This window comes from Botrytis fragariae, assembly GCF_013461495.1.
Source record: "Botrytis fragariae strain BVB16 chromosome Unknown tig00000163, whole genome shotgun sequence".
Lineage (NCBI taxonomy): Eukaryota > Fungi > Ascomycota > Leotiomycetes > Helotiales > Sclerotiniaceae > Botrytis > Botrytis fragariae.
The window spans coordinates 378,930-663,816 of NW_023500999.1; the positions used below are offsets into that span (position 1 = coordinate 378,930).

General features: G+C 39.3%; 62 protein-coding genes across 62 annotated transcripts; 29 read left to right on the plus strand and 33 right to left on the minus strand.

Moving 5' to 3' along the window:
* Positions 1–238: 238 nt before the first annotated feature.
* On the minus strand, positions 239–4,167 carry Bfra_009723 (putative hect-domain-containing protein; the record flags this gene model as incomplete). Its single annotated transcript, XM_037340063.1, has 2 exons — positions 239–3,893; positions 3,953–4,167. The coding sequence occupies 2 exons, from the start codon at positions 4,165–4,167 to the stop codon at positions 239–241; spliced, it is 3,870 nt and encodes a 1,289-aa protein (XP_037189286.1).
* Positions 4,168–4,910: 743 nt separating this feature from the next.
* On the plus strand, positions 4,911–6,719 carry Bfra_009724 (putative pre-60s factor rei1 protein; the record flags this gene model as incomplete). The annotated part of the gene is made up of 3 exons (XM_037340064.1): positions 4,911–5,059; positions 5,110–6,544; positions 6,598–6,719. The coding sequence occupies 3 exons, from the start codon at positions 4,911–4,913 to the stop codon at positions 6,613–6,615; spliced, it is 1,602 nt and encodes a 533-aa protein (XP_037189287.1). The 3' UTR covers positions 6,616–6,719.
* An 892-nt stretch (positions 6,720–7,611) lies between these two features.
* On the plus strand, positions 7,612–9,490 carry Bfra_009725 (uncharacterized protein; the record flags this gene model as incomplete). Its single annotated transcript, XM_037340065.1, has 2 exons — positions 7,612–8,309; positions 8,365–9,490. 2 exons carry the CDS (start codon positions 7,612–7,614, stop codon positions 9,488–9,490), a joined length of 1,824 nt encoding a protein of 607 aa, XP_037189288.1.
* Positions 9,491–10,823: 1,333 nt separating this feature from the next.
* On the plus strand, positions 10,824–11,812 carry Bfra_009726 (putative transcription factor lps-induced tumor necrosis factor alpha protein; the record flags this gene model as incomplete). Its single annotated transcript, XM_037340066.1, has 3 exons — positions 10,824–11,314; positions 11,457–11,571; positions 11,726–11,812. The coding sequence occupies 3 exons, from the start codon at positions 10,824–10,826 to the stop codon at positions 11,810–11,812; spliced, it is 693 nt and encodes a 230-aa protein (XP_037189289.1).
* A 2,622-nt stretch (positions 11,813–14,434) lies between these two features.
* On the minus strand, positions 14,435–14,785 carry Bfra_009727 (uncharacterized protein; the record flags this gene model as incomplete). The annotated part of the gene is given in 3 exon segments (XM_037340067.1): positions 14,435–14,470; positions 14,484–14,647; positions 14,692–14,785. The coding sequence occupies 3 exon segments, from the start codon at positions 14,783–14,785 to the stop codon at positions 14,435–14,437; spliced, it is 294 nt and encodes a 97-aa protein (XP_037189290.1).
* A 7,425-nt stretch (positions 14,786–22,210) lies between these two features.
* Bfra_009728 (uncharacterized protein) lies at positions 22,211–23,237 on the minus strand (the record flags this gene model as incomplete). Its single annotated transcript, XM_037340068.1, has 3 exons — positions 23,137–23,237; positions 22,517–22,684; positions 22,211–22,458 (listed from the first exon to the last, which is right to left on the minus strand). The coding sequence occupies exons 1-3, from the start codon at positions 23,147–23,149 to the stop codon at positions 22,211–22,213; spliced, it is 429 nt and encodes a 142-aa protein (XP_037189291.1). The 5' UTR covers positions 23,150–23,237.
* A 2,835-nt stretch (positions 23,238–26,072) lies between these two features.
* Bfra_009729 (putative serine threonine-protein phosphatase 2a activator 1 protein) lies at positions 26,073–27,650 on the minus strand (the record flags this gene model as incomplete). Its single annotated transcript, XM_037340069.1, has 3 exons — positions 26,073–26,534; positions 26,580–26,931; positions 26,983–27,650. 3 exons carry the CDS (start codon positions 27,648–27,650, stop codon positions 26,073–26,075), a joined length of 1,482 nt encoding a protein of 493 aa, XP_037189292.1.
* Positions 27,651–28,054: 404 nt separating this feature from the next.
* Positions 28,055–30,721, plus strand: Bfra_009730sa (uncharacterized protein; the record flags this gene model as incomplete). The annotated part of the gene is made up of 4 exons (XM_037340070.1): positions 28,055–28,082; positions 28,138–28,179; positions 28,244–30,362; positions 30,415–30,721. 4 exons carry the CDS (start codon positions 28,055–28,057, stop codon positions 30,719–30,721), a joined length of 2,496 nt encoding a protein of 831 aa, XP_037189293.1.
* A 1,000-nt stretch (positions 30,722–31,721) lies between these two features.
* On the plus strand, positions 31,722–33,706 carry Bfra_009731 (putative flavin-nucleotide-binding protein; the record flags this gene model as incomplete). Its single annotated transcript, XM_037340071.1, has 6 exons — positions 31,722–31,797; positions 32,377–32,646; positions 32,819–32,886; positions 33,059–33,151; positions 33,214–33,387; positions 33,614–33,706. The coding sequence occupies 6 exons, from the start codon at positions 31,722–31,724 to the stop codon at positions 33,704–33,706; spliced, it is 774 nt and encodes a 257-aa protein (XP_037189294.1).
* A 4,849-nt stretch (positions 33,707–38,555) lies between these two features.
* Bfra_009732 (putative phytochrome-like histidine kinase phy1p protein) lies at positions 38,556–43,975 on the plus strand (the record flags this gene model as incomplete). Its single annotated transcript, XM_037340072.1, has 6 exons — positions 38,556–38,578; positions 38,642–39,674; positions 39,726–40,445; positions 40,529–41,284; positions 41,532–42,857; positions 42,944–43,975. The coding sequence occupies 6 exons, from the start codon at positions 38,556–38,558 to the stop codon at positions 43,973–43,975; spliced, it is 4,890 nt and encodes a 1,629-aa protein (XP_037189295.1).
* Positions 43,976–45,254: 1,279 nt separating this feature from the next.
* Bfra_009733 (putative oligopeptide transporter protein) lies at positions 45,255–47,619 on the minus strand (the record flags this gene model as incomplete). Its single annotated transcript, XM_037340073.1, has 3 exons — positions 45,255–45,442; positions 45,601–47,200; positions 47,236–47,619. 3 exons carry the CDS (start codon positions 47,617–47,619, stop codon positions 45,255–45,257), a joined length of 2,172 nt encoding a protein of 723 aa, XP_037189296.1.
* Positions 47,620–48,321: 702 nt separating this feature from the next.
* Positions 48,322–50,023, minus strand: Bfra_009734 (putative s-adenosylmethionine-dependent methyltransferase superfamily domain-containing protein; the record flags this gene model as incomplete). Its single annotated transcript, XM_037340074.1, has 2 exons — positions 48,322–49,319; positions 49,372–50,023. The coding sequence occupies 2 exons, from the start codon at positions 50,021–50,023 to the stop codon at positions 48,322–48,324; spliced, it is 1,650 nt and encodes a 549-aa protein (XP_037189297.1).
* A 739-nt stretch (positions 50,024–50,762) lies between these two features.
* Bfra_009735 (putative conidiophore development protein hyma protein) lies at positions 50,763–52,061 on the plus strand (the record flags this gene model as incomplete). The annotated part of the gene is made up of 4 exons (XM_037340075.1): positions 50,763–50,867; positions 50,928–50,985; positions 51,044–51,525; positions 51,573–52,061. The coding sequence occupies 4 exons, from the start codon at positions 50,763–50,765 to the stop codon at positions 52,059–52,061; spliced, it is 1,134 nt and encodes a 377-aa protein (XP_037189298.1).
* A 590-nt stretch (positions 52,062–52,651) lies between these two features.
* Bfra_009736 (putative swi-snf complex subunit protein) lies at positions 52,652–54,466 on the plus strand (the record flags this gene model as incomplete). Its single annotated transcript, XM_037340076.1, has 4 exons — positions 52,652–52,730; positions 52,935–53,203; positions 53,253–53,888; positions 53,939–54,466. The coding sequence occupies 4 exons, from the start codon at positions 52,652–52,654 to the stop codon at positions 54,464–54,466; spliced, it is 1,512 nt and encodes a 503-aa protein (XP_037189299.1).
* Positions 54,467–55,801: 1,335 nt separating this feature from the next.
* Positions 55,802–56,835, plus strand: Bfra_009737 (putative short chain dehydrogenase reductase protein; the record flags this gene model as incomplete). The annotated part of the gene is made up of 2 exons (XM_037340077.1): positions 55,802–56,069; positions 56,204–56,835. The coding sequence occupies 2 exons, from the start codon at positions 55,802–55,804 to the stop codon at positions 56,833–56,835; spliced, it is 900 nt and encodes a 299-aa protein (XP_037189300.1).
* Positions 56,836–58,777: 1,942 nt separating this feature from the next.
* Positions 58,778–61,643, minus strand: Bfra_009738 (putative serine threonine-protein kinase ksg1 protein; the record flags this gene model as incomplete). The annotated part of the gene is made up of 3 exons (XM_037340078.1): positions 58,778–59,149; positions 59,198–60,378; positions 60,488–61,643. The coding sequence occupies 3 exons, from the start codon at positions 61,641–61,643 to the stop codon at positions 58,778–58,780; spliced, it is 2,709 nt and encodes a 902-aa protein (XP_037189301.1).
* A 2,356-nt stretch (positions 61,644–63,999) lies between these two features.
* On the plus strand, positions 64,000–66,398 carry Bfra_009739 (uncharacterized protein; the record flags this gene model as incomplete). The annotated part of the gene is made up of 4 exons (XM_037340079.1): positions 64,000–64,675; positions 64,790–64,917; positions 65,001–65,729; positions 65,784–66,398. The coding sequence occupies 4 exons, from the start codon at positions 64,000–64,002 to the stop codon at positions 66,396–66,398; spliced, it is 2,148 nt and encodes a 715-aa protein (XP_037189302.1).
* Positions 66,399–67,613: 1,215 nt separating this feature from the next.
* Positions 67,614–71,255, plus strand: Bfra_009740 (putative udp- transferase protein; the record flags this gene model as incomplete). The annotated part of the gene is made up of 1 exon (XM_037340080.1): positions 67,614–71,255. One exon carries the CDS (start codon positions 67,614–67,616, stop codon positions 71,253–71,255), a length of 3,642 nt encoding a protein of 1,213 aa, XP_037189303.1.
* A 1,972-nt stretch (positions 71,256–73,227) lies between these two features.
* Bfra_009741 (uncharacterized protein) lies at positions 73,228–74,181 on the minus strand (the record flags this gene model as incomplete). Its single annotated transcript, XM_037340081.1, has 1 exon — positions 73,228–74,181. The coding sequence occupies one exon, from the start codon at positions 74,179–74,181 to the stop codon at positions 73,228–73,230; it is 954 nt and encodes a 317-aa protein (XP_037189304.1).
* Positions 74,182–75,024: 843 nt separating this feature from the next.
* Positions 75,025–75,825, minus strand: Bfra_009742 (uncharacterized protein; the record flags this gene model as incomplete). Its single annotated transcript, XM_037340082.1, has 1 exon — positions 75,025–75,825. One exon carries the CDS (start codon positions 75,823–75,825, stop codon positions 75,025–75,027), a length of 801 nt encoding a protein of 266 aa, XP_037189305.1.
* Positions 75,826–76,607: 782 nt separating this feature from the next.
* Positions 76,608–77,291, minus strand: Bfra_009743 (uncharacterized protein; the record flags this gene model as incomplete). The annotated part of the gene is made up of 2 exons (XM_037340083.1): positions 76,608–76,974; positions 77,023–77,291. The coding sequence occupies 2 exons, from the start codon at positions 77,289–77,291 to the stop codon at positions 76,608–76,610; spliced, it is 636 nt and encodes a 211-aa protein (XP_037189306.1).
* A 1,310-nt stretch (positions 77,292–78,601) lies between these two features.
* Bfra_009744 (putative wd repeat-containing protein) lies at positions 78,602–88,038 on the minus strand (the record flags this gene model as incomplete). The annotated part of the gene is made up of 8 exons (XM_037340084.1): positions 78,602–79,081; positions 79,139–79,389; positions 79,440–79,686; positions 79,735–82,440; positions 82,497–82,685; positions 82,749–82,831; positions 84,227–87,892; positions 87,948–88,038. 8 exons carry the CDS (start codon positions 88,036–88,038, stop codon positions 78,602–78,604), a joined length of 7,713 nt encoding a protein of 2,570 aa, XP_037189307.1.
* A 782-nt stretch (positions 88,039–88,820) lies between these two features.
* Bfra_009745 (uncharacterized protein) lies at positions 88,821–89,352 on the plus strand (the record flags this gene model as incomplete). Its single annotated transcript, XM_037340085.1, has 2 exons — positions 88,821–88,892; positions 89,215–89,352. 2 exons carry the CDS (start codon positions 88,821–88,823, stop codon positions 89,350–89,352), a joined length of 210 nt encoding a protein of 69 aa, XP_037189308.1.
* A 455-nt stretch (positions 89,353–89,807) lies between these two features.
* Bfra_009746 (putative isoleucyl-trna synthetase protein) lies at positions 89,808–93,182 on the minus strand (the record flags this gene model as incomplete). Its single annotated transcript, XM_037340086.1, has 4 exons — positions 89,808–90,892; positions 90,944–92,645; positions 92,694–93,042; positions 93,109–93,182. The coding sequence occupies 4 exons, from the start codon at positions 93,180–93,182 to the stop codon at positions 89,808–89,810; spliced, it is 3,210 nt and encodes a 1,069-aa protein (XP_037189309.1).
* Positions 93,183–93,910: 728 nt separating this feature from the next.
* Positions 93,911–96,054, plus strand: Bfra_009747 (putative aryl-alcohol dehydrogenase protein; the record flags this gene model as incomplete). The annotated part of the gene is made up of 5 exons (XM_037340087.1): positions 93,911–94,005; positions 94,056–94,242; positions 94,297–95,036; positions 95,091–95,351; positions 95,496–96,054. The coding sequence occupies 5 exons, from the start codon at positions 93,911–93,913 to the stop codon at positions 96,052–96,054; spliced, it is 1,842 nt and encodes a 613-aa protein (XP_037189310.1).
* A 499-nt stretch (positions 96,055–96,553) lies between these two features.
* Positions 96,554–105,155, minus strand: Bfra_009748 (putative gtpase-activator protein for ras-like gtpase protein; the record flags this gene model as incomplete). The annotated part of the gene is made up of 15 exons (XM_037340088.1): positions 96,554–96,568; positions 96,625–96,877; positions 96,932–98,774; positions 98,824–99,500; positions 99,549–99,721; positions 99,773–99,859; positions 99,908–100,279; positions 100,327–100,614; positions 100,661–100,950; positions 101,057–101,162; positions 101,221–102,762; positions 102,904–103,009; positions 103,086–103,432; positions 103,481–105,028; positions 105,102–105,155. 15 exons carry the CDS (start codon positions 105,153–105,155, stop codon positions 96,554–96,556), a joined length of 7,701 nt encoding a protein of 2,566 aa, XP_037189311.1.
* A 1,327-nt stretch (positions 105,156–106,482) lies between these two features.
* On the minus strand, positions 106,483–109,570 carry Bfra_009749 (putative 5 - protein; the record flags this gene model as incomplete). Its single annotated transcript, XM_037340089.1, has 4 exons — positions 106,483–106,951; positions 107,001–109,242; positions 109,321–109,477; positions 109,541–109,570. 4 exons carry the CDS (start codon positions 109,568–109,570, stop codon positions 106,483–106,485), a joined length of 2,898 nt encoding a protein of 965 aa, XP_037189312.1.
* Positions 109,571–110,227: 657 nt separating this feature from the next.
* Bfra_009750 (putative intracellular protein transport protein) lies at positions 110,228–113,571 on the plus strand (the record flags this gene model as incomplete). Its single annotated transcript, XM_037340090.1, has 5 exons — positions 110,228–110,254; positions 110,365–111,291; positions 111,345–112,585; positions 112,631–112,973; positions 113,023–113,571. The coding sequence occupies 5 exons, from the start codon at positions 110,228–110,230 to the stop codon at positions 113,569–113,571; spliced, it is 3,087 nt and encodes a 1,028-aa protein (XP_037189313.1).
* A 2,277-nt stretch (positions 113,572–115,848) lies between these two features.
* Positions 115,849–117,648, plus strand: Bfra_009751 (uncharacterized protein; the record flags this gene model as incomplete). The annotated part of the gene is made up of 3 exons (XM_037340091.1): positions 115,849–116,032; positions 116,091–117,043; positions 117,091–117,648. 3 exons carry the CDS (start codon positions 115,849–115,851, stop codon positions 117,646–117,648), a joined length of 1,695 nt encoding a protein of 564 aa, XP_037189314.1.
* Positions 117,649–117,956: 308 nt separating this feature from the next.
* Bfra_009752 (uncharacterized protein) lies at positions 117,957–118,696 on the minus strand (the record flags this gene model as incomplete). The annotated part of the gene is made up of 2 exons (XM_037340092.1): positions 117,957–118,534; positions 118,609–118,696. The coding sequence occupies 2 exons, from the start codon at positions 118,694–118,696 to the stop codon at positions 117,957–117,959; spliced, it is 666 nt and encodes a 221-aa protein (XP_037189315.1).
* A 791-nt stretch (positions 118,697–119,487) lies between these two features.
* Bfra_009753 (uncharacterized protein) lies at positions 119,488–120,143 on the minus strand (the record flags this gene model as incomplete). The annotated part of the gene is made up of 3 exons (XM_037340093.1): positions 119,488–119,527; positions 119,738–119,910; positions 120,054–120,143. The coding sequence occupies 3 exons, from the start codon at positions 120,141–120,143 to the stop codon at positions 119,488–119,490; spliced, it is 303 nt and encodes a 100-aa protein (XP_037189316.1).
* Positions 120,144–120,177: 34 nt separating this feature from the next.
* On the minus strand, positions 120,178–120,496 carry Bfra_009754 (uncharacterized protein; the record flags this gene model as incomplete). The annotated part of the gene is made up of 2 exons (XM_037340094.1): positions 120,178–120,380; positions 120,493–120,496. The coding sequence occupies 2 exons, from the start codon at positions 120,494–120,496 to the stop codon at positions 120,178–120,180; spliced, it is 207 nt and encodes a 68-aa protein (XP_037189317.1).
* Positions 120,497–124,239: 3,743 nt separating this feature from the next.
* Positions 124,240–126,480, plus strand: Bfra_009755 (putative c2h2 transcription factor protein; the record flags this gene model as incomplete). Its single annotated transcript, XM_037340095.1, has 1 exon — positions 124,240–126,480. One exon carries the CDS (start codon positions 124,240–124,242, stop codon positions 126,478–126,480), a length of 2,241 nt encoding a protein of 746 aa, XP_037189318.1.
* Positions 126,481–129,554: 3,074 nt separating this feature from the next.
* On the minus strand, positions 129,555–134,366 carry Bfra_009756 (putative pentafunctional arom polypeptide protein; the record flags this gene model as incomplete). Its single annotated transcript, XM_037340096.1, has 2 exons — positions 129,555–129,629; positions 129,711–134,366. The coding sequence occupies 2 exons, from the start codon at positions 134,364–134,366 to the stop codon at positions 129,555–129,557; spliced, it is 4,731 nt and encodes a 1,576-aa protein (XP_037189319.1).
* Positions 134,367–135,966: 1,600 nt separating this feature from the next.
* On the minus strand, positions 135,967–138,569 carry Bfra_009757 (putative alpha-l-rhamnosidase protein; the record flags this gene model as incomplete). The annotated part of the gene is made up of 2 exons (XM_037340097.1): positions 135,967–138,406; positions 138,460–138,569. 2 exons carry the CDS (start codon positions 138,567–138,569, stop codon positions 135,967–135,969), a joined length of 2,550 nt encoding a protein of 849 aa, XP_037189320.1.
* A 2,841-nt stretch (positions 138,570–141,410) lies between these two features.
* On the plus strand, positions 141,411–142,547 carry Bfra_009758 (uncharacterized protein; the record flags this gene model as incomplete). The annotated part of the gene is made up of 2 exons (XM_037340098.1): positions 141,411–141,482; positions 141,555–142,547. The coding sequence occupies 2 exons, from the start codon at positions 141,411–141,413 to the stop codon at positions 142,545–142,547; spliced, it is 1,065 nt and encodes a 354-aa protein (XP_037189321.1).
* A 39,763-nt stretch (positions 142,548–182,310) lies between these two features.
* Positions 182,311–184,416, minus strand: Bfra_009759 (uncharacterized protein; the record flags this gene model as incomplete). Its single annotated transcript, XM_037340099.1, has 4 exons — positions 182,311–182,462; positions 182,519–182,540; positions 184,063–184,204; positions 184,373–184,416. 4 exons carry the CDS (start codon positions 184,414–184,416, stop codon positions 182,311–182,313), a joined length of 360 nt encoding a protein of 119 aa, XP_037189322.1.
* Positions 184,417–196,100: 11,684 nt separating this feature from the next.
* Positions 196,101–196,806, minus strand: Bfra_009762 (putative histone h4 protein). Its single transcript, XM_037340100.1, has 3 exons — positions 196,725–196,806; positions 196,488–196,625; positions 196,101–196,429 (listed from the first exon to the last, which is right to left on the minus strand). Exons 1-3 carry the CDS (start codon positions 196,732–196,734, stop codon positions 196,266–196,268), a joined length of 312 nt encoding a protein of 103 aa, XP_037189323.1. The 5' UTR covers positions 196,735–196,806; the 3' UTR covers positions 196,101–196,265.
* Positions 196,807–197,861: 1,055 nt separating this feature from the next.
* Positions 197,862–198,823, plus strand: Bfra_009763 (putative histone H3 protein). Its single transcript, XM_037340101.1, has 3 exons — positions 197,862–197,969; positions 198,135–198,231; positions 198,283–198,823. Exons 1-3 carry the CDS (start codon positions 197,945–197,947, stop codon positions 198,569–198,571), a joined length of 411 nt encoding a protein of 136 aa, XP_037189324.1. The 5' UTR covers positions 197,862–197,944; the 3' UTR covers positions 198,572–198,823.
* Positions 198,824–200,890: 2,067 nt separating this feature from the next.
* On the plus strand, positions 200,891–203,778 carry Bfra_009764 (putative dna repair helicase rad3 protein; the record flags this gene model as incomplete). The annotated part of the gene is made up of 10 exons (XM_037340102.1): positions 200,891–200,907; positions 200,965–201,005; positions 201,060–201,069; positions 201,141–201,160; positions 201,218–201,349; positions 201,401–201,654; positions 201,711–201,827; positions 201,872–202,202; positions 202,257–202,354; positions 202,405–203,778. The coding sequence occupies 10 exons, from the start codon at positions 200,891–200,893 to the stop codon at positions 203,776–203,778; spliced, it is 2,394 nt and encodes a 797-aa protein (XP_037189325.1).
* A 172-nt stretch (positions 203,779–203,950) lies between these two features.
* Positions 203,951–205,468, minus strand: Bfra_009765 (putative u4 u6 small nuclear ribonucleoprotein prp3 protein; the record flags this gene model as incomplete). The annotated part of the gene is made up of 1 exon (XM_037340103.1): positions 203,951–205,468. One exon carries the CDS (start codon positions 205,466–205,468, stop codon positions 203,951–203,953), a length of 1,518 nt encoding a protein of 505 aa, XP_037189326.1.
* Positions 205,469–205,829: 361 nt separating this feature from the next.
* Bfra_009766 (putative dna-directed rna polymerase i subunit rpa1 protein) lies at positions 205,830–210,988 on the plus strand (the record flags this gene model as incomplete). The annotated part of the gene is made up of 2 exons (XM_037340104.1): positions 205,830–206,011; positions 206,059–210,988. 2 exons carry the CDS (start codon positions 205,830–205,832, stop codon positions 210,986–210,988), a joined length of 5,112 nt encoding a protein of 1,703 aa, XP_037189327.1.
* A 366-nt stretch (positions 210,989–211,354) lies between these two features.
* On the minus strand, positions 211,355–214,431 carry Bfra_009767 (putative peptidase s41 family protein; the record flags this gene model as incomplete). The annotated part of the gene is made up of 7 exons (XM_037340105.1): positions 211,355–212,141; positions 212,206–212,286; positions 212,356–212,580; positions 212,658–213,516; positions 213,567–213,965; positions 214,022–214,287; positions 214,394–214,431. The coding sequence occupies 7 exons, from the start codon at positions 214,429–214,431 to the stop codon at positions 211,355–211,357; spliced, it is 2,655 nt and encodes an 884-aa protein (XP_037189328.1).
* A 946-nt stretch (positions 214,432–215,377) lies between these two features.
* Positions 215,378–216,899, minus strand: Bfra_009768 (putative aldo-keto reductase protein; the record flags this gene model as incomplete). The annotated part of the gene is made up of 5 exons (XM_037340106.1): positions 215,378–215,707; positions 215,919–216,320; positions 216,374–216,431; positions 216,484–216,573; positions 216,799–216,899. The coding sequence occupies 5 exons, from the start codon at positions 216,897–216,899 to the stop codon at positions 215,378–215,380; spliced, it is 981 nt and encodes a 326-aa protein (XP_037189329.1).
* A 1,082-nt stretch (positions 216,900–217,981) lies between these two features.
* Bfra_009769 (putative translation factor pelota protein) lies at positions 217,982–219,243 on the plus strand (the record flags this gene model as incomplete). The annotated part of the gene is made up of 2 exons (XM_037340107.1): positions 217,982–218,059; positions 218,113–219,243. 2 exons carry the CDS (start codon positions 217,982–217,984, stop codon positions 219,241–219,243), a joined length of 1,209 nt encoding a protein of 402 aa, XP_037189330.1.
* A 1,121-nt stretch (positions 219,244–220,364) lies between these two features.
* Positions 220,365–223,375, minus strand: Bfra_009770 (uncharacterized protein; the record flags this gene model as incomplete). Its single annotated transcript, XM_037340108.1, has 12 exons — positions 220,365–220,890; positions 221,130–221,450; positions 221,526–221,687; positions 221,748–221,821; positions 221,889–221,910; positions 221,960–222,054; positions 222,102–222,320; positions 222,481–222,667; positions 222,717–222,788; positions 222,840–222,853; positions 222,907–223,100; positions 223,150–223,375. 12 exons carry the CDS (start codon positions 223,373–223,375, stop codon positions 220,365–220,367), a joined length of 2,112 nt encoding a protein of 703 aa, XP_037189331.1.
* Positions 223,376–226,970: 3,595 nt separating this feature from the next.
* On the plus strand, positions 226,971–229,108 carry Bfra_009771 (putative pps1 dual specificty phosphatase protein; the record flags this gene model as incomplete). Its single annotated transcript, XM_037340109.1, has 2 exons — positions 226,971–228,735; positions 228,789–229,108. 2 exons carry the CDS (start codon positions 226,971–226,973, stop codon positions 229,106–229,108), a joined length of 2,085 nt encoding a protein of 694 aa, XP_037189332.1.
* Positions 229,109–231,366: 2,258 nt separating this feature from the next.
* On the minus strand, positions 231,367–231,682 carry Bfra_009772 (uncharacterized protein; the record flags this gene model as incomplete). Its single annotated transcript, XM_037340110.1, has 2 exons — positions 231,367–231,559; positions 231,618–231,682. The coding sequence occupies 2 exons, from the start codon at positions 231,680–231,682 to the stop codon at positions 231,367–231,369; spliced, it is 258 nt and encodes an 85-aa protein (XP_037189333.1).
* A 1,259-nt stretch (positions 231,683–232,941) lies between these two features.
* Bfra_009773 (putative pp-loop family protein) lies at positions 232,942–234,935 on the minus strand (the record flags this gene model as incomplete). Its single annotated transcript, XM_037340111.1, has 3 exons — positions 232,942–234,512; positions 234,574–234,777; positions 234,827–234,935. The coding sequence occupies 3 exons, from the start codon at positions 234,933–234,935 to the stop codon at positions 232,942–232,944; spliced, it is 1,884 nt and encodes a 627-aa protein (XP_037189334.1).
* A 324-nt stretch (positions 234,936–235,259) lies between these two features.
* Bfra_009774 (putative s-adenosylmethionine mitochondrial carrier protein) lies at positions 235,260–236,117 on the plus strand (the record flags this gene model as incomplete). The annotated part of the gene is made up of 1 exon (XM_037340112.1): positions 235,260–236,117. The coding sequence occupies one exon, from the start codon at positions 235,260–235,262 to the stop codon at positions 236,115–236,117; it is 858 nt and encodes a 285-aa protein (XP_037189335.1).
* Positions 236,118–242,284: 6,167 nt separating this feature from the next.
* Bfra_009775 (uncharacterized protein) lies at positions 242,285–243,306 on the plus strand (the record flags this gene model as incomplete). Its single annotated transcript, XM_037340113.1, has 4 exons — positions 242,285–242,395; positions 242,698–242,757; positions 243,024–243,169; positions 243,252–243,306. 4 exons carry the CDS (start codon positions 242,285–242,287, stop codon positions 243,304–243,306), a joined length of 372 nt encoding a protein of 123 aa, XP_037189336.1.
* Positions 243,307–245,620: 2,314 nt separating this feature from the next.
* Positions 245,621–247,074, minus strand: Bfra_009776 (putative transcription factor c2h2 protein; the record flags this gene model as incomplete). The annotated part of the gene is made up of 2 exons (XM_037340114.1): positions 245,621–245,933; positions 245,993–247,074. The coding sequence occupies 2 exons, from the start codon at positions 247,072–247,074 to the stop codon at positions 245,621–245,623; spliced, it is 1,395 nt and encodes a 464-aa protein (XP_037189337.1).
* A 5,576-nt stretch (positions 247,075–252,650) lies between these two features.
* Positions 252,651–254,134, minus strand: Bfra_009777 (putative protein-vacuolar targeting protein atg18 protein; the record flags this gene model as incomplete). Its single annotated transcript, XM_037340115.1, has 4 exons — positions 252,651–252,714; positions 252,765–253,804; positions 253,883–254,037; positions 254,089–254,134. 4 exons carry the CDS (start codon positions 254,132–254,134, stop codon positions 252,651–252,653), a joined length of 1,305 nt encoding a protein of 434 aa, XP_037189338.1.
* A 467-nt stretch (positions 254,135–254,601) lies between these two features.
* Positions 254,602–258,042, plus strand: Bfra_009778 (putative leucine carboxyl methyltransferase protein; the record flags this gene model as incomplete). Its single annotated transcript, XM_037340116.1, has 7 exons — positions 254,602–254,697; positions 254,752–254,972; positions 255,022–255,383; positions 255,434–256,491; positions 256,541–257,203; positions 257,251–257,541; positions 257,596–258,042. 7 exons carry the CDS (start codon positions 254,602–254,604, stop codon positions 258,040–258,042), a joined length of 3,138 nt encoding a protein of 1,045 aa, XP_037189339.1.
* A 942-nt stretch (positions 258,043–258,984) lies between these two features.
* Bfra_009779 (putative wd repeat protein) lies at positions 258,985–262,615 on the minus strand (the record flags this gene model as incomplete). The annotated part of the gene is made up of 7 exons (XM_037340117.1): positions 258,985–259,242; positions 259,392–259,625; positions 259,708–260,636; positions 260,687–260,897; positions 260,950–262,264; positions 262,378–262,456; positions 262,576–262,615. 7 exons carry the CDS (start codon positions 262,613–262,615, stop codon positions 258,985–258,987), a joined length of 3,066 nt encoding a protein of 1,021 aa, XP_037189340.1.
* Positions 262,616–263,387: 772 nt separating this feature from the next.
* Positions 263,388–265,063, minus strand: Bfra_009780 (putative ulp1 protease family protein; the record flags this gene model as incomplete). Its single annotated transcript, XM_037340118.1, has 3 exons — positions 263,388–264,754; positions 264,813–264,930; positions 265,001–265,063. The coding sequence occupies 3 exons, from the start codon at positions 265,061–265,063 to the stop codon at positions 263,388–263,390; spliced, it is 1,548 nt and encodes a 515-aa protein (XP_037189341.1).
* Positions 265,064–265,749: 686 nt separating this feature from the next.
* Bfra_009781 (putative phenol 2-monooxygenase protein) lies at positions 265,750–267,813 on the minus strand (the record flags this gene model as incomplete). Its single annotated transcript, XM_037340119.1, has 3 exons — positions 265,750–266,718; positions 266,768–267,061; positions 267,121–267,813. The coding sequence occupies 3 exons, from the start codon at positions 267,811–267,813 to the stop codon at positions 265,750–265,752; spliced, it is 1,956 nt and encodes a 651-aa protein (XP_037189342.1).
* A 768-nt stretch (positions 267,814–268,581) lies between these two features.
* Bfra_009782 (uncharacterized protein) lies at positions 268,582–268,734 on the plus strand (the record flags this gene model as incomplete). The annotated part of the gene is made up of 1 exon (XM_037340120.1): positions 268,582–268,734. The coding sequence occupies one exon, from the start codon at positions 268,582–268,584 to the stop codon at positions 268,732–268,734; it is 153 nt and encodes a 50-aa protein (XP_037189343.1).
* A 1,538-nt stretch (positions 268,735–270,272) lies between these two features.
* Positions 270,273–275,244, plus strand: Bfra_009783 (uncharacterized protein; the record flags this gene model as incomplete). Its single annotated transcript, XM_037340121.1, has 6 exons — positions 270,273–270,432; positions 270,488–270,523; positions 270,698–270,882; positions 270,936–273,544; positions 273,593–274,556; positions 274,606–275,244. The coding sequence occupies 6 exons, from the start codon at positions 270,273–270,275 to the stop codon at positions 275,242–275,244; spliced, it is 4,593 nt and encodes a 1,530-aa protein (XP_037189344.1).
* Positions 275,245–276,690: 1,446 nt separating this feature from the next.
* Positions 276,691–280,935, plus strand: Bfra_009784 (putative ddhd domain-containing protein; the record flags this gene model as incomplete). The annotated part of the gene is made up of 1 exon (XM_037340122.1): positions 276,691–280,935. The coding sequence occupies one exon, from the start codon at positions 276,691–276,693 to the stop codon at positions 280,933–280,935; it is 4,245 nt and encodes a 1,414-aa protein (XP_037189345.1).
* A 594-nt stretch (positions 280,936–281,529) lies between these two features.
* Positions 281,530–282,635, plus strand: Bfra_009785 (putative glutathione s-transferase kappa; the record flags this gene model as incomplete). Its single annotated transcript, XM_037340123.1, has 4 exons — positions 281,530–281,616; positions 281,869–281,968; positions 282,037–282,410; positions 282,510–282,635. The coding sequence occupies 4 exons, from the start codon at positions 281,530–281,532 to the stop codon at positions 282,633–282,635; spliced, it is 687 nt and encodes a 228-aa protein (XP_037189346.1).
* Positions 282,636–282,650: 15 nt separating this feature from the next.
* On the minus strand, positions 282,651–283,767 carry Bfra_009786 (putative expression library immunization antigen 1 protein; the record flags this gene model as incomplete). The annotated part of the gene is made up of 4 exons (XM_037340124.1): positions 282,651–283,011; positions 283,136–283,320; positions 283,429–283,533; positions 283,638–283,767. The coding sequence occupies 4 exons, from the start codon at positions 283,765–283,767 to the stop codon at positions 282,751–282,753; spliced, it is 681 nt and encodes a 226-aa protein (XP_037189347.1). The 3' UTR covers positions 282,651–282,750.
* Between the last annotated feature and the right edge of the window lie 1,120 nt (positions 283,768–284,887).

A 284,887-nucleotide genomic window follows, 5' to 3' on the forward strand; every position in this document is an offset into this window, starting at 1 on the left:
CAGAGAGAGATTGAAAGATCAAGCCAAAGAAACGCCACCATTCCATTCGATTCGCTATCCAATACAATACAAGAAGGTATTTAAACACTCATTATCATTTCCATCGCTAGTTTACTATTCTCAACTTCAAGAAGTCATGGATGCCATACCGTGCGCTCAAATCAACATGCAAAACCCCGTATCAATCACCAACAAAAGTGATCAACAACCCCCTCTCTCCACCCATCATCCTCTTCTCCTAATGATTACCAAACCCACTACTATGTTCCAAAGCTACATCAAACCTCTCTTTCAGAATCTCTCTACTTGCATAATTCGGCAACATCAAGATTTGAAAGCACGTTGACGTAGTTGGTAATTGAGTACCCGCTCCATTCCTATGAATTGTAAGTTGGAAATTCTTCATTCCACCCATAGGAACCCTATCAGACGATGTCGTGAATTCAAGTAGCTTTTTTTTCTTCTCCAAATCATATTCTTTGACGACCGACCAGAAATCTTGAATGACGCGATCGGTAGGCTCGTAGCCAGTATATCTGGCACCACGTTGCATTTCAATGATATCAATTTCTTGTACACCTTCGACTAGAGATTGAAGAGTATCGACGTCGAAAAGGTTGAGAGAGCGAGGATCAAGACAGGCGAAGAACCCTTTTTTGAAAGCTTCGAATTGTGGTTGAATGGATACATTTGTTAGCCAATTGATATAATCACTAACATAACTATTTCGATTTTCGTTCGTGACCAGTGGTACATCTGTTGAATCGAAATCCTCAAAATCTTCGCCAACGTTGACATCTGAGAACTTTGGCCATTGAGCTGAGCTAGTCATTTCACGGCTTATTAACTTTCCGAATTGAAAGTGACTAAATTCGTATGTTCGACAGAAAATCTCTTCCACGGCCCCTTTACTTTCGTCCCATTCTAGCAGATCTGTTAGACCCTTAGCGAGCTCGGGCCATCCATCTGAAATGTGGTGAAGTTCCGTAATGCTTTCTCCTTGTAACTTCCTGTAGAATGCCTTGGGAAAGGTAATCGGTAGAGTCATACCGTTGTAAACAGCCAAAGATATGATCATTCCAATAAGCTCGAATTTCCATAACGGCTCTGGTGATCCTGGCTGAAACCATGTCATTTTTGTTTTATTATCAATCGTAAAAACACCATAATCAGGGTTGATAGCTTCTGTCATGGCTATTCGAAAGAACTCTTGCTGAACTCCACCATAATCCAAACCTTCCTCCCCATGCTCACCGCCAAATGACACTTTCAAAGGTCGCATCAATTCACGTCCTTCTCTTCGCCATAGCACATCAAAAGCGTCTGAAAGTAAATTATCTCGGCTAACCTCAATGGCCAGGAATCTTGATGTCGCTGTTTGAAGACGATCTCGAAGTCTATTTCGGTAGTCTTCATTGGAGATCAGTCCCTCGTGAGTACGAACAAGTGTAGTTAAAGACTTTGCTTCTTCGTAGGATTGATTCATCCGCGAGTAATTGATGGCTCGAAAGTAATTGACTAATGTTGATGGATTGAATAAATATGGATAGTCGAGCAAATGAACGGTACGTTTATTTGACTGGAAAGACAACCACTCAAGAGGCATGGCGACACTATCTAGCCGTTCGGAAAAGTATTCTGTACGAAAATGTATGTCTCCCAGTAAAAGCGATTTCCTGTTCCTGTATATTGCCGCAATAGTCTCTAAAGCACCTCCAAACGACCCATCTGAGGGAACTTCCCCTTTACCATTCCAATCTTGTATCATTACTGTTCGTGCCCAATCGAGTATTAAGGTAGGAATTCTCTTCTCGTGCAAATCTTGTTCTGGAGCTGTGAAATTGAGTATAGGTGGTGTATCAAGATCGAGATATTTCAGAGTGCCGAGGATAATTTCTAAAACACCGTCTTGTTCATTTTCGTCGCCTCTGGTATCTTGTTGGAGCCGGATCAGTTCAGAAAACCTACGTCTTGTGGAAACAGCAGAGAAGATTCGACGAGCCAGTCTCAATGCCAGTTCATCCGAGAACGCATCGTCATATTGTAGACATAGTTTGGTTGATTCCATTGAGAACGATTCCCTCCCAGGCAAAGTAATGCCATACGAACGTATACGAGACATATTTGCTAGTTGTCTTGAATCCTTCAACAGTGGTGCCGCAGCTACGAGTGCATGAAAGCAAATGTTTATTATTTGAGCTGCATCGGCTTTTGAGATTGATTGATCTGGACCCAAGCTATCATTATGATACTGTTTGGCCCATTCTAATTCCTGTGGAGGCTTGAAAAGTGTGCCGGCGGCAATCCATAGGCTATCAAAGACAATAGACGGCGCAACTCTAGTCATACGTAGCATACAGTACCAAATAGTCTGTGTATCGAAGACCTGCCCATCTTGGGTGGTGAAAGACTTTATGAGAGAACTGGGCTTACTAAGGACAGAATACAAACACTGATCAATGAAGCGACGCCATTGTTTTTTAGTTGATTTTGGATAACGAATCGCCGATTTTGATTTTCGGCGCAAAGGAATCATGCGTGTTTGATGTCTCTTCAAATCATCGTCGATTTGATCAGGATGTAATGAATGCTTATCGCAAGTCTTGTCATCTTCCAGAATATCACAAATCAGATTAATCACTTCAAGAGGTAGTGATGAAAGTGTTTGTGGTAGCTTTTCATCAGGTAAAGATGGCTCTAAATCATGCCTTTCAATCGAGGGGTTTTCGATTGCGTTGTTAGCATTTGAATCGAATTTGGAATTCGTCGCAGGCTCGGCTGAAACAGAAGGTTCGACTGTGGCACTGGTAAGGGGTGCTGTAGGCGAAGAAATGTCGGTTTCAGGTAGATGGAGAACTGGATTAGCTATCATAGTATGCCGAGTAGGTTTAGGTTTCGAGCGCATAGAATGGCGAGGCAAAGGCGAAGTAGTGTCAGTGTCAATCGCCCTTGGTGAAGTCGAAAGGTTCAAGACACCTTTGGAAACATGGGCATCATAAGAGTCTGTCCTCCTTCGAGACCTCGGACTTGAGATATGTGTAGTTTCGGTATGCAACGCATTTGGGCTCGATTGGATGCTAGGCTTGATGTCGCTAGGTATATTAGGAGGCGACTTTGAGCCCACCCCTATCCTTGTACTTGTATCTGGGACATCTTTGCCACTAGAACTTTCATTTTTATCCCACTGGCTTGAATACCCAGAAACTTCTGTTGGGGCTTCTGAAGAGGTTGGCGAGAACTTTGTAGCATTTGACGACTCTGTCGCTGTCCCACTCGAACCTTCTAGCTTCTGCGCAGGAGTGTTCACACCATCACTTGGTGTCGACTGAGCCAGCGGTAAGGAACGTGCATCCAAATCTGAGACTGTGCCATCCTGTCTTGTTAGTGCTGCCAGATTCCTCGGTGTCAGCCATTCTACCATCTTGAAAGCTGCCGTGCCAAATACATTTTGAATGAAAGATTTATGGTCGATCTTGGTATAGTCATTCAGTATGGTGGGTTTCGATTCCCTAGTCTCAGTTGGATCGCCAATACTGGTTATGAGGGTTCGTAATCGATCCGACCCGTTCCTCTCATTGTCTGTACCGAGTGTGTTCATATGCAAAGTATCCCCTCCACTAATTTGTAATTTCTTAGATCCGGATAGGTTTCTTCGCGCAGTAGCCTTAACATGCTTGCTGAATTGGATAGGTGAATCTACGAGAGGATTGTGACAGAGACCTCGTTCAGGGTTGTCCTGACTAGCTAAGTGAACAGCGAGAATTCTCGCGCTCGTCGAATTATATGGCCTTATTGGGCGGCCAGAGATCAAGGCAAGACGTTTGCGACAAGTAAAACAGGTTGGGGTATGACAAATAGAGGAATCGCAACCATATCGAAGTTGACGGATGTACCTACGGAAATATCCAATCAGCCTCAATTCTTTTGACGAAGCACAAGCAAACAAACATACTTTTCTACCATTAAATGAAAGAGATGACGCCTGCTTGCATTGTGTATGACGTATATTTGCTTTGGATCCTCAACCTCTACCGTAAGCTTCTTCAACTCGTCTGGCGCATCTTGAGGGAGGTATGGAAAAGGAGCAGCGGCCCATAGGGCTGAAAGGATATCATCATCGCCGTCGAAACTTCGTTCCTCCCGAACTCTTGATGTATCTCGAGTCATGACATTGGGAACGAGTGTAGAGGAATGTTTTATGTTGAAGGAAATCAGTGGAGTATGGATATCACTGTTGAAACAAACAAGATTATGAATAATGTGAATAATGTGAATATTAGGTTGTTCTATTATTAGTCAGTCGTTTCAATGGTGGTTCAGTCGATTTGACAAATGTACAGTACAACGTGAAGTAAGCAAGGCCAGGGAAGGCGTGTTGCCCGAGGCTAGCATTATTGTATTCTTGTACCTAACACATACCTGGCCTGGCCTGGGTGAGATGACGCACTGGGCAATCATTATCACTCATATCAGCAATCAATCAATCAATCTGATCGCATTTGAGTGAGGCAAAGGAAGAAAAGATAACACAACCCCACTACAGATTTTCAGATGTAAATTTTCATAGGAGATTGCATTAAAAAAAAATACCTAGTAGATGACTCTTTTTTGGATCATAAATCATTACCAACTTTACTCTCTTTAAATACTCTTCTTCCTGTGAAAACTCCAGAGAAACAACTCAAATTCACACTGAAAAGGAAAATCATTGGATTGACTCATAGGTATCCAAGTACTATCCAGGGCTAATTCTTCGGGGCTTTCGGCAAAAACGATTTTTAACGCCTATCAATTATCAATTATAAGAAAGAAAGAAAGATACCACTGCTTTCCCCTCCAAACACTTCTACCTCAAATAACCATTTGCTTGTTCATTTGTTTGTTTGACACTGTACGCTTGAACATCAAAAATGGCTTCCATCACAGCAAGCAGAGGTCCTGCTCCTGGTCCTTCAGTCCAAGCAGATACGAATGCTTCCCATCCTTATACTTGCAATACATGTCAAGTGGCGTTCAGAAATAGCGACTTGCAACGAGGACATATGCGCAGTGATTGGCAGTATGTTTATTTATTCTCTTTGATTCCAACCTACTGACAATTTCCTACAGTCGATACAACTTGAAGCGCCGCGTTACATCTTTACCACCCATTTCTTCCGAAGTTTTCACCGAGAAAGTCTTGCAGGCACAGGCTTCTTCCACAGCAGCAGCTTCAAAGGCCGCATACGAAAAGTCTTGTACGATCTGTACTAAAACATATTTCAGTGAAAATGCCTACCACAACCATCTTAGCAGTCAGAAACATAAGGCAAAGGCAGCGATGGCTAGTGATGGACACATGGACGACGCAAGCTCAGTAATGAGCTCAACATTTTCATTGGGAGAACCTATCAAAACAAATGGAGCAGCGGGTGAAGATACGGATGCGCAAGTCGAAGAAGTTTCTAAGGGCATCAAGAAGACCAACCTTGAAGATGCTGGAGGCTCTACGGTTACACCTACTGAGGATAACGACATGGAGGACGATGAAGATGAGTTGGTGGAGGTTTCTACAAGTCGATGCTTATTCTGTAATGAAGATTCGGCCGACACAGCTGCTAATGCTGCGCATATGGAACGTATACATGGCATGTTTATTCCGGAGAAGGAATACCTAGTTGACCTCGAAGGTTTAATCGCTTTCCTTCACGAGAAAATTTACGAAGACCATGAATGTTTAGGATGTGGCAAACTTAAGCAATCGATTTTTGGACTCCAAACTCACATGAGAGATAAGCGCCATTGCAGAATTCGTTACGCCACTGAGGACGAACAAATCGAGATTGGCGACTACTATGACTTCCGAAGCACATACTCTGATGACGAGGAAGAATCGGATTCGGAAGATGCATTACCAGGAAAACAGAACAGTGGTGGCGTTAAACTTGGAGCTAAACGTCCAACGACAATTGATGCTGAAGGAGACGAAGAAATGGAGAATGGTGATGGATGGGAAACCGACAGTTCTGAGTCTTCCTTGGATTCCGCAGATCTTACCGCAGTTCCACTTGATGAGAGAACGCACCAGTATGAGAAACTCCATCAACATCCTCATCACTCCCACACCGATCCTCGATCACACCACAACAAGGATGGATGGCACTCACATGCTCATAAACACAATCATGCAGCATTTTATGCTGATTATGAGCTTCATTTACCTTCTGGTCGTACCGCTGGACATCGATCATTACAAAAATATTACCGTCAAAATTTGGTCAATCATCCATCACCAGAAGAGAGACAACGACGTGCAATTGAGGCAGCTGAAAATTCCGATTCTGATGTAGAGCAAGATGAACGTGTTGTTCGACGCAATGAGAGAGAACGTGGAAGAGCACTTATGAGCCGTGCAAATGGAGGTCTAGGTATGGCTGGTGTCACCGCTGAGAAGAGAAGAGAAGTCAAGGCGGCGGAGAAAAGATCCAGAAAGGTGGAGAACTACGAACGCCGTAAATTTGACTGGAGAAACAATAAGCAGAACAACTCACAAAAACACTTCAGAGTAAGTTGTCATCAACCGTTTTTGAAAATGACTCCACTAACAACATTATTTAGGATCCATTGTTGCAATGATTTCTCCGTCGGGGTTCGTGGCATTTCTACTGGTGGCATTTTCTCGGTATACCAAATGATTCTTAGATATCCATATCTCACAGGTTTCATGAGCATCATCGGTGGGTGGGCAAAGAGTGGCATTTACTTTTGGGCGTTTTCAAGGAATAGTTTATGATTGATGTCTTCACATAAATGAGCATAGAGTTAACGATACAAATGTTGTTGTTGATGATAAAATGTTTGCTTCATGATTGATTAATTTGATGCTGTGTTTGCTGTGCTTTCAACGAATCTAAATGAGTAAATGTAACGCCAATGGGAACTTCCATTCAGATACCGATTACATTGGATAATCAATCTATTGGATGATTGCAACTCCATAGCTATCCAACCAGGGGATCAATTGAACTCTTGTTTGACATCTTCACCAAATAGTCCCTATGTGGAAAAAAAGGCGTGTATCGATCTTGATCTTATTTTGAAACTAATCCATACTGTATGTTCCAAGTATCATATCAATCAAAGCTTTCCTTTTCCTTTCCTTCCCTTCTCTTTAAATAGAATTCTCATTTCCTCTACGTTCAATTCATCATCCACAATTCTCCCTTGATCCCTTCTCCCTCACAATGATCTGACTGTCCAATTGTCAATGATTTGCGGAGCACCAAGAATTAAACTATCGGGTTCCGGAATGGGTCGTCGATTAATCCCTGTTAGCGAAATATTCTCTAATCCCCAAGAAGGAACAAATTCAAAGCTGCAAACCCCTTAGATTCTATTTCCACTGCTCCTTCTTTTGACCGTTACAATCTTTACCTTTACCTTCACCTCTTTTTCTATTTTCTACTTTCTTCGCGGGAGTATTTGTTATTTGGGGGTTTATATTATTCTGAAATTACTTGCGTTTGCACTTAAACAAAGAGGAGGTCTGGAGTAAACAAGAAGATATATACATGTACCAATTCGATAGCAAATTCCTACTGTATCCAAGTACAGCGCGCAACGATTGTTGATATGGCCGAACAAATGGGTACCCCCAATTCCAGTGCTGATCTTTCAGTGAATGGTGGCAAGAATTCCGCACCAAAGGATAAGAATTGTCCATTCTGTCATCAAGCATTTACTTCATCCTCACTTGGCCGCCATCTCGATCTTTACATAAAGGAGAAGAATCCCAAAGCGGCAGATGGTATACACAGTGTGGATGAGATAAGGAAGCTTCGTGGAGGCATTACCAGGCGGCAGCCACGTAATTCAACTTCAAGGAGGGAAGATTCGACACCTGCAGGGACACCTGGAGGATCGGAAAGGGGGAATTCCAATAATGATTCCGATATGGTAGGGAGTGACTCTCCCAGCTTAAGAAGAGATGATGGAGCGGCTATAAATATGATGTGCATGTCAAGGGGGGTGCCAGGTCAAACTTTGGGTAGTCGAAGACCTAATTTTGTTGTGAATGGCGGTACATGGGAGTCAACAGGCGTCATGAATCATATTCCTCAAGCACGAAATGGCGAACCCGCTCGAAGTTGGGATGGAGATGAATCTAGAGATGGAAGTAGGAGATCGGATGGCAGAAATAGATCTGTCAGCAAACAAATGCTAGCGAAAACGACGTTCGAGCAAAAACAAAAGATGATGGAAGCTCTGGATAATGCAAAAGCGGCAGAATTGGCATTGAGAGAACTTTTAGGGGGGGTTAGAGCGGCCAAGTAAGTTTTTCCCAACTATACAATCCAGGTTCAATTCTAACTCAAAATCTTACAGACAACGAATTGAAGGCCCCAATATTTTTGATTACGATCCTTTTAGTTTGGATTTTCCTGCCCTTACCTTACATTGTCTGCCACCACCACCGACCCTTTATGCGTCTACTCCTATTCCAAACTCTACTTCATGGTCTATCCTTCCACCAGATGAATTACAATATCAAGCATTACGAAAACATTTTGCATCGGAGTTTCACCGCTACCGTATCTCAATATCCATCGCTACCACAACTCCACAAGATGATTTATCATATCCTCCGCAGGAAAACTTCAATGGTCTCGAGAGTCTCGCTGCACTACACCAACAAGCAGAAGCAGATGCTCAAAGCATGGAGGCTAGAATTTCTGAGCACTTACATTCAATGTTTGGGCATTGGAATTCGTTACCTCCAAATAAAAGGACAGAACTATGGACTCTCGAATTAGCTCGTAATATTGGTCGAAAGTCTGAGGAAATATCCAAGTTGAAGAAGGAGAAGGAACTTTTACAACAGGATACTGCGCACTCAAAATTACAAGTTGAGGAATTAAGTCGATTACAACAACCTAGGGAATTCAAGATTCAACCACCTTCACCACTACCTATTGATTCACGTCTTATGACTGAATTGGGTAAATTGGGAACGACACACAAAGCTGTTGGTCTTCAACTCATGGATCGAAGTGTACATCTCGATGCGGCAGTGGAACGAGCAATTGGTCGTTGGAAAGGTGTTGTCAAGCAAGCTCGAGCTGGGTCTGGACAGTCTGGATCTGGCATGGCTGCACAAAAGCCACTTGAGAATAATATTAATGAAGCGTTGCCTCCATCGAATCCACCACAACTTAATTCTACCATAACAAGCCAACCACTGCAAGAGGAGGCGCAAGATATTGGAAGCGATCAAGATGCAGATGGTGATGCAGATATGGAGGAAGATGATACTTTTGTCGATATGACAGACGTTAATGCAGGTGTCCAACGTGCACCTGAAGCACCAATGTCTAATACGACAAATTTCCGATTGGCAAATGGAGGGATTAATATGCAAGGTGTCAATGCTGGTGGTAATCCGAGAGGAAATGTAATGGAGGGTATTGAGAATCAAAACCACGTGCAGGGATATGTGAGGATCGGGGCCTAATGAATGTATTCATGAATAGGGCAATAAGCAACAAGAGTCATAAACTCGACAGCTATCTCGATCCTCAAAATCAGTAAAGTTGAAACATAATCTGATACAGCGCTGCAGCACAGTCTTTCATATACAGAAGCGAGCAAATAGGGAGTTTTTATTTCAAGCATTTACAAGGAGTTTTTTTTATCGTCGTCGCTCGCTGCCGGCTAAGGGAAAAGTTTCTCACTCTATCTCGATGTCAAAAGAGATTGGCTGTTTTATTCGAACTGGAATCTAAATTCATTTGGACGACTTCTAGCTTTGAGGAAAGAACAAATACCTTAAAATGAATGGGAAATATTATCGTCTGCATGGCAATTTAGTGATAGAAATGGGAGGAATGGGCGATCTTGAAAGGAAAATGGGGTGGGAGTTGTTACAAAGGGGGATGGTGGATCGTTCGGGTTCATCATTCTGTGTATAGCATATTCTTAAGTAATTATAAATATAAATACCGAATGGTTCTATGGATTTTGTTTTGTTTGAAAGGCTACCTAGGTATGTATGGGGTGATGTGATGGATATGTTGAGGTTTTTGAGGAGTGAATGAGTGTATTTGGATTGTTCTTTTAAAACTTGTGTAGGGACAGAAAACGAACTGCAAGTGCAAATAATTATCTCATTGTCTTGTTGTATTTGTTTAAGAAAAAACGATCTTGCGAGCCTGTTTAAAGTATTGACAGGGTCGGCGTAGCAGGTATATACCTCCGGCGATCACGACGTCAAGCCAAGAATTTCCAAGGGTCGTAACTTGTGAGGCTGGGGAATTCCCACTTTTTTATTCTCTGGCTTATGATATGATGTGATGCGATGTTATGGGGATATGTAGCTAGGCAGGCTTCAGGAATTGTGATTTTGAGGGTTGGGTTGGATTGGTTGATAGTACTTGATACGAAAAGGGAATGTCACGAGAGTGATGTGTGCCTTGAGCCGGCTTGGGAGGTGAGTGGGTTTTCTTGGCGGGTTGAGGAATGAGGTGAGGTGAGGTGAGGTGGTGCGGCTGAGGTTTGGCGCAGGTTGGTGGGTTGGTAGGTTATGGATGGAAGGAAAGATGGTGAGTGGATGTGAGTGGATGGATGTCTGGGAAAGTGGAGGAATGAGAAGAGTCGGATGGATGGTGGGATGTATATAGGGAGGAGGATGTCTTATGTTTTTGTGCTGGATTCTTGATGTAATTTTTATTTTCTGGATTTTTGGGTTTCTAGACGACTGTTATTCACGGATTTTTGGATACCCTCATTACTTCGCAAGTGGATATATCCAACTCATCGATCAATTGATCGATCAACCAAGCACGAAAATGGAAACCAAATCACCCGTAAATACCAATACGAACACAAATACAAATCTTCCCTCAACACAAACAGCACATTCTGATATTCCAATGGTGGTAGAGAATTATAATCACAATCAAATTCCTCACACTAGCACTGGAACCGGTACCGGAACTGAAACTAGCAATGAGATAAACACAAGCCATGCGGAAATTAATACTCAATCCCCTCTTTCTCCTCCTTCGTACAACGCTCACGCCGATCAGCATTTGAGTGAGAAGAGGACTGTGGAGAGTAGTCATCATGGAAGTAATGAAACTCCCCCGCAATTTCAAATCCATCCGGAAGTATCGATGAATACGAATGCGAATGGGGGTAGGAATGTGGGAGAAAAATATGAAGGTCAACATCCGGCGCCCCTCACGTCCCTACAGAAGGAATCGAGATTGGTGAGGTGTCCGAGGTGTGGGGTGTGTGAGTATACGGGGGTGGAGTGGGTTAGTGGGGGGACTGCAGAGTAGGTGTTTTTTCTTTTTGTTTTGGGGTTTCTGAAAGAGGGGAGGGATTTGGAGTCTGGAGTCTTGCGGGGAATGGAGAGGGGGTGGGAAGAGGGAGGAAAAAGATGAAGAAAAAAGCTAATTAAACCGCCCAATCCATAGTATCTCAGCTCTCCTCTGCTGTCTCTGTTTCTGTCTCCCGTGCGTACCGTACCTCATGACGAGCTTTAAGGATGTACACCATAAGTGTGCGAATTGTGGATTTTTGGTTGCGGTTGTGAGTTTTGTTTCTATTTTCTTTTCTTGTTTGGGGATTGGGAGAAGGGGGAAGGGGGTTGGTTATGTATGGGAGTGTGAATATGAGAATGTGAGAGGATGGATGGATACACAATTGGATAAAAAAAAGCTAATCTAATATCTTCGATGTACAGTGGAAAAGAAGTGGAAAGACGGAGGTGAGTGTTGCGGCTAGTGCAGCTGCTGCTTCTGGGAATGCGGGTGGTACGGGAGGGAATTAAAGAGGAGATGTGGGACTGGGCGTGGATTTATGAGTTGAATTGGGTTGCGTGGTTAGGGGGCTTAATCTTTGGAGAGGGTTTGGAGGGGTTTGTGTTTGTGCTTTAGTTTGATATCCAGTGCTTTGAGATGGTTTTCTTTTGGAGAGAGGTTGGGGGCTTATTAGGATCATCTTTTTTGTTCGTTTATTTATTCTTTCTCATTTGGAAAGAATTGTAAAAATCTCTTGTTGTCGTTTATCCTGCGGTTTTGTGGAAAATTGTTAATTTGTTCATCAATCTCGACCCAATCTTGTCCCATGAATGGCGGTGACCTGCTTTATATTGTTTTGATGTTAATCTTTCCTATTCTCCGGAACTTCCCCATTTTGAGTTGGTCTCGCTATTGCTCTTTTGTTTGGTATAACCAAACTCGTGGGTTTGTGGTAGTTTAAATAGCATTAGAATCTTGTTCGGATTTTGAATTCGAGTGAATTGATGAGGGGGCATGCGTGGCTTTCTCTTCTACTAGTAGCGGATGAGGCTTCAAGGTCGCATGTGGTGGAACTGTCATGGTGAATTTTATCTATTACACCCTCTAAGATCTTACGATTTTGTATCATGTACCACTTTACCCCTCAATAAAGCTACTCAATCTTTTTTATGATTCACCTAAATCCTACATCTTACAGCTCGGTTCCATCGTTCAAAAGTTCCAACCCTTTTCTTTATAGCTGGAGAAGGTGATCTCGGAATTGTTATTTTGCAACAAGGATATCGACCCTGCGTCAATGCCATGTCGGAATAGTATGCTGGAATGCAGTTTGGTTTCTTGAATTTCTGGCTACTGTGTCGGAGGTTTTCAATCAAAGTGTTCTCTCCTGGCCCCGACGAAAAATCCGAGGTTGACTCTAGAGGTTGTCGTCTGAGGAGTTAGTGTTGTTGTTGGAGAAATATTCTGTCGTTAAACTCCATGTGTCATCGTAGTTTCAGAATATTAGACGAGAGTTTCTGCGGAGATACTATTGTGAGTAACTAATTAATTGTAAGCTGCAGTTGTAATGGACTATCATCATAGTTTGATATTCCGCCTATATCGTCTCCTTCGAATTCTTCTTTTGGACACAATATCGTTCGACACTCTGCTTCTCGTTGTAAATAGTATGGGCATGAGATTATTTCGGAATGCAGAAATCAAGGTTTGGAAAGCTTCTACGTTCATATAGCAGCTTTTCGAAGATCACAGATAGAGTGGATTGGAAGAATGGTCTGAGAGTGGAGACATGGCTGGTTGGTACGTGTAGCCATGGATAGTGAGGTCACTGGTCGACTACTTAAGGAAGGATCATGCACTGCATGATTTTCTTTTCTTTATGGTCGCAGCGAACTGTTCCACAAAACCGATATGATAACGCAAGTGCATGATATGACCACAAGTCACAATCCAGAGGAAAGTTACATGGGACACTTCACGGGGGGGTTTCGGGGAATGCTTCATAGCATATCCTTACTTTGGAAGTTTGGGTATAGGCTGTAGACATATTAACGAAAACATGCTCGCTGTCAATTTTTCCTGAGATTATCATCTGTCGATTCTAGTGGTACAATATCAAAGTCATATTCTTAGCTATTCTTACTGTACATCTATATAATCCCGTCAATCTCTTAGCAGATTGAAAGCCTGGATACTATCAAATATGAACGTAGAAGAATAGCGCAAATAAGTGCGATGAGGAGTCCGCCTTATTTATGTTCTTAGCATTGAATAAACCCAGCTATCTGATCGAGATCTTATCAGCCTTGGAATCTCCCCTCTTCTTAAATTCACTCGAGGTCTCGATAGAATATTTAGTAAAACTTCAAACGACTCGGACCCTTTGAATCTAGAAATCCCAAATTATCAAAACTCCCGCCGGTATCCACAGATTTTCGTCTACATAAACTCCAATCTCGCATTACTGGAATCGATAGATATAACAACTCGAAGGTTTTGTTTCTACTTCCTATGAAGTTTGATTCTTTGGTCATCCGCCAAAGCGCAATATGTGAGTACAAGTGTCAAGCTAGATTATCTGAATCAGGGGATATCGTTATACTGAATTTTAGGGCTTTTGTTGATTGTATTTCATGCATATTTTTGTTGTTGTTATTATTGAGAGTATACTTCTACTATCGACTGTTGGTTAGTTCTCGTCTCCAAACTGGTTATATTGATGTTGTCGAAGTGAGTTGCTTGAATTATGTATGAAAATGACAACGAATGTAATGCACCTTCCGCCTTTGATAGTTGTTATGTTTGGAAAATCGATCTTGTATCCTCTCTCTAGGTAAGACTTGACGTGGCAATAGCCATTCTGATACTGTTGCTCCCGCATCCGAATCATGGTTTCTGTTCAAACATTCATAATGTTATTAGCAGGAAGAGCTTCATCTTGCAGATTTATATTCATGTGGTTAATATTGAGTCAACTGACGGCTGGCAGAATTGAATATTCAGTCACGAGATTATTTGCTCCTGTTTCGCCTTGCTCTTTCCCCTCTTCCCTAAGCTCTACCAAAGAACAAAATTCATCTCCAACTCACATTTATTGCCTAGCATTCACTGGATAGTTGAAGGTCTCTTTCCCGATTAAATCATCCTTCCAGTCACTTCATTCCTGATACATCCTCGATTTTGCGGGTCTGAATTGTTTACCTGAAAGAGGTCTCGAATTGAGGTGTCAGCATGAGCGCTAACAATACCAGTCTGTTCCATGTTGTTCCGGGGGTGTCCTCCTACAATTGCTGTGACTGGCGAGAGTTCGGTGTAGAAGCTAGAATATCCTGGGCCATTTTCTGCACCACTTTTGCTTTCCAAGCCTATCAATTATTTCGAAAGACTAGTTAATGTTGTCATCAAACACAGTATTTGTTGTCTTTCGCGAACATGAAGCGATGACTTCCAGCAGCAACAATAAGCGAGTTGATGGCGGAAATAGCGAGATTAATCAAAAGCATTGCAAGGAGCCTGGAAGCTCTGCCTCGGCAGTCAAACGTGGTAGCAATGTCTCTTAGTATGAGTAATGATTGAATTGTTCACGACGAAGTACTTGTACAGTCGCGGGTATCCAGATTTTAGAACAAAGCGATCATTATACACGCCACAGACTACGCGGCACAAAATGTTGAGTTTTCTATTTTCAACTACTCCTAGTACTTCAATTTTGTCATTGCCACCCTTTTCCAAATGAAAATGGCCTCCAATTTTTTGAATTTGAGACTTACAGGATGTTGCATGATCCATTTTGCCTTCCTATTTATGCTAGTCACATCGTCAAGTCTTTGAAAACTCAATTATTCGCGTATTTACCCCTCAACACATCCCCACATTCGCTTGCGCTTTCGAAATCCCTTGCAGTTCCTTACATATTCTCGTACATAGACCTCTCAATTTGTATTCAAACCCTCAAGAAAAGTTATAGTTGCTAGAAATTAGAACCTCACATGTGCAATATTCTATGTTTCTTGAGATGTAGATTTTTTTTTGGACGTGATCTTACATTTTCTTTCTGACCTTAGAAACTTAATTTACACTCTGTCTCGCTATCATCTCTTCTTTCTCGGAGCATTATTACAAAATGCTCCTTTCCCATCTTATTTTCGGAGCATAGTACGGTGTTTTTATGAACTTCATACGCTCACTTTACAACTCAGAGCCCCGCAGATCCCGAGCCCTTAAAATTCACCTCGATTGCAGCCTCTCATCTCTGCGCATCTAGTCTTTCTTGGATAGACCTGAAGTATGTTCACTTGACAACGCATATTTATATTTTTCTCAATCATGCCTCTATTTAAGACTCATTGCAATCTCTAGTTCGTAGCAGAGTAGAAACCGAATATTTCTCAGATGGCTCATAAAGGAGTGGCTCCCTGAAATATCCATTGTTTCTCTGCTGGCTTTTCATTTGAGAGGGGATTCTACACTTTTTGCTTCTATTTCCTGATTCCTTTCAATCCCCAATCCAAAAAATCATACTCGCTGTTGATCAAAACCTTTTTATTGCCATTGATTTCGTTCGATAAATTTATCAGATATTCTCTCGTCGCTTCGACTCAAATTCAGAGTTGCGAATATCGTAACTGCATGATAGGTATTGTAAAGCCACCAGAATCTTGCACTGCGTTATCTCCTTGTGTCCACACTTTTGGCGTTTCTTCTGAGGGATGTGGTATCTGGATTTGGGACAAGTGATTTATATATATCACCTCTGAACTACGTTCTTTAATGCCCCATTTATGTTCTGAATTCACTGATTCACGTCTATCTTCTGATATCAACTAATCAATACACAAATTCACCTTAGTAGCTTGTCTATTGATCCTATTCTCCTCTTCCCTCCCTTCTTTTGCTTTTCAATAGCTTATAAACCGGCGTTCTGAGATTTATGTTTATCGAAGTCAACTATGGCATACCTGAAGTAGAGAGGGTAATCCTAGGTGTTCTTGTAGTTGTGATCACATAACCCGAGTCATGGTTACACAAACCACACCATGAAATTTGAAATGATGTAGAGACATTAGTCTACAAGAAATATTCATATCGTTATCATTCAGTAACTTTATTGTCTATTTCTATTTTTCGAATAGTGAACAAATAGCCCAAGTACACATTGACTCTCCGATATTATTCGTCACTACTTTACAGCTGTCAACCCACGTAAGTCTCACACTGGCGGGTAGCTATGCTTACTGATGCAAGGAGCGACTATCAACTTGCCCTTTCACAACCGTAGTGGTCTCAGGAGAGGCTCTTTGCGAAGCATTGCAATTATCGACTTCTGACTTCTTCGGAGATCCATCCTAATTATGACTTTCTATTGAGCGTATCGCAGACTAACTTCGAATTTCCTACTTCCCCGCTCATTCACCCATTTTACGTACAAGCTGGTCACACACGCAGATCATTCATCGACTCCATTCTCCTAGACTCAGCCACTCTAATCAATCCCAAGAGCTTTTCAGTCTCTAAGCCTCAAATTAAATCACCAATTCACTTCATCTTAACTCCCACATTAGCTTCCTCAGGTTATGGATATAAATCTTCCATCTCCTCCTCGTTCTTGAGAATTCCTTCTCAAAGATAACGCAGGTGACCTAAACGGGGAATATAATGTCGTTGAAACCTATGTCCCTAGCTTCTTGCACTCAAATCATGATTTCTAGTAGTCGAATTATTGTTTATTTGGGCTGATATTGAATTGCTTATTTATCTCATCCTATCTTATTTTGTTGTCAAGTATTAATTGCGTCTCATCTTATTCCATCTTTTTCTCACTCTCTCACATCAAGTTCCTTGCTCTTACCTCCACGCATACGTACGTTTGTATAGCACGCCATCAGCGCATACAGATTGAGAAACTTTCCACAGAAGCCCTAAAGCACCTCATGATGTCTGCTGTTGGTTTTTCCTTGGATACAGCTCAAGTCGTGTCACTCATAATCTGGGTTGCAATATCTCCAGACTTCGTTTGTGAAAAAGGCTATGTGGCTCTGCTTAAACATATATCGAAAGCTTTGCACCCATCCAGTCTTCTAATTACTGCCTTGATCGCATTTCTCATTCTCCAGTTTCATGCACCCAATTCGGTTCAGCCACAACCTGAAGCTCTCTCTGACTCCCCTCCTTATAACCACTTGACTTTCACCAATCAGGCTCAGAAGTAGTTTGAAAAACTACAACCTCATTGGACTTACATTTTGCATCGCCGGTTTTAGTCTGAAGTTAGTGGGTGTTATGGAAGTCTTGGGGTCAATTTATCTTATATCTATACTTTGTATTGTACTCTCATCCTGTTCTTCCTTCGTTTGTTCTTATACTATACTATCCTCCCTTGATTCCTTCACTCTTTCTCCTCCAAGAATGACCATCAGAGCATTTGCAGCGTCCACAAGCACACTCAAATTTCTCCAAAAATCATAAATTCCCTCATTTCACAAATCAATAGCCGCTGAGGCGGGTTGCATCGTAAATTGTTCACGGTTACACGAAACATCAGGACTGATATGATCGATACATAAGTGGACAGAAGTCACCTGAAAATCTCTAAAGAATTTTTCGGGCTCGGCGGCAGGATGAAATCAATCATTCAGTAATTTATCTCCGAAATCACTACGAAACTCACACAACCTTCATCCCGTATCAAGCCTCTTCCACGTTACCTCTACACCTTCTCACCACTTTCATACCTCCTATTGCTCACACCCTATTCACCATCCCTTTCATTCCCAAGCCCCCAAATTTATAAACACACAAAACACCCTCAACGTGGCATATATAGCTCCAGAGTCTGCAGAACAAGATTATGTCATTATCGTCAAGTTGATATCTCGAATTCGCGGTTTCTTGGGTGTTAAGAAGCTCACGTTTCGGATGAGTATGACACTCGTTCTGTTTTCTTATCCTATTGTATTATTATTGTCTCATTTTAAGATTCTCTTTTCGTATGCTCATCTCATTACATCCACCATCCCATTTTTATTATCCCTTTTCCTTCAAACTCCATCCAAATATCACTATTTCCCCCTTCCATAAACCGCAGATATTGGAAACATCGTTGCACACCTATTTATTTGCCGTACTTAATTCCCACCACCTCAGATCCGCGTCAGACCACCGTGGCTGATCTGCTCGTTCTCCTCATATACTATACCCAACAAAGCCGTAAGATTTTGAGGTCTTTAAATAGATAGGTAGATAGCTTTTACTTTCAAAATTCCAAACGACCAAATGCCTACCTAGATACTTCTATCTAACATCCAAATCATAAACATGTACCCACCCCACCCCACGGATAGCCTAACCGAGATTCACTCCCAACCTCTCTCCTCTTTCAACTTCAAACCCCTTTCCACCAACTCTCTTCCTATTTACCACATCAATCTCCCATTCTATCCCACATCTCCCCCGCAAAAAGTTATCTAGTCCGCTGGAAAGCCAACGCAAACAGAATTTCAACCGATACAGCGGCACTGGGAACACCACTCAAAGTAACAAGAGCATATCATGCAATGTAGGCGACATCAGCTACGAGAGAGAAAACCGGCAGAGAATATAGGATACAACATAACTCAATAATGCGAGCTCGACGACAGCAAAAACATGAAACGATAATGCGAGAGGACATGTGCTAAGAATATCTGAATACTGAAAACTCTATCTGGTAGTTCCATTATTAAACTCACGAAATACGTTTATTTCGCACGACGCAACGCCGAACGAGAGTTCCGCTCCTGGTGTTGTTTCCCAACGTGTTGAATTGTGGTTGAATATCTGAAACTTGCTGCATTCATACTTATTTACATATTTCTAGAAGATAAAGTTTCAGCTCGAGCATGGCCGGGTTAGGGATTTGATCTTAGATTCACCTCATGTTTTCTCCGCTCGAAATTAGTTTTTAGTCATTAATCTCTTCATTCTTGTTATTCACCTCCTCAATTCTCCTCCTGGCGTACTCTCATTCCACTCTACTCTTCCTATTTACATAAATATCACCCCCCCTTCGTCCATCCACTCCCACTCCCACTCCAAATCAAGCCAAAAACCCTGCTGAGACACAGGGAACGCCCTACCGTGGACCATACTGGTACTTTCAGCCACGCTCTTCCTTTCAGTTCATGGTTTGAACTACCTACATTTTTCAGTATGTTTTTGTGGAGTATTGTGTTGTGAGTAGGGAATTTATCCCGTGCGTGCGTGCTTTGTTGTTATTTATTCTGGAGAAATGATCTTGGGATGATATTGATACCTATATGTTCTCTCTGCTTTTATGTCATATTTCACTATCATCTCACTTTGTTTCTTTAATCTAATTGCTATTTTTCATTTTCTCTCCTAACATCCGATCTCTCCTCAGCCCTACTAAACCCGCTCCCTCCCCTTACAACCCCTCAACAGCCTTCCCAAAAGCACTGCCCCTCCCGCTCAATTTCCCTCTGAACATGCCATAAGCATTTTCATCTTCCTCTTTGCTCGTCATTGACTTGACTATCTCAAACTTCCTGCCTCCTCACTTATATATCCCTTGAATCCCCTAATACATCAACTCGAACCCGGGCATGGTTAGGGATCTATTCTACACTCACTTTGTTCCCTCATTTCTTTGAATCTACTCCTTGACTACTAATCTCTTCATGCTTCATCCCACTCACTCTCCACTTCTATCTGTCTTTGTCTTTGTCTCCGTACCCACAAGCATCTCCCCTTCTCTCCACAAATCATCAACCCCCAAAATCCAGCCCTCCCTAGAAAATCACTCCTATGATTTCTTATCCCTAACCCCTACCTCCTAATTCCACATCCCCATCAAATCCAACACCGCACCCAAGTAACAAGTATCAAAACGACGAGTTAAGTTCGGTTCCTACCTCCGCGTATGAGAGAACTTCTTTATGTATGAGAGGGATAGATAGACACTAGGTAGATATACACAAATAATCATATTTCTTTCGCTGACTTATATTTTCCAACTCGCATCACACCCCATCATCCCTCTCCTCTCCTCTCTTCTATTCTCATCCCCTACAAACCATCAACCCACCATTTCCCACCCCACAAATAACAACAACCACACATCCCCTTTAAGTTCTTCATCCCGAGATCCAACCAACCCCTCTCCACACCCTTCCCCAAAACCTTGCTCCCGCAAGCAGAAATCCACTCTCCACTCTCGAGTTCTCCTCTCCTCCCTCTTCTCGCAATGCTTCTTCTCCAAGCACATGCATCATCACACTCTTTTTCTCCATCTTCTCCCTCTCCCGCCCACCCTTCTTCCTTCTTCCATCCTTTCCTTCTCTCTCCCTTCTCAATCATCAGAACCCCTAGTTCCCCCTAACTCCCTTCGTACCCCATACCATACTCCATACTCCATACTCCAAAGATCCTCACTAGCCTATTCCCATCAATAACATGCAGCACTGACTTTTCTCCATTCGTCCATACTCACATCCACCACCATTTCTCTCACCATCCCACTATTCCTCTCCTCTCCCCTCCCCAACCCAACCCAATCCCTCCCCAAATTTCCCATTCAACTCCTCATACTCAACCCTCACCTATCACTTATTACCTATCACCTATCACCTATCACTCATCACTCGTCACTCATCACCTATTACCAATCCATAAATCTTATCTCCATTCATAAATCTTATCTCCATTCATAAATCTCATTTCCATCCTCCACCCAACTCTTTCCACTCTAAAAACCTACCCTTCTACCCCTCTACCCACCATTTCCCTACCAACCCATCATCTCCCTACCAACCAACCAACCAACCCACCTACTCTGACCAACAGCTCACACAAGACCCAAATACCAGAAAGATGCACAGCTCTTCTCCCACCTATCCTCTCCTCAATCATCAATCCAACTGCCATCTCACTTACATTACCCAATCACCAGATCCTTTCATCCTAGTATCTCCAACTTTACTCTTGCTTCTCCCTTAGACCTCACTCATTCTTACCTCTCCATCACGTATATCCCTCACACACTCACTCACATTCAACTTCTCACTCCCCTCTCTCAATCCAGCTTCCACGAATTACTCACTCAGCACACCCCATCCATTACAAAACTTGGAAGCCTCCCAAACCAGCTTCACATGTAGCCAACACACTCGCTCAATCACTCACCACTCACTTGTTTCACTTCACACAAAAGACTAAGACTTTCTTCATTTCAAGATCAAGATTCTTATAAACTCATTCCTATAAACAAACCACATCTCCTCTCTCTCCTCTCCACAACGAGAACTAGGTACCTAGGGTATCAGGGGGTATATGACCATTCGTTCCGCTTACGCGCCCGTCCATGTACAATTAGATACTATAATTCAATAAAACAAAGTAAAAAAGAAATCGAGAAATCCACATCTAATCCATTCCTCGTTCTCCTTAATCAATCTTGTGTGAATGAAGTGGATGTATATCTGCTTTCGTCGATAAAAACATCTCATCAATTTCAACTCAATCAACTTTGAAAAACTAAAAAGACCATCGAGGAAAACCTTGAATAGACATAAAAGAGCAAAGAAAACACAAAGGAAACATGATAACACATTATTATCCTGTTCTGACGACTTCTGTTGCGGAAATTCAACCATGCTTTGATAGACATGATGAAGAGGTGTCTGTATTATCCATCACCTAAAGCTTCACCATCAGTCGTATCTCCTCCTGCCATTACAACATGGATCTTTAACACCATCTTCACCATGGTATCAAAGAGATTGTATTTGGGTATCTCCCATATCCGTATCGAGTTCGAAATCAAATGTACGTGTAATTCAAAGGTAAAGGTAGGTAAATGCGTTTCATCTTGCTTGCATCATATATCATATATATAATGCTGGCGCATCGATAATATCGAAAGATGACATCATTTAAAGTTGAGGAGCAGTAGCAGCGACGATTGGTGCGCTGGGCTCAGGCTTAAGAGGTTCTTCGACCTTGGGAGCTTCGGGTGCTGCTATTGAAGTATCAGTACTATGAGCTTTCACCAAGGTTCCGATTATATAGGGAGGCTCACCAGTTTCGGTCGTCTTGGCTGGTTCGGCTACAACTGGAGCTGCTTCTGCGGTAGTTGGGGCTGGAGTTTCAGCAGTTGCTGGTTCAGTAGCCTTTACTTCTGCTGCAAGGGATGTGTTAGTATGTGTGAGAAGGGATGAGACTGAGATTTCACAACATACGTGCAGTTCCTTCAGCAGCTGGTTCAGTAACAGCGGTTTCGGTAGCTGGAGCTGCAGCTGCATCGGTCTTTGTTGCATCGGCAGTTGGTTCAGCTTCAGCCTTCTTGGATTTCTTTCCTCTGAGGAGAGCCTTGAACTTGGCCTTGATGGTCTCGAATGCCTTTGGTGCTATTGTAGGAATGACTGTTAGTTATTATACGGGAAGGATGAGAGTACAGAAACAGATGGATAGATAGACATGTAGGAAACAAGAGATATGGTGACAAGTGTAAAAAGTAAATACCCATTTTGAAAGATGTGGTTGATTAGGTGATAGATAGGATTAAAGTAAAATAGGGTAAATAGAAATAAATCAAACGACGATAATGATCTCGTTGACTTGAATACAATACAACAGGTGATAAAAGAATGTGATGAAAAGATGGAAAATGAGAGTGATGGAATAAATGAAGCAAATTCAAGAAAACAATAAAGTCGTCTTAATAGAAAGAGAGAGAGAGAGAGAGAGAGAGAGAGAGAGAGAGAATGAAGCAATGAATGAATGAATGAGAGAATGGATGAATGAAATGGAAGAAGAAACAATCGAAGCAGAAGATGAAAATGGAAATGATTTTACTTACGAACGCCGGGCATTTTGATAGATTTTCTTTTAGAGTGGATTAAAGCCCCTGGTATGGATGGAGTGATTTTAAATTATTTTGGTCTTTCGACGAGTTTGTCGGAAAGAAGAATGAGACCTTTTGCGAAGATCAAATCTTAAAGATTTATGAAGAGATTTGATAAGTTGGGTGGATGTGGATGTGTGTTCTGGAACTTTTTGATGGATTTGGGGAGTTGATTGATTTTGGATGTTTTTAATTTTGGAGAGATGGGATGGATGAAATTATTACTCTCGTAACAACTCCTGAAGTGAAGTGAAGTGAAGTGAAGTGAAGAAAAGTGAAGAAAGGTAAAGTAAAGTGTGTGTGTTCGGAGTGATGATGAAAAGATCACGTATGGAAAAGGGAGAGAAGAATGAAAATGAATCAAAATTGATAATTGGAAAGGAGGTTTGACGGTTTTTGTTGTTGAGAGATACACACTACCACACTCCCTCCCTAGTGATTTGAAGGTTCATTTGAAGATAAGATCAGACCAAGAATTCCAAACCTTATCCCTCATTTGGGTCTAACTCTAATAAATGACACATGCACTACACACACATACACACACACATACACACACACATACACACACATGCACATGCCACATTCATTCAGTCATTCACTTATTCCTTCCTTCATCCTTTCATCCATTCACAGGTGTTGTGCGCATCTAGCGTGTAGGGAGGGAGCAAGAAAAGAAAGAAGAAAGAAGAGAGAAGAAAGAAAGAAAGAAAGGTACATTGCCTCCCTGGTATTCTTATCACGTTTATCCTGTTCGATCTTCGAACCATGTGCATTATTCAATATCCAGCATTTCTATTGGGGTATAGTCACATATATCCATCATACCCATGAATCTAAAGAATTCATATATATATATATATATATACCTAGGTATATATAGCTTCTATATTTGATAATGAACCTGCCTAGGTATATTCTTCAAGGTTAAGACCAATCTAGAATCTATGGCCTTGAATACCTTGAATACCTTGAACAATCCTAAAAATATCCTATGCAGTAGTCCTCCATCGCATCTACTAGGTCAAATGTCACTCACATCCATCATCCATATCAAACCGTTACATCCAACCAACAATCATACCAACAATCATACCACCACCATCAAACCATTCAACCGACTCATGAGCCATAACTCACTCAGAACTCAAGGATTACTACCTACCTACCTCCTAATCTCCCCGAGTCCCAATCTCCAATCTCGAAGCTTTAATCTCCAACCCTCCCAAAAATCAATCATCAATCACCAATCACCAACATTAAGATGAAGAACCCGAAGAACCACGCTTATGTAAAATGATCAATGTTTCATACCCACCTAGTACCTACCTGTCTATCTACCTACCTACCAGTCCACAACAAATCCAAACCCCAATACCATCCATACCAAATGACCAATACCCAGACAACCCAATTTCAGCAACTCCAAATCGCATTTCCCCCTCCCAATCTCACTTCCCACTCCCAATCTCACTTCCCAAATCCCTAGAAGCAAATCTCCCAAAAGGATCTTCCCTTCCATATAAAAGGGCCGCATCCATCCCTCCCTCCCTCACCCAGTCTTCCAAATGTGAATCATATCGGAGATGCGCAGATTATCACACATACACACACGTATCCATCCATCCATCCATACACACATCCCAATCTCAATCCCATATCGATATCGACATCGACATCCAAGAGAGCGATTCGAAAACTCGAAGATTCGAAATCAAGGAGATATATCGGTATGTGGATGAGATCGTCGTCCATGCAATGATATACTGTAATTGTGTCTATTGTCCACTTTTATCACATCTTTATAGCTAGCATACATACATACTCAAATATTCCACCTTCCTTACTCATCAGAAAAAAGGAAGAAAGAAAGGAAGGTTGTCGTGAGAGAAACAGATATAGATTAGCTATCCAGCTCGACCCGAGAATTCCAGTAGGTAGATAGAGAAGACTAGGTAATTTATATCTATCTACCTCTAGGAGGTCGGGTACTAGGTACTAGGTACTAGGTACATACTATATAGTAAACTCTATCGTACATAAACGTCACGACGTCAGTCAGTCAGTCAGGCATTCATTCATTCATTCAATAATCACCATCCAAACCCAAACCCAAATTTATATATATCTCAACCCCAATCCGAATCCAAATCCAACCCCAACCCCAAAAACCATCCCTCCATCCCCTATTCCCATCAACATCACCCACTAATTTCCCATCCCATCCCATCCCATCCCCAAAATGTACAATTTACACTCGCCATATCTCAATGTCTCAATGTCTCAATTTCACCAACATCCTAATCCTAATCCTCACACCCACACCCACACCCACACCCACACCCAAACATCAAAAAATCAAAAATCCCCTCAAGGTTCCAATTGCAAGTTCCAAACCCTCATCCCCACCCGGGGTTCAATCAACCCAACACCCGACCAACCAACCCACCCACCAAACGACTGTAATGAAATGATACCCAAACCTAACCCTAGTCCCTCGTACATCGTACACTAAATGAGCTGCCGAGGCTATCTGTCACACCTGACTGACATTGACTGTGGCACCACTAGGGACACGGGATGATGCGCACACGACTTACTCATAATACCCCATGGAAATAGTTTGACGTGCGTCCCCACATAAATCAATGGAAAATGGATGAATAATAAATGATTGCTTGAATCGTACTTGGCTAATTACTGGAGTGGAAGCGAATCATTGATAAATAACGTTAACCTTGATTGCATAATTCTATGTATAGCTAGCTAGCTAATATCTAGTTGAAACCCTCCGAAAGGGTTTTGTACTAGGTATTTGTATTTGTATTTGTACTTTTTTTTACCCCCTTTTTTTCTTCTTCTTTGGATCATCAAAAACGTCTTCTCTTTATTTATTTTGCCCATGGTGCACGTGTTGGTCCATTATCTGGATGTGGTATGTTTGATGATGTTGATACATCATTGTTTGGAAGAGACGGTCTTGTCGTCGGGGCTAGTGATCCCGAGGGAGGTGTTGATCTTGTGAAAGCCGTTGCAGATGTGGGAGGTATCGTTCGTCTTGTTGAAGGCATACCGGTAGCTGCTCCTGCATTTGCCCATGGTGCCGCTGTAGGCGGCATACCTTGAGATTGTGAAGGATTGGCCCATGGTGCTCTTGTACCTTCTTGTGCTGATGGTCGGGCGGTTGGTGTTCCGCCCGAACCTGTTGGTTGAGGTTGATTTGCTGTGTGTACTGTTTGAGGCGTTGATACAGCATGAGGGTCTTGATCCCAACTAAATAATGATCCGAATGGGAAATGTTGTACCACTGGAAATTTAGATAGTACTTCTGCGTTGTACATTTTGATCATTCCCTAAACCTTATTAGAATGGTTGTAGTTGTCAAGAATAATACTGACCTTGTTTATCTTTCCCCATCCTGATCGTACTCCGGAGATATCAAAAAGAATTGGACTATGTTCCCAAAATGCGCCAGTTTTGACATCATTGATGAAACCAATAGCAGAGAAATACATATTGTTCTTTCTTTCTCGATCAACCGTCAATTTCTTAGCTACATCTCCTGGATTTGGAGATTCTGGTAAAGATCCTTCAACTGGCATCGCTTCATCATTGGTAATAGCTGGACAATATTGAGAAGATCCAAAGATGTATGGTAAGAATGAATGATCATCTAATCCCCATACACCATGAGATCCAGCTGGCTCTAGAGTATATGTGAGAATAAGACGACGGATTACACGTAAGTAACTAATGGTCATATGAGCACATTTTTTTAATAAAAGCGAGGAGAAAACATACGGCTCTACAATACCCATAACAATACTTCTCTCTAACTCGCCTTCACCTGAAGGTGTTTTGGTGAACCCACCCAACTTCCAAATACATCCCAAGAAAGCTAAAAAGCTAAGTTCATGACCCGTTCCATAATCCAGTCTCTGCGCACTTCCAAATCCACCCAGCAGATAGGAAGTAAGTTCATCCAAAGCCGGTACTTCATCATGTGGAGAACTCCCTCCAAATTGGAGTACCTCAGCCGGTAAATGCTGCTTCAGTAAGTCCTTCGCTCTCGTCTCCAGTAAATCGTACCATTTTCGAAAGCTAACATTTCCAAATCTTCTTGGTCCTGTATCGGGTGGTGCTTCATCAATGATAGCATCAATATTTTGCAGTAATTCTTGTAGTTTCTTCACGGGTTCTGATAGCTCCAAGGGAGAATCGAGTGTCCACGTCTGAGGAGTGCCACCTATCTCAGATGATTTCCTTGGACACATAGCAATATTGAGTTGCATGATAAAAACACCAATATCGGTATAGGCCTTTGATGTGAGGAAGTGGGGCACATCGTGACCTTCATGAATTCTCTTTACAGGCTTTATAAAAGTATGTGGCTGTGATGAATCTAGAATCGCTAAACTTCGAGATAAAGAAGTCTCTGCAGTTGAGTTTGGTATTTGCTGTGAAGCCATGTTCAATTTCGCTCCGTGGCAAGAGTTAACGTGATGAAGATATAAATTCGAGGCGTTTCTGTTTGATATCATTTTTCATGGGGTAAGCATTATGATATCAATCAAAGAGCTATATCCCTGCTTGTTCCGAGCTCTTTGATTGGTTCAAATTTCAAGCATTATTTATTGTTGCTCTGCGGTTGCTTATCAGATTTTCCATATCTTTTGTTCAATACTTCATCATGAATGCGCCGCGACAAGTTCCGATTGATACGTCCACTTGAATGAATCTTCCATAATAATTCCAAATACAGCTCCTTGAGAGCAAGTCTCTCGACTCGTACTACAGCGCTCTCAAGATCTCCACTACAAATATTCGCGCAATTAAGGTCAATCAATCATTCTCTCAAGGGAGCTTCAGAACCATGCCAAAAACTAGACGTCAAGAAGCTGGTAAGTGCATTTGATAATAACTACGCGACTATATCTAATTGCCTGATATTAGCAGAGGCGAAGAGTGGTGTTTCAAAGTCGACGCGATCAGGAGCTGGTAAGTGCATTCATCATTACTTACACAATTGTACTTATATCTAACCTTGTATTATCAATGGTAGGGCTAGCAGATGATGCCTCATCGGCGGACTTTCTTAACAAAATACATCGACCACCGCCAAAAGTAGACATGAAAGTCGCAAGAAAATATGCTCCATCCACTAGGCAGGCGCGACAGTCTGTACAGGTAGCACCGGAATCAGACGAGGATGTCGAAGATGCACTGAACAAGCAATTAAATGAGAATAATGAGGACCCGTCCGGCTTGGAGCCGGAAGATATGACGAAAGAACTCGAAAATGCTCAGCCAGCATCACCAGCTGAGAAGAAAAAGAGGGGCCGTCCCAGGAAAGAACAAATAACAAAGGAAAAAGAAAAGGGAGGCGCGCAAGACGTATCACAACTTCAAAATGCTTCTCCGCAAAAGCGCAAACGAGATGATGCAAGGATCTATGACTTCGCTTTCGGGGAAGATGAACAAGATATTCGACCCGCGCGTTCCAGGCGAGCAAGTAAAAGTTTATCGGTGAAGGGTGCCCCGAAACCCAGACAGTATAGTGTGAAGCCAAAAAAAGGTCGGGGTCAGCCTGACAAGAGCCTTGTTGATGAGTCTGGAGATTTTGATGAAGATTTTCTTGTCGTAGCAGATATTGAGAATGGTAACTCCACAGTTGACCAAGGACCTGGACAACCTGACGTAGGTGCCCCCTTCAACGACAGACGTGCAAGTGTTCGGAGAACGAGGGACGATGACGGAGAGCATGTAGACGACGGAGAAAATCAAGGCGACGAAGACGACGGAGGCGATGGAATTACAGAAATAGCTATGCCTCTAACCCCGGCAGAACCACAAGGTCAAATTTCGCGGGAACAGCATAAACAAAGCGCGAATATTGCCAGGACAATCAGTAGCAACCATGCAAATGGTTTCCATAGCAAGAAAATTCAGTCTTCGCGCTATGTGAGAGGCAGAGAAGAGCAAGTCGGAGAAGATGAGGAAGGTGACGGGGAACCGGGAGCAGTGGCCAATGATGTTGGAGAAAAACCTAATGTAGCAACCGCCGCCAATGTTCCAGAACAACGTGAAGCGGCTGGAGAAGAAGTTGATGACGAATCGGATGATGAGGAAGAAAGTTATCAAAAAATTTCTGAGCAACTTGTTGCCTGGACTGGAATCATCACCCGTACTTTTTTTCCAGATATTGAAAAAATTTCAAAACGGTTCGGTTGTAGAGAAACCAGAGGTACGTGGATACCAGTAGTTCTGGAGAAGCATGGCCTTGCAACAATATCTGGAAAGAACATGGAACGGTATTTAAAAATGCTCCAACAACTTTATCAAGCCCTTAAACTAGCAATAAATGAGGAGAACAATGCCAAGCAGATCGAAGCCAATTCGCATATCGACCAAATCATGGATCTTTTGGATAAAAGGATAGACAATAAGTTAAAGCCCTTGGAGAAAGATGCCCCCAAACCTGATGTAAGAAAGAGACGTAGATATTTGGAGGACATATACATTGTTCTTATTCGAGAATTCTTAAGACTCTTGAGAACCGCAATTCTTACATATGGAAACCTTCACGTGTTGTCAATCGAGGCTTTATCAACTGTGATTCGGATCACTAGTGTAATCCTCAAACTCTTCGATATTCTCGACAAACAGACGAAGGATTCGCAGCCTGAGGACTGCGGCCAGACGAAGCAACCAATGAAGGAACTTCGCATTCCTTTGCGAAATGTATTATTGCAAGGATGTCAAATGAAGCTTGCTGAGCTCCATAGAGAGGAGGCAATTAAGAAACATTTTGCATTGACGCAAGAAAGTAGACGTGTGCGGGAAGAAGAAGACGCCAGGTTGGAAACTGAGAGAATGGAGCAAGAGCGAAAAATAAGAGAATTCAACTCATCCCAGCAGAAAACCATAATGGCCAGCCCAAAGAAAGCTAGTCTGATCGAACTTGAGATGGAGAGAATTGCATACCGAAAACTCCCACAAGCTGAAAGAATCAGACTAGAGCTGGAAGCGGAAAATAAGAAGAGATCGAGAAGGCCGGTGCAACAAATTCCACAAGTAGAACGAGAACGTTCCGCTGCCTCGTCACAAAGAAGTCAAAGCAGTAGCGATGACCGGAATGACCCATTCTCGGACAATTACGATCCTCCCCGAGGTGCTAACAGGTAAATTAAGATTCCCTCGCACTCCATTCTACTGTCCTAAATCTTTTTGCAGGAAACCCGTCTCTGCTCAATCTCGAAGGGAAGCCAAATTTAGCGATATTCCTGATGATGAAAAACAGAGATTCTATGACCATTTTAAAGAAAAGTACAGATACGAGGAAGAGCGAGGCTTAAAGGATGAAGAATTTTGGGGTCGTCTACAGAAAGATTTACATGGTGGTAGGTATACCCTAGATGAGATCTGGGGTTTTGCAAAGGAATTGCAGGCAAGTCTAGATTTTGCACATGATGAAGGGGAGTTTCATGGGGAAGAACATTTCTGGACATTTTATGTTTGGGATTGGGACATGGAATCGTAGATGAAGGTTTGGGAGTAAGGAAGGGAAAAGGGAAAGGAAGCTAATGATGGTGTAATGTAAAACGAATATTTGAATTCGTTCATGTGGGATATGATTCGTTATGATATGAGATGATATGAATGGGTGGATTGGGATAGAAAGGAATGGGATTTACGGGAGTCTGGATCTCATGGTTTGATACCCAATATTGCATATTTCTTTATGCTGATACCTAAGCATGATATGATACTATGAGGATCTCCATTTTACTTGGCTTCGATACAGTCTCATACGCAATGGATACTGCAGGGCTTAGCTTCGCGGAGCCGAACTAGCTAGCTAGATATAAGATTTCTCTGGTAGCAATGATAAAATATCATATTAAATTCGCGTACACACGCAGTATGTACGTACAAGTACACATGACCAGGAAACTCATTGCGATGAACAAACTCAAGTTCGCATTACCTACATCCAAGATCATCATATCGGCATCGCCGTATCGTCTCGTTGCATAATGATATCCTTATAGAGGTACCGAGCTTACGCGGGTAGGTAGCGAGTGACATACATCTGTAATCATGACCATCTTATTGGAACCTCAGTATGAGTGATCGCAAACTCTTGCCGGGTCTCGCGTGGACTTTCTGGATGCGGTAATTAGCTCCCCGCACACGTGATTTGGGGTTGTGGATTGTGGATGGGGAGGGGAGAGGAAGGGAGAGGGGAGGAAAGGTATATATAGAGGTGTAATTTGGAATTTGAATTTTGAGATTTGATACGCAGGATTTGGGAGAAGTAGATACTTACATTCTTGTTTACTTTTAACGTTGAAGAATATTGACATCTACATTTACATTCCCCTTCACACACGATCAGAAAGGAGAGAGATATCCACAAAGTCGACATACCTGAGATCCGAAATTCTGAAGAAGAAAAAAGAAAAAGAAAGAACATTAGGAAATCCGAATCCGTGTTTTCAGCCCTAGATTTTGAGATCTCAAAAATATCAGACGAAGATATGGTAAACGCAGAAGCAGAAACAACCATGTATCCAAAGACGCCGAGGAATACGGTGCAGAGATACAGACCGCGGGGTATGTTATTTTGCTCTTTTTGCTCTTTGTTTCGGTGGTCTCTTTGAGTTGTTGAAGCTTTGAATCTTTGAATTTTTCGTGTCTGCTGGGTAGATTTGTTGGATTTGGAATATGGCTCTGGGATCGTTTGGGGTTACTGTAACTTCTTTTCTGTTCTTTCTTTCCTTTTAATCCTCTTTATCGCTTTGGGCGAATCGAGGATTTTTAATATGCTTGCTTGCTTGCTTCTCCTTCATACTCCCGAGACCATTATCTTGTTCTTCCATATCATGCATACATACGTGTTATAAATCTTACTAATGCGTTCGCAATAGCAAAATATGATCATCATACCATTCATACTATTATTAATAGTTCGCCGATTTTACATGTTTCTTGTGAGTTTGAGTTTGAGTTTGAGTTTGAGTTCGAGGAGGAATCTGTTGTTCTTTTTGGTTGGGATTGTTGATAAACCTTTTTGTTACTTCTAATTCCGAGGGGATGATGGTCCTATTTCCCTCCTCTCTCCATGCTGTCAAATCCCTACACTCTCCAAACCCCCCTCTTACTCTACCCCTCACTAATCACTCCTTCACAAAGTTCATACTCCCTCCCCCGAAGATCCCTTCCCCGCCATCCTCCCTATGTTAGGATTCATGGGGCTCTACGACCCGCAAAATTTAACGGAGGAGAATATTAACGAAGGTGCGAATTTGTATTTGCATGGATATGTGAGTAGTCGGTTGATGAGGATGGGGAAGAAGGCTTCGGAGGAAGGAGAGGGAAGTGAGGGGGAAGAAGGATTGCCGATGACGGTTGCGGCGAGTTGTTTGGATGGGTTGGTGCTGGCGCTTACGCCGAACAATCATAGTGAGTTTTTCCTTGCTAGTCTTTGATGAAAGGGGGTTTGTGGGGATATGTGGGGGATATGGAATGTTTTTGATAGGGGAAGAGATGAAGGGAGAGGTATAGAAGGAAGAAAGAACGAGGAAAGGAGGTTGAAAAGGGAGGTTAGAAGAAATAAAGACTAATAAACCCATAGGTTACAATTACCGCAGTGCAATCCTACAAGGCTATGGTCAAGTCGTCGAAGACGTCGATGAAAAATTGGTATGTATTCTCCCTGTCCCTTTCATTTATTATTCCTTTGATCATTCATATCTCTCTTCATCCATCCATCGCATCATCCCAAAAAGCTCGCTAAACTCTCCCTCTCTTCCCAATCAATCTAACTCTCTACTCTCCCATCCTCATCCACACTACTAACACATCAAAAATGTAGTGGGCAATGGAAAAAATAACTAACACCGTCCTCACCGATCGATGGGAAAACACTCGTGTTCCTCCTACGAAGACAGAAATGACTACTACCCAAGTTCGTTTCCCTTCCCTCTACCCCTCCCTTGCCGATGACCCTCTTAACACCCCAACTCCTAGATCCTCCGCATAACCCCCCACACCGCCTCCGCCAAAATCCGTCGCGGTCCACCCCACGACGACCGCCACGATCTCAAAGATGAAGAATTGAGAAATCGAGTATGGACTGGTGTAGTACCTGTGCATACTGTGTATGGAACGCCGATTCGGGGCGAAGATTGTGAGATTCGTGAGGTAGGAGATTTTATTACTTTTGTGGTTTTTTTCTGTTTTTGTTTTGGGGGGGGGGGGGGCCGGGGGAGAGAAACACTTCATCGATGCGAGAAGAAGGGGCAGAAGATATCAAGAGCAGACGGAGGAGTAATGCAAACTGATTCGACAGATAATAAGAAGAAATCAAGAAAAGAAGGAACGAATTCACGAGAAGAAGAAAAAAAGCTAACAAACCCTCTCAAACCAGGTCCCACAACACATCACCAACTTCATCGACGCGAAAAATAAAGAAAACAAGCAATTTGCTATTAATCGCGCTGGGGATGAGGATGAGTCTTAGATTGGTTCAAATTCAAGTTTGCAAGTAAGGATTAATGGTGGTGGTGAGGGTTGGAAATGGGAACTGAGATGGGGATGGGCTTGATAATCGTTTAACTGTGAAACATATCTGAATTATGTGGTTAAAGAGGGGAGGGAAGAGAGAAAGAAATGAAGTAAGGCTGAGTTTGATATTTATAGGATGGGTAGTTGGTACTTGATTATTCGTTGCATGGATTTCTTGATTTGAAATTTGAATTGGTTTGCGCGATGATCGCTGGGACTCCCCTATTGGTAATTTGTAAGACTAGGTAGATTGATTGATGGATTCTGATTGCTATGATGCGTTGCTTATATATTGTGATATCCGTTAAGTATGTTATTTATATTGATAAACATATATAAATGAGAATAGACGAACACAAGAGACTTCACACAAAGACTCCATTTATGAAGTTTCACGACTTCTGGATAGGGCTTAAATTGTAGTCTTATTCAAATTGTAGAAGAGAAGAGATGAGATGAGAAAATATAACTCATGTGCAGGAACTGGGATGCCAAATGTTCTTTCTGGAATTTCATACATGATGTTGTATTTCCCATTCCACCTCATCTCTTCTGCTCTCTTCCCGTCTATGAATTTAGATACCAATACCCCCAATTAACTAATTGAAAATAGATCAGATCAAAAAGTAGAGTATACCAACACCTATGATAAAGTTTCACGATAGCGCAATTGAGAATGTTACATCGGGCCCGTTGAGCAATCTCTAAGATTCTGGAGCGGTTGATTTTTCTTTTCTGTATTGAAGGGGTAAAGCTTGATTTTTGTTTGGGGGGTAGTGGAGATTTGTAATTTGATAAGAGCAAGAGGAGACTGGGGAGTGTTTGTTCTGGCCCTGGGTTAATGGAAAAGGAGAGCATTGAAGTGATTTATTCGCTTGGGAGGTTGGTTGCTTCACTTCTTCACTTTTTGGGAGGAAAGGAAAAAGTAGAATCGAGACTGCTTGTGTGGAATATATGTTAGGTTGTTGGTCAATATGATGTATGTGTTTGATACTATAAGAAACGATGCTTCCACCGAACCGTATCAGCTGCCCGTACAAAATAAGCACCGCATTAAGAGTTTGAATAAGAGAAAGACACGAGAAGCTCGCCTAATCAAGACAGACGACTTTGCATGACTGGACATCTCAGATATAAAGTCCATATTGGATGAATATGAACGTGCACCGCCGTGATAGAATTCCAATATCGTTTCGCATTGTAAAGACGACTAAATTGAATTATACAGGACGAAACACTGACAAATAGCGATGAAAGCTCGAAGAATTAGAAGTGTTGGTCAATATCCGTGAAAGAATTGTATGAAGTAGTAGAGGAGTGTCTGAGATAGACAATCAAATCGCTACGCTGAACTCTTGACTTGAGTTCAAACGGTATGAACACTTTCCATATTATGTCGTTAAGACACCGATTTTATAGAAATGGGCCGGTTCTAGACCTGAGAAATTACGACGATTCGGCCGAAACGGATAGAATGTATCCGCTCCAATTCCGAAGACTTCTGAAAAGACGATGAAGGGGTCATAGCATATATATAGATAGAGTGGAAGGAAAAAAAGACGAGAACGAGATCAAGAAGTACTAGTAAGCAATAACAAAAATTATTTTGTTAGCTATATAATATAGATTTAAATATCTAGTAGTTACTTGAGTAATCGTATTATAGTTTTAAGTAACCAAATTTCGTTTTCGTATCCACTTCTGATAACAAGTGAGCCTTGTCAAAATCGCGGCAATGTCTCCCGCATAGGAATTATTACTCATGTGTACTTACTAGATATACTAGTTCGGTGAGGCTTGCATATGCAGTAGTGTACTTAGCCTTTGCGGGAATGGTAAATGAATACTCGATGCTCATGCCTCTCTGCATCAGATTGCTTGCATATTGTCTTGAGTGTGTTTGCGATGATGCTGCAAAACTCTGATTATGGTGGCGAAAGTCCTAAATGAGGCTATTAGATGAAGAAGAGAATATATGATCGTCATCAAATTTTTTGAGTAGAAAGGTAATGAATTTGTTAGATAATTGTGTATGGAGACGTAGATAAAACTCTTGGTATTATAATTGTCTCCTTTTCGCTATCGAATGGAGGGATGAAGGGGTGCTTTGAACAGCACGGTGTTAGAGATGACTCAGAAGCGATAATCAAAGTTTTTTCTCTCACAGTTGTACGGAGGTAATGTTCCTGGAGTATGTGGTTTGATGAAGATATATGTATTGGTCCTCGAGATCCTCGAAGGCGAGTCATGTTTGAGATCTGTTACAGTGTTAACATCTGTATGGAAAGGGAAAATGGTTTCTGTTGAAGAGAATAGAATGATCATACTATCCACAGCAAACTATGATAAGCGGAAAGAATCTAAGCGGGCCGAACACCAACTATTCCGCACAGTGCTGACCTAGTAAGGAGTCATCTCAATTAAGATGGATGCTTCGATTATAAGCAAAGTTGATGGATTAGTGACTGAAGGATACCTAGGTAAAGAGTTGTTGGGGGTCTTGGAGTGAATGTAGTGTGTAGTAGCGTAGCGGAGCAATCCAGAAAGTAGTGATTTATACCTTCAAAGGTCAATCAATGCCAAAGGCGAGTAAAGAACAAGCCAAGTAGAGGTACAGCAATTGTATGAACCAGGATATATTGTCCCAGTAGACTCTTGGTGGAAATAGTAATATTGTAATTGAGAAAGAAGACAACGACACATACATAGGTACTGTTCGATCATCAAATATATGAAGGGGGTAAGCGAAGTGGACGCCATCATACCTATGGGCACTTACTTGTATACTTTCTTGCCCCGGAAAACTTACATATAGCGACGGTATTTTGCTTTTTGGGGGTATCCTGAACCTGTCCCTTGGTATCTCAAGACGGTATTTTGAAGACCCTGAAATATTCTCGAGGCTGTGATACGTAAACTGTGAGAAATAAATGAACGCACTCATCACGACTTATGCATGATCCTTCGTACATCATTGAGATAATACATGATATCATCATAGCTCGTTGATAGAGGTTGTATAAGGTTTGATGAAACTTGATAGAGTGGCTTGAGGCAGGATGAGTAAGTGGCTGTGTAGCTCAATTTTTGTTTCATTCGAGCTTACGATATATAAAACACTCTTCTATGATTGCTTTCTTCTGATCGACAGAAGGGCTTCTTTGTGCTGCATAAAACCAAACAACGTAGAAGCGGGGTGGTCATAGGATCTTCAAAACAGATGCATTTATATTTCCATCTTAGGTACCCATCACATCTGCAGATTTGAGTAATGATTGACTCGAAAGATCTCTATCTCCAATATGAGAATTTGGTAGTTGATCGGATTTCAAATATCGAAAAGTATAATAGAATTCAACAGCCCCTATACAAGATCGTAGGACCACAATTCTGCTCTGACTGGTCTTTTTTTCCTCTCATTCTTCTTTTCTTTCAGACACGGGAATGAAGAATTGCATCAACTAACGGAAACTACTATTAGTTTCTATAAATCATCCTGCCTATGGAGTACTGAGGGTAGGGGGATTGCTAATCTTTGTAGATCGTACATAGTATTGGGAATGCATTCAAAGTTTTTGACTACGATGATCCCCTCATCAACATCTATGATTCTAGCCACTTGAAACCTGGGATCCGGAAGGGTTGAGCCATACTCCATAATAACTTCTTCTGTGGCGTCTCTCGTTGTGAACAATAACATGTGAGAGGCATTTAGTTTCTCCGTCTATGACAGTATCATTACTGTGTTATGAGGCTCTAGCTTTTTCCGTTTGGATGGGTGTCTATAGATAGAGAGATTTTCAATAGCAGTTGAGTAGACGAATGCATAATATCCAGGTACCTCATACATCCAACCAACACATAGGCACACGAAGTATACGATGTGCATCATTCCCTACTCCTGTACGAAAGTGGGCTATATATCTCCATCAGAGTGCCATTAACCCAGATGATCTCGGTGGTGCACTGGTGTCAAATAGCTACGGAGTACCTAGGTCGATGCTAGGTAGATGCTAGGTAGGTAGCACGTACCAAAGTACCTTACTGGAGAACTTGGGGGAAGGAAATTCTGAGATTTTATGGTGGAGAATGGAGTTTATCGTATTATATAAGTCACACCAATCACGACCAATCAAATCGCCCCGTTTTTGTTTTGTTTTAGTCCGTCTCAAAATCCCATAAAAAAATCAAGTAAATGCGATCTTATCTAATATCCCAAAATCTCCAAAAACCCACATACATCCATTCAATCATGGATACCTACCCAGATGATCCCATTCCATTCGCCACTTCCGGTCTCGCCAACCACAATCAATCAACGGAACCACTCTCGAGCCACTCGAGCCACTCGAGCCACTGACCTCTGTATTGTAGATCAGTTCCTACGCGAATATTCGAATATTCCGAACCTTCACAACCTCTACAATTCGACCCCATCAAAGAGACCTTTGGACCTTGACATGAGGAAGGAGTGACAACTTGACCCATACACAACCAGCGAAACGATTCAACTTCAGGATACCCTCTTCCTTTTCTAAGCGTATCAAATTGTCAGTGCAAATCCCTCGATCTTTCTTCCAGTCGCTCTCTATCGATACCAAGATTATTTCCTCTATCGAACACAAAATACATGTATGCTCTTTTGATTGTTTAACTTCGACAAGGACATTTCATTTCACTACTCTCATTCACTGCGCCTGGAAATTCTACTCAGTGCTATTGGAACGGGAAAAGATTCGACAGCAACCATTCTTTATGGTTTGGAAAAGTCTATATCTTACGGACGATTGTGCGAACATATTTCGATGCATTTACGAACTGAAGGAAGGTAAATACATGAAGGTGTAATAGGCTGGCTACGAACAAACACTTTCTTTAATACAATCGACAGAATTAGACCACACGGGGATTGCAGATACGAATTGGTCACCCCAATAGGCGGACCTATAAAGGTCAACAAGCCCCTTGCAATGCTGCCGGATCCTGAAGACATTGCCCAATTACCAAAGGATAACGAAGTCAAATCAATGGAAGTAGCTTCTCGGTCTTCATCTCGGACGCGAACTTCAACAGGTGGCTCTACACCTGTTCCTGTTTCTCCAATCACAAAACCACGATTATGGCCAACCGATATTCCCAAGGGCTATACTGCTTCATCTGCCCAAGCAACATCTTCTTGGAGCGCTTGTTCGGACAAGCAGCTTGGTAGCCCATCATCTACTACCAACGACCGAGTCTTTCCAATTAGAAGTGTCGTCAGTGTCGATCCCACTCAGACCCCATCTTCATTCTCGGGTAGAGGATCGGTTTCTGGTGAAATGAATGACTATTTTCCACGCCCTCCAAGTGTAGCAAGCAAAGATGGAGGTGGGAGAGGTGTGAGATATTCAGATTCGGATGGAAAGACAACTCCTCGCCAAAGAGGTCAGATGGAATTTAGTGCTGATCCCAGAAGAGTAGATCGCAAGTCGTCTACCTCTACAACTCGTAGTGAGTTCAGAGGCAGTCGCTTGCAACAATTCCTGGACAATGCATCTGATAGATCTGTTGACACACGCAATTCCAGCGCAAAACAATCATCGGTTGGAAATATGTCTGGAAACATGTCTGGAAACATGTCTGTATCCGACGACGGTGGACTTGGAGGGCTAGTAACGGCCCGATTTAAGCACATCGTGACTGCAGAAGGACATGCCATCATTACTGGTCGTGATGGAGAGGTCTTGCAGAAATGCGAGGATGAACCAATTCACATTCCTGGAGCTATACAAGGCTTTGGCTTACTCATTGCATTATCAGAGCATGAAGATAATCAACTCTTGGTTCGTCTTGTTAGTGAAAACTCCCAACGCATGATTGGATATACGCCTCAGGAGCTTTTTCGACTGGATAGCTTTCTAGATATATTGAGCGAAGACCAACAGGTGAGTAATTGTGAGAATTAGATTGCGAGTTCAACTTATTGACCGTACCAGGAAAATCTCCTTGATCATATCGATTTTATTCGCGATGAAGACGCGGATCCCGCCTCAAATGGTCCAGAAGTTTTTACAGTCTCAATTCGTCACCCAAGAACTCATAGATCTAAAAAGCTTTGGGTAGCTATGCATATAAACCCTGTCAACCCAGAAATGATCATCTGTGAGTTTGAACTCGATGATGACCAAGTCTATCCTCTCGTTCCAGAACAGGAAAGAACGCCCGAGCCCCCAGAGGATACACTCAGCAGCAATCCAACAAAGGAGGAATTCGATGAGAGTACGGTCAATACGAGCAAACCCCTCCGAGTCTTGAGAAACGCCCGAAAGCGCAAAGGCGAAGCCGCTGCTATGGAGGTCTTTAATATTATGTCCCAGGTACAAGAGCAACTTGCGACTGCGCCGAACTTGGAGCTTTTCCTTAAGACTCTTGTAGGTGTGGTCAAAGAGTTGACAGGTTTTCATCGTGTCATGGTATACCAGTTCGATGCTTCATATAATGGTCGAGTGGTTACTGAGCTTGTTGACCCTCGAGCGACTAAAGATCTCTATAAAGGACTGAATTTTCCGGCATCCGACATTCCTAAGCAAGCTCGAGAATTATACAAAACCAACAAAGTTCGCCTTCTTTATGATAGGGATTTAGAAACTGCACGACTTGTCTGTCGCGGTGTTGAGGAGCTTGAAAACCCTCTTGATCTATCATATGCTTATCTTGTGAGTCCTTATACCATCAGCCTTTAAATGTTACACATGGTTATACCACTATTCTTGGTTGAATATTCACTAACATCCGGTAGCGAGCCATGTCACCTATACACATTAAATATCTCGCGAACATGGCAGTTCGATCCTCAATGTCTATTTCAATCAATGCGTTCGGCGAGTTGTGGGGCTTGATTGCTTGTCACACTTATGGCCCGAAAGGGATGCGAGTCTCTTTTCCTATTCGAAAGATGTGTCGGCTAGTGGGTGATACTGCGTCAAGGAATATTGAAAGATTATCATATGCTTCACGACTTCAAGCTCGCAAGCTCATCAATACAGTTCCAACACAGGCCAACCCTTCCGGTTACATAATAGCATCTTCTGACGACCTTCTGAAGTTGTTCGATGCTGATTTTGGCCTCCTTTCGATCAAAGGAGAGACTAAGATATTGGGCAAGATTAACCAATCTCACGAGGCACTTGCTATGCTGGAATATATGCGAATGCGTAAAATAAACACCGTTGTCACCTCTCAAGACATTAAACAAGACTTTCCGGATCTTCGATATCCCCCAGGATTCAACGTCATTGCGGGCTTACTTTTGGTACCTTTAAACTCAGAGGGCGAAGACTTCATTGTATTTTTCCGTGCTGGACAAATCAGGAACGTCAAATGGGCAGGCAATCCGTACGAAAAATTTATCAAAGAAGGCACTGAGGGCTATCTGGAGCCGAGAAAAAGTTTCAAGACGTGGAATGAGACTGTGATTGGAAAATGCCGTGAATGGACAGAGGAACAAGTGGAAACCGCTGCCGTGCTCTGTCTAGTTTATGGAAAGTTCATCGAGGTAAGTTTTTATCATCATGTGCACAGTATACCCAACGTTCCGGACTGCAGTTCGATTGAATCTTTCGAATTTCGAAAAGATTTACATAATTCCGACGAATTTCACTGGTCTAGCCGTTCTCAATGTTTAAGGCTCTTTTCATGCTTGAAATGATTTTAACATCGAGAATCACTTATTCCAAAACCACAAATCGAATTATTGGACAGACGTAATGACAAAGTGGTTGATCCTTACTGACGCATATTAGGTTTGGCGTCAAAAAGAAGCAGCATTACAAAGCAGTCAGCTTACACGGCTGTTGCTGGCCAATTCTGCTCATGAAGTCCGAACTCCTCTGAACGCAATTATTAACTACCTGGAGATTGCGCTCGAGGGCGCATTAGACCAAGAAACAAGAGAGAATTTGTCCAAATCACACTCTGCCTCCAAGTCACTAATTTATGTCATCAACGACTTGCTAGACTTGACGAAAACTGAAGAAGGCATGGATCTGGTCAAGGATGAGATTTTCGATCTCCCGGCTGCTATAAGAGAGGCAACCGACTTGTTCAAGGGCGATGTGAAGCGAAAGGGCATTGAATATACCGTGGTCGAGCATCCTGGTGTTCCACAATTTGTGCATGGAGACCAAAGACGTGTTAGGCAAGCAGTTGCTAATATTACGGCAAACGCTGTGCAACACACGTCAAGTGGCTTTGTTCATGTTGAAATCTGGTTGCAAGAAATCATCGATAATAGAGTCAACGTCGAAATCATTGTTGAAGACAGTGGCGACGGTATGTCGAATCAAAAACTTGATACAATTTTTCGAGATCTCGAACAAGTTGATGGCGATCCTTCGTTTGAAGACGAAGGCAATGAGAAAGCTCTCATTGATGGCAACCGTACGATAGGTCTTGGTTTGGCAATGGTAGCTAGAATTGTTAGAAATATGGACGGCCAGCTACGTTTGAAGTCAGAAATTGGGAAGGGTTCGCGATTTGTCATTCAGTTGCCCTTCTTTCTTCCTGACGATAGTTCACAAAATTCTGGGAATCAAGAGAAGGCTACTTTCTTAAGTTCTTCATCTGTATCACCACCGCTCGCGACGCCACCTCCTGCAAGCACCCCTGGCGAGGTGACTCTTGTCAAGTCATCAGGACATCTTAAACAATCAGCTCCCGATCCTTCTTCGCTTGCTCGCAAGCACAGTATAGAAGAGATTGCAAGTTTGCACAGCTTCAAAAGTAATAACAGCAGTAAAGCTAGCGGGAAAAGTGATGTGGATCGATTCATTGATGCTATTACTGGCCCAGCCAGTAATGCGCAGGGAGATTCTTTGCAACGTGTTGATAGCAAGGACCGACACAGTCTTAATAGTATGCCTGAAACTAGGCTGACCTCGAAATCAGGCCAGTCCGCCAAATTGAAACGTTCAGCCTCGTACACTGCGCCTGATTATCCCATATTAGAAGATTCACAAGCTGTGGGAAGCAGGATTGTTGCTGGCAGCAAAACACCAGTGAGAGCTGTGAGGATGCCAGACGAATTCTCAGAAAATACGAACACAAATGCTCCTCCAGTTGCTGCGAAGGTGAAATTTAATCTTCACATCCCATCAACATCCTCACAAGGGGATCACGCGAAGACGCGCTTCATGAATTATCACCCAAAACAGAGTCAGAACCTTTAAATACAGAGAATTTGAAGGTTCTGGTCGCCGAGGACGATCCCGTCAATAGTCGTATAATCAATAAGAGACTGGACAAAAGTGGCCATGAGGTTTACCACACCATAAACGGGGAAGAGTGTGCAAGTGCCTACGGAGACAACGTCAAGAAGTCCGCTGCAACGACTTCATCGGCAGATAAACGTTTCGACGTAGTACTTATGGATATGCAAATGCCGATAGTCGATGGACTTACTTCAACAAAGATGATAAGGTCATTCGAAAAGACTTATCTCGATCTGTCGCCCCGAGCCAAGCTCAATGGAAGAGTACCTATTTTTGCCGTATCAGCTTCTCTTATTGAGCGTGAACGGCAAACATACATCGATGCTGGTTTTGACGGCTGGGTATTGAAGCCCATCGACTTCAAACGGCTAAATGTTTTACTCAAAGGCATTGTTGATAGCAAAGTTCGAGATTCGTGCTTGTACCAACCGGGACAATGGGAGCGCGGAGGTTGGTTTCATAAAATGCAACCGTCAGCATTGCAATCCTCAACAGCACCCTCCAACAAATCGCCAGTACAGAATCCCCCTCAGAAAGGACCAGAGCCTCTTCAACCTGATAAGGATTCACTTGACAGTGATACTGGGTCTACAACCCCGAGGGAAGAAAAAAAGCGGCCATTGATATACGATGAAAGACTGAATGCTACCAACGAGGCTCTCGATGCTACGGCCGATATTGATGTGGGACCTCAATATAACCTTTCGACCGCTGATGAAAGACCTGTAACGGATGTTAGCACTGAAAATGACACACCAGCCGTCGACAAACTTCTTGGCGATGATACTGGAGAGAACACTAAACCTGAAACTGCCAGTGATGCATCAGCTCATGTGGAGCCTGAACCCACTACCGAAAGTAATCCTGAAGAGGTTGATGTCTCAAATACTGAGGAGCCATTAGCTGATCCCACAAAGGTTGAAGAATCAACCACAGAAAGCACAGATAATTCTGAAGTACCCGATTCAACAGAATAATTGGATTGGTAAGGCGATTTGCATCATCGTTATTCAAATAATAATTTCTTACTATATTTTCTTTCAAGCTTCTCTTACAAAAATTCATTCGTTCATGTCATGACTGGAACATGAGATTTTGGCGATTAGAGGTTTTACGCACATATACAGGGTGGCGCATAGCATACCCTTTGATTTCATAAATGGGAGCGGGCGTTTTGTTTTGGAGTAAAACCGTACTGAGTACGAGATTTTGCCATTTTTGAGGAAAAGGGGGGGTTGGTGGGAAGATACACTTCCGTTTATTTCATTATGTGGATATGCCGAAAGACGTGAAGACATGGGGAAAGTAAGCTTTGATACTTCATGGACGAGGAAACGAGAAAAATGGCTTTCTAGAAGAGGCGTATTTGATACTGTTTTCTGTTGATGTAAAATCACGAATTGTGAAGAGGAGCGCGGACTTTTAGGGGGTTGGATGTTTCAGGTTTGATTAATGTGCATTTGAAATTGCATTGCTTGCAGGTTGGGTGATTGCAAGGAAGGAAGGAAGGAAATGCGATGTATGAGTGATTTGGTTGTGTATTTTAGGTTTGGCTTCTTGAGTAAGAAGCAAGACAACGATTGGAAGGGATGTGTTGATTAGGAAGGATAAGATGAGCTGGTGGCTGAGATACATTCGTGATATGAGAGCGAGCATGCGCAAGGATACAGCATAGCGTTGGAGCGAAATGGAATTAAATGATGTGTATATTTTTCAGGAGGGGGAAAGGAAGAAGAGAGGGGGGAGAATGTATGAGTCGTACTTGACATGATATGTATTTATGATTGATGCTGATCACTGCGAAGATGAGAGTGGGAGAAGAGTGCTAGAAGAGGTGGCGCGCAAGCAAGGACTTAGATGAAATGATTGAATGAGTGGGAAATGCGCATCCAAGACACAAGATGGAATGAAATGAAATGAAAAATGCAAAATGCAAAATGAAATCACTTGTACGTTTTTTGATGTCGAGGGATTGTGAAGTGGAGTGAAGTGATATGTGATGTGTTGTGAGATTGTAAAATATCATTCATTCCAATTAGGCGCTTAAATCATTGGTTTCTTTCTACTATAACAAGTATTTTACATACATGTGTGAGTGTGTCTTTATATACCTATACTCTATACCACCTATCTATACCCATCCCCACCCCAAACAATCAAATTCAAACTCAAATTCAAATCATTATCCAACGAACCCAGCCTAAATCAAGCCAACCAAAAGAACTCAAATTAAATGAAACCTATACACCATTCTCCTCACAAATGCGGTACCCCCGCGCTCGCCAACCCCAAATTAACAATACTGACCACGCCCTCTCCGAGAATCAATCCGCTCGCCAAGACGACAATGGGTGTTTCTTCTCGTTTGCGATAGGAGCGCCAGTAGAGATTGATGAAGCCGCCTATTGCGCGAGCGAGCGTGAAGGCGGGGGTGTTGTACATGCCTTTTTGTGGTGTTAGTTTATTAATTGGTTGGTGGGTTGATGTTTGAGAGAGAGATGAAGGAGACGGAGGAGTATTTGGGGGCGGGGGCGATGGAAGAGAATGGAGGGAGGGGAAATAACAGAGACAAAACAAGACAGAGAAATAAGAACAGACATACCAACAGCTACCGCGATACCCCCGGGAACATAATCATACCACCACGCTCCCTTCCCCTTCCCCCATATCCTCAACAACGTCGTTCCCGTAAAAATAACTGCTGCCCCCATCGCCCACTGCGCAGCCATATCCGGTAATCCCTTTCCCGTCACCAACCTCGCCGTAAAAATCCACACATACCCCGTTGGAACCTGGAATAAATCTCCCGGAACCTGATATACATTTGTATAAAGTTTATAGATGAGCGCACTAACCACTGCACCCACTGCACTCCCAATAATCTGACCCCAAAATTGTGCATTTGGAGCTGCGCCCAACAAATGACCAGTTTTGAGATCTTGCATGAGATCGCCTGCTTGGAGGGCGCCCGCTTCGGAGACAGCGCCGGCGACGAGATTTATAAGGATGGAGTTTTTGTTGCTTTGGGGAATTATGAGGGCGAAAAATAATTGGGCTAATTTTGAGATCCCAGATACGGGGTTGAGGTCTGTTTCTCCGAGAGCGCGGACGCCCATGATTGAGAGAATAAGGGCTACTGGAACGGAGAGGATGGTTGCGTAGAGTGGGATCAGTCCTTCGAATACGATGCGGATGCTGAATATGCAGAAGACGATGGAGAGGATGAGGCCTATCCAGACAGTGCGGGTATTGACGAGATGTTCTGAAGGGGCGTCAGGCTCTGGTAGATCTTTCAATTCTGACTGAAGATTGTTGCTCGAGATTGATGATCCATTACTTGTAGTTGATACATTTTGCTCTGTACGACCAGAAGATTCTTCTCTGTTTATAGGAGCATATCCCGTGTTCGATTGTGGCGTTCCAAATGAAAGAAGACCCAGCCAATCCCGTCTCTTGATCTTTTGCTGGGCCTCACTGATATAATCTCCGCCATTATTGATCAAAGGATTAAGAGCAATGTATCCAAGACTGATTACTGAATCCGCCAACATTATAGCCAACGAAATCCAAACAATCCAACCTTTACTTCCTGTTTCCCAATCACTGACTGGCCCAGGAGCCCAACCCCTGTTTTTCGCGAGAGGAGAGAGTATTCCCCAGCCAACAACAGCTCCAAGAAGCATATGTGTGGTTGTCGCTGGACCCATAATGATTCCCTGTCCGACGTATGCAAGGGAAGGATTTAAAGTCCACAACCAATTTTGCGCAATTGCTGTCCCGAAAATTGGTAGTTTCCGCAATATAGGAAAGAAATAAGTTCCAAGTGTGTAAAGTCCTGATATCCCGAATGAAATCACCAATAACTTAACCTTTGATTTCCAGCTGCTACCTTCAGCCTTGTTCACCTCCTCAACATCCGCCACACTCTCATCTGTATGATTTCTAGACTCTCTTTCGTTTATACCATTTATCCCATCCAGGTCTTCGGAATTCGAAATTGGCGGTCCACCTGCAGTAGTCTCTTTCCCATGTAAAACGCCAATCATCAACGCAGTCGCGGTACCAGATGGAAACTTCAATTTCTCTTTAATAATTACTTGCCGTCTCAACGGAACGGCAAACACCACCCCGAAAAAGCACAATCCTAACGACCAGAGGATAAGTTTCCAAGTACTTAAGAAAATTGGCCCTTGTTCTTCCTCCTTCAACATATAATTCAATGCCGGCATAACCCCACGAATCCACAACCCAATGGCATTGTCCCCATTGATCCAGCGACCGTTTGTACCAATACATTTTCCACCGGCGTAAACGGTAAATCAAGATGTTTCGACAAAGTTTTGAAGAACGCGAATCCGATCAGGGAAGCCGGCATGGCCATAGAAGAGACCCAACCGGTCTGCAGACCAAAATACATATTGGAAAAACATATTATCAATCCGACGCCCAGTCCGACGAGTATACCTCGTACTGTGAAATTCTGTCCCTCTTCCGCATGTGCAGCTATGAATCTTCGTTGTTCGCTTCGTCTACGACGAAGTGCATTGTCACTGTCTTCAGATGTGCGAGTGGAGATCGATTGGTAGTCAGGAGACTGTGCTGTGCCTCTATCGGGCGCCATTGTTGTTGTGGAGTCGGTCGGGAACCTTGATGAGTTGAATCAGTTAATAAAGATATATATACATACATGGAAGCAATATAGCTGCCGTCCGAATATCACACTAGCCGGGACAAATGAATGATATAGCCATCATCGGTCGGTCGGTAGTGAGTTCAAACAATTATTAGTAGAAAAGGTTATGGTCGATGCCTATCGCTGACCAATGCCGGGATGCGCGATTACAATGAGGTAGGGATTATATTTCGTCATGCAGATTATCTCCCGAGCTTATCTCCAAGATATCTCCGAAAGAGAGTGAAGGATCATGATTATAAATATCTCCAATTCGGATAGATAATGAACAATGGAAATGATTTATCAATGTAAAACACCAAGAATTTTCAAGTGATGATTCTTCAAGAGAAAAACTCGAAACTATTAGCTAGCTAGAACTCATTCATGTTCGGGGTATCGAGAATTGAATTCTCTAGGTCACACAAATAGCATATAATTGGGGAAATGGATGTGGAGATCTACTTTATTTGAACTACGAGTATATTCAATACTTCCCACAAGTATGGACTTGCTACTCCAGCGAGAGCTATTCTTGCAAGACCAACCTCAGTGGAACTGACAAGCTGTACCCTACTGCCAAGGGTTTCATGGTACTCTTAACTTCAGCAAATCATCCCATTTTATCATTTCATCTACCAACCAGGCAGTTTATCTCATCTTCCATGTTTGAGATTTGCCCGCCTCCTCACCATCAAACTTCCAGTCCATGCCGATAGTTAGAGCTCTTGAATAATCATCGGCAACTAGATACTCTAACTCTCCACTGATCTGCTCACCTGCCTTATGTTCCTTTGGTTGGTATTTGGCAGTATCGATGAGCAGCACACCTTGTTTCCAATGTGTTACCTTAGCTTTTGGACCTGTTGTAAATGCAACTCCCTTTTTTTCTTCCTTGGCCCATTCCTCAGCCTTTGAATTCTCAGGAACCTCATCTTTTCGTGAGGGCATGAAGAAGCTGTCAAACCAAATCATGAAGCCATCCAATGTATCGACATCCTGAGTGAGCTTCGACTCCCATTTTCTCTTGAAGGTAAGATCTTTGACTGTGGTTGTGTGCAGACTTAATTGCAAGAATGGGAAGGGTTCGCCACAGATCGTACTGGCTGGCATATCAAGGACTTGTGTATCGTCGTGGATTCCGGCTTGCATTGCTTTCATATCGAATCCATACACATCTCTCCAGAAATCGATGTGATCGGCGACGTAGTCTGGATCAGCAACGGGAGCAACCCACATGTTCATGTGACTTGGAACCATTAATCCATCAGGCTTCAAGTACTTGTCTCGAGCCCAAATGACACTGTCGAGCATAGCTTCATACAGCAAGCAATAGCCCATCCATTCACTAACGATAATGTCGACGTGTTCAACAGGAAGATTGACTTCCTCGACTTTACCCTTGAGTAAAGTAATTTTATCTGCGAAGCCGTTGTTGAAAATATTCTCGCGGGCTTTCTCAATGATGTCCGAATTATCGACACCAATCACTCGAGCTGCACCAGCTTTGGCACAGAACATACTAAGAATACCTGTGCCGCATCCTACATCCAAAACAGTCTTTCCGGCAAAAAGAGACTTGTTGTTGTAGATGAAGTCCCGGTAGGCATCGGTACGAACAGTATCTTTCAACATGGTCTCATGGATATCTGAAGGATGTTAGTTAGGAAGTACGAAATGAAAGTTGGGCAGATATCTGACCATTGTATGAATAAGAAGTAAAATATTGGCTATCATCATCTCGCTTCTCCTCCTTTTTGGCTTCAGAAGGTCCCGCGGACTTGTTCCAGCGTTCATCCAGAGTTTCATTGACAGTGTTTCTGTAATTTTCAAATTGAGATTGGATTCTTCTGAGCTCCTCTTCTAACTCGGATACACGAGTGACGAGAGGTCCGGATTCGACTTCCTTGCCATTTCCTGCGCCTTCATTTTGTTCGACGATATCAGGAAGATCATCGAGGCAAAAAAGAAAAGCGTCATCCTCTAAAACTGGCTTGAGATATTTCTCATCTTCCAAGTCGGCCTTGGAAATATTTGGAGACGCCTTCTCACCACTTTGAGTCTTAGATCTTAGGTAATTGGTAAGTTTGATACTGCCGTAGAAGTCTAGGCCCAACTTTTGTCGGACTTCTAAGAAATCAAAGCCATATTTCTCCTTGCAATGTTGAATCATAGCAATCATATCGGAGAAAACTTCATCATCTAATAATGATACAAATTGGTTTTGTTCTTCCTCTTCCGGCTCAGCATCTTCCCATCCCTCATCATCTTTCAAATCAAGGATATCAGATGCCTCAGAACTACCAGAATCTGATGGTGCATACTTCTCGATATCTGGAACCTGGGCAGACATTTTATAGGGGTTTATATTGGATTCTCACTTTTTGGTCAGAAAACAATAATAACGGAGATTCCGGTAAAGAGATATCAGATGTGAATAAATTAATTACTCGAAAATCATCTGGATTTTTTTCATGTGGGATTAAGGATTTTTTTTCTTCAAGTCACTATCAGCACGTGTTTTGTCATGATAAGAGTCGAGGCTATCATAGGAAACTACTCAGCAATGCATCAGATAGATTGAAGAAGATGAACAGGTATCAAATTAATAATTGTTCTACATGCACCCATAATATCATAACATGAGTGTACTATCGTTGTTCTCTATAACAGACTGACGATTGAAAGAAAACTGTGCAACATAAACTTCATCTATCAAAAACCAAAGACTTCCACAATGAACATCCCATCGTTAACGTTGCTGGGGAAATAAACCAGGATGATCCGCTTAAACTTCGGGAAAACTACTAAATATCAATAGACACTGGTAAGGTCAAGGTTCGATGGAAAGTGGAAGGAAGGTCCTAGGATGAAATCATATTATGATTGCATACATCTTTCAAGAACGGCTCAACTACATATTAAAAATGTCACGATATTGACGGATGATCTCATACATGTTCATGCCAATTTCACAAGTTGTTCGGAAAATCCTTGTTGAATGCCAACACATCGGATTTTGATCGAGCCACCGTAAACACCAGAAGAGAAGCTCAAGATAATCGCAAACAATTTGACCTCAAGTACAAAACATGTCCTTTCTATTCGGGCGAAAGCCGCGTCCCAATACGGTGGATCTATCCAAGCAGGCCAGGGACTTGATATTGAAGCTCGATGGCCCTGGAGGTGCTGTGAAGGTATATTTTTCGGCGCATTGGAATCGGCAGTGAATTATGAATGAACTGACTATTCGACAGGCTGAGGAGCTGGCAAAAGCTCTATCTCAAATGAAATTTATTCTACAAGGGACACAAGGTTGGTTCATTTCTTCATTTATGAGTTGTATTGCTGCAAATTACTGACTACCCCTCAGAAATAGAAAGCACCCCCGAGCAAGTACATCAGCTTGTAACTGGAATGATCCAGGAAGACCTACTTTACCTCCTCGCCGTTAATTTGTATCGTCTTCCCTTCGAATCGAGAAAAGATGCCCAGGTTATATTCTCTTATGTCCTACGGTTCCGACCCGCAACAGCGTCACCGAAGAGTGAACCTATGGCGCTTAGTTATGTTATAAATAATAGACCGGAAGTACTGGTTGAACTATGCAATGGTTACGAACATAAAGAAAGTGCTACACCTGCTGGTACAGTTCTACGAGAGGTTCTAAAGAGTGATGCTGCAGCGGCAATCATTCTGTACAACGATATCAAGGAGGGAGATGTTAGCACAAAAGGCTTGACTGCCATACAACCCGAAATCAAACAGACTGGAGAGGGAGTTTTCTGGAAATTCTTCAATTGGATCGACCAAGGATCATTCGAGGTTGGAGCAGATGCTTTCACAACTTTTAGGGTAGGCAATGCATTCATTTTGGAAGGATAAAGCTAATGCAGGTACAGGAACTGTTGACCAAGCACAAGCAAATTGTAGCACAATATTTGGCAACCAATTTCGATATGTTCTTTGACAAGTACAACAATATTTTAGTCCAATCAGCAAGTTATGTTACTAAAAGGCAGTCCATAAAACTTCTTGGTGAGATTCTTCTAGATCGAGCCAACTATGCTGTCATGACAGCATATGTTGATCGAGGAGAGCATTTAAAGATATGCATGAATCTTCTTCGGGATGAGAGAAAGATGGTACAATATGAAGGATTCCATGTCTTCAAAGTCTTTGTGGCAAACCCACATAAATCCATGGCTGTACAAAGGATACTCCTCAATAACCGGGAAAGGTTATTGAATTTCTTAAAACATTTCTTAGAAGATCGTACAGATGATGAGCAATTCATTGATGAGAGAGAGTTCTTGATCAAGCAGATAGAGAGAATGCCACCACAGCCTGTTGAGCCGGCTCAAAAGCCTGCACTTTTAATGGGTCGTTAAATGGAGGAGATGAAGGAAGAAGCTAGAGAGGAGTCGATAGACATTGATGAAACGAGACATATGGGTGGGCATTGGTTGCTGGATACGACATGAGCATAATCGGAGTTGGGAGCATTAGGTTTTGAATGAATGAATGAATGAATGGATTGGCGGCAATCATTGTACACAGCACAGGCGTTCTCACAATTGTGGTGCTATTAATTTCAAAGATAGATCATGAAGTCTCAAATAAGAAAAGAAATCAAATATAATCAATATTCAAATCAAGTTTCTATTGATATGACATTTGAATTTTGTCTTGGAGAAAGAAAAGGCTGATACATGCATGTACTTGGGGTGAATTAACATCGCTGACCTAAGCCGAATCTAGACTAGTGGTCGTCGCGTTTGAACGCGAAAGGCTGAGAAAGTAATTGGAACTATTGACCAAGTTGACTTCCGTAAGTGTCCAACAAAACAAACCACAGTTTCTGCATCAACAGTTTCACCGGGAAAGAACCTGAAAGGTCGCAACATCCAATTTTAGATTATTATCTGGCCCCAATCGTCGAATTTTCCCCAAGCGCCAATTCGCATCGGTAGTCTTCAAGATGCAGACGCAATACCGTTCCTATCAACAAGGGACACCTTCACGGGCTTCTCATGGTGGTGGTAATAGAAGAGGTATAGGTATGTGTATGCTCAAAATATATATTGCGCCCAGTTATCTCATGTTAACCGTTGATTTTCCTTATTAACGGGTCTTTCTTTTCATACAATATATCTTCTTCTCAGCCTGCTATCCATCCAGCCACACTTTGCCCTGCGTTGCTGAAAAGACATGTTTTTGTTTATAAAATCATTATCTTGAACTAAGCTAATGCGCAATTGTAGCACCTGCGGCCGCTGCGGCACAAACTAGAGAACAAATGTCGGCTCAACAATATCAGCAGCAGCAGCAGCTTATCCTTAAGCAGAAGGAAGCAGCCAAAAAGAGAGCAAGCGAACCAACGGATAAAAATATCCCAGATGGAGTAGAGGATGTGATTATTGGGGATGGTGTGCAGAGATATAGAGAGTTGAGAGACATTGAAAGAAGATTGGATGCGACAATGACTAGGAAGAGACTGGACATCCGGGAAAGTGTGGATAGGAATGTTAAGGTTTGTTATCAAGAGTATACGCAGTCTGGACAAGGCTGATTATTTACAGAGACATCGAACGTTAAGACTTTGGATCAGTAATACTGTGGAAGATCAACCTTGGCAATCGGACAATACATTGGATGTCGATGCTTTCGATTTTAGCACAAACATGGACTCTTCATTCCGGGTTAAGATTGAGGGAAGATTATTGGATGACGATGAGGATGAAAGTGATGATAGTGACGACGAGGATGAAGAAGCGGAAGTGGGAGCCGATTCAATGGATGTGGATAAGAAGAAGAAGACGAGACCTCCAGGACGACTATATAAATTTTCACATTTCTTTAAATCTATGACAGTCGACTTTGATCGAAATCAACGAACGAAAGATGGAGCGGATCAGAGCGTGGAGTGGAAGAAACCTAGTGTTGCGCCAAATGCCAATGGTCTTCCAGCAGCTGCAGACTTTGACCAATTAGAATTTAAGAGGTCAGGCGATGAGAATTGCAATATTGTCATCAACCTGGTCCGCGATGAAACACCCGAAAGATTTCAATTAAGTCCGGTCCTCGCAGCTATCTTGGATACAAATGTTGGTACTCGTGAAGAAGTCACAATGGGCATCTGGAGTTATATCAAAGCCATGGGGCTTGCGGACGATGATGAAAAGAGAACTTTTGAGCTTGACGAGAGACTCAGACCAGTATGTTGATTACTAGATTTTCTCTGATTATCCATACTAACACTATATAGCTTTTCCCGGGTCGAGAAAAAGGATACTGGCCCCAACTTGGTGATGCCATTATATCCCATACTACAATTCTCCAGCCAGTTCGTCTCCATTACACCATCCGTGTAGACAAAGAGTTTCACGAAAACCCTCAACCAACGATCTATGACGTCCAAGTAACAGTTGAAGACCCTTTGAAAGCTGCCCTCGAAGCTGCCACCAGAAATCCCGCTTACGCTGCCAATCTTCTCGAGCTTGCAACGTTAGACAAGCAACTAGCGGTTATGGTCCAAGCCATTGCTAATTCCAAATCGAAACACTCATTTTTTGATGCCCTCTCGAAAAACCCTACGGAATTTATTAGAAAATGGATCAGTTCGCAGAAGAGAGATTTGGAAATCATTGCTGGTGATGGAATGAGAGGCGGTGGAGAGGATGCTACAAGCGATGAATGGAGAAAGGGGGGCGCAGATGGTGTTTGGGGAAGTACTAACGTGAAGGAACTTGCCGCTCTGATGATTAGTACTGGAAAAGTCAGGACTACAGTTTAGAATCTTGAAGCCGGTTCTTTGGAGGGAGATAGATTAGCAAGGTATGGGATTAAGATTGAAGATCAGTTTTCATTCATGATATCAAGATTATTTGGAGGGAGTTAGGAATTGATTCAATGGAACGGATGGAATGATCTTCAGTTTCCAAGGTTGTGTGTAATAATTATTGTATGGATAAATAGGGGATTACTAGAAATAGGCGATGAGACGCGAGATGAGATTAAAACGAAGAACGAGTATTAGCAAAATGACACTTTCAAGACACTCACTTACCATCTGCTATTGAGACTTTGGTGCTTGAAGGAGATACGGAGCTGTTCGGCGAAAGATGACATTTGGTTAACTGAATTGATATTCACTAGCTCAAATTTGGTGTTGGTACGATTGAATGCCAGTCAAAATAAATGATCCTGCCTAGGCAGATCCTGGTGATCTAGTGAGGGCGTTAGGCTCGTTCATTGCAGTCTCTATTCACGAATTGCTTCTTTCTGTACATGGCTTAGCTCCCGTGCTTGAGACAGGAGACAACATTGACGATTAGGACTTATGTAGTGGGTGCTACGTCATCCATACTCTAGTCGTATAAACAATTAGAGATTGAAAGTTAAAGGCTCTTTCCGAATATGTGTAGCTACAGGCAAACTACCTACTAGGTGTATAGTAATGCAATCAACATAGCTTTTGGTAAGGAATTTTACTACTTTCCAGTCCGGTATTCATTCACACCGAGTACCTAGGTAAACTGCTACCCCTGCTACCGTGTAAATTCGACAACTCTGGAATATATTAAGCCTTTCTGAATATAAGGTTATCTCCTATATCCTATTTCCAGATGCAAGGAATCTGCACACTTGACAGTATTCATCTAATCATCTCGTACATCTAAAGCTTATTCCATAATAGGAAAGATGTGTTTTGCATTCGATCGAGTTTAAAAGGTGATACGTCACGATGCAGACAGCTGAGCTCAATTAACCCCTCATTCCTCGAAGCGCTTTAGAAAGTAACAACGAATCCTTCCCCTCCTCCCTCCCAACCCTTCTATAAAGCTTCTCAATCATACAAATGAAGATATCATTCCCTCTCCAAACTACACTCCAAACCTCAAGATCAAGATTCTATTCCTCGCAAACTCATCGTTCAATATCACTTCTGCGAATAAAGCTTCACACTTCTCCTTCGTCTTCCATCTCCAACTCGGGTCTTCTACCACACCAACCGCGTATCACGAGATCCAACAACTTTTCTCATTTTTCTTACACGCGTTCACGATTTACGAGATCGCTCCATACAAACCCATCACGTTCTAACAAAAATACAAAAACATCCGTAAACATGTCATCATCCGTCCCTTCCTTGGCCCCGGGCAATACAGCATTGATCACGGGCGGCGCCTCAGGAATCGGATTTAGTTTTGCAGAAACATGTGTAAAGGCGGGATTGAATGTTATTCTGGTTGATAACAATGGAGATAATCTGGGGGCTGCGCAGACATATTTGAGTCAGTTGAATGGGGAGGGACAGGTGGTAGGGTTGAATATTGATGTCGGGGTTGAGGAGGAGTGGGAGAGCATTAAGGATGTTGTGGAGGAGGATTTTGATGGTATGTTTTTACTTCTCTGGGGGCTCGTTTTAGGTTCTGGGGGATGGATACATAAGTATCTACCTATTCATGGAATCGAAGAATAGAACGGAGAAAAAGAAAGATGAATAAACAAATAAACTAACTGCTCCCAGGAACCCTCCACATCCTCTTCCTCAACGCAGGCTTTTCCACCCGCGGCTCCTTCGCAACCCCCTCTTCCTCCTCATACTTCAGCAAAATCCTCTCCGTAAACCTTTTCGGCGTTATCAACGGCATCAACACACTTCTCCCCTCCATAACATCCCACACCAACCCCTCTTCTATCATCATCACCGGTTCTAAACAAGGAATCACCAACCCCCCCGGAAACCCCGCTTACAACGCCTCGAAAGCCGCTGTCAAAACGCTCGCCGAACATCTATCCTACGATTTGCGCGAGAAGAAGAATGTAGGTGTTCATCTCCTCGTGCCGGGGTGGACATACACCGGGCTTACGGGGAGCGGCTCGCCTTTTATTGTTAGTGCAGACAAGGTGGAAAAAGCGGGATTGGAGAAGAAACCCAAGGGAGCGTGGTCCGCGGATCAGGTGACGGAGTATCTGCAGGAGAAGATGGGGGAGGGGAAATTCTATATTGTTTGTCCGGATGGAGATGTGAGTGAGGAGATGGATCGCAAGAGGATGGCGTGGGGAGCGGGGGATGTGGTAAATGGGAGGTTGCCGTTAAGTAGGTGGAGAGAGGAGTACAAGGCGGAGTTTGAGGAGTTTGTGAAGAAGGATTTGTGAGGGATGTGTGGTTGTGGGTTATTGTGAATGAGAAGGACGAGGGGTTTAGATGGGATGAAAATCGAATGATTCGCTAATGTTATTAATATTGATTGTTGATATGAAGGTGATGCGATGTGTTGTTACCCATGAAAAAAGTATTTCGACAAGACGCCATGATGTTAAACCTCACATTCAGAGGAAACCCCCATCCCTACCCAACATGCCTAACTTATAGGTCAAGTCAAAGTAAAGTAAATTGAAGAATAAGTATATACCTACCATCTATAACTAACTATAAGAAATCAATATTCATACTCGTACCCTCCGCAACTAATGAATTATCACACCTACCTACCTACATACCCACCTACTCGAGTATATACCCTTGATATTCATTTGCAAGTACTTAGTACACAGTACATATAGATAGTAGATATAGATATCCGCCAAATATCTTCAATTTTCTGACCTAGTATTTATACATTCATTTATCTATCTATTTATCTCCCTACCTATCCTTCTTAAATCCCCTCCCCCTTCCCTCCGTCAAGATGGGAAATGAGAAATGAACTATCATATACACACATGCACACATACATACACAATCCATATGTACACACATACACACATACACACATACACACATACACACATACACACATACACACATACACACATACACACATACACACATACATTTCAAAGAGAAGAAAAAAATCATAGAAATCTCTAATTAAGATACAATATACAAGTCAATCGATTCGACAATCTCTTCTCTTCTCCTTTTCTATTATTTCACAACTCTTCTCAATTCATCTCATCTACTCTGCACTCTTCAAGATTTATTTTTGTTTTTCTCAAAGTCTTTCTGATATCTGCATTTGTTTGCAGATGCGTTTATTTGCATTTTGCATTCACCTTCTTTCTCTATCATCTTACTCCATGCTAGACCACGCCAAACTACTCCATCGATTCTACCATTCCATCCTACCTTGGCTTTCCTCTTTCTTTTCCTCTTTCTCTCTTCCAACCCCTCCATTCTCCGTTATCTTCCCCTTCCCCTTCCACACCACTCTAAAACTCAACCAAACGTCCCACCATCCTGCCCCATTCCATCTCTCTCCTAATTCCCAATACCAATACGAAAATCCCTTAAAACGCGATCGATTCCCAATCCCGCATTTCGAATTTTCAAATCCCAAAAGGTGCCAAAAAGAAAACACTACTGCCCATCTGTCCATATCCATTGTATTCCAGCAAGCTAAGTAGGTAGCGAATATAATTATTAAAAAACCTCTTACCGGCCCATCTTTCATGATTCTCAAACACGAGCTGCCACTTGTAACAAAAGAAAAGAAGTAGGATGGAATACGTCGAAATCAAAGATCCACTGTGTACAAAAGAGCTGAGATAGGATAACGCTCAACAAGGAAGGAAGAGAGAAAACTCTTCAAAATACCCGAGCCTTAATTACATTTGCTTCACAGATGCAAATATATGAAGACCATTGGGTTTTTCTCCGTCTCGACAAATCGTAGCAAAGAAACGAGTGATGGATGCATGGCGAGTGTGAAGGTGAAAGTTGAGAGAGTAATGTAGCAGCTGAGCGTTATGGCTACGAAGAAAAGTAAAAGTAACAGAAATTCATGTCAAGTCGTTATAAATTGCTTCCTGCTCCATGAAACCGGGAAAGAAAGGGCTATCAAATGCTGCACTTCAGATGCACCAACCAAGTAAAAAATCCCGAGACCTTGCGCCACGCTAGCAAATGCCGATCGATAAATGGACAATGATTGGAAAATACATCATTTGATGTGTGACAAATGGGATAAATTTATGGACTCGTGTTTTTCTAGAATTGCCGTGTCGCGGAAGTCTCGGAACCTAGGTCCAAACGCATTACCACCCTAAATGACTCGAAAACTCGACGAATCTTATTCTTGAGCCCCACGGATAACAATTAGAAGGGTGTTGAAAGTCCGTTCTTAGATTGCCGTTTACTGAAACGATGTGACTTCTTTTTAGCGTCACCTAAGGATTCTTCTCCTCCAAGGCTAGCTTGACTTTTGGTTAAATGATTTCGACCTGACCGATCACTAGGACCATAACTATCTTGATAGATGCTTGGTCCATGAAGGGTGCTAGTAGGACTCGTGGCGGCGGACGACATATCAAATCCAGCGTCACTATTATAAGAGCCAACCATATTTTGTGACAAAGCCATATCTTTGGCTTTCTCAATGGCTTCAATCCATTCCTGTGCCGATGTTTTCGAAGGATCATTGGCGGTTGTTGAAGTCTTGGTATCTTCGAATGTATAATGTGTCCCGCGCTATTTATGATTAGTATTGAGTAGATTATTGGGCTTGGAATAACTTACTGTGTCCACGCACCACAAAGATTGACCTTTGGAGTCAGGTTGCACTCTCCATGAGCAATCGGAAGCTAGCAAGGAAATCTCTGTTTTAGTTTTCTTCTCATCGCCTCCCGCAGCAGCAAGAATAATTCTCGCACTAGATGTAACCATCACAAGCCTTGCTCTTTTCTTAGTCGTTGAACCTCCGAAAAATCTAGCAAATCCTCCTTTCTTTTCAGGCACTTCCTCACCATTCCTCGAGTTGGGACTGTGTGGTAACGGCGACGACAGAACCATTAAGTTTCCCAATTTCAAGATACGCTCATTGTTCCGAGTCAATACGGGCGACCATTCGATATCCAGCTGACTCGGTGGAGGAAGTTCAGTGATTATCCTGGGTTGTGGCCTTGAGTTGCCGTTTGATGGAGTAGGTTGTGGTGGTACTCGTGATGCTGGCGGTGTGGTCGAAAATGTATTGTTGAGCATGATCAATTGAGGTTCTTGTGCCGGTGGAACATAAGGCTTTAATCTGGGGGCTTTAACCTTCCACAATTCGCGGCTGAATCTAACTCCATCGAAAAATTCGTGGTTTTTGATGTGCTCGATCGATAATCTCCTTTGTGGGTCAAGAATAAGGAGCCTTTCGACAAGATCTCTAGCAGCAGGGGGGAATCCTGGGGGAAACTCATACTCCAAACTGACAATCTTCTGAAAGGTCAGGTATTCGTTCGCAGCTTTGAATGGAGGTCGTCCAGCCAAAAGCTGGTATATAATACACCCATACGCCCATAAATCACTAGCTTTGCAAGCATTTTTATCCGTCAACAATTCAGGGCTGACGTACTCCGCTGTCCCAACAAAAGAACTTGCTCTTGTCGATTCATCTTCGCTATTGCTAGTTATGTCATATGGCTTCGATGTTGAGCCAGGAGCGGGGAGTAATTTAGCAGTCCCAAAGTCCGTGATCTTAATGTGCATTTTATCATCCAGTAGAACGTTTTCTGGTTTCAGATCTCGGTGTATCACGCCCTTCTGGTGCATACAGTCTATTGCCTCAAGAAGTTGAGCGCCGTAGAATCTTGTACACTCCACATCAAATGATCCAATCTTTTTCAATACTCCCAACAATTCTCCGCCGCTAGCGTACTCAAGGACGTAGTATAAACATGCGCTATCTTGGAAGGTGAAGAATAATCGAATGATGCCTATGTGCAATGTCAGAATAAAATGGCGCTGTGATGGAATGTGTAGATGACAATAAAAAGATACCTGGATGGCACTCTTTTACAAGTCAGTCGGTGGCATCTTGCTTACCTGGGTGGTCTGATAACCGATTCAAAGTGTCTTTCTCTATATTCACATATTTGATCTTTTTCTCCTTAATTATATGCTTCTTGTCCAAGATCTTCACGGCATGATCTATTAGTGTCTGACGGTCGGTTGCAAATAACACAGTGCTGTATGAGCCCTCTCCTAATGTTCGCCCAAAGATAAAATCTTGCACTCCCTTCCTTACTTGCTTCAAGTGCACTTTTCCATCCGCATCAACTTCCTCACGAACACCGACTGCGGCACCTCTAACTTTCCACTCCTCAGCGGTGACCACGTTTCCTTCGGTGTCGTAATGTGTATTAGCAGCAGCCATAGAATGTGCCGGGTTATCGTAACCTCCGCCCACTCCTCTCGAGGTTCGTCGTGGTGGCACAGGCCCGTTACCCGGTGGCATGTTAAGGCTATTATTGTAAGATCGTTCTCTGTGACTCGCTTCTCTCGAGGGCACTCCTGCCTGCATTGCTGTGGCTGCCGACCTGGAATCGCTCCTTGACGGTATTCCCCCGTGTACTGAAGATTGCGAAGATTCGCTCCGTACTCTATACGATCCGTGATCTCTATTTGGAATTGCGTTTGAAGGAGGTTGCGCTGCGTAGACACCTGAGATTGGACGAGTGGCTCCGGGAGGAGGGTATGCTCGATTTCCGTTCTGCATTGGATGTGGTTGATATGGGGGAAATGCTTGTTGTTGTTGAGATTGATGATTCATGGGCATTGATTGTCGATAGGGCTTCGCTGCAACGGGTCTTGGCAGAGGCTCTTGTTGCGCCTGCACTTTTGTAGATTCACCACTACTCGATGCCGAGCGTGAACTCGGGCGTTTCGGATCTGAAGTTTGTGGAAATTCGGGGGTGGGCGTAGAGTTCGAAGAAGGGTCGGTAGGTGAGCCACGTCGGAGGATATTAAAGATGGAATGTCGTTTTGATTGCGTTTGGGAATCTGGGGTTTTCCGCGCGTCCTTGGATTCCGAAGAAGTCGAATCCGCGGCTTGATGTGGCATAAATGTAGAATCGTAATTTGTATGTTCGTGATTGCGATCATTTGATGTTTCTAGAGTTGATGTACCAGACGATGCATCATCAGGATTAGCTATCCGCAAACCACCTAAGGATTGGGATAGGGATAAATCGTTCTCCATAAGTGGCCCTATTTCGTCGTTGTGAGGAGTTTACCAAACAGTAGCGTGGTAAAATGGCCGTCAAGCAGCGAAATTGATCCTAGACTATATCATCCCAATGCTAATCTTATCAAGGTCGGACCTGGCTGTTCTAGCGGATGGTATGAGTAGTAGGTAGAAATGGCAAATGGAAAATGGAAAGAAAGGCAGGATGTAAGTTGAGCGAGCGAAATAAGAAATAGAATAGAAATGGAATAGGTATAATTCAATTCTCCACGCAGAAAGGAATAATTAACGAATGAATCGAATGTGAGTGAGTCTTGGTCGTCCTAAACCTCTTTTTTTTTTTTTTTTTTTTGGAATCTGGAATTGGATGGATATGTATCCGTACGACAGACAAGTCAAAATGTTGCTTGATCTGCGTACGCTATTGTGGCTTTGGTGGTAGGTATGTACCGTGTCCGGGTATGTAGGTCTGATTTTAAAATTCTTGGTGTTTTATTTTACTGGGGTGATCCAAAGATAGAAATAATAACGGAGAAATCAAACTACGGAGGATTGATCATGAGGAAAGAATAATAACAATAGTAGTGGTAGTAGTGGTAGTAGTGGTAGTAGTGGTAGTAGTGGTAATAATAGTAGTAGTATAGTAATATAATGTAATATGATATACATACGATACACACATGCTGCTCTCGTTTTCATTGAACGCACTCTTCAAGGACGGCTGAGATTCGGAAAATTAGAATGATTGATTGGTTATATTAAATTCAATCTTCATCCGAATTGGGACTTGAGAGTGAGTAGTGAAGACTAATATTTAATTACAAACGAAATGAAGACCTCGAAAGATCTTCTGGTGTTCCATTGATTCCAAATGACTACTGCTGCTGTAGTGATGGGTGAGGCAGTGAGTGGGTGAGTGAAAGCGGAGAGAAGGTTCGAGTTCGAGGGAAAGAAGTTGACAGAGATTGTATAGATATTCTCGTATGGACATATGGACATATGGACATATGGATATGTGTGGATGGAGTGCGAGAGGCTGAGGAATGGATAATCATTAGGGAAAAGCTATATTTGGCTACTTTGTTCTCGAATACAATAATACACGGAGACTTTAGGAGATGCCAGGTGGTAGTTGCATAGATTCAGTATATTTTACATGTATCTGATATGTATGGCTTATGAAGATCCTAGGGAGATTGGTACATATCCACCAGGTATGCATTGTTATTTGAACAGACGGGAGCATTCATCAATCAAATCAGAGACATTATAGCCCCTTCTTAGGAAGATGGGCATAACTCTGTAGTCGGGAGTGAATGTAGGATGTGTGTATGTATGGGTGTATGTATAGGTGTATGTGTAGGTGTGAATTCATCGTGTAGTCGATCACATATCAGTGAAGTATTGCCAGCACCATTCATTCTCTTTCTGATTCGTCATTTGAGATGTTCCTGAGATGGTCGTGAGATGGTCGTCAGTCTCCTATCTAATATATAAACATTACATTCATCAAAATCTATTCCTCGCATAAAATATGGTCCTGCAGTTCATATGCATTGAATGCCGCCTTAAGCCACCCGAGGTTAAATACTGAGGTAGCATTCAGGTACCACTTCTTCCATCCGTACCATTGATTACCACGAGCTAGCTAATTACCTAGCAATGCACTTACACTTACATGCATTCAGATCGCCTTCTTATTTATCTTTATGAAAATTCAACTACCACGAACTTGATCTCCCATACTATCTTTATCATTCCGCCGTGCGACGATGATTTATTTCACTATATCTCTACCTCACGAAACAATGATTTATTGCTGATTTGACCAAGCCTGTTTGATATAGATGCGAAAACGTTGGGTATTAATAGAATCCAAGCCTCCAAACCTCCGTTGACCGTTGATCTCCCGAGTTCTGATATCAAATAATCAGAAAATTATTCCCTCTTGCCAGTGTCAGAGGGCATCTTTGGTCATGTAGAGATAGTTTGCTTCACAGAAGTCCCTGTGCGGCTATGCCATGTTACCAGGTATCTATACTTACTTGCAACTTGTACGTACGAGTCCGACATAATTATCCCAAAATCCAAGTAGATTGGGGTACCAATGGAAATGTGTTATTTCACATCACTTCATTCTGATTCGTTCTTTCCTTCTCATCAATCGATGGTTCGAGAGATCCAAAGTCGATCCATCTTATCCTTCCTTTCACAATGAGTGTATTGTTCTTTCCTCTTCAGGTGACCGATCCCCTTCGGGTGGACCACCTTGACAAGCTCTCTCCGCAATGAACAAATGGCTTCCCGCAAGATTGCATAGCACACCAATCGTTTTCCCTTCTCAATTTCATGCCCAGTCAACAAGACAGTCATGATCCGACTCCCTCCATCCCTCATAACCATTGGTTTGGGTGATATCAAGGACTACGACAGACGCACAAAACGTCGGGCCAAGTTGCAGTTAAATCCACAAGCCGCGCCTTTCAAACATCAGATTATTTTACCAATTAGATCCATCAGTCACAGAAGCAGAATCTGTGGTCCATCTACTGATACAATAGCAAGCACCGATGGAAGTCATCTCACAAATCAACCCAATCAAGAACCGGTTCAAAGTCATAATATCCCAAGACTTGCATCACCTCTTCCATTGGAATGTATTATACAAATGCCTGCTCATGCTCATACTCAGGATTCTGATATTTCAGAATGGGAAAACGCATCACCCCGCTCTTCTGATGGTACAATCACAAACAACCAACTTGTTGATGGCTCTTCATTGGAAGCAGAGCTTCCCGAGATGCACAATGTTAGGAAGTCGGAGACATTCGAAGAGTGGCTAGATGCGAGGCGTGGAAAGACATTTGAGGTGCCAGAGACCCAGAGTAGCCAAGAGTCGGTGGAGCTTAAAGCGGGCGATGAATCTTTCGAGAACTCCGGTATTAGGCGGCTCTCTTCCCCTTCCAAAGACAACTTCGACTACGGCGGGTTTGTTGAAAGTCCCAGTCAGCAAGAAAGTGACCAGAGTCGAGGATCTTCACCTTTCGGTAAGATTGTACTCTACAGGACGACCAGCATCATCTCGCAAGACCTTTGGATGTTAAACATTCTTTAAATTATTGATTTGATCACGATATAGCAAAACCACTAATATTCCTTAGAACCAGAGGACGCTTCGACAACCCCTCATATTCAAGCACCAGCAGCACAGAGACTACAGGCTCGCACAAGATTGCCGCGCTCACCTTTGTTCTTGGCACAAAATGCATCAAGCTCACCAGAGCGACATGTAAGTATACCCTTCACTATCAGATCTATCTGATTGCTTTGGATGTCTTCCTGGGAGTAATTACTAATTCTCCAATGTTGTAGACTACAGCTAGTGTGACACCTAGAGTCGTTTCTCGCATAGCTACCCACAATACTCCAGGGTTTCTGTTTGCACAACCGGCTCGACGTCCTGGACCTAGCCCTCATATTCAATCTACACGTCAACCTCGCACATTGAGGCACCAAACGAATAGCTTTTCATTTGATGACTCGGAAAGATCTAGTGTCGCTTACGAACAAGAGAGGGCACTATCTTCATCTACAACCGATAGTCGACCACGACCATCGGAGAGCCTCAACCTTCGTCAAGAATTGCGTGGAAGTTCTTTACAGAGTTCTCGAATACCTTCGTTTGCAAGCTCCGTTCGCAGCCAAGAGCGTCCTCCGTCAGACCGAGAAGTATTGATAGAATCACAAGAGATTGAAAGTGAGACAAACACTTATGAGCCCATTCTTGATGAAGAAATGGACCCCCACAGTCTTGTCTCAATTGCAGAGCAATCAGTAATATCAACAGCCATTTCCATTAATCGTTCCCGAGAAATACATCTACCACCACCATTCTCAACCGTTTCCAGATCGAATTCAAGGGTAGGATCACTTCCAAGTTCTCCATCAGATGCATATCAAAGCAAAACTTCACCCACCAGCGTCGTTGGAAGTTTTTCTGGCGGCACTTCAGGAGGTCCTTCGAGGAATATCTCTATATCAAGCTCCGTTATTAGTCAACTAATCCGTGAGCATGATGAGAGACAAGCATCAAGCCCACCTGTAAGTTTGCTTAAATCTATACTTTTACTTCTTCTAACCTTCCTCGCGCAATAGTCCGTTGGGCGTCGACAATTGAATCCTATTGTCAGAGCTGCTACACGCTTGTTTTCGAGTCCTATTTCCCGCTCACCCTCGCGCAATTCTCCTCCTCCTTCACCTTCTCCATCGCCACGTCGACGTCGCACGCGACCACAGCCAACTCCAAGAAGAGACAGTGATACAGGTGCCCAAACATATACTCCATCCAGGGGATACTCAGTGTACAATGATTCTCTTCCTGCAGCATCTCAGCCTCAGACCCCAGCCCACTTACCCGAAGCTCGACATCAATCTCGTTATCATCCATCTTACACTGCACCCACAACTAGATCCATGGGTCGATTGAGAAACATCCTTACCGAGCACGGAGCATCAAGACCAGTTCGACCCAGCGACCCTTTCCATCAAGATTCTAGTCAAAGATGGATGTATGTGACTGATGCGAGACGGACGAGACAGAGGTCAGGCTCGCCAGCAGGAATGTCAGATGATGGTTTTCGAGGTCTTTATGGCGGGAGAGAAAATGGCGATGATGAACAAAGTTGGATTGATGGAGTTAGAGCTCGTAATGCTGAGATGAGGAATTGGCAGACTCGAAGCGATGAAGGAAGGTTGGAGGATGATGAATAAGATGGGGTTTACGGGATTCAAGAGAGCCCTGTTAGGGTTACATTGTTATGGTTTGTGTTTATGGCAAACAATGTTGATATTGGGATTTGATGCCGGAGTATTTTGACACTATGGAGAAGCAAGATTATTACCCAACGGACGACATTCTGAAGGCCAGGATGAGTAATGCTAGATGGTTATGGTTATGGTTTATTGTGGGTGGGGAGGAGGTGCGTGTGTACAAGTGCGCTTCGTTAGGTATTAATTAGTATATGGCTAGCGAATAGAATGAAACTACATGGAGTCACAAATCGACGGCAACGGTTGAAGCTTTATTACAAGTGTTGGAAGTGTAGGTTACCTATCATGTAATATCATCTTCTCTGCGTTAGAAAACTACCCACCTAGGTGTCTGAGGATATAAAGGAACAAAATGAAAATGTTCCAAAGCGTTCTAGATTCTAATCCTTTATTGGATTGGATTCATTGCTGCAACCTTAAATACCGGTAGTTGAATCAATATGACGTTTCTTACGGACGAGAAAGTGTTTTCGTTCCAAATACCACACTGTACCGGGACTCTTTCAGGGACAAGGGGTCAAATCAAGGTTGTGGCTGATTCCGAAAATGGCTTAGTGCAGATCTTTTTTTTGTAGGGAAATTATTACTATGACGATGACATCTTTTTCTATCTCTTTCTATGCTGAGGAACCTGAGGAACCTGACTCTTGAGGTTAAGAGGCCACGCTACGGATCATAACCTCCTGTACGATACTACTTCTGGAACTTATGTGTTGAGGTCTAACTTGTTTTGGCTCCGGCATGGAAAATATAAGTCAGTAGAGGTAAACCAAGGTGAGCCAAGGTAAACTCTATCAAGGAAGAGATTCAAAATCCAAGCGCGGACCATCTACTCCCAATTCTTCTTGAATATCAAGTAATTGGACTAAGGTCAACTGTCTCTACTGAAATTTTTGAGGTTGATATCGGAACAAAGAAGCTGTTTCACTTGCTACTGGTATACAATCGGGTACTACAGTTACACATTTCATATCTAGAGTCTCGTCTCTTCGCTGCGCAGTCATTCACTTCTTCCTTGGTACTATCTTACTTTGTTTTCCGCTATTGACAATTTGTGTTTGTCAATGGCAAATTGAACCTGGCGAGGAGTTTTTATTATTTCTTCCATCATCATCACATATTTTTTGGTGTCTCTAATACTTAATACATAATACAATGACAGAAGCATCGACAGAGATGGCTGCTAATAGTGGGCCGACAATGGCAGATGGACCTGCACATATTCCGTTGCAATCGAGATCATTGTCCGCCACCAAAACAGATTTTCCTGCTGCGAATATTACACACAACGTCCAACAAGAAGAGGAAAAACGACCTAACCTTGCACCTGCGAAAGTATGGCAAACCGAAAGACCGCGAGCAACCACGAAATCATCTCTGCTGGCACCAGCTTACAAAAGAGGAGAAACAAACACGTCATTGTTGAATGAAGCAATTTGGAGTAGAGGTCCCGATTACAAAGATGATGGATCTACAAGTAGCAGCAGCAGCAGTAGCAGTGAGGACGAGGAAGATGTTCCAGCGGAGAAGAAGAAAAAGAACTACATACCAGGAAAGAAAAATGCTGCCGATACGGGTGGCAGGAAACAATATAACAAATTCCAGGTTGGAAATGATGATTACAGTACTAGGGGAAAGGTATCAAAGAGAGATGGACGATTAAACATCAGTTTTAATGAGACAAGCAATCGAGGATATCTCGCAAAGGCATTGGGCGCCACTTTCTTCGATAAAGTAGGGCATGATGACACCACGGACGAAACACCAGAAGCCAACCTTGCCCGACGCCAACGTGGAAAACTCTCAAAATCTTCAGCGGAAGAAACAGTCACTTCAAATATACCCAGACCAAGGTTGAATATTGTTGTAATGGTTATTGGTAGTCGTGGCGATATTCAACCATTTTTAAAGCTGGGAAAGAATCTGAAGGAGTATGGACATAGAGTACGAATAGCAACACATCCCGCCTTCAGAGATTTCGTGCAGAACGATTCTGGGCTGGAATTTTTTTCGGTTGGAGGAGACCCTGCAGAACTTATGGCATTTATGGTCAAAAATCCAGGAATGATACCGACAATGGATACTCTCAAGAAAGGAGAAGTAGGAAGACGAAGAGAGCAAATGGCTGAAATGTTTGAAGGTTTCTGGCGAGCTTGCATTAATGCAACGGACGAGGAAAGGGATGTTACAAATCTCAAAATGATGGGAAATAAGGCGCCATTCGTCGCAGATGCTATTATTGCAAACCCTCCATGTTTTGCACATATTCATTGCGCAGAACGACTCGGCGTTCCTCTTCATCTCATGTTCACATTTCCATATACTCCAACGCAAGCATTTCCACATCCTTTGGCTAATATCAAGAAAACAAATGTTGATCCAGGTTATACGAACTTTATGTCATATCCGTTGGTGGAAATGATGACTTGGCAAGGACTGGGTGATCTCGTCAATAACTTCAGAGTAAAGACTTTAGGTCTAGAACCGGTATCCACATTATGGGCTCCAGGTCAACTTTACCGCCTCAAAGTTCCGTATACGTACCTGTGGTCACCGGGCCTCGTGCCCAAACCCAAAGATTGGGGACCAGAAATTGATATCGCTGGTTTCGTTTTCCTGGACCTTGCGAATACATTCACACCACCGGACGATCTCGTCAAGTTTCTCGATGATGGAGAGCCACCAATTTACATTGGGTTTGGTTCTATTGTTGTTGATGATCCTGACAGATTTACTGAGATGATCTTTGAAGCTGTGAAGAAAGCTGGAGTAAGAGCATTGGTTTCAAAAGGATGGGGTGGCCTCGGTGGTGAAAATACGCCAGAGAATGTGTTCATGCTCGAAAACACACCGCATGATTGGCTTTTCCCCAAAGTCAAGGCGGTAGTGCATCATGGCGGTGCTGGAACGACTGCGATAGGCCTTAAATGTGGAAAGCCGACTATGATTGTTCCATTTTTCGGCGATCAACAGTTCTGGGGATCTATGATTGGTACTGCAGGGGCTGGAGCAGATCCCGTTCCCTACAAGGAATTGACAGCTGATAAATTAGCAGAAGGTATCAAGCAGTGTTTGACGGACGAAGCTAGAGAAGCGGTAGAGAAGATCGCGAAGGATATTGAAGCTGAAGGCGATGGTGCACAAAATGCAGTAAAGTCATTTCATCGAAGTCTTACGCTCCGAGGCGAACATTCTATGCGCTGTTCAATTCTGGAAGATCGAGTGGCGGTTTGGACCATGAAAGGGACGAATTTGAGGTTGAGCGCATTGGCTGCTGAGTTGTTAGTGGAGAGGAAGAAAATCACATGGAAGCAGTTGAGACTCATTAGACATCATGAATGGAATGATTTCGAAGGACCAGGTGAACCTATTAGCGGTGTTACAACAGCTGTTACAGGAACTGTTACGGGGATTGCTGCTGGTGTAGGCAGTATACCCTTCAAGGTCAGAAAGACTATCAAGAGAAGAAGTATGCATGAAGAGAGAAAGAAGAGGAAATCGGAAGATACACGGAAAAGTGGAAGTGGAACCACTCTTGTTGAAAAGAAACCTGATTCTCAAGAGAATGTCGATACCTCGAATACTTCTACACTCAACAATCAAACGATACAAGAAGAGAGTCATCAAGATGAAAACGCTAACCCATCCAAAGAGACCGAAAATACCAATTCAGCAACAGAAACACACGATACCAGCCCTGAGGCTGCCGTAAATTCTCCATGTGATGCTGGTATGGCAAATCATACTACAAGCGGTGAACCGACTCGCCAATACAGTCAAGCTAATCGAGAAGAACAACAACAACAAAATTCACAGCCTAAAAATAACACCGATAATCAATCCATGCTCTCCTCCGACCCCACACATAACGAAGCCGAAGAAGTAGTTAAAGATATTGGCCATGGTTTTGGTGAAACGGCGGAAGCAGTAGCTCGTGCACCCATGGATCTAGCACTTGCTCTCGCTCAAGGTTTCCATAATGCTCCTCGTTTATATGGAGACACTACCGTAAGAAGACCAACAAGAATCACGGGTATGAAGAGCGGATTAAAGGCTGCCGGTGAAGAATTCATCTTTGGCATTTATGATGGAGTTACTGGATTAGTAGTACAACCATACACCGGAGCTCGAGATCACGGCGCATTGGGTTTTGTAAAGGGTGTAGGAATGGGTCTAACGGGTTTCGTCTTGAAGGATATTAGCGCCATCGTTGGACCCTTTGGATACACATTAAAAGGTGTCCATAAAGAAATGGTGAAGAACAAACAACCTACTGCGTTTATCCGAAGAGCGAGAATTCTCCAGGGGCAACGAGATATAAACATTCTCGATGAGGATTCAAAAGGGAGAAAGGGGGTTGAAGAGAGAGTTACGCATGGATGGAATGTCATACAAGAAGTATGGAAATTGATGGATGAGAAAAAACGCGACGGAGGATTGGGATTGAAAGGGAAATTGAAGGTTATGCGAGAACGTAGGACGTGGCGTTCAAATGGAGCGTTTGAGGGGGTCGGAGCTGCGGAGAGAGCGGTACAAGCGAAGAAGAAAGGGGATAGAGGGGGCATTAAAGCGGTTTTCAAAAGACAAAGGAAGGAATTGGAGAAGGCGGAAAGACCTAGGAAAGGAGTCGCGGCAGAATTGGAGGAAGATAAAATTAGGAGACAACAGGGGATTGAGAGAGGCAATGAGGGAGAGGGAGAGGTTCATCCGGAAACAGGACACGATGAAAGACAGGTTGTGGTTGAAGAGGGAAGTTCGAAGCCAGAGGGAAAGGACACGCCACAATTGATTGCTTGATTGCTGTTTATTGACTTGGCTTTCGTGATTCTTTTTGCAGCTTCATTCATGTTGTGGGGATTTCACTGACGATGAAATACCTTTTTCCCTCCACTTTTCTTTTCATTTTCACTTTTTCATAGGGGGTGGCTTGATTCACGATTCTTTTCCTTTGTCTTGATACCTTGGGCGTGGAGTTCGATTGGCGAGATCATGCATTTGCATCAGGAACGAGCATTGAGTGTCTCGAGTGTCTATCTGCATGACATTGTGCTGGTGAGCCGGATACTACATAGTCATATGATGCAATGTATATCTGGATAGAGCATATATTGACGAATGGCTGAACGGAGGGATGGAGGGATAAGTAAAGGACAGAGTAATAAACATAAGAGGAAGAGGAATATTAGCTTTGATCAAGCAGGATCTTAGATGGATAGTTTGATAGTTGATGGATGATAAATGATAAATGAAAACTTCACTTTGTTTATGTTTTATGTCGTGTGTGGGAAGGTTACCCTTTTGTAGAGGGGGCCTGGTGGTACGATGTGATGGTTTGTGACTTGTGATTGTTGATTGTTGATTTTTGATTTTTGATGGTTGAGGTTGAGGTTGATTTTCAGATGTTTATCATATTCTTAGGTTTGGAAAGAGGGGGGAGGGAGCGTAATTACATGGTTAGTTTTGGCTATTACTATGACTATTTCTATGACTATTACTTCCATTTTCACTAATTATCTAAGCAGGAGTAGCGATTTATTTAAGGTTATCGTGGGAGTGTGTTCATTGGGGGGTTGGTAGAGAATAAATGAATTGTCTATTGTTTTTCTGGTTTTTGGATTGAGGGGGAGAGTAGGGGGGTGGATTGAGGGATGGATGCATGGATGAATTTATTAGGTGTTGGGTAATTATTTATCTATTTATTTATCTATGCATAGGTGTAGGTGTAGAGTGGGAAGAAATTTTTGAATTTTGAATTTGGTAGATAGAGTGGGTAGATAGTGTAGTGTTCTGTTTTTAAGGAGGTGGGTGAGGTGGGTGATTAAGCGAGGGGGTGATGTGATGGGGATGGGGATGATGGGGTTGAGTGATGATGAGGGGGAAGATGTTTCATTTGAGGGGAATGTATTTTATACTATTTACAATGGGAATAAAGAGAAGAGGAGAGAGGGGGGCAGAGGAGTTGATTAATCGATTGGTTGGAGAGAGACGGATGGGATGAGATAGGATGATATGGGATAGCCTGGAAGAAGGTAGGTTTACAACTAGTGCGTATCATATCATACCTATCTTATCATATTAAAGTTTGATATGCATATTCTTCTTTGATCCCTTTTCTTTTACTAATCGATGATATCAGATTGTTTAAACTCAAACTCAAACTCAAAGTCGAAGTCGATATCCTGCTGCATTGGGATTCTCATCTCATGTACTTGATTAAAGAAATAGTTTGTTTCTTTTTCAAATCTTGTAGATTGGTTTAGGTAGGCTAGGTTATTCTTGTCCGGCTGTCTGCTGAAAGTAAGGAAAGTTTAGTTTTATATGACTTGGATTTTTGAATGGAGATATTTGAGATGGGAGCTAGGATTTATGAATTCGAGATAGATTCTAACCATTTAAGGTTGGAATCTTAGTGTTGTGAGAACTTGAGTATACAAAGATATAAAGTTTAGTAGTATGAAAGCAATTCACTGTAGGTATAAGATATTGAGAGGTACTAGGAATAGTAGAGTAGGTGGGCAAAGTCAGGCAGGTGTATTATTATTATTATTATCGTCTAATCTAATCTAACCTAATCTATTGAAGTGTTGAAGAATTGGGCCTTTGAGATAAAGGAAACAAATGAAATATATTGATGTATTAAACGTAAGAGATAGAAAACTTTTGGTGGATGCAAGAGAGCCCGAAGCGAAGAGATTTGATGGTGTTTCCTCTATCCTCTTCGCCAACCACAATTTCTTCGCTTATCAATGTCTTTTTCGCTACCACGATCCTATCTTCTGCGGCCCCTACGCGCACCACGATCACCACGACTTTCAGAACTGGGATAAGCTGATCGAGGGACAATGACTGGTGGTTCGACGCCCCAGCCGGGGCCGGAAGCTGTTTCATCCGCTGCTGCGGCACTGTCTAATTGCTCGTTGTCATACTCTTCGTCGTATATGTCATATGATGACTGGTCGAAAACGGGTTGAATTGTGGGGGGTTGTTGGGTGTATTGTTGCTGTTGTTGTTGGGGCTGTTGAGATTGTTGGAGTGGGTATGGAGAAACATATCGGCTTTGAGTATTCGCGTATGTGTTTTGAGCTGCTGATGAGGGCATTGACGGATGAGCTGGGATAGGTACAGGAGGTGGCATTTGTCCATGATCATTGTTGTCAGCAAAAGCCTGGCCGTGGAGATATTCTCCCTGTGCCTGAGTTACGACAGGGGCATTGGCAAGAGCCCTTTCCATTCCCAACCGACAGGCAGGATTGTCAACTAAATGGCTATACTTCCACCGAAAGTGAGCTCCTGGAAAATTTATAGGGGGTACTGCCTGGCAATTTTCGCAGGAACTATGGTTCCGGCCAACATTCAATGCTACCGGTTCGGTTCCCGAGGGCGTGGGTCGGTTTAAGACTGGCAAGCCTGCGTATAGGTGTAAAGGTCCCCATTGATCATTTCCAGTGGAATTGTAAAAGTTATCAGGGACATGTCTTGCAGCGTTCGCCATGTAATTGTTAAATTCGATCTCGTTTGCGGAAAGTGGCTGGCTTGCCTCTTGTGGGGACTGTTGCTGAGAGGTTCCGACAGCATGATGATATGATGACGAGAATGAAGAGGCTTGCTGATCGCTTTGTCGCGGTGGCTCTTGATGAGGTCTTCCACTACCACGGTAGTGTCTTGATGATGATGACTGGTGTGAGTCTCTTGGACGCCTTTCGTTACTTCTATTGCTTGACATATCTTTTTTCTTAAAGGGTTGAGATCGCTAAACTCAATTTGCAACCGAGTTCTTGGATGTCAGTAGCTGGCTTTTGAAAGCTTGGAATGTATGTGACTACAAGCTTGCATGGATATAGAGATGTAGAAGCAGTTGTAAGTCTACAGAAAGTACCTCCATAAGGTGGAATCTCAGCGCTTATAAGCACATTTGGGAGCTGTAAAGATGTTGAAAATGTGCTTCGAATATGGTTCGAAAGGTGAGAAAAGTATACATTCATATGCCAACATGACTCGAAAAGAGAAGAAAAAGACGTATTCATAGGTTGAAATGTTATAAATATACATTACTCATAGGCTTTCATACCATATAACGAGAGAGAGAGTTGCTCATAATGAAAATACAATGAGTACGGTGTAACGACTATAACACAAATTGGGTTAACATGATTATTGTTCTCAGAATAGGATTATATGTGACTGTCGAATAAGTTCAAAAATACTATTTATTCTAATCTTACTAGCGAGGCCCTTTTCAGAGAGGGCAAAGAATGTCGAATATTGAGGTTAGATGATTCATAGTCTAAAATATGTACTTATTTAGAAGCAATTCGAAAATAGAATTGAAGTGACCACGAAATGATTTTCGAATGACTTTACAAACATCACTTGACAAAAATATTTACAACACTAGAAATAATCGACACATAAGTATCATTCATAGAACTTATATGAGAAGTCATTATCGTAGTATTATTATTATGATTGTAAAATCAGGCAAACTTTTAACCTATTCCATCCATCCTTTATACCAAGCGCAATCCCTATTGCATTTGTGAATGTTCCTTTCGCTATTGTAAGCACTCTAGCTCCTTCGGCTACTACCAGCACGACGAGAACCACGGTGGCTACTGCCACTATTTAGGGTTGCATTTGTATACCCCCGTCCTTGGGATGCGCCAACAGTTGCCACAGGAGCACGTTGCGCTCCTGAACCGTGAGCAGGACTGGAGTTGTGAGATTCATCACCAGTGTAAGAGTCGTCTTGCATCTCGGTTGGATGTTGAGTGTACCCCTGATCTGGCTGGCTAGGATTAGTTCGCGAATGTAGCCACGCTGATGGGTGATTAGTTTGATAAGCGTTAGGGGAAAGTGCTTGATCTGAATGCTGTTGTTCTTGAAGGTATTGAGGTGAGTGTGGAATAAAATAAGCTTGAGTTGATTGGGTTTCAGACTGGGTACCTGGAGGTTCTGATGAATAAGCCTGAGTTTCTTGTATCTGAAATTGAGGGTTTGAATATTGAAGTTGTGGAGTTTGTGTGGGTGGTACATATCCCTCGGGTGCATAAATTCGATCCGGCATTACTGCAAACGCGTATCTCTCATATTCGCATGTTCCGTCCAAGTAGGCCCTTCTACACTCGATGTTGTCATGAATGTGCTCTTCTTTCCAATGTCCATCAGAGCGTTCCGTTGATGCATCACAAGCTCCACAGTGTTTTTTATCATATAATGATCTTGGAACTCGTGGTACTGGCTCATTTCCTGCTGGAATTCCGGATCTTAGCATGCCCATGCCTACGCCGGCGGATATAACAGTAGCGCCGTAGCCTGGGTGACTGAAAGGATTGCCATCACTACTGTAATGACTGCCGTGGTCTGACATATCTTATGCTTTACGGAATAGCAATAATGCAGGAGTTTTTCGTATTGTGCTGGAAATCAAGAATGACTGCCAACGATGTACTGAAATTGATAGATGGGAATGGATGTTCGTATAAGGTATCAGTACTGCTATTTGTTATATGATTCTTTGTATTGGTATAGGTTGCTGACAATTGGATAGATGTCCTCTCGATGTAAGTGCATAGATGTGTAAATGTAGAAGCGGATGCAAAACTACAAAACTCGATTTCAGAAGGAGAGGATGCAGTCCTTTTGTAACCGTTTGAGAGATGGAAATGAGAATTTGGGGTGACTCGAATGTGGAAGAAATGACATACCCATAGGTTGAAATGTTATAAGTAGTTATTACTCATGAGTTTTTATACTGTGTGGCTGCTGAAGAAATTCTAGAAGAGTTAAAATACAATGAGTATAATGAGGTTGCGATTTGAATGAGTATTAACTGCGGGATCTAATCACATATGATTGTCGAGTAAGTGGAACGATATGATTGATCATAATATCTTCTTTAAATTTACTCTAGAGTAACGCGAGAATAGAAGCAAAATGACTATCTAATAATGATGAAATAATTACACACGTCTAGATCACTTGGAAATCCCATTTGCAATTCTGTACATAGACTTCATACGAAAAATCATTGTGATAGTTTATTCTTGCTGTTATACGATTACAAGAAATTCTAAGTCTTTAACTCTATTCTCTTCACTAATCACGAACCCCATCACGCTCGCTAATCTATCCTTCGCTACCACGATCACTCTAGTCTCTTCGCTTATTACCTGCGCGACGATAACCACGACTACCACTACCTCTATACTGGGAGGTAGTTGTATAATCTTGACCTTGAGATGCGCTACTAATTGCCGGATAGTAGTGTACATCTTGAGACACACTATCAGTCGTCGAGGAGTACTGACCACCCTGAGTGGTACCAGTAGTTGTTGCCGGGTAGTAACTTTCAGCTTGAGATGTGCTACTACTCGCTTGTGGGTATAAGGACTGTTGCGTATCGTAGGAGACAGCACCCGCAAGGGCATTATTAGCATAAGCATCATAATCACCGTAATAATCATCATGAGCAGTATTATCACCGTTTGGATCCGATGCCGGTAACGGCGCCGGAATTCTATTCTCATCAGCCTCATAGAACTAATGTTCCTCATTTGTGACATACTTTGGAAACCGACAAGTGTTATTCTGGTAAGCTAACTTACACTCATTACGAAGATGTAAATGCCTTTTCTTCCAATCTTGGGCTCCGTTGGTCGAGGTACCGCATCCTGCACAATACTCAGGATCGTCTAATGCGTTTGGGGGTCGTGCTATTGGCTCGGTACCAGGCGCATAGCCGGATGTTAGCATACGTATGCCTATGTTGGCGGATGTAACAGTGGTATTGTAGTTTGGGTGATCTTGGGGACGGCCGGTGGGACGATGTTCCATGGGTTTGAATGTGGAGAATATGGAAAGAGGAGTAGGGAGCAGGGAGTTTCGAATAAGTTTAGACAGAAAATGATTGGCAGCAACGTTGCAAGGTTTTATATGTGTAACTGAATGTATGTATCCTCAATGTGGAAAGTTTAAACACTAAAATCATACGTTTGATGCTGTGTATCTTCGATATAGAAGTAGATGAATGCAACTCAGCAGGGCTCATTTCCGAAAGAGCCGAGCCCAGCCCTTTTATGTCCATTTAGGAACTGTAAACAGATACCAACAATGACTCGAATATAGAAGAAAAGAACATATTCATATATAGAATGTATTAGATACACATGATTCATAAGTCTGGACTCCATATGACTACAAAAATCGCGAGAAAAGAAGGAGAAAAGAAGATCCGCAGGTCAGAATATACCTCAACAGACTCCCAAAGAAGTAAAAGAATAGCAAAATTACAATAATCATGATGCAAAAGAGGGATATATGACTCTCACACCTACATCCCTTTCAAATTCACCACACAGTGACTCCAAATCTTCAAAAAATGTGGCTTGAGAATGACTTGCGAATAACTATAAATAGCATATATCACTCAAAAAGCCCATCTATTGTATCAAAACCTCTACATATGAATATTGTTTATAGACTCCGCGTGGAAAGTGAGTGATGGTGTATAATTGCAGTCATATAATCAGAAGGGTATGGGATCATGGCTGTACACGCGACCTCTAGAATCATGCATACTACGCACGACTTAAATAATGAGTATAGAGTATCGAGTATTATTGAAAACTGATCTTACGCTTTATGGAGATACAGATTCATCAATTAATCTCGCTGAATGACTCCGGAGAAAAGCTGGAGTGTACCTAGAAACTGAAAATTCTCAAAATAGCTCAATACAAACAAGTAAAGTACATTTCCCCATGACGAACTAGCATCGATCATGTTGAATAAAAGTTTCATATCCACTACAATACTCTAACAGCTAGCCTACGCACCATTGAATACTGCACTGCACAATCGGCCTACGAGACCAATGAGATCATACCCCCCCGAATCCAGGTCCGGCATCAAACCACAGCATTAATCAACAATAAGATATAGACACTCAAATCATATTACCATATATTGCTCCCATACGCTATGCATGCGCGATGTACCTTGCGCTCCTAATTGTCCATCCAACCCCAAGAACTCGCCCATCTTAAAGACCAGATCTGGTAGGGTATGTAATACATAGTAGAACTAAAAATAAAACGCCATTCACAAAATACCCTCCTTAACCGTTGCCCCTGGATTTTCACCACCTAAAACCCGAAACTATCCAACAAGCTGTTTGCCTCCGGTTCCTCAAAGACTGTTGGCGGTGGCTTATGGGTTTGTTGTCCCTTTGGCATGTCTTTCTCATCCCCGGCCGCAGAACCCATACCAATTCCACTAGCCGGTAAGTCTGCCACCACCAGCGAGCTTCTCCTCCTCAGCATCTTTCTCGGATTAATTTCGCCATCAAAACTCTTGAAATCTGGTTTAGTCGGAAGAAGGAACTCCCAATTCCTAACCAAATCTAATGCTAACAAATCACAACCCATCCGATCATACAACCTGGAATTATGTAATACGAAAGCCCATTCGACTTTTGGTGTTACTTTTGAGGCACCACGTAGGGTTTGCAGAGTTTTTTGTCGAAGCTGTGAGTACAGAACTACGAGAGCGGGGTCGTCAGTTAGGAAGAGTTTGGCATTGAGATCTGGTGATTGAGGGGTTTCGAGGAGTGTGTAGACCGGAGACTAGAGAAGTGGCATTAGTACTGTAGGAAATCTTTGAGAAAGAAGAGAGGCTCTCACAATTAAAGCTCGCACGGCCATATCACGACGATGTAACATCCAGAAAGCCCATGATGCAAGCCAACGGTTGCCTTCTTGAGCAGCTAACGGTAAAACCTTTTCTTCGAGAAGTTCTTTGAGAACGGGTCCATGCTCTCCTTCATACACACGAGTGACTGCTATGGCCAATTGAAGATCCTTGAGTTGGCTCAAAATCACGTTGACAGCATCTTTCAGGCAATCGGCCAACAAGAAGAAAGCGGCAGCATATTCTGATTATGGTTAGCAATACTGAATAAGACAAGCCCAGTGCATTACTCACCAAATCGACGCTTCCCAAGTAAAGCATATGCATTCTTCATTGCAGCAGTTCTCCACTTCTTTTCCGAGAAATTATTTGCTAGAAGTCTTGTGGTAGCACCTTGTTCACGGTTCCACGCAGCCATACGCCATAGACCTTGTAGTACCGCCTTTTTCTTGAGAGCAAGATAGTACAAACTACAATCTATGGGATTTTTGAGATCACTCTTCGTATATTCATTCCGAGCGATGACTTCAAATTGAGCTTTCTGTTTTTTGTTAGCTTCCTTGAGTTTGGAGACAGAATATTTACATACCAGAGCATTTGCATCCGTCATCCACATAAAGATACCACTTTCTCGTGCATGTTCCCAAAGCATTCTTCCATGGAATTGTCGTGATACCATATCGGCCAGAATATCCTGACTGTTACTATGATATGCCCAATTGATCTCCCTCCAAGAAAGACTAAGTTCGTTCGCACGGCCACGACGTAAAACATGTTGTCTGAAGAATAACATAAATCTTGCGGCATTATCATCCATTGATCTACGTTGACGCTCAACTATAGCTACGCATTCAACGATATCAGCCAGATGAATTTGCTCCTGCCTCGAAAGTTGAGGTAGAGCAATCTGTGTCAATTTCTCGGTTATAGCAGCCGCAACACTCTCTGTGACTGTTTCCACCTCATTTTCTTCGGAGAAGCCATCGAATGTAGACTTGATTCCTTTACTAGCTGAAGGTGCGTTTTCCGAGCTGATATAGAAATCTTCTATGTTCATCCCCAGGTGGGAGTCGATTGGTTCACCCTCAATATAATATTTAAGAATCTTATATAGTGCCAATAGAATATGCTGAACTAATAAATTCTTTCCGGCAAGGATGTACTGGCTCAGGAATTGTGGATGATAAACTGGGAGTGGGCCGTTCAACCTTGAAACGATATCGAAGAGGTCCCAAGGAGTTTTACGAGGCGGTAGAAAAGTTGATGCTGACGAGTCAACCTCCTTATCATAAACAAATAACTGGTTACCAGCACCAACGATGAAGTTGCCACCTCCTAACCAAGTCGAATCACCAATCGGATGGGGTGTCAAATCTCGGATATTGACTTCTCGGATTGCGGCCCATGCTGGCCCTTTGTTCAGATAATCATATCGCATTTGAGCCAATAATATAACGCGGTAACGGAAACCAACAGCCAGAATCGATTGATCGTCAGGCGTTGAAGTCCAGTCCAAATCTTGAATAGTATCCTGGGATTCATAATCCTGAGAATACTCAAGTCGTGCACCTCTGACGTCCCAAATGGTCAATTCCGATCTACTTGAGTTCACAAGTGCAGCTTTCCTGATGGAGCTCCCACTAGCTAAAGCAGGCTCGCTAATACCTGTATCTACTGAACAAGTCTGTAGCCAGTCAACCGTTTCTTTTTCGATGTCAATTCGGGCGGTCCAAGATCTTAACAGTCCAGAATGCGTGTACGAAATTGCAATATCTCTTGCAAAAGTATCTAAGAATCCCGAGATAACCGGAGGGGATCCAGCTGGATCCACTGGTAGAACATAGGCTAAATCGTCATCGTTTCCAAGGCCAAATTGACAAAATTCGCGAATGGAAGCTTCTTGATGGTATCCATTGACTTGAGCACTTACTCTTCTTTGGGGTAATCTGACCTCCCATACAATACCCTTCATCTTTGAAGTAATGGTAGCAACATGAGCAACAGGACCCTCCTTATTAACCTCCGGTAGCATGAGAATACACAAAGGTTTGCCTATGATCGAAAACTTACAATCTGCTAGTTTGACCGCTGCGGATTGTCTAGTATCCCATAGGGTGATGTGATCGTGGTGTAAATAAATCACGAAGTTTCCCTTTCTCATGACGCATATCCTATGGACGTGTTCAGATTGCGTGATAATACTTTGACGGAATACTGAAGTTCCACCTGCATGTTCCATATGCTTCCAAACTATACTTTCGTTGCCATCTGTTCGCGAAACGACTGCTCGTCCACTGACATTACGCACGATCTTCTTGATGGCAGCTGAATGACCTGTCCATAAAGCTTTCGATTTGAATCGATGTAACCTCGGTGAAGGGTCAAATAAGTTGGCTACGTCAGCTTCGAAAAACTCAATTTTCCCATCAAAATGGTGGACTAGAACATTTAGATTACCACCAGAGTGGTTGCAGAAATTATAAAGCTGAACATAGCTTGCATCATCGCCCAGTTCCGCTGGCAACCCTAATTCCAGACCATCAACATGTGCAATGTTGAAAATGTTCGTCGGTTGTTTCGTTTTAGACCCAATATTCTCCAGTCCCCATGCAGAAAGGTGTCCATGTTCATCTAGTACGACGCAAATTTCCGGATTTCGATTTGCAACTTCGATCAAATGTGCCAGGGCGTGGTCCTCTTTCGAGTCGGTCGCTGCTCTCTCTTGCACTGCATGTTCCGTGGCAACCGTAAAATCTCTCCCATCAATGATAAATGCGAATCGTAATTTCGACACCTTTTCCCCGTCCAATCCTCTCGGTTGTATAGATTCCTGTAAATCGATCTGTCCCCAAAGTTGTAGACTCTGTAGCGAATGCACATCCGTAGGTGCCCAAATCCTTAGCAAATTGTCCGCGCACACTGTATATAGCACATTATCAATGGTTTGGTCGATATGAAACGGTCTTCTCCAGTGCATATTCGTGACTGCCCGCAGATGTGGTAGGTAGGTAAAATCAAATCTGGAGTCGTCGTTCCCAAATGATAATCTCCTCCATATCTTCACAAACCTGTCGTATTTTCCACTAGAGGCAATGAACGCCGAATCGTAAGAGAAGTTTGCGAACTTTACCGGATTCGCAAGTTGTTGTTTCCAAACCACTACTGGCGCATCGATTGTTGAATACAAAGTAAGCCACGAGCTCCCCACCAACAACTCTTCCGATATTCCCCATGATAATGTGTTCGCTGTGTCAATCCCGCTCTCATCAATCGAAATGCTATGTTGCAAAGACCACTAGATATATTTAGCGCCGCATCTTAAGAGGCTAGTTGTGGTTGTGTAATGGTTACCTTTAGCACCCCTTCATCTTGACCATATGGTTTGTAAATCCGGACATTAGATCCCGCACACGTTGCTATCTTCCCACTACTTTCATCCAGCGCAATAGCTTCGAGTTGAGTGTCGTCATCATCGTATATCGTTTGTAGGATCGCGTCTGCGCCGGTAAGTATAACAAACGCATTTCCCGTAATGTAGGCCTGCGCATGACGTTAGCAAGAAATAAAACTATACAATATGCCCGGAACATCATTGCAACTCACTATTAGCCTCCTGTCGTTCCAATAACCAGTACAGACAGCTTGAAGCTTGGCCTGTGCCTTTCCAGGAAGCACTGCTCTCATACCTATTTATCAGAGCGCATTCCGGAGCATATTTCCAGTAAGTAACACAAATAAGTCTCTCAATATGGGTAGTTTTCAATGGCAAAGAGTAAAAGGAGTCGAAAAACAATTAAGTTTGTTGGTGAAGAGGATTCCCAATTATTGTAGCTGGAATTGATGTCTCGGTCAATAGATAGTGCGGTTCCGTACAAGAAATCAGCAGGATGACGATGATCACCCTGCTTCTTACATACACTAACGATACGCGACTCGGGGAAAAGGAGGTCGAACATCATACGGTAACGCTCATCACCTCGCAAAATCTAAGATCACCATTTATTTTATCATCAGATTCTTTCCGGATCGGTTTGAAATTCGAAAGTATATAAAATGTCAAACTAAGGCTATAAACTATCAGGAAATAATTTAATTCATATTATTACTTAATAGTTAAGTAGAAATGTAGAAAGGTCCGATTGACAAAATCATAGAGACCCCTCGACCTTGAGATTGGATCCGAGTACCTGACTATTATGCTTAAACAATGCTGTTAGACCCTGGATTGTAAGTACGGCTATGTGTCTACATGATCTAAGAATAGCAACTCTGAAAAAAGAAATCCCTCTCCATACTTACAACAACGGTCTTTTGGTGGTGATCAACGCGTAGTACAAGTTCTGAGAATGTTCCTCGCTTGAATATCATCTGATGAGGGGGCACATCTTCGAGTTCCGTTAGAAATCTAAAATTAACCTCTTTTCTGTCGGCCTGTGTCTCGAACATTGGGATATACTCGCCTGATGTACCTAAGTGGGTTCGTTGACTTTACCACTGTTCAAAAGTTTCCAGGAATGAACAAATGAACAAATCTACACAGTCAAATTGGATTGGGACAAAATAGGTGGAGTATCACAAAATGGCATTTTCGATTCAGAGAAGTATACCTAGATCAGGGGCATGCGATCGCACACATAGTTTTAGAGCCCTAACTGGCGCCGTTTTGGCAATGTCTCTTCAGATACTAGGGGGAATACTGAGTAGAATAACAATAGAACGAAATGATATTTACATACCATCGCCTATACTACTCTCCAAAGACTGGAAACAGAGTTAGATTCATATATATCACAACCATACGAACGTTTGCAGCATTACAAACAGATCTATCCAAATTTGATGATATATGTAATCTTGCTACGTCACGTCATAAATTTCACAAGTTTCACTTTGGTATTGGGAAGAATGTTTTCTTTAATACTTAATTATTGATATCTAATCTATTCCAATCGTCCCATTCCATTCCAACCATTCATAGGGGGGGGTATCTATACTTTAACCAAAAACGCCATCTTAAAAATTCCACCTTTTGTCATTCCAGCGTAATCATTCCCTGATGCTCTTGAACTCGCTGAACCTACTCCTGATCGGAGCAGTTCTGGGGGTTTGCAATGTCCCTCTGGCACTTGTAGATTGATAACGTACAGATGCAGCAACTCTTCTTCGAGAGGGTGTAGCCATGTATCCAGGAGTTATTGGATTCAAGACAGCCGGCCTCTTCTCAACAGCCGATCGCTTCTCGTAAAGCCTTCGTGAAATTTCATCCATCTCAACTTCATCTCCAAAATCTGACCAATTCTCTGCTGTCTCAGTTCCAGGAGGTGTGCCATCCTCAACGATTGGTCGCTGATTCGCAGTTCGCTTTTGCCAGTGATGAAGCATCTTTCTCTGTCCCCTTCTTGTGCTCCTATCGTGCACTTCCTTTGCAGTATTCGCCCTGGCTTTTGCTTGAATCGCCTTCAATCTCCATTTTCGAAGCGCCTCGGATTGATTATGCTCCTGGTGGTCAAGTGTTGCCTCGATATTCAACACTTGTAATGACTCGGTGCGATCCTTCCATCTATTGAAAAATTTCCTCATGACCATCTCTTTCCAAAGGGGTTCATATTCGGCTACTTCATCCGTTCGAGCTCTCCATTGGTCAAACTTGTCCATACCTATGATGTATGTTTTACCTTGGGCGAACTGGCCAGCCTGCTCATTCAGTGCCATTTTCTCTTGCGCCTTGGCGTGCCAACAAGAAAGCCATCTTCTTCCAATAGCGTATTTTCTGTTTCTTCGAACTTTAATGTATGCTTGTTTGCGCTTTTCTCGTTTCGACTTGAATGTTGCGTCTCGCCACGCATACAAAGCCGTCCTCATTAGGAAGAATTTTCTGCATCCGCGAGCGGTCTTATTATCTATGGCGATTTTCTTGGCCTTCTCGCGCATAGAGTCGAAACATTCACCTAGAATTCGTGGAGCTTGAAGTTCCGTCGCTTGGGCTTCAAAATCGGCCTTTTCGTCCATTCTTGCATACCAGCATTTAAGGACAGATGTTGCTAGGTTTGTGTTGTCGTATCGTCGAGCCGTCTCTTCGCGTTCCCAGCGTCTGCTTCGTGTATCTTGAGCCCTATCGAACCAGACTTCCAAGCATGCAAACTTAATATCTTCCTCCCTCCGTGCCTTTGCACCTTTTAATTTTGTCTGTAATTCCCAGATTTTGAAGGCTTTGGCTACAGCGCGGCCTTCTGAAATGGCCTGTGATATCTTCGCCCTGGTCTGATGTCGCCATTTAGTAAATGCTTCACGGAGGATCTTGGCACGATCGATCTCCGCAGCTTGTTTCTCTTTCTCGGCACGTTTTTTCCAACTATGCAAAGCGCCTTTGAGTACACCTGCATTGTGGCCATCCTGTACCCTTCTTCTAGCAGGGGCTGTCTGAGCTTCGCGGTGCCATTTCTGCATAGAATCGGCTTTTTTCTTCGTTTCGGCTATAAACTCGGCTTCCTGACTAAGTGCAACTTGTTTTACTGTCTTTTGTTTCCAAGTTTTCATGGTTTTCTCGACCGCCTTCAGTAGATTCTCGTCATCTGCAAGCTGAGTGGCTTCGGCCACAGCTTGTGCCTTTTCTACCCATGTCGACAAAGCCCGTTGCTTACTCCTTTGCTCGACTCCCTTGGAAAAATCTTTTACCTTTTTCTTCTCGGCCATCTTTGAAAAGACTCGCTCAAGCATGTTGCACTTGTCAACTTCAGCAGCTTCCAATTCATCCACTTCGATTTTCTCCTTCTTTGCTTTCCATTTGCCGAGGAATTTTTTCAGTTGGACTTGTCGAGCTTTTTCCTCGCCCAGCTGAACTTTCTCCTCACTCTCCTTCGTGTGAGACTTCCAGGCCTTGAAAGTGCGTGACCTCATCATTTGTCTCTCTGCGGCTTTTGTGGCTTCAACTTTGTCTCGAGCTATCGCCAACCAATGGGTGAAAGCCTTCTCCTTGAGGTGATCATTTCTGCACGACACGGCTCTTAATCCGATCCTTGCAAATTTCTTTCCCTTCGCCCGGAATTTCTGCTCAAATTCTAATTCAGCTCTCTCGGCTTCCAATTCGGCCAGACGCGCTTTTTCGGAATCTTTCTGAGCTTTATAAAGCTTTGCTTGTTGAGCTTCATATATGTTTTGTTCATGAAGTCTCTGCTCAGCCTCCAATTGAGCCTGATAAGCAAGTTTTTGCTTCTCTTGTTCGTCAAGGCGTTGTTGTTGCTGCGCCTGAGCTTCTAGAAGTAGCTTTTGTGCCTTTTTAGCACGGATTTTTTCCAGCCAGCCAGACAGTGCTTGCTCCTTCAGAGCGTTGTTGTTGTTCTTCATTGCGACAGCTTTCGGTTCAGCTTTTTTGGGTTCCAATTGAGCTTGTCGGGCAAGTTGTTGCTTCTCTTGCTCTTCTTGAAAGTGTTGTTCTTCATGAAGTCGTTGCTCTTCTTCAAGACGTTGCTCTTCCTGACGACGTTGTTGTTGCGCCTGGGCTTCCAGTAGCAAGCGTTGAAATTTTTTGGCGCGAGCTCTTTCGAGCCAGCCAGACAAGGCCTGTTCTTTCAAGGCGCCGGTGTCGTGCTTCACAGCTACAGCATTCAGCTTCGCTTTTCGTTCTAGACGTTCTCTTGCTTGGTCTCGCCATGAAAGTAGCTTTCTGATCACCAAATCATGAAGATAATGTTCCCTGATGATTTTCGCTTTTTTGTTTTGTTTGATTACATGTCGAACCCATGGGTTGTTTAAATCGAATACTTCACTCGCATCATAGAATTCCTCGTCGTCCTCTTCCTCTTCTAACTCCTCAAATGAGTCATGAAATTGCTCTTCGCCATCTTCGTCGTCAGATTCGAGCTCCTCAATCTTTTGCTCCTCTACTTCTTGTTCTTCGGCCTTTTGCGCTTCATCTTCCTCAGCTTCCGAAGGGGTGGTCAACTCATCGCTGACGTCTTGATATTCGTATGTGGTGTTGTTTATGGGAATGCGACCAGGTGGACGACCCCTTGAAGCACCTCTCTCTGGGTGTCGATTAATTGAGCGAATGCTACCATGTGCAGAAATCGATCTGCTCTGACTGCGAGGCGACCCATCCTCACTGGCTTCAAGCCAATTTCTAACGTTGTTTAGTCCACGTTCTTCGCGCCCTTTTTGGGTGGTTCTAGGTGGTTGTGGTGTAGGTTCTGGGATAGGTTCCGGTGATGGTGCGCGAGTAGCTTCCGAAATGAAGCTCTTCAGTTCATTTAATTTTGCGGGCGTGGCAGGCCCAAGAGGTAGAGGGGAGACTGATTTATTCCTTTTATGTTTTGGCTCCTGTGGTGGAGCTCGTGCCTGAGCTGCAATCCCCAGATCCAAGACGCCTGTCTCTGAATTGCGTCGTGGTAGTGGTGATTCATTCTCATCGTTATAGAGAGTGTCGCTTTCTTTATTATCCGCGACATCTTGAGAAGCAGCTTTGTTACTTCGTAGATAGTCGTGTGTATTGTAATCGAATTCGAGCGTAATGCCTCGTTTGGCCAAACATTCTTCGAATTTGTCGAAGAGTGTGCCGGTGGGTTCTCCAGTGACGCCGATTTTGAATATAAATCTGAAGTATCGACTGTCATGGTCGGGATGAATTCCAAGATCAGGTAGGAATTCATAGTATGCTCTGGCGAGTGCTAATGTGGGGAGTCTATCCTTTGGAGGTAGAGTGGGTAAGATATGTTGTGCGCGAACAACGATATCGTGTAAAATAACCAAATCTATGAAACATGTTAGCATTAATCAATGCGCATGTTCAATTGAATTGAAACACACCATCATCAGTATAATAAGGTTCATCAGTGGTGGTTGTCCAACTGTATGATTGACCGCCGTCATAAAGGGACGGAAGTGACAAAGGAGACATGGGACCTTATCAAAAGGGCATATAGGTGGGAAAGTAGGATTGTTATAATTTGTACATACAGTATCGCGTCTTGGCGATAAAACAGCAGTCAAAAGCGAAAAAAGGGGAAAGAAAGGTACAGCAGGGATATACAGCAATTAAACTGGGAATGAGAATGAGAATTGGAATTGCAAAATTTCTTTGAAGCTTTTGATATCTGAATTTGTGAATGTACGACGCGGGCTGAAGGGAGGAACATGATTTCGCGACTTTGGGTGATGGGAAGTATGAAATGGAATTGTCGGACGCGACGAGAATAAAGTTTACCGGTCGAATTTTGGTGCTGAAGCTTTCTGGCGCTAATCGAAGCTAAGTGACCCTGTATTTGAAGCTACATCTAGCGAACTTTGACGACCGTACTTGTGATTGGGTCGATAACATGTCTTATCGTGGTGACTAATCATCGGATCTATCGAAATCGAAATCCGTCTTTTTGACTTCTATTCGTAGCATCATGTACTAATGAATTATCATACTACACGCTGGTTGGTATCTGAACTCTATCAATACAAATTATAGTTTTTAGTCTTCACTACAACATCACTCATATCAATCACCAATTGAACCACCATATCAGGTGTACCTTTCCCAAATACCAGTAGAAGCTCACGTGCTTCTTATTATTAGTCTTCACTAACAAATACCTAAGTACTGGTGCCTCGCTACTTTCTTGCCTCACTCACCAGCCACTCAACCGCTATCACCGTCACCAAATACAAAATAATTCTATATCCTCACAAACCATGCCTCCACGAACAACTCAAATAAGACCAATTGAGAAATTTGCACAAGCCGTTGCCAAATGCTCTACAGAGGTACGTTTTGATTTGGCTCTTCTTCTAACTTTGATCCCGCTTCACATGATTCGCCTTTCAACATCCAACCCGCTTCAAACCCTACCCCTCCATACATACATACATTGTTCGCCTCTATAACCTCCCCATTATTGGCCCCCATCCATCCATCCATCCATCCATCCATCCATCCATCCATCCACCCATCATATATTCATCCCCTACCTTTATCCTTCCCGATGTTAATCGCCTTAATACCTTGCACCTTTAAGCTTTCGCCTCCACAACCCATTACTGTCCTTCCCATTACCGCCTCCTCAAAAACTGACAACCCCAATCATAGGCCTCCCTATACGGCAAATGCATAGTAGCCGATTACAATTCTGTTCACAAAGACAAATGTCTTACTGAATTCATGAGATTGAAAGATTGTTATTTGGTAAGTGTATTCAACTCATATTTTCACCAGTACTGTTCGTGACTTACAATTACCTATTCAGATTGCCGCGAAGAAGAAGTAGAGGAGATTTGTTCATCTATTTCTTAAAGAGGAAATTTAATTCATTCAAAAGCCGTGTACTGTCTGTCGTCTTGTTCAACTAAAATGTGTACTTTTTGCATCACTGTATGTGAAGTTTTATGTCGTAATTTTGAATGTATTCAAAGCAAAGTTTGGTATGTACACAGCGGATTATCACGTTGCCGTCCCCTTTCAGTGTCTCAAGCAATTGAGATTATTCTAAACGCATTCTTAAGTTCTCAGTAACTTTCACGTTTTCATGAACATATTCTTTTGCCTAATTTCGCGAATTCATGAAATAGACAGATCCTATGCAATGACCCTCGTGCTTTCATGAAAAGAGGTGTTTGTAAGCTAGAAAGATAGATATCTAGAATGTCTGTTTATACCCGAAATTTTTTCTATGGAATATCAAATCATAACTTCAACAGTCTGAGTGAAAAGGTAGCTTTTTGGATCTCCTGTTCCTCTTCCAGAATGACACTCTCTTCTGCTGCACTTCCTTCTGCTTCGTTCAAAGGCCTTCTCAATGCTTTCTCAATGGCCTGTGCTTGACTAGTAAAAGCTTCACGTAGACCAATGCTCGAAGGATCTTCCAAGACCTTGTACTCCATCTTAATATCATCCGTTGGTTGAAGACCAGCCTTCTTGCGTAATCTTTGTACACGATTTATGATCTCGCGGCCCAATGCTTCATCTGCAAGATCTGCATGGAGTTCAACATCTAAGATAGTAAGAACATCCTCATCTGTATTGGTCTCGAGGTTCTTGGAAGATTCATCATCCTTAAGACCTCGCTTGACAACCAAATCACCCTCTTCGAGCTTGATACCATCGACAACAATTGATTTCTCTAACACGTAATTGTGAACTTGCTCACTAGTCAATCCTGGCAAAGCCTTCTTGACCTTCTGAACTTCCTTCTTCAACTTCTTTCCAAGAACTGGCCAATCAGCATTAACACTGTATTGTACGTTGTACTTCGCTTCGTCCGAGGTGAGGATAAGTTCTCTGATATTGAGCTCCTCGGTAATGTAGCTTTCTAAGGAACGGACATCTTCAAGGTAAACTGGGTCGTGATGGATGACAATCAGAGTTTTCAGAGGGGTCTTGAGACCAATTGTGCGGCGTTCTCTGGAAACTCTGCCCAACTCAATAACACGTTGCATGCGACCTACACGACGCTCAACCTCTACATCAAAGAGTTCCTCTCTCACATCTGGGAAAGCCAAGAAGTGTACACTTCGTGGATCCTCAGCTTGCAGCTCCTTGGGAATGTGAGGCAACAGACGTTGATAAATGTTGTCTGTAAGGAATGGTGTGAATGGAGCAAGTCCTCTTGTTAGAGTGAAAAGGACTTCGAAGAGAGTGTTAAGTGCGTGCTTAGTGTCGTTTAGACCAGATTCACCCTTCAGACGTCTACGATTGAAACGAATGTACCAATTTGTGGTGTTATCAATGAGATCCAGTAATCTGGGAACGACAGTGTAAAGACGGTAACCTGAGTTTATTAGTTATCACTCACAGAAGAAATTGTGAAGGATCGACTCACCTGCCATCTCCTGATTGACAAACTTCAGAAGACTCTGACAACTAGCAAGAATCCATCGATCCATAACATTGGTGTTAGTAGCTTCGGCAGTAGGATCGAATACATAATCAACGTTCTCCATCTTCTTGAGCAATGCTACCTGCCCTTCGAAAAACTTGTAACTGTTCCACAGAGGCAAAAGAACCTTGCTCACAACTTCCTTGACTCCAGCTTCCTTGAAACGCAATGGCTCAGCTCTTACAACTGGGGAATTGATGAGATACAAACGCAAAGCATCAGAACCATATTTGTCCATGACAATGCCAGGATCAGGATAATTCTTCAAGCGCTTTGACATCTTCTTGCCGTCTTCTGCAAGTACGATTCCATTGACAACACAGTTCTTAAAAGGCGAAACGCCGAATAAATGTGTGCCCAAGACAAGAAGGGTGTAGAACCATCCTCTAGTTTGATCAAGACCTTCCGCAATGAAATCACCAGGGAAAGATTGCTCAAATTTATCCTTGTTCTCGAATGGGTAATGTTGACTGGCATATGGCATACTGCCAGACTCAAACCAACAATCAAAGACTTCCTCAATACGTTTGAGTTGGCCTTTACCCATTTTACTTGGAATGGTGATGTGATCAATCTTATCTCTGTGGAGGTCGGTAATTTCGCCTTCATAACCACTGAGCTCCTTCAACTCTGCGATACTGCTGATGCATACCTTCTCTTCATAGTCGTCGCTGACCCAGATTGGGATAGGAGTTCCCCAATATCTATTTCTCGAAACATTCCAGTCACGGGCATTTTCGATCCAACTAGCGAAACGCTTTTCCTTGACAAAAGATGGAGTCCAGTGCGAGCCTTCAATATTCTTCAACATATCAGGAACAATTTCGGGAATTCTGATGAACCAAGAAGGAACAACTCGGTAGATCAATGGGGTGTCTGATCGCGGACACATAGGATAACTATGCTTGATAGAGGATTCGACAACTAGACGCCCGGTTCCCTTCAGATATTTAATGATGGCTTTGTCGGCTGCTTTAACATGAAGACCTGCAAAATCCCGAACTTGCTCAGTGAAGTGACCGGTCTCATTGATTGGACATGGAGCTGGTCGCTGCTCGTTGATGATACCGGCTTCCATTGCGACATTGTAATCTTCCTCTCCAAAAGCTGGTGCTTGATGAACAATACCAACACCACTGTCGTCGGTGACATACGCAGCGTTCAAGACCCTGAAGCCATGCTCCTTGAATTCATCATAGAAATAGTCGAAAAGCGGCTCATATTGCCAACCAAGCATATCTTTACCCTTGATCTTTTCCACAATCTTGAACTTGGCTTTCTTAGGGTCCTTGTATAGTGTACCGAGTAATTTCTCCAACAAGATATAGTTCTTTCCCGAGGCTTCGTCGTGAATTTTGACGTACTCGAAATCTGGATGCGCGGCTAAACCAGTGTGCGATGGAAGTGTCCAAGGAGTGGTTGTCCATGCCAAGAGACACGTTGAGGGGTCCTTCAATAAAGGGAAAGATACGACAACTGCAGGATCAGTGACATCTTGGTAATTTTGATTTGCTTCGAAATTACTCAAAGCTGTGGTGAGAACTGTCGAGTATGGCATAACTCGGTAGCCTTGGTAGACAGATCCCTTCTTGAAGATTTCACTAAATACCCACCACTCTGATTCCATGAATTTGGGGTCCATTGTCTAAGATTGTCAGCTTGAAGATGCCAATCCGCTTCTATAGAGACCTACCTTGTAGTCATTATCAAAATCGATCCAGCGGCCTAGTCGGTCGATTGTCGTGCGCCATTCCGACGAATATCGCATAACAATAGCTCTACACTCTTCATTGTATTTTGCCAGTCCCATCTTCATGACAGCATCCTTTCCAGAAATACCAAACTTTTTGTCAATTTCGTGTTCAATCGGCAAGCCGTGTGTGTCCCATCCGAAACGTCTCTCGACATGGTAGCCCTTCATTGACCAATACCGAGGGATGATATCCTTGATGGTAGATGCGAGTAAGTGACCATAATGTGGTAAACCAGTCGCGAAAGGAGGTCCATCATAAAAGGTATATCGAGGCTTTCCCTCAGAAAGTCTATAATCAAAATAAACAATGTCAGGACATATTGATTTTGTTTACATTTGTTGCAGGTTGACTTACTCGAGTTGTCGCTCGAAAGCGTTAATCTCCTTCCACTTTCTGAGAACTTCTTCTTCCTCTTTTGGGAAATCCATATTTGCTTGTGTTTGAGTTATGGAAAGTCTCAAGAATGTTAGAAGGAGTTTCCTGTGGATATAAATTTGGCGGGGTCGAAACGAGGGCGGGCACCGAATTTCGTGTGAGTCAAAATTGATTGTCACTTAACCAATCAAAGCTGGTGGCATCGAGGCTGTCAGTCAGCCTTGCGTAACACCAGGCGCTAAACCTTCTAATGTCCAAATGCCTCACCATGCAATTCATCGCCGTAACTATTGATTCGAACCCTTCCAAAATGGGCGGCAAGTAATCACATCAGACGGCTCGGTTTGTTGCATGATTTTTATTTATTCAATCAAGATCTGCTCATTCATCATGTTAGTAATCATGATACATGGAATCCGAATTCAGCCTGTGGTAGTTCTCAGGTCACGAATCCAACCAGTATGACTGATTTGAAAGGCATAATATCCTGAGATGGTCCACCAAGGCGTTCCTTTCTTCTTCCCAAGGGTATTTGGTATCTCGTCCTGTTCTGCTACGGATTGTCATACCCTGCCTTCCAGATAGGTAGTTTCTGATCACATTTCATTCTTCCAAGCTTCAGCTGCACATAAACACACGCCAAGTATTAATTTGGTGATATTGTTGATTATAAACCGTACTAAGCAGCATGGTCTGAAATAGTGAGTATAAGTATATATAAGGGTGCGAAAGCTCAGATATCTCAGTGTGCTGAATTATCTTGAATGTTTGTGTTGATACAATGGCAGTTCTCCGATCACTGTTTAAGTCATTTTGCTTTCAGGCACTCCTCTCCACTGCTACCACTTCCCAGACCGTTCAAAGCTATGATTACATGTGAGTCACAGGAAATCTTTCACGTCATCATGTAAATTGACCCCTTCTAGCATAATCGGTGGTGGTACAGCCGGCCTAACAATAGCGAGCCGTCTGAGTGAAGATCCCCAAAATTCTGTGCTTGTTCTAGAAGCTGGGACTGATCACTCAAGTGACATTAATGTACTTGCACCCGGTCTATATACCGGCATGTATGGCAATCCTGAGTATGACTGGAACTACAAAACTATCCCTCAGGTAGGTTCGATATTATTCTCCCTTACGAGGAGTAAACCTTGACATCTTTCAAAGATACACGCAAACAATCAAGTTGTAGCCCACCCAAGAGGCAAACAACTTGGAGGTTCGAGTGCTATAAACTTTTTGTATTGGACGCATGCCTCTCAGCAAGACATCAATAGCTGGGGCGAGCTTGGAAACGCGAACTGGTCATGGGAAGCCTTAGATCCATTCTTCAAGCGCTCCGAGCAATTCGTTTCACCTTCAGGTGTTGTTGAGCAAGACTTACAGACTGGAAATATCGTTACAACTTTACATGGTGACAATGGACCAATTGTTAACACATTTCCGGATATCTATGGCCCAATAGATGAAGCGTGGCCTAGAACTTATCAAGCTCTTGGGTTAGAAGTGAAAAATGATCCGAGAGATGGTTTAGCTTTAGGAGGATACACTAATCTCTTGAACTTGGACCTGGATGGTAGAAAGAGAAGTTATGCGGCAACTGCATATTATCTCCCTGCTTCAAAGCGACCGAACTTGAAAGTCATCACTGGAGCACTCGTGGAAAAGATAATCCTCGAAAAGGGTCACGATATAGTTACAGCGAATGGGGTGCAATATTCAAATGGAACTACTGCTCACGCAAAGAAAGAAGTAATCTTATCTGCGGGCTCGATTGGAAGTCCCCAAGTCCTTGAGCTATCAGGCATCGGAGATCCTAACGTTCTCAAAAAGCAAGGGATCGAAGTTCTTGTGAACAACAGAAATGTGGGCGAGAACTTACAAGATCATATTTACGTCCCAATCGGGTAAGGAATCTAAATATGCCGCTTTTTAACACTACTTCTAACAAAGCCTCTCAGCTTCAAAGTCAATCCTGGCATAACCACCTTGGACAATTTCACCGATCCTGCATTTTTCGATGCTGCATATGAAGAATATGTTGCCAATGCTACTGGTCCACTTGCTACCACCGGTGCGAGTTCAGGACTTTTATCCTGTCCACAAATTGGCTGCGGGAATCTGAGACCACCTGCAAACTTTTCAAATTCCCTCACTCCTGGATTAAAAGAGCAGTATGAATTGCAGGCGAAACATTTCTCTAGTGAGGCAGTTACACAAGAGTGAGTGAGCTTTCGATAGGAACTGCTTTTTTTTTCATAACCAGCAGATATTTATTAAGTTGTCCCACTGAAAACCCTGGATGTTTATACTGCACACATAGGCCGCCGGGTCCCCTCAACCCTTCAACTAACACTCTGTCATAGACTCACTGTAAGCGGTGGAATGTCCCCTCTCAAGTCCAACGACTCGTCCCAGCTTTTCCTTGCCTCTTCACCTGGCAACTTCCTCAGTCTCCTGGGTGTTCTCGAACACCCATTTTCCCGCGGCTCCACTCACATATCCTCCTCTTGCCCGTCCGTCTACCCAATACTTGACCCCAATTACCTTTCTCATCCCTTCGATCTCACTTTACTCACCGCCATCGCGTATCACCTCCAATCCCTCGCCTCAGTCTCTCCACTCTCCACCTACCTTCAAGGAAATGGCACTATCTACCAGCCTGGTTATTACCCTCTCAATGAAACTAACATTGAATCGTTCATCAAAGCAAACCTGCAGTCTGAATACCACCCCATTGGTACTTGTTCAATGCTCCCTTTGGGTAAGGGCGGGGTAGTTGATGAGAAATTCAGAGTATATGGTGTCCGGGGACTAAGAGTGATCGATGCTAGTGTTTTCCCACTGTTGGTGAGAGGGAATTTACAGAGTTTAGTATATGCGGTTGCAGAGAGAGGAGCAGAGTTTATTATAGAGGATCAATGATGATCACGATGATGTGATAAGAGAGAAGTAGCCAGGGCCAAAACTCATCATTGTTGAAAATATACATGTAGACTGTTTCAAGTAACAGCATTATATAACGAATCAGCACTTTCTCCAAAAATGATTTCTGCATCAAGCTCCTATAAATTCGTTAGTATCACCATACATACAAGATACAAAAGTTGAGATATAATAAAACATAAACCAGCATCATTGACTATTATATCGTCATCAAAGTCCACTGTGCACCAAAACACATAAGCCGCGTTTGCACCACTTCGCCTTATCTTCATGCCGGATTGTACTCTAGAGCTTTCACTTGTATGAACAGGGTATCATTTATCCTAAAGCTAATGCTAAACAATCAAAGGAGCAGTTTTATCCTATCATAAATCATGGTTCATGCCTCGTTTCGCTTTCGTCATCAGCTACTAACTTGACCAACCACATACCCGCCCTCTTTCTCCTAAAAGAGCCCCATTCCATCCGTTCGTTCTATTTATGCTATGATAAGCTGCAATCTGAAGTTAGTCTCAACGTTCCAGCAAGAAAATAAAGAACGATGCATACCTCAATGAGCCTATCAGTCAGAGTAGTACATTCTCTGGCAACCTCATGATGGCCCTGGTACGTCGAATTCTTCCACAGCCCTCCAAACCCTATACTTCCCAATACTTTATCTAACACATCAGCATCTCTCATCGCGGCCGAGAATTGAGGATTTGAGGTAATAGTGCGTAGTAACTGATGTGCAGATTCGAGCGTTATCGAATTTTGACAAGACATAAGAACGTCGTCTAATATGCTTGTGATTGGGCCAGCCCTTCTCATAATTAGTAATAGTCTTGATGTAACAGAGCATGGAAAAATGACTTACAGTCGTAACATAACGTTTGACGACGATATGGCAAGTTTATTGAGCCATTGAAATGCACTGTTTTGTATGGTATCGTCTAAGTAGTGGAAGTCGACTAGCCCAATGGCGCAAGTAAGGAGCAAGTCCTTCTCATTGAGACCGGCAATTTCCATTATACTTTCCATATCTGGCTCTGCGTGTGGGGTACGATCTCCTTGGGTGGCAGTTGCTAGCCATAAGCTATGCCCTGCATCTTCTGGACTAAGAGCTCGACCCAGGAGAAGACCAAGATATGGCATGCAACTAACATCTTGCGGGAATGACATTCCTTCAGGTGCATTAGTGGTGGTCGTATCGAGAAATGTCGAGATAACACGCATAGCAGTAGACCTTGTCAATGAATCCGTCATGCCTTTGACCATGCAAGCAGAAACTGCAAAGTGGAAATTTTCTGCGGTGAAATGGATTCCATATATCTCATCTAGTTGTATTGCTGCTTCATCAAGAGGCGCTCGGCCTAGTAACAATGTTTGAATCATGCGCCCGTTACCGAGTTCACCAGAAGCTCCAATGTTGAGTAAGACGGCGTCCAGAAACATTGCCGCGCAGTTGAAAAGACCAATCGGAACCAATCTTACAAGGGATAACGCAAGCCAGAATAGTTGGGTCCCATAACGTGATGCTGATGGTAATTTATCCATCATTTTGGTCAGGGCTGTGACTATAGCAACCATCATTTCGCTGTCACCGTCATCCATATATCGACCTATGCTACTTCTGAGTGCTACGAGCACTTGATAAAGTAGATCGTCATCAACGTCTTCCCGAGCCAAGCAGCCCATAACAGTAAATGCTCTGGGTTGAATGGCTGGATTGCTTTGGAAAGCAGTGCTTGCAACCAAGCTCATCCATCTGGCACGCCATGCGTTTGACAGATCAACAGTCGGGGCTGCCACAATACTTATGTCGGAAAGTAGACTGGCAAGAGATTCTGTGGCTAATAATGCTGAAGGTCCAGAGTCTTGTGACGAAGGAAGAGATGCTCCGTCTCTTGATGCTATGCTAAATAGAGATTCTTGTCGTGGCTCCGATATTGAAGATAGCAAAATCTTCAATTTAGCAAGTTTGCTTTCCTCTAACACAAATGTGGTACACATAGCATGTATAGTATTGACAAGCAAGCGATGGACGATTAATCTCAAATCGGACGAGCCTGTGTTAGCTAGCATAGTGACAAGGTGGAATACTTCAGGGAGATAAAGTTGGGACTGGACACCGCTGTCGAAAGAAACAGACAATGAAAGTCTTAACAGAACACAAATTTCGCCCCAAACGGTATTTTCGTGAAGATGCCTTGTCGGTCGGAGCGAAGTGCGATTGAGAGCCTTGCGAAGCCTTGATATTAGTTTGCCCCGAATCGTAACAGTACCAAGCGACGCAAGAATGGAACCAAGAATTTCAGTCCGCTCATCATCGATGCCGAAATTAAGAGCTGGCTTAAGGATTTCCTCCAAGAATATATCAATATAAACTTCATCCTTACAGATTATGGGCCAGATGCTTTGTTCCAGAGTAGTGCTAAGAACAACATCAGATATGGCGACTTCAATAAGCCTCCTGAAAATCACTGCGACTTTTTCTCTTCCTTTATCACTATCTGGTTCATTAGGTATGAGGTGGGTTCTTAGACTTGGTAGCCAGGGCGCCATATACGCCAAGCTCAAGGGCCTTTGCGAGTACGGAAAACTTTCCCATCCAACGAAAAATTCGTTGAGAAAGTCACCAGTAAGCTGAGGCTCGGAGCGTGCCAATTGTGCACTAATTTCAATGATAAATTGAGATGGGTTCAAAGGAACACATAATTCTGATATTTGTCAGCAAAGATCCAGATTTATGGAAGCAGTAATTCATACCTTTTGTGCTCATGAATTTGGAATCGGCTGCGAACTTAAAAGCTCGACAAAGAGCACACAATAAATTGTATGCTGCAAGACGTAGTACCGCGTCAGGACTCGCCATGTTAGTTAGAGCAATGTTGAGAAGTGTCCCTGGTACATCTTGCGGTCTGACCAGCCTCTCAAACGATTTTAAGGTTCTCAGCTCTTTTCCATGTCTATTCTTAGCACTGCGAATGGATTGTAGAATATCGCCCTTTCTTGGACTGGTGAAATACATCACAATCTTGCCGTTGTCAGTCCTTAAACCGAATGCAGAATCATCTTCGGTCTGTATCGAAGTGGGTGCCTCGTCGACCTCTGATAAGCGGAAGATATCATTGACTGTAGCATGTAGCCTAAGTCCTGGTACAACTTCTTGTTTCTTCGTTGTTGTCACTTGGACAAATTGATTACCAATCTTGATTATCACCTCGACCTTACCTTTTGTTTTCGATAGTCTTATGATCGGTTGGAAGACGTATCTCGTATCTGTGACAACGCTTATTGTCTCTTTTGGCAAGTGGAGCTGCGTGAGATGGAAGTGAGACTGCAAGTCTTGAAGACTACCAATTAAGTGGTAATCAACGTTCTTCGGGTGGAACGCGCTATTCTCACTCTTTGCAGATAGTCGAAGGATGCGCCGGAAACATTTCCTACGCTTGTATTAGTACAACTCCTCTCAAGTCCTCCTCGATACTCACCTGAATGCACTATTCATGTTGTAGACATATACTCTAGACAGCTGCTTCGAGAGCTCTGTCGGTGTAAGGAGATCAAGTCTTCGGAAGAGAGCATCTGCAGGCTCGTTCTGACCGTTATAGCAAGTCGCATCAATCAAAATACCAAATGGCTTGTGCCACATACGGCTTGCAATCTGCGATATTCAGCAAACAACGTCGTTCAGAATGTACGGGGTTTTACAAACCTTCAAATACACATACAACAAAAGGTCATAGTCCGTTCCGTCTGTATCGATGTTGCGAAGTATAATACAAATCATCGACAATCCATCCTTTTCATGTTAGCGCATGGCGCATTCAACATGGTAATGGTTACCTACCTTGCTTTCGCCTCCATCATATACGGCTCTATTTGATACTACAGCCTCCGAGCTTCGACCTGCGTTTCTAAGCATGAAATGTTGGAAGCGCGAATATGAAGGTGGTGTATTTTGTGAAATTGCTGGTCTATTCCAAGATACGTCCATTGGCGGTGGTCCGAGATTAGATATCAGTGTTCGGAGGGCATCCAAAACTGGAGTATGACTTTTAGTGCCGTCAATTGGAGATCTAAGAGAGAGTTGCCGTTCCCGTAGAACAAGCTTTTGTCGAACGTGGTCCCAATGATCATACAAAAATCTATGTAGGGCAACGCAGGAGCCAAAATCAAACGACTCAGATTCCGCAAGTGTTTCTCTAACGTTGGGAGGCGCCTTTAGTTGTTAGCTTGTTGTTTTCTACCTATTATAGAGGGACATACTGAGATCTCCCGTAAAAATGTCGTTACGCGATATATATTTTGTGTCAAGAAGTCGTTTAGAGGGTACATGTATGGCTCTTTTGCCCCGAAAAGAACGTTGTTTGCTAAATTTTGAACTACTTTGGCAATAAGAAGAAGTCCTCGGCGCATTTCTTTCGATGGCGGGGATGCTATAAGTCCTTCTGCATCAGGAGCGACAATCGCTGGACAGAAAAATCGTAGGAATATGAAAGCACCAACAGCGGTGAATTTGGCATCGGGAAACCTTCTCATCACACAGGAAGATATCTAAACAATTTCAGTAGTGCAAGGATAGCGAATTCGATTAGCTTACAATATTGCAGATCTTTCGAAAAGACACTGGAATGCGGGATGCAGAATTGCATATATCATCGATAAAGACTTTTGTCACTACACGAAGTTGAAGGGCATTTTTCTGCAACTCTTCGGGGGATGTTGTTCTGGCAGGATCAAGTTCAAGATCCAAGTCTTTTGATGTGAGAACAAGGCGCTCTAGGACTTTTTGCAGTGTTGCTTTTAGATACGCAGCTCCCTTCCATTTGGCATAGACAGACAGCAGCTTAGTAGCAACACAGTTTCTTCTGAGGAGTTCAGCCTCATTTTCTAAAAGGAATTAGCATGCAAGCAGAGGTTTCATATGCAAGGCAGAACTTGCCGGTCTCTTCAACCTCATGCTCAATGAGGGCCTCAAGCAAGGCAAAGCCCATACCCCGGGAGTCAAAAATATTAAGAAGTGAGATGGTCATCTCGTCGACTTCCGTACTTGGGCAGGCATCGCAAAGTGCAATTGTAAGAGTCATATCATTGACAAGTAACTGTTAATTGCTATCTTTAGTAACAGGTCGATTGAATAGGATAAGTCTTAGCACTAACCTCAAGCAGTTCATCGTACTTTTGATTTACCGCTGCATCGGACAAATTATTAAATTCGGTACCCTGTATCAAAATGTTGCAAAGAACTTTGACGAAAGCTGTTCTAACTTCAATATCTTCATGATAACCAATACCTAAGGAATGTTTGAGGCCAACATCAATATTCGCACTCAAAAGGTTGGAGAGCGCGGAAATCGCAAGCTCTGGGCTGCTCATAGAATCATCGCTCACAGTTGATGTAAGTCGCACCTCGTTCCTACCTATCTCAACCGTTTCGTAATTGAGAAGAGATAGGAACCTATTGAAATAAGTATGGAACATCTGTGATTTTAAATCGCTTGTGTCTGCATCGGACTGGCCTTCCGCCGGTTGTAGAGGAAGACGATATGTCAATTCCGCTAATGCCTTCAACGAGGCTCGGTCAAGGTCCTTCTGCAGACGGAATAGTTCATCAAGACGAGTGCCTACCAAATGAACACCAGTGTCGGCATTTGGAGTCCCTGGGCGTGCAATCCATCCGAAAATCACTTCTAAAAGCTGATTACGGATACGTACATCGTGTCTCAAATTCAAGAGCTCTTTCTTTTGTGTGAGAGTTTCACATAATTGACAAATCTTAATTTTAACCCTTAACGCACTTGCCCCATCTGCTGAACTGTTCAAGAATTTCGCGAAATTGAGTGCCAAAGCACCAATATCAACCGACATGCCTGTACCCAACTCAGCTGGGCTTCCGAGCTTCTCAACAATACTTTTGAGTAGTGCTGCTGCCTGTTCTGCGAAGATGATCCGAGAATCGACAGGAATCGCGTTGCTTCGTGGGCTATCAAATAAAATATCAAGCTCTGTTTGAAGGGCTTCGAATAAAGGCATATGTAATGCTTTGGCAAGATCACTCGAGAGGGCATCTCTAGTGCCTTCTCGTATCCTAATATTGTTGCTAGCCAACAATTGGACACTCTGCCGCATATATCGACTAAGTAAAGTCTCGTCATCGTAGCTTTCGGCAGGAACCTTATCGATCCATCGCAAACTGGCAAGTACTTGGTCATCCGAGGTAGAGAGAAGAGATCGGCCCACGATGCAAATGCCACCAAGAGAGGCCAGAAATCCAGAACAATTGCGCCACTCTCCCAAAGACCTTTCATCAATAATTTCAGGCCGCGCAATAAGTTGCTTGGATAATCTAACCCATCGATCAAAGATAGTCTCCCATGCGTTAATGATACCAGCTGTAGGGCATTGCATTCGACGTAAACAACCCCTCGCTCGCTTCTGGAAAGCAACTATACCTGTAAATCGAAAGTCTTTCGAGGCAAGCTCCTGGTACACCTCCATGTTACGCGCGCTTGCCAGGGAATGCTTTGTGAAGTCTGGAGCGGATTCAACGAGACGAATCTCTTCTGCAAACAAACAGACACTTGAAGCAACTAGCTGGCAAATTGCTATGTCGGGCGAGCAAACCGTGACTAAGAAGGTTGTCTCCATCATAGAGTATGCTGCTAATCGCTCTGAAATATCTTCCTCTAACTCGGTCAAGTCCTATAACACGTGAGAAATTGCATTCGAAGATCGCCTGTCACTGCGCACAATCACCCGTCACTGCGCGACTGATCGCACAACCATTCGATAGGCTGACTGTTCGAGTGAGATACATTTGAGAACTATATGAATGTTACTTACTTTGATCTTTTTCAAGAGATCGAGTCTTGCTTGCAAGTAGCTATGTACAAAGCTAAGAGCGTTGTGTTCATCAACGGTCTGGTTTATAATTTTGCTTGATATTGAACTGAGTATAATGGAGCTAGATAACAATGCGTCAGCTGCTTGAGTAGTGGGGATGGTAACCGGGGCTCAAAACTTACGTTGATTCCCAGAAGTTGAACTTTGCGGTATTCGAGAATTTGTAGTCTTTTCTTCGCCATGCAGACATCGTTGCTTCAGTTAATGATGACCGACAAACTTCGCTGGTTAGGAGTCTGATTTTCTCGTCCTCGGAGGTCAAAAAGGCCATTAGAGCAGCGTATACGTCCTCGAAAGCGGCGTCATTATTATGTGAGGCTAAATCCATGCCGATGAACAAAGCCATTGGGTACACATCCAGGAATACTAGCATGCTATACACCAACTCCCCCGACGATGAGAATTTCGTTTGTCTATTCATGGTCACATGTTCGATAGGATAAGAGTCTCTGAATCTCAACGTTGTCCCCTTCTTGAGAATTAGCAATACATCTTGAAAATTATGAAAACACCATACCTTCATGTAAGTGCGAATGAATTCAGACAGTTTAACAAATAATGGGCGATAATCACTAGCATTAGACTGCTTGGCGAAATGCGTACATGCTCTTATTACAGCGAGTTTAAAATCTGGAGAAGAATTGGGGGCAAGACAGAAAGGCGCGAGGCTATCAACGCAAGTTCTAAAGTTTAGATGCGCCAAACTGACAAATGCTGCGGTCATCAAACCAGAGTCTATACTTGTATTTTCTGCACCCACGGTATATCTCCTGAATACTGCTTCACGCACTTCTTCCTGGACATCTAAGGCATAGCTCAGAAGTGCCGAATCACTATCGAGCGGAAAGTGTCTTGCGACTCGCAAAACAGAGGTCAAACAATAAATAGCTGCTTCATTTCTGTTTCTCAAAGTCTTCCTCAGCATCTCCAAAAACGATACCTTCTTGGAGATACTGCTACTTTTAATATCTCTCATATTGCTAGCGACTTCAAAGACGTCTGGCAGAAGAAATAACAAAGACGTCTGAAATGGAAATAATAATGTTTTTCGTCTTCCCGCATCTATCATTGTGTTTGTCATATCAAAGAGGGTTTCCGCCCCACCGTCGAGCCTTTTGTGCATTGTGTGTAGTTGGATGAACTCTTCGGGGTTTCGTTCCAGCCATCGGGTGATTAATTGAGGCACGACTATTGCCACGATAGTTTGAAAAGCCTTGCGTAGGTGCAGGAAGCTACCACACAACTCTTGTATGACAACCCCCAGTTTTCGACTATCAACCCAAAACGACGGAATTAAGCGCACAGTAACGAGCGCCTCGTCGTCGACTACGGCACCATTCTGTGCTTGGTTTCCATTTGAAGATTGGGCCGCCAGTAGACCACGGAGAGAACCCCTCAAATACTCTAGAGTCCGGGGCCAATTCGAAAAGGAAACAAACTCCACGACTTTCCTTATGCATGCCTCTGTGGATTCGGAATGTTCCTGTATCAATATTGCAGCCTCCGTTGTATTCTGTTGACCATTTGTACCGTTCAAAAGATCCAAGCCCGGGGATTGAACAGCAGGAGAGGTCCCAAGAACATCGTCTAGAATGTTGAATGCCGGAAGTACATAGCCGTCCGGTATAGGATTCGAGAACAATTTTATCACATCTATTATTCTTTTGGCTAAATCATCGTCCAAAGCCTCCGGAGGATTATCACGCGCCAAAAGTTTGTTCCTGGATGCCCTTCGACCTTCGGGTTTTATGTTATCGACAGATCTGAAACCTTGAGAGGGCGCATTATCTCGGTCGCTAGTGTTTTCTGAAGCATTGATGCTCTCCCAGTGCGTTGTACAGCACTCCGCCAATAGCTCTAGTACGTAAAATTCTGAGTGTAAAACATGCAATGGATGCGCCGATATCGTCTTGTACGGTCTCGCAAGATCTTCCAGCAGTTGCACAAGAGCTTCGGCGACAACGGCTATAGATGGTTTACTGATATCGACGAGGGTCGTGCGACTCAAAAGGGCAATCTCATCGCGATTGAGATGGTGTGCATCGGCGCCAGTTTTGTGTGGGAGCTATATTTAAACAAGCAATTTGTTAGCTGATTTGCGACACGTAGAGGAATGCGACTCCGAGTTGGAATTATACTTTTGTAATCAGCCTCTCCACCAAAGTAATGACTAGACTTGAGTTATCACTCATGACTTTTTTCGCGGACGGCGTTGGCAACTAGCCAGACTACTCAGTGATTGTCCGACATACGCTTGGAAGCATGTGCGTTCGTCGTTCTTCGTAGGGGCTTAGTGAAGCTGTGGGCTTTATAATCTGTTTACTATCTCGTCTAGAAAGGAGGAAGAGAAGCAATTTCGCAGCAATCAAATTGTAGCACCACGGGCATGACACTTCTTAATGTGAGGATTTGAGAATCCAGAAGGTCGGAAATTATTAGGTGTACCTGAAGTAGCTTGAACTTTATTTGGTTGTGGTTTTTGGGGGTTCCTTGGGACTCGCACCTCACACACGTGTAGTCATGGATAAACAAGTTCGCTGTGGAGAAAGTATTGGGGGATGGGACTTTTTTTTTCCGCTTTGGTCTCGGCAACTGAGGTTCAGCAACAAATGCGTAGAGAGTGTGAGTGTACCTGCTATCGGCGTACCTAGGTTGTAAGTATGTGAAGGTTATTTAATGTATTGTTGTTGTTTGATGTCTGGTAGCTTCGTGATTATTGTAACATACAAGTTGAAAATACAAGTGGGCCTACCTAGGAAGGCCAAAAGCACTGGAGCGGGAAATCTATTTAATGCTACTATCGTTCCATGCTTCCGCTATTTATCCTTAAAGGAATGACTTGCATACCCTCGTTTCATAATGTTTGTTACATTTACATGAGACAACTTCGAAATTTCAGGAACATGTCAAAATGTTATCGAGTTTTAGCTACCTACATACATGTGTGGCCATGAAAGTGCACCAAATGCTCATCTTACATTGCTTGGACTGATTCGATTTGTCGCTCTAATTCTGACGACCAAGTCCCAATTGTAGAATTCATTGATACACATAAATCTATATACACGGTACATTTTAGTTATTACAATGTTATTAGCATTTGGTAACAATGGCAGAGTCACGCCATTGGGTCTTCACTGGTAAAATCTAGATATTTTCATGGTACGACATTAACATTTTGATAGAGTTTTTGACTTGGGACCCAGAAACACCCAACCATTTTTTAGGTACTGTCATGTCGTCCCAATTCTTTGCGCCGTTTGGATGATACAAGCCTGTAATATTAGACATGCATAAGATCAGATCAATATATCTCTTTTCCTGTCTCATTGTTTCCCCTATCGATTTCTTCCGATTCTTGAAATCTCTCCTCGATTACCTCCCTGTCCCTGTTGATCCTTTTGAACTCTCTTGATTTCGATGTAGCAAGTTTGGCCTCTGGATCAATATCATCGTATTGTACATAGAAAAAAACATCTTTCAATGGTAGATCAGCGGAAATTATTGAAGTAACCTAATTTAACGTCTTCCACCATAATTGTTGTAATTGTTATAACCTCCGTATCCGGGGGGAGGTGGTGGTGGATAGGCACCATATGAACCTGGTGGTGGTGGTGGAGGTCCACGAGCAAACCCTCCAGCTCCGGGTGGAGGTGGCTGCCAACCTGGTGGAGGAGGCGGCTGACTGTAATTATTGTAATTGTTCTGAGAACCATAAGATTGGTTATTATATCTAGGTGCTGTCGTTCCTGGACCATTGTAACGATTGCCATTGCCGCGATTGTTGTTGCCAGAACCATAATTGAATTGGTTGCGACCTCTTCCATCACCTTGTAACGGCACTCCACCGTGATTTCGACCTGATCTAGATGCCCTGCTTTTTGTCATTTCAATATCGCTCTGGTTGAGTGCTGGTTTGCCGAAATCAACTCCTACTAATAACATAGACTTGTGAATATGGTTAGACTTGGGCATCTCATAATGTACACTAGATGAATTGTAAGCGAGATACTATTGAAGAGTTGAAGTATAATTACCGTATTGATCGATCTTCATCGAGGCTTGGCATTGCATCACTGTCCAACGGGAACGCCAAAGAGCTGTATGGAAGGTAGTCCTCGTTCTTCTCGATCCGTCCTGTCAAACCTTCACTGACCTTGGGGTTCAGTTTCATATGAGGTGCATCCTGTTTCTTTGAATAGAATTTGCTGGTGATTTCATCATAAAGATCATGATGAGCTTCTGAGACCAGGAGAACATCTTTTCCAAGGCCATTGCGAGCTGAAACGTCCGCAGGTAATGTGGGATACACCTTAGCCATTGCATCGAGCAATCGCTCCGAATCAATGAATGGTAATAGAGCAACACCTTGCCAAGCAAATTTCTTACCGTTCAAATCAACTACAAAGTCTTCGGGATAGAAATCGATGATCTCGCTATCTTCATTGGTCATTAGATGATGAAATTGCTCCGGAATAGCTTGTCTTGAAGCGGCTGGAAGGACTCCCATAAGTTGTTCAAACGGTCTGAAAATTCTTCCTTTCTGGAAATCGATTTTCATATCCTTAAGATTGGCAAAATCTGCGGCAAAAGGAGCATAATGGTAAGGGTAATACCAATCCCAAGATGGACATCCTTGAAAGTAGTATAGCAAAACCCAGGCCAGTCCTTCCACATAGGCTCTGCCAACCTCATGACGAAACTCGATATCCTTAGGATCTCTATTGAACTTCTGCTCATAGTATCTATCAGCGTATCCGTCTTCCCATAGCCTGACGGTGTCAGGGGGAAGGTCGTCTCCAGGTGTTGTTGGGGTTCCTGGTGTTCCAGGAGTGGGTGTGTTGCGTCCCGGCGTGCTACTGTCATCATCCTCAATGAGCTCTGCTTTGCGTTTTCCCAGTGCAGTCGCTGGTGATTCCGCCGACGGATCATCGGCTTTAGACTCCCCGTTATCGTCAGCTGACTTGCCATTCATCATCTCCTTCAGGGCTGCAGCCGCACTTTTGTTAGCGATACTGGCCTTGTAAGCTGCACCTCGGTTCATCACCATATCATGGGTCATAGCCTTGGCTTCCTTGTTGGCCGTGCCTGGAGTGAACAGTGGTAAACCGGTCGGAGCAGCTCCACCAGGAGGCTGTCTACCGTTAGATGGCGAATCCTGTGGACCACCGTTATTTCCACGACCACGAGCATTTCGCTCATTGTTGAGCTTGCGCTTCTTTTGGAAATTTTCTTCATTCTTTCTTCTTTTTCTGAAGATGGCATCCTCTTGCTTGGCCAATCCATCGAGGATGAATTGAGCTCTTTCAAGGTCTACATGGCCATCTTTAGTCAAATAACCACCCATATACGGAATGTTATCACGCCAGATGGCAATCAAAGTATTGATACCGTCCTCTCGAATTTCGAGACTGGGAAGATGAGGTAAGAAATCATTGCCGACAAAGAAACACATAAAAACCCAGTCGTCTAAAGCTCTTTCAAGATCGAATCTGAAAGGTTGGCTAGGAACATACATCTCTGCAGCTAGGTATTCTCGAAGAACCGAGACGTGGAGCCAAATAAATGGTTTGAGAGTAGGGGCGCTAGCCTTTTCATCAAACTCACCATCCTTTATCTTGTACATGCCTTTGCACTCTCGGGCTTCATGCCCATGTTGGCCGCATAATTTACAGGTCCTTGGTTTTCCGTCATTGAAGAAAACATCTTCTCTCAATATACGAAAATGAGGTTCATGCGTTGCAAGGCCCAACATGATCAAGTCGGCATCTAATCCATACATGACATGACGGGTATTAGGATCATGATCAGGAGAAGATCTTTGGGATCGAACAAATTCCATGATTTTGTGTTCACCCTCTCCTGGGACGGTAGAATCTGAGATGATGACTTTCATCTTCGCCCAAGCGGGGTCAGTGTTGAGTTTGTATGCAATCCAATATCTGAGACTAAGGGCCAAAATGTCCATGAATGGAGTTCCCGGTGTAATTTCGTTGGAATCCCAAGCCTTCTTAATTTCCGTCTCTTCGATATGACTACCTTGTGATTTTAACATCTTAAGCAACTCTGCCTTATCCTCCGCCTTCTCTTTTGCCTCTTGCGCGGAACGAAATCGGCGGGAGCGTTGTTGATTCATCTTGGCACGTGGCGCTACTCCGTCAATAGCAATCATCAAGAGTTTCCTGGGTCGCACCATGTTAACTACTCGATCCGTGTACTTGAAGATTTCCAACATCATTTCCTCCTCATCTTTGGGTGGGGGGCGATCCTCCGGATGACCTGAAGATTATGTATTAGCATAAGTCAAGAATGGCAATTTGGTCTTCCCGACGATCTGGTGTATTGAGATGAACATACTACAAGGGTGAACGATTCCGTTCATGTCCAAATAAAGGTTGTCGCATTCCTCTCCATTAGGATTCGGTCCCCTTATATCAATAGGAATGATTTGCCCATCAATTTCGCGTGGTTGCTCTTCAATGACAGGCGATACAATCTTGGGATATTGCTTGGTCTAGAAATCAGACAATGTTATTAGCAAATCAAGAAATATTGAAGTTTGAGAATCAAAACTTACCAGCCATCTAAACAGTGCTGGAACACCCATTGCGAAGGGATGATCTACGATTTATTTTAAGGTGGTAGGTGATAAAATAAGAGAAAAGTCTTCAAAACAGGTACAGAGCTGGTATAAGTTCGAGATTGCCTTGCGCTAGTCCAATCTACTTGTCAGATTATCGAAATGTCGCAAAGAATAAATCGCGAGACTTCTCTTAGGCGTATGCGCCTTTAAAAGTTTGAGAAGTTCAAATATCACGGCGATGCGCACAATGATGTGTTCCGAAAACCGTGAAACAATTGGATATGTAAAGTTGAAAGAAATAGAAATAAAACATTGAAAAGATGCTGCAGCTGCAATTCATTGTATGTTAGCTTCGGGCTTCGGGCCACCAGTGGACAGGCAAACTAGGGACGGAATATTTTTCGATTTACCGACGCTAAGGCTAAATTGCGCTAGTCTCCATTTGCATGTATGTCTGGAGAAGCTCCCAAATGAGATTTGATCCAGCAAACTCCAAATTTCGAACACACATATTTCTTGCGGTGGATTCAATATGCAAAAAAAGTGACATTATGCCACTGTCTCTCAAACTTGCAAACAATTCATCCATATTCAATGTACAAATAGAAGTCAGAAAATCATAACGAAGAAGGGGGGAACTTGGGTACGACCAAGAACACCTTTCATATCCTATTTTGGGAAATGTCGAAAGTTGGGGAGACCATCTCAGTTAGTATATTTCCATTTCCATTTCCATTTCCATTTCCACTACCTGCTTCAGAGCCCCTTGGTGTTTCACTCCCGTATTACACTACCGAAGCTAATGCAAAATTGACTAGGTCTACGCTTCTCGACTCACTTCCTCTACCCTTCTAGAAGATCGACGAGCAGCATGTTTAGGCCTTCGCAGTTTTGCAAAGGATTATCCTGCTTCTGTGGCCTCTGAGGCCCTACGAGGACTAATTACAAGTTTGCGCAAAGATGGGGAGGATGTTGATTCCATCAAAGTGGTCCTTGAGACTCTTCTATTCCTTTTCAACCCGAACCAAAACAGCGCTGAAGCATCGGAGGAGCTTGCATATTTCATAGCTGATGAATTTACAACACGGCAAGATAATATAACATTACTGTTGGACTTTCTGGATACCAATGATTTCTATTCGCGTCTATATTCATTACAACTCTTGTCGTTAATTTTATCATCCCGGGCCGAGAGAACTGAAGAATGTATATTTACGGCTCCTTTGGGTATATCAAGATTAGTGGCGGTATTAGATGATCGAAGGGAGGCAATAAGAAATGAAGGACTCTCCTTGTTGACTTATTTGACGCCAAGTTCCTCGGAATTGCAAAAATTGGTCGCTTTTGAGAATGCTTTCGATCGCATATTCAACATAATAAAGCTCGAGGGCTCCCTTCAGGACGGTGATAGAATAGTTGAAGACTGCCTGATCCTTCTCGCAAATCTTCTAAGGCTTAACGTTTCTAATCAGTCTTTCTTCCGAGAGACAGGTTGTGTTACTAAATTATCAAAATTGTTGAACGATGCATTGGGTGCCGATAATGAAGCTGAGGAGGTGGCTGAATGGGCTAAAGTTCAACGGAATAGAAACATATATGCTCTACTTGCAGTTCTACGATTGTTTTTAATTACTGGGGGGGTGGGAACTCAAGCAAATCAGGTGTCTTTTGCGCAGCACGGTATTCTCAATCAAGTATTGCAATTAGCATTCAGTCGATCCACAGAAGTTCAAATAAAAGCTGAGGTATGCAATCCTTGTCCATACAAAACTGCTCGTATATTGATTAGAAGGTATAGGCTCTCTCAACCTGTGCGGATATGATTCGAGGCAACGCAACTCTTCAAGAGAACTTTGCTCAACAACAAGTTACCTCGGTGCTTGATGAGCCCCTAGCTGATAGCAATGGTCAAACACAACATAATGTCATTCCAAAGGTTTACGTCATTGATGGCTTACTTGATTTAACATTGAGCGTACCTACGTTATCAGCTTTCGATTCGCGTGCTGCTGCTTGTGAATGCATTAAAGCTTACTTTTACAATCACCCAGCCATCCGCAAACATTTCCTCCGCCGAGCAATAGATGGACATGTTTCCGGGGCCGACGAGACAGCAAATGTATTGACGACACTTCTTCAACCTCTAGATAGTCATATATCGAGCGATCCATATCGTTACTGGTTTGCATCGGTTCTTCTGTTTCACTTGATATTCGAAGACGCTGGGGCGAAGAGTATGGCGATGGGCGTTGCTGAGGGCGATGCTGAAAATGGAGAGGAAGTGATAACTTGTATTCAATCTATCACAGCCAATCTAATTCTTGGCGTTCATAAAGCTGTGGATGAGCGCGTCCTGGTTGCGTATCTCATGCTTCTTTGTGGGTGGCTATTCGAAGATCCAGATGCTGTGAATGACTTCCTGGGCGAAGGTAGCAACATTCAAAGCCTGATTCAAGCTGCTCAACATACAGGCGGCGATGGCGTGATGGTTCAAGGACTCTGTGCTGTTCTGCTTGGAATTGTCTATGAGTTCTCAACCAAAGATTCCCCAGTACCCCGGGCAACCATCCATCCGATTCTTGGCTCGAAATTAGGAAGAGACCAATACATAGATCGACTTACAAAACTCAGAGCTCACCCACTACTGCGAGACTTTGAAGTTCTTCCCCAAAAGCTCAGCTCTGCAGCGCCTGGAAGCTTACCTGATGTATTTTTTGACAAATCATTCGTGGATTTCATCAAAGATAATTTTAGTCGTTTACTACGTGCAATCGACCGAGATCCTGGGTTTGAAATTGCAGTCATCGCGAATGGTGTTCAAAAGGGAATTTCTCGAGAGATGGTAGACACTTTGAGGTCTGAGCTAGACGAGAAGACGAAGGCTTTGTTAGAGGCGGAAGAAGAGTTGGTGACTCTGGGAGGACAATTAGGGCAGGAGCAAGCCGATCATCGAAGAACCAAAGAGACCGCATTAGTGGAACATTCGAGGATTAAAAACGTCAATGAGGCTCTCCAGCGACATCACGAAGAAGATATAAAGTATGTATAATTCCGGCCAGGTAAATTTCGAGGGCTAACGAGCAGAAGAAAATTGCGTGTAGAGCATGACCGAACGAATCAAGATTATCAACGACAGTTAAATGAGGTCAAAGAGGCAGCGGAAGCTGATATTGCCCGTATTCAAGCAGAAAGTGATCGGATAAAACAAGATCATCAGAAGCAACTAGAAGAAGCTCAAAAGGGTGCGGAAGCTAACGCTGATAGTGTACGAGCTGAGCACGAGCGGGTAGTCCAAGATTATCAGAGACAGCTGGAACATGTTCAAAAGACAGCTGAAGCTAATTCTGAACGTGTGCGGCGACGGGCAGATGCGGAAATAGCTGATCTTCAGAGTAAGATTGAGCGATTAGATTCTGATCTTACTAAGGTACGTTTTCATTTATCCCAATGGTTAATGGTTCACTAATGCGGTACAGTCAAACAACAACCACGTTCAAGATCTGCAAATTGCGCATGATAAATACGCAGCAAATAAGGTCGAGCAGGATAAACTCTTGCAGCGTGCAGAAGAGAAAATTAAGGAAATGGAGGAACAAGCCAGCACCGCTCAAGAAGAGGCTACCAAAGCGAAAGAGAAAATGAAGGGAATGGAGGAACAGGCCAGTACCGTTCAAACCAAGCTTGCCAAAGCGGAGGAGAAAATTAAGGAATTGGAGGAACAAACCAGTACCGCTCAAACCAAGCTTGCCAAAGCGGAAGCGGATTTGCAGGACAAAGAGACCGCGAGACAGGCGGTGCAAAACAAGGTCGCCAAAGTGGAAGCGGATTTGCAGGACAAAGAGACCGCGAGACAGGCTGCTCAAAGCGAACTTGATGATCTGCTAATGGTTTTCGGCGATATGGAGGAGAAGGTGACAAAGTACAAGGAACGTTTAAAGGCACTTGGTGAGAACGTCTCTGACGATGAGGATGATGACGACGATGATGACGATGAAGGGGAAGAAGAAGAGTCGGGCGTGGATTAACTCAAAATCTTATTTGTCTCACATTTGAGAGACGTCGGGCATTTTAATGGCGCATACATATCAAACTGCCTTCAAATAGGACAGGCCTTTTGACATTGAGAGGCTTGCAAACCTGAAGATTATTGGAGGTACCGTAGGATAGGACAAACGACCGTAAAACTCGGTTACCCACTGAAACCATTCCACTGCCAATCTTCGGATTCCAATGCTAGAACTAAAGTTTGAAAATTAAAATGCCCAACACCAAGTACCTATTGTACACAGGATATCCTCCAGCGCAAGGAACTTTGCACCTTGTTGTTCTAAACATGAAGAGTGAGTTTAATCGGATTCTCGTAGGCAAATTTCATGCATTCGCTTCACCGTAGTCTTCTATTTATTCACAGATACCTCTGCGGTCAAAAGATAGGATTTGAACACCCTTGAACGAAGCCCTCGTCTCAGAAATATGTGGCGCAGGATGATAGCATTGACGCCATAATATTTTCATGTCCGAATTTTGATAAATCTCACCGTCCATCATTATACCAATCTCCTATCTCATTTCAAAGTTTCTAAAGCTTTCATTGAATATGGTTTACTCAGGCGGGTACTTCAGACTTGATGTGGTCGTGGCATTTCTTTATGCCAGTACTTACAATGCAGGTAACAATGTCCAATAAGTGCTCCACAGATCAAAGTTCCAAGGCCAGTGAAATGACTAGCTAGAACAAAAGCATCACTCAAATCATAATTGTAATCTTTGTTAACCGTGAATCATACATCTAAGAAGATATCAAATGCTATAAAGGTAGTAGTTTGAGTTATGATGCAAACGCAACCTCGTTTCATCTATACCAGAATGAAATATATTCTCTCTTGTGAAGTAAAGAGATGTGTATGGGAAGTGGCTGACGTCGTGTCCCCCTGGAGTCGTGGACAGAAAATTCTTCGAATGTTTGATTTCAGGTTTGTGAAAAGAGGGCTATGCAGCTTGGAAGTCGAGGCTGTTCTCAGCGACAGCCGCTGTGTCGTTGTCGAAATGATACAACCTAGCTTCAAAAATACTATCATTCTCCAATAGTTCAAATTCGACCCGATCAATGACTTCCATACTGGTAGGTTTCTGACGAGCATTGCTCGTGAATTTTACCACAATGAGATTAAGTACTATGGCTGTCCCAATAATTGTGTCAAGTTTCTCGTGGTTGGTGTCACAGCAAAGAGGTTGAGGTTTGCAGCGTAAGTTAGTAGACGTCGACTTCAATCAAGAAGAGATTTGTTCTGCCGAGCTTTTTATGTGGCAAAGAATATGAACTCATGGTATTCGGCATCTCGAGTGAGTATCGACACAAAGGTAGGACCTACTTCAAAGGAATTCGCATAATATGAAGCAGATGTAGCAAAAGCAGTCAGCAATCTCAAACATCGATACTCATCGTCAGAGTCGACAACTTGGCCTGTGATTCTGGAAGGAGTAAGAGCTCATCTGCCCCTGAGTTGGGATTCAAATTCAAGAATGTTCTCAGCAAGCATATCCAACAAATCATATCCCCTCTCATCTCACTTCATTCCAATTTGTGTATTCTGAACAACAAACCCATGAGATATAGTCATCTAGGTATGATGATAGCAATGGTGTGTACATTCTATGGAGGATCAAGAAGCTCTAGGATTCAGTACATTCAACCGCAGGGGCTGGTGCCTCAACTTGTACCATGAATCCAGAGAAATGAATGTAATTCAAACACAAGGAGGATCTAATTTGATAGCTGTGCCGCCCTCCAATTCAATCAGCCTGTAACAACGATGACTTCATCACAATCACATAATTGAACTGGTACCAGCTAATATTGTCCACTCGAGATATATAAACTTCTTTTGAACTTCAGAAATCTGTAACTTTGCAAATTTTCACAAATAACACCCCATGTAGATATCCTTCCATATGACAGCAACTACAAGACGATCACAAAATATTCCACTTGAAACGATGAAAAGTTCTCTGGCCTACTTTGTTGATAATTCCTTCCTCGATCTTCAGAAGTTTCAAAATCAACATCATAATAGATAGATAAACCCTTTCCGTGAAAGAAAAATGTGTAACATCTGGATTCATTCAATATATTGATGTTTTAGATTGCCAGCCTTCAGTTAAAATAGGGAGCAAACCCGCCAAAAATCGGTAAAAACCACTCAAGAAGCGGGGTTATACAGGCCACAAACGCGAAGTTCGCGTCGAAATTACAGCACCGCGACACCCCTACCCGCCCTCACATTCACACCCACAACGCCAGGATGTTGAGCTCCCCATCCTCATTTCACACGGCTTTGGACTCCCCATCGTCGCCGTCTCCATCCTCTATGGCAGATAGCACAGATGAACGTGGGAATTCTTTAGAGAATCCAAAATATTGCCAAGCAAACAAAATCTCTAGAGAAATTGAGGACCATGTCAAAATATACTTTGATGAGCGGATGTGTATGGATTCATATTTTGACTACATTGGTTGCTGAGCGACTACTTACATTTTAAATAGATAACCACGCCCTCATCTTACTTTCCGATGTCCTTACCTCTGGCATTTCACATTCAACTACAACCTCGAAAGCTGCCTGTATACCGAACCCCAAGTTTCTACAAATAGCCAGCACATTGCTAGTACATCCCACCACTACAACTCGAGCCCAGCATGATCATGTTGAAGTAGCCTCCAGATCCATGACTCTTCTACAAAACACCCTTACTGAAATTGGACCTAAGAGTGCCAATCTCCAAAAAGCATTTTGTTTTGAATCTGGAAGACACACCCGTCGAGTTTATGGCGACGGAGAGAGTGATTCTAACAGTGATGACGACGATGATATAAAAGGGATCATATCTCAAAATGGACTGTGGAGATGCGCCAAGGACTTTTGGCACATAGTGGGCTGGTCATTTAACTGCAGTGTTAGGTATCCCAAGAGGTGGAGGTATTGGAAGCTTCTTTTGGAGTATCTATTAGATGTGCTGGATGCGGACTGGCACGAACGAGAGACTATGGATGAAGCGGCATTCAACATTCGAGTCAATCAGAACCAAGGGAATGAGGCACTGTCTCCCGGTCATGAGATGCTTCAAGATTCGTTACTGGTACAATATCTAGGCGTCTCTAGTCAAAGTCGCAATGGAACTGCTGTTAGGCGGATTGTAAAGGCAGCCTTTGCGGACGGATCCGCGCAATCCATGAAAGCATATCCAGAAGTTTTTGAGAATGAAACCAAAGAAATCAAGAAAGACGAATCACAAAAACGAAAATGGGAGGACAGCAAAGATGTTAAGGAAATGGGCTTTGGTGATTTCGATGAAGAGGAAGAGGGAGATCTAGCCTCGGATACATCAGAGGGTCAAGAGGAAGTAGCCTCAAAGCAGGGCAAGAAAGGCGGTCCAACATATTCTTCTAATATTGGAGACCCAGACACTATTCGCTTGCGTCAACGAATCATAACTCTGGTAAGAAATTTCCTCGTGTCTCCAAAATCCCATACTAAATTTCGCAGCTATCACGCGTTTCCGCGACCCTTCCGCAAAAGTCCATGCCTCTACGCGATGTTTACGATCTCCTCGCAGAGTTCACCGTAGCACTTCCTATCGCATCGTTCTCACTTCTCCTCAATATCTCGCATACATCACCTTTCCCTTCGGTAGTGCTTGTCTCGCTTATACAACTATTATGCTCGCGATATCTTCCAAAATCTGCAGTTCGTCCTCAAGATGTTGAGGATTTCAAGAACGACACACTCACGCAACGAATCCTCGAGATCTGTTATCTTCCGCATTGTCCTATGACCTCATCCATAGAGGATAATGCCAAATATTCAATTTTGGTGGAAAATCTATTCCGCCTATTCCTAACGGATTGTGAAGGTCTTCATACACCAGATTTAGATGACGCGATTGGAAGAGGAATCAGCGCGAGAGAGAAGAAGTGCAAGACGGATGGTAGACGGAAAGCAGATGCAATGAAGAAGGAGGAGGAAATTGCAAAGGTCTTTCTAGATGCAAGCTCAAGAAGACTAAAAAGTTTAGTGCATTGGGTAGAAGAGTCTAGTGCCTAGTTGGATTATTAGCACCGCATTGGAGTTAATCACGTTTGGACTGAATGGGTTCACGGCAGCAAGGAGTTTACTGGTCATTGGAGTTTTCAACGATACCATTTGCTATCATGTTACGGAGGAAAAGCGTTTGTCAATTTTACCGGTTACTCAGATACCGTGGCTCGTAAAAATCATAGCAAGAATATGGCACTTCGAGCAACACGATATCTCAATAGATACTCGTAGAGGAACAGGAACATACAGGGCGAGCGAAATTGCCTTCTACTTCGTGCATTTGGAATTGTAATTACTATAATAATATTAATACATTATCTTCGAGCTGCTGGCATATCATTCGGATCCCAGGCCTGGGGTTGCCACTCTTCACTTGGTCCTCCTCTTGCCTTCTTCCATGGATCATCCTTATATTTCTTCTCCTCTCTCGGCTGTGTCGCCGTATCATACTGTATTTCACCACTCGCCGGCTTTTCCGTAGTAACCACTTTCTCCTTCTCCATCTCCCCAACCTCACTCGCAACAGCATTTGCCACGCCCTTCCCATCCCCCCTCGGATCCGTTCCCGTATACGCCCCTCCATCTCTGACTTGCGTGGCCGGCAACGCCTGCTGCCTCGTCGCTGGCTGATCCAGAAAACTCGCTTTCGCATTCCACCTCTCATCTGCCTGTCTAGCTAGTACCTTTAACCGTTCCTGTCTAGCTAAATCACCCATCAATTCTTCTATACTAGGTGCATCTTCCCGTGTATGCCGCAGCCACTGATGCCATTGAGGACTTATTTTCACATCTGAATATTGAATCGAGGATGGTGTTTGGACTATTCTGCGCATGCGACCTGCGGTTATAGCGTCGCGGAATTCCCAGAAGGAATTATTTTGGAGATCGAGACCTGGAGTGCGTTGGTTAGCTTCATGAAGGGAGAGAGGAGTGGCGAGTTGAGAGGGGAGAGGAAAGGGTACGAACCGACGAAGAAACGTTTGCGCCAGGGAAGACGCAGGGCTTTCCACTGGTACCAGGCTTTACGAATTGGCGATAGTGGTTTGGTAGACATTTTTGTTGTAGTATCTTTTTGGGGGTTGTAATAAAATGTATACTGAGCTTTCTTAAGATTCCAGGTACTTTGAACTTCTTCAGCCTTATGAGAAACAGAGATCCGAAGTTTAACCACTACCAATCAACGGTCACCCAAATCAAATATTGCATGGAGCTCTTGCACATTGATACAGCTACAGGTTGGATCACTTTTACTTATAAAGATGTGAAGTCCAAGGTCCAATGAAGACCTATCTCTCTGTCTATCAGACTATACATCTAAGTCAAACTACCTTCCTACTGGGCACCGACGTAGGTACTGTTAAAATTGACAGATGTGGGAGTGTGGCTCGGGCGATATGGATCAATAGCGGCGGCAGTTAAATTTATCTTATCAGGGAGGGCACCACCCATCTTATCTGATCATTTTTACTTTATACAAGTCCATGGTTCTAGACTAGACTTAACTTCCTTTACTCTTCACAACGTTCCTATCCGCCACTCCACACATACATTTCATTTTCGTATATTCTGGTACAAGATGACGAAGCTTCAGGTCTGTTATGCTGGATGATATTTATATTTTTACTCGTTTTCACCACAATTAATTGGTAGCTTACGCAACGAGAATCGCACCTGAAAAGGCTTCGCTCTCGCAATTGGTCATCTTCACAACACCTCGAGCATAAGATTCTTCTGTTAATTGATCTCAAGGCAGATGAAGACGACAGCGCAATCGGAGCTCGTGTCGTTCTTTTCAGGTTGCCAATCTTTCGTATTGGATTATTAAGATACCATGCATTCCGCATCTCAACGTTTAGCCCAAGATACGATGTCTCTGTCGCGGGCCCTGCAATTAGCATTTTGTGTCTCGCACCTGGAACTCGCTATCCACTCTGGTGATTAATGGGGAGCTTATCCAAGCAAGTTCCAATGTATGTACATCGAATGCCGGAAATACTCAGATGTTTCAAACTCTTCGGAGGAACTGTTCCAACTTTCATGGCCGAGAACTCTTTCACGAACTGATAAATCCGACTCCGCTTCAGTGGAGTTTTACACCTGCATGTCGACATTTACGATCAACACTGATGTGTCTGAATTGGGATTATCAATCCAACCTCCGACAATACCGCGATTCCCGATTCTTCTATCAATAGAACGGAGATAACTCTTGATATCTTGGTCGGAAGAATTCTGTTGTTGTAGCTCAATGGAAGATTTCGGAAGAAACTATGTCGTTGAGATGCTGTCAGAAATGGGGGGTCCAGACTCAAAGAAAAAAAATTATGTGGAAACGCCGCGGAATTTATGTCGCAGGAAGTAGCGAGGAAGAATCCAGAACATTACTGTATCAATATATGGAACCGACAAACGATCTCTATCTGGAAATTAAATCCGAATCCTTCGCGTAAGAAGGTCAGTTTCGATGTGGCTTGCTCAAGGCTCACAGCCATGGCTGGCATCATGCATGCCTACCATGCGATGAGAAGAACGATCTCACTGTGTACACTGTCTCTGCATACCCGCATGGAGAAGTAATCCGGTAATCTCCTCGTCGGTTCCGCGTTTAGGCGCCGTAAGACTTTTCCGGATGCTTGGGAATTGACCTTTGGGTCCAAATGTACAGAATAGGGAAATGGAGGAGTGATCTATTGAGAAAGGGAATGCAGGAGTGCGAGTTGAAATGAGTACTCGACTGACTGAGCTTGATTTTTATTCCAGTTCAAGACAGTGGGGGTTGCAAAATCCTAATGGACATCTTTCAGATGTAATCGTAAGGAGATAAGTATTCATCCCATAATATGGAATCACTCATATTTGGAATCTTCGCCCTGCAAACCGGCGGCGTGGTACATATGTACCAGTGTTACATTATGCACTGCGTGCGTTTTCGAAGATTCTTTTCGTGCAAGAGAATGATTTTCTTCATGCTGTGTAGCCAGCCCATTTTCACGGCGATCCCGGCCAGATCCATAATTGGAAATAATCACGTTACCTCCGCGTAGGAAATCATTTGCATTTCACAATGTTGTGCTGAGCCGTAATTATGCGTCACTACTGTCTAAGACGGATCGGGGCATAATCATTCGAATGTAAACATAATATAATATTTCTGGACCCTGCAGACGGAAGTTTTTCGCTCACCCCGAAGATCAAGGGTTCTTCAAGGCTTAGTGGACAACAAACACAGTGGCTGTGCAACGTGCATTGAGCCTCCCCCCATAAAAAAAAGTCTCTTGAAAGCTAGACCAGCATTGATCTTTTCTAGATTGATTAATGATCTCCAACACGCGAGTGAGAGACTGGCATGGTTGCGGGGAAAGTGAAGCTGTCATTCTCTTATTTGTCCATTTGCTATCTCTCGCTATCTCCTGCCAGTGAAATTTTCTCGGGTCAGCTTTTCATGGATGTTGTGTTTGATGCCCACGTTGTTTTTTCAGTTTGCACGAGGTGCCTGCAGTAGTATGAAAGAGTCCCTGCTTGTAAAATTTTGCTTATGGAGTAGAATGTCTCTTGTCGAAGTTTGCTGAGCCGCATTCAACGACAGATAACAGCGAAGGAGGAGTCACTCATTCTCTCCTCTGCCTAGTAATGATATTGGGTTACGAACTCCAGCTTGGCACATTAAATCATTGTCGGTAGGCCATTTGTTCCGGCTTAGCAATCCCCTAAAGCCTCTTCCCCGAGGATTTGCGGACTTAAGCCGACGACATGTCACATATCCCGTGTGCATTTTCGAAGCAACCCGGCCAACTCCACTCGGTTATCGTGAGTGCCGTACCATATCTTGATCGGCCGTTTCCCGATATGGCATCATGAAAAGATTAGCTTCAAGGCCATATGAGTCAGCTAGGTTGAGCAAAGCTGACGTGGTGCATGACTCCTTGGTGAGGGTCGGGTTACTCAAGATGAGTCCTATTTTGACTAGCATTGAGTAAAGGTACTAGGATAGCGTTGGCATATTCAAGAATTGTGACAGATGTACTGTATTTGCGGGGAAACTTCGAGTGACAAGTTGCATTCTTTGGTAGTCGGAGTTGCGGCGGGAAGGAGTCACAAGATGAGCCTCTTGAATAAGGTGAATAAATGTATTACGACTAGTTTGGAAGATTATTCATTGCGAGCCATTACAATAGACCTAGTTTTGGTCGGTAGATAGATAACTTTTCACATGGGTCAACATCAAATGACCAAGTTTATAGGTACCTAGTAGCCATCAAGAAGGACAGATTGTAAAATGTTCTGTCAATAGAACCAAAAGGGGAAAACTAGGTCTTCCATAGGCCCCTCAGCCACTATTTTCATTAGCAAGTACTTTAGAAAGAGACTACTGTACAGTTAGGCAGCGGCTTCTTCATTGAGAGGGTTCATTTATCGTATTCTTGGACACGCTGATGATTGGATATTGGCAATGGTAAAATTTAAAAAAAATGGATAAGCTGCCATTCATCGAAATTTGCATGAGATTTTCATCGAGAATCGTAAAATCCCATTCCGCGTAACAAGGGTAAACATGTAGTGGCCATGGAAGAGATGATCCCAAAGGAGTAGCGGGATCCCCACTTAGAAAATGTAACCTTGAAATTTACAAGGTAAACCCGAGAAGATGGGAGTGCCGGTATCACTAGTGTCGTCAATGGGTACCGACCTTTCTTTGGGGTCGCATCTCTTGGTGTAACATCAGTACGAGTACGGATCTCGTACCACTGGTCGGGACTCTCCTAAAATCAAAGAATGGTACAAATGTGGCTGAACAATTGGACTTTCGTTTATCTGTCTTAAAGCATCCAAAATGGAATGAGAGGATCTGGATAGGATTGACGGTATTCCCGACGAAGATTGACAAACGGTTGTGCAAATCTCGATAGTCAGCACCTTATTTGACGAATGGGATCTTTAGCCCATGAGTGAGATAACGCTTACAAGGAATAGGCTCGCAAATACGAAGGGATAATTCCAAAGATTTGATAAATCTAGATCTACAGAGTAATGACACACTCCTCCTGTGGCTGTGCTTTGGAGAAATGGAATATCCGAGAACGGCGTAGGCAATTCCGTTGTTGTAAGTGGTTCTTTGTTTGAGAGTATCATGCATTTGTGACCCTAGGGGATGCTTGGTGAGATTTGAACAAGCTTACCAATCCATTTTTGTGTTATACAAGCGTTTCTCATTACACAACGGTCGCAATGGCTGTGAAGCGTGGACAAAACATCCCGTCGCTTCTCCGGGTTTCTCTCGTTTTCGCAAGGAAATGCATTATGGAGAAAAGTCAAGTGGGCAGTGTGGCTCGTACAATCTTCTGTGGCTTGTTACGAAGCATCATCATGATGAGAAGCCTTCTTCCGTGGAAAGCCGAGCTAGCGATGACGCGCTAGGACGATCCCGCTGGAAATCTAAGGGTCTTTTAGTGTCGATGTATTCAATTGTAAACGGACGTACTAAATAATATCTACCACCAAAGCGCGTAGCTAGGTATATCCCTTCAAGCATGTATATCGAGGAAGAAGTTGCACACGATCATTTCTTCTGTTGGCCGTTAAGACTTTGGAATGAATATCATTGGCCTATATTTTTTGGTCTGTAAAGAAAGATTTCACTATTTTGTTTTGGGAATCTGTGAACTTTCCTGCTAACGATCCTTGCTCATTGTGCGTCATTGTGGCTGCATGGACCCTTACATGTCGAGTGGGAAAGGAAAAGGAAAAAAAGAGGAAAAAGGCGTCTGCCACATCTTTTTGCCAAACCCTTGGTCGGTCGCGGTTGTAACCCTACCTAGCACCCTTACTTTCCAAAAAAACTCTTTTGACTGTGCATGGTGTGCTGATGCTTAATTTGTAAATCCTTGCGTAAGGGTCAGGAAGGGACCGATGGAAATCGTCACTCCATACATGCGAGTTCAAATGTTTGGCCGGATAGATATCCTTCTATCCTATATATCTATCCCCTCTAACCGATATCCATATTATACATACACATATCACACATATCACACATACATATCATACACACTACCATCAACTTGTAGATCTTCACTGTTCTTGTTCTTGGTTACTTTTTAGTCTCTCAATAGAATTCAATCATCATATCAGTCATCCAACTCCAGCTAATACTTTATCTATAAGTCTGGTGTCGGGTCTCACTAGTGTCATCCATCACCTTTTCTCCATTCCATCTCCAAAACACACCACTGTACAAAAACCAGACCACTTCCCTCGTCAGATATAATAAATATCAAATACCTGTCAACAAGAGAGAAAAAGAAAGAACAACTGAGAATCAATATTTGATCTGCTGACCAGATGATCTGATTATACATCAAATAAAATCCAATTATTCCATATCATTCCAAAAGATACTACCTGATAGCTAAACCATCGAGGGACAAAAAAAAGGTACCTGCTCATTCTTCCCTTTCTCCATATTGATTAATACTTTCCCGAGTACGAGTCACAGAAGGCCGAGGTCGAAATGTTTTCCATATATAAACATTCGCCACCTTGATAAAGTCTAAAACTTCTTACTAAAACCCTTTCACAGATCCTCAAAGCTATATCACTATGTTAGCTCAGAACTCAGCATCGAGACGTCAGTTACCACATCATCCACAACAACCTTCTTATAATCAGCACGGTTCCATTTTTAATCCTTCTCTACCACATCAAATACTTCAACACCCTCAAACTCCACTACAACCACAACCACAATCACAATCACAATCACAACCTCAATCACACTCTCAATCTGTGACCCCTTCAACACTCACACCACACTCAGCTTTTACCACAAATAATCTTTCAAATAATAATACCTTTGATTTTGAAGGCGATCAAATTCTATTTGATATCCAACAACCAATATCATTTACGTCGAATCGATTTCAACAACAAACTCCATTACGAACTGCCGAATATTCCTCGGATAGAATATTTCAATTACCATCTCACATGCAACAACCTGTTCAATCGAATAGTTTGATGTCTAACGGACAATTGACTCCTACTTCGACTTCCAGACACAATCACCATCGAGAGTCTTCACTGTCGTCATTTGGATCTCCAGCCGCTCCAGCTTCACCTTACGCACCATCCACTTTGAATCCTCAGGTAGCTGGCGAGTCATATCATGATTTTCAGGACTTTCATCCAACAGCATCAAAAACCTTGACACCAGCACATACACCACTACAAGAGAATTTCTTCTCGTCTCAGTACACACATTCAAACCAATACCAAAATCAGAACAACCTTCCCTTCACAATGCTTAATGACGGCTTACCAAGATTGACGGGTAACGAGCTGATGTCGGCACCAGAGATTTATCACAGTCAAGGGTCGAGTAGGCCATCGCTAACTACAGGGGCGAGCAATGACTCACCCTCGACGCCACCGGCCTATGAGGATGAAAGACAACAGTTCGGTATGACTTCTAGTGTGGATTCCTGGTTGAACGAATACTTACTTTCATCCCATTTCAAAGCTTCTCACAGAACTTCTCCGCATCAAATGCCCAAACTCGATCGCACGATGACGGATGCTTATAATGATGAGCTATTCAACCCCAACATATCCATGATTTCCGCTCCTTCCTCAACTCCTGCCCCAACTCAAACAACCTCGAATCTAAGTAATGACATATTCACGCAAAGGTTACAAGCAGCAAACAATGGACATCTGAGTACTCAACGAGAAGCCTCAGTCTTGTCTCCTCGCGAACGTTCACCATTTCAACCAGGTTCACCATTAGCTCCCACTCCGGGAGGATATAATGCCCACAATATGGGATTTGGAACTGCAAAGCACATGCGAGAACAACAAAAGGCCAAGGACGACGCGTTAGCTATGCAAGTCCAATACGAGAGGAGCAATCCAGGACAAGTTACTCCAAAAACGATTTCGCCAAAGGATGTCAACTTGGTGTACAACGAAACCGAGGAGGATGCAAACAACCCATTGTTTCCACCACCACGACCTGTACAATCGAAGGCGGGTTATCGTCAGCCGCCATCGATTGATCCAGAGCCATCCGAGTCGGAAGATCTGTCATTATCACAACAAAGCTATGCTAGTATGGCTACAACTCGACGGGAAAGCTCGTCGGCAAATTCTACAACCTCGCAAAACACCCCAACGCAGTCTCAGTTCAAATCGACAAGTCCTATAATTACACGAGACAATCTTCGACAAATACCGCAACATTATCCATTCGTTCCGTCCACGCAAAGACAAGCGAGTAATATTTCAAACATGTCGAACATATCGAACATGTCCAATGACTTTACACCGACCTTAGGGTCAATGGAGTCTAGCAGCAGTGATTATTCACCCGATCAAGAAATTCAAAGACCATGCGATACATCCGCAGGTAGTGGAACATACACATGCACCTATCATGGATGTACATTAAGGTTCGAGACACCTCCCCAACTTCAAAAACACAAGCGGGATAAGCATCGGAACTCGACATCCTTGATCAACAACATGGGTGGGGAAACTCGGAGTGCCATGACATCAATGGCGCAAAAGTTAAACAGTCAAAGTGGGCCTCACAAATGCGAACGGATCAACCCATCAACAAACAAACCCTGCAACACCATCTTCTCTCGTCCATATGATCTTACACGACATGAAGATACAATTCACAATGCAGGAAAGCAAAAGTTACGATGCAAGTATTGTACTGAAGAGAAGACCTTCAGTCGAAATGATGCTCTTACTCGACATTTAAGAGTTGTACATCCCGAAATTCCGACGACCATTACGAAAGGAAAGAGAAGAGGATTGGGACTTCATTCGGACTAAGAGTGTTTCTCCTTTGAGATACTCTCCCTCCTTCTCCTTCCCGTTTAGGGATTTGATCACCATTAGCATCCCCATTCCATGGTAAATGGGATGTGGTGGAATGAAGCGAAATTGAGATGATTGGAATCGATTAATCAGCATTTTATTATCGATTACGAATCATGAAACGATTGGTCGATCAAGACTCGAGATGATTCATTGATTCATTCTAAGGAAGTTTGTGTGAAGGAAGATAATATTCGATCGCACCACCTCAGCCACATCCACCTCCATCACTCCACTTTATTGGGTTTTATGCTCATGCCCACTCCACTTTTTAATAGTCGGCTGTTGGCTTCTCCTTCCTTCCGATCATCATAGCTACCTCGCACCCTAGTACATGACCAATATCATCATCATCACTATCATCATCATCATGATCTACACGACTGGAATGGATTGATTGGATGCTTGGGATCTGGGTTGGACTCTATTGATTCTCACCATTGGCAAGGGAGATAAAGAGGGAAATTTAATTTTCGAGAGTGTTTGTGATTGGATGATAGGATGATTGAAATACTATCTTCTCTTCTCCAAACTCAACCTCCTCGACTCCATTTGCTTCAACCATCCAACCGTCCAACACTCCAACACTCCACGTCTCGATTGTATCGGCCTTATCCGCATTCCCTTTTGGCTTCTAGATTCCAAGCTCTTGTTTTTCTTGACTTCGGAATTCAAGGGAACTTGGCCCGAGTCAATCCATGGTTTTTCAAGAAATCCATGATTTCATGATTCATGGATTTCTTGACGGGATTCAAAATAGATATTTGATGACGAAATCATTTATGCACCATTCGATGCACGAAGGGTCTTTTTTTCTTCTTCTTGGTCTCCGCATATTTGTGGATACCGGGTACCATCCATAGGTATCTGATTTATTTATCTATTTGAAATGGTTCGATTTCGGAAGCTCGGACTTTTTCTCGACAAGCAGACTAGAACAGTCCGTCAACTCAATTGAGCAATTGGGGAGGGGGGATCTGTGGTGGTACACTTCCGGCTCTATGACATCATCGTTGATACCCACGGAAGACTCATGACGCTTTACACTTTGACACGTTCATACCTTCACACCCTCAATTTTTCACACACTTACAAGCAGAAGATTGCTTGTGAGTGGTCATGTGATACAAACACACGCAATGTATTATGCCCTTTATGATTTTTAGAAAAATGTTACGAGGGGTCCGGATTTGGTTTTGGGTTTATATTTTTGTTTACCATTTACTGTTTTTATTATTTGAAAATTTTCATCTCAGCGCGCATTGCGAAAAGGCATGGAATGGGATGGAATCAATGATACTTGATTGACTTTTAGCGGGAATTGGACTCAAGGGACACTGGGCATAGCATTTTGGGACACATTAGTCAATTGGACTAAATTTATTTTACTTTGTCAATACTCAGTTCAAAATTTTCGCATGTTTTTTATTTCATCATCTCTTTTCCTTTTCTTTCCTTTGGGCTAAAAGGCCTAGATTGGATTTGTACATTATTTTCATCACTATACCGATTGTATTATATTCTATCGTCTTGTTACTTTCTCATCTCATTCCTTTTTTTTTTCGTTTTCAAAAGACTGTATAATGAACTCGATGGATATCCAAGAAGAGAGGAGAGGAATGTATTATGAAAGAGTATAATCTCATTCTCATGTTATGATATAGGAAGATATACAAAAACAAAAAATTAGAACTTAGATGCGTATTACAATATAGTAACTCAATTTTGTATCAACATTTACTGAATGGAGTGAGATGAGATGTGAAATGTTGGTGACTTGAGTGTTGCATTAAATGCAAGAGAGAGTATCTCTGATACTCAACTCGTTTGATGGAATTTATTGACTTTGAATCTTGAAGTATTGTGATGAATGAAGTATGTAGTGTATGAGTTAATGGATGAATATAGACTCGATCGATCGATATATCTAATGAAGGGAGATGAATTGAATGAGATAAAGAAGTTTAGTCAATATCATATCACCATTGCTCTTATTCGATACTCTCATTCGATATTCGGATAGTGATCGAGATAGAATAGGTATATATATATGAAGGCAGCATTTCGAAGTCAAGAGGAAGTTAGTTGATAGATGATGAGACGAATGAGAGCAAGCAAGAAGAAATAACCAAAACAAAAGAAAGGAGATCGAAGCATACATAGTAAAGTCGAGCAACGACACGAGAGGGATGACCAAGAGACAACGAACGAGAAAGGCGTGATGTGATACAACCAAACAAACCCAACCCAAAATTACATAACCCACAAGACGACTTCAGGAGGTGCAAGGAGAGCGATGAGAACCGACGAGAGGAGCTCAGTATGATTAATCAATATCAATCTGGATCGTGGCTTCCCTACTCTCATACCCTGCTATCTCATTCTCATTCTCATTCTCATTCTCATTCTCATTCTCATTCTCATTCTCATTCTCATTCTCATTCTCATTCTCATTCTCATTCTCATTCTCATTCTCATTCTCATTCTCATTCTCATTCTCATTCTCATTCTCATTCTCATCCAAATCCAAATCCAAAACACCAATATATATACACCCACTGCATTATATTCCGAGCTTGTGAGATGAATAGGAAATCAATCATTTGAGATGAGAAATCGGAGGAAGAGTGCATCATCTGACTACAAATGTATACACCCAAGTAAAAAACATAAAAAAATACATTGGAAAGAAATCGATTTTGTAGCAAGTTCATTGCGTTTAATAATGACCCTGTGTCAGCTAGCAAGATAGGACTTGTAATCATTCAATCTCCTTGAGAAAGAATATTGTCAACCACTCTCGATACTGACCATGCACCATGCAAACCCAGACCGAATCACTCAATAATAATCACCATGTATGAAGTGTCACACTCAGACAAATATAGCATTTAAAAGAACAACTTTTCATTTCACATCAAATCAACAGCTACTTCATTTTGTTATCCCATAACCCATATAAATCATACCATGCATTTATCTCTCATCTAATCATCGATACCTAGACATGAATCAAACTCGTCCCTAATCTAAGCAATACTATCATCCATAACTGCTGCTCGAGCATCAGCATACAAAGGTCTAATTCCTGTCCATTTTTGGAACTACACAGTGAGTATTAGTACGATCATCCAAACTCGCCCCTAACAAGCCAAGGAAAATGGGAATCATCAAGATAGACTAACCTGAAACCAACCCTGTGCGCTCAAAACCTCCAATCCAGGAATCGCAACCCAACCAGCATCTTCTGCCATTCTCATAAGAGGAGTTTGAGAAGGCTTATAAGCCATCTCCAACAATGTCCTCTGATTTCCCTCGTCCCTCTTCTCATGTCTCAACAAAATGGCAAGAATTTCCCGCATATTGCTTTCAATCGGGCGATCAGCAGGTATAGTACTGATAGCAACCGAAGGAGGAATGGCGAGTTCAGTCGCCGAAGTAGTGCTTGGAAGCGGGATTATGTTGAAAGATGTAGGGAATGAAGAGATCAAAACTTCGAGTTTCGAAGGGGTGCGCGCGACCATGTAGATGGGAGAGTGGCCGAGAGAGTGTAGGGCGTAGATAGCAGCGCGAGCAGTACCTCCAGCACCAATGACGAGGGCGGGAGAAGGTGAGTCAACGGGTGATGGAGTGTAAGAGGCGGATATGAGTGAGTGAGTCATTCCAAGATAATCCGTATTTTCACCAATGAGACGGGGTGGATTATCTGCACTAGGAATGATGGTATTGACTGCACCGATGACCTTTACTGCATCAGTGACCGAGTCAAGAAGAGGTATGATGTCGAGTTTCAATGGAATTGTAACAGATGCACCACCGAAATTTGGAGCACGGATGACATCTTGTACATCAGATGCTTTATCAGTTTCCAGTCTAGAATATTGATGGGGCAATCCTGTCTGCTTGAAAAGAGTGTTGTGTAGCGCAGGTGATCGCGATTGGGAGATAGGGGTACCAAAAAGATAGAATGATTTTGGCTCTATCTCTCCAAGAGTCGACAAAGTTGATCTGATCTCAGCAGCGGAGAGTTGACCAGGAGCTGCTTTGAATGGCAATGCTGGATGCGAAACCGGTGTCATGAACCCATTTAAAACACGACTCAGTTTTCCAGCCACGCCCATGTTGATGGCGATCAAAGGTGTATCGTGAGCAACAGCCATCGTCTTCTTGAATTTAGCAAGAGCAAAGTTATCCTCAATACTCTTGGCAGATCCGACAAGCTTGATAATATCTCCATACTGGAGAGCTCTATTGTAATGCTGGAACCATCCACCATTTTTCCACGACAAAGTTCCCTCAGGATCATGGTGTGAAGCTATAATTCTAGAGAACCCTTTAGCTTCAGTAACTTCCTGTAGAATCTCATCAGGGAAAGCAATCTCCAAGTCGATATATTCGATACCCATCTTCACGGCCAGCTTGTAAAGTTTCAGTGCCTCTTCATGTGCAGCGTCCGGGAAGCGACCTCCCTGACTAACTGTCCGCACGGTAAAAATCACAGGTAAATGAACCATTGATCTCAGATGTGCAATCTGAACACTTAGGAAATCAATACCCGGAATTCCATTCGTGGAAGATGGATCCTCCAATAAATCAACACGCACTTCCACAGCATCGGAGCCTACCGCAATGCCGGGCAATATATCTGCTGCTGATGATATATCAGGCATTGTGAGGGAAACGAAGAATGAGTGTGGTTTGTTTCGTATCTCATCAAAGTGTAAACTCTTTCCTGAAATGTGATGTAAGAACCTAGAGAAGTCCTGTTCCGCAACGGACAGAGCACCAGTCCCGCTGCCCTTACTATGGTATTGAAAGTTGCTGCATTCATTGAACCAGGGCTTGCGACGAATGTAGACTCCCATCATATCTTCAACATATGCAGGTCGAGTTTTGTCTATGCGAAGATAATCCATGACCTGCTCTGTGTCTCTGTGAACCAAAAGGACAATTCCACCAGACTTATGGAAATTGATCAAGAGCTCACGTGCCTCAGGCATCTCAACGACTCCACCACCACAAGCAAAGACATGCTTCTCTGACTGGTCTTTCAGGCAATGCTTTAGGAGATCTAATTCAGCAGCTCTGAAGAAATCCCAACCCTTCGATCTGACCATGTCAGGTATTGGCATTCCCGAGACGCGTTCCAATTCTACATCAAGATCCTTGTAAGGTCGACCAAGAATCTTCGCAGCCCAGGCACCGGCGGTAGTTTTTCCAGCTCCGCGCATGCCAATAATGAAGATAGACTTGTCTGGAAGGGCTGGAACCCCACTCTTTTTGCTATGCGTAGCTTTAACTTCCTTACCAGCAAGTCCTACTTGGAATGACTGCGAAAGGATATCCCACCATCCTGGCCAGGTCTTGCCAACACATTCGCGCTCTTCAATGAGAACCGGTTGGTTTGCAGCGACAGATAACACACTGAAACTCATTGCAACACGGTGATCATCATAAGAGTGAATGCCTTGAGCTGGGTGCTTCAACTCGTTTATAGGTAGACCATCGACCTCGATTCCATCTTCGAGCTCACGACATGTAACGCCGAACTTTGCAAGTTCATCTTTCATGGCTTTGATTCGATTGCATTCTTTAACACGCTGGTTAGCGATCCCCCTTATTCTAGTTGTACCCTTTGCCACTGCGCCTAGTACTGAAGCGGTCAAGAAAGCGTCTGTCATTGGCTCCATATCAACCTCCTCAATAGCTTGAAGTGACCCGATGGAAGGACCAGTCACAGTGGTAGAATAATCAGTCTGTACTACAGTACATCCCATTGGTTTCAAAACATCAATAGCAAATCGAGCATCGCCTTGAATCGATTTGGATCCAATATTTGGGATCGTGCAAGTAGTTCCAGAGATAGCAGCTACAGCAAGTGGGTAAGTCGCCGAGCTAGCATCACTCTCAACCACATACTCTTCTGGATTTTTGTAGACACCTTGCGGAATATGATATGTGTGTTCTTCGGTCTGTGATCGGACGACGTGGATACCGAAAGCTGCCATCATCGCTGTTGTCATATCAATATAGAGTTGGGAAATTGGCTTCCCACCAACAAGACGTAGAGTCACCGGATTCTTGGCGTATGGAGCACACATAAGAAGAGAGGAGACATATTGAGACGACACAGTAGCGGCTAGATTGATGTCTCCTCCAGCAAACCCACCGGAAGCAGCAACATTGACCGGGAGACTGTGTTCATTCTCAAGGTATTCGATATCAACACCGTTGGTACGTAACGAGTCAACTAATGGGCCAATAGGTCTGACCTTCATACGTGCATTTCCTGTAAGAACGGTAGACTTTGTTGTCGCTGAAGGCTTGCACAGCGAGAGAACGGTTGTGAGGAAACGAGATGCGGTGCCTGCATTTCCAATGTAGAGTTCTGTAGGACTGGCATGCAAATCACCACCTTTACCTTGCACACAAAGAATCTCACCTGCATCTTCCCATGCATATGTAGCACCACCAAGTTTACCAATTGATGTGAGCATGAATTCTACGTCATCCGAATGCAGAAGATTCTTGATGCGACAAGGGCCTGTGCCAAGAGCCGCAAGTACAAGTGCTCTGTTAGAAACACTCTTTGAGCCTGGTGGTGTCACCTCCACCTTCAAACTCTCGGGCACGCCCGGGTAAACTTCTATCGAGTCAGATAAGACGACTCGGATTGCTTGATCCTCCACGACGCTGGCCTTAGGTTCATGTGTTTTACCAATGGCGGAAAGCAAAACAATCTTCTTCTTCTTTCCATCATTTTTCTTGTCAACGCCCATCTTCTCTAACAAAACATCGACGGGGCATGGCTTGCCTGCCGTGAGCTTTTGAATGCGCTTATCTGCAAGGGAAGTGGGGAGGCCATAACTTGCTATGCATTTGACAAGACGAGCAACTGCTCCTGGTTTCAAAACACCCAGATGTCGGGCCAATTCCGCCTCCTTTACCATTCCAATAGCTACAGCTTCTCCGTGAAGAACCTGCGGTGTCAAGATTGCTTCAAATGCGTGTCCAATGGAATGGCCAAAGTTTAAAATATTTCGTAGTCCACCTTCTCTCTCATCTGCTGATACAACATCTGCCTTGGTCTTCGCTGAGCCTAGCACTATTCTCTTCAATATGTCCTGGATAGGAGCTAATCTTGTAGAACGTTCGGTATTCTTGGCTCTGATTGTAGTCATAATAAGATTTGCATTATCCTCAAGGGCAGAGAATTCAGCTTCGTCCCAGATTGCGGCAGTTTTGACCACTTCTGCCATGCCATTGATAAATTCGCGAACCGGTAGGGTTTCTAAGAATCGCAAATCTATGTAGATCCTCTTTGGTTGCCAAAAGGCGCCGACCAGATTCTTTCCCAAAGGCGTATCAATTGCGGTCTTTCCACCGATCGAGGAGTCAACCATGGCTAGCAATGTTGTTGGGACTTGTACGAATCGTACACCGCGCATGAAAGTTGCTGCAACATAACCAATCATGTCACCAATGACTCCTCCCCCCAAAGCAATTATGACTGTATCCCTTGTACATTGGTGCGACAACATCCAATCCTCGATCTCGGCCTTTGTTTCTCTGCTCTTAGAATTCTCTCCGGGCGGGATTTCGTAGGTGAGAAGTCGAGGTGTTGAGCTCGATTTGGCAGCAAGTGCCTCGAAGGATTGCTGGAAAGCGGGGACATAGAGGGGTGAGAGATTGGTATCTGTGATGAGAACATAGGTAGATGAGGGGAGGTCTGAGAGCAAATCTTCTGCAACGAAATTGCGCCAGATATCGAAATCAACAATGATGTCTTCGTTTCCTAGAATGGCGATCCGCGTGGGATTTTGAGGAGTTGAAGATCCCATCTTGAGTTGACCTGACCCGACTTCAGACCTCGAAATGTTGTAGTAAAAGATCGTCTTCTCGGTCTGTTTCTCAATGACAGATGTGTGGGTTTATTGACGGGAGAACTTATATTTGCCAATTGCCCATAAAGTCAGCAAGGCAAAGGTACATCCACTTATGATTACTTAGTACTTGAAGTAAGAGGGGAAGTATTAAAAATGAGGGACTCACAGTGACTCAATGGTTGACCCGGATCCGAAACTTTTTTTTGGCAGGGATTTCAAATAAGGAGCCGAGATCGCGCTCGATGCAGGTCCCGAGTGCGAATGGGTTATTTGTGAAGATAAAATACGACGTCGATAGAGAGACGTTATGTATATGTGTCTTTTCAAACTACTCACTATGAATACCTAGCACTACTTGATTTTCGATTTCCGTCGGTGAATAAAAATCAAACAAAGACATATATAATAGAATCTATTTAACCTGGTACCCTCTTTTTTTTTACTTGTTGTCAATTCTGCTCTGTGCGTGCTTCTCCATCTTCACAAAAAAATCATTACTAAGCACACAATCAGCAAGTGAATTGACTATTGGAAGCTGGAGGAGTACACTCCCGTCAGCAGCACATCTTGAGACTACAACTCCGTAACCTAACCTTTACCTGACATCTGTCTTACTTTTTGACATCTCCGAGGAAAACATCTTTGAAATCCTTTGCTTTGTAGAAATCGTTTGGAGATGAACTAATCTATCTTCTCCGGTTGATCAACTTTCTCCGGTTCATGGAAACTCCTGGTTTTCCGTGGCTGTCATCAATCCCAGATATGCCGGTGAGCTCAATTGTCAGACTTCCACGAGATATCGAAGAATAAGAAAGCTAGCTTCAATGGACTTTCTCAGGTGAGAAGTACTAAAATGTCAGCAAGGAATCACCCAAGATCCAAGTGTCTTATCGTTGTATTATCTCCCATTCTTAGTCTTGGTACCTTTCATCTTCTTGACAAGATGTATCACATCAAAACTCCTTCAATCTTTGTATCTTAGACTCGTTCGATACATCAGGCTCTTGCCACAATTGCTGATGGGATTTGCAGCAATTTTACGCCTAGCTTCCACTCTGGGACTTGTGAGATGGTGAACATTGTAATTTATGTCCAACGGGTAAGTTGCCTGTATCTCGGCCTCTTTTCGCTCCTGCTGTATGACAGCAAAATACTCTCCTGTTGTGTACGCCTTGCGGGGTTCTTGAAGCGCTCTTGGAACGAGAGAAGCTCTACACACATTCTTACTCTAGCTTTTAGATACGCTTCGCAAGTTCTCTATATTCTATCCACGAGATTCAAAATGACTGGTGTCTTATGAGCATAATTACGTTCACCCTGAGATGTCTAAATAATTATCCCGCCCTGCAAGTGATCTCTCGACAATATAGCCTCTTATCCTTGCATCTTTACTCATCGAGCGGGGTCTATAAAGCTATTAAGAGGGACTTTCACTTTAGAGGGAGAGTTGTCATCTCTGGAAGTAACAAGCCGGAAGCGGCACTTCTATGGAGGAAAAAATGTATGTATTGATATATTAAACAGCATGCTACTCAGAAGCAACTCAATCATAGGTTCATATATTTACATTGAACCTGTATGAATCTCCACCGACGAGCACTTTCCTCGTTCCAGCCATTTCAAATACACCACTTGTGTTATTCGGTGCATTAATAATGACGTCCACAACTCCTTCATTGAATGTCCACTTCGCGCTCAAGCTTCCATTAAAAGCGGTCACCACCCTGGCGCTGGCAGTCTTGAGCCCCATGGCCAAACCAACATCCGGATTGATAAGCCAATTTCTATAGCCATACCCAGATGGACCATCAGCACGTCTCAATCCAGCAGCCCATTCGGTAAGTAAGTATGTAGGTGCTCCACCCCATGGATGTGCAAGACTTGTGAACAAACCAAGTCCCGGGTTACCTTCAAGATTTACGTACTCCCAGCTTGCACCTGTGGATGATTTTTGATTTGACAACATTGGGGACCAGAGGCTTTCGAGTAAGCTCAGAGCTTTGCTACTTGCGTTGTGTGAGATAATCGCTGCAAGCAAAAATCCATTTATGTTAGGCGAAATATTTGTGCTGAGATCCGAACTATTGACTTGTGTCGAATCTTTATATCCCGGCCCCAGCTTTAGGGCGTCGAGAGCTTGTAACGATTGAAGTGCTTGGGTCGTGTTTGCTGTGCCTGATGTTATACAGAATCCAATTGCCGCAATAGAATAATCGCCCGGCGAAGCTGCAGAAAGGGAATAAACGCCGATGGCTGGGTTCCACAACTGCTTGTTGACCGCAGTGGATAAATTTGTTGCCGCGGTTTGATACTTGGTAGCCGACGCCAAATCATTTAAAGCCGTTGCCACTTCCGCGAGCTGACTCAACGCTTGCACGAGGGCACAGGAGACGGCGGAGCCTTGGCTCGGACCAATGAACGAAGAGAGAAAGACGGGCAATCCTGTTTCAGGACTGAGTTGTGCGATCAACCAATCTGCTAGAAGTTGCCAATTTGACCATGTTTGATGTGCAAACTCAAGGTCATTGCTTGACGAAATATAATTGGAGTAGGATATCAATCCAAGAATTTGGTAATCAACTAGGACAACACCATAGATTTCAAGACCGGCGGATGCACCACTACCAAAGGCAAATGTCTGCTTGGCGCCAGATGCATTGTAACCAATCGGCGGAGCAAATGGTAAAAGTCCATCTTCTATTTGCCAGTCTAGAAAGGTATTCAGAGTCCCCTTTAAGTGGTCATTTCGAGAAGTAGTGACCGGGATTATACGGCTTGTGTGATAAAAGTCGCCTAACCATACTAGGCGATCTCGTTTCGCGCCATCTAGACACGTTGTTTGGAGATTAGAGTGAACGCCGTATTCAGTCAGTACCAAATCTGTATCAATCATCATCGTGTTATTATACAAGAGCGACTGATTAAATGTGTCCCGAACGGTCACATTTTTGATGTAGCCAACCTGATCTTGCCAGCCACCGAATCCAAAGGTGCCAGCTGTCTGTATTGGTGTTTCACCAACATAGTAAGATGACAAAGAAGTATTGAAAATTTCTGCGTCATCTATATATACCGCAAGGTTGTCTGCAGTATCAAGGATGGTCCGCACCGTGTACCAGGTGTTCTCCTTTATGGGAGGTGTATTGAATACATCTAGGCGGTAAGAAGGAAGTGTCGTGACATTGACTAAAGAGTAACCATAGGAGAGAATCAAGGAATTTGGTGGAGTAAGTGTGGTGTTCGTATTGATAAAAGTTGTATTTTTGGGTAGCTCCCCAATCAGGTTCAGTTGGAGGCCCAAGGGTGTAGCAATTGGAACCCCAATTGCCCAGCCTATGCCGCCTCTTTTGATCATAGTGTTGAACTCCAACGTGTAATTCTGAAACGATGCGCCCTTAATTGTAAGTCCTGGTCTCATACCCCTTACAAGAGCACCATTCACATCGAATTCCCACATGGAACCCTGAGTCCCGCGGTCGATGCAGGCCAACGATGATGCCCTAGCTCCAAGGGCCCAAATATCGTTAAGCATGATATTGTCGGATTCAAATCCACCGGGCAATGTACTGACATCTATATCCGATACTGACGCAGTAAATCCAATGGTTGAAAACGTTACACTTCCCGATGTCAAGAGGCGGATTGATTGCCATCTTTGTCCTCCTTGAAGTAGAAATGCTTCGAAAGGTCCAGTCTCAGTGAGTTCAAAAGTTTCAACACGATACGTATTCGAAAGACCAATTGCAAAGGGAAATGGTCCGTCAGAGAAGTTAGTGTCGAGACCATTGAATTCTTCCGAGTATTTAACCTCAATTTGAACTTTCCCACTGATGGATTCCACATCAAAGTATGGATAACCTGCGACTTCATGGCCGTAATCTAGCGTGGCCACTGGTGTCGATGGAGTAAGCTCAAATTTGGCGCCACTCGACAGGGGTAAAGTTGGTTCAGTCGCCAGCCCTATCTTAAGTGGCTTAGTCACAGAAGTAGATGAACTGTTCGCGTGTAAGGTTAGCATTTTTCACCTTTATTTCGATTGTCAACATGCCTGTGAAGATCTCGGGAATGAGAGGAAAGTCTTAATCCTGTCGCAAGTGTAGCAATCTGAGTTATCATCAACAAACATGTTGTCAAGTAGTGAGCGATACTCGAATTCATGATGACAATATCAACCATAGAATCTGCGAGTCAGAATCACTCAATCTCCTGCTCCAACATGGAATGGGTGTGGTCACGTGCTTCTGGGGAGACGAAGATGATGTGCTTGAACTTGAAATGATCCTGATATAGGAGACATTTAAGAAGGTTCTTACACTGATACAAAAACATGTCTGTGAAGAAATAGGTGGTTAGGGATTCTTTTCTGACAGTTATGTGATGTAGCTAAGTGAAATCCAACCACCATCGGTATGGAGATACGAATACGTGAAAGTGGATGTGGATGTGGACGACTAGCTACTATAGAAGGGGTTTTTTTCGGCCTCGGATGAATATATCGCGAGTCTATTCGTTCCCTGTGAACGGCATTTGGGGAAAAATGAGGAGAGAATTGTGGGGTATTCATACACTCCTAATAAATTATACGGAGTGTGCCATTGAAGCTCTTTGCTTGTCGTGCGAAAAAAGACTTGGCTGTTCTCCACCCGTCCACTACACAAGTTCAATGTCTATGCAATTGTTTGCCGTTCCAACTTCCGAACGTATATCTTCAATGTAATACCCTGTCGAGAACAAGTTAAATAGCGAGATAATAAAGTTCCTCAAATTCTAAAAGAGAACATCAATGTCTTTCTAGCGACAAGTCTACGTTCTCCTCCTGCCTGCCCCACATAAACACATAGATTTGCCGACCGTGGTTGGCAGCCAGAAGGCAGGAGTTAATTGTTGATACTCGAAAGCGTTGCCTATCTTTTGATCGACGGGTATTATATCAGGGAGTCCTTGGCTGAGGTTGGAGAGTAAAGTGTTTATCTGACAGTGTCATCAGATTCTCTTGAAAGATGGACATACTAACAGAAGAGTTTCCAATAGTCCGAACCGCCGTCTGGCGACCAGAAGCTTTCAATCTCTAGATCCGATTAAACTTTCGACAAGTATAAATCAGTGAGATTTGCCTGCCTTTTGAATGTTGTACCTTTATCAGATTGTGAAAATTGAGTTTTAGTTAGGTAGTCCAGTCTATTGCGCTGCCCGTTCACCCCCACCTGTTATTCCAACAATAATAAGATATTGATAAATTCATGATGGAATGGTTGCCTCAGTGGCACGTAATAGCACACACACGATTCCTGTTTGGTTCAATAAAGCAACACCTGGCCACGTTTAAGATGAAAAGTGTAACTTGGAGCTGGGTCAGAATAAATATGACCCGGGGCTAGTAAAAGGTCTTCAGACCCTTCAGTCATATCTTTCCGGAGAACATAAGGTGGAGGTGGGCCAAAATCCAAATTAGACAGCGGTGGCGCAGCCATTGCTCTAAAGTCAGCCATGGTACGGTACATCGTGTACGTACTGTCGTTATCATGGTCCCGCGCTGGAGAGAATATCTCACCCTCTTGCGGATGCTAGTATTCCAGTATTAGCTTGTGGTTGTGTCAATGTTTTTTTGACTTCTTGTGACATTCGGCCCGAATTATGAATATACATCAGCAATATGATAATGACAAGAAGGATTATCGGATTTCCAAAAGTGATAAAGTGCAACAAAGAACTATATTCGTTAGAATTGGGAGGTTGCCTTCCAGAACACGAACTACAATTCAAATTTAGACATGTAAAGCTCGAGGTTTCCAAGGAGGTTATGATAAAGAAGGAGTCGTTTTCCTTATATGATTATGATTTCAATCATAATGAATGTTGTGTGAGGGTAGACGAAATAATCTAGGGAACAAATTGATCGAGAATTAGTGTATAAGTCTTCTGCTTATATCAGTCAAGTGATTCTTACTTAGCTTAGCTCGAAAATCTTAGAGAAAATCTTGAAAGTAATATCATACTGAACCAACCCATAATGAAATCACAAAAGTCGAGATAGAATAACTCCTTGGACTTGAATTTTAATGCCTATTTATTCTTGTATTTATGATTTCGTAAAATTAAGCAAGACTGAATTGTACTCCATGTATTACATAATCATATATCCCTATGAGGGGGGCTCATCAAGAATTTGAAAGGTTCGATTTTATGCTTGAAATAGCAGCTCCCCACAGCACTCTTCTTAAAACTAGGTACTGGAGGCAATCTGCGGGCCTCTGATAGACTGTGGCAAGGCAGTAATTAAGAAAGCGGTGCTACTAGCATAGCTAAGTCTTTACTCTATACCAGGATTCCTGGAATTACCAGAAATGTTATATCAAAACACAAGATGAGCAAATTGCAAACAATATGATCTAGATTCTAGATGCAATACGACACACACTCTCCCCATAGCTCGAAATCTTATCACAGTAGATGGGGATGGCATCTGCATACTGGATATTGGCTTGGTAGACTTTTTATTGGAATCTCGACAGAGAGGCATACATGACTTGAGACAAATCAATGTATCTGCCATAATGAAGATACATGGGTATATCATATATGACATGCATGCTCGTTTATCATGGTTTGATAAGTGGTTTGATAAGCTGTACTCCTTAGCTAAAAGTTCAGCCCTATAGATGGCTCGAGCGTTTTGAAAGATATAGATCAACATTTACCTTGAATACAAACACACTAATGAACACCAAACCCAAGCATTTTATCAGGAACACCTACGTTTATCACCATTACAATCACCGTCACTATCATTACAAAGACCTTACTACCTCACCATTATCATATCCTTCTAAATTGTGCATTCTAGACTCCAGTGTTTTCTCTATTTCTGTACTGACAGAATGATCCGACGAAAACTTTGGAATCCACTCATCTCAAGCACACTCACTTTCGGATCGCCCATAAACTGGAGACTACATGGCAACCACTTTCACAATATACAGAGTGAACACATTCTTAAGCATGTTCGTACCTTTTTATAGTTCTCTCACCAAGATCTTTGACACTTACAAATCACAAACTCCTCAAGATTCTGTATCTATCAAAGATCGACTCTGCTGTTCGATCCTGATCACATAAGTTATACTTCGCTAACAATATTTGTAGCAAAGAAAACAAACAGATGCAATCTATCATCTCCTAGGAAGCATTTCTCTCAATGATGAAGACATTAAACTGTTTGGAGAAGATTGTGTTGAATCAATCAAACCAAAGGTCAAGAAACAAGTAGATATGATGAAATTGGTTGGCCACAGAGATACCCTCACACACGAGAAGATAATCACAAACAATCCCAGCCTCCACGAGAAAAAGAACCTCACATTCAAAGAAACATTGGAAGAGATGAGAGCAGATACAAAAGAGACGAAAAGAGTGTTAGATCAAACAATCGAGAGCTTGGAAATAGAGAAGATGAAGATAGAGGGATTAGAAAGAGAGAAGATAAAGATAGAGAGAAAGATAGAGAGATTAGAAAGAGAGAAGGTGTCAAGATATGAAGGAGAGACGGCCAACATGAGAAGGCAACTGTGGATAATTGCATGTACCAAAAAGGATCCCAAGCAGCAGATACCTGAGCCAATGTGGATGAAAAGCGCCAGAAAGAGACGAAATCACTTGGCACATCAAACTGATTTGGAAACAGTGATGAAGCTAGCCGATGACTATCCTAAAGTTTATGATATTCTTTTAGAAACGGTATATGGAGTGCCAAAGAACGAAATCAAACTGCTACTTGACGCGGACAAGACTGGCGGGAATCAAGTTTATAATATCTTGAATGACCGTGGGTCGGCTTTTCACAACCGTTATGCCAATACTTGTGTAGAGCCTTTCAATTTGTGGTTATCAGCAGTGCGCAGTCTTCAAGAAACACAATCAGCCACAGCGAAGAAACCATCCTCCGATTACGAAAGTTGCGTCCAAAAACAAAAGGCTGAGGTCCAGAAATCAATTCGAGAGTGGGATGCAGCCTTTAAAGTGGATAAGTTGAAGAGAGACACCAAAACTAAGAAATGTCAAAGGATGATTTACAAGGATTACGAAGACAGAGATCTGTTTCCACGTATATGGGAAAGTTTTGGTGTAGAGTGGAAATAGTAAGGTTTTATCAATTTGAGGGGATGAAATAAAGGAACTAGAAAAAAGCTATTCATGGGTTCGGGGCAAGAGTGAGGGGTGATCGTCTTTATGATGATATGAAATACAAACAATGGATATGGAGTATGGAAGGTTAGAGTGGAGTTAAACATAGATATCCATTTTGATTTGTTACAGTCAGTACTCTTGATGGATAAGGAGAGACAAAATGAAGCGCATAAAGGTTTGATTTTAGAAAGGCACCAAATATTACCAGTCAATACTTTTTCACATTGCCATGTTTATACTATCATAATGTTTGTAAACATTTACTGTGAACTAACTATCGACCCAGTAGGAATATATATCTTCATTGTGAAAAGTGATCTATCAAATCTTACGGACGTAGACAACTCTTTCTCATCAAATATCCATCCATCCAACCATCCATCACATTCGCATCTTTCTTGGTCATCACAAGCGAGGCTGGAGGGCATATTAAATCAAATAAGAGATGAGATCAAGTAATCATATACTATATATTGAGAAAGCGAAAAAAGGGAGAGGAGAAGATAGGCGTGTAGCTTTGTTTAGATGGAGTACATTAGAATCTTTTATTTTGAAATGAATTACTTTACTAATTAAGTAAAAAAGGATTTGATATTTTGAAATTTGAGTTATAGAAACTGAGAATCTTAGGATACTTGTACATTATTCTTTAAATATAGGTAATAAAATACATTCATAAAAGAATCAAAGATTATATTGAATGAAGAAATAACTAAATTAAGAGATAAAGTATTAATTGAATGATAGGAAGCTTAAGTTTAAATTAATTCTAAAGAGTTTTAAAATCAATTGAAATTATATTACTCTCGGTATCTACTTGACTTAAAATAGATTCAAAGACAATCTTAGTGAAAATTATCTGATCGCCACCTACTTAAGCGAGTACCTAGTATTTACCTGGTAATTAATTAAACTGTTACTAATAATATACAATTGAAAACACATTTCATGGCTGGAAGTTGATTGATTAAGAAAAAGCATAGATACCCTATACATTTGGCTAATATATTAATATTATTAAAAATGTATAATGAATTAGTGACTAAAAGAAACCGATAATTGAAATGAGATTTGAAGATATATAATTATTAAATAAATTAAGAGCTTTTTGATAATATGTTTGGTTTATTAATGAATTGTTTTATTTATACAAGGAACAATTAATTAAAGGATTGAATTGAAGTTTTTAAGAATTTGAAGTTTTTAGAGAATTGAATAAATGATTTTAATTATTTCGAAGTTTCAGGGGATATAATACGAGAGATAAAGAATTTTAAAAGATTTAAAAGTGATTTAAAAAGATTATCAGATTTATTAGTGTTGTTTTTAATAAATATTAATTGAATCACTTAATATTATTATAACATTAAAGAAACTAATAATAATAAAAATAATATATCATTATTATAAAAATTATAAAAGTCTAAAAATATAAGAAAAATAAGATTTTCTTTATAAGTCTTTATGCATAATATAATTCTATTATAATATTAAATAAAGAATTCTTTATTCGAAAAAGAATTCTTTATTAGCTCTTTATTAAAAAGCTGTAATTCATTATTTTCAAAAATTTGAAATATAATATATTAGCTAGTCTATATACGGTCTGACAGACGATATAATAAATTTTGTTTATTAGAATTCTGATTTCAAATCAAAATTAGATTTATAATTAGGATTGAAATCTGATTTATAATCTGATTTTAAATCAAGTATAGTATATATGTATATTAGTATAGAATGTATAGGGGGTTGGAAAAAGCATAAAATAAGAGCTTATGTCCCTGTAAAAAGGATTTATTTTAATATCCACTTTCAGATATTCTAAATATAATATATATTTAGAGATTAATTTAATTTTATTATAAATAGTAATACTATTATTATATTTTATAAGTCTAAGTTTCTTTTATAGTACTATTTATAGTACTATTCCCAATCAAATCTAGTTTATACCCTGCTGAGCGCATAGCCTGCAACAATTAGATTTATTAGATTTATTAGATTTATTAGATTTATTGGATTTATTGGATTTATTGGATTTATTGGATTTAGATTTATTGGATTTATTGGATTTAGATCTATTGGATTTATTGAATTTAGTTACCCCACTCAAGCTATGCACAGACTATCACTTCAAAAAGCTCACAATCTCTGAATAGCTTCAAAATTCATATTTTTATTAATTTTAGAATTCTAAAAGTTGCATAGCACAAATATAGATATAGATCCTAAGTAATATTAAAAATGATTATAAAGAGCATCAGCAAACCTTCAATTATTTTTAGCTATAAAGAGCTAATAAAAAGCTTATACTAATTGATTCATTCTTATTACATTCTCTTCACACTTCTGAATTTTTAAATGTCTTAAATTTTTTTAATTGTTTTGATTTGCCAAAAGAAAACATCGATTTTTTGAATTTTTGAATTTCAATAATTTTCGATTATCAAATAAGGACTAGAATAGTACTATTGCAAACAAGAGTAAAGACTAGGATATCAAAATGCTAATTAAGACGGTACCAGTCATAAATTCCGATATTTGAGGTACTAATACATGGAATGCTATTATATGGGGCTATTACCGTAGATTTTTGAACTTTGATTTAATCAGAAATTCATTGAATAACAATAAAGTAATCTTATCCTGCGATATATGTGATTATCAAGAGTTGAAGAAGATTCAAAACAATAATTTTAGGAAAAAGGATAATATGTATAGGCTTCAAAGATTATGATTATAGATATATATTATTCATTATTAATGGATAAATCTTATTAATGAGCTCCAAAGACAGAAAACCTAATTCATGAGAAAGTTTAGGAAAACTGATTAAATAATATTTAAAAGATTTAAAAAGAATTAAAAAGTCATCAGAATGATAATAAAGAAATGACTAGAAATAAGAGAATAAAATCTCATATGTATAATGCATTACAAAAAATGTTAATAGAAGAACAAAAATATGTATAAATAATACTATGAGTTTATTATCAGAATCTAGAAAAACTAAGGATGTAAGAAAACGAATTTGAGCAGAATATTTGAATTTAGATACTAAATGATTAAGGGGGAACTTTATAGTTTTTAGTAAATTGGCATCTGAAATGATAGCCTCAATTCGATGAATATTAGTAGGCATGTAAATCTATATATGGCTTGTTTATTGTTGATCGTTGGTCATCATCATCATCAACAATATCATGACTGTTGTCATTATGACAATGACTATAGTGATTATCACAGAAATCGTGGTCGAATTAACTGTACTATGCATTACAACTGCAATTTCATATGTAGAAGGAAGTGTACTCAGAGCATCAGGTGTATTGGATAATCAAATAGTTGTTATACTGAACTCTATAATACATATTACGATCTTTTTCCCGGCCCTTGATAACAAATTAAAATAATGAGTTTATTAATGCGTTTCTGATTATTATTAATACCAGTTAAGATTTATACTCATATTTGTATTACATAGTTTTTGAAGACTGAATTCAAAATTAATCTTTACCATTTTAATAATTTTGAAAAAGTTTGAGTTAATATGTGAAGCACACTTTCGGAAAGCCTTAAATCTTTAAATGAAGCAAATCTGATCTCAACCTTCAACAAACTTTTAACAATTGATATCTAATGATTATCAATAACAATTAAAACTGGTAATTAATAGTCACAAATTTTATAACAATTCATACACTTTGTTTGCCTTTCATTGTGCGCTCGGACAGGGGCGTCGAAGGTGCTATCAAGCCCCAAAACTTATAAGTCTAATAAATCTAATAAATCTGATTTGAATATATACTTCGTTTGCCTCTCGATTCTGACTCGAATAGAAGCCCCAGAGGCATTATTAAGCTTAAAATCCTGCAAATTTAATGAGTCTAATGAATCTTTTCTCAAGTCTTATGATAAATCTATCAATAGGTCAGTGAGTAGAGTTCTGAATAAAACTGCGAATAAATTCAGTAATGTATGTATACACTAAAAAATCAACTAATAGAGATTTCAATAAATCTACGAATAGTCCTGCAAATAAGTCTATCAATAAACTTATTCAATTTCTAATGAATCTATGAACATTAAAATCTGCAAATCTGCAAATCTTTAGACCAATGAAATTGAAACAATAAAATTAAAGCAATAACTAAATTTCTTATTTCTCTTATCACACCCCTTGAATTTATAAATCTCGCATTTTTTATTAATTTGTTGATTCAATTGAATTCTATATTTTGATATTCCTATATATATTATATACTTTCAAGGCCAATCAGTTGTCAGTTTTAGATAATGTGCTAAAGTACAAATATTGGAATGCTTAACTCAATTTGATAATTCGTTCTCTATATTTATTTTAATCAGATATATGGAATTTCTGAGCATTTTCTATCTCTCTCTTTCTTTTTTTAGAAACAAATCTTTTAATCAATCATACTCAGAAATACTTTTTATTATTTAATTCACTATGTGATAATACCTATGTTTCGACGGTCATATTCATATGAAGTGATTTCCAAAGAAGTTAAAGATATTATGAACTTCTATTAATATAAATAGATAACTGTTAATATATTCAATAAATATTGTATCCCAATTGATCTTACATATTTTTGTATTTCAAAATTATTAATTTTTTGGAATCATTTATTGGAGGTTTATCTCCTTAGTAATAATTATAATTGAATTACACTTTCTTAAAAAGCAGGGGGGTCCGGGGGCTCGCAGGCCCCTGGTATGTTTATATTAATAATGTATTATATTATTGATTAATTATTGACTTTTAAAAAAATCTTATACATATTAGCGTTGTTACAGGTTCGAGTTAGTATTTTGAATTATCTTATAATAGTTAATAGAATTTTTCTGATAGTTAATAAGTATTAAAAGTATATAATAGCAACGAATCAACTAGTATTCTATAGTATAAAGACTTTTCATTATTTATTCTAAATCATGAAAATTCTATATTTTATAATCTATAACTTTTTAATTCATATATTTCTCAACCTATATACAGTATGTATTAAGTACTATCAGCCGATATGTGATTTTTATTAAAAAACGTGTCCTTCTCTAACATCCTCATTTTAATTTATCAAATATGCTATCATAGTATATTTTATTAAGATTGATTGATTATAATAGTATTTCTAGAATTAATCTGAATTGATATAACTACGATAAAATTATAGAAAATACTTTTGAAAATATTATAATTAAACTTGAAATCTCTTATAAAATTATTTAATATATTATTTTGTAAGATTTAATAATTATCAATTAAAAGATTATAATTAAAAAGTTTTATAAGAAATTACATACAGATCAAAATAAATGTGCTATACTAAAATATATACAGTTTTTTCTAAAATCATCTACAAAAAGCCTATCAAAGTATATAATTTTGATTATAAAAGAACTACGCTTAGAAAAATTTGTTTGAATAAAATATAGTTGATTAAAAAGTTAAAAAAGAATCTGAGCTTATAAGAAAATATATTATAAAAAGATTGATCTGATATAAAAATTATATAAAGTAAGTAATAAAGAAACAGCATTTAGTCTTCTAATCTTATAAATACTCTATAGAACAAAGAAAAAAGTAAAATCAGAAATAGATTTTTCATTTTCCGAAATAGAAATAAAAACAAAAACAAACAATAATCTAAATATTTTTTATAATCAAGAATATAAATATTATAGTTTAAAAAGATTTTCATAATACTAAAAAGAACAAATTATACTTTGTAAATAGAAATTTTGAGAATGAAAAGTTTAAGTATGACATTGACTTTTATTTCGAAATCTTCAATAAAGAAATTGCTTTATTTTGAAGTGAATTTAATAAAGAATATTAATTTACATAAAGTAATGTTTTAGTGTATCAGATCATCGAGAAATTAAATTAATTCAGAATTAAATATATTTCTTTAATTAATTTTTCATTCAATTTTAATCTTAATTCTATTAAGTACATTTAATAATATCTAAAATTATATTTTTTCAAAATGTCTTTTGATATTATAAAGAATAGAAACAAATTCGAATATATCAAAGATAATACAGAGCATATTAAACAATGAATTATATATATAACTAAGAGTTAATATAATAAAGAAAATAAAAGCCGACATCGTAATAAATAACTAATATATCAAATACTAAAAAATTAAAATCAAAATCTATTATTTAAGTTTAGATTCTGAATATTATATATTAATTAAGAAATTGTTCAAATTTCGAATAAAAATGTTGATTAACGTAGTTTAACACTGAGTGGCCCATATCACCGAGTAGCCTACTTTCACCTCAATTTACACCTTTCTCTTTTAATATATATTTTATTAATAATATATAATGAATTCAAATAACCAAAAAGCTTATATACTCCTCACTATCGAATCTATTCATAAAAATAAAAAACTAAGCATTCAAAAAACTACTATATTTTATAATATTCTTTATACAACTCTTCAATATAAAATAAAAGATTTATCTCTTTATATAAAAACTTAAGCTAATAATCATAAGATTACAGAATTAGAAGAAAAAGTAATTATTTAATATATACTCAATATAAATTCAAAAGGATTTCTATCAAAATTAAAGAATATAGAAAATATAGTAAATTATATTCTTGAATTGAGAGATACAAAATATATTGGAAAGCTTTAGGCATATTGATTTATAAAATGTTGAATCAAATTAAAAATATGTTTTAGTTGTATTTATAACTTTCAAAAAGCTTTTTATAAAGATTCTAAGTTTATTAAAAAATAATTTCAATTAGTTTCAAATATATAAGCAAAATATAATATTCTTAATTATAATTTCTATAATTTCGATAAAACAGACTTTATAATAAATATAATATATTCTGGAATAATAATAACTAATACTAAACAAAATAATAAAAGCAAAATAATATAATTAGATAATAGGGAATGAAATATAATGATTATATATAGTAATAGGGAGGATAAAACTATACTCTTATTTCTAATAGTTTAAAAATAGATTCATTTTTTTAATTGATATATAGAAACCGATTTTCCTATAGATTAGGCTATTAAATTTATATTTAATAAATAGATAAATAATAAGACAGGTTTAGAATAGTTAAAATACTTTGATAAATATACTAAAAATCAAAAAAAGGGTAAATATCAAATGTTGATATTAGATAGGTATGAAAGTTATAGATCAAGAGCTTTTCAAGTATATTATAAAGAGAATAATATTAAATATATATATTTATTATTATGTTCAAGTTACATAACTCAATTACTTAATATAAACTATTTTAGTAATCTGAAATATTTATATAGTACTTAGATTAAAGGATTCATTAAGGTATATATCAATCATATTTCGAAAATTGAATTCTTTATAGCTTTCAAAACTGTATACAAAGAATTAATTATCTTTCAGAATATAAAATCAGGGTTTTTTTTTAAGAAATAAGTTTAATTCTATTTAATTCTGAAGCTATACTTTCAAAATTAGATATTTGAATTTGTATATCTACCCCCCCCTTTTTCAATCTAGATTAATAGATTTCTCAAATTTCTTGTAATCTAATTAAAGCTTTTTCTTAATCAACATTAATTAAATTTTAAATAACTTATTATTAATTAAGCTTTTCTATATCTATATTTGAAATTATACTAATTCTAGCTAAAGATATAGAGAGATTAGTTTATAAGAATATACTTTTAAATATAAAGATTTATATTCTTTAAATAGTAAATAAGATATTAAGTAAATATCAATATACAAAAAAAATCTAATTATATTAAGAAGAAATATTTATTAAATAAAAGACTTTTAATATATTATCTTAATAAAAGATTAATATTTAGATTTAATATAATAAGTATTAAAAAGAAGGGAATTCTAATAGAGAAGTATTTTTTAATTAATATTGTAATAAATATGGAAAGATAGAATATAATATAAGAATCTATCAAAATAATATAATAGATCCTAGATTATTAGATTCTTAATAGTTTCAATTAATTGATTTAATTATTATTGAATAATATGAGTTTGAAAGTATAAATTGAGGTGAAAGTGGGCTACTTGGTGATATAGGCCACTCAGTGTTAAACTACGTTATTTGATTTAATAATAGGGATTGAATTAATTATGACTGAAAATAAATTTCAATTAAAATCCGGTGGGCTTATAGTAGTTAACTAGTACTTTATCTACTTATTTCTTAAATAAAACTATAATATAAAATAAATACTCAACTTCAGATTAATTGAATTGATTAATGGACTATCTTAAAACCTTTGAATAATATGTTATTTACTAATAGCTTTTTTTATATAACTATTAATAATTTTGATTGTATACTTGCTAATAATCTTTACTGTCTACCTATCAATAGTCTATGATATATGTTTATTAATGGTTCTTATAACACTTATCTTGAAGTATTAAAATACTAGATCGCGTTCATTAAATCGTTATACTTGTAAATATAATCCATGTATTGGAATCTTTCAAATATTCTTTTTAAATTTGATCAAACTACGTAAGCTCTAAAAATCTATATAATAACCGCCAGGGAAAAATAATTTTAAGATTATAGATTTAAAGAATTTCTGCTTCCTTATTCATTATTATACTAACCTTAAAATTCAAAATTCTTTTCCTCTAATGATTAATGTAAATAATATATGTATATTTAAATATGATTCTGATTCTAATCTTGACTTTTATACAATATTATAAATATGAAAACTAGTTTTAAAGTCTCTAATCTTTATTATACTTGAGTTTAAATCATTATTCTTATTATTCTTTGTTTCTTTTTTTTCTTTCTTACCTATAAAAGATTTGATAGTTTAATAGCAGAATAGTAGATAATGGAATTTTTTCTATTATTTTAATTTTTTTGGAAAGCTTTTATAATGTGTTTTATCAGTGAGTAGGTTATATTAATGTATAGGTTACTTATTTTATACACAAAATTCATTTGTATGTAATTGTATACTTTATTTATTTATAGATAGAATCTTTCGAAAATTTGATATGAAATAATTAAATATATATAAACTATAAAAATCTAATCAGTATTAAGGAATTCAAATTTATAAAGTTGTTATTATAGGAATAATCTTTTTATAATGAAAATTGTCACAGTTTCTACTTTCTTTAGAAAATAATAGAAATATTTATATCAAAACTCGTTTTCTAAAAAATCTAAATTTTAATTATTATTTATTACCTTTTATTTAAAGAAAAGATTGATTAGTTATTAAAATACAAATATTCTAAGAAGCTTAATTTAGATAGTTTTCAAAATGATTCATATATTGATATAATCTACTCACTGAAAAAACACGTTATATAGATTATAATTCAGATTCTGATTCCAAATTGTAGAAAGGGAATCTGCCTTCGATTATCATAGCTCCACTTACAAATACACCTTTAAATTGGCTTTCGAATATGTTTTCAAATACATTTTCAAACATACTTTGAATATTTATATTATTATTATGGAGAGGGCTTATCCAAAAACTAATTATAATATTGAAGAGCTATTAACTGCTTTATGCTAATCATCTCTTTTTCAATTGTTTTTTCGGTTTATTCAAGGTTGTATAATAAATTGAAATAGTTTTATGTATTTTCCCTTTCGAATTTGTAAGTTCTCCCTTTTACTTAATTGGAATAAGTAAATTCCAATTAGTCAAAGGTTCCATAAGTTGATTATAATTAACCCAAAAAGTTTTTATGAATTTGCAAATATGAAAATAGCATATTTATATAGACATGTGATTACATAATATAGAGCACAGATCTACTACGTTTGCTTTTATAAATTTATTAGTTATCTAAGGAAAGTCTATCCATCAATTTGAATTCTATCTTATAAACAACAATCATGTGAATGCCTCAAGTATTTGAATTGATTGTATAGACTATGTATATAATATTAAAGTATATAGATTTATATAATAAGAAAGTAATAAGCAAAATCAAATTTTATAACATTAAAGAATTCGAGTCAGAAATTATTGACATAAATTTATATTAATACATAGCTCTTCCTTATATGATTATTCATCGTTATTATAATAACGTAACTTATGGTGAACCAGGTCATATGGGGAACCGGGTCAGGTACCTTTACACCAAAATTTGTACGTAAAGGTACTTAGAGCGATTTTTTATAACTCTATAAATACTAGAGATATAGTTTCGATATTTTGAAGTATGATATATTCAATATAAATATTTAATATAACAAAATTTTGTAGAGATATAATCTTTTTTAATAAAGATATTAAAGTTTCTTTCAAATTTTCGGTTTTGTCTAACAAAAATTACTATGGGAATTTTTGAAATCGTATTAATTCAAGAACAATATTACTAAAAAGTGTTCTGTAACTTGAATACTACATTTTTATTAGATATTAAGCCTAATTATCAAAAAAATTAAAATTATCTTTAATATCCATAGAGATATAAAAAGTCGCTCTAAGTACCTTTACATACAAATTTTGGTGTAAAGGTACCTGACCCGGTTCCCCATATGACCCGGTTCACCATAAGTTACGTTATAAATAATTGTTTTTATTATCAGAAACATTTATCTCAATTTAAAGCCTATTCTTTCTAACAATCCCAATGATCTAAAAAATCTAAAAAATCTAAAAAATCTAAAAAATCTAAAGAATCTAAAAAATCTAAAAAATCTAAAAAATCTAAAAAATCTAAAAAATCTAAAAAATCTAAAAAATCTAAAAAAATCTAAAAAAATCTAAAAAAATCTAAAAAATCTAAAATAATATAATGAATATTCAGGTCATTTCAATAATCTTTTTTTTATAAAACTTGTTTCAAAGTTATTAGATTGATTAAAAGTATTCCTATATTTAAGTAAGAGTTTTGGAACCTACTCACCGCACTTTGTGTGGTTTTGTAAGAAAATCCCTGCAAAAATGGCATTTTCATATACAAATAAAGAAAATTGATACCCTCTTTAATTTACCAGATTTTATTTTCGAAATATTATATGAAATAATAATAATCTTTTATTAAAGAAACTATATAGTTCACTTTTAATTATTTTTGTTGAAAATTTAAACATATTTAAAATTGAAAAATTTGTGGATTTCTGACTCGTAATACTTTTCTCATATAAAATAAGTGAATTTCTAGGAAATTTTATAATTTTTATTTTCAATAACTTAAAAATTTAAAAATAAAGCAATATAAAATAAACTAAAATTTGCTGTGTCATTAAAATAATTATGATTCCAATTTTAACCCTTTTCATCATTTTATATAAGAGTAGAAGAAGCAAACAAGGGGGATTAAAAGTTGAAAATTAATGGCTTTAGGAAGGAAAACGAAATCTGTATAACAGGTAGATTCCAGAACTCCAACATATGCACCAAAAAAAAGTTAATTGTTTAATTTGATTCCAAAAATGCAGATTCTATTTATTTAAAAGAACCCATAAATATATTTGAAAGACGACATCAAAGTTCTATTTTTGGTATATATATAGAGGGGAGTCAGTCTCTCGTATATAAAGTCTTAAAAAACGATACAATCATCTTTTCTTGTATCAAGCCTTTCATTAGATTTGAATACTTTGTTTGATTTTCCCTTTTAAATGAAACATAAATAAACATTAGGGTTATTCTTAAACTCAACAATCTTAGAGATATAAGAAACGTGTCAATCAATCTACTATTAGCCCCGTTAATATACTTTTATTGGATTCATCACATGACCTAAAAAGCTCATTAATACTGTTATTAATTAATCTCCATAAATTTATAATCTTACAGAATCATAAAATATATCAATGTGTTCAATATTTAGTTTATTGTACGTTCTTTAAATTTGATTCAATTTGAACTTTCAATTTTATTTCTTGAATTATAACCTAATACTTTGGATATTTATTCCAATCTAATTCTATTACTGAACTCAATGATTCGCCCTATGAAGAATAGTCTATTATCGAAGATTATGTCATTTGAAAACTCTTAAATTACAAAATAACTTCACCTTTTTGAATTCTGCTTAATCGATTTTCCATATATGAATCATTAGCTCATTGAGCTTTTTCAGTCGATTTTAATATGCTGAACTTATAAAATGGTTTTCGATAATTTTTCTGATAGATCAATTGCTAGTTGTAAGCCAACTTGTAGAATCTTCGTATTCAGAACTTTGTTAAAATTGAATTGATTGAACAGCTGACTTTATTAAAATGAGATCTTGAGTTCGAGGATAGGATATATACAGCACCAGTGTCTTGGAATCGAACATAGAAGAGATGTTATAAAAGAATTTTTCTTCTTTTAAGGTTTTAGGTTCATATAAGAGTTTTGGGGCCTACTCATCGCACACAATGATGTTTTGTAATAAAATCTCTACAAAAATTGAGTTTTTCTTTATTAACTTAACGCTTTTTCAACTTCTTTAATTTGAATGATTCTGATTAGAAATTTGTACTAACAGAAGTCCATTATAATTATGTAAAGAAAAAAGAACAATTTATCTTTTATAATTTGCATTGAAGTTTTGCATAAACTTAAAATTACGATAATTCAGGAATTCCTATTTATAGTAATCTTGTCATGTAAAAGGAATAAAATCTTATAAAAGCTAAGTAAGAATTGCAACTTATCAACAAAAATTAAGAAAAGTCAATCATTTGATTTTAAAAAAAGTTTGACGTCAGATCGGTTCATGGAGTATCTGTAAGCTCTATTTAGTTCTGTAAGTCCTCAGTAGAGATACCAAAAGTAAAGAAAAAGTGACTTTTGGGGGAAAAGTATTGTATGCATAAAATGTAGGGGTCAAATTGATATTCGCGAATTCTTCGAAAATGCGTTAGATTTATTGACTGATACTTGATATAATTATTATTGAATTGCAAATTACATCTTTGATCAGATTTTCAAATGAAAGCTTTGTCTTGAAAGCTTATAAAAATATTATCAACGAAATAGATCTTTTCAGTTGAAGATTTAATAGCTTTTTGAATTTCACTATTAAAGAAATGTATGGGGTAATTATAAAGGCTATATATATACCTTCGAAGAATCTTATAATGAATTAACAAAGTAAGTAATCATCAGAATACAAAAACACTCACAGATCAATTGAATAATATAAATTTGAATGTATTAATTGAAATGAAAGTGATCCATTTGGTGATATAATCCACTCGTGTATAGATTATGTTACTAATATTATTAAAAACCTTAGATTCATCTATAGATTTATATTTATTTCTAAATAGATTTAATTGATGTATTAACGTAGTATATTATTATATAGTCTATATTAATATATGACCTACATTCATCTTGATTCACACTTTTAAATTCATATTTTTTTTTTAATACTTATTAAATCAATCGACTAAAGTTATCAATAATCTAATAATCTAGAATCTAGTATTTTATTGAGATAAGTTCTTACATTTTAATCCAGTTTTTTTTATATTTATTATAATATCTATTAGAAAGTACTCTTCTATTAGAACTCTCTTCATTTTAATATTTATTATGTTAAATCTAAATATCAATTTTTTATTAAAATCATTTATTTCCAGTTTTTTATTGAGTAAATATTTCTTTTTCATATAATAGAGTTTTATTTGTTCTTTGAAATATAGAAATCTTTATATTTAAATGTATATTCTTATACATTAGTTTTTTTGTATTTCTAGTTATATTTAGTGTAATTTGAAGAAAAAATATATAAGAGTTTTATTAATGATAGATTATATAAGATTTGATTGATATTAATTGAAAAAAAGCTTTTATGGGATTATAAAGTATTTCAAAAATTTAGAAATCCAAATTGATTAGAAAAGAAATAAATGTATGAATTCGAATATCTAATTTAAAAAAGTATCATCTTAGAATTCCAAAAAACTTATGTTCAATAGTTATTAGTAATATGATTTAATACTGAGTGTATTATATCACTGAATTTGCCACTTTTATCTTAATTTGCATTTTTCAATTTCAATACACAATTTATTAATTATTTATCATATAATCAAATGGAAAAGAAGCTTAAATACTTTTAATTATTGGAGTTATTCGAAAAGATAAAAAACTTAATATTCAAAAGATTATTAAATTATATAATATAATATATACAATATTTCTTTATAGAATAAATAGTTTGTTTTCTTATATAAAAATTCGAGTAAATAGTTATAAAATAATTGATTTAAAAAAGGAAATATTTATTCAATATAGAATTGATATAGATAATAAAAGATTTTCACCTAAATTAAATAATATAGAAAATATAGCGAATTATATTCTTTAATTATAAGAAGTAAAAAACATTAAAAAGCTTTAAGCTTATCAATTTATAAAGTATTATATAAAATTAAGAATATATTTTAATTATATTTATAACTTCTAAAAAGCTTTTTACAAAAATCCCAAGCTTATTAAAAACTGATTTTGTATAATTTCGAATATATAAGTGAAATATGATATTCTTAATTATAATTTCTATAACTTCAACAAGACTAGTTTTATAATAAATATAATATTCTGAGATAATTATAATTAATATTAAACAAAATGGTAGACGAAAAGTAAAATAATTAGATAATCGAAAATAGATAATAGTACTTATATATAATAAAAATAAAGAGAGTATTGTATCTTTATTTCTGATAATTCAAGAATAAATACATCTTTTTAATTAATATACTGAAATCGATTTTCCTATGGATTGGGCTATTAAATCTATTTCTAATGAATAAACAAATAATAAAATAGGGTTGGAATAATTGAAATATTTTTATAAATATATAAGAAATTAAATTGAAGATAAATCTAGAATGCTAATACTAGATAAATATAAGAATTATAAATCAATATTATTCTAGGATTATTATAAGGAGAATAATATTAAATATGTATATTTATTATTATATTTATATTATTTAATTTAATCCTTTAATATTAAATATTTCAATATTTTAAAATAAGAATATAATATTCAAATTGAAGAGTTTATAAAATTATGTATTATTACATCTTAAAGATTGAATTCTTTATAGTTTTCAAAAATTTATATTAATGATCAATTATAAATCAAAATATAAGAACTAGATTTCAAAAAGTATAATTAGTTTTATTTAATTCTAAAGCAATACTATTACACAAGTATATATATATAGTAGTAAGCTATTAGAAACCGACTTCTGATACTATGCCTTTTGAATAGATTATATATACAGCATAATAATAAAGTTTATAGCTTTCATTTTATTTAATCATATAATAAAGTATTAGGAATCTTACCATATAGATATTATTCTAGGATCTTTTAATTGGAATTGCTTTAATTGGAACTGGGTTAACAATTAATTGAAAAAAGTGGGTTGATTAAAAGGCGAGAATGTATTTACTTAATAATTGGATATTCTGAATTTATTAATAATAGATTATTAATAGTGAGAGTATTGAATAGTAAAAAAGCGAATATTCTATTATTACAAATTATATGTTTAAATATATATTATAAGTATAGTAATCTTTTAATTAGTTTTTTGGGGATAAAAATTAAAGGAAAAGAGTTTTATTATATAAATATATATATATAGTAATAGGCTATCAGAAATCGATTCTTGATATTATGCTTTTTAAATTGATTATATATATGATGTAGTGGTTAAGCTTATAGCTTCTATTGTATTTAATCATGTAACAAATACTTTCTAAATTGAATATTCGAATTCATATATCTATTCCCCTCCCTTTTGAATTAAATCTTTAGATTTCTTAAATATTTCAGAATTCTATAAACACTTTTTTTTTATTAATATTAATTAAATTTCAAATAATTTATTGTTAATTAAGCTTTTCTATATCTATATTCGAAATTATATTAACTTCAGTTAAAGATATAAAGAAATTAGTTTATAAGAATATGCTTTTGAATATAGAGATTTATATACTTCAAAAAGCAAATAAAATATTAAATAAATATTGATATATAAAAAAACTTAATTATACCTAAAAAAAGATTTATTAAATAAAATGCTTTTAACATATTATTTTAATAAAAGATCAGTATTTAGATTTAATATAATAAATATCAAAATAAGGGAAATCCTAATAGGGAAATATTGTTTAATAGATATTATAACAAATATAAAAAACTAGATTATAACCCAAGAATTTATTAAAATCGTATAATAGATTCTAGATTATTAAATTCTTAATAATCTCAATTAATTGGTTTAATTGTTATTAAATAATATAAATTAAAAAGTGTAAATTGAGGTAAAAGTAATACATCTGGTGATACAATGTACTCAATGTTAAACTATATTATAATAATTTCAAATATTTAATATTTGTGAGAATAATAATATTATTTAGGCTTTGCTTCGCGCTTAAATGTTTTTCTTAAAGATAGGTACTATACGATCTTCAAAATTATTAGAGTGTATTATATTTATATTTAACTTCTAGGATTTATATCAAAGTTATAAAAGAATAGGGACCGGGCTTACTACAAGAATCATAAACAATCAGATAGATTATGAAAGCTTATAGCTACAAGTATTTGTAACATAAAGAAATATATAAAGCTAAGTTAATAGAATTTAGAAAACTAATTAATAATAGATAAAAAACTGAATTTTAGATGATTGAATAGATTTACTAATTAATAAAAACTGAGTTCTAAATTTAAAAAATTTGATTTTTCACAAATTCCTAATCATTCAATGTGCTAAAATTATTAGTACAAGTACTGTATAGAATTTTGTAATAATATTTGTCATAGACTGAGTTCAAACCTATAGGCTTAATTAATAGGTGAAGTAATTCCTGAATATATCTAATAGTTATAACATCAATTACCACCAATTTAAAATATATAGTGAATTATTAATAACCAATAAGATTTCCTTCTGTACTACAAAATTATTGAATTAGTTCTAAAAAGTTTCAATATCGAATTTTAATAATGACATGTTAAATGCTATAAATCAAATCTTCTATTATTGACTGATATTCTTATTAATATTATGATCAATATAATTAAAATCATAATACAAAAGGATCTGAATATTAATCTAAAGATTCACCTATTTATATACTTGAATACTACCTCTTACTCTAAACACTATTATTAGTAAAGCTTTAATTAATGTATAAATATATAATATATAATGCTGAAATTTAATATATATACTAATATCACGTAATTCCTTGTTTTATACAGCCAAAGGATTAAGTCATTTGTTACGAAGACCCGCACCGTAATATGAATTATAAGATTAATAAAAGTCCTTAATATTATAATCTAAAATAATTCATTACTGAGTAAATTATATCACGAAATAGATCACTTAGTTCATATAAAAATTCGTTTGTGTATAACTGTATACTTTCTTTATTTATTAATATAGTTTAAAAAAATTTCTAAATATTATAATTATTTATCCAAATGATATAAGTTTCTAATTAATTATTAGAAGTTAGATTTTATATAATAATTATCATAAAAATAGTGTTTTTGTAAAAAAAATCGTAATAATTTCAATTGTTTTTAAAATATAATTAAATTATTCATAATTTTTGATTATATGAGTTTTTCTTATTGTTAAATACTTTTTCTTTTTCAAAAAACAATGATTTATTATTAAAATATGAATACTAAGAAAAGATTGATTTAAGTGTGATTTTGAAGTAATTCATTCAGTGACATAATTTATTTGGTAATGAATCACATTATAATATTAATATCTTAGAAATTATAAGAATTAAAAATAATTAGAAATGAAAATTATGGAGTAGCTAATTAATAATTAGGAAAAGATAGGTATCTATTTTTATTAATAATTATTTTACAATAAATATAGAGTATATAATATAATTCATTATCAAATGGATTATATTACTAAATAAATAACTTCAAAATCATACTAAAACTAATCTTTTTTTAATATTCATATTTTAATAATCAATCAATATTTTTTGAAAAAAAAAAACAATATTCAAAAATAAGAAAAACTCATATAATCAAGAATTATAAAATTATAATTTTGTTCTAAAAACAATTGAAATTACCACGGTTTTTGTTATGAAAATACTATTTTTATAATAATTATTATATAAAATCTAGTTTCTAATAATTGATTAGAAATTTATATTATTTAATTAGATTTACTAGGAAACAAATAAAAATCAGATATCTTGTATAACAATTTCATTTAATTATGTCAGTCTCCAAATGAGAAATCTCTAAAAATATCGAAATATTGAAAATATCAGTTATTATTACATGAAACTCTATGGAATTTTTTTAAGAAAATTAAAATTTCAAATGTTGAAAATATTTATACTTTAAAACGTAGTAGAATGTTGGTTTTTGGTATAAAAATGCGTTTTTACAGATAGCAGCTGGCGCCAACTACAATTCGATCATTAGTATTATTTATCCTTCCTTTATTAGAAGAACTAATTAAACGAAGCAATAAATATATTTGAAGAAGTTGAAACAATAATTGATTCTTATAGATACATTAGCATTTTTGAAACCTTAGTGAGGGTTGTATGTTCATTCAATTCTATGGATTTAAATGAACTTGAATACATTTGTTTTTATAATATTAAGGGAAAAAAAGTTTTACAACCTTGAGAATATAATTGTAGGAAATTATATTTATAATCTATATTGCGGTGTAGTACCTCCGTAACACCTACTTGATGATAAAACAAATGTGCCTCAGATTACAATCCCTTTATTTACAAATATGTTTTCAAATATGTCTTTAAATATCTTTTAATTAATACTTTCGATTTAATCAATTGATTGAATTATTATTAAAAAAAGTTATACTAAAAACAATTATTTCATTAAAAAGCTTTCAATTATTTTAAAGTAACTTTTTTTTCAATTGTTTTATTGATCCATTGAGAATTATACACTCAATTGAGATAATATTATCGGCTTCTCCTTTTTACTCAATTGAAACGATTTTATTCTAGTATTAATAATAACTTATAATTAATTAGAAATAGCTTTAGATATACCAATTTACTAAAATAATATATTTATAAAGATATATAATTATATAATATATAGAATAAAAAAAGACTTAACTTGCTTTTATAAATTCATTATACAGCTTGGAATAATGTCATGGGGACACAGATTACTAAGCCGGCTGGGGCCCGGGCTACTGGAGGTGGTACAATTAAGCATTTATGATTTAGACAATTGAAGAATTTTTATTCAAAAAATTTATAGGATTAATCTATATTAAAAGATGTTTATAATTTTATAAAAGAAAGTCTATACATTATAAGATTCGAAATCAAGGAGATTGTAATAATATTAAAGAATAAGAAGTACATTAAATATAACTTAATATATACCCAAGGTTTATCAAAGCATATAATTAGTTTTAATCATATTGGAATATATTTGATTACCTAGTATATTATTTAAGTTCATTTGGAGTTTACCCAACACATTACTTGTCATAGAACTCTGACAAATACTATCCAACTTTCTTATCTGTTTCCTCAAAACATGAATTCAAAATGTTCTAGAATGATTATAATAGTTGATGAGAAAAAAGATGCTCTACAAATCTATAATCTGAAATTCATTCTTTCCTGCTGACTAGTTTAAATTGATTGAAATTTCATTACAGAAAAAATTATGATTAGTATAAAAAACAGATTGATGATTTTCAAGTTTATTGTTAATGTTATTTTTGTTTTTATTTCTGTTTTGAATTTAAATTTATATTGAAGTGACTCTCGCATTATTAAGAATCTGATAGGTTGTTTTTATACTATTAAAGTTGACACAAATCTGTTTTTCTATTATTTTAATTTTGATCTATCATATCTAAAATTTGAACGTAATTCTTGATTTTTAATCAATTCAAAGAATTTAGTAGAGCAGTGCTTTATTACATTATGTATATATAAATCTATATGCTATACTATTTTCAGAATACAGAAAAATATTTGTGAATTGAAATTGAAAGAAATCAAATCATTTTATGGATTAAGAAGTTATAGTATATTAAAAGAATAATTGATTCAAGAATTGAATTGAAGAGTTGCTCTGAAGTTTTGAAGTTTTTGAAACATTAAATAAATATTTCCGATCAACTTGAAGACTCGAGAAATATAATAAAAGAAAGAAAAAATCTCTGCAAACGTAGATTTAAAGGTTTTATTTTAATAGACTTAATTTATCAATCCAATCAAGATTTGAAAAATTTGAAAAATTCATTACAATATTTTTTAGAAGATTTATTAAAGGTATCTTAGAAAAAGATTTCAAACCGAAAGATTTTAAAGAGATTTGAAAAAAGACTTAAGAAGAGAATAGATTCATTCTGTTCATGATTTTTAAGGTTTAATAGTGTCTCCAGCGTCTTTATAGAAGCTGGATGCGAGATGAGCGAATTAAATAGATTTATTAGATTTATTAGATTTATTAGATTTTTAGGCTTAATTGCGCCTTCAACGCCCTTATTCGAGCTGAAAGTAAGAAAAAAGTGAAGCATGTTAGACCATGGGATTTATTATTGAAAGTTTGCATTAGATTAATCTTACTTAAATGAGTATACAAATTATTATTTCAGAATTTTTAGGTCTCTGAGTAGCTTTAAACTCTCTATTTAACTAGTAGAAAACTTCTTTAAATTCGAGAATTAGAAAACTGTGTAATAAAAATAATAGACATGAATTCTGAATAATATTAAAAATAACTACAAAGCGCATCAGCAAGCCTGTTATTGCTTTTAGTTATAAAGGGCTAACAAAAAGCTCGGTATGAAGAATCTAAAATATTAATCTTATGTTATTAAAATGAACTCAAATTGACGTCTATATTTCTTAGATTATGATTTATTTATATAAAATTGTTTATCATAAGATGAACCATATCAATATATAGATCACTCTTACCATAATTATTATATTCAAATCCATGTCATTCAATTATCACTCAATTAATTTTTTCAGATCATTAAGAATTGAATAATTTAGTATTTGTTATATTAATTGAATAAGTTTTCGAACCATAATTTGATTTTCTATATTCGTTATAGTATCTATAAGAAAATACTTTCTTATTAGGATTTTCTTTATTTTAACACTTATTATATTGAATTTAAATATCAATCTTCAATTGAAATGATATATATCTATATGTTTTGATTTGACAAATATTCCTCCTTAATATAATTAAATTCTTTCTGTGTGTTAACGTTTTTTTAATAACGTGGTTTATGAGTAGCTCGCTCATATTAGTAGATCAGCCACTTTTAATTTGAATCATTATTCTAAACCTATATCATTCAATAAAAACTGAATTCATAGATCAATGTTTACTTGATATCTTATCTACCTTTCGAAACATGTAATTCTTTGGATTTTTTATTTTCTTAATAAGCTAATCTCTTTGTATCTTTGACTAAAGTTAGTATAATCTAAAATATAAATATAAAAAGCTTAATTAATAGTGAGCTATTTGAGATTTTAATCAGAATTAAGCCTAAAATATATATTTCAAAACATGGAGAATAAATCATAACAAGACCTAATTTTTTGAAGACAATACATTTTCAAGAACGGATAAACAATTGTGATTTGAAGCAAACAGTATGTTACTTTACTAGCTATATTTTAACACAATGGATGTATATAATGTAACTAATCGTTGATTACAATATTTAAAAGATTGTAGAAACTGAATTATAAAATGTTATAGATTACAAAATCAAAATGCAGAAAGATATTAAACCTGAAATATAAAAACAAAAGGAATTAAAAAAAACAGAGTATTGTTTAGAAATATTACTACATTACTTCATATTTAATATGTACAGATAATAGTCCATCACTTGAATCACTCTAAAACTTATCCTTAAAACGAATGAATCTTAATATAATTGAATTCTAATTAATCGAATAATATGTTTATCAATTTATTGAATTTTGATTTATAATTTCAAAAAAATGATTAATTTATTTTTGAGAGTTTTGTTGATTATATTCTATACTTTCAAAATATAGTAATTTGAAAGTTCTAAAATTTGTTAGTTAAATAAGGGAAGACTATAGAACTCTTATAAAATATTATTTTATTAATAAAAATCTAGTTATATAATTGATATCAGGATTTGAAAATTAAGGAACATAAATTATTATTATAAAAGTAATATATTTAAGAAGTTTCAAATCAAGAAAAACATTATAAATATTAATAAATTATTATACAAAATATAGTGAATTGCTTTTTTTTGATGTGATTTAGATAATCGGCCATTATCTATACCCTAATACTATGCAAAAGATATTAAAATATGCTCTACAATGTAATTGAATAATGAAGTTAACTATTTGATACTAAATAGTATATATATAAAATAAAAGAATAGTAATAGAAAAGAGCATGTTTAATATTTTTGATCAGTTAATTAGAATTATTCAAATTAATTGATTAAAAAATAGATATATCAAGAAGAACTAAAAGAAATACAAATAAAAAATAGAATAAATACAGGCTGAATTTAATACTATATTTATTCATTGACTTGTTAGAATAAAGATCAATTATTTATGTGTACGTCTCTTTTATAATATATATATATATATATTTAATATGGAATGAACAAATCTATTACTATACTATTACCCCGAAGATAATCTGTTTAAATAATTTTAGAACATAATGTAGAATAGATATCTTTAAAATTGGTTATAATCTAATATACTATAATTAGCTCAATAAGAGTAAAATATTAGATTTAAAAAAACAAAAGAAAAATATGTTAGAATATCTTAGTAAAATTCCAAATAAATAAGCTCTGATTTATACATGGAAAAATTGTTGAAAGAGTTGAATTGAATTTTTGAAGCTTTTGAAGAATTAGATAACGTGATTTATCACCGAGTGGATTATATCATTAAGTGGATTACTTTCATCTCAAATATTTTGATTTTGATTTAAAATACATTTTATTAATCAATTATTATATAATCAAATAATAATAAAGCTTAAATACTTTTAGTTATTGTAACCATTTGAAAAAACAAAAAACTTAGTATTCAATAATTTATTAAGATATATAATATATTATATATAACATTATATTATAAAATAAATAATTTTATTTTTTATAACGTAACGTATGGGGAACTCGGACATATGGGGAACTCGGACAGGTACCTTTACACCAAATTTTGTATGTAAAGGTACTTAGAGCGACTTTTTATATCTCTAGAAATACTAGAGATATAGTTTTGATATTTTGAAGTATGATATATTCAATATAAATATTTAATATAACAAAATTTTATAGAGATATAATTTTTTTTAATAAAGATATTAAAGTTTCTTTCAAATTTTCGTTTTTGTCTAACAAAAATTACTATGGGAATTTTTAGAATCGTATTAATTCAAGAACAATATTATTAAAAAGTGTTTTGTAACTTTAATACTATATTTTTATTAGATATTAAGCCTAATTATCAAAAAAAATTAAATTATCTTTGATATCCATAGAGATATAAAAAGTCGCTCTAAGTACCTTTACATACAAAATTTGGTGTAAAGGTACCTGTCCGAGTTCCCCATATGTCCAAGTTCCTCATACGTTACGTTATTAAATCTTTATTAAATAATAATAATCTTTTGAAATTAGAAGAGGAAATTATTATTTAATATATAATTGATTTAGATATAAGAGATTTTATATCTAAATATAAGAGAGTAGAAGATATAGTGAATTATATTCTTGAATTAAAAGAAATAAAGAGAATTAGAAAGTAATAGGTATATTGATTTATAAAGTATAATAAAGAGTTAAGAATATATTTATTTATATTTATAATTTTCAAAGAGTTTGTCACGAGTTCAATACATAGTTATGTAGATGCCTTAGGCATCCGCCCTTCATATAGTCGGCGCCTCTCCACCTTTTTCTTTACTCCTTATAGAATATTATACATTTTATCTAATATCTATCTTTTGCACCATAATAGTATATTCTACCTTACAAAAAAGTCTTATTGCAATAAGAGTAATTCAACTCTAAAAAGAAATTCTTTATTTTTGTTTTTATTTATTCAAGATAAGTCTTTCTATAGTTTTCACAATCCTTTACACCTTTTACACCTATTCGTTTTCGCCTTCGTTTTTGTCTTCATCTTCATCTCATCCTTTTTTCCCACTATAACTGACATATCAAATACTTTAAGCATTAACTTACCACTATTTGTTTTGCCTAAGATATTTAAAACTGAAATCAATAATACTTTTAATTAATAATAATGGATTATAGGAAAGCTATCTAGTCTTTAGGATTATAAATTTTATAATCCCCTTCCTTTATTAATATTAATATAAGATTAATAGAATTACCTTAATTATTTATATAATATTATTAATTATATACTTGATTTATTTTTTATTATTTAATAAGTACTTAAACAAGATTTGACTATAGAATATTTCCTTAAGATTGCTATAGATAATCAATTAAGTACTCAATTTCAATTAAGTTAATTATTATAATCTCAACTTATATAAAACTTATTAGATATTTTTATTTAAGGTAAAGCTGGTTAATGACAAACTTCAAAGAACCCTAAGTCTTTTTGAGAGGAAAAGATAGGATTAATATCTTAATAAAAGGAATATACTATCTAAAAGCAAGGTTTATAAATTTATTGAATAATTAATTCAATTGTTTTTGATATAAAAAGAAAGAAGTTTTTATATTTAGCTTTTTTTATTAATGGTTGTGTATGTTAAAAGAGATTGATTAATATAAATGATATTATTAATAAAATTTTGATCCATATTATTAATAATTCTTTTTTTAGTAAGCTTAATGGGCTTTATATTTTAATTGATATAGTATATAAAGCCTTAATCCAATTTGATAAATTCAAGATAATTAATAAGATGTTTTTTTCAGCTTTTTATATTTAATTAGAATATCTTAGTATAATATATTACAAGTAATTATATGAAATAATTGTAGTAATGAAAATAAAAATCTTCTATAATCTTTAATGATTATTTATATAAGATTTCAATTCTTATTCTTTTATTAATATTAATAATTAAAAATAGAAGTTTGAAGTTTAGAATTAGAATCTATAGGAGAATAAGCATCTTTTAGAATCAAAAATAAACTTAAGCTTTATATAACTCTATACATTCCCAATCAATATATTATTCACTGTATTAATATTATTTAACCCTATAAATCTCAATACTTTCAAAATATAAGATTAATAATGAGAGGAGGAATATTGATTTAATCTCTGTTACTATTGTAAGAAATCTAATTATTTAATATAAAACTATAATATCAAGAAATAAGTGGATATATAATAAGTAATTAGAGAAAACCCCGGATTTATGGGTTTTTGAAAAGGTTTCAATAATTGTAGCTTATATTGAGATGCTTTTGTTGATTAAAACAATCAATATTCTAATTAATATTCTAATAATCAGGGTGGATCTTATAATCGAAATGATTTTTAGAAATATGGTTTTCAGAATAATTATAGTAATAATAATAATGCCTATACTATATTTTATTCTAAATAATAATTAAATATGTTTTAGAGATTTATTGAAATTGAGTCTTTAGTATCTTTAGAAAATATATTTAATACTTTATTTTATAATATATTAATATCTCTAATTAATAATTATATAGAAAAAGCCCAATTTTTATACTGAATTGTTTATAAAGATTATTAAGGAATACTAAATAAATAAGATAAATTATAATTAGCAAAAAGCCTTTGCAGCTTAGTATTATAAATAGTAAATCTTTATTTATTAAAATCATTATATTCCTAGCATATAAATTTTCTTTTAATATGATTAGTTTGATTAATAATAAATATTCCAAAAAAGTATTCATGAATTGTTTTTTTATTAATAATTATAAGATATACATTCAAATTCTATTTTATTAAAGAGAACTTTGCTTAGTAGATAACAAAGTTGCGGATATTATTATTGAATATTTTATTATAAATATAGCTATAGAACTTTATTATAAAATCTAACTATTTTTTATTATCAAATTATCTCTTAATATACTAGTCATCTTTAGCTTATTATAACTTTAATATCATAATCTGTATATAAATTAATTGAATATGATTCTCTCCTTTATATCATCCTATTATACTATATAATATTATCCTCAAGATATACTACACGCCATTCGAACACTAATAATCTATTTATTACAATTGACTATAGATCTATTAGTAATTCAGAAATAATCTTAAATAAAAAGGGTTTTAAATATATTATTATTAATTAAGGAATTTTTTGAGAAAACTTATTAATTACTATATATAAAAAACTAATTCAAGAAGGATAAAGAATATAAGTCTATTACTAATAAAGATAAATTAAATATTGAAATAACACTTATACCAAGTATAAATTATTATCGTACAAAAACTTGTAATAAAGGTTTTTATATATAAACTCAAATAATAGGTAATCTTTTAAATATATATGTAATTCTAATAAAAAAAACGACTGGTTAATATAGATAATAAATTAATTCAAAATATGATTATTTATTATTATTTTTAATACTAATATTAAAAGTACAATTATCTTTATTAAGCCTAAATATAAAGAATATTCATTAACTATAAACCTTGAGTTTTGTTTCTTTTTATTAATAAAATAATATTTATACAATAAGGGTTACTTAGGACAAACTTGATTAGACAGTAGAATATCGAATTATAAATAATAAGAAATCTCTTAATACAATCACTTTACTATAAACAATTTATTTCAATAAAGAAGAATATAGGGATATTCTATTTAATAAAAAGGATCTAGCTAAAACCCTATTTCAACTACTATTATACTTATATGGTTTTGTTTATAACTATTATAAGCTAGTTTATTTATACAAAATCTTGGAAGTAAATATCTCTAAGTTTTTAATTAAAAAATCTGAATTTAGTAATACGGAGATTCAATAAAAGCTTTTTTTTTGGTTATAAGATAAGCTATTTGTATTCCTTTTATATTATATAGATATTCTTTTATTATATTGAGTATGGGATTATAAGATTAAACTAATATCTAGAAAGAAACTATTATACTTTAAGAACCACTTATTGTTATTATTAGAGCTTGAAGTTGTATATAAGTAGATTAATAATAATCTTAGTAAAGGCTTTATTCAGAAATCAAGATTATATAATATTATATTCTTACTTTTAGCTATTAAGCTAGATAGCGGTATATATATATATTAAGATTATCAAGAATTAAATAATATTATAATAAAGAATCATTATCTACTCCCTATTATTTATAAAACTCTAAATGCTTTTTGTAATATTATAGTATATATAAAACTAGATATTATTATTATTTTTAATAAATTTTGTATTATAAAAGATAATAAATAGAAGATAGTTTTTATTATTTGTTTTAGTCTTTTTGAATCATTTATTATACTCTTTGGTTTTTGTAATATATTAGTATTCTTTTAATATTATATTAATTATACTCTATTTAACGAACTAGACAAATATTGCATAGTGTATCTGAATAATGTTCTCGTATACTCAGCGGATAAATTGGAGTATAGAAAGCATATTTGAATTATAGTATAAAAGTTGGTAAATGCTGAACTACAGATTAATATAAATAAATATAAATTCAAAACTATTTCTATTTATTATCTAGAATTAATAATTATAATAAATAGTATACAAATAAACCCTAAAAAGATTACTGTAATTATATTCTAAGAATAGTTATTTTTAGTAAAAAATCTATAATACTTTTTAGGATTTATTAATTTTTATTAACAATTTATAAAAAACTTTTTAAAAATATATTAATCTTTCAATAACTTATTATAAAAAGATATTAACTAAATTTGGAATATATTATATAGAGATACTTTTACTATACTCAAGGATATATTTATAATAATACCAGTTCTTGTATATTTTGATTATAACAAGTAGATAATCTTAGAAACGGATACTTCAGATTGGGTATTAAAAGGAGTACTTTCTCAATATAATTCCAATAGCCTTTTACAACCAATAACTTATTTTTCAGTAAAATATTTTATAATAAAATGTAATTATAAGATTTATAATAAGGAGCTTTTTATAATTATCAAGTTTATAGAGGAATAGTAATTAGAGCTTTAAGGTTTACAATAGAAATTTGAGATTCTTATTGATTACAAAAATCTAAAGTACTTCACTATAACAAAGGCTTTAAATCAATAATAAATCTATTAATCTGAGTTTCTCTTTTATTATAACTTTTATATAATCTATTAACCAGGATCTAAAGCTATTCAACTAAACGCTTTAAGCTGAAAAAGGGAGGATAGACTAAACTTTATAACTAGAAATAATGAATACTTAAAGAATAAAGAGCGTATAGTTTTATTAATAGATAAATTCAATATTAATCTTTATAATAAACTGAAAGCTAATATTTATTTAGTATTAACAAACCTTATAGTATTTGTAGAAGATAAATTAATTAATAAACTAATTAATAATATTTATAAAAGATTAGATATAGCTTATCAATTTATTATAATAATCGAGAATTAGTATATATACAAATGGCTAGTAGAATTCAGGAAAATACTTTGAATTACTATACAAAACTGCTATATAGTAAATAATAGAATATATTATCGAGAGAGATTATGAATTCTATTAGACAATAAGTTGAAAGTATAAATCATCTATAGAATGTACTCATTTAGCCCAGTTGGGCATTCAGATTGAACTAAAACAATTGACCTTATCTCTCGCACCTATTAGTAGCTATAAATACACCAGGAGATTACTTTATACATATAAGTATATAAGCTCTATATACATATAAAGTCATCAAAATCAGTCCCACCCGGATTCCTACACCCATTACCAATTCCCTTTCAAGTCTAATCTAATATATTAATAGATTATATTATATTGCTTTCAGATTATACTTATTATGATTTTATATATAAGTATATTCTAATTATTGTTTATTAATTAACTAAAATGAAATACTTTATAGGGATTAGAATACTTATAATAGAAGAGCTTGTTGATATCTTTATTAGCTATATTTATACTTTATATGGCCTATCAGATAATATCATCTCCGATTGTAGTACACAGTTCATATTCAATTTCTGATCTTAATTAACTAAATGATTAGCTATAATCCTTTAGTATTCTTTAGTATTTCATTTATAAACAAATAAGTAAACAAAATAAATAAATTCTATTCTTAAGTAATATTTATAAGTCTTTATGAATTTTCATTAAGATAATTAAATATAATAATTATCTCTTACTAAATTTGTATTAAATAATATGATTTTGGAGATTATCGACTACTTATTATTTTTTATTAATTATAGATTTAATTTATATATTAATGTAGAGCCTAGTAAACCTTGCCCGTTGAATATAATTATAATATAGAAACAAAAGTTTTTTAAGGGTAATAAGACGGCGGATAGAATAAAAAGAATTTTGTTATAACTATAAGTTTTTGCTAGGTAAGTAATTATGATATATGAAGAAAATATAAACCAGTATTGTATCGATTCATTATGCTATTGTATAGACCAAAAAGTGTTTGTAAATACTAAGAATATAAAAATCTCTTGGAAGGCAAAGAAATTGGATAATTAGTAAATAGGGCTATATAAGATTATAAAAGTTTATTCTTATTTCTATCTTATTTAATTATTAGATAATATTTAGATATTTCCTGTTTTTCATTATTTGTTATTTATTTTTATAATTAATAGAATATATTTCCTAGTATAGACTATAATTAACAAATTAGAATTAATTATTATTAAAAATAGAATTCTCGAAAAGAAAAACAGCAAAAGTAAGTCAATATAGAAATAGATCTTTGAAGAAGTTATAAATAATTATAATAAAGACAATCATTATTATCTAATCAAATAGAAATATTATACTCCTATTTAATAATTAGTAATAAACTTGAAAGAGAATAAAAAACTATTAGTAAAATATTATTGTATATACCCCAAAAAGCTCGGTTTATTAAAATAAATATTAAATAATCTTAAAGCTAAAATAATTCTATCACCAATATTAGAATACTTAAAAAAGATATAAAGAGTTTAAAGATTAATTTATAAAAGAAAAGTTAGATTAATATAAAGTATCTAAACTATTAATTCAATAAATTCAATTGTTTATTTGATTTATACATAATAATAAGCTATATAATAGTTTTAGTTTGCTTAGAATAAATAAGCCCTTGAAAAGAAGTACTGTCACAGATTCAATACATAGTTATATAGATACCTTAGGCATCCGCCCTTCATATAATCAATGTCTCTCCGTTTCCTTCTTTACTCCTTATAGAATATTATATATCTTACCTAGTACCTATCTCTTACGCCGTGATAGAGTTCTTTATAAAGATTCTAAATTTATTATAAATTGATTTCGATTTATTTTGAATGTATAAACCAAACTTAATATTTTTGATTATAATTCATAGAATTTTGATGAAATAGGCTTTATAATGGGAATTATAAATGATGATATGATTATAATTAGCTTTAAGAGATTCAATAGAAATAAAACTATATAATTAGATGATCAAGAATGAATAATAGTGATTATATATAATAATAATAAAAGAAATATTATATCTTTATTTTTGATAATTCAAGAATAAATATATAATTTTAATTAATATATTGAAATCGATTTTTGTATAGATTAAATTATTGAATCTATTTCTAATAAATGAATGAATAATAAGATAGAATTAGAATGATTGAAATACTTTGATAAATATATGAGAAATTGAATTAAGGGTAAATATAGAATATTAGTACTGAATAAGCATAAAAATTATGAATTAATGTTATTCTAGAATTATTATAAAGAGAATAATATTAAATATATATATTTATTATTATATTTAAATTATTTAATTTAATCTTTTGATATTGAATATTTCAATATCTTAAAATGAGAATATAATATTTAAATTGAGAGGTTTATAAGAATATATATTAATCATATTTCAAAGGTCAAATTCTTTATAGTTTTCAAAAGTAAAATTAGTTTTATTTAATTCTGAAATAACATTTTCTAAATTCGATATTCGAATCTATATACTTATTTCCCCCCTTTCAATTTAAATCTTTAGATTTCTCAAATTCCTCATAATTCTATAAAAACTTCTTCTTAATTAATATTAATTAAATTTTGAATCACTTATTGTTAATTAAACTCTTCTATATTTTTATTTGAGATTATATTAGTTTTAGTTAAAAGTATAAAAAAACCAATATATAAAACAATACTTTTAAATATAGAAAATTATATATTTTAAAAAACTAATAAAATATTAAGTAGATATTGATATATAGAAAAGATATAAATATATTAAAAAGGAATATTTATTGAATAAAAGACTATAGACATATTATTTTAATAAAAGATTGATATTTAGATTCGATATAATAAGCAATAAAATAAAGGGAATTCTAATAAGGAAATATCTTTTAATTAATATTATAATAACTATAGAAAAACAGGTAATAATAAAAGAACTTATTAAATTGATATAATAGATCTTAGATTATTAGATTCTTAATAGCTTTGATCAATTAAATCAATAGTTATTAAATAATATGAATTTGAATATTTCTATTAAGGTGAAAGTGATTCACTCAGTGATATGATCTACTCGGTGATGAATCACGTTAAACATTTCTTATTGGTTCAAAGGGTCGGGGGTACAATAAGAGAGATCAAAAATCTTAGTTTTATAGGTTTAAAGATCCATAGCCTTATAGATTTATCGGTTTATAGGCTTGATAGAAATTTAGGTGATTTGAAAGGCTTATTAGGGTATTCTTATTAGGAAATTTATGAGGGGACTTAAGAAGGGCTTTAAAAAAGAAACTTAGAAAGGAGTTTATAAGAGGATAGATTTATTATAGTATATAGTTAGTAGGTTTCTGATTTTTAAGGCCCAATAGCACCTTCAGTGCTCCTATTCGAGAGGCAAGCGAAGTGTATAGATTGTTACATTATGATTAGATTTTTTATTGTTCGATTTATGATTATCAGTTTTTTTATTAAAAGTCTTACTAGATTCACTCTAATTAAGCTATTGCATAAACCACCCTTCCAAAGAGTTTTAGATCCCTAAATAACTTCAAAAATTCCTACCCAAATACTAGAAATGTTCCTGAAATTCAATGTTTCGACAAGTATTCAACATAAGCATGAGTATACATTCTGAGTAGTATTCAAAATAATTTAAAACATCATTAACAAGCCCATTGTTATTGTAAGCCACAAAAGGCCGAAAAGAAGCTCGTTATAGGAAATTCTTGATTAAATTATAATGTATTGAAAAGATTCAAATATTAGAATCGAGGAATAAATGAATAAGCATACAAATCTGAATATTCAATTTTGAGAGTATAACTTGATACCTTAATGATATCAAATCTGCTTCTGGAGAGTTGATTTCTTTATTTTCAATTATAAATGATTGTTGTTATATAGCTTTGAAAACTATAAAATATTCAATTCTAGTAATATAATCAATATAGGCTTTCATAAATCAATTAATTCAATAAGTATATATTAATTTTGATACACTTAAATAGTGAATGTTAAACAATCATAATAAACAACCAGAATATGACAATAGCTTGATTGTTATAACATTTAATTTCTAATATGATTGAAAAACTGTAGATTTGTGATTTCTATGTCTATTTAATATTAGCATTCAATATTTGCTTTTGACTCAATAGTTCATATATTTATTAAAATGTTTTAATGATTTAATCCTATTTAATTTCTCGTTTATTCATTAGAAACATGTTTGATGGTTGCATATGTAAGGAAATTGTTTTCTGTATACTAAATAGAAAGGTAATATTGTTTTTATATAATTTAGAATAATACTATAGATTTCTCTTATTGATTATTGTATATAGTTGCTATAGTTTATTCTTTACTATATAATTATTTTGCTTCATTTCTATTATTTTGTTTACTATTAGTTACTATTACTTCAGAGTATATTATATTTATTATAAAGCCAGGTGTATTACAATTATAGATATCATAATGTCGAATATTGAATTTTATTGATATATTTAATACCAATGAAAATTATGCTCCAACAAACATACAATCTTTATGAAAAGCTTTTCGAAAATTTTGAATATAATTAAAATATATCTTTAACCTTATATACCATTATGTAAAGAATGAATCTAATTTTAATCTTTTTGATAATTTATATCATGAACATATGATTCGTTATATCTTCGATATTGTTTAATGGAGATGAAAATCCTTTATCATCTATATCCAGTTTATTTTAAACAGATTTTCCTTTTATTAGATCAAATTATGACTTTCTTTGTGACTATAAGTTATATTATATTTATTTCAAACTTCATTATTTGATATAATTCGAGATATATTATAAAGCTATGTAAGCTATCTTTTGAATTATTAATTTTTTATTTGATTCGACAGTGTGAATAGTTGAGATTTTTTACAATTTTTTGGAATGAATTTCCATAATTAATCATGAAGACGTGTATTGAAATACAAAATCATAATCTGAGGTAAAAGTAATCGATTCATCAATAAGATTGAATTATTAATAAATCATATTCTCTCATTGATTCTCCAAGATATGTAAATCTTTATACTTCAAAATACATTTCTATGCATTAACTGCCTTGAGTTTTCGATTGGAATTTATATGATTTTGTACAAAAGTATCAAAATCTTAATCGATGATAAGTTATTTAAGATATGATCAAAATCGATGAAAAAGAGTTTTGATTAGATTATACGAAGTTTAAAAGATTCATGAATCGAAGTCGAAAAAGGAAAGTGTAGATGTATTAATTTGAAATTTGAAATTTGAAGATTTAACTCTAAAATCAGCTAATATTGATTTAATTTTCTGAAATCTAATCTTTATATTCTAAGAGATAATTGATTGTTAATATATAGTCTTGAAAGCTATCAAGAATTTATTTTTAAAGATACAGTTGATATACATTTATGAATCTATTAATTTGATTATTATATAAGTGTTTTAGAATATTGAAGTAATCAACATTACATAATGAAGTTAAATAATCGAGTTAAATAATAGAATTATATAATAGAACCAAATAACAGCTTTATGTATATTAGTATGTTATTTACTTTGTAATATCATTGAGAGGTTATTAGTCTATAATTCTTATATTTGTGTATTATTGAGATTGCTATTTACTGTCTCTTCAATGAATAGCAAATTTATTGAAATAACTTAATCATTTGAATCCCGCTCTATGATTTGCTTATTTATTAAACATAGATTTTGTACTTTAACCTATAGGAAAATTGGTCATAATATTTATTGATCTGTGAGGTATCATATAATATTAATTTTTTTGAGTTCTATTTGTGATTTTTACAAAAAGTTTTATAAAAATTATGTCTTTACTGAATCATATTTTTGAGTGATATCAAATATAAAAATAAGGGATAATATTCTAAATAAAACTGATTTTACAATAGTTATACTAACCATGAGAATAAGAGAAGTCTCAAACTACAGATTCATAGAGGTTCTTTTTCTCATTAATCATGATAATAATCCTGGAATCATATAAATCCGTAGGCTTCAATTTCTTTTTCCCTAAAAACTATTACTTACCTATTCTAATTCTAGTTCGAATATTTAAAAATCTAACACTTTGCTTTGAAAGAACCGCAAGAGTAGGGGACGATTTATCCTTAGAATCTACAATGATAGAATAGAAAGTGGAGTGCTGATAGAGAGTTTATATATACTAACTATGTATATATAATTATTTATTTAAGCAATTGTATTATCATTTGAGCTTGATTTGTAATATTATTTTTCTATCCAAAGAAGTATTATATTTCTCAGAAACAAAATCTATATGAATATAATAGAGTATTTATCGAACATTCAGCTTTGTATATATCTTTATATTAACAAGTTATAAAAATGGTTTATTGATGAAGAATGAAAAATTAATTTTTTTGTATTAAAAAATCAAGTATCTGGAAATCATATAGAGAATCTTATACTTTTATTTGGCTTTTTATAGTAATAATTAATAATACAAATAGAACTTAATTAGGTTTTATAAAACCTTATGTAAGGTTTTCAATAATTGATTTTTAATAACCTTAAACAACTCGAGAGATATCTTATTTAAAGAACTATATTTGAAAGTTTTCTCATTTTCTTATTTTTAATATAATCTTGTAATTATATAATTGAAAACAAGGTAAGATTCAATACTCTTAACTAAAGAATATTTTATAATATTGTTAATAAACCTTGAAAATAAATAATTCTATTTCAATATCTACAATAATACAAATGACAATGACTAAAGTCTCTGATTCAGACCTTTTCAAAATAGCAAGCGTGATCAAAATATCGTAATCAATTCTTTGATTAAATTAATGAAATAAAATATTACTATGATTTCTGTACCAATAATGATAAAAGTCTTATAATTTTGACTTTTCTTACAGCTAAATTAGAATTGAAATTGATTTAAGTATATAAATATCAAATATATCAAAAAGATAAGAAGAAGAAGATTTATATACTACTCAGACAGGAATTTGATTGAAAAGAAATTTCTTTTTAGATTGAATAGGATCTAAAGCCCAATAAATATTTTTTCTATTATAATAGTGTTTTTAGAAATATAATAATCATTTCTAATATAATCATTACTAAGTTTTATTATTTGTGATTTAGTAAATAAAATATTTCATTTAAATGAATATTTAGGGTATTTGTACTTTTTCATTTTAAATTATCAATTCTAAGGTTTCTAAACTTATTCTTAATAAAAAATATATTATTCAATAATAAAACGCTAGAAGAACACTTTGTGGTTTAATTAAGATATCAATTAATATAATCTAGTTTAACTTGGATCTTTATTAATTGTATATAATCTAAAATTATATTATATAACTTTGAATCAGTGATAAGGAATAGCAAATAAAATTGAAAAATACATATTGAAAAATAACTGTACTTTTTATATAATTATAGATTTTAATTTTAATAAAGGATTTAAATAACAAAAAGCAGTATTTCAATATAGCAAATCATAATATAAAAGCTATTCTATTAACAAAAGTAAGATTATTTGCTTCGAAATTTATAAAATATTAAATTTAAAATAAATATATATTTTTTTCAATCTACACAAAATAGATTTATAGATTATTTATTATTGATATTATCAAATAAGGGAACCTTGTATTTAGAATTATATTTAAAAAGGAATTTTTATCCAAACATTTTGATTCGAATATTAATCTTTAATATACAAATGGATCTCATATTTTTTAATTGTATTGCTGGATTTAAATCTTTCTTAATGTTACAGAAGTCTTTATAATACTTTTTGCTGTCTTTAGTTTTGTGACTTTCAATTATAATATTAAACTATTATTAGTTTTTAGAAAGAAAAATATAGTTTTATAATTGAAATTATTTTCTAAAGATAATATAACATTTTAAGGAAAGGTTTCTATAGATTTCTATATAGTTATTCAAAACATAACAGGAAATTTGGAAACAAGATTAGAGAGGTAAAATATATTCATTGTATAAATGAAAGGTGTTTTTAAATAAATCGCTTATTATATTCTCTAATCATCTTTAATTTGAACTACTTTTTATCACCAAAAATCTCAAAAAATAGCATTTTTAATTTTCTTATTTGTGAATAAAATTCATTGAAAATTTGTGTATATATATATAATTCAAATTTTTTAATTTTTATTTTATAAATCCAATTTATTGGGGTTTTCTTGAATCGATTTCTGAAGCTTCAAAATATCTATTTTTAAATTTATATAAAAATTATGTATAAATTTGAAATTTTCATAAGCTCTTTTATAAATTTCCGATAAAAATTGCTAGAAATAAATTATAAAACTTTGCTATAGGTTTATATTATGTTTATTCTGAAGATGAAAATACAAAATAGGAAATTTCTTATATATAAATATTTCAAAAAATAATTCCGAAATTATAGGGCATCTTTTTTTCTATTTAAATTATATTTTAATGACTATTAATTTCTTTAATTTTTTAAACTTTTTAATTTTTCAAAAAAGCTTTTGTGAAATTTAAATTCAAAGTTTTCAAATGTTTAAGTAATTTCCTTTAAACCATTGTTACTAAAAATTATTAGAGATTTTATCAAAATTATAAATTCATATATAATTCTTATACAAATTCAACAATTAATATTTTGAAGCTTCAGAAATTAATTCACAAAAATCAGAAAAATATCAAATTCTAATGTATTATTAATATCGATATAAAGATTTCTTAATTTCAATTTATTAAACTATATTATATTTTAAGAGAAACATTGATAGATTAAAGAAAGTGATTTTTGGTATGAAAAAGTGACCCAGTATAAAAGTAGTTAGAAAACAGGGTATTCCACTTATATTTTATATAAAAATATTATCAATAATTTTCTTAATTAAAGTTTCTTCAATTTATATATAACAATTATATTTTTAAATCATAACTCTAAGTTTTGAATCTTTATAGTTTATTAATAACATTTAATAAACATGATCTGATTTTCAATTTAAAGATTAATAACCTATAAAAAGAAAAGAAATATTTTCTTTTCAAATTACAAAAGAGAATCTTATTATTGAAAATGTCTATTTATGTAATGAATACTTAGAACTTTTAATATTATTAAACAAAATTGCTTTTTGAATACTATTAGATATAATTTAATGTTCATTTTAATTTGTATATAATCAATTTCAATAAAATTCTTATAAACTATTGTAAGCTTATTAATAATTATAATTCCATTCAAAAAGGGACTTAAATATAATATAATTCATTATTAAATGGATTATATATCTAAATGAATCACTTTAAAATCTTACTGAAATTGATCTTTTCTTAATATTTATTATTATTATTATTATTATATTGATTAACGTCTGTTTGAACCTCCCTAAGAATATTTAGACATGCTAAAATAAGGTACTGTTTAAACGGCGTGATTGTCGTGATCAAATTTAACAATTTAGCTTTAATGCTAGGGGCTATTCGCTTTTCTACAAAAACAATCCGCTTTTGCTTTTAGAAGGGTACATTTGATCCAAATTGTTGTTGGGATAAAGCTTGATTCCTGGGTGATTAGGTTTGTTGAAGATTTCGATCTCTTAATTGAAAAAGGGGGAAGTGGGGGTGTATTGCTATATAATTAGCTAAATGTTAGAGCTCTTGTATTATATATTGAGTTTGTGTTTTTACAGATTTTAGAGGAGAAGTATATTAGAATAATTAATTGAGTAATAGATCTATAGAAGAACAGATACTTTATTAAAAAAGTAATCCTATAATTAGAGATTCTTTAATAGTTAGAATAGATCTAAATATAGAATTCTAAGTTTATAATTAATTAAATAAACTTACTAGATGTATATAAAAGCTTTTTGATATATATAATTGCTTATTTATTAAAATATATCTCTGTAAAAACAAAAAACCAGTTTAAACACTTTAAATTATTTATTATATATTTAAAAAAGTAATATAATTCTTTTACACTTCTACATAAACAATCCAGTTTATTATTTTGATAATTAAATCACTAATAATAAATAGTATAATTACCATAACCTATTTTCATAATTAGTAGTCAATATAGAACTACTCTTAATAAAATTAATTACTTTGACTCCTTTATATTATATTTAGAAGATCACTTTTTATAGCTAGCAGAAAAAAAAGTATTCATTTCTTTCCATTAGTTAGTTTTTGTGTGTAGGCATTTCTGGCGAACAATCATCCGAACACCGCTGATTATTAATAACTTCTTGATTGTTTAATCCATAAGTCCAATCACACCTACATCTACTAAACAATCTACTTCCTTATTGTCTTTAATCTCCATATAACCAAATAATCACTTTACTCTAATATTATATTATTTCATTACCTTATAGCATTTATAAAAAGTTTATTATATTATAAGCAATACACTTCTACATACCCCTCAAATAATTAATACATTATCAATACACATCTAAATCCGGCCACTCAAAGAATCTTTAAACATACTAATCAAATACTCCAGTCCACACCATACTCCAATTACTTTTATATTAAACACATATGAATTACTTTGGATCTACTTAGATCCAAAGATTAATTAAATGTCATTATAATAAATTATATATCCATAACCAATATAGTATTTATAATCAATAATTTGTTCTGATTTATCAAAGAAAATCATATAATCCTTAGGTGGAAATTGTAGTTATTATTCTTTAAAGATTTAAACTACTTCCTTTTTAATTAGCCCTTCCATCGAATCCGTTCTACAGCCTATCAAAAAATACGGGTGAAGTAATTTTGACCATTAAATCTCTAGAATAAGGAAGCTGAGGTATTAGATTCTTATAAAAAACCCTCTAGCTATGCCTACTCCTCGTCCACACTTTCATATTGTGGGTTTCAGGTGTTTCGCTAGTAAATACTAATTATCGATTGTTTTTAAATAAAGTACAAATTATAGCTTAGCATGTTCTAATATAACTATTCCCAATGGCAGGTTGGTTTCTTTAATAAAAACTATTATTAATATAATTTTATATACCGGAATCATTTCTTTTGTAGTGGTATTGATTACTTTATTGATATAACAAAAATAACCTTTAATACCTATACCTATACTTGATTTACTTTAACCTAAACTAGATTTATATTTATTAGCATACCATACTTCAATACCAAATAATACTACTAAAAAAACACAAATAATCACTACTTTTCTTAGAAAGGAGATTAGTGGTTTATATAGAGTTCGGATTATTAATTTAATATACAAAGCTATTTTTATGGCTTTCACTATACATATTTTGATATACTACAAAAACGAAAGCTGGTGATTAAAAAAAATTCCAAGTTATTTTAGAGTAAATTGAATATTTTTATTCGTAATAATAAACACTAAAATGATTATTAGATTTAGATTTATAACTAATAATAAATTAATTATATTATACCACCTGATTATATAGAGTAACTCGAATTTCTCTAGAGTGAATAGAATTTTGTTATTCTTACCCTATCAAATAATTTGCCAAATATATTATTAAAGGATTCTGGCATTTGTAGATAAATATTTAAAGAAATAATAGATTGTGATATTGTTAGTATAATTGAAGTGAAATTTTATATTTCAATTAAGAAGCTTAATAAAATATAGTATATAAAGTATAGATAATAATAGAAATCTTTGGGGAATACCACATACTACCAGGTATTTCTTTATTATAATATCTTTGAATTTTATTCTAACTTTTCTATTTGTAAGAAATAAGTTTATAAATTTGAGTAGCGAGATTAGCCAATCTTACTTGTTTATTTGGCTTAGAAATCAGCGTTTTAGGAAAGTATTAAAGACTCCCTGTATATTTATTATAACTATAGAGATTACATTACCAATTACTAATACTAGCTCTGTATCATGGGTAAAAGCAGCAATCAAATCTATTCCCAATTGCCTGAAAAGAGCTCCGTAATACTGTGGGCTGATTATTTTGTGTCATAGGGCCATCCAAACTATTTAATTAGCTATATACCTTTCAAATTTCTTTCCAATACAGAAAATCAAAACTATCAACCACCATAATTACAATAACATTTTATCTTTTTTACCTACCTTGAGAAGTATTACTATTTCCACTAACTTTTATTCTTTTAAATAATAATTTAGAGTTAGATATAATACAAAGATCTCCCGAATCAATAATTTAACACTCGGTCAGTATATTTTAAAAAAGCGAATAATAGTTTAATCTACTCCTAATGAAGTACATACAATTTCTATAATATATTTTTCTATTTCTTCTATTGAAATCGCTTTTTTCCAAAAAAGTATTCCTTTATATATATAATTGCATAATGGATTGTTTGATAGATTATTATCTACTCTAAATTAATTCAGGATTATTGTGAATAGAATATCTACTTTTTCTTTTATATCAAAGATCTCCTATTTATTGATTTTTAGAGAAAGGGATTTTATAATACTTTCAGGAGTTAATTTATATTATCCCATAATTTAATATAATTCTTTATTATCTTTAACTCTATTTAAATATATTATTCAGTATAATCTCTTAGCCTATCGTACTATCTTTTATAAAAGATAAATAGTATTAATTTTCTTTTCAGAGTCTGATTTTCTCTATACTTCTATATATGCTTGATAAGCTTCTCTGTACTCATCCGTTTACCACAGCAAAGCTTTTCTTACCTTTCGATTAATCTTGCTGATTACTCGGATCGCTTTATTTAATATATTTATAAGCTTATTAATATAAATTTCAATTTTAGTTGTAATCTGGATATCTATATTATTAAGGTAAGCTAGTTGGTTAACCATTAGTTCATCTAATCTAAACAGATTCATTTCCTTTATCTAATAGTAATATTGATTCTACTCTATTATTCCATGATTCGTTAGAATAATAACCTGGGTAGTATAATTAGAATCACAATAGAGTTCTTCCAATATCTCTATATATACAAAGGGTATATTAGAGAAGGTTAGATCTATTATATACCCTTTTATATAGATAAATATATTTGGAGTATCTATAAACTCCATATTCTATTCGTTTGCTTATATTGCAAGTTGTACTCCTTGATTAATTATAATCACCCCTGGTTTCCATAGATTGTACTTTATATTAAAGTTCTCTCCTATGATTATACACTTATTTGAAACTAGGTGTATAATATAATTAATTATATTCAAAGTGTATAGAGTTTTATAAATATTTAGAATCAAGTATTCATTAACTTATATTTAGAATAAATCTCTATTTTTGAGTCAACTCATTTATTTTACTTTTAGATTCGCGTCTTTTTGTATATATATTATAACCCTAGAACCTTACTTATTCTCCTTTAAGTTTCCTTAAAGATTCTAGTTATTAATCAATTAATATTGATTGTATATATTATGATTTTATATTATTAAATTTCAGTAAAGTCTTAGTTTCTATATATAGATTATATCTAATTAAATCTTTATTATTAATTGTAATAATATAATATAATTTGTATATCCCTAGTCTATATTTATCTAAATAATAATAAAACCTTTATTTCTTTGAGTATACTTATTGATTATATTACTCATAAAAAGGATCTAGGTGTAGTATCAATTATTATAGAGTTTTCTATATCAATTATTTCCAGATTTATTAAAGTAAAGACTTTTTCTACTAACATTTCTATATTAAGATTCTATTGGTTTTAGCTGTAAGCTGAATATATATATAATATAGTTAGTGTGATTGGCAAACTTGTATTAAATCTGTATAAACACTTACTAAGATGCTTATTCTTATATATTATAATTCTTATCCCCAAAGTAATTGGGATTTCTATAATTATTACTATAGGAGGTAGAAATGATTTAGGAATATATTCTATTATATTTGTATTTACTCTATGCAATATCTTATAATCTTTTCTACTAATAGCTCTAATTACAACTAGTTTCTTTGTGATTAGAGTAATCTATTATTTAGTATAAACCCTAGGGGTAATTGGGCAATTAGAATGGCTAGTATAAAAGAATCCGTGGCAATTAGTGTATTAAACTGTTCTAGTATATTGTTGATGTATGAATACATTCTTATACTTAATATTTAGTTTCTCATATATTGAGCATTATGGGGCTTTATTATAAATAAAGAAATTATAATATTCTAAATAGCTAATACTATAAAATTGAATTTCCTAAGATTTATTTAGAAGAACTGAATAGAAGCTATTATTGAATAATTAGAAACACAATATTGCAGTATTAAAGCCAATAATTTAGATGGTTTTTTTAATAATTAAATTAATCTCACTACATACCAAACAATAATTAATTAACTACTTACCAATTTAAACTATAATCTTCTCTTTAATAAACTTAGTAGATATGGGAGCAGAAATTCCTTCGATATGATAAAAATCGTGAGATACTTGTGGAACTGTATATATAAACCATTTCTCTAATTTGCATATACTTATTACATAAAAAATCTTAAGGACCTATTCAGTGTTATCCGTTTTTATAATTTTTTTTCAACTAACACTAAAACTGTATCATAAAGTTCAACCTATATTATTCTTTTGAAAAAAGAGGATCTCTACTAATATAAATCCAGTAACTACCTCTTTTATTTTGAGTTTTAATAAAAAGGGATTTATCTCTGAGAACAGAGTTTCCCTATTAACTATTATAAGGATTGTTTTCTTGATTTGGTTATTCTCCCTTTTGAATTTACATGCTTCTATACGCTTAGTATTTGCTCCTTTAATAGAAATAGGGCGCCTTGTGTTAATAAGGGTTTTAATAAGGCTTTCTACCTTAGGCACTATCCAAGTTTTTAATGTATCAATATAGATCTTCTGCTTATTACTTTTTGATTATAAATACTCTATTGTAAGCTCTATCCATTAATCAGAAATAGTTTTTATTGCTTTTAGTAATATAGAAATAATTATCCCTTTAATATTCACTACAAGTCTATATTATTGATTCTAAAAACCTTATATAAGTTTATCTACTAATACTATAAACACCTTGATTATTTTTTGTTTTTTTTGTTCTATCTTATTGATTCTTTCGAATCGATTCTTAATTATACTAAGGGTAGAGTTTGTAAATGATTTTATAATTGGTGGAGGGGTAATACTTGCCCCTGGAGTAATAGTATTTGATTGAAAAGGGATTACCTTTTAGGTTGGGAAACTGCTCAGCACGCCGAGGGTGTGTATTATTAGTGGTATAGAGAAACCTTCTGTGAGGCCCTTAAATATGATTAATTCATGATTGTTTCAGTAGTTATATAGATGATTGTTATTTATATGTTATCGGGTTAAGATGTTTCTTAATATTTATATTATAATAATTAATCGATATTCTTTTAAAAAATCAGTAAGATTTAATAATAATAGAAATATTAATAATCAAAAACTATAAATATTTATATTATATTTTAAAATTAATTATTATACAAAATCGAATTTTAAATAACCATTGAGAAATTTATAGTCTCTGTATAAACAATAATAATATTTAGGAAAAAAAAAAAATTCAGATTACGGATTTGCAAAGTTTCTTTCTTTTTATCAATTATTACAATGATTTTAGAATCTCGTAAATTTAAAGATTTTAAATTCTTTCTTTTTGAAAACTAGTTTAATATATTAATTCTAATTCTAATTCCAATTTTAATTCTAATATAATAGAATTTAATATATAATATAATAAGGGCTAGTTATTAAACCTCTGATTTTTGTTGTGTTTGAATTTAAAGTTTTAATTCTGTATATATTTATTGTTTTTATTTATTAGATTTATTAAAATAATACAATACCAATATTTTACATTTTTATTTGGTTTTTTGTTTCTTTTCTTATTTAATTTCTATTATAGATTGCATTTAATTGCAATGTAGTTTTTTATATGTATATCCGTGTATATATATATGATTATATATATAGTTAATTTATAAAAGTATTTTATAAATACTTTATTTTTAATTCTATAGTTTTAGATTTTAAGGATAAATTGTCTTTTGTTTATGTAATTCTTTCAAGTCAAAGTATTACAATTTCTTAAACAGTTTTTTATTTACTTTTTTATTCAAAATCCTTATATATAGATTTTAATACAGATTCTAATTCATATTTAAATTCGAATATCGAACAATATTTAAAACAAATATATCTCAAATTATATTTTTTTTATTTAGAAACATATTTAAGAATATTTTTCTAAATATTCTTCAATTAACATTTTCAATTTAATTATTATTGAAAAGCTTATTCTAAAAACGAGTATATTATTGAAAAGCTTACAGTTATCTTGAATTGAATTTTTTTCTCTAATTGTTTTATTGATTTAGTTAAAATTGAATATAAAATTGATATAATATTTTAAACTTTTCCTTTTTGTTTAATCAAAAAATTGTGTTTCAATATTAATAATAATTTATAGTCAATTAGAAAAATCTTTACATATACTAATTCACAAAATAGTATATTTATAAAGATATATAATTATATAATATATAGAATACAAAAGAACTTGACTTAATTTTACAAATTCATTAAATTATATTAATAAATAAATAAAGTAAATAATAACATATACAATATTAGAACACAGCTATTTATTAAATATTAAAATCATACTAAAACTTGTATAAATTATCTATATATTTCTTAATAATATAGTTTTTATGTAATAAATTCTATATTAATCTCTATATTTTCAATTAAATTTTAATGAACATAAAATCAGTTATTTTTAGGATTTTCATTTATTATAAAATCGTTACAAAAAATTAGTATAAATTGAAAATATGAAATTTATTAATAAAATAAACAAAATTGATATATATTCCTCTTAATATTAATTTAATCTTATAAATAATAATAAATTCATAGTTTTGAAATATAAAAATTATCATTATTAAATACTTTACTATATAACAATAATATTTCGAAAACTTTTATTATTTTTAATAATTTCGAATATTTCTCTTTTATAATTATAATTAGAGCGAAATAACTATTTTCTGATATGATTTTGATATTCGATGTATAGTTATATATGGTTATTATAAATAAATTCTGTATACAAAATGAAATAATTCATTTAATGATATAATCTACTTAATAATCAATTATATCATAAGGAATATAGATATCACTAGATTTCTCTTTTTGATTTGTTTACTATGTAAGATCAATATTACAAATTCGAAATAAACAATATTATATGTAATTTTAACTACTTTATAAGTAAAAACTACTATTAACTTGCTTTTAATCTTATATTATTTTTGAATTTAATTTTTTATATAAATATATTTTGGAATATATAATCTTTTTTTAAAAGCAATATTAGAAAAAAATAGAGTATGTAATAAAATAATAGATTATAATCAAATACAATCATTAATAAATAAATACTTTTTTCTATATAAGACTAAAATGTATTCTCAAAACTGATTTTTCCTTTTTTTTAAATACAAAGTATTTTACTTAATAAATCTGAAAAGATTATTAGGAGATTGGACTTTGTATTTATTTAAAAAAAATTGTTTAATATTATTACAGGAGGGTACAAGATGAGTTAATAATATCTTACCTTTTAATAAGATTTAATTAAATTTAGATAAATACTTCTTTGGTTATTTAAAGTTTTTATATTTAATCTATAACATACTTTTTCTTGGCCCTTTATAACTAACAATAACAACAAGCTTACTAATGCTCTCTATAATTATTTTTAATATTACTCAAAATCCATACCTACACTTATATTATATAGCTTTTAAAATCCTAAAATTAATAGGATTTCCATTCTCATATTATATAGAAATATGAATTTTGAAGCTTTTCAAAGATTGTAAGCTTTTTAAAGTAGTAATCTATACAACCACTCAAATAGATTAAGAAATCTAACGAATCTAATAAATCTAATAAACGCAGTAATCTTTCTAAATCCCTCCTGATGATTTTTTTAAAGTTCTTTTCTAAATCATTTTCGAAATTTCTTTTAAATCTATTAAAATTCTTCATCTCTTTTATTATATCTCTGAAACGAATCTTTAAACAAATCGGAATTATTCATTCGAATATTTAAAAACTTAATCTAATCCTTTTTATTAATGATATTTTACATAAATAAAGATTTATTGATAATCCAAATACATTATTAAAAAGCTCCCGGTTTATATAATAATTATATCTTATTAAATTTCATCTTATTCATTATCTTCTTTCAATTATTAAATTACTATATATACTTTCAATAATATCAATATATTATTCAAGTATATAAAGTATCTATGCTTTTTATTAACCAATCAGCTTTCAGTTATAAAACATATTTTAGATCATATAAAGGTTTCATCTTTTTTTATTCTTTTTCTTTCTATTAATATTAGAACTTAAGATAACATTATTATTACTTTTGGGCATTCATGTTTAAACAAATTCAAACACTAATCTAATTAAAGAGTATTATAATTTTAATTCCTTTCTAAACAACTTGATAATATAATTAACAATTATAAATCTAATAGTAATACCTATACTTTATATATTCATCAATAAATTATCTTAAACAAAAACTATATGAAATAGATTTTTCTTACACAAATAACATTGAATTTTTAAAATTCATTCAAGAAAATATATACACATAATTCTACAGATACATAGATATACATATCAACGATTGCATTGCAATTTGAACCCAACCCATAACAAAAAATGTTTACCACAAATATACCTCAAATTATAATAGTTTCGCTTACTAATTCACCTTCAAATTAATTTTCAAATACATTATCATTGATTCATTCAATTTAAATAATTGATTTCATTACTATTACAAGACTTTTCTCAAAATTAATCATACATTCAGAAAACTCTTAGTTAGTTTAGTTTCATTATTTTTATCTAATTTTTTCATTCGTTAAATAAAAATTATGTATTAGATCAAAACAATTTCATAAAGTTTCTTACTACTTCTTCTTTTTGCTTAACAAAAACAATCAAGTTTTGACTAATCAAAAATATCACATATTACTTACAATCATCAATTAGAAGAAAATTTATAAATCTACATATATGAAAATAGCCTGTTATATATATATATAATTATGTAATATATGAAGTACAGATTTACTTCATTTACATCTACAAATTTAATGTTCTCTACAATAATTATAATCAATATAAAACAAAACAATAGAAATAAAATCATATAAACAAATAATAAATAGTAAACTATAGTAATTGTATATCATAATAAAGAAGATAAAACTATATTTCTATTTCTAATGAACCAAAAATAGATTTATCTTCGTAATTAATATATTCAAATCGATATTCCTGTAAATTAATTATTCAATCTATCTCTCATAACTAAATAAATAATAAAATCAAGGCAGAATAATTAAAATATCTTGATAAAATATTCTATGAAAAAAACAGAATGTTTATATTGAAATTTTTTATAGATAATTCTTATCTTTGAATTGATTTTGAAATGATTATAAGATATCAAATTTAAAAAAGATTTCTATTATTCGAATAAAGATTTTTGAAGCTATTTAAAGATTTCAAGGTTATAAAAGAATCAACTTATATATTAACTTTGATAGATTAAATTTGACTTAAACTTTCAATAAATACTTAATTATAAATAAGTCCAATAATAATAGAATAATTTACACATTTTGCTTGTTTCTCATTTCTAATTTGAATAAAGATATCAAATCAATATCAAGCACAAAAGCTTGCAAATATATCAAATCTAATAAATCTTATTGATTTTACCAAACTTTCTATCAAATATTTCTATTGATTCTTCAACTATGTCTTTTAAATCTTTCAAAGATTATAGAGTTTTATGAACAAATAAATTCAATCTATTAACAAAACTATTAATAAATCTATCAATATAAGATCTTTTTTATACTTTATTTACTTTTCACTTTGGATTCAAATAAGAGTATTAAAAAACAGTTCCTATCAAACTTCGATTGTGATAATACTAAAATTCTGTTTTTAATATATATTAGTATATATATAATGTATACATGTAATATAAAAATATTAAGAGTTCTAGCCCCAGATTGTTATATACTAATCGAAACACATCAAAACCTACTTTTTATTCAACTTTTAATCTAATCTTCATTTCAATGATTGTATAAATTAAGCCGATAAAATCGGTATATAAAGCTGAGAAATATCTAAATAATTTGAAGAACAGATAAAAGTTTTTTCAAAATTTCAAAGTCGAAGTTATAGCTTTTCAAAAGAAAAATTACCAAAATTCTCAAATAGTCGATTATGGACTGATTAAAGAATTACAAAAAAAAACAAATATGATTTAATTACTCCTATGGTATAAATATTGGGATCTTTTACTTTTGTATCTTTTAAATTCAAATTTACTAGTTATAAAATCTATATTATATGATTTATTTCAAAACTAAAAATTTCAATCTATAATAATTACAATCTAAAAGATATTTAGAAAAAAACTTATAGGCACTATAGAAACATTCTAATGTAAATAATTTAAAATATTTTTTATAACTAGAAACTAATTAAATAACTAAGAAGTATAAATAATTTATAGATAAAAATTAGATACAAATATTTATTGAAAATATTTAATGAATCGGTAATTAAAAACAACCAATCATTAAAATAAAACTCAAGTAGGTAAATAAAAGGTAAAGATCTATAGATTTATAGATTTATTATTATATTAATTACTATTAAAATCTTAGGTAAATTACTTTGTTTAAACTAATATACAAATCATCATTGTAAAAACTTAAGATTTTTGAATAACTTGAAAAATCATATTTCGATAGAATAAGTCAAAGGGCATAATATAAAATAAAATAATTGGTTTACTTGAGGTTCTATGAATGGAGAATGTCTTTTTTATATATATAGATGGATAAAATTATATATTATATATTATATATATATATTAAAAACATAACCTTAATCTTTCTTTTCAAGTTCATTTATAAGATTTCTTTAAATCAGTAGAATCTATAATACTTTAAGCTGATTATTTAAATGACTAAAAAAGGGGATTAAAATAATGTGATTCATTACCGAATGGATTAGATTACTGAATGGATTACTCAGTTTATATACAAAATTCGTTTGTATGTAACTGTACACTTTCTTTATTTGTTAATATAATTTAATTTCTTTCTTTAAATATTATAATTATCTATATAAACAATATAAATTTCTAATCAATTATTAGACTTAATATAATAGTTATTATAAAAATAGTGTTTTTTATAACGAAAACTGTGACAATTTCAATTGTTTTTGGAATATAATCAAAATATTTATATTTCAGGATATAATATGAGTGAGAATCGATTGATATTGAGAGAAAAATTAATACTTAATATACTAATCTTACAATCTATGATTAATATGATTTTAATAATTTCAATATGAGGAATTTATGAATATATGGAAAGAGATAGTTTTATGAGTCAAAGACCTTTCTATGTTTATTTTCTATAATAATGTAGTATATTATAATAGAGATACTCATTCAATTAAAAATCAAACCAAACTTTTGAAAAAAACATTAAAAAAATTAAAACCCTGAATATTACTGAGTTTTATTTTATTTAAAGATTTATTATTAGATACTTTTACGAGATTTATTATTAGTAGTATCAGATTTCTTAGATTTCTTAGATTTTCAAGTGACTTTAAACATAACAATATTTTATTTTATATGCTTAAATAAAAGATTAAGTTAAGAGGATAATCTCAATTGTGAATATAACATTATAATTCGATCTACAAAATATTCACATTCTTTGATTCTTCAAGAATTCTTCACTATGCTTGAAACAATATTCAATCATTTTCCATCATTCTCAATCTTTTAATGATTCCTAAATTATTAAATATTAATATAACCCCTTGTTCATACGTTTAGCATCTTTCAAATCATACAATGTAAATATTAATTCCTGTGAACATTCAAAATTTCCACAAAAAGTTTTAGAAACTGTTACTTTTACTTATAAACGATCCAGAGAATGGTCATTAAATACTCATAAGATACAAGTAAATTACAATCAATATTATTGATCTACATGAACGATTGATTAGTCAGTAAAATACAATTTAACTCGAGTTCGTATAATGAATTAGTTGAGATCAACATCTTCAATTCTTCCTATAAATATTAAAATCAAACTCTGCCTTTTTTCCAAATACTCTATTATCTCACAGCCATTGAAAATGTTAGGAAGTATAGATCTTTAGTATTTCTATATCAAGTCCAGTATAGACAGCTTATAACATTTGATACAATTGAAAAAAAGTCTTCGAAATGCCTAAAAAGCTTGATTAGAGTTTCGAAGCGTCGTATCCTCCTGTTGTGAATATTATATTTCGTAGCCATAATCCCGAACATTATCATTTCACATATCAATTATTGGTTATCCCTCGAAATATCTATTTAGTTCGAAACTAGCAACTTTAGTATTTCAATCTTTACTTTATGATATAATGTTATCATTGTAGTTTTAGAATCAAGATATTTATTCTTAGCATCAAACATTCAAAATCTACTTATCTTAGAAATGTAAAAATAACATCCATCGATTTTCAGACTAGGATATCATTTCTTCTTGATATTATGAAAAGAGTCACAAATCTCAAAAAATTCGAAATTTTTGGAAAAAGCTCAATTTCTTGTATGCAAACTTCAACCCAAAGTATCATTGTTTTGTTTTGGAGCTGGAATGGCAATATTCATAAAATGAATTAATACAAATTGGTACATGTCAGACCTCAAATAATGTTCAATACTAGTTGAGGTATTAACACATATAACGTTAACTTTCGTAGTAGTTATCATCGTGTATTTTATAACGCATTTGGTGTTTCCAACAACATTCATTAGAACCAGTATACAGAACACAATAATTATTACTTCAACATACAAAAAATCAATTTCGGCAGTTTATTGTAGATATTCGAGCAGTGAAATAGTCAAGTAGCGTTAATGAAACTTGAAATTTGGTGATCCGCGTCTCGTAACAAGATAACTCAGTATCATTTATTATCCTCAATATAACATAAGGTTCACAGAGTATACTTCTCTTTACTATTACCATACAATGAAGGTTTGGATTACTCGATCAAGATAAAAGAACGTAAATTAAACTCCTCCTTTCCTGAGGTCCAGGAGTAACTCCTAAATCCTGTCGATTTCGAAAAGATTGAAACCCAGCCTAGCTCTCAACACAATAACAAGAACACGTAGGTTCTTGTTTGTACGAGAAGGATACGGAAGACGTAGCACCCACAATGTGTAGGTCCTAATTGTCTAATTGTATTCTGTCTAAAGAGCTAGCTATGTACAGGAGGTAGTAGGCCTTATATATAGACCTGATGGAAGAGCTAGTCTCTTCTTTATTCGCTTAAGGCTTTGTTACAGTAGCCTTACTACAGTGGTAATTGAATGGAAGTCATTCACTTTGTTCACACAGTTCTACTCCTTATAAGAGTATACATATAATGTATAGCACATATCATATCTAATCATACATCATGACTGATAGCCCTTCAACTTCCACTCATCCCATCAAGTGATATATCGAACGAAGTCCTATCATCCTTCCCTTTCCACTCTGTACTCAGTCAACTCATATTTTATATATCCCGAATGACAATTTGAAAATGCTCAACCTTACTAGCCTCTTCAAGACTCTAATCCTGCCTCTCCCTCTGTAGAGAGAAAACTAGTTCGAGGGGAGAATATCCAGAACGCTGAACAAAGACTTCATAATCGGTTAAATCCAGACCTGATATTTGGAAGACGTAGTTGGAGATATACCGGTAGGCCCCAGATATAAAAACAAATGACATTAGAGGCTACAGTATCCTGTGGAATGATAAATCCCCAAGACAAGCTTGTCCAGTGTAGAACAAAGTATGAAGGTGCCAATCACCCAACCGAAACACAGTGCCTTCGTCACAAGCTAAATTCAAGTTCTCTTCACGTGTATGTCGGACAACAGAGCGGCTCGAGGACAATCAAACAACCGGGCACGAGAAAGTCATCCGCTGCTCTGAAGCAGAGATATATATCGTTCCAACGAGAAATTAGGGTCACCGGTGAAGGTCACATCTATGACCAGAAATGGTAAAGCGGGAGGATTGTGAAGTTGAATGAGATATGGTAGATCAGACGACACTCACGTAAACATCATTTCAAATTGAAACAGTATCACTGTACGATATGGCGGTATTCCGACAGTGTCAATTTCGTGTACCAGTAGTATGGAGATTTACATACTATTATCTCAAGAGAAGAAATGATACAAAGCAACTGGGAACATACAAGTTCATGTAGTAGCCAGAGGACCTGATGAAGTTGATCTCGTACTATTGGAGAACTCAGATGAACGTACTAAATACCATCGTATTATTCGAGAACATCAGTTGCCATCAAGGCAAACAAGGATGATGAAGCCAAAATAGCAAGGTGAGCTCTACGGAGGGCATAAAATGGAAGAAGGCGGTGACGCGAGGTGTGTGGGAAAGGAAGAAAAGTGGTACCACCCAAGGATGGCGCGTCGCCCGAATTTAGTGCCAAGCAACAACAACAACACCGAAAGACGCGTACAGAAAAACAATCACGAGTTGGAACAGATATATAAAGATCAAGAATCGTGTGTTGATGGTTTTGATTATCTCATGGACCAACCATGCCGGAATACCCCAATATCCTTATGATACAATAAACACCTGAAAGCAAAGACCCATTTCCGTAACACACCCATCTTCCGACACAACAAGTCGAGGAAGAAAATTCATAATAGACGTAGAAAAGAACCGTAAATATGCAACCGTTTAACCACCGAAACCGTAGAGAGTACGTCCTTGGCGCTTGAGTGCGTAGACAACGTCGAGGGATGTGACAGTCTTTCTCTTGGCGTGCTCAGTGTATGTGACAGCGTCGCGGATAACACCCTCCAAGAAGCTCTTCAGAACACCACGGGTCTCCTCGTAGATCACTAAGTGAAAATGTTAGATGTATATTCGTGTGACGAGATGTGCGAAGTGGTAACTTACTGGCTGAGATACGCTTGACACCACCACGACGTGCGAGACGTCTAATAGCAGGCTTAGTTATGCCTTGGATGTTGTCTCTCAAAATCTTGCGATGACGCTTAGCACCACCCTTTCCGAGACCCTTGCCACCCTTTCCGCCTGTGAAGAAGACGCGTTAGTGAATTGAACGCGATGAGAGGAAGGAATGAATCCAATTGAATGGAGGTGAGGTAAGGCAAGGACAGGGAAGATACTTACGTCCAGTCATGATGAATGTGGGTTATTAAAAGAAGATTGTGTTTGGGGTATTGGTATTTGGTTGCTTGGAAATTTGGAATGGCGTTGTGGAATAGAATATGGAGATAATAAGAATCGATATGTGGGAAGAAGTTCTGTAGTTCTTATCAAAAGATGCACTAAGGCCCCTTCCGCATCACCACGCTAAGTCAAAAACACGCTAACACCAATCGGTTCAACATCAACAACAGGCCAGAGCAAGCTTGGTAAGCATGAGCTGAAATTATGATTGGTTGGACGGAGAAAGCAAGAATACCGGATTAATTGATTAATGCAATAAGGCTGTGAAATTAGGTAGAACCGTAGAACCGTAGAAGTTAGAACCCAATGGGCAGGTGCTTGGTTACGGATGAGGAAAGGGTTTTATGCTTCACGGGGTCGGTAGGGTCGATAGGTACAGTCATATGTGTGTATTGATACCAGCTAGATAGGTGATAGGTGATAGGTAGACCATAGAAGACAGAGAAGAGGAGCACAGGAGTATATTCACAAAGCATTCGAGGGTGGATGAGGAAACGCAATTCAGTTCCATGCAGATTGAGTCATTGCTGAGATGGGCACATTAGGTTGAAACTTGGAGGTGAGCATTTGCCGGCAGGATGAAACCAGTAGCATCTAGTCGTAGTATCTAGTCGTAGTATCCAGCAGCAGTAACGTCCATTTGCCTTTGATTGCATAGGACAGCAAATCCATATCCAAATTCAAATTCAAATGCCATGCCACCACACAACACCCAAAACCTAATACCTGTTCCCATCCCTCAATCCTTCTTTCGGATCTTTCCCCAGTATATTCACATTCCGGTTGCACTTGACTGGGTAGTTGCATAATGAGATCCTTGTTTTCCAAATCAATCCACTTTGTACCGCTTTAAAAAATGCAAGTTGAATTCTCATTGGTCAGTTTACTCGAAAAAACAAAAGTTCTTTTTTCAAACGATTTGAACAACTCAAAGCTCCTTCCTTTCCCACAGATTACACTAGCGTGTTTTTTTCCACAAAAGCACAGCCAAATCAATCACTCACTAGCGTGCTTTCGGATACAAATAATCGCCATCGCCCATTTCTATCTCTTTTCTTCTACATCATACAACCACCACTTCAATATCCACTTCATCAATTTCATCAATCCACAACAACCATAAAAGAACTTCATCAAATTATCCATTAGAAGTATCAACAATGGCTCGTACCAAGCAAACTGCCCGTAAGTTATTATCCCCATCCTCTCCATTCCCTTTCAATCATTGCATCTTTGTCGCGTCGGTCGCAATGTATCACGTTTGCGACCGATCGTCACTTGCAACAACGCGACTCCTCCACTTTGCCACAACAACAGCACTACTTGAACATCATTGCTAATACTTCATAGGTAAATCCACTGGTGGTAAGGCACCAAGAAAGCAACTTGCTTCCAAGGCTGCCCGTAAGAGCGCCCCTTCTACCGGAGGTGTCAAGAAGCCCCACAGGTAATTACTCACTTGCTATCTATTGCTCCAACAACCACTAATTCCCTTCAGATATAAGCCAGGAACTGTCGCTCTCCGTGAGATCCGTCGTTACCAAAAGTCGACTGAGCTCTTGATCCGAAAGCTCCCTTTCCAACGTCTCGTTCGTGAAATCGCTCAAGATTTCAAGTCCGACCTCCGTTTCCAATCTTCCGCCATCGGTGCTCTCCAAGAGTCCGTTGAGGCTTACCTCGTCTCCCTCTTCGAAGACACCAACTTGTGTGCCATCCACGCCAAGCGTGTCACCATCCAATCTAAGGATATCCAACTCGCCCGTCGTCTCCGTGGTGAGCGTGGTTAAATTTGGTTTCTTTTTTGACTTCTCGATGTCTTCAGCTTGAAAGCGCTTCGGCTTTAGGTCGATTGACACTGGCGATGGATCGGGGTGGATGATAATGCTTTGGGGGTATCTTACAAGGGTTTTACGGCATGGAGTTCATTTTCATTTTATGGGGGACCTGCGTTCTTACAGGCTGTACATTATTCAGCCAGCGATGGTGCGCTGAGCTAATGACAACAGATAACAATCACGATTAGTTATCAATCTTTCAAACATATCCTCTTTTCTATTACTGTGAATATTGTGACATAGACTACATTGTTTGAAGTGACACCCCCCACCCAGAGATAGCTGCAATGGTGACCAAAGTGAATGCGCTCTAGGATGGACTGCGCGTACCCGAACCAAACTAGTGGCTGATCTTTAAGCCCTCAAACGTGTTGCCTTTTCCTTTTTGTTTTGAATGTCACTTCTTGCATGTACACTACTTTCCCACATGGTCGACAATCATGGATATCCATCTGTGGATGTACGCCCTTGGAACTCACCCCTCGAATTGACTATTTACTATCTATCCCATTCTAGCTCTTACTTCCTCTATATCCGCAATTCTACCTGCTGGTAGATGATACCCATCGCAAACCAGACATGCTCCAAATGTTACATACAGCTACATAGCAGCACCTTTCCTCATGCAATGTCAATAAAATGGCCTCAACGCTAACACCCACTCAGAATTTCGCCCTCTTCTTCCCTCACTACTCCCCACATGACTTGTGTGCTTTTTCACCTCTACCGTCATAGCTACTATGAACTGCTGACCAAATAGTCATCAAGATATTTGAAAGCTTGAAGCTATCATTTATCCCATGATTCATCACCCTTGATACAATTGTTGCTGTCTCAGATTAGCGGCGTCAAGCAATCTTATTTCTTTGCAACTTTGTAAAGCGCAATCATCTTAGTGTGAAATGTTTAGCTGTACCCTATCTCTTTGGATTGTACCTATCAATTTCGCAACCGGTTTCCAAACCATTTGGAAAGCAAAGGACCTATGGCTTGCTTCAGACACCATGTTAGATGTTTTTGTCGAAGACTTGGGAGCATGTGATGTATCTGTTGCTCCTCCCTCATTCTCCCTCGTCTCATTGCCAGACAGCTCGTATTCGATCAGTTCTGGCATCGCTACAAACCTATGAGATTGCTCCGCCCATCTTCTTAAGTCATCATTTTAAGGCTTGAAAGTTCATAACGTTTCTGTTTCCCTGCTACTGTGAACAGCAATTCAATCATTTCCATTGCAGGCGTGTATCAAGAGAACGATCGTCATATACGCAGAACTTCCTAAAATACCACTCCTACTCGTGCGAAGAGCCTCTCCAGATTTCTACACCAAAACCTCCATGATATCCACACCACGAATGTGCATAAGACAACTTTGTGATTTATCTCTATCTTCTGGAACTCCGAAAGAATTGAATTTGACAGAAGTAAATGAATTGAGGTAGAAGATGCATTTGGTAATAACAACGCCATTAATAAATTTATCACTTTGAATAGATCAAACGTATTTAATCTATGCACCTTCAATGCTCCTCGAGGACGCCAATCGTACGTTACTGTTCTCCTCCTCCATTGGAGAGTAGCGGCGAAAGGCACTATCTCAGGAATGACACGCTGCAGAGCCTGCTCCTCCAAACATACGCCACACATTCACAATCTCCTAGAAAAAATCATCACTCCACCCTCGCGTATGGACCTCACAAGCAAGGCAAGCTTTGAGGGAATCTTTGCATTTATGAGAATTTGGGTATCCGAAACTGAAAGAAGTGTGATTATATTTCGAACAGTGAGCATGAGAAGAGGTTTTGAATTGTGAGTCATTGAGAAACGAAAGACGATACCGTTTAAGTATGGAGCAGTTTCTGGAGATTGAAGAAGCAGTGGAGGTAAGGAACATTGATGAATAATTCACCAAGACGCGTCAAAGAGTCTACATTAAAGGTTAGGTTCGTCGGTGTCCCATGTAGGCAGTTACGGTCGTTGTTCAAGAAGAAAGAATACATTTTGGTGAATCTTTCTTTTCCACACAGAAAAAGTATAAACGCAATTTATAAAACCCAAAGCATGCCCCAGAAAGTTCAGATAGTAATAGTACCAAACATCGCGTTGAGTTGGTATGAAATACTGCTTCTCCAACTGGCCTGAAGTAACAGCACGGATGCGGTGCCGCTTTTGAGCCAGCCCTACGCCTTACAAGAAGGCTATTTTACTTCAATCTCAAGTACAGCCATTTTTAATCAGCAACATCAACAGCACCAACAGGGCTGCCTCTTCAAAATGAAGTTCAATATTGAGTATGTGTTTGTTAACCCGACAGGAAAAAGTGTTATTTGAACTGATAGATGAACCAGTGATTTGCCAGTGCTCTTTCCATATCCTAGGATATATCCAGGTAGGCATCCAAGATGATTTTGATACTGAGTCCAAATTCTGATTTGTTACTTAGAACAATATGCGTATGTTATTTCGCTTGGCTGTAGTTTACACCAGAAAGAACGTTCGATGCTAATGTATGATGTTATATCAGCTATATGTGCGATCTGAAAAGTATTTTGCCCCTTGCCTTCTCACCGTAAGATCATCCGTTGCTGATATGTTTGACAGGAACCCTTGATGCCGGCGGCCATTGTGTTTTGGAGATGCCTTCGGGTACTGGAAAGACTATCTCACTGCTGTCTTTGATCGTTGCGTATCAACAATACTACCCAGAGCATCGGAAACTCATTTACTGCTCACGTGATACAGCCCGGTCCTGAAGATGAAGGAGACATACTAATGAGTGCTTAGGTACTATGTCCGAAATTGAAAAAGCGTTGGCAGAATTGAAAGCTCTTATGAAATATAGGGCGGAACAACTCGGGCACCAGGAAGATTTCCGTGGCTTGGGATTGACTAGTCGTAAAAATTTATGTCTTCATCCTTCTGTGAAGCGGGAGAAGAGTGGTGCTGTTGTGGATGCTCGCTGTCGAAGTTTGACTGCTGGATTTGTGAAAGAGAAGAAGGAGAGGGGTGAAGATGTACCGGTGTGCATTTATCATGATGTAGGTTTTTTTTCGTTGCCATGTTGATCCGCATTGTATTGACGCATATATAATAGAACCTGGACCTCCTCGAACCACATAATCTTATACCAAATGGAGTATGGACGTTAGATGGGATAATGAGATATGGCGAGGAACACAAACAATGCCCATACTTTACCTCCAGGCGAATGGTGAGTGGTAATGCCTTTGCAGCTTCAGTAACTAATGAAACTAGATGTCCTTCTGCAACGTGATAATTTACTCGTACCATTACTTACTCGACCCCAAGATTGCCGAGAGGGTTTCTAAAGAGCTGTCAAAGGATTGCATAGTTGTATTTGACGAAGCACACAATATTGATAACGTGTGCATCGAATCTTTAAGTACTGATATCACAGATGACTCGCTTCGAAGGGCCACTCGAGGAGCAATGAATCTCGAAAGCAGGATTTCAGACTTGAGGGATAGCGATTCAGAAAAACTCAAGGATGAATACGCCAAGTTGGTCGAGGGACTACGCGGTGCTGACGAAGCTCGAGCAGAAGATGCCTTCATGTCAAATCCTGGTTCGTTTGTATTCTATCTCACATCAAAATGCATAGTTACTCACATCTTTCTAGCTTTACCAGATGATCTCCTCAAGGAAGCTGTCCCGGGAAATATTCGGAGAGCTGAGCATTTTGTCGTTTTTCTGAAACGCTTTATCGAATACCTCAAGGTAAGTAAAGCTATAGCCATATCAAAAAGCTAGCGGCTAATCTTAAGAAGACACGAATGAAAGTCCGGCAAGTTATTTCGGAGACACCGGCATCTTTCTTGGCTCATCTAAAAGAGTACACATACATCGAGAAGAAGCCACTTAGATTTTGCGCAGAACGTCTAACATCTCTTGTGCGGACTTTGGAACTTACCAATATTGAGGACTATCAGCCACTTCAGGAAGTTGCAACTTTTGCCACCCTCGTAGCGACATATGAAAAGGGATTTCTTCTTATACTTGAGCCTTATGAGTCTGATACCGCCGAAGTTCCCAATCCTGTTCTCCACTTCACCTGTCTTGATGCCGCAATAGCAATTAAGCCCGTCTTTGAGCGTTTCAGCTCCGTAATCATCACGTCAGGTACTATTTCTCCACTCGAAATGTATCCTAAAATGCTCAATTTCGAGTGTGTTGTTCAGGAGTCTTACCCTATGACTCTCGCTCGACGCTCTTTTTTGCCTATGATTGTCACAAGAGGATCTGACCAGGTTGCGATATCTTCGGGCTTCCAAGTTCGAAATGAGCCTGCTGTTGTCCGTAATTACGGCAATTTACTAACAGAGATGTCTAAGCTCACTCCGGATGGCATGGTCGTTTTCTTCCCATCCTACTTATACATGGAGTCGATTATTAGTATGTGGCAAGGAATGGGTATTTTAGATGAGGTTTGGAAATACAAGCTTATTCTCGTGGAAACTCCTGATGCACAAGAAACATCTCTAGCACTAGAGACCTATCGCACGGCGTGCTGTAACGGACGAGGAGCTATCCTTCTGTGTGTCGCTCGTGGAAAAGTCAGTGAGGGTATCGATTTCGACCACCAATACGGACGCACTGTGCTATGTATTGGAGTACCTTTCCAGTATACCGAATCTCGAATTTTGAAAGCTCGACTAGAGTTCCTCCGCGAAACATACCGGATCAGAGAGAATGACTTCCTATCCTTCGATGCCATGAGACATGCAGCCCAATGTTTGGGACGTGTACTCAGAGGGAAAGATGATTACGGAATCATGGTGTTGGCCGATCGTCGATTCTTGAAGAAACGAACTCAATTGCCAAAATGGATCAACCAGGCGATTCTCGATAGTGAAGTCAATTTGAGTACGGACATGGCGGTAGGAAGTGCGAAGAAATTTTTACGGAATATGGCACAGCCATTCAAGGCCAAGGATCAGGAGGGAATCAGTACGTGGAGCTTGCAGGATCTGGAGAAATTCAAGGAGAAGCAATATGAAGAGACGCTTCAAGCATTGAGAGGTGGTGGAAAGGGCGACCCAATGGATGTCATCAAGAATGGCAACGAGCAAACAGTTAGAGAAGATGAGTATGGCATGGATGATGATGAAATGGAGGCGTCGTTGATGCAGTTAGATGCGTAGGTAGACTATGATGGATAGTCATCTATTGACGTCTAGGAAAGGATATACATCATAATTGTAAGATAGCAACGGCGGCTTTGTGGCCCAAGAATGGAAAATAAATTGGTTCATTTGGTATCTAATTCTGGGGTAGGACTCTAATAATAAAAAGGTATAACCACCGCCATTACTTCTAATTCATACTCTTCGCCACAGTCCAAAAGCTGTCCATTTTTGACCTTGTCAAGGCATCTCGAGCTGCACTATCTGTCTCGCACACCTTACTTTGCCACTTCCTGAATGCTCTAGACTTCTGCTCTCCTTCCCAGACCAATTGGCATTTGTTCAGCGTCATATCCTTCAACTCTCCTTTCTCATCTTCTGCCTTCAACCAATCTTGCAATGTGTCTGCTTTTGTACCCTCCTTGATTCGTGTGGGCGAGTTTTCAGTCCAGTCTATTCGTTGCATCATAAGCTTTTTATATTGCCTGATACTATGCTCGCCACCCTCGACAACTACCAAATTGAATCTTGGATGTAGAATACAGATGCCTGTGAGAGCATGCTGTTCTGCGTTTTTGGCGATTTTGAATCTGTGACTACCATTCGCAAGGCTCCCAATCTTAAATACTAAAGCATGAATGCCCTTTGCGGCATCCTTCTCCTGATTTGCAGCCAATTTCTCGTGTCTCTGTTCTTTTGTCAACTTTCGATCTTGGTTCGTCTCGACATGTTTCTGGTGTCGATCTGCAATTTCTCGGTTGACACGAGCTTCGACTGCGGTTGGATCCTTGACAGCTTCTTCTCCCAATACACGCATAAGATTTCCCTTCTTGACCTTTGGAGGCGGTGCGGGCTCTAATCCAAGTCTAATCTTTGCTTGCTGTTCCTTCAATTCAGCCATTCGACGCTGTCTCCGTAGTTTAGCTTGCTCTTTCGCTGTCAGGAACATAGGCTTAGGCGCAGGCGCATTCTTTTCTTGAGGCGGTTCAAGTAGAACGGGATGCTGAACATATTCTGTAATAATTGAGTCTGGGGTGCCGATTTTGAGTGTCTTTGGATTCGAAATATCGTCATAATTCTTGCCATCTACTAGGCCTTCATCCCACCATTCGATCTCTGGAGGTGCTTCAACAAGGAATTTCTTCTCGGTATCGATATCCTCGTCAATACCAATCTTTCGCGAAGACTCGGCGATACGCTTTTTCATAGCCTCTAGGGCGGCCTGTCTTCGAAGTGCATTTGCTTGCGCTATATACTTCCCCTTCTGGTTGAAAACTAGTTGTCTCGAGTGTCGGTTCTTTGGCGTTGCTGTTTGCCCACCTAGGCTTATGTCAAAGTATGGATTGTTGCGGATCTCTTCCGTCGAAGGCCCCGAAATGTCGAGTTGTTTCCTAGGCTTCGCTGTCGCCTTTTCTTGTTGAGGGCGAGCATTTCCGATGCTGGTTGCGAACTTGGGCGCAGTTGATTTTGAGGGCTTGTATTGTCCAAGGTCTTGTAGTGCTGGGTGAAGATCGACATTCAAACCTCCTTTCGCAAGCATAGGATGTAAACCGACATTTAACCCACCCTTTGCCTTGCTACCACCGACTGCAGCTGCGACTCTAGCTTTCAAAGATGCGAGCTTCTCGGCAGCAGACTCTGGCTTGCCAACACGGCTGGAGGAATCATGTCGAGGTGCCAAAATTGGAGAGGCTTTCCCTCGATCCATGTTGTCGAAATTATATGTTTGTCAATTGTGTATTGGAGAAGAGATATATGGCGCACATACACCAAATTGGTGATCCTGAAGTATTGTAATCGTTAAGTGCTCACACGCGAATTATGAGGAAGCTCTGGCTGGCCGTACCAAAAACCTAGAACTTTAGTCGGCACGTGATCAACAAATGGGGGTTATCGTGCTGCCTTATCAGCACCGGGGGTCGGCGAAAAAAAAGTTTCCCCGACGAAACGAACTTTTTTTTGTATCTACATTGAAGCTTCAACTTGCGAACTCTACGGAATCGCAAATTTCCAATCTAATCAAACAACCTATGGCAGTATTCCTGCTTTAGCGTTAACTGCCAATCACAATGAATATCTCACAGCCAGTTCCGTCGGCCATTGAGAGCGTTGACTTTGCATTTCTTTCTACGGCTGAGATTAAATCTCTCTCTGTGAAGAGGATAGAGAATCCTGTTACTTTTGACAGTCTTCTTCACCCAGTTCCAGGAGGTCTTTATGATCCAGCTTTAGGCGCATGGGGTGACAACAAGTAAGCAATGTGTCCATTCAATTGCATAGAATACTAACATTAGAAAGCTGCACAACATGTAATCTCAGTTCCTTTTCCTGCCCGGGTCATGCAGGCCATATTGATCTACCTGCACCCGTTTACCACCCAACTTTTATGGACCAAGTTTTGCGATTATTGCGATCAAAATGCAAGTATTGCCATCAGTTTAGAATGTCGCGCAAGGAGGTCAATCGATATGTTTGCAAGTTGCGCCTGATTCAACAGGGCCTGCTGAGCGCCGCCGAGGAGATTGAAAATATCGAAGTTGCTCAGCCAAAGGAAGGAGAAGAGCCTGCTAGTGATTCCGATGACGAGTCTCCCGTCGACAGTGTTATTCGAAGACGACTTGCATTTGTCAAAAAGGAGCTCAAAGCCGCTAAGGCCTCTGGATGGGAATGGAGAAGGGAAAAGCATGAAGGTGTGGCTGAAGCACGCCGAGTTGTAGTTAAGAGCTTTATGAAAGCAATAACTGCAGGAAGGCTATGTGGAAACTGTCAAGGTATATCTCCAACTTACCGCAAGGACCGATATGTAAAGATTTTCGAAAAGTCTTTGAGTGTCAAAGATAAGGCCAAGATGGCTCAAGGCAGCTATCGAGCTGTGAATGCCGTTCAATTGGTTCACGGCGAGAAGAAAGATAGGGATGGCGACGAAGGCATTGCAGATATCGACTTGGAATCCAACGAGGATGAGGATGAAGGCGAGGGCGAAAGCCTTGATGTGGATGGGGATGTGGTCATGGACGGTTCCGCGACTCCAAGCTCTAAACCCCGAGTCGCACCACTACCACAGCGATATGTTGATGCCATGGAAGTCAAGGCATCGTTGACATTGCTGTTCGAAAAAGAGCAAGAGATTCTGTCCCTTGTTTACAATTCCCGATCATCTGCCAAGAAGCCATCCGCGGTTAAAGCAGATATGTTCTTTCTACAAACACTTCTCGTCCCTCCAAATAGATACCGGCCCGAAGCGAAGACAGGCGATGGCGAAATTGCCGAAGCGCAACAAAATTCGCTGTACAAGCAGATTTTGAAGAGTGCTGATACTGTGAACCAAATCTACCTCGATATCCAGAATCCCGATAGGCCGTCGCAAAGCCAAACATTGAGAAAGAGAGATTTCTTTGATCTCCAAGAAGCGTGTTGTTCAATGCAGGACGCTGTCAACTCCTTGATTGATAGAGATCGAAATCCCATCCAAGGTGCAGCTGGAAAGAAGAACGAAGATGGTATCAAGCAAAAATTGGAGAAAAAGGAGGGTCTTTTCAGAAAGAATATGATGGGTAAACGTGTCAACTTTGCTGCTCGTTCCGTCATCTCCCCAGATCCAAATATCGAAACAAACGAAATCGGTGTTCCTCCTGTTTTCGCCAAGAAGCTCACATACCCAGAACCTGTCACAAGTCACAACTTCAAGGAAATGCAGCAAGCAGTTATCAATGGTGTCGACAAATGGCCCGGTGCTGCTGCAATTGAAAACGAGAACGGGCAAGTCATCAATCTACGCTCAAAGACACAGGACGAAAGAATGGCTCTAGCGAATCAGCTGCTTGCATCGTCCAGTAACGGAGCTAGCGGTGCTCGCAACAAGAAAGTTTATCGACATCTTACCAACGGAGATGTTGTGCTCATGAATCGTCAACCAACTCTGCACAAGCCCTCGATTATGGGTCACAGAGCCAGAGTACTTCCAGGAGAGAAGACAATTCGCATGCACTACGCCAACTGTAATACTTACAACGCTGATTTCGATGGAGACGAAATGAACATGCATTTCCCACAAACAGAAGTTGCTCGCGCAGAAGCGCTACAGATTGCTGATACCGATCACCAATATCTGAGTGCAACCGCTGGTAAACCTCTAAGAGGTTTGATTCAAGATCATATTTCCGTTTCCGTTTGGATGTGTAACAAAGATACATACTTTGATCGGGCTACATATCAACAACTTATCTATAACTGTATTCGCCCAGAAAGTGGACATATTGTAGGCGAACGCATAGAGACTGTGCCACCTGCAATCATTAAACCTGTCGCACGTTGGACTGGGAAGCAGGTCATCACAACAATACTAAAAAATATCACACCTCTCAACTGCGCCCCAATATCTCTTACAGGAAAAACACAAACTCCAGCTGATCGATGGGGTGCGGATTCAGAGGAAGGTGTTGTACTTTTTAAGGGCGGCGAGTTCATTACTGGAATTCTGGACAAAGCCCAGATCGGTCCTGCTGGCGGTGGTCTCATCCACTCTGTTCATGAGGTCTATGGCCCTGCCACAGCTGGAAAGCTTCTCAGTATTCTTGGTCGTTTACTGACGAAGTATCTCCATATGAGGGCTTTCACTTGCGGAATGGATGATCTCAGGCTCACCCCCGAAGGCGAGAAAACCCGTATCGAGACTTTGTCAGATGCTAGTAAGATTGGTCTTGAGGTGGCTGCTAAGTACGTTTCTCTCGAAGACCAAAAACCTACCGAAACAGATCAAGAGCTGCTCAACAGATTGGAGGATGTCATGAGAGACGATTCTAAACAAGCAGGTCTAGATGCGTTGATGAACGCTCGCGCCGGAAAGCTTTCTACCTCTATTACTAATGCATGCCTTCCCCAAGGCTTGGTCAAGCAATTTCCGCACAACCAGATGCAGAATATGACAGTTTCTGGAGCCAAGGGTAGTGCTGTCAACGCCAATCTTATCTCTTGTAATTTGGGACAACAAGTCTTGGAAGGACGTAGAGTACCGTTGATGGTGAGCGGAAAATCTCTTCCTTGCTTCAAGCCATTCGACACGCACATTAGAGCGGGAGGTTATATCGTCAATCGTTTCTTGACTGGAATTCGGCCACAAGAATACTACTTCCACGCAATGGCTGGTAGAGAAGGTTTGATTGATACTGCAGTCAAAACCTCGAGATCCGGATATCTACAAAGATGTTTGATCAAGGGTATGGAGGGTCTTAAGGTCGAGTACGATACGTCCGTGCGAGATTCCGACGGATCTATGATTCAATTTATCTACGGTGAAGATGGACTCGATGTGACCAAGCAGAAGCATTTGACCGATTTCAAATTCTTGTTGCAGAATCTTATGTCGGAGCTTGCTCAGTTAAATTATGGCGACCCTCGCTATGATACTATTTTTGAAGAGAAGGAAACAATCATTAAACGAATGAAGAAGGCCTTGAAGCATGCAAAAGCAAATGATCTCAATGGTCCAGATCCAGTCCTCTCTGAATACAACCCTGGAAAATATGGATACGCAACATCTGAGAAATATTTCGAGACTTTGACGAACTACATGAAGACCAACCCAGATGGTATGGTTAAGGACAAGGATCATCCAGACGGTGTCGGACCAAGAAAAGCTTTGGAACCCGTTCTCGTTGCCAAATACTTGAAGTCTGTTGTTGAACCTGGTGAAGCTGTTGGTATTGTTGCCGGTCAATCTGTAGGTGAGCCGTCCACACAGATGACACTCAACACTTTCCATTTGGCTGGTCACTCTTCTAAGAACGTCACACTCGGTATTCCACGTCTTCGTGAAATTGTCATGACAGCAAGTAATCACATTTCAACGCCATCCATGACGTTAACACTCAACGAAGAGCTTACGCCTGATGAATGTGAAAAATTCGCCAAGTCTATAAGCATTCTTTCATTGGCTGAGGTATTGGATTGGGCCACAGTCAAGGAGCGAATTGGACGTGGAGTAGCTTTCCAGCAAGCTAAGATCTATGATATTCACATCAAGCTCTTCCCTTCAAAGGAATACTGTGAAACCTACGCCATTGACGTCGATGATGTTCTTTTCACACTTCAACGAAGGTTTACATCAAAACTTCAACATCTTACACGCAAGGCTCTAGGACGAAAGAAGGTTGAAAAGGCAGGTAAAGCAAACACCGCTGCAGTACCGGAAATTGGAAAATCTGTCGGTACTATAGAAGAGGCTAGACCAGATGCAGAGAGAGAAATGGGTGAAGATGACGAAGATGACGATGGTGATGATGATGCAACCAACGACAAGCAGAAAGCAAACCGCTCTGAGGCTGTCAGTTACGCTGCAAACGATGATGAAGATGATGCGGTTCAAGCACAAAATGCCGAGCCGGAAGATGTTGAAGACATGGAAGACGAAGGAATTGGGGGTAGTCCACGTGCACCACAAAGTGATGATGAAGATGAAGGTGATGACGAGAGTGGAGAACGTAAAAAGCGCAAGACAACCGCTGCGTCCGAGGAGCTCGAAGCCCAAGTCAAGAAGCGATGCGAAGACATTACTCGTTTCCGCTTCGACCAGGACAATGCAGAGTGGTGCGATGTTAGCCTCGAATATGATGCCGATGTTCCTAAGGTTCTCATGCTTTCTATTGTTGAAGAAGCTCTTCGATCTTGTCTTATTCAGCATATTCCAGGCATTGGATCATGTACTTATGATGGGGACAACGAAGTCAAGGATTCTAAGACAGGAAAGATGGTTAAGATACCAGTGGTTCACACCGAGGGTGTTAACCTTAAGGCAATGCAAAACTATGCCGCATTTATCAACCCCAACAAGATCTCGACCAACGACATCGCCGCAATGCTCGAGAATTATGGTGTGGAGGCTTGTCGATCAACCATCGTTCAGGAGTTGCACAGTGTTTTCGATGGTCATGCTATCGCCGTAGATATGCGCCATTTGAATCTGATTGCAGACTACATGACCAGAGGTGGTGGTTTCAGTCCGTTCAACCGAAATGGAATGAAGGGCAGTGTCAGCCCTTTCATGAAGATGAGTTTCGAAACAACCGTTGGTTTCTTGGCAGATGCCGTCGCAGAGTGTGATTGGGATGACTTGGCCAACCCAAGTAGTAGAATTGTGATAGGAAGGATGAGCAAGGTCGGCACTGGAGCTTTTGATGTTCTTACTAAAGTGCCAACGGGAAAGAATGAGGATGAGGACATGGAGGATTGAGTACTAATCTAGGGAGTTGGAGGTTGCTAGGGTTTTTTATTTGGCGTCCTATCGAAGGCATAATGTGAAAAGTGTATTGGTATATCATGATGAAATGGAATAGAATCTACTTAACCAAAACTGATCATGCCTTTCTCGTGAAGTCAAATTCTATTATTTTGAATCATTTTGTAATTGACCTAATTATATTGTACAACAAACTCTGGGGCCTGAAATTATGTGGTATCATGCGATAGAATCGTATAATTGAGCCTGCTGGCTAATTACCTTATAAAGCGGCAGGAGAAAAGCAATGTTAGAAAAAGAAAGGTGGTTATGAAAGTCAAGAAGATAAAATGCTTGAAAATCTATGTATCATGGACTCTTTCAAGCCAATAAGCCTCCCACGACAGCTGTGAATGCCAGCATCCACCAGGTCTCTCTCACGCAAGTAGCCCTGCCATTAAATTGCGCAGTGACCGCACTTCCAATGCTTGTACCACTGGCACTAGCCGCTGCTGCTGTTGTCGCCATACTTGTGCCAGCAGATGAGGTAGTTTTGGCTCCACTTCCACCATTGGCACTCGAACTTATCGATATGCTCACAGCAGTAGTAGTCAGGCTACCCGTGTGTGCCAAATATCCACTCTTAATCGTCGTTGTTGCATTCGCACTCCTATACGGCGGCCCTCCCGTCTCACTCGATCCTGCAATCAACCCCGGTTGCGAGTCCACCACGACTTGCGAGTCCACCGCACTTGAATACCTTACTGAATCCTCTGCACCACTTGGAAATGACCCATCTCCTGTCGTCGTGCTCCCCTCTACACATTTTCCATCTCCCCAAACGGTGTTTTCGATTCGTTTCCATAGGCCTTGCATATCGTACATATCTTCTTCTTTGTAGAATAATCTGCAGTTACTGGCTTCGTAGATGAATTGGAGAGGGGTGAAGGAAGAGTCGTTCTGGCATATGTTGTCTCGGAAGTTCAAGCGGGAATTGGCTCCTTGGTAGGTGGAATCGCCTAAGGGCCAGGGGGCGATGGCTCCCAGCGGAGTGGAGGCAGTGGATGGCGCGGAGGGAATGGAAAGGGAATTGAGGGTTAGATTGGCTATTGTTTGGAGGACTTGTGCGAGGTAGCTGTCGATTTCGCTGAATGTGAGAACTTCGGATCTGCGGATAGAAGAGTTAGTTTGGATGAAGTTGAGAGTAGAGTGCTGAGAAGAAGAAAACGGACCCTTTAGATCCGGCTACTCCTTGCATAGGTCCAGTTTGAGGACGGCCGCCCATAACAACTGCAGTGAATGGTATGTTAGCACTTTATGATACCCATAATAAAGCATTGAGATGCAATTTAAGAATAACATTTATGATGAAAGTTCATTACATGCCACTTCTAACACCACCTTGACTTTTCATGAATTCCGAAAATACAGCGCAAGTAGAGCCACACGATCCATCATATAGTAGCACAATATTCTTGCTTTCGAAAATCTGTGGTCCCAATGCGAGTGAGCCATTTCGTGGTATCTCGCTTGTGAAATACTCTGGAACGAATCGTGTTTGTGCGGTAAAAGTATCATTGTAGATTGTGTCTGGTGGATCAAGCGCACTGTGGTTGTATGTATGTTAGTGTGATATACAATGCAAGTAGTCCCGAATCCAGGTATCCTAATAGGAAACACCTACCTCCAATTTGAAAATGGTTTGCCATTGATATCCATATAAGTCTGCGCCTCAAACTCATAATTCGCATCCGGCACTCCTCCAATCTCCAAATTCTCCGTGAATACACTCCCCAGAAACTTCCCCACCTCTGTGTTTCCCATCCTGCTCGCACCAAAAGGCTCTAAGCTAGGTAAGATTCTTTGGAAAGTATCGTAACCTTCTATTACTGCTCCTCCGCCGTTAGCTTGCACATCGACTATCAATTTCGTCTTATTGTGTTTACGACAAGAGGAGAGAAAGGAGGCTACGACTTCCGATTGAAGAAGTGGTGTATCGGTGTCTGTTTCTGCGGGATCAATAAAACCTTGCATGACGAGAACAGCGACACTGCTGTTGGGTAGGAAGTAACCAGATACGTAGCCATCTCGGTGAATGACTATGGGAGTGGGATAGCCCACGAGAGAAGTGGTGGTAGTAATGCGGACGGAGGAAGTAGCAGAGGCAGCAGCAGACTCAGTTGTAGTGGATGGCAATGGGTTAAGGGCATCGAACAAACTTTGGCCTGAATCAATGCCATCAAAGGAGATTAGCGCTTCGGCAACATTCTGGAGCGATTTCGTGGTGCCATTCTCGAATGTATAGTTGTAGAAGTCGGATGTGAATCCCAACATTTGACGGACATTAAATACATTACCACCGCCTGAGACATTAAAGGCTGGAGAGAAAAACAGCTGATTATAGGTGGCATCCGGATCGTTGAAATTGCTAAGACTTTGACTAGTCTTTTGTAGAAATGTGTTTGCATCTTGGCCGTTTATTTTGACAATGGCAGAAGGTGTAAAAGTAGCATTCTTGGCTTTGGTGGTTTGATCGAGGTCCACTATTGACAATGTCAGTAATTATTTTGAGGGACGAACAGAATATACAGACTTTTGAAGAAAACTTTTGGTAAACTCAGTCCATCAGAAGAAACTGATACCAACGATCCTCCCCTAACGGCAAATTCGAACACAGAGCTAATGAGTGGCAATGGCAAATTGAAATGAAGGTCATGAGGGAGAATGTTGACTAGGGACCAGATATCCCTTTCAAAATCCCACTGAGTTTTATATTCTCCGGAAAGGAGAAGTGTTTTCATTTGTGTCAATCCACCTAGGACATCGACCCCTGGGAAAAGCCACCCTTGAGGCGGATTCTTCAAGTAGGCCAGTGTACTTTGAAGCTGTAAATATGGTTCGATAAACTCAATGAATGAGATGGACCTATTGACATTCAATGGAACTGATTTAAGGCATTCTAGAGCGGTTGATGCTGCAACGATGGGCTCATCTACGCAAAATTAGTCTGAACGATTTGCGTTCATGGTCAACTAAATGTGATCTTACCTGGAGATCGGCGGATCATTACCGAAACACTTGCACATGCTCCAGATGATGTGTTTGTGAAGCCAGTTGGAGCGAATGCCGTTGATCTAGTTGAGCTAGAGGATTGCTTGTGTGTTCGTTGAGCAGTTTGACTAGAGGAAGAAGCTGCAGTTTTGGATGCTGCATCTCCAACTGCCAGGATACACGCAGCCGTGAACAATGAAGCTATGAAACGCATTCTAGTGAAAAACTCTCTTGGAAAAAGACTGTAAGAAGAGATAAAGACTCTATAGTGAACAAGAGCAGTACAGCTAAGGAAAGCCAAGAAGAACACAGGTGTGAAAGTAACGAGAGAAGTAATGAAAGATCGAAGTGGAGATATAATAACATTACGCTTGGAAGATGATTTTGATATAGATATTGAAATTCATGATTCTGGACCCGATCTCTTCACCCTACAGTGCTGAGGGCTGTGTCCCATGCAGGTAAAATCCTTCACTGCAGCAATCTCATCGTTGAGAAATCCTTAATGCGTTTAAGTTTACTTTCAAACACAGGGCTACTACCCGATCATTGTAAATAGGTTAATCAACTCTGAAAATTGATAAGGATGGTGATTTGGGGGCAGGGTCGAAGAGCCAGAGGCTGTGATATACGAGAGGTGAGTCGTAACGTGTAGTTGAAATTCTGAGCTGCAAATCTTACGTGGAAATAAGATTTCAGGCGCAAATAAGCATGGGTGTGGATGAGCAAATTGACCTATTAATTGACCTACCAAGGGGCTCTGTTCGGTTAATACCTCCTATACCCAGCCCTTGACATAATTATCTGAAACGGGGAAGGTGGGCAGATTCATGCTTACTGGTTTGTACAGGGCGATCGTAAGACGGGATTGTACTTATATACTCTAGCAATAGTTCGATGCTGTTACTGCCCGGAGTTGATTTTTTAGCGTTCTGCTTTAAATGTAACAGCGATAAAACTCAAGACTAAGATGGAAACTGATGTGACTTCTCCATCTAATTGCATCGACCTTATTGATCTTCCCAAAATAATAAAGGTCAAGGGGGCGCTAGATTGATGTTATGTGGTGCCATTTGTCGACGTTCGAAGTACTTCATGTCATGAAGCTTTAATTTGCCTGAGAACTACCCAAATGAGTGTATTCCTTTATTCGTTGCATCATGTTGAAAACACCTGGCTATCTCCTTTCCATGCACTTTTCACATACAGATGGATCATTGTTGTAGATGACAGGGGCGTTCATTGGACCAATCTCAGCTAATAATGTATGAAATGTATGCGGAAAATTGGGTAAATCCAAAGCATATTATCCCCAATTTACCAGATCTCCAATGATTTTCCAAATTGCTGCATCTATTGATCAAGAGTAGCGACAGTAGGATCCCAAGCACATACATAATAGTCCCCAGTTTCCAGCCCATTCATCTCCTCTGCTGTGAGCTCGAAATCATAAATGTCGGCATTTTCCTTAATTCTGCTAGGGGTAACAGTTTTTGGCAAGGGTACAAAGCCCTTCTGTAAACTCCATCTTAGCAGGATTTGGGCGGAGGTCTTGTTGTACTCCTTAGCCAGTGGTTGAAGCAGTTTGGAGTCATGCCTCTCGCCACGAACAAGAGGGGAGTATGCTTCTAGAATAATGCCTCGCTTCTCACACCACGAAACAATATCAGCTCGAGCAAGCCACTATCTTAAAGTTAGCCTTGCCGTATCTCGGAACAAATAACACTGAGGATCCCGCGAAGGTATTGAGGGGCACTTGGGAAAGAAAACAAGTTGTGGAAGCACGAGAGAGGTATCTCGAGAGCAGCAAACCCAAATTTTTATCCCTGCTTGGATAGTTGTGTAACGAAGAGATAGATAGAGGGGATTAAGAAGGGCAGTCAAAATAACTTACTGGATGAAGTTCCCACTGTCCAACATCAATGACGCCACCTCTACCCTTACCTCTTTCCTCCTCGAGTTCTTTTATATAAACTTCCATTTCGTCCAAATGATGAACACCATAATTGCTGACGCCAAGACTGCGAATTTTTCCTTCTTCCTGAGCCTCGACTAGAGCTTTCCAAGCACCCTTACGAGCAGCTCGCCCGCCATAAGGAGCATGAATGAGCATGAGATCAATGTAGTCAAGCCCAGTTTCCATAAGAGTTTTGGTAACTTGTGCTTTGGTATTCTCATAGCTCAAAGCACGAGGTGGAATTTTACTAGTAAAGAAAATATCTTCACGTGGAATGCTGGATTTGTGAACTGCAACGGCGCAGGGACCTTCATTTCGATATGCTGCAGCCGAATCGACCTGTGCCATGTTAGAGGAGTACCAAAAGCCCCTCTTCTTGGAACTGTTCTTACATGTCGATAACCTGCATCAAAGGCTTTGGCCACTAGATCTTCACATTGAGATGCTGGACTAAAATCGATATTAGTTCGACCCACATTCCTCGATGATGGTATCTCCGTACGTTTGGTAAACTCCATACCCCAGGATAGGAATATCATATCCCGAGTTCATACGAAGCTTTGAATTGATATCGAATTTCGTCATGTTGTTGCTAAAGTACAAGTTAGTTTGGAAGTTCAAATCAATTATGAGTTATATAGAAAGATTGCGGTAGAAACTAGAATGGTAGTGACCGATGAGAAAGACCCAGAGTTTAAGAGGAACACAATTTAATGATACCTAAGTATATCAAAACATCCTGGATTTGAGAACAAATTTGATGCAAGGTAACAAAGAGAGGATGTATCAAGTGAGATACTCATCACGTAGTACGTACTTTTTGGAAGAAGCTATAAACGATCTTGAATGAGTAGCTTGAACCGATGGCTTGAATTGATTTCTTATGAGATTGAGACGTGATGTTAAAGAAGATCTCATGATATAAAGAATCTAATTGGAAAACGCAGCAAAGAAGAGAAACAGGCCTACCTAAATACCCAATCTAGATATCTGATGTATTTCCGCAGTAACCTTGCCCCTCGATTTCAAATATCTTTGTTTTTGCTCAACCTTAACTCCGAGTCCGACGACGAAGAATGACAGACACGTGACATATTTATAATTGCAGAGTCGGGCATGGTTGAACAGGTACCAACAAGATTTTCAAAGCACGACATGGGGTATTCTGTGTACGGTGGTACTTAGTTAGATATAAATGTATTCGATATACGACGCTCCGCTTGGCCACTGCCGTGGAGGCTTCTTCGCTTCGCTCCAGAACGGCAGGTATATTGAGATACATATTAGAGAGAGAAGAAGCTCGATCACACGTGATGATATCTTCTTCAATCTTCGATAGCTTTATATACTAGACACTGATCATGAGTATTGAAGTGATTTTGAAGTTATTCCAGTTGTAACACCACCTAAACACAGTAGTAGTCGACGTCCTTTCTAAAAGCTGCCATGTTCATACAGCAGCACGTGAGCAGACAGATAAGATCAGTTTTTGTCCATCCTCGCCCTCGAGCCATCTATTGATCTTAGCATTGATTCTCAAACCCATTCATATCCATTGTATTGTATTGTTTACGTCATGTTGAAAACGAAAGATTCTCCAGTCACATCAAAAGAATTATCAATCCGTTCTCAAAAGATAATATCGAAATGTGTACATGTCTAACTACCTACATACTGTCACATATATTTCTCGGATAAAATGTACTGAATAGGACAGCATCTTTCAACCGTCTATAGACCTGTAGACTAAATCTTAGTACGACACCGGCTGCTCACTAGATACCCCGCCATCACTTAGCCCACGGTGAAATCATCATCATATTTTTTTCTCCCAAGTCTATAAAGTGAATTCCTTCCAACCTTGCGACGCAATTTCCTACACATTTCACACCACACAATCTACCTGAAAGATACCACAATACTTTTGGAAAGTCCTGCATATAATACATTGTACAAATAAATCTTGGAAGAATAAAACGCATCTGCAGAAACCAAAAGTTATGCGCCTCCTTGAACAACATATCGAGCGTGATGGCTCTGGAACCATCACTCTTATGCCAGAAGAACCAGAAGATATGGTTCGCCTGCTCCCTATTCTCTCCCTTAACTCATCAATTCTAACATATGTCAGTGGCATGCCTATAACCTCATAACCCCCACCGACATCCTACGCGCCAGCGCCCTCCGCAAGATTAGCAGAGAAACCGCCACCGGAAGCGTAACCACAACCCGCACACACTGTACCCTATCCATCAGCGTAGTATCTTTAGATTTCGATCCACAAGCCGGCCAATTACACGTCAAAGGCCGCATAAGCGAGGAGAACTTATACGTTAAGGTCGGCGCATATCATACTCTCGATCTGGAACTGAATCGCAAATTCACAATCGCCAAAATCGACGGTTGGGATTCCGTTGCTCTAGATGTTGTGAAAGAAGCTATTCGAGAGGACAAAGAGGGCGTGGTACCTGCGATCGTGATGCAAGAGGGAATGGCCAATATATGTTTGATCACCGAACATCAAACCATTTTAAAGCAGAGAATCGAAACCAGGATACCGAAAAAGAGAGCCGGGATGGCTGGAGATTACGATAGTGGAATGAAGCGCTTTTACCAGACAGTACTCGAAACACTCTTGAGATATGTAGATATTGCTCAACAACGCCCATTATTACTCGCAAGTCCCGGATTCGTCGCACAGGGATTTCAGAAATACATACTGGAGGAAGCAAGTAGGACCGGAAACAAAGCCGTCCTAGCCAATAAGAATAATTTCGTCGTGGTACATAGCAGTTCCGGTCATCTTCACAGTCTTAACGAAATCCTCACGAGTCCGGAAGTATTGGCTAAACTCAGCAATACGAAATACGCCCGCGAAACACGCTTTATGGATGAATTCATGACGATGCTTCGGAAAGATGACGGCAGAGCATGGTATGGACCGGCTGAAGTGGAGAAAGCAGTTGAGCAAGGGGCGGTAGGAGCAGGAGGGGGTGTTTTATTAATAAGTAACGAATTATTTCGAAGTCAGGAAATAGGAGTTAGGAAGAGATGGGTTAAAGTGGTCGACAAGGTTAAAAACGATGGAGGAGAAGCGAGGGTCTTGAGTAGTGATCATGAAAGTGGAAAGAGGCTGGAGGGACTAGGTGGCATTGCAGCAATACTGACGTATCCATTAGAGGATCTGGATGAGGAGAGCGAGGAGGAAATTGAAAACGAGGAGGATTCGACGGCGAAGGGGGTGCAGGCTATGGTTATATAGCCTCTCCGTGGCATCTGAAGCGAGTAACATATTTGGAAACTCATGATCTTACCTCTTGGGTTAGCGAGATCTAAGAATAATGAAAAAGATCATAATTTACAAAAACGACGCGAAGGGGAGGCTCTTGATACCGTCTTTTCCATTTCATACTCCATCCCGACCTACCAATCTACCCACTTGATCCATTCAATGTAAACTTACCACCCACTCAAAAATCAAAAAACCCTTCATCTTAGATACCCACGGAACCGTCAAAGATCAAAATCAAACTCATAGAGAATCCCATGATTCAAACAGCGAATCCCTGCATCACAATCTCTCTCAATCCACTACATACACCGGACGCATACTCACGATTCCTCAACACAATAACAAGAGATGTTTATTCTCGTACCCACTATCTACGTATCTATATACCTGCCACTTACCATATAGATAGATAGATAGATAGATATTCAGGACCTGATTCACACATCCGTTACATCGCATCTCCTGAGTTCAATCTCATGATTAGACCCCCTATTCATTTATCCGAGGTTATGACTGCGTCCCATTTCCTGTTTGTTCGGGGGAGAGAGGCGGGGATTTGAACGACCGATCGAGAAATAGGGCTTGAGAGGATTGATTATCTGTAGACAGGTTGTACATGGAGCGTAGTCATTTTGTGTCTAGGTGATTTGGTACATCAATCGTCCAAGATGTTGTTTGTATTCACTATGTTGCATTTACTGCATAGATATCCATCAAGGTGTTGCGAATCATGAGACTTGAACTCAGCGATATAAGGATAACCTTGAGCATGTGAATACAAACTTTGATCCCGTATCAATAAACAAAGACATACTCTACACCCCACACTTGGATTTAGAAATCCCTTTACCCGCCTTCTGTTTCAACACTGTATAAACCATACTTGAAATGCTTCTCCCCATTTCAATCATTCAAATTGTTTTTCCGTAGACGATATCGTACCACCAGGTCGAATACCAACCCTACTGCATAAAAAGGAGATAGACTACCACCATCCAAACTCGAACCTCTACACGATTTATGACCCTATATCTGCCGCCCCTACCATCCTGTCTCATTCGGGTCTCAACAAGACGAGACCTTGATCTTCATCACACAGACATTTCATCCGCATCCTCCCCAAGTATATCCTTAACACCCAATCTCATCGGATCTCCCCTTGTCAGATTTTGATGAATATTCTTCAGCGGCGGGGCTACATAAGGGCCAATCCCAGGAGCGTCAAGACTCGCTCTCCTTGCAATTCCCTGACGATAAGGCGCATCTGTAAAGTATGGCGAATGCCACACACACGCCATGAAAATTTCCTCGCCCGCTTCGTCATCGGTAAAACCGTCTGGCATGTTAGGATGCTCTAGGAGTGCTGTTCTTGTACCTTTACATTTTTCTATTTTCCATACTATATTCGAGTCGTACATCAAAAGATAAGCGTCGATATCTCTGGATTCTTGGTGCGCATCTACATCTTTTAAATTTCGTCGACAGATGAAATCAAATATTTCTGTGAGTTGTTGGTCGGGCTGCGGAGGTACTTTCATTTCTGTTTGCTGTGGTGGTGTGGGGTCCATCCAGCCTTTGTAGTTGACTTGAACGACGCCATACCCGGCAAGAGAATAGCTAATTTCGATTAGCAAACGTATCAAAAATTGACTGGAAGCAATCGGATATCCTACTAGAAGAGTTCATCTTTCGTGTTCGCCACAAGTAGGAATGTTTTCCATTCCCCATTTGTAAGCTCAATTCCACCGTGACGAAGAATATAGCACCTGATCAAATGCGCAGGCAATTGATATTTAAACGTGTGTATGGCAAGTGCAAACTTGTTTCGTTCTAGATACATTCTGATCTCATCGTACCTGGGACAATCCATTTCGACAGCATCAGCTCTATCGGCACGACCGATGATGGGCTGAAAACCATGTTCCCCAGTAGGAAGCCTTGGTGATAAGACCTTCGGGTGAACATTTTTTGATGCTTCCCTGATTATTAAGGTCAATCTTCTTTTTTCGGCCTCAAACGAATGGGTGACTTTAGTCCTTCTTCTAGAAAAAACTCCTGGTGCCTGTTTCTCAGGCCCCGGAGTACCCGTGGTATGTCTGAGAGCAGTCGCAGTCTCACCTCTTCGTCGAATAACACCTATTATCTTGGGACCCGCTTGAGTTGCCTTTGAGCCAAATCTGTGTGATTATAAGTTAGATTTATGGCCACATTCCCAGACTATCATTGAGCAGATCTTAGACGAATAAACTTACTTCCTCAGATAAACGTCCCAAAATTCTTCACACTCGAGGCTCATAAAATAAGAGACAGGAATCGGATAGTACATTATGTTTTCCCAATTCTTTTGCTTTTCCGGAGCCAGTACGGGCATAGTAGCCGTGTAAAATTCATGTCTGTACGTAGGCCAGTTATAGCTAACATTGATATCAGATTGAGGCAATGCGAGACAATATGGGGAAATAAGAGTCACTCACAAGATTATACCTCCGGAGGAGTATCCCGCAGTGTCTACAGGATTAATAACCGAAAGCGAGATGCCACCAAATACCTTAGAAAAACGGTTTAACAAGGACTAATATGAAGATCCTGAGAAGGATCCAGACTCATAGACATACCTGATTTGTTGCGGAAAATCCCCTATGTAATAGTCAGCTTCTCCGGCAAAAACGAATGCTGCTTGACTTGCAATTCTGGTATAGGCTCGTTATCAAAGTAAGGCTCGCCCCAGCCCCATTCCTCAAGCTCTTTGTTCATTCTGACCATTTGATGGCCCATAGCATGCTGCTTTGATCAATGGTGAGCCAATACGAAATTCGAATGCAACTTACCGCAGTCTCGTGAAGAATATCTTCCGCCAAGCGAAAATCGTCCAAGGCTCTGTCCTCTGGCAAGAGAAGAGGGTTCAGCAACGGCTCGACCAATTCATAGGCGATGGTAACAAGGGTAGCTCGAGGTTCGGGCGGACTGCTTGATGTACCTCGACGTGGAGACCACCTGGTCAAGCCGGCTTGAAAGTTACCTAGTTCGGCCATTCCATCAGGAGTGCTCTTACACGAAATGCAAGTTTCAGTAGTTGTCTCATGAGGAAGTAATTTTTGGAGGGAAAACAAGGGTCAAAAACGTGCCTGTAAAGAGAGATATGTAGAAAGGAATTAAAAAACTGAGATCTGGAATAGAGAAGTAGAGATCACTAAGCTGAATACATACTTTGGCTCCTACCAATGCATAATTAACCTGTTTTGTCATATTACCCAATAGCTCTATAGCGTAAGATGCAAGTTCCGTGTCTTTTCTGTCCTCCACGGAAATGAATCGCATTACATGAAGGCCAAAGTCGGGTGGAAGCTCCGTTTCTGGAACCTCTACCAGTGGACCCTTCAGTAACGCATTGAACCTTTGCCGTTAGCGAAATAGGAATGAATCGTCACGACCAGGAAGCATACCAGTCCCACGTATGTATGTTAGCGATAACGCTTGATACAATCTTTATGGCCGGTAACATTGCATTCCACACGCTGGATGCCGGTGTTTTAGTAAGGGTGAGTTCAAAGATAGAGTATACTCACGCATCATTCTTGGCCTGATTTGCTTAGTAAATCTTCATTAAAGATTTCGATATGGCGGATTACTTGCCTCCCAATATTCATTACCATCTCCGAATGGATACCTAGCCAGATTTTTCGGAAACTCATATAGCCAATTGCTTCTTTCCAACAATGGATGAATCGGGACTTTTCCAAGATCACTTCCATAGTCTATCCTTCGACTTATAGTTTCCTGAGAATCTGGCAAAGCTAGAACTGATTTCAACTCTGCTGCGGTGAAACCTTTGAACAGCGTTAGTCGTCAAGTAAAATGTGATTGAGGAAAGCCTACCAGAGAACCTAATCCTTTGATACAACTCAAGACTTGCGTCAAGATCTAATTGATCTTGGGGTTTTAAGAATTGTGCTGGAGTTACTGGTGTGAGGCCGCTTTTCAATTGGGGCAGGTAGCTTTTCAGCACAGAATGAATGCCTCCTTTGGGATGTCCGTACTTTCTAGCAAAGGGTGTAGGTCCTGCAAACCTTATGTGAGTTCCTTTTGGTGGTAATGGATCCATATTTTGTATCGCTGCGACGTGCAATCGCTAAAATCGACTAATAGTTCACAGTAGATCACTCGCAAATACAAATAATAAAGGGTAAAAGATCATTTGTTCTTCATGTCTGCACTGCACCACAACAGAAAGACAAAGGGCGATGGGCCCCTTATGATTGTGAACAAAGAAATTTGACTCCAACACATACATTCCGTATAAAGCTAGCTTTTTGTCTTGAGTTGGGTCGAATCTATCACATTAATCAACTTGTGGAATATCAGTGATCTGAAAAGTCGTTTGGGGTAATTTAATCTCGATTTTGTCGAAACGATATCATGTTTTGAAGATGGGAAGTGAAGCTTAGTCTGGTATCATCATTGCTTATCTTTAACAAGAGGCTCAAGGCGGGACAGACATCCATTGACGTTAAAGAGTGTACTATTATCCCATACCCTACACAGCTTGCAACTGCCTTTTGATTCAAATTGACCCAGCCATCAAGAAATCACGTGCAGGTATAATTGCAAGCGGGGCCCTCAAATGTTCTTGAGATGAATTGTTTGTATTCATCATCTCGGAGGGCCTTCAGCCGTCGAGGGCTTTCAGTCACTGAGAATCGAAATAGATACAGATTTAGAGAAGGACAGGTAGTAGATTAGCGTTGGGGAAGATTGATAGAGATTGAGGAAGTTGAGCGCAGTTGAATGTTGGAGTCTAGACTCTGTGTGGGATAGTTCCATGCACCAACAATGATCTCGACCTTCTTTAGGTTATGAGATTGCAACATGGTTACCTGGTCAGCTTGACTTGAGGTTACCTAAGATGCATGCATTGCGTACACTAGTATAATAATATCTGGATAAATTTGACATGGAGGAAAAAAAGGAGAGTGAAGTAGTAGAGGTGTGTCAAAATGTTTGTTGTCAAGTTTTGGCTTGGGAGCAGGTAACTATTACTATAAGTAGGGAGGTAGGTAGAACTTTCAACATTTTTCGAACACTCATGGCCTTTATTAAGAATATGTCAATATCTTCAAAAGACCCAAGGTGGGTGTGGACACTGTGGAGCCGATGAAGTTGTTATGCAGCAAAAGCACAGATAAATTTGAACTCGTCTCGAGCGAGCTAGTTCAGTATCAATAGTGGAGTACTCACTGACCACTGACCACTGCTCATTCTCATTCAAGGACCCAAGGTTCCCCCCAGTGCTCACTCACACTTTGAACTTATCATATACACAGCTCGGTACGGGAAGACCGATGTCATAGAGGGGGAGGGGTCTCGGAGGTGTGAGGTGTGAGACCTTACCTACAAGTGTACGATGATTGATCAATGATCAATGATGATGGACCAATAATGATTCTGATCTTCTTGTATCGTCGATTGTAAGTGGAGAAGAAATGATGATTCTTTTCTTGAAGTGAATCTCATGATGAAGCTGTACGTGAGTTTGAGATGCTAGCCTCCTAGGTACATACATACATACGTAAGTAAAAATAGGAATTGACGCTCTGCTGGGCCACTGCCGTGGACTTCTTCGCTTCGCTCTAATAGAAGAGCATTATATGGTTGCTCCTCATTTCACTGCAAGTCATCATGTATCATCGATGAATTGATGAATCGATGGAAATCGAGCGCAGCGAGGACGGGGGTTTGGGGGTTACCCCCATTAAAAGAATGTATAACAATGATAATAAATCAGATAAAGAATTGAGTTTGGTCATACACAATGGAAAAGGGCGAATTGATAATGAAGTATGGATACTTTGATATTGTTGATGCGTGAATGGTGTGTATGGTAAGGTTATGTGTGATATGTGTGATATGTCACATCAAACTGATCTATACCTTTAATGGATTCAATCTCCACTGTTTATCGTTCGTTGGACCAACCGTTCCTTCATCCCCGCCCAACCTTAGCTTTGCTTGCTTCTGTTAGTCCTCTTTACTTTCCTAGTTTCATCGCGATGGAGGTCTGAACTTCAAATATATTGGTTGATCGTCATTTAGCTGCAGTTTCTTGAGACGCGAAAAGACGCCACCACACGGTATAATTGGGGAATTTGATATCAGATGTGACTCTAGGGAAGAGGTGGCTTATTGGGAATGCAAGAGACCGTTTATCCAAGCTCCAAGCTCCAAGGTCGATATTGGATTGGACGAGAGACGAAGATGAGAGATGAGGATGAGGATCAAGATGGCGAGGGATGATGAAAAGAATAGAAATAGAGTTTGAGGTGAGGGTATGAAGGAGGTGTCAATTGAATGCAGCAGGTATCAAGTGAATGAAGAAGCGGAAAGGGGAAAGCCAAGAGGATAAGATGGGGAAGAGAACGGGTTGGTATTGGTGGACACTGTGAGCCATTCGAATCTAGACAATGCAGGTCGAATGCAGGTTGAATGCAAGTATGTAAGTCTTACTACTTGGGCATGAAGGGAGAAAAGAAGAAAGGCGCCGATGAAATAGATGGCGAGATAGAATGATTGATGAATAGTTACATGTATGACATATGGTATGTGGAAGTGAATATGTGTGTGTGATCGTAGAGAAATACCTGGGCAGAGGGTAGAGGGTAGAGATCGAGCGAAGAAATCAATACAATTCCTATTGTTTCTCCTTTGACCCTTCTCTTCTCTCTCTCTCTCTCTCGAATAGGATCCATGAGCTGCCAATTAAAGTTTCCTCTCTACATTTGGATTACTTTCTTCATTGAGAGATCCAATGATAGTTTCCCACACACTTCTTTTTCTTTGATCGTTCTCCTTCTCTTTCTCTCTTCTCTCTTCTCTCTTCTCTCTTCACCCCATCCTCTTTTTCATCAATTGCCCATTCACTCCAATCAAACATCAAGCATCAATCAGAATCACTCCAAGCCCATTCCATCCACGCAATCTCCGATCGTTCACAAATTAAGTTTTGCACTTGACAGTATTTGTTCAAGGGCGTCCTGTGCACCAGAAGATAAAAGTGGTGCTCTTACTATCATATTACCATTCGTCCCCAGACTATTGACACGGTTGTGCTTATCTATCCGCTTTTGAAACTTGGGGTCTGCGATAAGGCGATTCCTCTATCCCTCTATTCCTCTATTCCTCTCTACCCTGCCTGTCTGCCTCCCACCACCTGCCTGCTACCTCCATCTACTTCTACTTCGACTTCGCAATCTGAAAGGGAAGTTGTCTCATATTTGACTTTGGTATTTGAACCACCACGCATCTGAACCACCACGCATTTGGGTATGTGTATCTGTTTTACTTATCTATGTGATACGGCCATTTCCCTCCAAGAGAAGACCGTCAGGTACATCAAGATCAATTCATTAAACTTTGTTTGCATTGCGTTCATTTACTTACACATATAAAATCACAGATGCTCGACTCGAATTCCTCACATTCACAACAGCAATCACACACCCTAGCTTGACTGTGGCATTCCAACCATCACACGACTTCCCACAAAGAACAAATATAAACATTCCTCCCTCGACAACACATTTTGGCCAAAGGATCGTGGTGCTGCTTACATACATACCCTTCAAATATCTTCTTACATGTTGCATCTCGACCATAAACAATATTTAACCCTTCCCAGGTTGCAAGATTGCTTCAATTCAATAATGGCTACAATTGCTTTACCCAGACCCATTCCCGCAGGTCACACGAGATCTTCTTCACCACCCCACTCACACCCTTTAACTCCCACGCTAAGCCTGGATTCCATCAATTCATCGTCGGCCTTCCCAATTCCTATTCCCAATAAACATCTACCAGTATGCCCACCAGGTCCCACTCCATCCGAGAAACCAGATACCCCTCCCAACTCCCCACCCACCAAAGAACTTTCTTTATCCCAACGATCAATCCTATATCCGCCCGTCAATTATAATTCACGATATATTGACGCTTCCATAATATATGAGATTGACGCAGCTGGTGTAGCGGCTGCTTTGGAACATTTAGCAGGCCAACCTCTCCCTGATCCTTCCCAAGTCTTTCCCTGGTTTCATGGTCTGCATCCCTCCAATCATATCCAACAAGCTTTCTTTATAGCGCGGCGGCGAACCTTACGAAGAACGCCAAAATGTATTCGAGGTATAACAATTGTCAAGGCCGATGGAGATTTGACTTCTTCGAGACTGAAAGGTGCAATTACTCCTGACGAGTTCTTGAAGTTTGGAATCACGACCGAATTTCAAGAAGTCGATCCCAAAGAAGGATTTTCGGTCCGAAACTTTCAAATACAAGCCGCGAAGTCTGCCATGGTATCAGACATCATTGTTTACGGAGAGGATTCTCGTAATGTCGAGAGACTGGCGAGGGAAATCGCTGCTGCACAACAAGCTGTTCGTGAGACTCATTTCAACCAAGGACATGAAATTGCTCAATACAATACATTTATATGCACTAGTGCGTTCAGTGAATTCGAGGAGAATTGTCCACAAATTGTTTCGGTGGATTCTCGGGCTAGATGGACTGGGGAAGTCATGGATTTCTTTCATCAAGAGAGAGTGGAGATGTGTGCCATGACCAAAGCTTCGGAAATCGATCATAACGTCTGGTTAGGTCCAACCCCAGATGGATACTCGGAAACTCGTCAAGCATCTTCGGGAGGAGAATTCGATATTCTCATCGAATGCAATGATCTAGGTCAAATCAATCCTCGAGAACTACAAGACATTGCAGAAGGGAGATCAAGTAAACGACAATTAGGATTTCCATCTTCCGGAATGATTCAACCACCGTCCTGGGAACATGAACAAGCCGATGGGATTCTCGAAACTTGTAAATGGATATACAATCTTTCTCGCGGGATTTCGCCAGAAGATGAAGATGGTGATGTTGATTTGATCACCAAGACAAAGGAAAGAAAGATCCTGATTCATTGTACTGATGGCTACACCGAATCTACTCTCCTCGGTCTTGCATACTTCACTTATGCTACAGGTCTCTCTATCCCTAAAGCCTGGCTTGAGCTGCATACTTCAAAGAAGCGCAACTTCTTTGCATACCCGCAAGATGTCAGTCTCCTTACAACAATCGCACCTCGCCTCCTTTCTGAATCGCCTGTTCATAAAAGATCAAGCTTATTGGATATCACCGATCTTGCCAAAGAGGAACCTGAGTGGATAAAGTGTATGGATGGCAGTCTACCTTCTCGCGTTACTGACTACATGTACCTCGGGAATCTTGGACATGCGAATAATCCGGATCTTCTACGACGTCTTGGCATCAAGCAGATTTTGAGTGTGGGTGAAACTGCAACATGGAAGGATGGCGAAATGAATAAATGGGGAAAAGATAATGTGATGGTTATCCAACGGGTGCAAGACAATGGAGTAGACCCGTTGACCGATGAGTTCGAACGATGCTTAGATTTTATCGGTATGGTTTCCCCCCATGTGCTACAAGAGACCACTTGCTAATCAAACAAACAGAAAGAGGTAAACTCAACAATACAGCAACATTGGTTCATTGCCGTGTAGGCGTTTCTCGGAGCGCAACTATTTGCATCGCCGAAGTCATGCGTACAATGCATCTTTCATTTCCGCGTGCTTATTGCTTTGTCAGAGCGAGAAGATTAAATGTTATCATCCAGCCACATTTGAGATTTAGTTACGAACTCTTGAAATGGGAAGAGAAACTCAAGATGTCAGGTGGCAAGTTTGGGGGAAAGTGGAAAGGCAGGGAACTGGAATGGGCGGATATTGCGAGAGAAATTGCAGAGATGAATAGACCTTACAGCGCTGGTAGATGATGTTGGTTTGGAGTGACATTATATGGGATTGTATGGATGGATCTGGAGTTGAATACTGGGTATACTTACTTTCGATGGGAAATTATGATGTTATGATTGGGGTCTACTTTTCTTCTTTGGGATGGATGACGAATGATGGTTGATGAGTGGGATGGATTGGAGGACATTGGATACATACCCCTTCTCGGTTGAAACGTTTTGGTAATTTTGGATGCGACTTTTGGTTACGATTGGATTACGATATGATAGCGACAGATACCACATTCTTTGGCAGCGTATAGGAACGCTTGCAATCATTCTTAGGGATACCTTTAGGGACTTCAAGGAAAAGGAAGTACGTAATTATACGGTGTTCGGTTTTGAATTTTATATGATTTCTGGGTAATGCATCTTTTGAACTCTGAGTAATTGGTGATTGGTGACTGGTGACGGAGTGATTGGATGTTACTTGAAGAGTAATGATGTGGGCGCAGTACCATCAGGTTCCCTCGATGCCGGGGGTACAGCAGTGCCTACCTAGACCTGCTACTACAGCTCTTCTTGCAATCGCTTGTTACTATGAGCCAAGATACTAGTGTCATATGTTGTGCACTCAATTTAATCGCTAGAGCCTCCACCCTTTCAACCACTCTATTGCATGTATGCAAAAAACATCGTGGTTAGCTTAATATCTCATGTATTCTGAGCTGCTCTCTACTGGTATAAAGTAATCGTCGGTCTATTGTTAAAAAGGAACACATGTTAGCACCACCAGAAAGAACCGCCAGAGGGGAAAAATAATGAGGTCGAGGTAAGGGGGTGAGTGGGCGAATTTTTTGTCTTCTTTTTTGGTTTTGTGTGGAAGTGGAGATACATAGGCATCGAATTCGCTTTTTTTGCTGAGTTGGTTGGATCGCTGACATCTTGGTGGTATCTGTTATCTGGGGAGATGCGATTTTTTGGCAGTTTTTGGTGGGGAATTTTTGATATGGGAAGGGAATGAATGTATAGGATATTAAAAGAGATTCTATGTTTGATTGAGGTTGGGTTGGGTTACCGAGAGTAGGGGGGAGGCTGGTTGGAGGACTTGTGTGGGATAAGGGGAGAGGAGTCATGTAGCTGGTACCTTCCATATCCAAGTGGATAATTAAAAGATGTATTGGCTGGTTGTTGAGAAAAGAAAAGAATATCTGCTTGTTGATTATGTAGGTTTTATGATCTAGATCATTGGTGTCTTTTTTTAACTCCTTTGTGTATTGGAGGAAAGGGAAAGGAGGTGCAAAGTTTGGGGGAAGTTGTTTGTTGGCGATATTTGCCCTGTATCATATATCCCACCCATTGAAATTTATTCACAACATCATCACATCGTCGAGATTTCAAACATCATCATTGCTGCGTGATGTTCATCATATCAACTTCTCCTTCACTACTGACCTTTTGACCTGCCACTGCACAGCGTCGAGTTCTAGATATACTTCTCGAGGTGAAAAGAGACATGAAGAGAAATAGTGGCGATTAAATCTAATTGCACTTTTTGGGCTGTTTTACTTCATCTTTTTATACTCCTCCCTCACTCTTGAGGTTCGAGATACACGGGATGGGTTTCAAACACTTGTTCTCAACAACCTTCAAGATCATCCACGATATCTCCCATCAAATCATGAATTGATACCTCGTGCCGTCACATTCAGAAACACAGGAGATCAAATGCCAAAAAGATTTAATGTCAAACCCTCGACTCAAATACGTAGGTAGTCATTGCATCTACACCCGCAGCCCCAAGTCTTGGGAACTCAAAAGGGGCGGCAAGATGAGCGGGTCATTGTCATCATCACCATCATCACCATCATCACTATAGGTAGAATCCTCAACGGAAGGATCGACGGACGACACGGGGCGAAGGTGGTATAATGCCTTGAATATCTGATTTTACTGTTGCGAAATTTATGGTTAAATTCTTTCTTTTCTTCTTCATCTCGATTTACCAATTATGTATGTACTGATGAGAAGTAGGACTTTTAACTTGTGGCATGGAGTTTGACACGTGCGTGGGGAGTAGTATTTGTAAAGCTTCGTCGGGCATGACGGAGGAGTCGGAATGTAAGTAAGACGTTTGGGATTTTATGCATGGGTGTGAATGGGAATGTTACCTGGGCTAACAGATGTTGAAGATTATCTTGGGTATTGTAATGATCCGACGTATACCGCTTCTGTGTGTCCGAAAGAATGCAGTACATTAAATTTCCATCACTCAGCTCCATTTTCATTCAACCATCCATCTATCGATCTAGCACGTGTCTGGTCTCACAAATCAAAACTACCACTAACCCACCCTCTACACTAAAGTCGATCTCGAAACCAACGGCGGCGGCGCCATCAGCATCGTCTACAACTCCACAACGAGCGAGTGGAACTACTGCATCGATACCGAATGCAAGAGTCTCAGCAATGAAGTTTTCAAAGCTCCTGCTCCTTCCTCGTTATCAGTAATAGCTTCACCCACATCAAGACCCTATCCTACCTTTACTACTTCCTCGGCTTCTTTGGCTGGTACTTCTTCTTCTTTAGTGATCGCTTCTTCTTCTTCTGCATCATCTTTGATGATAGAATCCTCAACCTCAACCACAACCTCAAACACAACCACAACCCCCACATCCTAATCATCTCCCTCTCCCTCTTCATCAAAGATACCCCCCGGCACCATAGCAGGAATAGCCATCAGCGCAGCTATTTTCATCGCACTCCTAGCTCTCCTCACATATTTCCTCAAGCGCAAGCGCAAAAACAGAAACAGAAATAATCCCAACCAGAAACTAAATCAGACGACGCGAGAAGCATACGCCAAACCGGAGTTAGCAGGCGAGACTGGAAATCGAGGGGAGAGAAGTAGTGAGTTGGTGGAAGAGAGGAGGGTGGAGATGAGTGGTGGTGAGGTATGGGAAATGGCAGAGGGGAGAAGTTAGGCGTGGGAGTTGCGGGGAGGGGAGGGAAGGGTGGAGTTGGGGTGAGGGGTTTTAAGGGGAGGGAGGAATTATGAGATGGTTGATGCGATGTGATGATATTCATTCGGGGAATGGCTGTGGTAGAATCTCTCTCGCGCTTGTGTGATGATTGATACGCATTATTTTGCTGTGCACTTATTTTCTGTTCTTGAGCCAAATCGTATGTGGTGGTTCTTTGTGATGAGATTGTAATGGAATGAGATGGAATGAAATAGAATGGTCGTGATATTTTGCCTAGATCAGTTCACTCGAGTAGATAGATGGATGCAAAGGGAAGGAATATGAGTCGAGTAAGATTTTGGCTAGACCTATTGTAGTATACAGCATAGAGTTTCTGGTGGTTAGAGTGATGAGTAAATAGAAACGAAAGTTTGGAAAAGCTGAGATGGAGAAAGTTCGGGGTTTGTTCGATTGTCCGATATCTCGTCTATTTCGCCTTCGTCTAGCTTGGGTTCCTTCCTTGTCCTTGCTAGAATATTTCTCTGGTGATGTAGATTTGATGACTCTGACTATCTAGATAGATACAGCACAGTGTGTTTAATAGTCTGAACTGCGACTTAATAATCAAAAACTTTGTAACATCCAATCCATTCTAGCTATTGATATTTCAATTGTTGAAATGGTTCTGATTGTCAAGTGACATGAGATGATGAATTCGTGAAATTGAATTATCTATTAATTCGGAATTTGCAAATTAGATTCGGGAGGTAGACTGCATTCTAGGTCTAGAATACATGTAACCACAGCTGCAGCAACATACACTCATAATTTAAACGCGAATGTCCAGTGCTTCCCGAAAGCCATTTCGTTGCTGATTTGGGTTTAGAATGTATATTGTTTATCGACAGCCTTCTAATCATCCGCATCTCCCTTCACTCGAGATCCACGATCGAACATATCATTCCATATAGAATTTTCACGCTTAGCGACCCAAGGTGCAAACCCTGGCTTATCTGAGACCTCTCCTTTACCTTTCATCACACGGCGAACTTTAAAAGTCTTGAGGTCTTCAACAGCTTGCAAATCTAAATCAGACAGATTTATCTTCTTGTACCTACACGACCACTTCACATTGCTAGAGCTAACAACCTTCACGCCCAAAGATGGCAAGCCGAGGATCACTTCCTCGCCTAGAATCATGCCCCCGTGTGGTCTCCACACCACGACAGGTAGAGAATATCTCCATCTCTCTTCGCCATTCACCGTCCTTAAAAGTCTTTTTAATACCCGATGACCTCTCTCATCCAGAGATCGTTCCAGTTTGGGTATGTCTTCTTTATTAAAAAATCGAACAACTAAGCTACCAGCCTTGGAGGACATTTCGTTATGTATCTGAAGCCAGTATCGATTATCGAATAGAAGCCACTGAGGCTTTGTTCCTGGAAGCAGCTCTGGAATAATAGTTTCATCAAGTGACGACCTGTATCTAGGTTGACGAAATATATGCCATTCATTCTTTCCCGGGTATTTCCGATCGACATTGAATGGTTGAAACATGATACCAGCGGTGTTTATGGTTTTTGGTTGCGTTGTGACATCAGGTAATGGGAATATTTCCGGAACTGCGGCGGAAACCTGATTCAGTGATACGATGGAATTTGGCGTGATAGTCATGATTACACGACGGAGTAGCATAGCGGCTAGAACGGACCTGCTGGCGATATCTTGGGGAGTTATAGAAGGAATGGAGGGAAATTCCATAATAAGAGTACCTCGTCTAGTATCAAAGCTTAGGACTTTGCATTGCTTTATAAGCTGATCAACCTTTTGTTGACGTAGATTCTCAACGTTCTGAAGTTGAGCGGAAAGATCAAGAACTCTAGATTTGGGTAACACCATAGGCAGACCACTATGATCATATAGATGCCGTATTGCATTCCGGTCTGTCAGGGTGGGATCGCTATTGGTATTATCTTCAAACCACTCCACGCCCAAAGCCTTACATGTCGCGATAAGTCTCTCTTTTGGAAATTCAAGAAGAGGACGATAGAGGGTTATACCGCCAGACTCGACTATCAATTGAGGCATGATTTTTAAGACACTGGATGCAGATTGATCGCCATTATCTTTTCCAATAATGTTGGTCCACTTTGTGCCTTGTTTGGACTTGATAGGTAGAGCAAGTGTTATTGGGTTTCCACTCTCATGAACTCCATAGATGCCTTCACATTCTGGTATGGGAGAAGAGGGTTTAATACCGAGCAAACCAACACCCCGAGCGCCTTTCGCTAGACGCATTAGTACCGTCTCAGCTTGATCATCGGCGTGGTGTCCAAGGAGAATTGAACTGATATCAGACTTTTGACAATACTTTCCAATTGCCTGAAAACGGTATTTTCTAGCTAAGCTCTCGAAATTAGGTAGCTGGGAAGGATTCCCAGTAATGTCCTTCCATGGGAGAGTCAAAATTCGTGAGGTCATACCTACATTTCATTTTTTGTATTAGGAGCTTACAGATATACAAATCCAGAAAGAATAACATACCAAGAGATTCTAACACGCCCATAACCTTCTGAGCCTCTTCTAGACTGCCATCTCGTACTCCATGATTGACGATAACAGCTCGAAAATCGATCTTGTTAAGATGTATTGGATATCCATCAGAAGCAAATGGTATGTAATTCTTTTTCATTTGCATACACAACGCGGCAAGGGCCATAGAATCTACCCCTCCACTCACTGCAAGTCCTATCGGGCAATTAGTAGTAATCAGTTGTAAAATATAGCAACTACATACCTATAGTCCTATGACCCCGCTGGTCATGACGATAAGGAACCTGACATGGCCTTTTAAAAAGTGCATCGGCAAACTCCTTTATCGAAATAGGAAGTGCATTTTGCTTCATGGTGTTCATTCCATTATTTGATCAGCATTTCATTCTATTAACATCCACAATAATGCTTGAGAATACAATTGCTATGAAGAATGATTGTGTCGCGTGTTATCGCGTCAATTGATGCTATCAGCCCGCAAAAAGAGACGATAAAAATCTACCCGAGCTCCAACCTCAACTTTGTCATCCCAAATTCACCCCAACCATGAATTCGAAATTCACCCACCACATCTATTATCTTCTTTGCCTCGGTACGATCCGGCTTCGGCCACCTTAATACCACTTCTTCTACGGTCCTCAATTATCTCACTTGCTCAATTCCCTCCTTCCGCATAAATGTCACAATCAAGCTTCACCCCCGCTCTCCTAGCGGGAGCCCTCGCCGGTACCACGGTCGACCTTACCCTTTTCCCACTCGATACTTTAAAAACCCGCCTTCAATCTTCCGCCGGCTTCATTGCCTCTGGAGGCTTTACAGGTGTATATCGAGGAGTCGGTTCTGCCATAATTGGCTCTGCGCCCGGAGCTGCATTGTTCTTCTGCACATACGAAGCTACTAAAAGCGCATTCGCGAAACGACGAGATACTTTAAATGCAAATATACCCGGGGGTCGCGAAACAGGGAAAGCAGTTGAGCATATGGTTGCAGCAAGTCTGGGAGAGATCGCCGCTTGTGCCGTTCGTGTGCCTACGGAAGTCGTCAAGCAGAGAGCTCAGGCGGGGCAATATTCAAGTTCCTTACTCACGCTCAAGGCGATTTTGGGACAGTACAAACACATTGGGGTTGTAGGAGTGTGGAAGGAACTCTACCGCGGCTGGAGTGTTACCATAATGCGGGAAGTGCCTTTTACAATCATACAATTTCCTCTCTGGGAGTCCATGAAGGCATATAGGAAGAGAACAAGCGGAAGAGATACTGTGAACGCAGTGGAGAGCGGGCTTATGGGAAGTCTTGCGGGTGCAGTGGCGGCTGCGGCTACCACTCCTTTGGATGTGCTGAAGACGAGGATGATGTTAGAGAAGCAAAAGAAGTCGACGAAGGTTTTGTTGAAGGAGATAATAGCTACGGGTGGTCCAAAAGCATTCTTCGCGGGGATAGGTCCAAGAGTAATGTGGATCAGTATTGGAGGCGCGATATTCTTGGGTAGCTATCAATGGGCATACAATGAGCTGGCTAAGGAGGGAAAGGAATAGAAGGAAATAATACATAGGGCTAAGTTACTGGTGGGGCAAATAGTCGGATGGATTGACTCCATATAGATAGCTTGATGACCACGTAGATACCCTCTCTCTAAGAGCATGATCTCACGATCGATATGAACACAAGTGTAATATTGCCTTAATGTACCAGTAGCCTAAACAACATTCTAACGTCAGAACCAATATGAACAATTGAAGACATGCTCGGGGGCAAAGTTGTTGTTTCTCAGGAGAATTCCACCCATATACCAACCAACTAGAACAATTGTACAGACACCAAAGAGGGGCAGTGTTTAACAGTGCGTACGCTGAAACTTGACCTATTGCAAGCAAGACTACATATGCCCAACGATTTCTCACATATGGGTAACTAGGCGCTTTGAAGACTGAGTTGAAATGTTATCCACTTCCTCATCATTGCCCCAAGCTCATAAATGCATAAAGAGTATACAGCGAGGGATCAAGCCGGAAGATCCAGTATACTCCACCTCTACAGCTTTGTGGTGACATTACCTAAATTGCGAATCTATTCATTGTCATCTAGCAGATTTTATGTCCATGCTTAGACGATCCAGTATTGATCACAAATTGGCTCCTTTCCCTCCGAAGCGAGTTCTGGAAATACATTCTGGGGAAGCGAGGTGTAAGTGAGTGTGATTAACCTGGCCATTTTACTGCTAAACGAGGTGATATTTTGAAATCCCCGGGTTTTATAAGTCAACATGATAAATTAGAAAGTTCGAGTGTGTTTTGGAGGAGTAGTTGATTGGTATCTATCAGCACCAAAATCGAAGTTCATTGGTATAAGCACGGCCAAGCTTCACTGCAGTTACTTTTCGACCTACTGTGATGACAACAACGTATCATTACCTTATCAATTCATAATCACCGCCATCCAGAGCCTTTTGAACTACTTTTATCACAATGAGAGGATGATCGCACATACATTTCCACACATTCTGTTCATGAGGAAATGATAATCAGCTACCGAGATGTTGAAGAATACCTCGCTTGTAGCTGGAGCTTTTTGGAAGTTATGAATAGCAGCCATTAGTATTTCTAATGAAGAATGTAGTTTATGAGAATTACAAACTTCTCGCTAGCCGCGATATTTCAGATCATTGATAGGCCTTAGAAGATGAGATGTGATCCACGCAATGCATGAGTGAAACATTTTTGTATATTGTTTAATTGTCTCTGGCAGCTGGTGGGTTAGCATGATAATATGGGACATAACGTTAAGTATAAGCTAAGTAGAAAAGAAATAGGTCATTCGTGTACATAGAGGTCTTGTTTCGTAGGTCAACCCATATAGTATCCACATCCTCTGAAAGACCACACGCTCTCCTTCCTAGGAATTGTTTAACGCCCAAATATATTCGCATGCTTAGTATTCGCGGGGCATCTACGGGATCCGAGGGCTCATGATCCCCCTTCCGAGTGATGTCATACTAATGCAATCACTATGCTAGCTATATCCCATATATTCAACATGTTCCTTCAATCGGAAGCATAGATTGTGATTTCTAACAAGCAAAATTACTACCTAAAGTAGGCATATATTGTAGTGCTGGCATATCGAACGCAAATTCATAAGGATGACGAGGGCAATTACTTTCCCTCTCAGTCATAAAACAGCTCTGGAATTTGCATTATCGAGTCAACGAGATTAGCACGAGGGCAGAAAAGGAGATACGGACTTGATGTAACGATACTAAAAGCCAAAGATTTGAATGTTACTCATAAGCTTCACGGACTTGAAGATCTGAATGATGATACGAAGACACGATCATTCTGTTCAAAAGTAACAGAAGAGTAACATCGTCACCATCTTCGCTACTATTCCCCAAACTCGGGTTCTTTTAGCGAAGATATATTGCATCATTTCTGGGAGCTGAGATACTATTCTCAGCAATTTCAGACGAGAAACTGCATATTCTACACGAGAACCAGTGTTTCAAGCAACTTTGCAGAAACCCTAACTTCTCTTCCAATCACCACTTTGAACATGTTCTCTTTCTCTTTCGCTTTCGCTCCTTAGGCAGCACAATAAGAATTGTCGTAAGTGGCTCAAAATTCCGACAATACGACATCATCACTGACAGTAAATTCTGAGAGATTGGAAAATTCCGAATGAATGCCCATCGCCGACCAAAGCCCGAAGTCGGGTTTTAACAGGCCTAGTGAATCCCGAAGTTCAAATCAGAAGTCAAGATTAGTTTTCTTAATACTTTCAAGGATACAAGTTATAATCTAATCTAAATTGTTAGTTTCGACGTTCTAAAAATGTTGTTATTACTTCTTTAAGCTTTATTACTTTGAATAATTTAATTGATCAAGACTATTTACCTGAAATAATTTCGATATTTAAAAGGGGTTAGATATTCCAACGTTGCTGATTGTGACATTGCAGTCCGGACCACTGGATACTCTGAGTAAGCACTTTGTTATCAAACATACTATTACTTCCACACTGCACCCGACTATTTCTAACCACAACAGTCTAGAAACATGTGGAGTGTACACGTACAGTAAAGTGAAATCCAGAGGTCATCGCAGAGGTCAGCGTACCATTCGTACCTCGTAGCATTGCATAGAGCCAACTTCGCGGAAGCGAAGATTATGTTGTTTTGCGCAATTGTTCTTCTGATAGGATCAAGACCCTGAGCTCCGGATCTCAAAGGTAGACTTTCTGTCTTCCCAGAGTGCCTGTCGTATAGTGTAATCCATTGATATATTTGAACTAGGTATTTAACAAACTGGAGGGGTTCCGTAGATAGTTGCCTACACCAGCATCTCACTGCCTGCTCACGGGCAAGGAAAATTTGGCAACTTTCAAATCATTATCTGTATAACAATACATACACACTTGCTGCAGCTTATTTTCTTGAAGAAATAAAAAGCTTCAGTGATAGCCGGGAGTGGTTCCGGTGCTTCCCCGGTGAACGAATATAATCTAGATCCATTTTTGGAAGCCTGGTTGTGAAACGAAATAGCACGATAAGAGACAGCTTTTACCAATTCAAATGGAATTGCATGATTATTATTTTTGGGAAGATCTGCGAAATTTCCCATGTTGCAAGGTGGGTGTTGTGCAGCTTTTGTTCTCTGTAATCCCGTGATCGATAGTCAGTCTTTACTATGCTGCATCGAATTGAAACAATCCGGGATTCTACTAGGCATGTGGTAAACATATCACTCTCTGCCATTGTATCGAATGGTTGTTCCCCTTACACTGTATGTAATATTCGCATAGTATTGTGTGCATATATGAGGTGTCTCGCAGTGGTTCCGTTGTCTTTCTTCTCGGCGACTACCAACCCATCAACTTAACTCACCGGCGATTTCGGTGATACAAATGGGGCGACCTCAGTATTCTGACACAGTTTAGCTTTATTAGAGTGACGGATATCTACAGGGTATCGACATATTGGATCGCATGACAGGGCACTGGCTTAGAGGCAGGTATGAATGGCTACTTGATAGGCCACAACAGGAAAACCGTTTGACAATTCAAAATGGGGAAGCACATAATAAGTGGCAAAAAGCCACTGGGGTCATATGAGTAGAAGGATTTCATTCATGAATGTTCGGTCCATAAGGAGAGGCTAGACTGGGGCAACTCGAGACATTCAAAATCCAGTCAACTTGACCTGTTATTGGCCGAACAAACGACTTCTAATGTTCCAGCGGCACCTAGCTAGTGAAAACCTCCTTGTCTGGAATTGAGCAGATGATTTGAAGCCAAAGCAGATTTATGTTGAAGATAATTCGCTCGAAAAGCGGTTACATAGAATCTCTCCGCAACCTCGCATTAGGTCATTCAGATTCAAGATACAGAATAGGAAATAAAGCGAGAGTTCTAGTAATACTCATTAGGAATTTTAACTTTCAAGATCTAGAATTGGCTTATGACCCCTGATGCACTGCTGATGAGTCCCAAACGGGCAATGGCTGAAACTTTTTACGAGTGCAGATAATCCTTGGAGAACTAAAGAGGCACATTATCAAAATATTTCTCCTATTGGACAAGTCATTTCTCTCTAAAACTGAAATATAAGGCCCCTCTCCATTGATAATCTCATTGTGGAGTTTTTTGGGACCCAGAATTCTTTTTGAAACAAGAGTGTCCACTTGGTCTCTAAAGATATTTAGATGCACATCAACATTGGCATATGTGATTTGGTGTGTGTGGATAGGCGTTCCACCGACTGCATAATGCTTGAAGATCTTGTTTGACTTGCCGCGATACTCCACTTCAAGGTATTTAATAAGCGCTGAAGATGCGCAATCACTAGGACTGCATATGGCATGTAGGGCCGTAGGTTCTACTACCATTTCAGGTGCAGACTGTGCCTCGCGGAACGGAGCGACGCTGTGAGATCTTTGGTGGAGATATTCTTAGGATTCTACGCCGCCTTAACTGGCTTCGATCCGAAAACGTACATTCGTTGGAGAACCCGAATGGGAATCCAACTCCGAAATAATTTTAAGTACGGAGAGATGAGATTGGATGTATTGGATATAGAGTTTAGTGATAAGAATAGCCATCATCTTCCGATGAACAAGGAGAGATCGTCCAGGTAGTAGATCCGGAAATGCATTGCAACGTAGCCAATGTAGCTTTGGTAAACGATGCTTGATGTCAATCAAGTGTAAGGATACTTGAAGGAATCGGTGATCGAAGGGTGTGATAGGTGTGATGGAAGGACGGAAGTCGTCTAATTTCGGTGGCTCATTGCTCCTACCAGAAAGCTGACCGGTTTCTGAACCTTGCAGAATAATAAGAGCGTGTCATCCACGTTTTCTTAAAATGTGTTTTGGTACATTCAATGTACGTAAAAATACAAGCAGACAGATGTATAACGATTTAGCAAGGGGAATAAATTATCTCTCTGGGGCTATGTCGACATATGAAACGATCTTCAACTGTTGAAGACTTTTCTGCAGCTCGCACTGCCGCATTCCAACTATCAACCTTGAGTGGAGAATTTCAGGGTAGTGGATTTGTTCGTTCATACGAGATATACATCTTGAATATCAAGGATTATGTAAGGCAAGTGGCTGATCATGTTGGGGGCCAAGTTAGATGGATGTACATGGGGCCGTCGGCTTAGATCATGGATCATAGAATTCTAGTCCGCATTTTAGATGAGATGAGATGAGATGAAGCCCCCGTCAGCCAGTCAGCTTTTGACAGTGGGCATTGTTGCTGTGCGAATCAGACAACTGCCGTTGTTCTGTATCGATGTGTGGGATTGATTGTGAGACTATTCAGATTCCCCCCACACAGACATGATTGCTTGCTTACATTGCAGTTCGTAGGCTTGACCAATGAGAAGATATCCCTCAATGTCCCCCCAACATGCCAACAATACACAATAGATTTGCTGCATAGTAAGAACTAGATATTCAGCCAATGTGAATGGTAACCATAGAAGGGAAATTGGTTTAAGAATAGAAAGACGTAATGTAATGGGTTAGAATGAGACTGGGTGTGAAGTAGTAATGGAACGGAGAATACCCCGAATTAGGCGATGGCTTTCTAAGCGTCGGGGAACGATCACCCCGATATTCAGTAAGAATCACAGTTGTTTTCTCGTTGCCCATGTACAACATACCATTTCAAGCACAAACACCTTCTACTTTGAACGAGATGATCATGAGATATGACATATTATCAAGAAAATAAGTCCGGATCATTTCTTGCTATCTACTGAGGAAACTTGTTGATACGTTTTTGTGAAGTCGGCCAAGACACTACCCATGATTTCACAGTTATCTTTCCATTTATCCACCTGTTTTCGACCCAAATCTATACACAGAGATGATGCACGTTACATCTCGAGCCCAGTTATTTTGTAATACCCAGTACTTTGTTAGAAAGGAGTTACCGAAAGAGCACCACTGAAGTAACTTTTGCAAGGTCCTCGTATATTATCAACCACTTACTACTCGGCGGGGGGAACAGATGGAGAGCGTGAAGGTGGGCACTTGAGATTCGAAGTGATTCAACTCTTTTCACCAATGTATCTTATCCTCATCTGAACGATCACAACCCAGTCCTCGTCCATCATTCTCCACGATTTTTTCCTTGCCACTATCAATCGAACGATATATCCCGTTAATCCACTGAGTTCTCCACTATCGTCCGGAACATCATGTATATTATTTCCGGGATTGTTTTCAACCTCAAAAGGAAAAAACAAGCTCAGATGAAATTAATAGCAGGCATCAACGATGATATCCCATGGAAGATCAAAGCGTCTATCGTAAGATTCAACTACTAGGCGAAATGCTCTTGTTTATAGCCGCCATTTAGGAGCGTACCACTGCCGTGCTATCCGTTGCGATACCATCTGGATTTAATTACTTCTTGGCTTGTTGGCTTATATAATCGGGTCTCAGCCTCCAAGCTCGTTCGTTTCAAAAGCTTCTGAAACCTTCGATCAAGGGCAACACAGAAGTAGCGTTCTTCGCAGTACTCGGCGTAGCGCCATTCTTTTGAAGTGTGGGTGAAAATGCAACCCAATGTACAGAAGCGAAGTACACTATGTACCATCATAACAGACAGGATATCGGACGACGTTGCCACGAGCATGACAAGCAAGAAACGGGCCAGAATGTAACGGTTGTACATGCATCATGTATGACAATCATGGGTCATGGTTATCATGAATTCGGTTGTTCCCTTGTGCATAAATGTAAAATATCCTAGTTCAAATTACATTTCACGGTATTACTCCGTACAATTAGCCTCGTCTATCGAGAAGGGACTCAGCGGGAGCTCCCCTTAATAATTGCATCTCAATGTGCAAATGATCAACATTGTCAGCCGAAACTAGCCATGTTGACGGCCAGCAGTAGAACCAACATCTGTCATATCTAACAAATCGAAAGACAACACATCAATCTCAGGGGGTAAAATGCGCGCGCTTAAAAATACCGATTCTTCCCCTGCCCGGAACACGCGCAGCCATCTACCCCGTCTCCGTCCGGACCGGTTTTCATTGCGGGGTTGACTTTTGGCCTTTAGAGACGCAAGGGTATGCGTCCTATTTGAAATTCAGCCTCCCGACCAATGGTCATCTTTTTCACCAACCAACAGCACGAATTTTCAGCCAATAGATGGCCAATCCATTCGAGCGGTATCGATGCCGGATTTACAGTCATTACCGTGTAAGCACCCTTTAAAGCAACAAAAAAACGTATGATTAACCCACAAGGAGAGGGGGATATTCCCTGATTTTCTGCTCTTACCTTCTCTATTCGCTCTAGTCCGTCCAAAATCATTTCCCATCTAATATTTTGTTTCTATTTCCAATTTCTCATTAAGTCATACATCTACTTCGTACATACGGTAAGTACCTTCGTTCCTCCCCGGCCACTAATTCCCGGTCACTTTTACCCTGCTGATGCCCCTGTGATTCTCGCTTACCGCACACCCTCCAATCCAACCCATCGACCCGGCATAATGTTCTCCCTTTCTTACTTACATCTTGACCCCTACCCTGGCATTCATATATTCGTGATCTATTCATATTCGATCATACCTATTCTTTATAAGTTTGTACCCACTAGCCCCATCATATAAGTCAGCATTAGCCTCACTTCGTACCTGCCGCCCTAATCACATCCATCATTCTAAGCAGCAATGACCATGGTTCCATTTCACCTATGTGAGTAGCCAATAAACTAATTTACATTCAATTTATATCTAATAGCCCGAGCTTCTTACCAACATCGAAACGACGAAATGCAAATAATTCCTATCATGTGAATAATTTAATTCCAAATTCAGAATCATGTCCCCAATTGGGATTTCACGAGGTGCCCAATGATCTTGAGAGAATTTAAATTTATTTCAACTCCTGGTACGATGATGGAGACAGCTGAAAGGGGCATACATGATACAGCATCTAATTCGCAATGCAAAAACGAATAGGTACACCGAGAGAACTCAAAACAAGGCAAACGAAAATTTCACAATGGTTGTTCAGGTAAGGCAAATAATTCAACGCAGATGTCAATTCAAAACGGAAATTTATTTTTCTGTGTCATCTTATCTCATCTATTTGATCTGTGCAACTAACAGTCCCCAAATTTTAATTCGGCCATCCAACGATCGAACGAGTTCCAGCTTCAACTCGCTTGTAAACATCCTTCCCCTTCAATTTTTTTGCAGTTACCAAAGACGGGAAAATAGAAATCTCTCTATGTAGTGTATTATATCACATAACTCAGCTCTGATTCATACATATAGTAGGGACGAAATAGAAAATAGAAAAATAGAGATTGATATCAAAAATTGAAGAGATTCAGGATTCATCATGTCTTTTCCATCCAATCCCATGAGCCCAGTCCCATATTTACCCTGCCGTTTAAAAATTATCTCGTTCCCGAATCCATCGCGGATATTCCCAAATGAATGAATGACCTTGACCTTGCCTACCAAAACCCAAGTCTTTTTTTTCATCCATCATCCTACCAAGCCTTTATTTCCCAGTGCCGACCGACCGTTTGTGTGATGTTGTATCCCGCTGACGGCGGGATTATAGAATTTGAAAAGGGTATTCGTGCGCTGAAGGAAATATGAAAAGAATGAACAAAAGAGAAGCTATAAAACAAGGCTGCTAAAGAAGAAAAAACTGAAAACAAAACGACCAAAACAATAAGTTGTTGAATAACATCGAGATCCCACTCTCAAGGAAATCCACCCAACTGTTTGTAAAAGTAAATGTGATGAGTTGATATTGGAAGCGACCGAGGTCCGAATCCAAACCATCGGGATTTCGCAAATCGCAGATTGCAAAAACAAAAAAAAGAGTGGAAAATTCCCCCCAAATGACACCGAGTATAATTACACAACGCAAAGCAACACAACACAACCAAACAGGTAGGAAAGGGAAAAAAAAGGAACGGATGACCCGATGCAATGCAAGGCAAGGTAGCCAGCATCGCGACTGCACTTCCCAATGGACGCGTGAACGAGCGCTCAGCATTCATCTCCCAATCTTACATTTTGAATTCGTGCGGTTGGTTGTGCATCGTACATCCGGTTATGTAACCATTAGTGAACCCCAACCTAACAAGTATTCTTTGGCATACGGAGACATGTAATTGTTTGGATTTGAACCGGAAGTATATTTCAGTGTGGTAGTACACATGCGTAATGAATAGTGTGGCGGTACAAAACGATACCAAAAATGCAGGTTCGTGCTGATATCTGACATCCGCGTATGCACGTCGGGTTTTTTCTGGAATAACTCATTTATGATTGATGACTGATGATGACTGATGAGTTTGAACCGAAGCGCTGAGTTATCGAAAATCTAGGTGATTTTTTCGTATTTTGCAATATTTTGTGCAAGGCTCTGATGGAAATGAAAATGAAATCAAACAATCTTCAAATTCCCTCGGAAATTTTATGTCCATCGTATCCTTCGCGCCGTGACCGTTCTCAAATATCCTGCGCCAAACAATAATGATAGTAAAATCTACTGAGTATGCCATATAGGCTCATGATGGTGATGTTCCGAGCTTGTCGTCATTAGGTATGAAGCCCCTGATGAGACTGATGTAAGAGGGCTAACCATAGCATCATGAGGCGCATGACCGGAGCTTTCGCTGTGTGGGGGTGATGAATAGTGGGAGTTCTGAATGTAAGATGGATTTCGTCCCATCTGATCTGGATGAGTTGGAAGCACTAGCTTTAGTGTGTTCATGGAATTGCTGTCCATAGCGTAGTTCTGAGGTCTGAAATCAACAGTTTCGATATCAAAGCGTTTAGAACAACCATCTTCCATGTGTCTATTGTAGTTGTTAGTTTAGGGGGGACAGTGAAGATATAGAGGGGGAGGGAGGCGTACCTTCTCAGTGTGTCTTTCCTTGCAAAATATCTGCTGCAATAGTCACATTTGTGGTCTCGTTGCTTCATGTGAACACTCTGGTTATGGCGTTGAAGGTCCGTCTTCCGGACGAATTTTTTGGTACAGTTGTCCACAGTACATGGAAATGGATACTCTCGGTCTGCATCGTGAGTTTCCATGTGTGCTTTGTAGTTGTAACTACGACCGAAAAGCTTTCCACATCCTTTAACACGACATTGGAAGTTTGCATCTTCCTTGGTGGTGAGCTTTCGAGGTCCCCTGGTCCTTGCTACTACGCTTGGACGTCGAAAATCTTGTGATGGTGATCTATCCTGACTTTCGGATCGTCTGTCATAAGTCGGGATTTGTAGAGCCGAGAATGGTGGCAAGTCAGTGGAAGTGTATTCGACCTTTTGTCCCCATGGTGATTGGTCGTAGTATGAAGTCTCGAGCGTTCCTGGATACGTAGTAGTTGCACCCACATATTGAGTGTGTCCGTTGTGGGGGGAGCCTAGTGTGAAAGAATCACTATTTGGAGCATATTCTGGATGGTCTTCCATCTTGATACGTGGAGTGTAAGAAGGTATTGATCCCGCTTGAGTAAAGATCTCTGAAGGTGGAGTAGAAGAAAGTGAAGAGCGATGAGAGGTATTGCTGGAGTGAAGTGGAGAAGCTGGAAGAATGGATGTTTCGGCAGTTTGGGAAGTGGTATATATATCAGAAGTAAAAGGAGCTGATACTGCCGGATTATAGGAGGCAAAGGGATCATACTCTGCGGAAAGGATGTTGGGCGTTGACCTTGATGACCTGGGCGAATCACGGTGTTGCAAAGACATATCTGCCCAGTGGTTGGTGGTCACAGACAATGAGCCTCCTGACTCCGAGCTAGCATCCTGATTGTCCATTGCTGGAGGAGATCCTGGAATAGAGCAAGAATAGAGTCCCAAGCCTTGAATAGAATCCGTTGATCTGTACCTCGAGTCACTTTGAGCCGGTGAAGGATATTCAAAGAGTGGCTGTGGGTGGCCTGAGAATGTGAAAGGCGGTGTTGGGGAACGAGTGGATTGAGGTGTTAACTCCATGGTTTTTATAAAAATAGGGAAGGGATATCAGGAGAAGTAGAGAAGTGATGGAAGGAGCAAATAGCTAATGTAACGGTTGGGGGCTAGAAGTGTGACTTGAGTGATGGCTTATGGTGCCAGGTACTGGTAGATCACGACTTGGAGATGTGTAATAAATATCCCTGAAATGTGATGTGATATTTCATACAGAATCTGAGGCGATGACTGTGGAGAACGAGGACTTGGACCGTGGCGAATATAAACCTGAAGGAATCGGGAGTTTGGAAAGCTTTGGGAGTGATATGCAACAGGATGGGAAAGGTTGAAGATGCAATACGAAGCTACTAGAATAGCTGGAGTTAAAATATTAGGAAGATTGAAGGATGTAGGGTGGTAGATGAGCTGTATATTTCCTGTTCTTTCGAGGAAGAGAAAGGAAGACCACGAGCATCTAAGTATTGCAAGGCAGATTTCTAAGGGTTGTCGTGCTTTTCAAATAAATATATATAAACATAGCGGCTTTAATGGGATCCTGTAACTCACCAGGGTTGCGGCAGTCTAGGTTGGCAGACGGAACTAGTTAGAAGAGGAAGCAGGGGGGTGGGCCCCATGGAAGTTCAAATCGGTGGCACCCTTGTCGTATAAGCCAACTGCAGGAGACGCACTGGTCGAGATCCGACATAAAGGTAACAAAAGTTACCCGTAAGCAAGGATATTATGCTAATTGTGCTATATTATAACGGCAAGTAAGTTAAATAAATCAGGTTAAGAGTGCAAAGTAATATGGGGAAGGGCAAGTGGAGGATTTGTTATTGTATGGGGCAAGTTAGCATAATCGAAATGACTGTGTAGTTTTTTTAGTTTCTCGTTTAGAAGAGCTAACGGCCCCAAAAGATTGTTAGAAGCAGTAGCTGAAAAAGTAGAATGCATCTAATTGAATAGAATTGGTATTTCCAACAGAAGATTTGCAAGACAACACTTCAAGTTGCTATATTTGATGGTATAAAGCAGGCTCAGGGGCCCATTCGTCCCAGGGTCTCGAGGAAGAGTACAAAATGAAAGACTAAGCCTTGTCATTGTTGTCAGATAGATCTGGCAATCATTGGCTGAGATATGATTTGAAGTATCTTTTTTAGGCCATCTCGTAATTTGATCTCGTTTAGAGTGAGTGCTGAGGCTGTTGACTGAATCGGGGGTGTGCTCTCAAATATCGGGATATCTTTCACCATCAGATAATGAGATTCTTATCCGCAAGGGTTCCCACTACGACACCACGCTCAATTTTGGAAAGTTCGCGAGAAATCCAGGGACGTCTAAGTAAAGATTTCCTGACTCTATCGTTACCCTTACCATATATGGAATACCCTTACAAGACTTCTCAACAGTCAATCGTAGAGTAGATATCTCTTATATCCCGGATGTATGATCGTACCAGAACCGGAACGCTGTGTGGATCAGAGATAGCATGGTTTCCCTGTCGAATAGCACGTTGTTAATGGAACTTGGAATTGCATTTGATATTTCCAACCCAGTGTTTCGAGAATCATCACTCAAATTATCAGTAGTCGGTCATGAGGAATAACCTTCTAGAGGACAAACGTGTTGGATGACTGTACTCCGAGTCTCCCTAAGGGAAGGTTACTAGCAAACGCGCTGCAAAAATTAAAAATTGACACTAATCAACATAACTATTAGTGACCGTTCTAGCGTCTGAAAGCTTATAATTTTTTACTTCTCCACTGATCACTTCCATTATCTCATCCACATATTAATTAGCTCGAGACTAGCTAGGTGCCAGGTGGTATCCTTTGCCATTGACGCGCAAAATCACCAATTTACCCGCTGTTTGGGTATTAAAATCAGATCAATCTTACTTTTTCAACCAGTCATTTAAGACACTTCCAATCGAATGCTAGAGGGATGACGATAAAAAAAGCGCGCACAGCCTTGAGTAGTTTAGTAGCGACGTTAGAACTTAGGACAGTAGGAAACGGCTATTGGAATAGGCCAGTAGGAACCATACCTCAGATAACAAACAACACTATAACAGTATTTTAAGGGTTCAGGGCTGTACGGTACGGTACTGTACTTTATTATGGCATTTCTAAGTGGACCACATGTTTAGACCCGCAGTTAAGTCTGGTCAGATGAATGAAAATAGGGAAATGGGGAAATTGATGAATCCAGATCTTACAGCATGAAAACAATGCCTTGCTAGATACATCGTGGAGGCCAGGCTACAGGATGGTCGATCGGTCGTTTTACTTGTTGCAATGCGTTACGTTACTTTACCTTTGTCTGCTTGCTTGCTTCCGTGTTATTCTTGGGTCATCGAGTCGAGATCAAAATTGATGTTTTTGTCAGATAACAGTCAGAGATTCGGCTGCCTGCAGATGGGGGAAACAGATTGTCTCGGCTGCCTCTGCCCTAGATAAGATTAGTGTGATTTCGAGAGATTTCGAGAGTTGAAGCAGCATTAGATCCTCCCTCCACTTCTGGTTTAGCTGCAATAAAACTCGTTGAAAAATGAGGCCACTCAAGCCACTGTATTTTGTATATTTTGTATGTGACAGGCTACCGAGCATGACCCTGAATGGCTATGTCTTTTGACCTCCCACCAACACATTTAAGGGACAGCTCGTTTAGGTCGATTTGCGGGTGTGCTTGATCAGTGCATCAGAGGGCTTAGACCGGTACAACTATCGAAGTATTATCAAGATCTTGGCTGAGCAGTATGATTACCTCAGTCTTTCACTCTATCTACTCCTGTTGGAACGATTTGCGGATTGTCGTTGCATCATAGAACCATTTGTTTAATACATTTGCTCCCCTCCTGGTCCCCTTCATTCACGCGATAGGATGTAACTCATTTTCTTTTCCTTCTTCCCAATTACTTGGGTCCGTATGTTCGTACTTTCGATCCAGTCAGAAGCCCAAGTTTGCAACCGAGTTCATAGGGCCAGTTGTTCCCACATATCAACTAGCCTGCCCTGCCAATCTAATTATCGACCGTGCGAATTTTTGGTCCAGGCTAACAAGCATGTAGATCTTTTTGGGACCGGATGGGTACATATAACTTTAATGGTCGGACTACACTCTATTAAAAAAGAGGCTGTTGGACCGAAATGACAATTTTCCACTTTATTAATAATAATGACCAATTCCCGACCCATGGAAACCGAACGGTGAATGCCATGTTCCCATATTTGAATCCAACATTTACTTGATTAGATGTCCATCTTATCTGCTCATCCGCTCATCTAATCCCATTTTTGGAAATCTCCAAATTTGACCTACCGCAATGCATGAGATGATATACAAGATGTCAGACAGCCTAAGACCCATCAAAAGACTTCTTACACCTAGCCATTGAGTCGATCTCGTTTCAACAACCACACCTCGTCTTCGGGGTAAAGTAAAAACCACGAGAGATCGTCTCGTCTGCCTGTGCTCCCCGAGAAAATGCCCACACACCCATACTGATCTAGCTTCATACCCTAGCTGTTGTAACTGAAAATCCAACCCTTGTAAGTTCGTCCCAAATAAATCCCATAGGTTGAGAACGGCTTATAGCCGGATGTGTCTTTCCTGCGACGGCGCTTAGATCCCTGAAGTTTTTCAAACCCGACTGGCCAGTACAAGCAGGAGAGAAGGTCAGTAGATGGAGGAAGATGAGGGGGAGGAAAACCAAGTTTTGGGGCCATCCGATGTTGTGTGATCATGGAAGAGATGCAGATGCACACTTACACGCGATGCAATGCTATACTTTCCCTTGGGTAGATTATTATGTACAAAGCAACTGTACGTGAAAATCCCTCCTTGCCATGCATATCTCTTTGTTTGGGAATAATGAATAATGAATAACATCTATATTTATCAATGATGCATCTGAGTTTCGTCCATGTTGGTCTATTTGAAGTGATAACAGCCCCACGACCGGTACCTGCTTCGTGAGGTCGAGAATAGACCTGAGATGATCATATGCTAATGATGCAATCACACATCCCCTGTTTGTTTGATGACTCTTTTTTTTTTCTTCTGTTTTTAGCTGGCCTGCCTCCATACTCGAGCTCGATGCTTTGATACCGCAAATCTGCCTTGAGAAGGCAGACTTCGCGGTTAATGTTCAGCCTCTGCTCATGAATCATATAAACGAGCCTTCGATATCCTGGATGTGCAGGTAACTACGTAGGAACTACGAGATAGAATCATCTAATCATATTAATTCCAAAACCCCATAAGTAATCTTTCACTTACAATCTCAAAATTCCATCTGCATTCCGCCGAGGCTGTGGTGGGGCTTCCATCCCCTTCCACCAATTCCGAAAATCCTCCCCTGAATGCAACATCACCTACATAGACATAGATCACATGAACATTGACACCATCATCATAACAACAGCAACCTCAAGTTCTAAAAAAGAATTTAGAACAAAAAGTTCTCCTTGGGGCTATCAGGATTCCAAATCCACCATCCAATCAAATCCAACCCAATCCAGAAATTCCTCCATCTAATCACCCACACATCAAAGGATTCGAAACAACACTGTACCTACATACTGCTGCATATTCGCACAGAAACACAAGAAATTCCAAAAATGCTCTATCTGTCCACGAATAAACCCCCGGGTAACATATCCGAACCCAACTCGGTTTAACACCCATCAGTTCAATCCATCTCTATCTAGTAGGTAGTTCTCTGCGGTGAGACTCCTTCCGGAGACGTTTTTCTTCACGCTAAATTATCATCCAAACGTAAACGAAAGGATTCACATTCTTGCGCAACCACTCTAATGACCCCAAGGCCCATCGCCACCACCGAATATTCCTATCTTCCACAAAAATAGGCGATATACAGCCTGTCAGGGTCTTTCTGCAAGGTACGGTACCTACATCGTGTATTTGTATATCGTTCTCTGAAACGCGATCCAATTTATAGTATTATCTACGCGGCGCTTCATCCTAATCCATCCCATCCCATTTCGTCTCATCTCATCTTACCTCATTCACATGCCACAAAAGCCCTGAACAATGAGTAATCTGGGGATACTGGGTTTTGGACATGTATGATCCACTCTAAAATACACACATGTAGACAGGGCTACAACTACATTGGCACAGACAGGTACGGAGGAATTACTCGCCTATCCTATCCGTCGACGATTCGAATTGCATGCAGCAAAACCCATGCCTGTCACTGAATCCTTCTCGCGCGAAATACTCAAATAAGCCCTATTCTACCACTCCACTCTACTCCGGCCCAGGTAAAGGTGGTTGAACCATACTCCGTGTCAAATTCCTTTTTGTAAGTGAAACTTGTCAACCTACTGAATTTGGCAGAAAGACGATAAGGGTTACTAGATATGTGGAGGAGATAGCATGTTATGAGAACGAGATGAGATTGTAATGATATTTGTTATTAATTTTTACGACCAATGAGATGAGAGACGGCTCGTAAGCTAGGTCAATAATTCCCCTCCTAGTACCGAGAACGACCGACCAGAAACACCTAACATAATGCTGAAAGTTTTAAAGACTGAAGACTAGATAAAGCACGCTAAAGCTTGATAGAAAAAACGCCATTAAATATACACCCTCTAGGTACGGTAGCTCACATAATTAATGGGCGGTGGCTCCAGACTGTCGTCGCCCTCAAGGACACTGCTGAAGTGGTTAGAAATATATAAATCAATCACGGGATTTTTACTCACGAATACTGTTTAACCAAAATTCCCTCTCCTCCTGTCTCCATGTCTATGCTGTAAATGTAGAAGCCCCCATCGCTCGTCACTACCATTACTTGGGGACTACTGCTACTCATTGCCACAACACTTTTGACTGGACCACTTCGGGGAGTAACTCCCATTCCTCCTTTCGGAAGTTTGATGAAAGCGAAATCTCGCGCTGGCTCCCACATTTCAGTGACAGCTTGGGGTAGGTATCCTCCAACGACTCCAGCAACACCTTTGCCCACCATTTGCGAGGATCTCCTGATCATGCTTCCAAAAGTGCCACTAGACTTGTTCTTTTCTATAGGAACATCTACCGTTTCACTGCCAGGTGAAATGCCAGCTGGAGGAGACCCATTCTCACTATCAAAACTCCGGGATCGTCTCCATTTATCTTTGTCGCCGGGAGATCGTGGGGACTCCGGCAAACCAGTAACAGGCCCGCCCAAACGGAATATATGGATTGTATCAGAGTTTGAGGATACGCAGAGCAGCGTAGAGCTCATGTTAAATGATAGACTAAAAATTGATGACGGATAAGTGCCTCTTCGAAATTGGTAGAGCTTCTGTCCATCTGGTACCGAAAATACCCTAATAATGGTTCCTGTTTCTGACGCGGTTGCCAGCAGCGTTCCATCATTGTTCAATGCAATACAAGACAGTGGTGCTCGATGTGCCTCAATAACATTTACAGCCTTTAATGATTTCGCGTCAAATATGAGAACCTCTCCGGATGTCGGTGCAACGTATGGAGAGAGTGGTGGTGCATGGGCTGGTCTCTTATCTCCAGTCTCCTCCCTGGGCTTTGGTAGTGGATATGCCAAATAGCAGTTGTCAGACGAAGCGGATAGGGAGCATATGGCGTTGGGGTTCGCTGACGTAGAAATGGTGTATAGTAGACCCATGTTCTGTATATCGTACAAGTATATTTCCTCCTCCAACAACACGGCAAATCGTTTTCGGTTCAACCGCACCGCCAAGACCGCAGATGGGAATGTAAGTTCGCATATCACCGTGCCTCTCTGTAGTGAAAAGAATGGTCAGCATATGTGATACTCGGAGGTCCCAGGACATATAATAACTTTGATCTCAAACCGTACCTTGGTATTCTGAATCACAATATGTCTGGGTGACTGCTTGATGGCCACCAAAGACGTTGAGAAAAGCATCTCAATTATAGTTACATTCTCATTATCCCCCGTGAATATCTTTGAGAATGGCTCGGTGTGGTATATTCGAAACCCTTTGGCAGTTCCTGATGAGAGGCATTAGTAATTATCGGTATTGGATCAGATAGAACACCAACCAACTGCCAGGCAGCTGTAGTCCTGGTTGAACGTAACATAATTCATGGCTGCGAATCAGGAGGCCCTAAAGCGATTATATGCGCGACGATGTTTCTCCAGGATAATGCAAGTACTGTGCGCTGCAAGCTTCAGGGTTGATTGGCAATCACAATGGCGTTGGTTGGAGATTAGGAATGGCTCTTCTGCGGATGTCACTCAAGATCAACTAGACAGCGCAGCTGTAGCAATTGATGTTCTTTTGTATGAGCTGCACATTTGATTTCGGATCTTAAGATTGATGCCTCGATAAACGACTTCAAGGAAGTTATTGAGGGACGCGGGGTTGCTTCCCATTCTCTCTGAAGAGCTCCAGGAATGGGAGCTGGTTCGCCGCCTAAACCTCGGTAATTCGGCCGCTAGACTAAAATGTCAAAGTCGTTGAAGTTCCAGTATCAAATTTTTGCCAGAGGACTCTTGAGCATTTTGGGAGACCTCTCGATTTATTACAGGTAAGGGAGAAATCTTTTAAGACAATGGAAGGTCAAATACAAAATGGGCGTCGCCCAGCGAAAGTCTCAAAATCGTCTGGGCAGACCAAAGCCCAGAAGACGGATGATTCAATCATGGGTGTAAGTTTTTACACTGGAAAAACTCTATCTTCTGTGTATGTTAATGATAATTAGACCAATAACAGCAGTATTGTTTCCAAACGCAGTGTTGAACGTCTCTACTTTCCAAATGAACCACATTTCTTTCGTTATTTCGTCAAAAAACCCCTTAGGCGATCCCCTCTCATAAATCGTGGATATTGGCTACGTATGAAGGCCATAGACCATGTAGTGAAACAGTTCCTGGAGCAGAAGTCTGAAAAACAAAAGGTTGTTATCAATCTGGGATGTGGATAGTAGGTCTTAAACCCTCGAGTTTACACACTGTTCGCTGATGTTCCAAAGTGATCCTCTTCCATGGCAATGTATGAGTAGATATCCTGCTGCTTCTCAAGGTGTGAAGTTCATCGATATCGATTACAAAGATTTAATGATCAAGAAGCAAACGGTGGTACAAAATGCACCGGAGCTCAATTCCATGCTCACTAATCTGAACATTATTCAAAATGGAGACATATTGCTCAGTAGTGATCAGTACTTGCAACTGGGATGTGACTTGCGAGATCTTAAACGGCTTGAAGAAACTATATCAAAAGTTGTGGATATAGAGAAATGCTCATTCTTGTTCACGGCAGAGGTTTCAATCACATATATGCCTACGGAGGCAGCAGATGCACTGATACAATGGGCAAATAAACTCCCCGATGGTAAAATTATTTTCTTACTTCTCTAGGGATCTAAAGTTGACCTCTTTTAGCTCGTTTTTGTCTTCTAGAGCAATTACTTCCTGAAGAAATCAGTCATCCATTTGCAAAAACAATGATGGCACATTTTGACAAGCTCGGTACGCCTTTAGGAGCATGCAAGAAATACCCAACTGTGACGGCGCAAGACAGACGTTTCCGCTCTTTGGGGTGGCCATCAGTATTAGTTCGCAATCTATGGGAGCTTTGGGGAGCCGAAGATTTTCTAGATTCTAGTGAGAGGATTGCTTTGGACAGCGTTGAACCTTTCGACGAGTGGGAAGAGTTTGCTTTATTTGGCTGTCATTATCTATTGCTCGTCGCTGATAATGTGAGTACAGAGAATCGTGAAGCGATTCAGGAGAGCTCTAAGCAAAACTTGAATGGCTTTAAGACTAGCAACACTGAAAGTACATATTCTGAATATCCAAAAGCTCAAGGCCAACGAAGATTTGCCGCTCCACTCTCCCTAAAAAGTGAGAAAAGGGGCCAAGATCTCATTGGTAACTTTTCTGGCATGGGTCTTAATACTCGAGTTAGTAGTTGTGACGTGTACTCTACAGATGTACATGGTTTCAGTTCATTCGATTACCAAGGTTCCCATTCATGGCCATCAAGTCGCATGTGCCACACTACCACCGAAATTGGCGATGGTGGATCTCTATTAGTTGGTGGCCGAACGTCGCCAGATAATTCTATAGCGGACTGTTGGGTGTACCATAAATGGTTAAACACTTGGGAGAGAGTTGATGATCTTCCTCAGCCGAGATATCGACATTCTGCTGTTCATCTTGGCAATGGCTATGTGATGGTGATTGGTGGCAAAAGTACTTCAAGAACTCTGGTCGATAATGTCATGATCTGGAGCCGACAGGGTGGATGGGTGAGATGCAGTACAGATTCAAACGGGCGGCCATCACCTACCATTGGTTCTTCTCTTGTTATCTATCCTAAAGTATTCCCATCTGATTCTCCAGGGTCAAGCTTTGGAGTTATCGCTGGTGGAATAGCTGAAGATGGACTAGTCCAAGAAGAGGTTTGGGAATGGAGTATATCGCAACACACAGGGAAGGTATGTCTCACACTTAGCTACATTTAATCTTTAAAGCTGACATAGGTAGCAACCTTGTATCGCTTTCACACTTCTTGGAAGTCCCAATACAAAGGCCGAAAACGGGGCAACTCTTGCTCGTTTTGGCGCACAAGCACTGATCCACCAAGGCAATATTATTGTTGTAGGCGGTATTGTTAGGGATATTCTATTGCCCCTTTCACATGAGATATGTAGCAGTAGTATCGAAGGTATGATGAGAGCCGGGCTCTCTTGCTCAAGCATATCAGTGAGTTTTGAACCACGGCCGCTTCTCATTGGTACTTCTGCTATCTCCAATGGTGATAACATCATAATCATGGGTGGCTCAGCAGTATGCTTTTCATTCGGAACATTCTGGAATAAAGGTTGCTATACGTTAACCACAAAGTGTTCTGGCGATCCCAACCCCGGTGAAAATGCAACGAACAATGCTTCATGTCCGCCATGGAAATGTGTGCATACCTTTGATGGCGCTGCTACTCCTAAATCAACTCTTACCAGTCTCTTAAGCTCGGCCCCAGGAACTCAGATTCTAGTCAAAGTACCACGGGTGAAGATCAATTCATCTGTAGAGTTTGACAAAGTTCTTGACTCCAGCAAACCGGTCATTCTTGAAGGACTCGATATCGGTGTTTGCACTAAAGAATGGAGCTCTGAGTATCTGAAGGACAAAGTTGGTGCAGATAGAGAGGTAAATATGCACCCGTCCACCTTATAATTCGTCTTTAATGCTTATAGGTTATTGTGCACGAAGCATCATCAGAGAATATGAATTTTAGCTCGAAGAACTTCTCGTATGTAACAAAGAAATTTGGCGACTTTTTAGACGAGACAGAAAAGGGAAGTAAGCTCTATCTACGTTCACTATCTGCAGAAAAAGCATCAGAACTTCCTGCCGATCTTGTGAAAGATTACCCTGCGATTTCGACGGATTTTAAACTGCCTCCAGAATTAGCGTCCGTTACGGATAACGCACATAGCTCCCCACTTCGTATCTCCGGACCCGTGAATATGTGGTTACATTATGATGTAAGTTTTCTTCGTACTAGTTTACAAGATGAACCCAAGTCTTAATGCCTTTAGGTTATGGTCAATGTTCTCTGCCAAGTCAGGGGCTCTAAGCGCCTTTTACTCTTTCCACCCTCCGATGTCAAATATTTTGACTTCGCTCCTGGTGCTTCAAGCTCAGGTATCAATGTTTTCGAAACCCTCAGCGATCCCAGCCTCTCACACACGCACCCACATGAAGTCTTACTTCAACCGGGTGACGTACTATTCCTCCCTTCGCTCTGGCTACATACCGCCTCGCCCACTTCTGGCATGAGCGTCGCTGTCAACGTCTTTTTTCGCAATCTCCGAAATGGATATGCGGCAGGCAAAGATGTTTATGGTAATCGCGATCTACAAGCGTACGAGAAAGGAAGACAAGATATTGCAAAGATTGTGAAGTCTTTTGAAAGTCTGCCTACGGATGTTCGAGGGTTCTATCTACAGAGATTGGCAGATGAGTTTATGCAGAAGGCTACATAGGTCCTGATGTCACCGTATAGGCTTATCGCATATCTGATGGAGAGACGGGGCGCACATGAGGTTAAAGATAGAGAATTAAAAGATTTGATGTTATAAGGTGGACTTCTTTCTCAAAAGCAACCCAAGTCGAGAAAACAAATGCATCTTCCCCGTTCTCGAACACATTCCTAATACTCGTGCCTCGTAGTTTTGATCATGTTATAAATACACATAGCTTAAATAAACACCAGAGGAAAAATTGGACCGTAGTGGTTAAACTCCAGGCATTGATCAACATTGCTAACTTCCTTCATCTTTACCTTTCTCCCATCTATGGCTTTAGATGTTATGTACAAATTCAAAGCAACAACCAAGCATTTATTAATCTTATTTGATGTACCGCTATAAAAATGAACTGATAAACTTGATATTGATGGAAAATTGGTAACCATTCCCTTTCGTCTCACCCCCGGAATTGTTTCTGCATCACACGCGATCACTTCACACTCTATGCAGATTGCCAACGTAGATGTATAAACATATTTTATTAATCATCGACCTCTTTTCACCACACATATTCAAACATGTAAATTCAACTTTCAAGTATCCCAGTCTTGCAAGAAATATCACCACACTCATCCTACAACATCACATATCCCACACTAAAGCTTCTGCAATCTCCCCAATTCCAAATAGATCAGAAGTATAAGAATGTTATTCACTCCTAAATTCGAGCATCTAGCTTCCAACTATCAAGTATAACATATCCTACTATATTCCTTCTATCCAAAGAGGCTTCAAACCTCTTTCGTTCACCAATCGATACACTACTCCCAACCTTTTGTTATACTAAATGAACACCACGTAGCACGTTAGCCATTCGTGCATAACCAAGATTCTTCTTTCCTCTCCATGTCCTATTTTCGCGGCTTCTCCCTTATCCTTCCCCACTCCAACTCGCATCTATGGCCCAACATAACTCGTAGTTCCACCTCCGGTCACCGGCGCCGCAGCACCGTTTCCAGTTCCAGTTCCAGCACCAGTAATTCCATTTGCGTTTCCAACATCCCCAGAGCTCTGCTCACTGTCCCCATTCTCCTGAATGAGCTTTTCGGATCTGATAGTCCTCTTTCCATTACTCTTGTAATACAATAATACATCCGCGCCGCCCTTCCAGACGTGTGCACGGAGGGTAGCGAGGGACATTGTTATGGGAAGTTTCTGTTTGAGTGGTAGATTAGCTATATTTTCCTATCTTACTATCGTTGACTTTGACAGCTGATACCGGAGCCTCACCCCACTGAGAGTATCTAGGGAAATGATTTCTGACAGACAAGAGAAAATATAGGGGAAAGAGACGAGAGACAAACCTGTTCATAACAATATAAATCCAGATAATCCTCCGGCTTCATAATCTCCGGCTTCGGCTGCTCACTTGCCGGCTCGATTCTCTCTGCGACATAAGCCAGAATCTTCTTAACTCTTAACATACGATTTGCATTGAGTCTCGCATTACCATCAGGGCCTGCGATAGAGGGGAGAAGATCTTGGTAGGGTTGAAGAATGAATGAGACTTTGACAGGATCTTTAAGTGGAATTTTGTTCTACTGGATGTTAGAATTCGCTACTGGGAGTATGAACAAAAAGTGTGGGATTGAAGAGGAGGAGGGAGATGAAGATAAATACCTTTAGGAGTAGTTCGCCCAACCACATTGGAGCTTTCTCGGCAATGAGATCAGCATCTTCACCCACCGTCTCTACACTGCCTCTATACAGATCCTTCACACCACCACTCGTTTCTTCTTGAATGATAACCGTAGTGCCACCAGGAATCTTCAGCACTGGTGTCTCAGGTGGCAAACTAGGCGTGATACCAGTCTCAACTTCTTGAGCCGGATTCTCCGCGAGCAATCTGTCGTATTCGTTTCGAATCTTCTGTATCGTACCATTGAAATTATCTTCGACTTCTTTTTCGGCGGGAGGTTTATCACCTGCTTCCGAAGACTCTGATCCTTCGTCTGTGGCTTTATCCTTGTTGTCGTCTAGTACGACTGGTTTATCCATGGTAGTAGAAGATGAACGACCAAGTTTCTTCGTCCCGAAGGACATTCCTTTACGGAACTTCATGCCAAACGATTTGCTGCTATCCTTACCATTGTTTTCCTTTTCTGTATCTACCGCTGGAGATTTAGCCTCTTGACTGTCGCTTGTTGTCACAGCTGGTTGCTTAGGAGGATCGTTTGTGATTGCCGAGCTTCCGAAGTAGTCTGGCTTTTCCGCTGAGCTCCGGCTTGCTTGTGATCCTCTCTTATCCAATGGCCCACCATCTTCAGACACAGAAGGCAGATGACTCCCAAGCCCCGGAGTAGCAACACCAATACCCATTCCAGGGGTCATGGCAGGATAATGAGTGCCATTTGCTCGCGGAGTCAAGGAACCTTGCTGATCCCAAGCAGTTACAGAAGCATTGGGTATAATGATGGAGGTTGGTGGGCTAGCTTCTCGTCTTGCTTTGACGCTTTCATTAAGCTCGGCGCGGAAGGCTTCATCCTTCTTAATCTGCTCATCAACCAGTCTAGAAAAAATATACCGTAATATCCACTTCCCGAGGTTTACTATGAATTGTTAGCTTGAAACCTCCGCCGTCCCCGAATAATAGACCTACTTCTTTGATCTTCTCTGAATTCAATGTCATCTTTCAGTTCTAGCTCATCCGCATACATCTCCGCATCGAAACAGTTATACTCCTCTAAAACAACAGCCAATCGACCAGTTCTAGTGTCCAACGAACACCAAGGCGCCACGGCTTCCATTGTGTTCACTTCCGGCTCTACATCTTCGAGATGGCATTTTCCGAAAGATTTGACAGGAACGCACTATTTTATAATTAGTCTTCAGTCTAAAACCATTTGTGAAAAGTTCGCCTACTTTGAGAAGATCCCATAATAGCACATCTCCAGCAGTATCTAAAGTCAAAACCCTCCTACGATCATTCAAAAGCTTGTGCTTTACTAGACCATGTTGCCCCTCGATAGTTTCTTCGGGCAATGTATGAATTGGAACAATCACTCCCAAATCCTGATCCACAATTGGCTCGGATGCTTTCCCCCCACCATTCACTACCGAGAAATTGGTAACAGAATCAGAATCTCTTACGGCTGGCGCCGGAAAGCTTGCCGTATTTGAAATCCTCAAAATGGACTTCAGAGGAATCTCTTTCTTAGGTTGCCCATTAGTGATAGGAGGTGAAGCCGCCCTAGGTTTTGACGCAGAGCTAGTAGCGCGATGACGCTGATAGGCTTCTGGGAATTGAATATCTGATCCAGTATCGACATCTGCCCAGCGATTAATGGAGGAACTTGACGTCGCCGTCCAGATATGCGCCCCGGAAGCAATAACTCTGGTAACACCATCATTTTCTTGCGCCAGCGCCAGCGAAACTCCATCGTCTAGTTCCCCTAGTGTACCTCTGATATCTGTTTTGGCTACCAATCCAGAGCGATCACTACTGTAAAAAACGCCAAGCGATGGATCCTCAGAAAACAGCGACCAAACACTATCATTGTGCATCGTGAGTGTATGCATACATCTTCCAGCCGTCATACTCCACACTTTAACTGTCTGATCCGAACTCGCTGTCATAATCATATCGCCCGCTTCATTAATCAATATATCCCTAACATTATCCGTATGGCCCACAAACTTTGTGATTCTCTTCCCCGTTCTCGAATCCCATAAGCGCACGATTGATTCTGGTCCTCCAGCTGCCAGTATGTTGCTTCCAGTACTTAACGCATATACCGATCCCTTCTCAGAAGTGTCCTCGTCGCCGACTTCAATTTCGAGTTGTTTTCCGCCTCCATTCAAATCCCAGAGACAAATTCGTCGATCTAGACCACCCGAAGCAACCCAATTGGCGGTATTGCCAGGACTGGCGAGGCATTTCACATAATCCGCATGCTGGCCAATTGTCACCGGTTCACTGTCCTTCTCCAAAGGTCTCCAAACCCTCACAGTCAAATCGCTCGATGCGCTCACCAGCGCTGTGTTATTTTTCGCAAGTACTATGTCATTAACCCAATGCGTATGAGCTTGAGTTTGCGCTCTGAAAGTGGTCGCAGACTTTGGCTTAGATTCGGAAGAAGGCGGATCGTCGAATGGATTATTGGTGGAGGGTTCTTTTGGTCGCAGATCCAAATTTAGATCCCAGGCGCAAATAGCACCATCTCGGCCTCCTGAGTATCTTTTGTCTTGTTAACCATTGCGCCCATTTCTAACCATACCTCTTTTCCCAAAGAACTCCACTAACATATGACCAAAGAAGTAAAACCGCAACACAAAAGCCACAGGACTCACAAGATTGACTGCTCACTATCCACGGCCAAACCATTCACACCCAATCTATGTCCGCCCGGAGAATTCGCAAGTGGTAAGACTATAATCGCGCAGAACAATTAATTAGCTTCTGAACAATCTTTTTTTCTTTCCCATATTCAATACGGAGAGTCGATGCGATACCATCACACACAACGAAATCAGGGGCTGTTGACATACCATAGCTTATTCTCTGCCGTGCCTTCTTGGCCATCGCCATCTTGTCTTAAAGGCTTGCCCTCTATCATTCGCATGAAAACAAATTTATACTTGTTTCGCGTCTCTATGTACAAGATTTGAAACTTTCTTCTATGTAAATTCGATTGACAGTCACAAAGATAGAGGTTGGTTTATGTCGCAAACAAGGTGAGTAGTAAGTGACGACTTGCAGATTGTAGGATCGAGGTTAGCAGCGGGTTTCGGTTTATTAAGAGATTAGTGGGGATTCTAGAAGGATGAACTGCAGTTTGTGGGGAATTAGCATTTTAACCGGGGTATGTATACATAAATGTTGGTTTGTGGTATGATTATGATAATAGCCATGAGCCATGAGCCATGGGTTATATTGATATACAGGAATCACATTGTTGGGTAGATATTATGAGTGTGATTTGTGATTGTTCAAGTTTCGAATTATGATATGATTTTGGATTTCTCAACCCATTCTTACTAGGTAGGTGTGATTCAACCTACTAGTATAATAAGTAAGCAGGTACAAAGCTCTATCAGATGAAATGGTCCATGCCATCTTCTGCATGTGTTCGTGTAAATCATACGGAGTCATCACCCCGAGCTCATATCATCCATCCAATGAGGGTTATTGCCTCGGCTCTTCTTTCCCCTTCCCTTTCCTCTTTCTTGACCAAGACTCCATCTTCCAAAATGCATCTATAACACCCTTCCGGCAACCTGCTATTTTTTATACAACACGTAATGGGTATCGTTCCTTTGTCCTTGCTAAAAAACGCCTGTCCCAAAAGCACAAAACAAATTTAAAAAACTCCCCGGCCCCAAGCGAAATCTCCTTGAAAGCCTTTATTAATTAAGAGCGCAGCAATATTCCTTCTCATGGTCGTCATATCCGTCCCATTATAACAGTCGGTATTGACTCCCAGAGCAACGCAAAGAGCATTTGTACAGACAAACACTCCACAATCATAGCCATTCATTTGTCGAGTACATCCAGTGTTTGGGGTCTTCCATTCATCTTCTTTGTAATCCGCACCGAGTTGAAATTTCAGCCACCCTCGCATCAGTTTAATGAATGTCTTTGGAGAACCTTGCAAACTATCGAAATACTCAATAGTTCTAGCCATGGGTCGTACAACTCCAACAGTCCAATGACTACCTCTGCAGATAGGAACAAACACCGTGTCAACCTGAAGCAACGAGACCCCGGGAGCTTTCTTCCTACCCATCAGACGTTGTGTACTGCTTGGACCTTTCTTATCTAAGTTCTCGTAAAAGAAGCTGTTATGTGCTATGAATTTTGGCACTTTCCCTACAGGTTCCCCGAAAGCCTTTGCCTCTTCTTTCGCGAATTCGTTTGCAGCTTCCACCACCCATTCAATATAAGTGTTGATAATCTCATCGTTGAGCCATGAATTTCTACCTAGTAGGGTTCCAAAGTCTTTGTAATGTAACGGAGTGCCACCCTGCGATTGGGTAATTGGCAAATTCCCATTTTTTCGAGCGCGATCCAGAGCTTCGCAAACAGTATCCTCCCATTTGTCGTCCAACGCATGTACTAACCGGTTCGATGGATCTCGTCGTGTTAGTCTGCGTTCCTTTGCGATTCGAATCTTTTCTTGCCTTTCCTTGAGCTCTTGCGCTTCACGATCCCTCTTGTGTTTTTCTTGAGCTCGTGTCGAGATAGCAAACAGCGAGGGTCCAGGTTTATCGTCTTGTTCATCATCAAAAGTTAATAAAGTGGCCAAACGGTCGTTTAAAGAACTCTCAACAGTGACAGTGGCCGTGGATGAGCGCCTCAAGCCTCTCATCGGCTGGAGGCGTATGGTGGGAGCTTTGGGTGATCGTGGTGATCGCAGCGTATCTGCTATCGACTTTGGTCTTTCTTCTTCATTTTCCCCCTCCTCATCATCCGAAACTACTATAATCTCTCGTTCTACGGGTTTCGTAGGAGCACCGAAGGCTGGTGGGATCCATTGCGCATCGGCCTCTGCCCTCAGCTCTTCTTCCGACAAGCTCTTTGATTGGCCCATACTTATTGATGTTGTCCTTCGTTGATGTGATGAGGTTCTTCGGTGCTTGTCGCTTCTTGATTTATTTCTCTGCCGCTTGACCGCAGTTGACCCATCTTCTCTCGCTTCTGCCCTCTGGATATGTTCGTCTGTGACTACTGTACAATTGGTCTTAGTCAAGCCAGTAGATAACGTGAATACGGCAGTACCACTCACCATCAATGTTGCTGTAGCTCATATCTGTATATAATGGATCGACCCTTCTACGGAACCATTCCAAGGCGCCCCAAAACCAACCCAATATAGTCTCGAACATTTCGTCCCCGTGAATTGGCTTACCAGAATATCAGCTCCTGTCTCCTTGAAAATACTAAGCTAATAAAGCTTTGGGGGTCTGGACATACCTCAATAACTTCTATCGAATTGTGAGTTAACTCTTGACTAGCTTTGCGCTTAAGACTGGTCATGACGGAAAGGCGAAATTCCTTTGTTGCTGGGATCGCCCAACATTGAGAAGCACGTAAAAGTAATATCTCAACTGATTTTGGAGTATTCCTGATTGATGTCGATTGTTGATAGTTGATGTGCTGTTCCTTCAAGTGGGCTGAGATTTGGGAAAGATTGCATGTAGTTGTGGGTTTTTGGAAGAGTGATGGTTGTAAGATTTGCGGCAAATCAATGATGAAAGAAGAAATGGAGAAATAAGTATTGGGTACCTTACCTTACCCTACCTAGTGAATGTACGGGATATGGAACTTCTTTTGGTGAAAGATGATTTAAGGTTTTGAGGAGGACAAAGCTTTTTGATTGGATGAGAGCTGTTGGTGCCGGAATTAAAAGCAGGGGCTGGTTATAGCTGGGTTCAGGCCTAGATGTTTGTAAGTGCTAATTGAAAACAACAACAAAGTACAAGTACATTTTGTAAATGCACATGAATATATATATATACACCAATCATCAAAATGATCAATATTGAATCAAATACATTTGTATGTAGTTTTTAACATGGTTCATTTATCTGTTGGCACATTCATTAACTACCTAATTGCTAAGTATAACAATACACGCTCTTGCCAAACTCCAATCCAATCCAATCCCATACATCATTAGTGTCAAATCATACAAAGCATACTAGGTCTTGACCCCATCGATTTTACAGAGATGGCCTCGATTCCCCAAGCTTCTTCGAACAGAACGCTCCAAAATATTCATTCAGCGCGTCCACTGTGACGCTACCTGCTTCCAAAGCCACAACAATTCCTACATATCCATCCGGTCTAACAACAACCACACCTCCTCTTTCTTCATCCAATCCCATCTTGCTATGACTCGAAGCCGTCGCATCAGGTACTACGCGATCCCAGATGTCATCTGCATAGACGTGATCGCTGTATCTAGCCAATATCTTTGGAACGTCTCGCGCAATCTCAATGTTCTGTCTCTTTTCCGCGAAAATTGTGCAGAAGGTGAAGAAATGACTATGAGGGTTGTGACGTTCGTGATAGGATACCTGACCGGCATCTGATCGTAAATATGTGGAGAGGAATGAACCCTTCTTGATAATGTTTTGTGCAAAATCATGCAGTGCTTGCTTGGTAGTTGCAGGTTTTCCAGCAAAAACGTATACTCTGAATGAACCATTGACGGGAATCTCTTGCTCGAGATGAACAACATTGGCATCTGTGACTCGTGTGACATTGGAATTGGTGAGGATACGACCGGTTCGGAGCTTATTACCCTTCGGGTTTATGGCGCTGGATTGTGCTGGATGAGATGGTGACCAGTTCAGAGAATTTGGATTGTATGCCACTCCATAGCCACTGGTAAATTCACAGGACTCTTTGAATGTTTTGATGAATTCATTTTCCTCCCCCTCGACGTTTGTGTGCTCTGCTCCTCGTTGTGTAGCTGCCTCTACATCCTTAGCAGCTGGCGCCTTTTGTGAGAAGAGAGCTGCATATTTTGCATCGAAGTCCAATAGATTTTCCGCAACCTTCTTTCTCTCGGTCTCGTATGAATGCAGAATAGATCGATCGGCGAATCCTGATTCGACATGGTGAATTTTCCACGCAAGGTTTTGGGCATCCAAGAAGGCTGTATTCATTCCCTGTCCAGCTTTGGGCTGCTTTTTGTTAGCGGACGTTGAGATGGGAGTATTAGATATGACTTACACTGTGTGTATGGCAGGCATCACCGCCCATGAATACTCTATGATCAAGAGTATACTTTTCCGCAATCCCTTGACCAATTGGATACACGGAATACCATTCCACACGTTCCCATTCAATGTTGTACGGTTGTAGTATCTTCTTTGCAGATGCCTGCACTTCTTCTTCCGTCGCCGTCTTTCTAGGATTCCAGTCCTTATCGGTCGAAGATGCAATCTGTATGTAAAGACGGACCATGTTATTTTCTCGAGGAATGACCATGATAGATCCGAAATCTGAGTGAATGGTACATTTCATCTATCGATTTATCAGTGGTTGGTAGCTTAAGATGATGTGCACAAGAAAAGATTGCTTACTTTAATGTCAGGAAAGTCCGTTTGAACAACCCCATCCATGACACCCCATACATGTGCGATTGGATCCTTGTGTTTGATACCAATATTCAATTGTTGTCGCACAAATGACCTAGCTCCTTCGCCACCGAATAGATATCTAGCTCTAACTGTCTCTTTCACGCTACCTTCAACTTGAGCTAAATTGACTTCTACTGGATACTCGGGATCTTCCTTCTCATCTGTCTTGAAGCCTGTTATGGTCCAAGGTCTCTGGATATGAACATTGTGCTTTTCTAGATCCGCAATGAAAACTCTTTCAATCATTCCCTGATGTAACAAGGTTGTGAAAGGGTATCTGGCGTCAATAAAGCTAGGACAACTCGCCCATGTTCCGGTTCTGTGTATGCCCTTTCCGCCGGAAGTTGGATCCCAGAATGCGACTTCGTAGACCTTCGCAGGTTCATATGCCATGATGGCAGGCTTCAAACCCATGTTCCGTAATAGATCCAAGGACCGAGGCTGAATACCATCTGCTCTTCCAGTCTTAGTTGGCTCCGATCTGTTATCGATGTGCTTGATCTTATAACCCCAACGTGCCAGACAGGTTGAGAGCAGTAATCCTACCGGCCCAGCACCGACGATTACAATATCATACTTCTCTATTACACTTCCAGTGTTTCCAATGTTCTCCTGGGGCACCATACTTTTCTCCATTGCTGTGACTGTATAGCTAAGAACGAGAAAATTAAAAGATTTGACGGAGAAGGAAGTGAACTTGATCAAAGCAAGATGACAAGAAAAGTAGAATGGTTATGAGAATACAACAGAAAAGAGAAGGGAAACCGTGGGACTTTAATAAAAAATGTTAAATTGCTGTAAACTACATGTTGAGGTCGGAAACCTCTAACGGCATTTTATTCGGGCGCCATTGATCCATTCTAAAGCTCGATTGACTACCTTGATCTATTCCCGAAGAGCATTGAAAGCTAGAAGGGAGTGTCAGAAAGGTATGAAATAGTAACGGGAAAGCCCACGGCAAGTTCTACTTGAAAATATTGCGGGGAAGGGTTGTTGAAGGCGGGGAGTGAGCCAATCATATCGCTTGTATTGATTGTCATGAATTGCAACTCGTATCGGCTTCGAAATTCGGTAGCTGCTAGGTTAGTTTTAAGCTTGGTTTGATGAAGTGGATGACTGGGGCCAAGATTACCTAATCTGGTTGCTGGAAAATGGCTGCTCGTAGCATTAAGTAAGCTCGGTGAACTTTCGGTGTATCATGTGACAAACGGTAGAACGACTATCAAGCACAAGAATCGACCGAAGGTCGACTGGTCTTGATGATTTTCTATCGGCTGGAGAACTATCATACAAGAGCCGTTGCAACCGACATTCTGGAATTCATCAGAATGCACGAAACACGGGCAATCTCCCATTTCGGGGTGAAGATACCCAATGTGTTCAGTACGTCATGGAAACGGAATCATGATCATTGGCAAAGCAAAATCTAAAGTCCATGACGAAACGCTGTTTGCTGCTACATATTTCATGAATCCTCTTGAAGCTGTTCATCGTTACATCAATGGCAACTCTGTACCCGAATCTCATAATACAGAAGAGGCTCCAGAGGCGCGTTGAGAGAATAGTTCCTCAGCTGAAGGCGAAAGTGACAAATGATCTTTACTGAAACGAGATACTGGGCACCAGTGAAATGGACTCAATATAGACGACTTACTCTGTCTGTCACATGGGCGATACTAGAGTTCCTAGCTGGGGAACAGCTCTCAACTCGACTGACTCCCAAGAATCTCAGACATCGGACGCTCTCGCGATAACTGATACAACTCTCATGCTTTACTGGCGGAGCTTAGAATGTAAAGGGTGCTCGCTACTTCTCTTGAAGGGTAGGCAGGGCTCGAAGGGACCAAGCAAATCATCCGATGGGTAACACTCCGCATCTACCAGGCAAAACTTCTTTGTAGGGTATTATGGAACCAAAATCGCAACGTAGAAGCATAGTACTATACTTCTGAATGATCTCAAACATATCATTAGGTGCATGCATTGATGCCGTATTATGCAAGTTGTCCGGCTCAAAATTGGATATTGACAGCATCTTTTTTCTTGATAGACACACAAGATGAAGTTCTCACACCGACCGTGGCAAATGGAGTAAGATGAGTTCAAGGAGGGTATCTGCAGTAAGTTTTGCCAATTTGAGAGCCAAATGGCGGAACTCAGAGAACAAATTTGTGTTGTAAACATCCCAAGCTCTCAATCAAAAGATCTCATACCACTGTCAATACTTAAGAGAATTGGCTGGCCATGGTGGTTGGTCTCTTATCACCACCAGCACTTATGTTATGATGGGGATTTACTTTTATCTTCAGACTTCACTCCATGATCGTTCCCCAATTAAAATACATGTTCTACAATCTTTGTTATTGGCGCTAGTATATTGAGTTGAAGGATAATCGCGCCTTCCTCAATCGTTGCAATTCCCTTCACTTGGGAGAGAACGTCGTACGATGGATGAATTTTCAAGTCGAATCTCTGTCAACAGATGATAAACAGATGAATATTCTTAGCTGAAAGCCTTTAGATGAGATATTGTGCAATATGCACTGTTATTTCTTTTCAAGTTTCTCACTTTACAGTAAAAGTACTAGGAGTTGTTCAAGACAATACAAATTATTCCAATAACCGAAGAGATTCACTTTCGACTTTGTCGGACAACAAAAAAAACAACCAGCCGACTTCTTACTCACTACCTTCACTTCTTCTTCTTCGGACTGTTAAAATACTCACACATCATAGAATTCTTCATTGTTTCTTGAACTATAGTATCATAGATCGACAGATACGATTCCATCATATTTGAGAGGTTCTCGTAGGCACTTTCATCAGTTTTTTCAATATACTCTTCCTCATTTGTGATGATATTTGTTTCCTCCTTCCAACCAGTAAAAACAACAGGACGTTACGATTGCTTGGTTCCTTTCTTTCAACCAATCTAATTCACTGGTCTTGTTCACAAGAAATTATTGTTCTTTTGAAATTTTGTTTTGGCAGCAATTGTCATTATATTCGTACTGTTTACTTATTATAATTGTTGTTTTGACATTGTCATAAACTATCCAGTTAATGCTCTATCTGATGTCCATGGAATTGCAATGATGAAGACCAATTCCATCGAAGGCGATAGTCCATCAGAATATGAAAATGGTGAAATGATACACCCAATTCTAGGCAATTATCATCTCCCTGTGGAGATAGAAAATTCACGGAAGCAGTCAGGAATGCATAACCTCTCTCGAGAAGGTTGGGGTGAAGAGAGTGAGTGGAGTGTCTTTGGTCTAATAATCTATAAATCCTAATTGACAATTTATAGAATGTCGTAATTATTTAATCCGACTTTGTTCAGATGGTAAGCAATGCAATACGAGATCTTACACCTTTGTACACACCCATTCCGAAAGGCTTGGTTTCAGTCTTCAGGGAAACCCGAGCAGCAGACTTCCCGAGTTGGCAAACAATACTTCATATTGGTCATCTGATTTTTTTCTTTCATTCAATCTATACTAATTTTGAAACCATTTAGTGCCCCGAAATTTTCCATATAAGGATGGATTGCGCATATTGCATCCTCGACTTCAAGAGAGATTTGGCGATGAGAATGTTGACTTGGCCCTGGGAGTCTTGGAGGAACTGATTGAAGTTGAAGAGCCACCGCCATTTCCAGCTTCTGTTTTCCAAAGATGGAAGCACGAACATCTTCGTAGAAAGGCAAGTGCTCAACAAGCTATTACGTGCTCCTCATCTTTCTAACAGCGCTGTAGGAAGACTTCACCAATCCACATGCTCCACATACTGCAACAATACAAGCGCCAGTCGTGCCTACCCAAGCACTCGTTGCGTATAGAGAAGAGCAGGCACGAAGAAAATTCGCTCAGCCACAAATAAGTCCTAGTGCTATCCCATACTGCGAATCGTGCAACTCGAATATTGCGCACCAACCTAGCTGGAAGATTGACCATAGCGTATTCGTCTCAGTAGGAGGAAAACCGGCAACTTTGGCATACTGCCCAACACCCGAAGAGCTTCACAAGGGAATGTGGGATCCTGATTATGGCCGTGCAGGCGTTTGTGTGCGGCCGAATACTGCTCAAACATGTCCGCCTGGCTTGGCAATGGAACCAGTTGGACCAAATGTAACATCATCGAAATATTCCACTCCTACTCGATCTTTCATGAATAATGCGAAGAGAGAGCTGGGGCACAGGGTGATGAGTGCTCTCTCAGAGACTAGAGAAAGTCTGAGCAACGTGGCTTCTGATCGAGTAGAGTTGTTAGATACCGAAAGATGCGAGAATTTTCCCCGCGATAGGGTGTCTACCAGCTCCGAGGCTTCCAGAAAGATTAGTGGACAGAGTGAAGTTCGCAAAGTCTCTAAGATAATGAACGTCAACCTACCACCAGGCCGCGAAATCCCGAATGCAAATTTCGCGAGAAAAAACGAGTTGATTTTAAGCGGACCATCAAGTCTAGATTATCTTCTCACTTCTCGTCAGCCCACTCTTGATGAGGTTGTCAATAAAATGTTGGAATCGAAGACAAATTGTCCTGGTAAAGCCACCTCAAACATCGATGTTAATGCTCCGTTGTCCAGTGAAGACGCCAACCCACTCCGTTCTTACTTGAGTAGCTACTATAGCCTTCCAGCCAGTCCCAGCGATTTCTTCGATGGCGGACTTGACTATAAGTGGGACACTCCAGACCATATCGAGAGCGCGGAAAACGAAGTGTCCAATACATGTTCCGTTTTAGGAGCCGATGAAGCGCTACAGTCAACTCATCTTACATATGGGGATAGCCACAGCATCACAGACGATTCTCAGGCTGAGAATGCATATCATGCGCATACGACTGACTGTGTTGAAAACATCAAGGCAAGCAAACTCTTGATCTTGGACAGCTATGACACGAAACTGCTTGAAACCAAAGAGCAAGAGATGCTGTATCCTACGGTGTATGTCCCTCCTCCAAAGAGCAACATCCTGAAGATGAGAAACCCAGAAGTGACCTCAAAGAATGCGGTTCCTAAGGAAACTTCGGCATCAAGCTCTGGGCCTTTTGAAGAAGAGCATGAACATGAAAATCGCAATAGCTACGATGGTACATGTCAGTCATGGGAATGTCGATACAAAGAAGAATACCGAAAATCTTCCGGAAATCTTGTGAAGTGGAAGGAGCCATCTTCGGAGTATGATGAAGAATCTGAAGAGTCCGAAGAATCCCGGCTATCACCGGACATTTACAGTCCCCCATCGTCCCTTGATCCCCTTAACAAGTACAAGAGCTTTCCACGCAGTACAAAAAGACTTTCACGAAAAGCAAGTAACGTCTCGTCCAATTCTGAGGGCGATCATTTCGAAAGTTACAACGCTGAAACTGCAACAGCCCAGAACATGACATTCCCAGAAGTGGAGAACTTCGAAGCGACTGTGCCTGAATTATCGAAGTCGCAACGATCTACCTCACTAGGGAAAGTAGATATCACACCACCAGGTCTATTGTCTGAGCGTTCATACCTTTCAAAAATCGAGGTTCCGATAAGAAGTAAATCTTCTGCCGCTTTTGGTACACAAAAGACGGGCAGCCCAACAAGTTCGATTCCCTTGACAACCGAGTTTCCGCTGACTTCACAGTCGCAAACGACAACAAATCAAATAAATCTTGCGTGCAAACGCTTGAATAATTCGCATTCCTTGGAATCTTTGGACGAATCACTTTCGTCTGTAGTTGCACTTGAATCAGTTCGAAGACGGGTCATGAATTTCGACGGTGCAGCCGATGTTTGTTTACCAAAACAAAAAAATAGATCCAAAGAAGCGACTCGCGACAATAGATTCAAGAACAACAATGGCGACTCACTCTACAATGAGAATAGTATAAGCGACGCGGCAAAAAGATTCTTGATGGAACTCAATCAAGGACGTCTCCCTACCTTACAATCCCCAACAATTTGCCCTCCGCAACCTTTGTATATTTGCAAGCAACCGAGTCAAGTTCAACTTGAACAAGCAACAGAACATCAAGATAGCGACTACAACTATGAGCAAACCCGCTATCCGCCTCGGTCATCTTCCATTCCACAACGCGAGTGTCTGGGATCAATTGAGCAGACCACGCCTTTTCTAGTTGACGAAGACATTGCAACTCGTGAGCCAAACAATCGCAGCACAAAGGACTCGCAAATGTCAAGGGATCAGCCAAACGCGCCTGAGACTACTGCGCGCTCAACGGTCTCTGAAATCAAGCAACACTACTTCTCTGACAACTCTGACAACTCTGGCGGTTTATTTGGTGATTTTATTCCAATCGGAACTCCCGGATCTGTTTATTCTCCTCAACCACAACAGCCATTGTACACGATGCCTGTTCATAGGTAAGCCAAACAATACATCAATATTGAGACTTTTCTAACATGGATTAGTTCTTCGCACGGTCGCAAGGCTGGAAATTTCAAAAACCCATACACATTTGAGCCAGAGACCCCGCTGATTATAGATGAGTTGCGCCAGACCACAATGACCGACTTCATGCATATTGATGAGAATGTCAGGCCTGCCTCCTCACCAAGTCTTGGCCATGTCAAAAACTCACGGTCAGTTGGCCATGCCGCAAATAACAAGGATATTTTGATGGCGCCCCAACACTCAAGTCATGGCCACGGCCACGGTCTCCAACGTAGCGGCACATCCCCAAGTATTACGCCGTTGCGTTTTGCAGCACGCGAAGACTCTCCTGCTCCTGATCATCGAGCCTATCATGCCGGTGTCGATTCTATCTCGCCAATCCTTCAAAACGCTTTTGCGACTCAAAGTCTACCTAACCGCGGTCGAATTGCTACTCTTGAACGGTCTCGACTTCCTGTCGACAAAAGTGCCAGAGACCAGTTTCCGCAGTCATCCAGCTCACCGGTCCATCAAGCTGCCCGAAGTTATCAACGATCATCGCGGTCCCCAGTTCGTATGTCATCTGGCGAGCATCGCAAGCAGTCTTCACGTTCATTTGATGAAGACGTACCGGATGGCAGAGGTCGTTCTGCAACATATTCCCCAGTCCGAAAGGCTGTTAAATCAAGTGAAAGCAGTGAGTCTTATTCAAGCACCGCTTCGACTACAATCAATCGTCAGATGACTCGGTCCCCCACAAAGAATCTAGTCGACGTAGCTGAAAAAGATGAGCCGGATTTTCACGGCCAGGACCTGCTTCCGATATCTCCAAAGAAGAGGTCGCGTTCGCCAATGAAGAAAATGTTCGGGGAGCATGGCTGGCTTGGCTCATCTCAAAATGAGGTCCAACCAAGTGTTCTGTGTTCAAAGTCGACCCAGAAGGTGGATAGACCTAAGAAGCCTGGAATGATGGAAAAGATCAAAAATAAACTTGAGGGCTTCGTAAGTGTATTCCATCCTACGTGCCATTTTCATCACTGACTTTGAGTAGGCTGAAAAGGCCGACATGAAACTCGACAAGAATCGAATATCAGTTCTGTCTATTTCCATAAATCCGTATGAGCAGGCTAGATATTTGGTTGAACTTGAACTTATGATAGTTCATACAGCCAATACCTTTCTCATGATACAATTCAGCCAAGGCCGCATGTCTATCGATAGCATCAAGAAGACTGTGGACACATGGAAGAACAAGGGACGTCCTGCTGTAGTCGAATTTATGTATGACCAAGGCACTCAGCGTGATCTTGTCACTGCCAATCAGTATAACTTTCGATTTCATGGTAACCGACTAGGTGATGATGTTCGTATCTCATCTATGCTTTACAATTGGAAACAGGTGGCATCTCTCATGTCTATCCGCATCTTCTGTAATGCAGATACTGTTCTCTTGAAGCTGGTGTTCGATGTAGAGCAGATATTAGAGGTTATTGGTGGTTCAGAACAGATTATGTTTCGTCTCCAGCATCTTCGATTGTCAATCAACGAGGCCATTCGCGTTGCCAAAGTTGAGAGGACCACTTCACGAGATGGCCGTGAGAAGCAGTGGGAACCACAATTATCGTCAAACATTTCGCACAGTGATCCATATGAAGGTATGAAGCTCGTTCCTGAACATTACGCCAGTTAAGATAATTCGATCAATCCGCACACGTCTATGTGTTGTATGTATGTATTTTCGCCGTCATTCGACTAATTTATATCGACCTCGAACTCATTCAAAAGACCTGTCATCAAGAGGTTTGAAACTCCAGCGCACAAGATCTCTCGTGGAAATTGAGATTCACGATTGTACATGGGTTGATCTGTGCATCGTGGAATGGATAATAGAATTGTTATTTTCGCCGTATTAATTTGATCTCAGTGTTTTCATGTTCTCATGTTGGCTTTTCTGTTTTCTTTCATTCTTTGCCATATTGCTGCTTCGTTTCGATATCTCAATTTATCTCGATCCATCTCGATCCATCTCAGTCTCCTACTGGGCGAGGTTTGGACTTCAATCCTATTGTACTACTCAGCGTTGCACATTTTGATTACATGTGTGTACCTAGGGAGAATGGAGATGAAGCTACGAGTGTGTACAAAGAAGAATGAAGCAACGGCTGGTAGATATCTTGGGAAACCTTCAAAGTGTCAAGTAGTATTTAAAATCAAAAGCGTAAAATGAAAATTGCTTTTGTTTTTCATGTGCACCGTGATTGTGATGTGTACCTGGTGGTGTAAAGTATATCTCGTCCAGGGTATGAGAGATTGGCCCACCTCTCTGAAAGTGGTAAGGTGTTCATGCCTGCCAGGTAGGGTCAGACCGTCATATACACTGACAACCGGAAATTACTATCCATCCATCCACCATCATTCAACCAATTTATTATTATTAACCTTACGAGGGTTGGAAAACATTACATTACTTTGTAAAAAAGACGACTTGACTCACTCGTACATTCATACCACAATATCACAATTTATAACATGAAGCTATTCACAAACAAATAACAAAACATTTTTGAATACTTTTTTTCTATAATAAGGTTCCAAGATTTACTTTTTTCCCTTCTATTGTCTTATCAATTAAACTACTAGGTAGCATGTGATGTTCCCCAATCTCAAAGCGCCGCCCGTAACCTAGCAGACGTCATCTCACACAGAAAGTCCGCTGTACTGTACATGTCTGGATTGCAGTTGCCTCCACGCCCTCAAAAAGAAACACGACTACAGTGAGTACTTCCTTCCCATCTTATGCTTGCCTGATATTGGCAGCGACAATCTTGGTTGTTCATGGCTTCTTCTTATTTTTTCTCTTCATATTCTCTTTCATCATCATCAGCATCATCATCATCATCTCTTCTACCATTCTCTATACATTCTTTCCGCTTCAACATAAGTTACACCGCCATCAATATTACTATACTGTCTCTGCTTTTGATTTCTTGACGACGACCGCATTCGCAGAGCAGTGGCCAGTATCTAATCCTTCTAATCCTATTAATCACCTAATATTACTTTTTTTTTATAACAGTAAGTCTGCCAGTACCCGTTCTGAGGGACCGCCTATTGATTCTCAGCAGTACAAGACAATATGTCTCAACCTATTCATACCTTCGGAAAAGGATGTGACCTTGCTCCTCCTGGCAGCAGCGAAGAAGCTCGCAAGCCGTGTGATGAGATGCCCCCAATGCGAGCGCAATTCTTCTATTGTTCTCCTCTCCCCCTCGATGATCCTCTCACTGCTGTACCACCTCCAACGGCCGACTCCAAGAATGTGAGGCATCCCCCACGACCATTCCCGAAATGCGATAACAAGGTGCTTCTGGAAGCATGGCTGGGAATGGGTTCAAAGCGGGACCGCAAAAGTCATAATAGGACATGTAAGCCTAAGGTAGGGATCGAGCCGATAACAGACAAGATGATCACCAGTGCTATCGGATTCAAACCAATAATCAAACGCGAGGCTAAGGAGTTGAAGGAATCTTTGAAGCCGACTACAAGAAATCCCGAAAGACAACAAACAAATACTAGATCGGCAACGCAGCCACAGCAGGTCCATTCCAAACTTTCAAATAGCCATCAAGAACTTAAGGTAGGAGAAAAGGAGGGGAAGACTCCACCCTCAACTATTAGTTGCCCTTGCAAGGGGAGTCATCTCTGGTGCAGAAAGAAGGCAGGGAATTGCAAATGTGTGTCTTGCCCCAAAGCTTCACAAGAAGTGGCTGAAGCCAAACCCCACCCACCCCATGCATCCGCCCCTAAGACCAATGACAAGCCACCTGTTCCTGGGCCAGTTACCAAATGTAAGTCTAAGGAGAATCTTCAAGAAGAGACTTCCGATCATAGCAAGCGATCCAAACACTATGAGCACAATTGCAAGAGAGAAAGACCTGACAGAGGAGAGTCTGAGAAGGACCCTAAACCAGAGGCAAACCCCGAACTTGAGTGTACGTGCAATCAGTCATCAAAAGACTCAAATTACACAACCAGAAAATCCAGGGAAACCAAAACAATTTACAACCGCCCTACAGAGCCATTTCCAGCCGAATCACTCAAACATGGCCAACAAGGAAAAGGAAAACCTGAAGAATGCAAGCCACATGTCCATCAGCCTAAGTGTTTGTGTACCAACACCGAATCTCACCAAGATAGCACCGATCAAAAGAAGAGATCTAAGCATTGGGAACACAATTGTAAGAAAGGAAAGGCCGAAAGGGAAAGGTCTGAAAAAGAACTCAACTCGGAAGACGAGGCCTGTGTTGAGGAACCCGAGGAGAAGATGCCTGTTGAGACGAAGTTGAGTGACAAAGGGAAGGGGAAGGCTGTTGCTCTCAATGACCAAGATGACGCGGATCAAGTGGAAAAGACAAAGGCATGGTTTGACGAACAGTTAAAATCTCAGATGGAGCCAGATTCAACCTCGTTCTACAGAGATCAGCGTCACCACAGCGAGAGCACCAAATCCACAGAGGATTCCAAAGCACACGAGAGTGAGGAAGACATCTGCTGCGTTGAGGATAGAAAGCATAATCCAGATTCACTGATTTCAAGAATACCAAGCTGCTGTGATGATAGCAAAGCTGGTGCCAATTCCAAGCGACAACAATCTGAAGCCGAAACTACATTTTCGGGCCGATGTGAAGAAAGTAAAGGTGATAAGGCTTCCGGGCAAGAGGAATCAGACGCTGAAACAGAATTTTCTGGCATCTGTGACGGAGACAAGGCCAAAGATCCTTCAAAGCGGAAAGAATACGAGGCCGGGACTGTATTCTCGGGTAGTTACGACAAGAGCAAAGATGACAGATCTAAGCAAGGTCACTCCGAGTCTATAACAAGATTTGGAAGTTGCTGTGACGATCCCAAATCCAAAGACAAGCAAGTTTCTGAGGGGCAAACATCTGGGAAGCAGATTACCGAGAGGTCTACATTGAAAGCATCTTCTAAAAACGTATCGGATAGAAGCAGACTCTTCGGTAGACGCCAGGCAGATGGTACCGGCGATCAAGACGATGGACTATATGTCGACTCCGATGAAGATCTTCCTGTTGGTTACATGGTTTCCGATCAAGGAGATGCTACAAATGACAAATGTACCTGCAAACGTCAATCGCAAGTACCTGAGCATGATGTACTTGCAACTGGAAATGGTAATATATACACTAAAAGTGCAAAAACTGCCGGTTCTGGTACCACAGGAAAGCCATTTCTGAAACTGCCTGCTCGTGGTGAAAGTCCTCAGATGCAGAACAACACAGCATATGACGATGAGCCACCCACTGATTCTCGGATCTCGCACGAACGCGAATCCACAGAAGATATGGAGGTTGAAGGATGCAAGGCCTATAAACATAAGGAGCATGCAAAATGCCAAGTTGACATTCCTGTTGGGACATGTAGGCTTCATTTGGTCAGCTTATCATCTCTGATTTTGAAGCCGATATACTGGTCACCTCTCAATGATCAGTACCCTTGTATATATGGCACCTGGTTCTATAAAGATAACATGTGTCCTGTAGAGTCCGCTGTCGCAAATCAGCTAGAGAAGGGTTACAGGGAGAATGAGTGTTGGTCTCAGACATGGGACGATCAGCTCAACTCTGCAATAGAAGTTGGCGCGGAAGGCGAAGAGAAAATCGTTCACCGCCTCTGGCCAAAAGAAAATGATGACAAAACTGTAGACTATGATCCTTCCAAACAAATTCTCTCCGCAGATCCACATTGCGCCGCACGCTGTTTTCATGGCGAAGCTGCCGCAGAAGGCAAGGTTGAAGAATTGGATTCAAAGCCAGGTGCAGCCACCTCGATTGGTAAAAAGTACCCGAATTCACAAGTCATCTATAAGAACTGTGAAGAAGCCTTCATTCTGAAGCCCAGCATTTGTCCTTCGGCTTATTACGGACGCAGACCCCTCGCGAAAATCAAAAGTGGGCTATGTGTTGGTATACCTGTCGTTCGTGGATTCAATCGAAAGGCTTGGAATAAGCTTCATCTTTCAAAGAACTCAATGACCGCCACGAAAGTACACACCAAAAGTGCGAAGCATAGCAATACTGGTTTCAATATATTGGAAGAGTGCCCGGCATGTAAGGCCCAAGATGAACCTGAAAAGGTTACTGATTTGTGCCTGGTCATTCATGGCATTGGTCAAAAACTTTCGGAGCGCATGGAGAGCTTTAATTTTACATATGCTGTGAACAGCTTCCGATGTGAGATGAAACGGGAACTAACAAATGATGATGTGAAGAAGGTGCTTCGGGAAGACTTCTGTGGCCTTACAGTGCTTCCTGTCAACTGGCGTGCCAATCTTTCATTTGAAGATGGTGGACCAAGAAAGCCTGGAGACAAAGAACGTCCAGGCTGTGATTTCTCTCTTGACGACATAACGCAGCCAACAATTCCGAGAGTACGCCAGCTCATCTCGGATGTGATGTTAGATATTCCATACTATATGTCTGGACACAAGCACAAGATGATTGCAGCTTTGATTGCCGAGGCCAACCGAATATATCGTCTTTGGTGTAAAAATAATCCAGGTTTCCACAAAAATGGTCGTGTTCACCTTATTTCGCACTCCCTTGGTAGTGTCATGGCGCTCGAAGTGCTAAGTAAACAGCCCACCACCTTACCAGCCGAGCTGTCGTGGAGACCCAACACCAAGTATTTTGACTTCCAAACAACAAACTGCTTTCTCGCGGGTAGTCCATGTGCATTCTTCCTCCTACTCGATAGCAAGTCTTTAGTTCCTAGGAAGGGTATCTCTAAGCCTGGCTGTGAATGCGAAAATGGCAGCAGTAAAGACATTTTCGGTGATGCGGGTACATTTGGATGCTTGGCAATAGACAACCTTTACAACATCATGCATTGCAACGATCCCATTGCATATCGCTTGAACGCATGTGTAGACTCACGATATGGGGCGAATCTCAAAGAAGCGGAAGTACCGGACTCTTCTCGCAGTTTCATGACAGCAGTAACCCATGCTATGAAATCTGCTGCTGGCATGTCTCAGGATGAAGCGCTTCACGTTGGAGAAATGCCTAGACCTACTTTAATTACCAAAATGCCATCTCAAATGGAAATGGAAGTCCATGATTTCACGGCCGAGGAGATGGCTGAGAAGAAATTCTGTCAATTGAATGAAAATGGTCAGGTAGATTGGATCTTGGGAAATCGTCCAGGAATGTTAGCCAACCAGTATATTGATATGTTATCGGCTCATAGCAGCTATTGGAACAGTAGGGATTTTATCCGCTTCTTGTGCGTAGAAATTGGAAGGAGATCGGGGAAGATGCATACCTTGCCAAACATGAGAGCGAGGAAGAAGAGCCAGAAATAAACGGGGTTCATGAGGGGTCACAACATTAGGGGTTTGTGTATTTGCTTTTAGAGGGAAGGGCCACTAGGGAGTACAATATGGTTTGGAGAGGTGTCTATTGAGTAACCTTGGTACGCGGACATAGGAGGACAATCGTGCTTTAGGGAGTTAGGGTCGTATGGTGTGGTATGGTAATGCTTGCTTTGTTTTACGTCCTTATGATAGACCTTTTTGCTGCGATTACCCTAGACTACCTAGTACATTATGATACCCACCTAGAATGAATCATGAAGTATAATTATGACCACAATTGAAATACTGGACTGGTTTTGTGTTAGATGAGATAATGATAATTATCTAGTGAGAGATGAGCTGCGTAATGGGGCGGTAAGATTTCCCCGCATTCCCGAGAACCGAGGTACTGGAATTTGATGTGCGGAGTGACTCGATAGGGTGGATATATCCCGCCAAGCTGGCTGTTCATGATCGTATGGGAGAAATAGGTTTACTTTATTCGACGATATATTATCGAAGGATTGAAATAAGCTGCATTGAAGGATCTTGTAAATTTGATCGTGAGAGGGTCACAAGAGGCTCAAAAGGAAGATTGAACATATGAAAAACATGGCAGCAAGACCAAAAATCACGTTATATGTTGATACAGTCAGCCCGTTTGCTTATGAGGCTTATTGGATTTTTAGGGTAAGTGGATTTCACAATGAATAGAGTTGAACGGGGGCATGGGTGTGGAACGGGGAGCCAAAGTTGATGAGGAATAGAAGAGTTTCTGTCTTCAGAGCCTAATCGGATGAGAACTGGGTGTCGGTGTTGAATGAGGGAATATGAAAGAACGACTTGCCTCACCATCTCTTCCGGGGTTTTCGCTGGACATAAAGACTTGTTTTTTTTCTAATTTGATTACAATGTAACGTGCTAATTCACATCTTCTTCTAGCATGATTCTACATTCTCGAAATGCAACATCGAATACGTACCGGTATTTCTGGGTGGCATCATGAAGGATGTTGGGAATAATCCACCTATTAATATCAAAAGTTTGTCCCATTGCTTTCTTTCTCCACACTCGATTTCCCCGTTTCTAGTACTAACACTTCCCCCTCAGATAAAGATAAATGGATCGACCGCGAACGTCTCCATTGGGCATCTGTCTTCAATATCCCCATGTCCTCTGAAACACCAGTCGGTTTTCCTCACATGACGCTGAGGATTCAACGCGCGTTGGGTGTGTTGCCATTTTTATTCCCGGAGGAAAATGAAGCCCAAGATGTTTTATGTCAATGTTTAGATCGTTTGTATGAAATGTATTGGGTGGAGGGGAAGAATATTTCAGGTCCTGGTGTCTTGGAGGAGGTACTGAAAGATGTGATTGGAGAGGAAAAGAAAGAGTTGGTATTGAAAGAGGTTGCTGGGAAGGGCAAAGAGGCGGTAGTGAAAAATAATGAGAGAGCGATACGGGAAGGGGCTTTTGGGTTACCTGTGAGTTTGTCTCATTTTTTTTCTGGGCTTTTGATAGTGGAAGTTTGTGATGATGGGGGAGTGGGAGAAATGAATACTTGCTGACATGAATGAAAATAGTGGATGGTATGCACGAATTCCGCAGGTGAAACGGCGGGATTCTGGGGTGTGGATCATTTAGCACAAGTGGTGGATTTCTTGGGGTTGGAAAGAACAAAGAATAGAGCCTGGAAAGCTCTTCTTTGAATTAAATCAATGCTTGTTTCTATTAGACTAAGTCCAGATTCCTGTACTCAAATGTGTCGACGGTCCATACTTTTCTACTCCTTCGATATCGTGATCGTCATTCTTTCCCGTGAAATTAAATGACTAAAAGTCCAGCAATACCAAAAGCACCTAGGAATACAACAACTGCACTCAAAGAACCACCGGCACTTTTCGATCCGATTGAAGTACCAGTGGCAGAAGTACTAGATGTGGTGTTTGTGGAACTGGAGTCGGAAGTGGTGTTTGAAGCATCGGTCAGTGTGGTGACTGTGATACCAGGGGTGGTAGGACATTGAGTTGAGTTATCTGAAGCTTTGAGTGCAGTGACGTTGCTGGAGAAGGTGATATCTGCGCACTGTTTGTTTGTCAGCTCTGGCGTTCATTACCCCCTTCAATCTTTACTCTTCGTATTGGAAAGAGAGAAATGGTATACAGAAGAGGCTTGTTGATCGGGTGATTAGAAAGAAGAAAGAACTTACGTTGTAGAGTGCACTTCCGCTTTCGCCAACGGTAACAACTTGAATTGTGGCGTTCATGCCATCTTCAAGGGTGACGCCGGAGGGCAAATCGAAGTCGGAGAGACAGAGGTAGCCGGATCCAGTGGTGTTCAAGGGGGAGGGTGTGAGGGAGATATTTAGGTTAGAGGAACCGTTGATACCGAGGCCTAGGGAGGTGTTAGATTGAATTGGAAAGTTTAGAAGGCGTGGGGAGAACGAGGAGAGTAGGAAGAGTGCAAGGAAGGAGTGTAGAGCGATCAAAGAAAAAGACGTACCAAGGTTGATGAATACATATGTCCATGGATGATGCAAGTCAAGATTGATGGGGAAGGAAGTAGTAGGGTAGAGAGTACGGTTCTCAGTAGTGTTGATGTTTGCGCCTAGGAGAGAAAGTTAGAGATTGTGTGAAGTACAAAAATAGTTGTTTGGAATGGGATGGGAGTGGATGAAGAGGATAAATCCTAGTAAGGATAGATGTACATACATGGATACTCCCACTGAGAAGCTGGTGGAAGAAAGGAATCACCTCTCGGTGGTGGATACTCGATAGAGAAATGGGCGGAGACGATGGATGAGAGGAACGAGAGAAGGACGATGATATTGAAAGTAGCCATGATGATTTAACTTTCCGCGGTGATCTAGATCACGAAAGTCTCGAAGATTGGAAAGGCTTCCTATTAGAATAAAAATCCAAGATACAGATCAAGACTCAAATTCGGAATCAAGAAAGATCGACGTAGCTTAAGAAGATATTCCACGAAACTGTTTTCAAATATCCAGCACATCCATGCAGGAACACATACATATAAATATGCACCAACAAGGTATCCAACCTAATTCCCTCATAATCTGCTCAAATATTCAATAACCAATATCACGTCCATTCACACGGAACCATCCCATCCACCTCATTCACCCCCCTAGACAAAATCCCCACTCCACATCTCCCACCCATCAGATGAAAATTTTCCCCAGAATACATGACAAAAAGACAGACCATATATAGAAAATGTGCTCAACTGCAGCGCCTTACAGTTCTTGGCGATGTAGGATTTCCGGCTCCATTGACCCAATAGAGAGATTGTGGCTGGAGCTTTGGCTTGGCGTGAGGGTTTTGGCCAATTGGGTGAGAGAGGGATGGATGTTTTCTTTGTTTGCCATGGCGAGAGGGAAGCGATGGTAAGTGGAATCGTGCTCATATTTGCGCAGTTTGGATTTGGGGAGGGTTGAGGGACAAAGAGGTGAGTATGGTGAGAGGAAGGGTTTTAGTTGTAGGTGTGGGGTGTGCAGGTGTGAGGGCGGGGTTGAGGGGATGAGTTGGGGGTTTTGGGCTAGGTTAATTGAATTCTTTGTAGTATTTGAGAAGAAATTTAGAGGGATATTTCTGTTGGAGTTGCGGATTGATTTCTGTTGTTGTCGCATTACACTCTTGATATTTGCGATGGAGGTTGACGGAAAGTTACACGAACACACGACTTCGTATTTTGACCACGTCTCGGGTTAGAGCCTTTCTGCACTGCATTCTTGACTACCTGTCCTACGCTGGATTTCTTCGAATTCTTGGAAAAGTTATACGCACAGGATTCTGGGCAAGGGGCAGGTGCGATATGCAGCAGCAGTGCGGGGTTTCAAAGGGTGAGAAAATGATCTTCCCTTTGCACAACAACCCTTTTCTTCCTTGAGGCTCGAGGGAGTCTGTGAGGGTGGTGTTATGCATTCTAGAGTGAACAATGG

Coding starts and splice junctions, on each gene's coding strand:
- Bfra_009762 (XM_037340100.1), bottom strand. Junction 196,430..196,487: donor TGTCAAGCGTATCTCAGCCA/GTAAGTTACCAC, acceptor ATTTTCACTTAG/TGATCTACGAGGAGACCCGT.
- Bfra_009763 (XM_037340101.1), top strand. CDS start 197,945: ATGGCTCGTACCAAGCAAACTGCCC. Junction 197,970..198,134: donor TCGTACCAAGCAAACTGCCC/GTAAGTTATTAT, acceptor AATACTTCATAG/GTAAATCCACTGGTGGTAAG. Junction 198,232..198,282: donor GGTGTCAAGAAGCCCCACAG/GTAATTACTCAC, acceptor AATTCCCTTCAG/ATATAAGCCAGGAACTGTCG.